Genomic DNA, 275,995 nt, shown 5'->3' with positions numbered 1-275,995 from the left:
TTACAAATACAGACGTGCATTACATTCGCCGGCCAAGTACTACGAAATATGGATTAGCGATTGTTAGCTCGAACTTGCTTACAATAGCAAATTACTAACGAATTATTTAAAGGCAAAAAGAGCTCCAAATCGACGCGGTTAGTGAGCCCCTCGAAACCATTGTAACGTAAACTATTAAGTTTCAATACAGTTTTGAAATAAATTATTTGAGAGTTTCTAGTAATTATGTTATAAATTATGTTGGAGCCGTAGAAACGTCGAAGTTTTGTCTCAGCGGAGTCCGGCTTATCGATAATCTCCTATTTGTAAATTCGACTGCGTGAGTCAGGTTTAATTAAAAATAAAAAACTCTTTTGAATTCCGGCCGAGTTGGGGACTAATACCGGCCGAAATTTGCGTTTTGTGCAAAACGGAATAGCGAGCAGGAATTATCTTCGGGAACAAAATGTGTAAACAGTGAGCGTTGCACATAAGTGCAAAAGGCAGATTTGTTCGAACAATTGAACGGTAAAACAATAACATTAATTGGTGGAAGCGAAATTTTCGCCAGACAATGAAAAGTTGAAAATTTCATAATAAAATAGCTGAGGCTGCGAACTGGAATAGAACCCTTTGTCGACCGCTCTGGCGGAGCAAATGACATTGTATAATTAATTACTACATATCAATTAGTGCGCTGGAGAGCGCGTTTTAAATTGGGCGCCGCTACGCTATTAATTATACTGTTTAATCAATTATATTTATAGCAATTTTTGGACAGATCTCGGCCGTGACAACTGCAGCTGACACCTGATTTGTGACCCGCGCCCACATTATCAAATTTTCAAATTAACCTTACGTTTCCAATTTATTACGTTCCGCCAGGTGGACACGCGAAATAAAACTTCCCGGACATTATTTTTTCCTTAATTAAAATCCCGGGCCCGAATTGCGGCGCTTAATTGGATTTACATCCATCATCTTCGCGTTAAATTATTTAAAACATCGGTTTTGTAACGTTGCGGGTGTTGCTCTAATCGAATTTCGCAGTGGACTTTCCCAACGCCTTTTATATTACGACTAATGGCGCTCCTTTGGCCACCTCATTTGAGCTTCATTTTATTCGTTAAATTGTTAATGAACGTAATTCGGACCACGTCAAGACAATAACTTGCGCTATTCACCCCGGAACGATAGCAGGGCTGACTTGTCACGTGACTTGTAATCAGAGAATAGACTCTAATTATAGCACGTCCTTTCAGGATTATAGCCTGCTGGACCGCGCCACTTCGCCCCAGACTGGACCCCGTGCAACTTTCCGATACACTTCTCCCCTTTCGGCCGAAAAGGCTAATTGATGTTTTCACCCGCCCTAATTAACCGACAACTCACCTTACATCATTTTACACAAAACAACATCGCACCTCAACTCTGGCTCAAAAATCACCTAGCGTTTTCTAATAATAATAATAATAATAATAACAATAATAATAATAATAATAATAATAATAATAAAAATAATAATAATAATAATAATAATAATAATAATAATAATAATAATAATATGTAATTGTCCCTCAAGTCGTCAGTCATGGAGCATGCCATGCACCGTCTTAAATTTGGAATAATTGAGGTATTCCTCAATACTATAAAAAGCTTTGTCTTGTAGGAAGAATGACAGGCGACTGCGAAATATATTAAAAGACTTAGATTCTATAATTTTTTGTTCCAAGTTGTTGTACAATTTGATTCCAGCATATGTAAGATCATGTTGACCAATAGCCAACCTAGAATGTGGCAGCTCAATGTGGTTTCTTGTCCTTGTATTGTACGCGAGAATATCGCTTCGTTTATTAAGAGTGCTTACATGTTGTCGAATAAACAAAAGTAAGTGAAATATATATAAAGATGGGAGGATCATAATACCAAATTTTTGAAAGATAGGACGACAGTGAGCTACTGTCTCCGAACTATCCATACATCTTAGAATACGTTTTTGTACTACAAATAGATTATGCAAAAAGCTGCTGGACCCCCAAAAAATAATTCCATAAGTAAGTACAGACTGGACAAGCCCAAAATATAACAATTTAAGAGTGTCACCAGACACAGTGCGCTTTAAATTTCTTATTAAAAAACAAATCCCACTTAACTTATTACACAACTTATTTATATGACTTTCCCATGTTAATTTAGAGTCCAACGTTATCCCAAGAAAATTAATTCCATTTACATTTTTTATTGACATTCTACATAGTTTAATTAGAACACTGTAATCAGGCGTCACATTTTTAGGCAAAAATTTAACCATATAGGTTTTCTCCAGATTAAGTACCAGCCCATTTTTCAAACACCTATATATAGTTGTAGACACGTAATTTCCACATTCAACCAAGTCTTCATGATTCTTGTTAGTTAATATTGCATTTGTGTCATCTGCATAAATAATTAATTTATTATATCTTGGATTTGTAACTAACAAACGTGGTAAATCATTAATAAAAATTAAAAAAAGAATGGGACCCAAAACCGATCCCTGCGGCACACCCAATTCAACAAACGCTGGTTCGGACATATTCAGAGCAACAATTTGTCTTCTTTTATATAAATAAGTTTTAATCCAATTATTTGAAATTCCACGAATACCACAATGGTGCAGCTTTTCTAACAAAATACCGTGATTCACAGAGTCAAAAGCTTTCGTCAAATCATAAAAAAGCCCAACTGTTTGTTGCTTATTATTTAATGAATCATATAACGCAGAAATTGTTTCATTTATAGCAGTTATTGTAGATTTACCTTTTCTAAAATCATGCTGAGTAGAAGAGATCAAATTTGTACATTCCAAAAACCTTACCAAGCGATCAGAGAATATTCTCTCAAAGATTTTATAAAATTGATTTTGGACTGCAATTGGTCTATAGCATGAGACTTCACTTTTGGAACCTTTATTTTTATATATTGAGACAACTTTTGAAGTTTTTAAAGCTTCAGGAAAAACACCTTTTGAAAACGACTCATTGATTAAGTGGGATAATGGGGAAGATATTAGATCTCTGACAGCAATTAGTAAGGTCCCAGGTATTTCATCAATGCCAGGTGTTTTTTTGCTACATGTTTTATTTATGACAGAAATCACCTCCTCCGGTGATGAAGGTGCCAAATAGAAACTTTTTACAACAGTTGAAGTAGATTTGGAGTAATTTTGTGATAAAACTGACTCACTTCTTTGAGTAAATTGGACATAAACATAATTAAAAACATTTTAATTTAATTAAACATTTAAAACATAATTACTCGGACTGACGTTGATGGAAAAAATAATTATTTGTTCAAAATGCAATCCTTTAGGTTGTCCTATAATTTGTTTTGTTGCACAAGTAGAAATATTAATTGCTGTCCACTAAGTAGTGATAATTTTCCAATAAACAGCTAATTATTTTAATGACACTTGATGATATATAATTAGGTTTACAATAAATTGCGTCTTTAAGCCAATTTGAATTGTAGCTGAAATTTATGATGATGACTCATGTTGGTTGGTTTATGGTGGGAATAAATTAATCTTTGTCAAAAACAGGCAAATAGTGCAACAAATTAATTAAAACTCCTACCTCGCTGAATATAAAATGCACTGCATGATAAAGTAGGTGCACACAAAGTTTCAATCTCTTTAAGATAGTGTCGCTAAGTAAAGTAAAAAACAAAATGATTTTAATCTCGTAAACACAAGCAAAGCAAACATCATTAAGCTCCACCCCAGTTTTTAATTTTGATTATAGTACTTTAAGTAAGTTTTGAAAAAGACTATAAAATAGCGATTTAGTTGTGCGACGTCACTTATTCCGGGACGTCGGCGACTGTTGAAATGAAAATGCAAATTGTGGTATTAAATTGGCGCCTTTGCAATAATTTCCAAGTTTGAAGCGTCCCAACGCACTGTAAATGTCACTCTTATAAAGATTTGTTTCTGTGTTCTGTGCCGTTTTAAAACATCGGGACACAAGTAAAAAAATTCAGCTCGTAAATAAGAGGAGCAAAAGAAGCAGCTGAATTGAAATTTCGTACCGTTCCTCAGGTGATTTTATCGTTGTAATATTTATTTTGGCTGAGATCGAAGCAGTGTTAATTGTTTCCGAAAGAAGTTGGTGGTCATAAATCCTCCCGACCCAATTAATTCCGGGTTGCAGTTCTTCCTCGTGGTGTAATTATCCGAAACGTAAAATTCGAAACCGACATTATAAATTGGAAGGCCCAGAGCATGCCAATTCGCGTCACTAATCGACCGTGCCAGCGGTCTGAGGTGAGTCGCTCCCGGAGGACCTCCTACAATTTGAATGTCGATGACCACATGGTTTAAATCGAATCTAGTTCGATCTCTGGTGGCTGTCGTGTCCGGCGATTCAATTATTCTACTGACATTCTATTTGAACATCAAAATGACAGGTAAATGTGAACGTGATGTTCGTTCCCTGCAATCGCACGAGCAACAACGCACATTTTTATTAACCGAATGTTCGGACGGCTATCTCGCGGGTAATCAGCACTGCAGTAATCAATTACCTAAAAATAGTGCCGTGTTTTCCGAATGAAACCATGACGAGCTCGCAAATCGGCGGCTTTGTCCCAAATTTAACAAGTCAGCCACCAACGAAACCTGTAACAACGAAAGCTCTTCTTTTGCTTTCGGTAAACTAACGTAATTCGTAATCTAGCCGGCTTTCATCAGGAAATATCGTCAATTTCCATGCAATCTGATTACAGGCTTTTCTTTTACTCTTTACGTTTGTGCTTGGTTTATATGGCGCTATAACTCAATTTCCCGTGAAGCGTATTCCCAATTTGTCTAAATCGGGCAATGATTGTTATTTTATTGATTTATCCTACATTTGTCGTAATAATTACAGCTGTAAAATGCACACTGGACGTGATTTGCGTAAGTATTCCGCAAATCAATTCCGAAAATGCAAATTCTTCAGTTACTAATCGGGAACTAATCCGCAGCAATACATATTAATAAAGCACGAACAAAAGCGTCAAATTTTCGCACCCCGCAGTGATTGTTATGAAATAGTTGCTGCAGGTGGTTATTGTCACCGCATTATTTCTGTAATTGCGGGCCGTCCATTAGAAATTTCCGAATTAATTTCAGAAGCGTGTCGCAATCGTTCTGGACGATAAATCAAAGGGTGGTAACTTTTTTGCAACACGACTTGACTCTCTATATAATTATAAGGATTTTAATTAACTGTAGGATTGGAGACATTAATCACGGGGGTGTTACTGATGAGTAATCAGCATATATACTACATAGTTTCCACCCTCGACGGCAATGAATTGCGGTACGCGGCTAACATTAATTTTATGCAATTGCTGAGTTCGCACACTCGCAAATGATCGGCTGCTGGAATTAGTTTAAACGACAGCACGCACACGCCGTTTTAACAATGACAATCTGGTAATTGGCCGGATTATTAAAATTCTCACCCCAACCCCCGTTTTTGTGTTTAATCAGAGTAACATCACATTTTTATCATTTTTTTTAATCACAAACCTATTATTTTATTCAACATTTACCATATTTTCGGAAAGTTGAACAAACTGTTCCAACAACTAGAAATCAAAACAAAGTTTATTTAGTATCATTAAACACATGTAAAAAAACAACGCAATTAAACCAAAAAGCACTTGAAAAAAACATCGTTTGGTTATTAAAAAAAAAATTATGAGAATTTCTTGCTATTCGGACTGCAGCATTAATGGCAGAACATTAAAGTGATTAAAAACTGAGTGTTTGAAAGAAATGCCATTTTTAGTACTATGGCAAGAACCAATAATATTCATTGTTATAAGAAAGCATCAGAAAGCATTCTTTTGAAAGACATTAAAAAATGTTTTAAATATTTTCTGTTTTAGTTTAAATTCAAATAACATTGTTTTGTTAACAAACAGAGCCGAAAAAACTCAAAAACTCTGTAAGACATTAAAAAATTATTTTCTTGTTATAAATAATCTGTAGAAGATTTAATAAGTTACTAAAAATTCATATAAATCAGTGTAAAAGAAGCGGTTGGTTCGATTGATTTAAATAAATAGACAAAAATATGTTTTTTTTGTTGGTAATATTTTAATAAGCCTTCTTTTTAATATATGAATCCTAAGTTATAAAAGCTATTTTAAAACACGTTTCCGATAGCAACGTGATTTAAATTAAAATGTTAGAAACAAACAATTTTTTTTAATTACACTTATGCGAAAACGCTTAAGGTGCTCGGGTGTCTAGGTATGCAACTCGCATGTGCTCGTTGCATAACGACAGCCCTTAAGCTTTAAGCTTGTGTTTTCACAATCGTATTATTAATAACTATTAAAGACTGATGCATCACTCATGTGGATCATATTCTCCTTTCGTAACCTGAAAAGTGCTTCTTGCTGTTATACATTGTTAATTAATTAGAACTTCTGGCGATAAAATGCCACTGAGAAAAGATTTCCACCTTTTCCGAGTATTTTGTACAGAATTCATAAAGCAAACATTATGGCTCTTATCGCTAATAATTGGTGATAATAAATGAGTTTAAAATAAAGACTAGGTAATAGAGTAATTAGATTTGTTTTACAAAAATATGTTTGTTTCCGGCAAAAATCGGCCCTCAGATCGTGGACTTTTATCTATAGAGAGCTGTACAAGGAAATGAAGGGTATTAGGGTGTAGCAGAGTTGTATTTCTCGATTTACGGTGGGCTTAAGTCACCCTTATCGCGATTTAATGCTAATCCAGCGTTGCATTGTTAGCTACAGGAATTATAGAATTGGTCTAAATCAGGTAGCCTCGCCCACGGCATTCACTCTGTTGTAACTTGCCTTGCCAATTTAAACTGATTGAAATTTAGATAAATTACAATGGTGAGATTACCTCGGATTACTTGATTAACTCAGAATTTGTAACCTCGAAACAAGAAATCCAATTATTTACCTTCAATTCGTCACATTTTTTATATTATGATTTTTGTAGTGGTGTTAATTGGAGGAGCTAGTAAATTAATTACTTTTCGTGTGCCGTGAATGATGTTTTGTGTGTTGGCTGAAATTCGTGCAAACTGAAAGTAATGTGTTTGAAGGCGACAAAACCGGCTTTTATGAGTGTGACAGGAGAAAATGTGAAGTGGAAATAAGTCGGAAATTGATTTTTATTTAGTGGTAAAGAGTAATTGTAGAAGAAGTTATTGAATAGCATCCTGCCGAGAGTTCCTGCGACGGCAGGATTCGAGAAATGTACCGCAGTGCCGGCTGCAGGATATAGAGACTTGCGCCGCATTGCACTCTGAAATCGTGCACCTCGTGTTACGATAAGCTCTCGCTGCACACGAGAAAATAAACAATAATATCTGCTCCAAGACTCACCCACAATCACCGTCTGGCTCGGTCCTGCTAAGCAACAGGAATTTACAATGCACTCGGCTTGTGACTTGCGGAAAAAGCAAATATTTGGCGTAATTTGTCAAGAAGAGCTTAAACAGCGGAAACACAGGGCTTTTGCACACGGTATGCCTCTTGTAATTGCCGGCGGCTGCTTGGAAAAAAGTCAAACCTCCAGACTATTATTATAGTTCCAGCATGAGGCTTTTGAAGTGCGCGGCCACTTTGCACCGAATGATTTGCTTATTGCGCTTTTCGCTATTATAACAGCGCACATTTTGTCCGAGAGAAGTAGGAGCCTTTGTAATAACTGATTGCATTAACCTACATGCAAAACGCTGGAAAGGCTTTTGCGGAGCGAGAATAAATCGGTTTATGCTGAAATAGGTGAGAGCTGAAAATGATACAAAAAGATCGCGAAAAATACACATAAATCATTCATTTTCTATGCAGCGCTAATCAGCTGTCTCGGCTCCGAATTAATAATTAATTGCATTAGGCATAAGCAGATGGAAATGAAAAATTAAAATAGATTCGAGAGAGTTTGCTGTTGCACGGTTGCGGATAAAAGCGCGAACTGCTGGTAACGTAATAGCACTTTGTCTGTGATTACATTATTTATGAGCTGCCAATAGCTCTATTCACATATGCGGGGCGGATGCGACCGTTAGCACCTGGTCCGATCGCACTTCCCGCTTTCATGTATTCGCTACGCGAATCGGAAGCTCTCTTTACAACGAATAAAAAGAACACACGACACGGTGCGAATTAGGCTTCTAATGCCAACTCCAAAAAAGAACGACTCCACTAACGCAGCACTACCACACTTTGCTCATTGTTATTGCCAACAACAGACAAAACAACAAACATTTCTTCGAATAATAACAATAATGAAAAAATCCGGGCCACCATTAGACATACAGGGAAATTATTACGAGGACAACTTAAAGGATAGCGGATTATGTGTAATGTGGTCATTTGGAGTGAAAGAAGTTTAACGATGAAAATTTAATTCCTGAACATTAGCACGTTTTCAGCAGTGGCCGTAAATTACAATAGTTAAACGCTGAATAAGGCTGAGAAGGGATAAAGTTAAGATGGCAAAAGTTGTAGTGAACCACGCTGTTATTTATAACGGGGGTGGGCTATATAATGTGCTACTTGGGCTGGGATCTTATCCAGACACGGACTAATTCGAGCGCAATTTGCTATTGGCAGATTCATTTAGACCCTTCTCGCAGATTTTATTCACCTCAGTCCCGGCGAATTACAAAATTTTTATTCGCTTTAGTAGCCACCCTCCGTCAAAACTGTCACAAAACTTGCCGAAGAATCCGGCCCGTGCTCATGAATATCCATAATCTCGGGCCAAACAAATGAACGGCCGGTTGCCTCAAACCTCTCAAAGAAAATTTCCGGGCCAAGAGGTCCTCGAGCTGATAAATATTCATTTCCAGCGGTGACGTAACGTTTTTCCTTTGAGACGCGGCGGCGAATTCTCGAGCGCCGAAATATTTACTGTTTTGGTTAAAGGATACGCAGTTCGCCAACATTTGGCGTGGAAGACGCGCGCTGGTGTAAACCGAGCTGTTGGATGCTATGACATTCTTGGAGAAGGAGTCGCTAACCGCACAGTAAATATCAATAAATTAAGCAACAATACGCTGGCGGTTGTGCAAGACGCATAGCTTGTGGCTACTCCCCGTCAGAAACGAGCTCGTTCTGCACGTCTCGACGCCCTCGTAAAACCGGGTGCGAAACGGCCTAACGAGGACGAGGATGCAATCGCTTGCTCTTTCTCGACGACCTCCTTCAGCTCGCTCGCTCGGGCGTCGACAATAATCAACGCAGAGAAATAGATAAACACGATGCAACGGAAGATAAAAGATGTAATGACGGGCTCGTTACGTTAATGTCGATGAGAAACTCCACCAACTTTCGCGAAATCATCTCGACAATGGAGCGACAAAAAAGATGCAGTGGTCATTAAAAACTTAACTTCTTGTCGTAATTTAATTATTTTGTTTTTCTAATCACAACAACGCCCAATAACTTGCCCTCACTTCTCCTGCTTGTTACATTCCATTAAAAAATGCCTCGACAGTTTACTAAAACCTTTACCAATTTACGATAAACTTGAAAATTTAAGCGCAAATCACTAAGACTAAAGTTTAGTGCGTGCCTAGCAGCAAAAATAAACGTTATTAAGTATAACCACATATTCTTAAGTTTAAAATAGTCCCCTGTGGCACGATCTTTATTAATAAAATTGATATTAAACATTAACATTAGTTATTTACCTACAGATATTGTAAATGTGTGTGTATGTCGTATGTACATTAATTACATTAATACATTAATTAGTACATTAATTACAAATGCCTGGTCATTTTATGAAAGATTAGGCAAATTATTATTATTATTATTATATAGTATATTATATTATATGTTATATATTATATATTATATATTATATATTATATATTATATATTATATATTATATATTATATATTATATATTATATATTATATATTATATATTATATATTATATATTATATATTATTTATTATATATTATATAATAAAAATAAAGATTAGAGGCTTCCCACAAAGATACATTGGTTTAAAGATGCACTTCAGGTGCACTTGGAAATGGGTTTTCTTTAAACGCATGCTAAAAATTTCTATTGTTATTTATGGTGTAAATGATTGATGAAAATAATAATGTAAAACAATTTCTCAAAAATTAGCTTTATTTTGTGTAAAACAAGTTTAAATTTTGTAATTTTTCTTAAAAATGAAACGCAAATTACAAAAATTTAAGATTTTTTTACTATAAAACACTAAACATTATCATTCTTTACTATTATCTACACCACAAATAAGAATATCACTGACACTCTTAGCCTACACTTAAAAAAAACGCAATTCAAATAGTGATCTTTAAAGCAGTGTATCTTTGTGGAAAAGCCTCGAACTTTTTTTAAGTGTTTCTCTACAACGCTTCCCCAATTTTCACAGTGCGATTAAAGATTTTCAATATTATTATAAAGCCTTACAAAGGTAATTTACAATTTATAAACTAAATTGTAAATATTCCAAACGCTCAAAAGAGGTATCGCAGATTTTTGATAAGTTGTAAATTTTCTTCTTTTTGCGACTATTTATGTCGCACAGTGTAACATTTTTTTAAACATTTAATACAGTTTTGTAATTCCTTGTAAGATCTCTTCAAAAATCGAAATATTTTTGTACAAGACCAGAGCTTTATATTTTTTTATAAAACCAAATAATAATGTTTTATATGTTTCAATGTAAGTAATTATTTTCTTTCTGTCTGGTGCTACTAGTCTAGTTACGTTTGCACCAATAAAATATTGAATTTTTTGTACAATGTGTTTTTAAATGATTCTCATAGCTAACTTTGAAATTGATTTACATGTAAAAAAATGTGCCGCTCTACTCAATTAAATCCTCTGTCAATAAATACCAAATCAGTCAGCTAAAAAATGAATTAATCTTTTTAAAATTTGGTTAAAATGCAACTAAATTGTTACACCGTGTAAAAAAACACTTTTATTATCGTAGCTAATTTCCGAATTGGAGACTTAATAGTTAGAGAATGGTAATATTCAAGTCTAAATGCCTATTACTATTTATATGAAGCGGCATTTTCAAATTTTGGATAAGAAATTCACAGACGACTAGATGGGAATCATTAAAAAACACTTTGTATAATTACTAATAGTACCTACCCGTATTTATTAATCATTCTTTATTATTGCTTTAATGATTACTGATAGCATATTTTAAGCTGACAATATGCGAGCAATAATTTTATTAAAAATTATAAAAAAAACTTTCAAAAATGCAGTTTTCTTAAACCTATTCCCCATTAAAACATTTAGTAAAAAAACGCAAAGTTCTCCAAATGCAAGAGGTGTGTTAAAAAACATAAATTTACCAAACTGACAAACAGCTAAATCAAAACAAACAAAATTACAAATATGGAAAATTTTTGCCGTTGACCCGTGTTAAATCGATAGTAATTAAAGCAACAAAATAAATTTTTAACACCGAATTTTATTTGATTTAAAAAAATCATTAATTTGCATAAACGCATATTAATTATAGTAATGTAAAATACAAAATTCATATGATTAATGGTAATGTTAATACTAAAATAAAATCTTTCGATCCCCAGCGCAATATTCATAATTTAAATTGGCATAATTATTGCCCACAAAAGGACAAATTTACGTATGAAATGTCCGATTAGATGAGATTAGTATTTTTTCGGAAGGATGTTTGAGTCCGAAATGATTGCATTTGGCGTCGCTTGGAAGCTCACCTGTTTTCCGGAAAACAATTTCAGCGCCAAGTTGTACATAAAGGCGCTGTCAAAGATGCTATATGAAGCTATTTTAAGAAGACGAGCATACAAAAGGGCCCCCGCGAAATGAAATGTGAAAATCGGCAAGTAGGCAACGTCGAACAATGGGAGCTTTCACCTTTAGATAGCAATCATCCATTTCAGGGATCACACGGTGCGAATTAACCAGACAGGAGCAGATGCCATCGCGAAAGGACGAAGATAAATGGGCAGAGGTCGGAATGACGCGTAAATAAGAAACTGGCCTTAACTAAGCTAAGCTGATCCAGTGGCGTTCATTACGTGCAAAGCGCAAAAAATCGCAAATTCGATGCGCGTGGTTAAATTAAAGGTAAGACTGAGCGATAATTCAAAGCCCTCGCCTGGAGGAAAGAAGGAACAATAAGAAAAGCGATCGCGCGATGTCGAAGACTAACTCGCTTTTAATTTAACAGCAGCGAGCAATGTAATTTAGCGGATCGACCTGGAAGCTATCGACCATTTATCTATCGGGTGGCCTCCTATAATCGGCTTGTGCAGGGCCCATTTGTTAGGGCGCAGGGGCGACAGGTGGGCGAGGGCGCGCGTTCCCTTTAATTATTTATTACGTGTGAGCCGGGCGTAGCGGTCGGATTTTGCAGGAATTGTTATTGGATTCTGCGACGTCAACGCCATCCTCCAGACACTAATTTAACTTTGAAGAAGGTCGCACGGACGATGCAACTTCAATCGGATGTTTCGGTGTCGCAATCAAAACGTCCACCCTTCGGTCCTCTGGTCTTGTCTTTGATTGATTGGGATCGAGTCATTAGTGGCCGTGACGGCCTCGGAACGCTCCGGAAACTGTCACGTCATGTAAGGTCATGTCGGACGGCACAATGGTGCTAATGTGCTCTGGGCGTCGCTCTAGCACAATAGCGAATAATTGCATCGAATTGGCGCCGGACGGCCCTCTCTGACAAATGAACGCCTGAAAATTAGGGCTCTCTAAAGTACATCAAACGAGCCATGGCGCGCCTTTGCTACACCATACCACTGCCCGGATTCACCGGATTTGCATACAGAACACAATATTCAAACAAAATCGCACCAGGATACACGTCCTTCGACGCGAAATCAAACATATTCAGCCCGTTTTCAAGTCAAACCCAATTCTTTCTTTAAATTTTACTCCAAACTACTAGAACTACCGGTCAAAACAAAAATCTAATTTTGGCCAGTCACTGAATGAAAAAGAGCGTTTAAACAAACCCTTTATCTTCAGAGCAGTATTTATTTGCACCAAAAATGTTTTTAGTTTTTTTCATTCTCAAATATTTTCGAAATATTTTAATATTGCCTGGTGGTGTCTAAATCAAAGTATACAACAAATATAAAAAAAATGTCTCTCTAAAGAATTGCTGTTGTCTAAAATAAATGCTTTTTTACAAAGTTTTATCAGATTATTGCTTAATTCCACATCAAATAGTGTAACAATAAAAAATAGCCAGTCTAGTTTCGGAAATAATCAGTTTCAAACGATGAATTTTGTCTGATAAAAAAATGTTTGGTGACTGTACATAGTATGGAACCAAGCATTTTGTGCCTAAACTGTGTATTTTAACAATAATTAATACATTATCAAATATTTTCAAAGTTCGATCATTTTCCAGATTTATTTTAATTCCGTTTAGTTTATTATAGTTTATGGTATTCAAGAAAAAAAATTTAAACGACACCCCACTACAAAGATTTTTTTTTGGTAAAAGTTTATAGTCTAAAAATTTAATTAATTTAATTACATTGTCGTTAAGGCAGTGTTTTTTTTAATAAATTATTGTTAAAGTTGCGAGCACATTACGAAGATTTTTTTGTATTTGGTCGAAGTGGTTGTATCCAAAAATATTTTTATTTGCACACAATTTGACGAATAAAATTACTCGAACAAAAACATCTACGGATACAACCACATCGGCCAAGTTTGAAAAATCTTCGTAATGAGCTCAGAACCCAAGATTAATAACAATTTATTTAAATAAACACTACCGATTTTAATCAATGGAAGTTAATTTTAACGCATAATTTTTTACCAAAAAAATCGCTAAAGAAGAGAAGCTATCATTTAAAAAACATTTTTTAATAACCCGAAAACTAAAAGAAATTACGAAAAAATGTGTTCTCACCTTTTTAAAGTACATTATAAACTACTATGTATGTACTTCTTTCGTAAGATACATAGTTTAGGCACAAATCACTTAGTAACATATTTTCGTCTAACTCTGAATAAACACATCAAGTTTTTTAATTTATAGTTAATTTTCAGAGCTATTCTTACATTTTTTGAGAACTTATCCTAGAAATAGATCTACGTAATTTTAATAAAAACTAATAAAAACTCAAAAAAATAGACCGCTGAATTCCAGACCAAAATACCTTGAAGTAACATACGCGTCATGTCATTTAAAATTTAGAAGAAATGGTTTCCATTGCAAAAACATGATAAAAATTCACCAGTTTCCATAATTAAAAAAAATTTCTTTTTTCCTTAAGATATTCAAACTGATTTGTTTTAAACGAATTATAAAATATAATATAAAATATACAATACATAATATATAATATATATTATATAATATATAATATATAATACATAAAACAATATTTAGAAAAAAGAACAATCACCGTTAAAAAGTTTGTCTTTGAAATATTAGAAGAAACTAAAAAATTGGTCAGCTCTTCATGCGAAGTTGATTAAAAGTTGTACATTCACTACAAAAATTAGGTTGATTAATTACGATTACTATAAATAATATTTTGTACACTTTTAGTAGTAAATGTTAGGCGCTATTATTTTTTATGATCAGAGATGAACTTGAATACTTAAAGCAGATATATGTTTCAATAGTTTACCTCTCTGAGTAAAAGCCGAGGAAAAAGGAAATTGGAAATGATAAAACCGTTTGTGTAAACAGAGCTTTAGTGATATTGTTGATATAATTAATTGTATTGTTTCAGTTTGGGTATTGAATCCGTACAGTCTGATATAATTGTTCGATTACAGTTTTATAGAATTGCAAAGAGCGGTCCTCTGGGTGCGCTAATCGAGCCCACATCTGTGCACCTTATATGGGATCTAATCTCCCTGTTGGAGCCAGATATCCGGTTATTGCAGATGTAAAATAATACCGCAATGATTGCAGGACATTCCGTTCGAACGTGACGCAGGCACGAATGCAGGAAGAAAAGGATGCGGAAGGGAAAGGGCAGGTTGCGTCCTCAACAGCCGTTTACTGGTCCAACGAAATATAATTACCGGTCCTGAATGAAACCAACAGGTCGGACTAACGCAATAACGCTTTTTCTATAAAACGCTAATTTTATTAAACGCCCGGAATATTGACGTTTTAATGAAAATTTCATTTGGCGCGCACGAAAAATCAAGCTTAGTTTCGTCTGATATGGAAATTGCAGACATCAAAGCGTTTCCAACGGTGCGTTTTTCCTCTGAAATTATGTGATTGCTAATCAGCATAACCATCCAGAACCCATCGACTTAATTGAATTAATAGAATTAAAATGCTTTGAGTTGAGTGTCGCGGTACTTGAATTATTTACACAAAGACAATGCAATTGGACAGCAGCTCGGCGAAATTTGCAATTGACATAAAGCGAATTATTTCAAGGGTTTAATTAAATAACGGCCTTTTTTACAGTCACCTGACGAAAAATTACATCAACTATTTACACTGAGCCTGGCACAGGTTTTAACAGAAGCGTCCTGATTTCATATCAAAAGTCATCCGCTCGTCATCTCACCAATTCAATATTGGCACCCATGAATTATACATGGCGTGAGGAATTGGAAAGTACCGATTTTATTCTTATATTACCACCGACTCGGCGCACTCTTGTGCAGTCTTCCTGCCAAAATCGCAAAACTTTACAATATTATTTCCTCGACTGGTAACTCTTCTCGAAATCAATAACTGCTCAAAGAGATCACATTTATACCGCTTCAATAATATTCCGCCTTTTTCTCCCAATATTTTTAAGACCCGTCTTATTACTTTTACCACCTTCGCCCCCCTTAAATTAATTCTATTTTACATAAAACTGCAAATTGCACAAAACTGGGTATGTATCAGATAATGTAGACCCTGGAAAACCATTCATTTTTTTCTCTACTCCTGATTCATGTGAGACGAGCAATTACGGTATCCAGTATGCAGCCGACGTAAAACTAAGATGATTTTATTCCGGTGTAGTAAAAAATGTAAATGTAGATGGAAATGCAAATTTAAATCGTTCCTGAAATTATTTGAAATATAGACAAGAAAAGTTGAGCTATTCTTTCAACGAGCGTTTCGCATAAAATATATTTTACTGTATGATTACGACAGCGTTCATGAAACAGAATGCACATTTTCTTTATAGACATATCTTATCTTTGCCTCACCCTATAATAATAGTCCACAGTTATGTTCAATAACGCGTAAATGTAGAGTGATTTAGTATTACTATGTATCCCTACGTTACAGAGCTTTATTAAACTCAAATGTAAGATTTATATGGTCAATAGTTTCACTCAGTTCTCTACATTCCCTACATACATCTTCCATACCAGCTTGCTTCCAGTGTTTATGATAAGTTTTTGCGGAGCCGGAACGGCTTGCTGCTTATTTTTATCATATCTCGGAAATAAAACAAAGAGAAAATTTCTCATTTTGTGCGGAACGTGTGATTAATTTGCCATGTTAAGCGTCCAAAAAAACACCCGGCGACACCAACAGTAATGGTAAAATGTGACCCCAAGTTGAAATAGTTGGAAAAAAACGTCCGAAGTTCATTTGAGCGCTGTTTGCATCGAGCAACAAAATTCAATTGCATACACGCGCCTCGAGCTCATTTATGAAGACAATTTTCACGAATTCTAATTTAAAATTTGAAACCACTAACAAACACCAAGTGCGGTCTTATAAGAGTTGAATCGTTTTTATATTGAATTTTCGCTACTGACTAATTAAACCACGGAAAGTATAATTACTTTTTAAACTAATTAGAAGCCCATCGAGCAAATGAATTTTTCGTGAAAAAAAACACAATGATTCAGCATAACAATAAAAACACAAATAATTTGTTTTAAAAGAAAAGTCTGGCTATTACTCGGATTGGTCCTGTCAGATCGTGCAAAATTTGATTGTCTTCCCTTCCCTGTTAAAAGTTCGTATATTTGTCGTGTTTACAAAGTTTCTTTGGATTTATTTTCGGTGATTGTCAGCAACTTCTTACCCCATATTTGTGTTAACTTCCAGTCGCTCAAAGATTTCAACTTTATTTTTGCAAAGGGTTTGTGATTAAGTCCCAAATTCCAGGATAATGTGGAATCTATAAGAGGGTTGTTTTCTTGCCTAGTCTCGTGCTTGAGAGGATGACTATGTTGGAGAAAGGGCTAGGGACCAATATAAAAGGATATTCAAATTTAATTTTCCTCTTATCACATGCATGATGGGTATAAGGCTGGAAATATAAGAGTAAAGAGGCTTACGTAATAAATCTTGAGTTCGTTAAGAAGGCTGTTGCAAGTGCAGTGTGCAACAAATTAAATATTTATCGTTGTGCTCGTGTCAAAACGTCCATAAAAGCTTTGTCGACAATAGGTGTTGATTTAGAGCCACCTGCGAACATGAAATTCGCATTTTGGTGGCACCTAGATTGCGTTTAAGCCTATTAGGGTGATGAAGCGTTTCAGGATGAGCGCGAAATGGTCGGGGGTATATTTTTGGCTGGGAATTATTGGAAGGTTCGTTTTTATTCGAAAATGATATCTACAATTCAGATTAAACAAATATAATTTCGAAAAAAGCGTGGCGAGGTTATTGGAGCGAGCTTTGATGGGGAATGGATTTCAGGAGCTCGATCATTTGTCTGAGGAGGCTGGCGCCCTTATTTGCGTTAGGCAAACCGCCGTCGAGGCCCTTTTTATACTTTCGAGATCAGTCGAACGGTGACATCCAATCAGACTTGAGCTCATCAGCGCGCCAAAGAAACTAATGGACCAAAGAGTAGCCGTCAATGGGCCTCACTTTTATATAATTCTCTCCAGGTTTCACGGCGCGTTTTTCAACACTCCGACAGTTATTTCTGCCATTTATTTGAGAAACCCAATCTAAAGCTCTATCTTGCCATCTTTTTATTTTCACCGGCGCAATGCGTTACATTTTAAAAGCGATTATTCTTTTATGTCCGTTGTATAAAGCACCCCGGGCATATAAATTGACCCCGGCGTCGAGTTGCATGGTAATCTACTATCGCCAATTCGCCTCTAACACTTTTTTTGTATTATTCCACTTTTATTGCTACATTTTCGCTCAAATGCACCACTAATTCGTCAAAGTCAGACCCGAACAATTTCAAACTAGAACCCAACACCTCTGTTACTATTTTCCCACAATTTAAAAGGAGCCTTACAACAAGCTGCTCCGTCTGGAACTGAACAACAACTGAAAACTATTTTTTCTTCATTTTTAACAAATACAAACTTTTTTTTTGTTCCTTTTAAATGAAAAAAAATTTTTAATAAATTTGCACACATTTTGCTTCCCACAGAGGTAATTATTACGTAGTTATTGCTCATTGCTTATCTCAAAAAATACACTGTAGATAAATGAGAGAACTTTTCACCAATAATTTTTTCACTATGCTTGAGTATTGAGTAGAAATCCTTCTCTATTCAACAATTACAAATGTCTCTGTGTGCGGTAAGACTTTTATATTAGTCTTTTTAGAGTCTGTGTCTCTAAATTATTATTATAACGCAAAATTCCACCGTATTTTTTGCACGATTGAGCTCTACTTGAATTAACGTACCTTAAGTTAACATTAACCAGACAATTCAACTAAACGTTGAATAAGAAAATGGTGATAGGGTTATATGACTTTTTGTGATAAAACTACACTGCATAGTATTTTATAATATTTACCATCCAATGTATACCATAGTAAAAACAAATTAATGTACTCGTATTTTAAAAACACCAATCTTTCTACAAGCGATAACCAGTCCTAGACAAGTTAAAACCTCTGTGGAAACAACTAAATAGTTATTAAAAACGACTAACCCCGGGCATACACCATCTTTAAGTAACAATAATTAAAAAATTTATAATAAATTTCGTAAAAATGCATTAGCAAATTTGTAGTCACACCTGCATCTTACAACATTTATCATTTATTCTATAACGCATAGTGGACAACACTTATGTACTAATATTTTAAAAAACACTTGAGTGGTGGTCTATCTTATCTATTTTACAGTGTTGACCCGCTTTAAACCTCTGTCAGAACAACTAAACAATTTTTACAAACATTTAACCCGGCGCATCCACCATTTTTGAACAAGGTAATTTACGTGCAGTTTTCGCAAAACCTTTTTTTAGCTGTTTTTTTGGTTACACTTGTACAATTTGTATAAGTAATTCGTAAAAACTATACTGTATCTATAAAAATTCAACATCTCTCAATAATGTTTTTGCCTAAACCAACTCCGTTTGAGCTCGTATAAGAAAAAGACAGACCACTTTAAGCCTTGAATCGTCTCCTGTATTTATTTCATTTTTTCTTATTTATTTATTTGTGATGTAATAAATACCTTGTAAAAAAGTTTAGTTAAACAAATAATTTCTTTAAAAATTTTCAAAATCTATCTAAATGACGAAAATTTCGACAAAAATACAAAAAGTCAAAACTGTCCACACTCATCCAAACATACTTATTCTCGCATATATTATGTTAATACTCAACGACAACCAAATGTATCTCGTTCAAAAATAAAATGCCCTATTTAAATACATTGTCCACTAAATCTAACGTCCAACCTCTCTCAAATCACTTATTTACAATTATTTGTTTCAAATAAACATGTAGTATGAATTTTTGCACCTTATTACCTTTGTAAGGTAAAGGCATCTTACGAATCAGCTGGTATATATTTATTATAAATAATACAAAAAAATGTTCTATGTAAAAACCGTCACTCGCCACTGATACGAATTACTTAGAGTTATAGTCCACTCCTCTGAGAAATAGAAAACAGTTTTGAAATAAAATTATATGGCAAAAGTTTGAGCTTGGTAGCACCAAAGAAAATATACATCCACATTTTTAGTATTTATAGGTAAATGTTTAATCTAATTTGTGCCTGATATCAATTTTTAAGCCTGAGTGCTCCCCTAAAAGTGCCTCTAAAAGTCAAAGATATTATAAGAGCCAAAACAGCGCATGTCAGTCATTTTTGTAATGTGTCCATTCTTTTGATGGGAATTACGTTTTGGGGTTGTGAGTTCAGGGAAAGAATCGTGCCTAATCAGGTCATTAATTTCTGATTGTGCGATTTTCGTGTTTTACGGTGGGTGGCTGGACCTGTCCATTCAGCGTCGGTCTCTAAACCGTGATTGTAATCATCCGATCTATTGAGGTCTGGACGGAACGGTATGGCATTCGATCCGGATCGAATCCTGGTGGAGTTCTCCCTCTGTCGTTTTTTCTTTCTCATTCGTCTGGGGCTAATCTATCGATTGCGCGCAATTAAGAGCGTTGCCAGTGCAGAATTGCCACTAACAAGTTAGTTACGGTGTGCTTTGCGCGCGTTTACTTTTGTCAGCAGCAACTGTGCTGTAAAATTGTCGTCGAATTTGCATGGCAGACGCCTTCGTGTAACTGTGCAGTTACTTATAATTCAATTCCGATATTGCGCCGTCTCCATGTTTAATTTAGCTTATTATGTCGTCATGTTTGTTTTACACTCGAGTCTGTGCCATTCACTGATGAGATTTGCGAGTCCCCGGTAGACAAACACTGCTGCTGCTGCTGCTGCTGGCGCAAGTTTCAGGCGAAGACGGCCGCTCCCGCGGGGCGGCGATCTCGAATTCGCCAAGTTTTCTCGCCCGACTGGGCCCCCATTGTGCCCGCTTTTACCTTGATTGTAGCTCATTGTTATGTTGTTAGTTTATTGCCCCAGTATTTTTTCTTCGCTGCTTCCGATTCCGAATACAATGGTGCTTAACTGACTCGAGCTAATCCGTTTAATTATCCGGAATTTACCTTTCACGAATAAAGTTTTTCAGCGAAACTACATATTGCTGTAATAGGGTGAAGTGGATCGTATTTGCTGCGAGGAAAAAAGTTTCGCGCTGAATTACCGACGGATTGCTTGGGCCCTTTTGTTTCAGAACTCATTACACAGGCTGCAGTTTACAAGTTTAAAAAGCCTCGCAAATAAAAATTATAATTTCGCTCTAAGAGTTTACGCTATGCCGATTTCATTACTTGGAGAATAAAACGAAACGGAGAGAGAGTTAAAAGCGCCCCGGAATCTTTACGTAAACAAAGATCGTGTATGATGAGCAGAATAGCGACTCGCTCATGCACATTAATGCGAATTTTTCTCGCTGAATTCACCCCGCTCCTAAATAAAATATCCCATTTAAACTACCAACACGATAATAAATTATAATAATTAACCAATAAAATAGTGTCGTTGCGGCTTTGGCGCCACATAAAACACAATTACGCGCTAATTTTTGCTGCTAAATAATAATTGTTGTTATTACCAGAAATAATGCGCCATGTACTAAATCGAGAGATAAGCTGTGCCATGACGAGTTTAATAGAGATTGTGATAATTCTCTCGATGCTTTCATGTGATGCTTTGGTACCGCTCCAAATGAACAAATACATTGCAACATTACTATGCAGCTATGCGATAACGATATTTTAATCGATTTACAGCCGCCATATCGCCTGCCACAGCCCGATCTCTTTTGCCTCTTTTCCGCATAACTCTTTCAGAAAGGCTCGAACAGAACGGAATCTTTATTTCCTTTGAAATATCCTACATGGTTTCATTTTAAAGTTTTTTCTGTGTCTTCCAAGCGCTCCTTTATTCTCAGGTGGAACTCAAACACCAAAACGCGCTCACAAACCCACCGTTTTCACAAAAAGTTTGCACTTTACAATTTTAATATAGGCACTTTTGCCAGCAACAAAAATAAATAAAGTTTAAATTATCATGCGAAATATGCAACTCCAGCTAGATAATAATCCAACTGTCTAAACACTCCTTGCGTTATTTAGATGCACCGTTATAAATCTTAAACGTGATTCAGCACTGCTTGCAACTTCATCTTTTAATGTCAACAGCAGGCTACAACAATATCTTCATTTACATTTTTACTCTTTAACCAACATTTATCATAAATGTTATGATACAATTCAAATCTGGAAATAAAATCAGCCGCATTTTAGCATAATTCCCTAACGTTTCATTAATTCCCGAAATAAAACCCGCCACACTCATCCATATTTATCTATTTATTTCAATATAATATTCCACAATTTAAGCAATCAGCCAAAACGAGGCTTCAATTTAAAGCGCTAAAACGAATTTTTGAGCAAAAAGCATAAAACTACTTTGTTAGCGGTATATGGGGCGGCTTATCTCGGCTGTAAAAATTTGTATCTATTGAAGTATTTATTGTTCGTCTTGACGACTGAATTTAAAATTCTTATCGCCATCGGGGCAATTTTCCCCAAATATATTTAACTGCTGCTTCCCCGTAAAAGTCCAACTGGAAGCTTTCAGTAGTTTATAATCTTTGTAACACATCAACTACGTAGGGTAGCTTATCTCGTTAAATTTATCGTCACTGGTTTTAGAACACTTAAACTTATTTATGTGGCCGTGGTGTTAGTTTACGATTTCCTCCCCAGCAATCACTTAAATCACTTTCAATTTGATAAAATCAGAAACAAGCGGTCCAGACGTTTACATTTTTAATTGAATCTAAAATCGCACTGTTCGGGCTAAATCCGGGATAGTACGTAGCACAAGACACCCCGCCAATCTCCCATTGTGGCTAGTAAAAGCCACCAAGTCCATATATCTAATAGGAATCTGGTGTGTATGTGTGTGACGTCTCGAATCCGGCTGAAGACTCCTTATCGATACAATTTACCACGGTCTTAATGCAGCCATTATTGCTGAAAAGTTTCGGTAGTGCAGACGCAAAAATGTTTCGGAAATGGGCATCCATTTAATTTCGAGCAAGTTCCCGCTATGTGATGTATAATTTAGATTTGTGGAAGTAACGAATGCCTCGTTTGAGTCCCGTTGAGAACAATCATAATTAAACAGCTCCAGAAGTAATGTAGCGGAAAGGAAGTGGAACACTGGAAAATGCTACCGATCGAAGTGCGTGTTTTAGTTGAGAGAACTGCGGGAGATACATTTGCATAATGTAAAACTTCTCCACAACAGATTCACGCTTAATGTATCTATCAGAAACACCGATTCGTGATGGCGCAACTTGTTTGTTCGACGCCAGGGACTGTGTCTAGTTCGCCATCGACAACAAGAGAGCCCCAAACATTCTTACACATCCCCCACAAAAAATGAAATTTGCATTTTAATGTTTTTAGTTGGCACTTAGCATTCATTCTATGTTATAAGCTCCATAAATATAAAAATATACGACAGTTTCGTTTGTTATAAAAAATTAACAATTTTCCGCCGCTGCAATAAAAATTCACCCAAACAAACTGCACATAAGTTAATAGTGGAAGCGTTCTGTTTTAAAATTTTGTACCGTAAACAAGCCGCAACTCGTAACTTTCCAGCGCTTGTTTGTGGCGTTTTGGCAACGGAGTTGTGTTTGATGACGATAAAAATTCAGCGCAATGACTGCGAACGTGAAGAGTGCGCGCTCGAGAAACGGGCTTTTGGCAGAATGTCTCCGCGGCTTCAGTGAATTCAATCAAAATTAAATACAGGGTGACCCAGCGGTGTGTAATCGGTCTATAACTTTTTTGCTATTTGAAATATTGCCATGACGTTTTTATTATCCGATAGATCGACTCAAAATCCACAAACTAAAAATATTTTTATTATGCACAAAATGGTGAACCAAAGTTATATATTTTTTGATAGAACACCCTATATATTTTTGCATAATTGGATTCTACGCAAAAAAATAATGTAACTTTATATAAACTATTATGGGTCTATCTCTTTTCGTTTCGGAATTATTCAACTTTTCGTTATAAAAAAAGACCAATTTTTGAAAAATCACTGCAAAGTCGCATATGAATATTTTCCGATAAATTTGCAACAGAACAATTCAGAATACCTTGTAGTTTTAGTAAATCGACAAGTTTTAGTTAAAGCACGCAGATAATATACAGGGTGTGCCAAAACGCAAAAAGTTAAATAACTCATTTTTTTCAAATGGAACATCCTGTATTTTATTAAATGTATCGAAAACATTTTTGATAAGCTTTCTAACGGTATAGGGTTTGCATAGCAAATTTAAAATATTTTTCGAAATTGTTCAAAAAAATTTATTTTATTACAAGAAAATTTGTTAGCCTAGAATCTGATAGTCAATAGTAATTAATTTTTTGACATGTACTAATGTGACTAATTACACAAGTAATCTAATTATTACCTGATACATAAATAAAATTTCACTCATCAAAAATTATTATTAAATTAAAAAAAAATTTTTTTTATTTTTTTGAAAATTTGCTATAAAAACCGCATATCACTAGAAAGCTTATGAAAAATGTAATCGACACATGTAAAGAAATACATGATATTCCATTTAAAAAAAACGAGTTATTCAACTTTTTGCGTTTTGGCACACACTGGACATTATTTCCGTGTTTCAAGTAAAAGTCGACTATTTCCTAAAACTACAGGGTATTCTAAATTTTTCTGTTGCAAATTTGCAGAAAAATATTCACAGGCGACTTTGCAGCGATTTTTCAAAAATTGGTCTTTTTGATAATAAAAAGTTGAATAATTCCGAAACGAAAAGAGATAGACCCATAATAGTTTATATAAAGTTACATTATTTTCTTGCGTAGAATCTAATCATGCAAAGATATATAGGGTGTTCCATTTAAAAAAATATAACTAGTTCACCACTCTGTATACAAATAAAAATATATTCAGTTTGTGGACTTTAAGTTGAATAGTGAAAACGGCGTGATAATATTTCGCATAACAAAAAAGTTATAGACAGATTACGCACCCCTGGGTCACCCTGTATGTAATTAGGTAAAAAGACTATATCCTATACCCATCTCATATAAATTTAAAGACGCTAAGTGAATGACTTTGTTTGCTTCTATCACCCTTTAATTATTCCCATATTTTTATTGTAAATTGAGATATCCTACCCAATTTAAACCTAAGTCACAAGGAACTAGAACATATGTTTCTCACAAAATGATTTTTCTGTTTTTCTTATTTTTTAATTTTTCCTCTCTATAATTTTGAAAATAGAATTAGAAATTTTTTTATTATATTTTTTACTTTTCTTCAATCACATTTTTTTTTATTTATTTTTTATTATTTCTTATTTACCGTCTAGGCCAAAACCTTGATCAGCTTTGCTTGTTTTAACTAATTGTACTGTAACTATTTTACTGCCACAAATAAATTATTTTTATTATTATTATTATTAATTTGCATTCTGCAACAGCAGGAGTTGTCTCATTTTGTCTGCAGTTTCTCTGCATTGATTGAGACGGTTGCGTGCCGGCTGGGCGCGTCCGGTAACATGTAAAGTGCATCGAGATCGGCATAAAAGCCCAAATATTTGAGCAGTAAACAGCACCGCAGCCCAGCGATAGCAATTTATATTTAGATTCGAAGTTTGCGGTCCCATCAGCATGAGATGGGCGCGCGGCTCCGCACGGCTGCCTCATCGGCCATCGTATAACAAGAAGCGCTTGATGGGCATCCGGACTTTCTCGCCGATCGGCGGACTTTCCGGGCCCGGAATACCAAGTGCGCCGATCGGTAACCAAATAGTTGCACCGCGAAGAGCAAACATCAAGGAAAAGACCGCGAAGAAAAGCAATAAAATACAACAGAAGACGGAGAATCAACAATGCGGGACGTGAAACTTATACGACGGTGTTGTTGCCTTTGAACTCCCGCAGATATAACTACAAATGTTTGTAAATTTTGATGACGGCGAGCTGTGGTACACAAACTCGGAGGGGATTTACATAATTTCGATGGGGTGAAGTGACTACACCCCGATGATAAGAGACGGTCAAGGTACAATTACCATTTCCATACATAACGACCAATTTCGACCGAAACTTGCCTCATGCAACTTTAATGCCAGAACCCGTTTTCAAATTTTTATTTCATTTTATTATTTTATTCACTGCCCAATTTCACACACTTTTTACGAAAACTGCGCTCTCACAAAAAAAACGAACGATTTTTATGTCTTATTAGCACACGTGTCAAAAACCAACTAAAATAAATCACAAATAGCGTTTAATGTCACCACACAAATAACCACAATGTGCGTGTGTAAAATTAATCAGATAATTAATTTATACACACCCTTTCGATTTATCTTTCATCCAACATTTGTACATTTAGTTCTGTTATTTGAATTAAAACAGCATCTGCTTTAAAATTAATTTAGTTCTCTCGTAAAACCAAAAAAATCGACAAAAACAAAACTACCACTCTCAATGTCTACAATACGAATCCGACTAAAACAATGGGTCCGTTACATTATGGATTAAATTAGTGAAATTAACTTTAATTGTGTTAAATTAATCTCCGGCATTACACATTGCGGATTAAAGTTCTAGTACCTATTGTATTCAGATTGAATATTACTAAAGTTTGAGTACATTTGTTCAAAAGCTAAGCGCATACCAGACATAAACAACTTAAAGTGACACGGATTTCGCACGTTACGGGTGTAATTTAATTTGACGGAACTAAAATTTGCTGAAAACCCGCTTTTACTATTTTTAACTTTATGTCCCACAAGCTGGACGAATAACCAAAATATGTGTACGTAGTTAATCGTGTTGTTGCAATACTGTTGTGTTTTTGGCAGTGGGGCTCCAATCTGGCATTAATCTCAAGATTAGTTTTCCGACTTTTCCAGTACAAGAACCCCGCAAATAGGCAACACTCATTAATAACTGACCAGCGCAATTTATGTAAATGCAGCAGCAAGTTTGAGAAATGATCTCCGCCGTTCCATTTAGAGTGCCTCCCCCGGCTCATCGCGGCCCATTTGCAAAAATGTCTAGATCTAACCCTGTTATTAATTGTGATGTGCTTTGTGGCGGCGGGGATGCGGAAATTGGCGTCGATTTAGTCTCTCCCCGATGAATATTTTCAATTCGTGTCGTACGCCTCCGTATACATCAAGTCTTAACTGATGCCGTGGGATTTCTAAGGTAACGAAACACTTACGTACAGAAGAGGATACCGTGTAACCAACCGTGACCGAGACGGGGTGAAAGATTAGCATACACATAGCACACAGTCCCTTCGTTGCTAATAAACTCGGAACTAGCAATAAAACCGATTTGCATATGAATGGAGGATTAAAACTCGCACACGACGCTCGAAGGCTTGAGTGATGGCTGCGCCAAGACAGACTGATTGCGCCCCAACTTGCCACTTTGCAAGCAAAGGGGATAATAATCTACATTAGGTTAGGGGTGGCTTGTCCGATCTTGTTTGGGACGATGACCGGCTTTAGGCTAATTAAAACTTCTGTCAAAATAAATATCAATAACTGTAAGTAATTTCACAAAAACGGCAATAAATACGCTGTAGAGAATACATACAGCCCTACTTGGCTTTAAAAAACATGTACCGAAGCAACTAAATTATGTTAACAAACAGCTAACCCGGCGCCTCCACCATTTTTAAACAAAACTATTCTAAAATTTAAAATAAGTTTTCAAAAAATACAGTAAGAAATAAACTAAATAAATAAACGCAACAAAAGCTAAATCAAGAAGCAAAACAATAGCTCTGCCTGCAATTTTACAAAATTTACAATTTACTATAACTTATCGTAAAAACAAAATTCATGTACTGGTGTTTTCAAAAACACTTTAATGATGCTTTATCTAATCTGCTCTGCAACATTAACCGACTTCAAATCTCCATCGAAACAATTAACAATTTTTACAGCATCTCACCCGGCGCCTCCACCATTTTTAAATGACAAAATTTATATGCTTTTTTGCAAAGGTTATGGCTCACCTTTTTTTAGACTAATTAGAAAAGATGCTCAGTGCAGCTTTTTTCGGTTAAACTTATGAAATTAGTATTAATAATTGGTGAAAACAAGTTGTAATTTTTTTCACAGAATTAAAGATGTTGTAATTATGTTATAATGATGCTATAAATAATAACTAACCAATAACTGATTATTTTTATAGGTAATTATTGATTTTCCGAATTAACGTACCTGAAGTTAACGTTAAGTATACATTACCGTTGAAAAAATGGCGATAGGATTATAGGACTTTTTGTAATAAAACTACAATGTCTTGTGTTTCACAATATTTACCATTCAACATAAACCAAGTTAAAAACAAATTAATGTACAACACAATTTTGTAAAAACGAGATAAAAAATAAGAAATCAGAAAGCAAAGTTTACAAAATTTACCATTTATTGTAATGCATGTTAATAACAAATTTTCAATACTGATATTAAAAAAATACTTGAATGATGGTCTGTCTAAACTGTTCTACAGCAATGACCCTCTTTAAATCTCAGTCGAAAAACACAATTTACGTGCCTTTGCAAGGCTCATAGTTAACCTTTTTTCAGCTTATTAATTTATAAAAATAGTATAAATAATTGATGAATTCGAATTATCTTTTTTTTATAGAATTAAAGATGTAATTATTTTTTCTTCATCTGATGTTAAAGTTACCAACCAATTACTGATTATTATTATAAATAATATTTAATCTTTTATCAGTAATACTAAAAAAATTTAAACTCAATTTTGTAAAAACGCTATAGCAAAACAATAGCCCCACCTGCATCTTACAAAATTTACCATTTATTGTATAACGCATTGTGGACACAAAATTTACGAACCGACATTTAAAAAACACTTAAGTGGTGGTCTATTTAATGTGTTTTCCAAAGTTGACCAGCATTAAATCTCTGTCAGAACAATTAAACAAGTTTTACAAACATCTAACCCGGCGCATCCACCATTTTTGTGCAAGCTAATTCACGTGTATTTTCTAAAAAGCCTTTTTTTAGCTCAAAAAAAAAGCTTTTTCGGTTAAACTTGTACAAGTACTATGAGTATTTTGTAAAAACGTGTAATTTTTTCAAAGAATTAAAGATCTAATTATATTTTTCTTTATCTGGTGTTAAGTTATGGTTAATTATTGAATTATTTTTATAAATAATTCTTGATCTTTTGAACTAACGTATCTTAAGTTAATGTCATGGGGTTATAAAACTACAATGCATATAAATTTTGATTTTAGAAATAAAACCCAATATTTTAAAAATTGTTGATGTCCAAGGATTAATCCGCTAGTATTCTGTGTTAGATAAGACTTGAATTCCCAAGTTGGGATAAGCGTTCACATCCAAAAATAATTTTCTCATTTTTTGTTGTTATCCTCCTGTCCAAGGCTCAGAGAAATGAAAAACCCCTTGTTATGTTAGCCGCAACTTCCGTAATATAATCCGTTCTTAAATCCAATTTGCGGAGTCTCGCTAAGAAGATAGCAATCTTCATTAGTTTGGTCGGTGTCTGTGGCGTGTCTGGTCGTTGGTGATGGCCGTTATCCAGTCTAGCTTGTTGGCAAACTATGCACAAGCCGTCTGTTGGCGACGTTGACGAAAATCAAGCGAAGAATCTGCATTCAGACAGCGCCGGGACGCTTGATTAGGCCCAGCGAAGCGCCCCAATGACAAACGCTTAAACGAATTGACCAAACACCAAACGTTGTTAAAGTCGTCGTTTCTCGCATCCTAAGTGTGCCAACACAGTACAAAAAGCACATAACAATAAATTCGACGAAGCTCGACAATCAAATTAAAACACCGCAGCACAACGAAAAAATTACAGCGTTTAGGAGGGAATAGTTCGAGCGCGATTAATTACGCGTTTTCTTGGCTTCGGCCAAGATGATGCTGCTCATTCTTTCGCACAAAACGCCGGAATGAGATTAATTTATGGAGGTAAAGTCGCGTCGCTTGGCCGACGGCCATTTTTCCAGGACATAATTAAGTTGGACGTCAATAATGAATTCGCAAAATAAAATTTCAACGTAACTACAAGTGTGACGGGTCTTGAAAGCATAAATAACGCCTTAAGTCTCTTTTAGGCTAATCTTTCTAACCCCGTAAGCTTAAGCCGCCTAGGGTCACAGCATGGTGCTAATAGCTCGGTAGTATCTTAATCTAGTAGTAAATTTCTCCCTCGGACGTCGTCTGTCAAGCCGGTCGACTTTATTTTACAAGTAGAGCGGAAATTTGCATGTAAATTTTACGATTTGAAAGGTGTCAAATGGCACAGTTTACTTTTTCTTGGCGCGTATCGAGTCTCAGTTTAAAATTGGCTACTTGTGCAGGTCGTAAGTGGAAAGCACGTCGATCATGGCGTAAGATCGTCGGCGAAATTGCCTTTTCTTCCACTATGCTTGGTATAGTGCGAGATGAAGTGGTTGGTTATATCGAGATTAAACCCGGCTGCATATAAACACCGCTCCAACATAAGTGTTAAATTTACTTCCTCTGTTGTAGTAACGTCCCCATATAATTCACGAAACCCTACCAGAATAACGACAAATTTATAATCAACATCGGAATAAAGAGGTTACGGACGGGGTGAAAGATACTTGCGGTATAATACAGTCTGTTTATGGCCCTTTCTAGCTTACACTCGGCTTTAATTAACTTAATTGACGACTAGTTCGGTTTAAAAGGCTGAATTATTTCCGCGAGTCTAGACAGTAAATCAATTACACGCACACTTCAGGTGATGCTTCAAAAATCAAAAATAATTTAGTAGTAAGAAGGCAGAAAACTTTGTTTCTTTAAGCATTTTGTCTTGTTTTTAAAATATATTTTAAAATTAACTTTTTTCAAAGATTTTACCCTGTTTTGAATTTTGTACTAGTAGACCCCTTCAGCACACACCATTTTTTGACAGTTTTTGTAAAAAATGTGCAAAATTGGAGAACGTTGTGTTTACATGCTCGTAGCTTCCTTTCGGATAAAGTTAGAAATTTCATTTTTGTGTAAAACACTCTTTTAGGTATAAATATATATATTTCTTTAAAGATAGAATATATTATGAATATGATGATATGTCAAGCAAGTTTATTAAATCAGATCAACTTAATTTATGTGTTTTATTGATCACATTATTGATTTATTGAATCGTTTAAAAAATTAAAAGATTAGTTTTTTTTACATAAATGGAAAGCAATATTAACATATCTTTAGATGAAAATGATATATCTACTCTTTGTTTTTAAGTAAACGGTGAAGAAATTAAATCTGTTAAACAGAAAATGAGCATATTGAATTGCTACGAAAAATTAAAATCACGATTTTTTTTGCATTTCTGTTTACCATTGAAAATCGAGGTGTTTTCCTTAAAAATGTTAATTTCAAAATAAACCTTAAAATCGGGGTGTTTTCACGATTTTTTGCGCTTTGCTGATTAGCCTTGAAAATCAGGGTGTGTAAAAAAAAAATTCGTATTCAAAGTGCAGATTCGGATTATGGTGCGACTAATGACATAATAGACATGCCAACAGAAACATATGACAAAATAAAAAATGAGTTCTTGAATGATTTGGCTGCTTGCGATATTTTAAAAATTCCTTTGTTAACAATTGGTCAACGTAATAATGAGCAGTGGGATAAAGAAAGAAATAATAGATTAACGGCTAGTAATTTCGGAAGAATTATTAATATGAAATGTACGACCAATACAGCGAATGCTGTAAAAGATATCTTGTATCGTGTGGGATTATCTAAATTTAAAAAATTACCCGAACCACTACAGTGGGGAATTGATAATGAAGAGAAAGCAAAGGAGAAGTTTGAACAGATCACAGGTATAAAGGTAGATTCATGCGGCTTTTTTGTTGATAAAGAAAAAAAATTTTTAGGTGCAACACCAGATGGGTTAGTGGGTTCAAATGCTATTGTTGAAATTAAATGTCCATTTAGCGCAAGAAACACAAATATTAAAACTGCCATAGAACAAAAATTGATTAAATACTTAGAAATAGATTCTCAAGATGATAGTAAAATAGTTTTAAAAGAAAAAGATAATTACATGTATCAAATACAAGGTCAGCTCCACATTACTAATCGCCAAACTTGTTATTTTATAGTGTACACCTCTACAGATTTAAAATATTGTATTATTGAGAAAGACGATAGTAAATATTGGAACGGAAGAATGATAGATTGTCTTGAAAATTTTTATATGAATGCCATGTTACCAGAAATAATTGATTCAAGACATAGTCGCAATTTACCATTACGCAGCATAATAAAAAAGGATTTGTAAATAATATTTCAAGTTTAGTTTTAGAGATTTTTACATAAATACATAATATGATGATAAGCATTTTAATAATAATTATAATTTTTAATTTGAACAATAAAAGTAAAAAAAAACTTCCTCAGTGGGTTGACACCTTGTCGTGGTGAGGGAGCTCAGTAGTTCTATCACAAAACCTGTGCAGAACGAAGCTAAGTACAACCAAAGTTTTAATCATCTTTTTTTATATTTTTTTTAAAACAGGAATAATTTTATTGTTAAAAGTATTCAAAAAAATAGCGAGCGTGATTACTCGTATTTCAAAATCTCATAAGATACGTTGATAGCAGTGTCTACAAAAAAAACGTAATGCAAATCTATAGGTACCTAATTATTTTGTTAAAAAAATTAATTCCGAAATCATGTGCTTTAATTTTATACCACTATTAGAGAAATCGCTAAAATTCCTATTTGTGCCGATACATTTCTCTGTCTTGAACAAATGCAATAAAATTATTATCTTGTGGGTCACCCCAATGGTGGTTACCTCCTGCGGTGCGTCCTAAACCCGTCATAAATCTTCTTCCAGCTAGCTACGCATTCGAAGAAGGATGCATTAAAAGTTGCCTACTTACAATTTAATTTTTGCTTTATATCTAACAATTAAGAACAGTTAACAAAAATCTAAAATATCTCAGGTCTGTATTTTTAAATTTCCTATAAAATGGTTTTTTTAAATTCTCAATACAATGCACCGTTATCAAAAATTCGTATCAACTTCATTAACAGACATTTTATTTAATAAAAAAATATCTAGGCATTTATTTCAATCAAAAATAAATCTTCGACCTACATTTACTTATAAAGAAACACTGCAAATGTCAAGAAACTCTTCAAGTCTAAATTTGCGGCTAAAAACAGTGAAAACAGTTTACACGTAAAACGTATGCGCCAGCTCCCAGAGGGTCTAGAGCCTTAAAAAGTAGCTGTATTCACTAGGGGTCCTATAGCACGCCTTCTACCTTAACAAACGGCAAAATCTTTGAAAATATTAATTTTTAAATATACCTTAAAGATAGGGCAAAACCTTTGAGAAATGTTAATTTTAAAATATACCTTTAAAACGAGGTGTTTTCACGATTTTTTCTGCTTTTCAGTTTACCCTTGAAAATCGGGGTGTTTTCCTTAAAAATGTTAATTTTAAGCTACACCTTAAAATCGGAGGTGATTTTCTTAGAAGTGGGCAGTGTGCTTAGAGGCCCTTATACTACTTAATTTAATAAAATCAATTAAAAAATCCTGCCATAAATCTGGTTAACGGCTAAGAGCTTGAATGCTTAATCGGTTTGTGTCGAATTTTCCAACCGTGCGTGGCAGAATATTTTCAATTTTTTCTTAGCACTCAGTTAAATGGTATTTGGGTCGCGCCCTGTCTAGTTCGAATGTTATAAATTGTCGCTCGTCGTTGTAAAAAATGTCTCCAATAATTTATGATCCAAAATGTAGCGTCTTATAAAATAGACGAATGGCGACACCAAGTTAAACTCCATCCCGATTGGCTGGTCAATTACGTGTCGCATATTGAAGTGACAAATATGAAAAACACTAGTTTTTGATTTACGAGTCGATTTGATTGCATTTTATTGAGCACACCTTGAGCACACGAAACAAAGCGCCGACTCCTCGCAACGTCAGATAATGCAAATTGGGCGTAAAAATATTCATTTCATTTCGTTTCACATTATTGAAACATCAAATAAATCGGGGCCCAATTTGACGATTCGTCATCTAACCGGAAAAGTCCCGAACAAAGACTTCGTCCATAAGTTATGAAGCTTACATTGTCCGGAGTATCACAGTTATCCACGTACAGAGCTGCTCGAAACAATCTCGATAGCTCTATCAAGAACCGATCCAGCCTGAAACAATATCCTTGCAATAAGTCCACAATTTATTTCAGATGGAACCGTTTCTTTGATAGAATCCCATCCAGTCAGATATTTGTGTACTAAAGAGATTCTTATTACCGAATCGCCCCTCTGATCCCTATAGATAAAAACCTCATCTGAGTTAAAATGTTTGTTGTTCCCCGAATCAAATTTTCTTATTCATTTCCGGGCTCGAGCCTGGACAAGCTACACTTGAAAACAACACATGCCAGGCTCTTTTAATAAAAACATCACTGGTTTGTAGGCTTTGTTGTCTGCTAGATATTAAATCAAATAAATAACTGCATTCCTGCGCTAATAAACAAGTAATTTCATTTTTGTGCAAAATTTCATCGTTCACAGCGAACAACATGGTCACTGATTTTCATTTCCATCGATTCGGAGCATTCATCATCGTATCAAGTGTAAAAAATTTCATTTATTACGCCTTGTAAAGAGAATGCGAACGGCATTTTAATGGAAGGTGTGCTCTTTTTAATAAACTTTTAAATATATTGTAAGCCAACAGCACCCCAACTGGTACTTGTTATTGTTTCAACACACATTAGATTTCACATTTACATATCTTTCGGAATGTAGGTGTGTACCATTTTACTGAATAAATAAAAAACTAAAAACCTGAAAAATTGCACAAAACAATTTGTTTATTAGGATTGTGATCAACGGTTTTGCGTTTTGATTAAGAAGAAGTGATTAAAGTGAGTTGTGAAAGCTGAAATTTTCGAGCTTATTTCCGTTCGCGATGGGACATCGCTTGATATTTTATTGTAATAGACATAGCGCGCTCGGTATTTTGGAGCATATAATAGAATGTTAGGTGGTGGCATATCTTCTTATTCCCTTCGGTTCCTTATCTAAATCACGGCAAGATTGACTTCCTTGCAGCTATTCAGAAGGTTAAATGAGTTTCTTTGACGGGTTTTGGCTCTGTGATAGAAAGAGTATCATCTACATTTAAAACGGAGGTTCGCCGGGAAAGCTGCGTCGTCATCAAAATAAGACAAACAAATTATTCGCAGAACAACCGACGTGTTTATCTTTTGAGCTCACCACATTGTAAAATTGCGAAAATGACGAAATGTTATTTTCTGATTTGAATAAATTAATAATTCATAATACTCCTGCAATGATTAATCTCTGTTTCAGCATATTTCCCCAGAAAACTTTTAAGTGTAACTATGTTATTAAAGATAAGGGCCGGAGCGGAGATTATTTTAATGTCCCCCATCGTTTCTAATGGAAAGCGGGAATATAAATTTTTATTTCTTATCATCCAGATTCTAATTCTTTGCTCCGATGTGGTTTCTCACACTTTGACACTAATCTTTTATTTATTATGGCCGGATTTTGATTAAGATTTTAATTATGAGAAGAAATAAAAATTTACGGTTCTCGTTTTCACTGATTCCGGTCGGAATGAGCCGTCAGGAAACGAAACAAATCCAAGAGTTCACTCCCTCACTTCATTACACAAATGCTTTTTTCATCTATCCTCATGGCGTAAAAACTTAAAAGAAATATTTTCATTGCGATTTTGTCGGCTCGAAAAACCAAGTGAAATATCCTCTCATCTTGCAAACTTCCCCGAACCCTTCCAAGAAATTAACCCTCGTAAAATTATATTACATACTTTACTTACCCCGAAAGCAGCAATTAATTCTTGAAAATTAAATTTATATTTTGGAAGAATCCGAAACCCGGCCCTTGCACGCAATCGCTGATAAACGATTAAAACGCCGTTTTCGGTGGCTGTTGTAACTTTATAATCGCCAATAATAAACGCATTTACCGCCAAAATAAACACTATAACCAGTAATTCTCCGAATACAGCCCTCTGGAGAAATTAACCCAAGTTCGACAGTCAAATCCAGACGGAATCTCTTAATTACAATTTCATGTTGCCACGAATGGTCCAGGATAGATAAATATACGTCTGGATGGACAGATCTGAAGATGGGCACGTCCGACCCACATAAACATTCTGCTGCTGATGCGCTCCAACGCCTCTCTTCCTCGCTGAATTATTCCTGACACCAATGATTTACCAACAAATGGAACGCCACATCTCATATACCGCATTTTTTCACCGAACTTCCAATACGGAAATTTCCAACAGACACACTTAGCGCGCATATTTTAACCGTTAAAAACTCCAAATTTATTCGGTCGCCTCAAGTTGAAAGTTTAAATTTTATAAATAATTCAGAGCGTATTGCCTGTACAGCTAATGCAGTTCGTTAAATATTGAAGCCTGTATAAAAATTCATTTATTATGAATTACCCCATTCTGGACTAGTTTTACTACGACGCACTGCATTTATTATAACACCGCAATAATTTCAACGTTCTCCGACAAAAATAACAGAAATTATTTAGGAAAAAAAAACAGAACTATTTAAAGAAAAACTTGAGCTTTGCAGATAAATTAAGAAGTGAATAGTTGAGTGAATGGAGGAAAGAGTGTAAGCGGATCCGGATCGCGATTTGTTCGTATCTGAATAATGTTTGATGAAAGGGTTGACGGAGGCGTTGTTTGTCGAGGGTCTGGATTTCCGCGCATCGATTTTAGTTTAATACGATTGCGATCCGGAGGAAAAATTGGTCCAAGTTAATTGCACCTTATGAAATTTTCCCGTCGGCCGAGTTTTCGCATTAGTCAAGTATTTCAATTGGAGTCCCAAGACGACTCCGGGTCTCCGGAATTAAACGCAATCGTCTAGGCTAGACAACGAATCGAAAAATAAAGCAGATTGGATTTAATCAAGCAATATTTGTTCGCAATCGCTTTAAATGCGCCATTTTCGCATATAATCAGAGCTAAAATTTAATTAAACTTTAGCCGCGCTCCCCGAGAGGTAAGAAGGAGGTATATTGCAGCGTTAATTCCCGTTACTCCCAATTTTAAACCGATTAAGAAAATCCTAACCGAAAAGTAGCTACAGGAATTGGAGAAAGGAGCATTAAATTTCATCGCATTCAACTTTATCAAAGTAATATGCCATGTACTGTACCCACTTACCCACTACATGCGAACTTTCTTAATTTGTTTTCAGACGGGATCAACGTTTTAATTTTAATTAAACTCGAACGACAACGGAAAAATCGGAACAATATTAACTTGCTTTACCACCCATTAAGTTGCGCCTCCCTTACACCACTTTTATTAAAACGCAAAACGTTTCCCATTGTGTCCTTACGCCCATTACCATATCACAGGCCCAACACAATCAACATTTAAATGGGATTATAATCCTTTTTTAGGTCAAGGGATTAACATAATTTGACTTATTGTCTCGGAACAACTCACAGATCCGCAACAACGATAAAGAAAAAAGAAAATTGGATACGACATTGACTACCAACACTGAAGAAACAAATGTATTTTCCCAGATCCAAGATAAAGTCCAAACTCGAAAACAAAAAAGGGTTAAACGTGACTTATATTACTCTCATTTATCATAATAAAAAATTGACCGAAAGCTTAAACCCATTCACAAGCCACACAACCAATTTACAATCTAAATAAGAATAAGAATAATCTAATAGGGGGCTCGGATTTATTAAGCCACTTGATAAACGGCTTTTGAAGGAGCTTAAATCACCTCACAAATATTTAATGAGAAGAATTTTTAGTAGATATCTAAAACGGTTTAGCTGTTGTCAATTACCGACACTAATGGCAAAGTGTGATGGTTGATTCAATTAAATTCAAGTTTTTGTGAAATTTTACAGTTACTGCATTTTCTAACAAACTAAAAAACGTGAAATTGCAAAATGTACGGATTATAAACAAGTTTCATAAATATTTCAACGTGCAGAATTGCACAAAAATCATAACTGCATATTTCAGTTGTTAGAATTTGTGTTTAAATGGTAAAAATTGTATTGTAAACTTATTTGCGACTTTGTCTTTAGGGTTTTCGTTTTATAAAATATGTAAAAAAATAACGTCAAACCATTAGCTTATGCAAATGTTTCTGGTTCAATTATTGACTTCTTTAAGGTAAACAACGTCAAAGTTATTGAACGCATATGATATTTACTTTATTTGGCAGTGCCTGATGATTTTTAAATTTTAAATAACTTGAAAATATATCAAAAAAGAGAGGTTTTATGAGTGAGATCCTTAAGAAGAATTTGTTAGCTGCGAATGAAAATTTTCGAATTCGTTTATGAAAATGACTTCAAATGCATGCGAACACAAAGCGATATCTCTGGGAGCGCCCACCCCCTAATTCTCTTTATGCCGTTCGTTTCGTGGTTTGTAGTACGACAAACATATTTTACGACGACACATTCAAATCTTTAAAAGCGATCTGGTAAAGTTTTCAAAGTGTTATTTTATTGTTGGCGCACATTTCAAAACAAAACTCGTTAAAAAGTGCGATATTTTTTCAGCGTCGTGAAGTAAGTGAGAGTTTCGTAGACAGGGCGAGAAATTGATACATTTGTTTTCGATTCTAGTTACAAAACCTTCAGAGTGTGAATTTTCGCGGCCGTCAAGCCATCTCTCACACTTCATTTGTTCGCAAGTCATTTGATCATCGGAGGGACGTCCCTCTGAAGCCCCCCGAACGTAGTTTTCGAGACCAATGGAGCACAAAATATGACTGGCTCCTTCGAATTTCGCACCGATCTCTTATTCGGGATAATAACGGTGATCTACGACCGATTAACCGGAAACAACGAGACGAAAACTACCCCACTTGTGTTATAGTTTGCTAATTAATTTGAGACAAGGGCGGAAGGAATTCGTCCGGCGCGGCTAAGGTGCACAATAAACGCACAGACATCTAATTAAGTGCGAGGCATTAACTCGCTTTATGAAGTAATTACAAAGCTTATATAAACAGGTTGTAAATAATAATTCGCAGGGCGGTGGAAATTCGCGACCATCTACGCATAATTTATCACAGCGGTTTTAGAAACAACTCAGACAACTTTACAATTACGCCGCTGTCACTTGAAAGTTTGCCGGAAAACTTAATTTACAGACTTTAAATTGTTACAGCGAACCTCCCGAATACACAATAATCAATGCATTCACCGACAGATTTCACGCAAAATCGCACAAAAACTAGCTAAATCACAAGCTCAGACGCAAATCTATAACTCATTCAGACGCTATTGCCTCCTGAGATCTCCGGCCTCGGGCCAAATTTCATCTCCCCGATTGCAATCACACCGAATAAGGACGATTCCGAGTGGTTATCAATTTTTCACAAATTCCGAAATACACCCAACCACAGCTACACGCAATTAAATTTCGATACGCAATATAAGCAAATAACGTCCAGGTTTATTATAACTTATAAAAATAGATAAAAAAAAATTTAGTTCAACATTTTGGTTCAAAGCTTCAAACCCAAAGTAAAAAAGGCATGAACATTTCTGTTTAAAAAAATATTATGCCCCAAAAGCCCGACAAAAACATTTATGTGACTGAATAGACTAAACTCCCGAGGTTTATACGAGTGTTTTCTAAAATATGACTCGGGTGCCTAAATGTTTTTCTAAATGTACAGGCTGACTTTAAAATAGATCTGCCTTAATTTTAGGAGATGGAAAAGAGGTAAAAAACTCAGTTTGATTTGTTCTAATGTTTATATTTAATTTTTGAAATACAAAGGTCCAACTTCGATTGTAGAATCAGATAAATTGCAAAAAAAAAACTTAAATCTTTTGGACACCTTATTCTAAAGTTTAAACAACTCTAGCAACCAATTTATCTAAATAATTAGTTGATTTTTCTATATTTTAGAAACAAATGTTCGTATGTAGTTCTCTTATAGAACATCCCAAAATAATACATTTTTGTTAGAATTTGTGTAACAGAGTGTACAAACTGTCAAGAAATTTATTTGTCTGGCAAGATAGCTCACGTAGGCGATTATTTATGCATAAAAGATCTAGAGGAGGATAAGGTTGTTACAATTAGCAAACAAATAATCCCTCGAGGAAGCATTTAATTATGCTGGTGTAGGTATAAAACGGGAGGCTTAATAAAATTCAGTCCTCAGGATTAATTAAGAAAGTGGAGGTAAAGATCGTAAGTTAGCGATATTATTGATTGTCGTATATTATCGCGGTTTTCCTCTAATTAGCTAATACAGTAGGCCCGCGCGCGTCTGTAGTGGTAATAATTAAATTTAGCGATTAATTAATAATTAAACGTGCGCCGGCAAGTGGTTTGGATGACCTTCAAGACGCTTCAGCAAGCCCGGAATTTAGATAATGAAATTTCAACTAATATGCAACTCGACAACGAGCTCATATTGAAATTTTGGTATTCGTAAATTGGCGAGGTGGAGTGGCGGAAGTGGAAACGTCCGGCTTTGCAACAAACTTGCGGATGATATTTGTTTTGGCGACTTCATGAGGACGGAGGACACTCGGACCGAGTCTGAAGAGCTGCTCTTCATAGAGCGATGGCGGAAGCGCGCTTTGCAATCCGGTGTAATAACATTTGAGGGTGAATTATTTTGTGTTGCAATATTGGAGTGCGTTTACGTTATTAGCCCGCAAATTTAATAACGAGCTCAAAGACGCTCGCCACCGGAAGCTTGATTAACTTTTTCCGTTGTATCAGTTTGTCATCGGTTTTCGTTTACCGTTTTTAATTAATTTAAATCGAGCACTTTGATATTAAATACAAGTTGTTACGCTTAATTACCGACTTGATCCATAACGCAATTATTGCAAGTATACAAAATTGGGATGAATTAATTACGTTAAAACCCGAACCGGGCGGCGAGCTAGTGCTCCGGCTTTTATGAAATGCGGTAAACTTAAAAGTATTTGTGTGTATCTTAGCGGAGAATTTTTTTAATACGGAATCCCGGGGGAATTTGCTATAGGAAGTTAGTGTATTAAAATTTGTAACGGGTGGACATTGCGGAGGAAATAGCTGGGGCCATGATAGCAGGCAACATAACGCGCATAAAGCTGTCATAATTATATTCATAAGGTACATAAAAAGTATTTTATACTTAGGGCTTGCGAGAAAATTGTCGTAGAGGGAAAATTACATTTCCAATTCATGAAACAGTAAAGGTAAAGGCGCGTAAGTTACGGAAACTTTCCGTACATATAGGTGAAAATTGCCGAGTTTTCATCATGTAACCGGAATGAATTATGTGTGTTTTTGAATAATATATACCCACGGTTAGTTAGAGAAATTTATACATACAGCACACTTAACTGCATACGCTTTGAAATAATCTGCTTTGCGTGTGCGCTTCCGTCCTCGGCGTATAAATAAACCCTCATTAAAGCGCAAATTATCGCCCCTAGTTTTATTTCTGATTTTTCATTCAAACGCAATTTCGGTAACTCGTTTGTGGTCAAACTTTGTGTGCCATGGAGCTATACCGGAAATGACGGAGGAAGCATAAAATACATCTTCTTCTTCCTGCCGCTGATTCGACGACGCACCCTCGCCCTACCGCCTTTTCATTTGAATAATAATTTAATTCAAAAGTTGTCGGCACGGCTGGCATTATTTTCCTTCGTTTGAGTTTTCATTTTAAATATTTTAATACAAATGTATTCGCACATAATGCGCCTCCGAAAACGGTTATTTTATCGCGATATGAGATCCGTTTTAAATACCAAATGCCACAAGGGGGCGAAAATATCGAAAACCTGGCGCCTAAACTTGGGTGCAAAGGTTTTTTGCGTCTAATAACTAATACCCGATTTAGTCGCGACATCACAGACCTGTCTAGAGTCTGAAGCGGAAGCTACCCAAGTGTTTGAAACAGAACTGTGATTTCAATTTAACTCAGTTTTAGAGCTCATTCTTATTCGTATTCGTTCAACTCAAACAGTCACAAAGGACTGTTTACTTTGCCGATTTATATCCTGCCACTCGGCGATGGCTAAAGTCAACCCTTTATTTAACTGTCTGCTCCAACGAGCGAAACGTCGAAGATGTCCTTCATGTCCCCGATTTAATATTCGGAGTGAATTATGTGCATATGCCATCAAATCAAAACTTTAACAAACAACGCAAATTAATAATGTAACCGAGAGGGGAACGCCAATTGGAATCCATTATTAATTTTTATGACTTATTTTCACTTTTGAAGACGGCATTCAAATGAAACGAGAGGGTTGAAGAACTCGCCAACAGAATTTAAAATTTAAAACTTGGAACACGAGATGAATTTCTTGTTATCTTTATTTCTTTTCTATCACTGATAGGGTCAATGCAAATTTTTCAAAATACCTCGGATTCGGAAACTCGCTGATTTAATTAAAAGTTCTTTGCGGAAAACCGACGCAAGACCAAGAAGGGGATTAATTGAGCCATAAATAAACGCGAGAGTGATGAGAAAAATAAACGTAGCCATTTCAGAAGCGGCTAAATCTACGGCTTCACTTCCTTAAATTCGGATTCACTCCACTACTAAAAAAACTTGTACAAAATCTATTAAATTAAAGATTTATTTTAGGGATAAGAGTGGCATAATCTCTGTCAATTTTTATTATATCGTTTATTCATTGGGGAGAAGCAGTCAGAACGAAGCAAATTTTTGTGGGGTGTCTTCCTCCGTCCTCGCCTTTGTCGTCTCTGCCGTCTTAAATTTCGCATCCGTAAGAGCCTAGTTAAAAGTCAGAACTTTTTGTTCTTTTATATTTAGTTAGTGAGATTGAAATAAGCAACTGGGTGGAAACTTGTCGAATTTTAATAGCCGGAAATCCGTACACCGATAGTGGTAATGTCAAGGACTGAATCCTTCGTGGGAGTGTAAAGTATTAACCACGTGTATACAAGACGCAAGGAGATAAGATCGGATGGAATCCATGAACTTGCACTCTCTATCGAATGTAATCCGGCTCCGACCCTGAAAGGCACTTGCCATTTCTCAGTGTTAAGCCGTTTGGATGTCCCCATTCTCACACACACAACCATCTAATCAGTTTACAAATTTTTCAGGTGCGAAATAGAAGTCGGTCCGTAATCGCGTGAAGAAAAGGCCGGGGAGCGAACGGAACTAGCACAAAGACGATGGAGAGGAAGGATATAGGCGAGCAACTAAGGACTTCTGAACTGGAGGCGAAAGGTTCGGAGTCTAATTACCTCTCCAGAGATTCATTAATCACAAACTCCCGTAATTACATTCGCTAAGTTTATACATACATATTATAGCGTACCGCGCTCTGCCCTCGGCGCAAACAGACTAATAGTGATCTGATAACGACAAAAAGCAGTCTTAGGTTATCATTTCTTCAATTACCGGGTTAAAAAGCGGCGCCTATCTCAACCCTATTCAAGCGCGGACGACTTATCGCGATCTCGCATTCAGAAAACTCCGCATAAGAGACTTGCGAAAAAATAAAATCTGTAATATATTTTTAAGCCGTTCCGCAATGGAATTGATTAACTTATCACAAAGAGCTGACGCGCACTTTACGACTTGAACCCAGTCTACAGCAAGGCCACTTTCGACCACTTGTAGTTAGATGCTGCTACATTTCAACAAAGTTAGCCCACTTCTTCAAAACCTACAGAATTAAAGTAAGTCCAGTTATTCTCCTTTCAGAATTCGGAAAAATCTTCCCTCTCCTCTCTTCAGGTTTAGGACTGTTTTTTTTTCATTTTTATTATAAAATGCGATGTTATGAGCCGTTTGAGTCGTAGTATATACTTAAGTGGAGTTTTAACTCTAAAAATGAGTGATAAAGATAAAAGTTATGCAGACTTTATCGCTAGAACGTAAATGCTTATTTTGCTAGAATTTACAACTTGTGGTGTCAAAAGAAAATCTTTGACTCAAGAGACTAGGACCGTAAAAAATAGATAGGAATTAGTATGGTAAAAATTATGTCTTAGGTACAATAAAGCATACTTTAGACGACAGATATATAATAACAATATTACTTATTAAGGCTCCGTCTCGTGATGGAAACTTTTTGGACTCTCCACTTATACTGTAATACTGAACAGTATCGTAAAACTGTTAATACTTTAACTTAGGTAATAGCCATACGGAAATTGGTGTATGATATTAAATACTTTATTTTTTCTCTAAACATACATTTTTTTTACTTTTATAATTAAAATTAATTAATTAAAAATACAAAAACATATAACAAGTAATTATTATATCTAGTATTTTGTTTTAAGCAAAAAATTCTTAATAAAATTGTTGCTACCACTAAATGTACAATTATAAGAATTTTGAATTTTTACTTAATCATTAGTTAATTAACTATTTTTTGGGGTCAGGTGCTATTTTTTTACAGATTTTTGCACAAAACAACATTCAAGTATTGCTTGTTTTAACATAACGTAGCAAATGATACTTAATTTTTTGCAGGACTTAATATAAGGTTGGAAAGAAAGTTATTATAAGTAGATTATAATAGAACAAATTATATATCTCTTGATATATCAGGTATGTCCAATTTTTCCCTTCGGAAAAAGATCGTCGAAAAATAATGGCGAATAAATAAAAAATTAAAGAATTTGTTGTACATGAAACTTTTATTTTAATTTTTAATGAAAATCAAAAAAACGGGCAAAACTTCCTTTCCAACCGAACACCGAACATAATTATATAATTTTAATTATTAAACACTGTAGAAAATTTTGAAAAAATTCTCGGACATAGCAATAATAGCAAACGCTGAATTCTGCGTGATTATTGGTATGAGATATCATTGTAAAAATTAATATACTCGTACTTTTAGAATTACCTTTAATACTCGTATTTTATCATAAATGTTTAATTACCTAATTATTATTATTGCCTTGATGATTAGGTCTTTCACACGTAATGAGAGACATCAAATCATACAAAAGCATATAACAAGTCACATTTAAAAAGTCTTTAAAGTTGTTGTGAGAAGTTAACTTGTGAGAAGCACATACAGCAATTTTTTTCGAAAAAAAGCTGTTAAATATTAATTTTTCAAACTGGTTCACGATTAAAAAAAATATTTGCACTCATTAAATCCTATTTATTGATTTTTATGACCACTTTTTACAAAGTAACTGCCAACAACTAAGTCACCGTTGTATATTTCAAATGTCTAACTAATTATTCAAAATTTTCCGTGCTATTTCTCGAAAATATTTCGCCCAATTCCGAACAATTCGCAATGTAAGTCCGGACGACTTCAAATTTCGCGCAACTGAAATGGAGATTCCTGCACTAACCACCACGTTCGACCTGAACTGTCAGTCTGACAGCACACGTCGTCTCTATTCTAGGTTAGAAACCATGGCAAGAAATTTCGTAAAAGAAATAAAAGAGTTAAATAAAACGTACGTCCATATTAAAGACCCGGAAAAGCTGAACGCTAAACTAAACGGTATAATTACTGACGGCTTCCAACAGCTGCAAGTGGTGTCAGACTTTGACCAAACACTCACCAAACAGCACGAGAATGGCAAGCGACACCGGAGCAGTTTTCGTAAGTTTTGTCACTCAATCACGAAACTGCGGTGTTAATTGTGCCGATTGTAGGCATTTTTGAGTGCTGTCCTTCCGTCACCGAGCAATATTTGGAAGAGACAAATGCGTTAACTGAGAAGTACTTCCCAATGGAGTACGACCCCAATATTTCGGAAGAGGAGAAACGCAAATTGATGGAAGAGTGGTGGCGACAGTCGGAAAAAATCCTATGGTAAAAGTCACCCCGCTCATTATTATTTTTTTATGAAAATGTGAACAGTGGTTTAGCAGTCAGTTGTAAGGAAATCGACGAAGCCGTGGCCAAAGTGGGCAGTTCATTACGCGATGGCACTAAGGACCTGTTCCAGGCCCTCAAAAATCAGGACGTGCCTATTTTGGTTTTCTCAGCCGGTCTCGGAAACATCGTGGTTTCCGTCTTGAAGAACCAAAATGTGTACTTACCAAACGTTAAAGTAACTCCAGTCAAGACAATCAAAAGCGAATTTTATTAATTGACTTTCAGGTGATTTCAAATTTTTTGAAATACAACGAAAGCGGAACGATTGAAGGCTTCACAGGCCCGCTGATACATGTTTTAAACAAGAACGAATTCGCGATTAAAAATACTGAATATTACGATTTAGTCAAAAATCGCAACAATGTTATTTTGTTAGGGGACTCCCTTGGTGACGCTAAAATGGCAGATGGCATGGCTCATGCTAACCACGTACTCAAAATAGGCTTCATCTATGAGAAGGTATCAAATGGTTTACTCGTGGTCAAGAGTGCTGTGAAAATTTCACGAACGTATGTCTTGCATAAATTGTTACACTCAATGAAACGTCACAACCACAGCCTCCTTGGAATATTTTTTCGGTGACATCTAGCGGATTTTTATTTTAATACAGTTTAAAAAACAAAAATGATAATGAAATATAGTAAGCTCTGACGTTGATTTTTCCTTAATTGAAGCTAAATGTTGAATATTAAAAAAAGTTTATTTTTGCGCGAAAAAAAGATTTTAAAAATTGGTCAGATGTCTGACAAGTGTAGGTGTTTCTATTCAAGACATACGTCACTCTTGACTACGCCTTCCTTGATACATTTTTACAAATTTTTAGGTTGAGGGCAATTTGCCCGCATATATGGACACTTTCGATATCGTGTTGGAAGACGACCAGACCATGGATGTCATAAGAGCCATAATTAATTTAATCAAATGATTGGTGCTTACATATCACTGTTTACTTAACTGAAATATTTTAATATTCGGGTCAGATCATCTCTGATCTATTTTTAGTCAAATTAGTTCCCAAGAAACTTATTTATGCTTAAGTCATTGTTTTTCTGAAAAACAATGGAGAATAGGAGTGCTCTCAATTTGTATATTTTTTCACAAATTTAATTTGCTCACTAATTGTTTACTTAATTATACAATCCTGATTTGTAAGGTCAAGAAATTTGCTATTATCAATCTCGTGATGATGTGTCACTTTTTATGTTTTATTGAACAAATAAACAGGAAAATGACAGTTGTTTCTTTTATTTCCATTTGTCTCCTACAATGTATGGTAATTAAAGTAGTGGATTTCCTTCATGGGAAATTTGAACAGGAAATACAAGTGATAATTAACTTATTATCAAGTGGTTGAAAAGTCCACAGTCGGATGGCAATATAAAGCAATTACTTTGCAGCTTATTAGCAACAGCCTTCAAGCTCGTCCCAAACACGTGAAACGAGTTAATAGGTCAATTATTGTTTATAATAATTTTTTCGCTAATGAGTAAATAAAACTATTTCCTCCGTGGCCTGATTTAAGTGCGCTTGCAATGCGGCCTATTTTCTGGCGAAAATAAATTTAGCTCGGAAAATTTATGTCGCCGAGTTTTCCGCTAAGACAACCCGCGAATATGTAAGTAAATTATGATGAGTGGGGACGACTTGCGACTCTTAAAACGAAACTCAGTCGATCCGAGCGACGCGACGTTTGAAAAGCGAGCCGAAAAACATAAATAATGTCGATAACGCGGGTGTCGAAGATGCCGTTCGAACTAAACAATAATTCGGAAGTTTATGAAAGTTCCTACAAGAGAAACCGGAACGAATCTATAGTGTCCGTATCGAGTGCCTCTAGTTTCCATTCGGATTCCAGCGAAGATGCGGAGGGCTTATCGCGAAAGTCATCCATAGTGCAAGAATTAACACAAAAGGATAATGTGCTTGAGGTGAGGAGATTACATCTTGCGAGGGTCAGCCCATTGTTGCTATTTTTTCCGCCTCTATCTCCACAATAGATGTTTGATAATATTTTACCGAACTTGAATGCTACTTCAACAATCATATTGCATTATTGCTTCACCATTGTCTTTAATCAAGAGGGTCAAACAATGTGAACCTTAGTTTTATATCAGGCTACCAGACCACATCCTGATTGACACACGATTACATTTAAATACTATCAAACTATAACAACAATTAGGTAACTTTATTATCTAATCGCGAAAATTACTCCTGAAATAAAGCCATTCCATTGAACGTGTTTTCTCTAATCAAATTCTTATTTTAATGCACACCTTGAACTTCGCAATAAAAAAACTACAAACAACGAAATACACGACATGTTAATTTAACTAAAGTTAATTAATGGAAATGCCAACGTAATTAAATTGAGGGAAAGCCGAGGAAAATCACAGTGCATTGTAAAGAATAAAATCAAAAATCAAATCACGTAAAAATTAAAAAATCAAATTATCTTTCAATTATTTGGAAATTGTTTTCCTGATTTCCAACAATAAATTTGTTAAAAAATTTAAAATTCGTTTATGGGAAAAGCATTTTTTAACTTTCTCGGGCGAACTGTGTATAAAGAAGTCATGTAAGTCATTAATGTGATGTTCAGTAATTTAATAACGTACTTTTTTCTAAAATACCTTAGTTATTTTTTAAGTTTGCTTATTGAAAAATTCAACACAGTACACAGAGAAAAAATCTAAAATAATGAAGTATGTTGGTTTTCCTGAGGCTGTAGCTAGCTAATTCACACAATCCAAGAAAAAAGCTCAAAAATTAAAATATAAGAACTCTCTAAGAGTTTAATTTATTTATTTTAATCTATTTATTAGCAGCATTATTGATATTCTGAACTACGTAGAAGAGGATACTCTCTCGAAAACTTGTATTAAGTTAAAGTTTTCAGCTCGGTTTTCAACGAGAACACAATATAAAAACACCGGCTGATAAAAAAGTAGAAAGCATTTCCCTAAGTTATATAATAAACGACGTGCTGAAATAATTGAAATTGGTATTTTTGATCGAATTCTCCGGTCTGGTAGACGTTTATGGTGTTTTTGCAGCCAGACCATCAAAAATCGGTCTGCATGGTTCACTGCTCGTTTTAATAATTTATTCTCATTGTGGTCAATCTAATGAATTCAAGGAATTTGATACCGTCTGCAGCGAAATACTCGATCAGTTCACCTAAGAACAAGTTATTTCTTTTGCAGCTATATTAGGTAATTTTTATTTATTTACCCTTGAAACTAAACCGCATTATTATGGACTTTTGAAAATGTTACAATAAACAAGCAAGCCGGAGTGCAAGACATTTACGATGTGTACAGGATAATAAAAAGAAAGTGGCGAGGTTTCAAAAATGTTGATAAAATAATAATAAACAATAATGAGCTCAGAATCTGTGTTTTCTCTAAGATTAATCTTTATTCCGACCTCAAATGATAAGAAAATACTTGACACACGTGACCTAACTTATTCTCGGTTTAATGTGCAATGATTGGCTTATACTGTAAAATTCTAGTAGCAACGTTGGTAAGTTTCAAATTGAAAAATCCTTTCCTTATTCATTAGCGATTAAAACTGAAAAAAACCAATAACATGGGGAGGTCAAGCTTGATTAGCAATAATTTAAATTTGTGCGATGGCAGATATTATGAGGCCTATTAATTTTTTTATTACTTCTAGTTCACTTGCCCATACTAATTGCTATATTTTGCTAAGCAATTATGTTTGTACGGAAAGTTAAAGGATTATGGTTGTGTTAACACACAAACCAATGTAAAAGAAATTAATTGGTGTAAACGAAACCTCAAATTATTATTGCGTTGTTTATTAAGCCATTTCGCGGTGCTCAAATCAAGACACATTCATTAATGTCAGTGGTAATTTACTCCGCAAACACTTTGTTAATTAAAGCGAATTTTAAAAAATCCAAAGATTCGTTTACTTTACGTTTAATTTTTGACGCTGGAGATTTATGATTCAATTACTGGATAAAAATGTAATGAAATGCAAAACGTTGACATGAACACCGACTTAATTGGGCCGCATGATCGTTAATTAAGACAATCAGACGATTTTCGAGGAATTGTTATTTATTGCAGACGCGCATTGTTGAAAATAAGTGTTCCGTGTGGTGTGTAATTCCGGAATAAATAAAAATAATTGCAACTTACACGAGCATGTTCGAGCGTTTCGATTTAACTTTGGGAAACGCAATAAAGGAATTTTCTTATTTTTACACGCGTTCGTGGATATTTAGAGAATAATGAGGAATCTGGAAACCGTCTTGCTTATTTTTGTAAAAAGCTCTGTTTAAATAATATCCTATAAGAAACGATAATCAAAACAAACCTTCATAACGGTTCTTAGACGAATATAAACAAAAAAGCCGCATTACTCCATCAAAGGCGAGAAAAAATCATGTCAATGTGACAATCCATCAAGGAAAACTCTCATCTCGTCGCATCCAGCGGCAAGATAAATTTTGCACAATCAATCGATGTCCTACTTCCAGAGAAATTACGGCTTTTTCCGCCACCCATCACTTTTATATAACTTATTGCCCCTTTCCACGCCAAACCTCCGCATAAATAAACATCCAAGAGTCTGATTAAAACATTTAAGCGAAATTATTAATGGATTTGTTCCCGCTAAATGAACAGGAACGAGGTTTGCTGCGGCCGCCTTCAACGTCCAATACTTAATTATTTCTCCGTTTCAGAACGCTGATTTCAGGCGATTCCGATCGATGTCCGATGGGGCCGCCTACCGCCTCCCCAACCAGGAGCCTTTCGAGGTCTTCCCGAGTCTGCCGGACTCCGTTTTGGAGAAAATGGGACTCCTCGGCAACGGCCCCAGGTAATTGCTCGCCAACACTGCGATTTTACAAAAATGTACACAGCCTTGGACTGGCTCTGCCATTAACGTTGACCATAATCGTAAAATTACCGTTTCTTCATTCACAATGCGAATTCGTTTATTTCTCTTGCCAAAACTTTGGTACTGTGATAGCGTTGAGGAAATCAAAGTGTGATTTGTGGTGTTATTCCCAAACATTCCGGCGTGGGCGCTATACAAGAACAAAGAAAATGTTCTCTGCTTGAATAAACGATGAATTTCCGCCGATTTGCGCTTAATATAAATCATTCAAAATTGTAGCAAAGGAGCTATTTTCGGGCCTCCCACGCACCCAAATGTATGTCATAATTTGTAGCCATTACAAAACTAATTAAACTTACACACCGGGCAAATTAAACAACTGTCGTAAAACAAAAATAATTATGGGGGCCAAAAAAAGTGGAAATGTGTGAGCGCTGATAAGCAAACGGTTCAACATTGGACCAATTAATTTATTTATCACCGACTGCGAACGAATTATCTCAAACGAAACGGTGGTTTCAGTCCAATTTAAGTCAGATTATGATTGTCAGGGAGCGCCTGAGCGACGAGGAGCTGGAGCAGAAGTTCGTGGCGTTGTCTCTCGCCTTCACCATCGACGCGGCAACAATCAAAGACCGCTGCGAGCGTCAGAGGCGCTACCGCGACCAAACGGAGACCAACCTGAACACGGAAATCGAGAGACTGATTGAGAAAGCCAACAAAATGCAGTCCCTCTGCGTGGACGCGGAGACCACAGAGCTGCTGTCGGCCCTCCTAGGCCAGATCGATATCGTCATGAAGGCGTCTTCACACGCCACCATTTCGTCCGAACGATACGGAGCCGTCCAGCACGAGCACCGCATCTCCGAGTCCGTCAATGTGATGATCAATCATGTGAATCTCCTCAAGCAACAAAGGGACTCGGCCCGGAGACAACTCCAGTACACAAAGTGAGTTTTGGGAGAGTGTGTGTAAAAACCCGCTTTAGGTGTCGGTTTAGTGGAAGCGCTCATTTTTCATGCGATCACTGCGAGATTATTTTCTGGGCTATTTTAGGCGGGTCCTCCAGAATTCGAATTCGGCGGAAGCTCCACAGAAACAGATGGCGGCTAGCCAGAACGGTCGAATGATTACAAAAAGGCGGGCGAGTATTGCGACAATTTCACGTCCGATTGAAATCACGGCTAAAAGTACCGATTCTCGTAAAATTATGAGGAGGACGTCGGATTTATCCTTGCGAGCTTCCTCGTTAGCGCGCAGTTCTAGACCTAATCGGCTAGAGTAAGCCAGTGAGGGCAAACCGCGAATTTCTAATCACACGCTATTTCAGACTCGGTGTAGATCTAGTCAAGATCAAAGAAGGCATGGTGGAGAACGAAGCCACGACCAACGAATCCTGCAATAGCGATAACGAATCGAATCAGGACGATTCTAGTCCCGAGGATAGCGCACCTTCGGTCGAAACTGATATTTCGCCGCTGCCCCTCAGGTTTTACACCAAACTGTGGAGAAAAAAACTTATCCGAAATTTCAGGCATAGGCTAGTGAGGCGGTTTAGGCGGCTGCGGAAGGGCCTGGAGGAGCGATATGACAGGTGGACGGAAGACGGCACAATCCACGAGATTTGTTGTTTCTGTGCCCTTATGTGCTTCTCAATTAGTCTAATAATTATGGCCAATCTTTTAATAGAAGTAGAGTTTAGTAAACGAGGCCTGGCACCGTCGAATTTTTTTTGGTTCTGGACCACCAACGGGAATACTCAAATCACGAAGCGCATCCAAGGGGGCATCTCGACGACTTGACCTTATTTATTTATTTAATTAAACCAAAGAATAAAATTATTTTCCCAAAACTCATTTGCTTCATTCCAAACCCCCCATTAGTTTAATCGTTGAAAGGTAAACGGGGCTTAACGCCGCGACCTTTAGAAATGTCACTCCTGACTTTTCAATGTCAGTAACGTCAAAATTTCATAACCTTACAGTATTCACAACTAAATAATGGAATTAAATTATAAAATACAAACTTACGCGTGGGGTAAAAAGGGCAGGGGGAGTAAAGTGGCGAATTTGCACTCAAATGTGAACAAAAATTTCAAAATTGATGACAATTCACCGTACGCCGAACTTTGGTTAGGGACCCATGTTAATGGCCCTTCGAGTTTAAAAAACGGGGAACCCCTGGCGAATTTAATAGCAAAACGTCCGGATTACTTGGGCGCTAACGTCCGCAAGGTATTCGGTGATCAGTTGCCGTTTTTGTTTAAAGTTTTGTCGGTGAATCAGGCCTTGTCCGTGCAGGCACATCCGTCTAAGGTCAGTTGTGGTTGAAATAAACAGTTTTATTTAGTAAGATTTAGAAACATGCCGAAGAGTTACACAAACAACATCCTGACATATACAAGGACCCCAATCACAAGCCTGAAATGGCCATCGCGTTGACACCTTTTGAAGCACTGTGCGGGTTTAGGCCATTGCCAGAAATTGCATTTTTTCTTAAAAGTATACTAAATTGTGTCCTTAGGATTATTTTACAATTTTTTCCAGACATCCCGGAATTGAAAACTGCAACAGGCGATGTTGCAGACAAACATAAACACGACAGCGATTTGTTAAAAGATGCATTTAAAACTATTTTTCTAACAGAAAAAAATACAATCAGCGAGCAACTAAAAAAATTAATACACCGGCTTAAGACTTTGGGTATTTGCATAATTAATAAAATTGATTTTATGTAATTAGCGTCTGTACAGATGAAAAAGAAAGGGAAAAATTGCAAGCAAGTCTGATTGAGCGGCTTTATGCGCAATACCCTGGCGATGTGGGTTGTTTCATGGTGTACTTCCTCAACTACTTGAAGCTAAAACCTGGCGAAGCTATATTTTTGGGGCCTAATTTACCTCACGCTTACATTCAAGGAGGTATAAGTGAAATAAGTGAGTAAACCTTATGATTATTTTAACTTGCAGATTGCATTGAATGCATGGCGTGTTCGGACAACGTAGTCCGTGCTGGACTTACCCCGAAATTAATTGATTTTAAAACTTTGTGTGATATGGTTATTTACGAGGGTGAGAAACCAGAAAAGAAACTCTTCAAACCAGAAATTGGAGACTCCTGTACTCTAATTTTTAAGCCCCCGGTACCCGATTTCGCAGTGATTCAAATAAAGGTAAAATTAGGAAAATCTTTTAAGAGTTATAGAATTTGTTTCAGGTCCCTGCCAATATGAAAAATCATGTAATCAAAAAAACGACTTCCGCCAGTATTTTGATTGTGATTGAGGGCAAAGCCAGGTCAAATGATACCGATTTAGTGCCTGGAAGCGCCTTGTTCTTGCCCGCGGATCAAGAACTAAAAATTGAGAACATTACCGAAGACTTGCTGATTTATCAAGCACTTGCAAATGTGTAAATTTTGTATTTTTATATTGGTGTAGGTTTTATAAACGGGAATAAAGCAATATTTTTAAAGTAAAAAAAGTTTTATTCTTAGAAAACAAACGAAACAAAAATAAAAAACAAAGCAAAAACTATAAAAATTAAAATACTATTCGGTTGGTTCAGTCTTAAAACTTAAACAATCTTCTATCACGCCTAAAGTGGCGCCTAATTTTCATTATGGGCTGATTCCGGGTGAGATCCATTGGTAATTTCAGAGCCACTCTCTGAAACTGCATCTTGATTCTCAGTCATTTTCTCCAAAACGGCATCAATTCGAGACGGCATTTCGTCACCTGCACCATTTTGTGGAGTATTTTCCAGTTCACTACACTTATATTTAATCGAGTCATGCAGTCCTTTATTTCCCGCTTTTTCGGCCAATTCGGCTGCAAAATCGAGAAATTCCTTATGATTCCTTCGCGCTAAAACCTTGGCGGCATTTTCATATTCCTTAATCGAAATATAACTAAAATGGAATTATCAACAGTCGATAGACGAAAGAATTAATTGTACCAAAAAGCAGCATTTTCGAAATTGCCGGTGGTTACACAATGTTCGGCCCATTTTTGCGTCACTTCCGTGATAAACACGCTATTTTCCGGAAGCCTCTGTTTGGCCAAAACTAAAGCTTCCTTAAACATGAGACTGGTGCACAGTGAATTTATCGCTTCTTCGATTTTATGGCACGCTAAAAAGTACATTGCTGTCTCGAACGGATCAGACGCGGCATCCTCTGACAATTTTTTCGCGTATGACAGACACGCATCTTGCCATAATCTGTGTTAGTTAACAAAGTAAAAAAATTGATTTCCATAAAAAACTCACTTTGGCGAAACCATTGCGGCCAAATTAATAGTCGTGGGGTTGACGCGATTCTCATCAATGGCAGTTTGAATATAATCACCTACGTCCCCTTTCCACAGCGAAATCAACTCACAAGATTTAAATTTACCCTCTTTTTTCTGTTGATTATCTTTGCAAAACAATAATTAAATCATTAATTACTCTAGGACGTTTACAAACTTACAATTTGTGTCTAAAAGTTGCGACACTTGTTCCTTGGACCCAAATAACTCAAGGGGCCCTAACTTGCCATCACCTGTATTTTTATTTTCAACTTGGTCTAACAACTTTTTCATATTGCCCACTTGCATTTCCAGGTTCTCATCATTTGATACGTAAAAACTAGGCACTATGTAGTTTTTAGCTGGAGTTTTGGCTTTCGGCACCTCAATTAAAAATCGACTTTTGTCAACTTTGTCATCGCTTTTGGCCATTTTAGCCACAAGACGTTTCCTCTCAGCTAGAAACTCTAAACACACTTTTACCATTTCGAACACTTTGGAATCCTACCTTCGTCCAATTTTGGCGGATTTTTGGAAACTCTCCAAACCTGAATCATCCTATCACCTGTAATAATCAAATCTGGATCGATCGGACTCCAAACAACTGCCGGATTATGACTCAGGCAGAAGTCAACAAAAGTCGCAACTGCTGATTTCGTTGACACGTCCCACACCTAAATATTAATTTCAAGTCTGATTGTGATAATTTTGGATTAATTACATGGACCAGTCCATCCGAAGCAGTCGACGCGATTCTATTACCATCAAAAAGACACCACGCTAAGGCCAAAGGCGGCTTCACATGTCCCTCAAACGTAGCGACAATGTTTTCGGCAAAATTGTCACTTTCTCGGATTGACCCGCAATCGTAGACCAAGATCCCTTTAACTGTGGTCGCTGCAAACCAGTTACAACGAGGGGAAACGTCGGTTTTGTCCATGAAAGAATCAGGATGCCACACGATTCCGTTAAGGCCTTTTTCGTTCGGATAAAGCGTAGTAATGGCCACTAAATCGATCGTTAGCACCAACAAAGAACCGTCTTTTCCGTTCAACAAAAGCAAACGAAAGTCCGGCTTCCAGGCGAATTTATAGACGTACAAGTTGTTGGGAAGGTCCAAGAAAGACGGCCCTTGAAACTAGTTGTTATCAAAAGACTTCAACTTAAAAAAAATACCTTGGTCGGGGTTTGATACGTCATAAATGATAATCTTGCCCTCAGCCACCGCATAAAGCCCTAAGTTGTGTAAGTCCGCATTCAAAGGCCCCCACTCGACTTTATACACTTGGCTGTGAAAGTAGTGAGAAAAAAGCGTTGTTTTCTTCGAAATGAGGTCAATCGAGCCGACCTACACACAAAATTAATTTGGGGGAACTTAAGTTAAAAGGTATAATTACGCGTCCTTCCTCAGTCCCGAACCCTAGAAACATTTCCCTGGTAGGGTGCCAGGCAATCGTGGTAACTTTGTGCGTATATTTGGGATGGTATTTCTGCATTGTGATAGTTTTAGTATGTGGGAGACTCAAATCCCAGATTTTGATACCACCGTCTTTCAAACCGATCGCAAGTCTGTTCAAATATTTACTTAAAATAAAATTAAACGAATGCGAAAACAAACCGATTGGGATCCAAAGGTGAAGTATCGCAACAAGTGATGAACGCAGTTATGCACGAAAAACACATCCGTGTTTTTTCCGCGTCCAAGTCAAAACAAACCAAGTTTCCGTCTTGGCTCCAAGTCCACGCACTAAGTTCGTGTTTTTCGCGCCAATTGAACGCCGTCGTGTACTTGGGAGGGGCCACGATGTTGAAAATGAGGGATGAGTGTTCAAGGTGGACAACTCGGTATTGCTTGGGTCTAAAAATTTTTATTTTTAAGTGAAGATTAACAATTGGTGGGTTATACGTTTTGGGTTTGGGCAAAGGCCAGGCTAGAAGTTCGTCCTTTGTTGACGAGGTCAGTAATAAATCTGGGGCAATCCAACACAGGGACATCCAAGTGCTTTCGTTCTTCCTGCGATTGTTGCCCTTTTTAGCGGCTTGGAAGAACGTCTGCATTCTACCGTCAGTCCCCGCCCGCCAGATGTAAACACTTTTGTCTTTTCCACACGATGCGAGCAAATACTCAGCTCTTGGTTCTTCCTCAATCGGTTCTACAACCTTTGGAGATTCCTCTGGAGTAGCAATTTTTGGCGACTCCTCTGGAGTATTATCATGTTTTTCAGTTTCTGATTCCAGAACGCTATCACATTCGGATTTTTCCGGCGAGTCAAACTTCTCGCGGGTTTCGTCCGTTTGATCAGTCTTCACTTCTGAGCCCGTGTGCTCAATATCCTTCTCATTTCCTTCATCTTTATCTTCGATAATTTCGGAATCTAGCACAGAATCGTCCAAAAAGTCGCCACTTGGGTCGTACAGTTTCGGCAGAGGCCTACCACAGTCCACTTCAGGCACAAACTCACGTTCACATTCAACTTCGCTTTCTGCCTCGTTATCAGCGGCTGAGTTTTTTACTTCCGCTGATTTTACAAGTTCTGGTTCAAGCCCTAATATCTTACTTTTCAAAAGATGACAATCTTTCAAAAAATCGGAGATTGTGTCCGAGAGGGTTTCTTTACCAGATGAGGCTTCGCCATCATCTGCATGAACTAGATTTACCCAAGGATTGACCTTTTCTTTGGTCTCAACTGTCTTATCTGAACTAGAACCCTCATTGTGCTCACTTTCGCTTGATTTATTTTTAACCGTATTCTGGCCATGTCTCGGAAAGATATTTACGGGTGCTGGACACCAAGACAAGCAAACAACCGCCTGATAATGCCCCCTCAATTTATACAAAACTTGCCCATTGCCTGGACAAATTACATGAGCAAAAAGTATTTTTTATGCGCAAACTTACGACGCAAATCGGCCACGATCACCACACCGTTATTTAGTCCAAAGGCCATGAGCCAGCCGGCATGGGGGCACGACGAAAGACAAGTCAGAGTGACTTTACTTTTGAATAAATCTACCAAAGGCTTGGACTCATTCGTGTTGATATTCCAGACGTGTACAAAACCGGTCGATGACGCACTTACGACGCGATCATCACCCGCAAAAACGGCCCCAATTACGGGGTTTTTGTGTTCCTATCATCATTATCTCATTGTGCTTTCCTTAAAAATACCAGACTTACCACATGATCCCTATTCGACGTTTTCTTCTCGAAGGTATCCAAGTCCCACACCTTCATCACGCTGTCTTCCCCCAGGGACACCACGTACGAATGGGGCTCCTTCCATCTCCTGTTCAAACTAACGGAAGTGAGACTGAAACATCAATTGTAGAAAAACGGCCAAGAAACGTAAAACTCAAGTACAGTTTAGAGTGAGCCGAATGAATCAATTTCACTTCGGCCGGTTCTTCGGGGCCTTTTTCCCTAACGATAACAATATCGCTTTTTGCGCCATACACCAAGGTATTGTCAGGGGCACACGCCAACACTGAACTCCTGTACCAAAGGGGCGCAGGAGGAACAGCTAACTCGTTCATCTCACCAAATTATTCAACAACTGAACAAGTAACTTTTAAAACGCATTTACACGTTATTTTCACATGTGGTTGGGCGAGTTTGTGCACTGAACAAGACGTCTGAACCGGAGAATGTTCACCCGTCCGAAATTAATTGAAGTTAGCACCATAAACATTACAGTCGACCAGACAATCCCTGCACGCATTTCCACCATTTCCCACCATTCTCGTTTTCTACAGCCAAGTTCTGTTACAAATTAAAGCTTAACTCATCCAAAAATTACCGAAAAAAGTTATTGGTCGTTACCTGATTATTTGTTACATTCTGGTAATTTTTGCGAGTCGATTTAATTTATTTAATGTTTCGCCACCCTTTTAACTTACGCTGTTGGACGTTTGACAACTGTCACGTGGCCATGCAGGAAAAATGTCAACAGTAATGTCACACGTCACTGTTCTTTTAACACAAAGTTAGATCTATTTCGCAAAAATACTTCTATAAATCTATCATTTTCTGTAATAATGGAGTTTAAAGTGTTTACTTTGAATTGCTGGTAAGCTGTCATGTGATTTATGTTACAAAATTGCACAAAATTCTTAGGGGCCTTGCGGTGGTCTCCAAGAACCGAAGACACCGAATGCAGGCAATAGCTGAGAAGTTGGCGACTAGCCAGTACGATGTAGTTTGCCTCCAAGAGATATGGCTTGACTCTGACTACCAGTTAATCAGAAACAAAGTCTCAGGGGTGTTACCATACTCTCACTATTTTTACAGGTAAATTCAAAAATTCAGTTGAAACAAGCGTAAAGGTGAGTTGTAGCGGAGTCACGGGCTCTGGCGTTTGTATTTTATCGCGACACCCGATGGAGGACGTTTTTTTCCACCAATGGCCAGTAAATGGTTACATTCATAAAATCCACCATGGTGACTGGTTTGGTGGAAAGGGCGTGGGTTTATGTAAATTAAAGGTGAACAATTACACCGTCAACGTCTACTCTGCACATGTAAGATTTATTTTGCTTGATGAACAACACAAAGAGTAATAATTTTAGTTGCACGCAGAATACGACCGAAATTGTGATGAATACCAAGCTCACAGAGTGCTCCAATCTTTCGATACCGCTCAATTTATCCAAATGACGTCTGGAGACGCCGACCTAGTAGTCCTGGCCGGGGACTTAAATACCGAACCTGGAGATTTAGCCTACAGGATAATGTTGAGTGTTCCGGGACTTGTAGATGCGTTTGGTGAAGCTGGAGAAACGGTGCAGAATTGTGTGGCGACAAATGAAAGCCTCACTAATAGTTACACACCCGTGGCCTTACTCAAGAAAAACATTCCTGGCAAAAGAATCGACTATATCATGTATCATCCAGGCTCAAGTTTACAAATCGATTTAAAAAGCTACACATTGCCGTTACCACACAAAATCCCCGGATGTGCGTACAGTTACTCGGACCATGAAGCAATCGCTGCGACTTTAATCGTCACAAAGAGCGAGATAAGGTCGCTGAAAAGCGACCAACACATGAAGAAAACTGTCCTTGAAGAGAGCATAGAAATCTGTGATGACGCACTCAGGGGCTTGAATAACCATAAATATTTGTACTGGTTTTTTACGTTCGTTTTAATCGTGTTGCTGGTTACGACACTTGCAACTGACCTACCTTTCGGCTACAATCTGAATTTTATTTACCACATTTTGAAAATTTTAATCACCCTTTTTATGTTTTACACTTTGATGATGGCAACTATCTGGAATAAAATCGAACGTCATGCTGTGATTGCGGGCAAGTTGGGAATGGAGACAGCTTTGAGGAAATTAAAAGCCAAAGATTTGTAATTATATCAGGGCCAAAACAAGCTCAGTATTTTAAATCAAAGACCAACACCTGTTGCTCATTTTTTATTTGGTTTGTACGACTGTGATCGTTTCTGTACCACTGGTGAATAAAGTTTTCATTTTTTAACTGTTTGTACTTTTTTTCCCCGCCTATTTTTGAACTGAGCGCAACTTTGCCATCTGTTTGACGCTGATTGGTCGGCGAATTTGTGTTTATTCTCTTCATAAATGCGGTGTATTACGTGGTGTTCAAGAACTACAATAAAAATAATCTGATAATAAATGAAATACAGCCTAAGTAAACACCAATTTGAGTTAAGACTGTGGTGCTGAAGCTAGTGTTGTAAGAGTGCTGTGTAAAACTACTTCCGGATTTTGAGGTTAGGTATGTCATTTTATTTTGTCGGTCTCTAGAATTTTAATTATTTCATCGTGAAGTCGGCTTTTTTGTGCATTTTGTAGTAATAGCGTGTCGATAGTTGGGTAAGAGAGTGCGTTTTTGTCGATATTTGGCGTAATTTCGTAACTAATCGATTGGGAAGTGCGTTCACTAACCTTTCAGGTTAATTTTTTAAATTGGATTAGTCCCTGACTTATATTAGTAAATACTGCTTCCGTTTCGTCATCCTGTAATCACGACACATAATTAGTGCCCGGTTTGGTTTGCAGGACAATATATGATCACAAAATGCTTAGAAGTCTCGTTCCGGCAGTAATCACGTTATTGTTGATATTTTCGGCGGTAAAATGTGACGAAGTGGACGATTCTGACGAGGCTACTGTGGAAGTAGAACCGGAAGAATCACACATTGATATCCCCTACGAAAGTCCGAGCCCCCTTGACCCGAAAAAGGTCTATTTCGCCGAGCATTTCGACGATCCAGACCAGTTTGCGAAACGTTGGATAAAATCCCAAGCGAAGAAAGAAGGGATTTCCGAAGACATCGCAAAATACGACGGTGAATGGCAACTTGAACCAACCCAAAAAGACAGTCTAGTGGGCGACAAAGGTTTAGTGCTTAAATCAAAGGCTAAACACGCTGCTATTGCCTCCTCTCTCCTAAAACCGTTTATTTTTGATACTAAACCATTAATCGTGCAATATGAAGTAATATTCCAAGACGGCCAAGAATGTGGCGGAGCCTACTTGAAGCTGCTCACCCAGGACTCCGCCAGTAAAAACTTGAACAACTTCCACGATAAAACCCCCTACTCGATCATGTTCGGCCCCGACAAGTGCGGTAACGACCACAAGCTCCACTTTATCTTCAAGCACCGCAACCCTCTCAACGGGAGCGTCGAGGAAAAGCATTGCAAAAAACCCAAAGACCGCATTGAGGAAGTCTTCTCCGACAAACTCCCCCACTTGTTCACCCTTGTCCTGCACCCTGACAACACCTTCGAGATCCTAATCGACAACAAAGTGGTCAATTCGGGAAGTTTGCTTGAGGATTTCACCCCGGCAGTGAATCCTCCGAAAGAAATTGACGATCCTAATGACAAGAAACCTGAGGATTGGGATGAAAGGGAGAAAATCCCTGACCCAGATGCCGTGAAACCTGACGATTGGGATGAGGATGCGCCGGCTCAGATTGTTGATGAATCAGCGGTGAAACCGGAAGGTTGGCTGGATAATGAACCGTCGCATGTTTTCGATCCTGATGCAAAGAAACCAGAAGATTGGGATTCGGAAATGGACGGGGAGTGGGAACCACCGCTTATTGATAATCCCGCTTGTAAGGATGCTGTCGGGTGTGGGCCTTGGGAGCCCCCACTTATCAATAATCCCGATTATAAGGGGAAGTGGAGGGCGCCGCTTATCGATAATCCTAATTATAAGGGGAAGTGGAGGCCCAGGAGGATCCCCAATCCCGAGTTCTTCGAAGATAAGCATCCCTTTAAAATGCAGACTGTTGTAAGTAAATGGTTAAAAAATTATCTTGTTTATGTAACTGTAATTATTGGTGCCGATATGTTTACATTATTTTTTCTTCTTGTTCAAATTTATCAGTTGATTTTGTACACTATTAGAACATAGTTTACAAATCTGCAGTCAAAATTTGGCTGTCAGCTCTAGTTTCCTCTCCAGTTTCCAGAATTTGTGAAAAGTATATTTCGATATGCTTTGTACAAAAATAACAAATTCTGAGCTTCTAATTTTGTTAGCAATTTTTTTAGAGTGCCTAGGACAGTGAGAAAATGGTAAAAGAATTGCCTCTTGATAAAATTGAGCCAACTTGAAATTGACACATTTATTTTTGCGATTTTTTTTTATTATCTTTGGTTTTTGGCAGAATTGTAGTTGTTTAATTTCCATATTTTTACCGAAACTGCGTATTTGATTATTGCATTGTTGCCTTCAACAAAACATGTTGCAAAAAAGAATTGTTTGTGTCACTACAAAAGGATTTAGTTGCTATGTGAGATATGCTAACTAAGGAAGTAATATATACTTAGCCACACCCAATCGTTTTTATGCTTATTTTGGCGAATTTGCGTTCGTATTGTGATAAAAATGTTTTGTAAACCTAAATAAAGAATTGTATTTTTGCAATTCATTCAAGATTAATTTATCTTTGGACAAATAACTTTTTTCAGACCGCTGTTGGATTTGAGTTATGGTCAATGTCAAAGGACATTTTCTTCGACAATATTATTATTACCGACGATATTACCGTTGCGAACCATTGGGCAGACGCCACTTTTGAAAAAAAGAAGCAAAAGATCGCCAAGGATTCGGTTAGTATCTGTTTAATTTAAATGAATTTTATTATATTTGTGATTTTTTACTAAATAAGAGGACACTGTGGGGTCGTCTTATGAAAAAGTTAAACTATAAACCTGTACCGTGGTTCTTATATTTCGTTTATTGCGCCATACCGGTTTGTTGTTACATATGGTACCTCTACTTCTGCATTCAAGAGGTATTTTCGTACTGCTAGTTATAGTTTTCTTTGTTTTGACATAGGAAAGCGTAATTCAAAAATTAGCTACCTTGACCAATGATTACCCTTGGCTTTGGGGAGTATACATTATCGTACTAGGCATCCCTGTTGTTTTTGTATTATACCTTTGCTGCAAGCCTGGATCCTCTGCTAGTCAAATTCAGGTATTTTGGCTATTGCATTAAATTTTGCGGTGTTAATAAGTGACAATGACAGGAGAAAGAGGAGCTTCGACAAGCAGCGCAACATAAAAAGACTGACGAAACGACTGAAGATGTTGTAGAAGAAGAAGGTAAAGAAGAAGAAGAAGATGAAGTAGAAGCTGAAAATGCAGAAGACGACGATAGAGAAAAGAATTCAGGGCCTGATTCCGACGAAGAAGAGGAATCAGAGGAAAAAACAGAGGTGAGATTCAGTCGTTAAAATTAAAATTGGGTTTATCATGTTCTCGCAGGAACAGTCATCCAAAGGTGCAGGTGACGGCGCGAGGAAACGAAAAGTTCGTAAGGAGTGATAGTAATTTTTGTATAACTTGCACCAGCACTGTTTTCATCATGCAATCCTGCAGTTGTATTTATTTACGATTGTTTGTTTTTTTGCTGTACATTATTCGTTCCATTTTTCCTTAGGAAATTTGTTCTTTTTGAAAGAATAGTATAATTGTAGTTGTTACGTTTTCGAATAAAGTATTTGACAGCGGTTCATTTTACTGTATTTGTAAATAATCAAACGGAGGGCTTAAGGGAAAGGTATTAAGCCGTTTGTATATTTGAGGATTATTTATTACAGAAAATAAAAAACATGGAACTATTTTTTGGTAATTTGTACCATTTCACCGGCAGCTCTTCAGTTTCCCAGACCAAATTCGCCCGTACTAGTATTATGTCATTGCATGATTTGCATCAGCGATTTTTCTATATTATATTTATAATGTCCTGTGATTATGTAATAGTTCAGAGGAAAATAAATTACTTAAGTTTATTGTGTGTGGAACTAAAGCTACAATAAATAAACTTAAAAATAATCACTTGTTTTGTTAATGCACAGCTGATCTTTAATCCCCGCGTTGTGCGGCATTTCTTGCAACTCTTCAGTCAGCGGAATCTGTTGCGTGTGCGAGATCGTGCGACTTCGCCTCTTAAACTCCCGATTGCGGTCCTTGAAAGAGTTATATTTTCGCATTATCTCCATCTGAACCTCGCTGTTCAAGAGGCAATAAACCAAACTGGCAAAAAGTCCTTGAAACGCTGTAAAAGTCTGGTCAAAAAATAACCACATTATTTCAAACGTCTGGTCCTCCAGCGCATAGAACGATAACACGAACGAAATCGTGTAAGGGATCCCGAACAGAGGCACCAAAATTAAAATAGCACGGATGAGCTTTTGGTACTTGGTCCAGCGCTGCTGAATGTACATCGAAGTCAGTTTCACGAAAAGTATTCGGACGATTATTGTAAATAAAATGAAATTGATCTAAAATTTGGTGCTTCAAACATTTTTTTTTAATTAAATTGGAAACTCACAACCACCGTAAGTCCGATCGGGACATCAATCAACATTGCAATAAATTTACTGGATTTTGTTGTCCAACAGTAAATATTTTCATTCCCGGCCTTTAGAACAATCCACGGAATTATGAAAAGCAGGGGGATCCCCCACCCCAAACTGTAATAAATTACAACCCCGTTTTCCGAAAGCAATTTCAAAAAGAGCAAGTTGTGTAAATAGGCGCCCTCCATCAGAAGAAACATGTAATTTGATATTATGAAATAATTCCAGAGACTTATTATAGCTTTACAAACCCAGGACTAAACAAAACCGTTAGTTTTTTTCTATGTGATTGAAAAAGCTACTCACGAAATTAGTTTTGTTGTAAACTAGCTTTCCATTTATTTGAATAATTTCATGCGGTAAGGCCGTCCCCTCGATGAACAATCCGTCTTTTATCAGAGACATGAGGGCCCTCATTACAAACGAGGCAAATAAGTGAATGTGAAGCTTATTTCGAGCGCAGTGTAATCGCCTAAAAAAATTTCTCACTTTTATTTTTTCCTATGGTGGCACTTACTTGATACGTATGAAGACAAACAAAGATATAATTAGTGAGACCGTTGATAAAATGTAGCCACACTGAGTAATATTTTTGATAATTGGTAGCCACTTGTTATACAGAGTGTGGTTGCGGAGCGAGTCATCTAAAATCGGATAAAATTCGGAAATGTTACCACATTGACTGTAGTTGGTCCATGATTCGGTCGAATTCTCGGGGATAAACCACTGGCCGTCACTGTCGCATTGTCTGGTGGCGTAGTTCTGATAAATTTGCCAAATAAATTGGAGTAAAGTTCAGAATTACTTACGTTTCTGGTCCATTTTATGTACTCGTTCGAGCACGACTGGTTGGCCAAAAGTCCAGCGGGAGTCGGCGGCCAGCACAAGATATCGTCGAAAATCAATTCGCAGAATTTCCCAGTGATAATTTCGGTGGTTTTGCTCGCGTAACACTTTCTTTTCGCTGTGTTCAGAATGTCCTGAAATTCGCTCATCGTCCTTGCGGCTTTTCTTGCGTTCTGTAAGGTGATATTGGGCGGTATGCTAATATTTTTACTTGTTTACGAACCGAGTCCACTTGACATAGATGAATCGACTATTTTTATTTTATTAAATCACTTAAAATTCCTCATTATTGAGTAAAATCATCGAATAATCGTTACATAATTGGTTGTTACTAGCCGCTTCTTCGACTGCTATAAATTTAATTAATGATTCAATCGGAACGTAAGCAGTATTTTTTCAAATTAATCTTAGATAGGAATAGGTAAATATTTGTTGTTGCTTTCAATCTGATTGATTGCTCCACAAACGCGCAAAATTCAAATTTGACGCGCAAAACCCCGTCAAAATTTTAAGGTTATGTTCATGTTTTTTGAATTGCACAAGTTTATTTGGTAAAATGCCCAAAATAAAGCTTGACCACGTTGTTAGTTTCAGCAGCGAGGACTCCGTAAGACTTCTTACATGTAAACGATTGTTTTTTAAATAAATGTTAAAGGTTCACGTCGCAAATAACGTTCTAAACAGCGATCCCGCTAAAAAATGGAAATGCAAAGATGCGGGCGAACGCTCGGCCACAATTGTCCTCCAGCTCGAGAAAGCGTCCCTAATTTCAGCACTTGACATCGGGAATGAAAATTCCGCATATATTGAAGTCCTGGTCTCAAGATCAGGGACCACGGATGATTTCAAAGTTTTACTGGTAATGTCTTCCTTCATGACGCCTTTAGAGGCACGTCAAGGGACTAACCCTAACAAGGTGCGAATGTTCACCCAAGAGCATTTATCCAAACCCGAATGTGAACAAAAGTGGGACAGAGTCAAGATAGTTTGCACTCAACCTTTCAACAGACATGTTCAATATGGGCTGTCTTTTATTACGTTCCATACGCCTGGAGACAAGCCAAACGGGACCCCAGTCCAGACAACCATTGGAAAATTTACGCTAAGGCCTGACTCGCCTGATAATCTAACATCTGGGAGTCTATTTGCCAGAAGACAGGAGTTTCAAAAAGAGCCCCTTTCCGTGGCAGCTGCCATAAGAGAAGCCTCTTCATCACCAGTAACAAAACCAAAGTTAAAAATTAATAACACGTCACAAAGTAATAATAATAATAAAGATCATAAACCCGTACCAAGAAACAGGAACGAAATTCTCTACAATAAAGATGAGGAAGAACCTCACGAAAAAATTGATAAAATCATTGAAAAGAAAGCCAAAGAGGAGACAAAAACCAAGAATTTCTCCCCCAAACCTAAAGATTCGGGAGAGACAAGCAAACGAAAGCACGAATCCAGCAAAAAAGAAAGCCCCAAGAAAAAAATTAAAGTTGAAAAACGCAGAAAGCCCTTCTCAGAACTGTTGAGGGGTGTGACCTTGGTCATTAGCGGCATACAAAATCCTGATCGAGGTAATTTGAGGACGATGGCGTTGGAAATGGGGGCCAAATATAAGCCCGACTGGGACAACTCTTGCACTCATTTAATGTAAGAATTTTTACTTAAATAACTCGACTCAAAAATTTAACTAGTAATTCATAATTGTTTAAAAAAAAATTTAATTCTTACAATCTACAGCTTTGTTTCTTCCACTTTTTCTTGTAATTGTTTGTATTTTCTTAATATTATAATTGATGAAATTTTTGCTTTACCTTTCGTTTTACAATTAAGAATTTAATGCTCTATTTGCCGGCCATTTTTTATTTGTTTTATGCTCACCCTTATTTTTCATTTCTCTTATAAGACGGGCTAGGAACAACTGCGTTATCAGTCGACGTCGCGACGCTGTCGCATCCTATAGTTTAGGTATCCGTTTTATTAATGTTAATGGCCAACAATTTATTTCCCAGCTGCGCCTTCACCAATACTCCCAAATTCAATCAAGTGAAAGGCAAGGGAAAAATCGTTAAAAGAAATTGGATTGAGGAGTGTCACTCCCAAAGGAAGCGCCTCCCTTGGAGACGCTTTTGTTTGGATAAAAAAGATGCAAAAGAACCAGAGAGTGAGGATGAGATTTGGGAGGAAATTGAGCAAAAAATTGAGGAGGATAGTACCGATGATGAGGGGTTTGATGACACAAAGTGAGTACGGTATTTCTATTTCTATTTTTGTTTGTTATTCGAGAAAATTTAGAATGCAAAAAAGAATAGAGGAAATTCAAGCAAAACAAAAAGAAAAGTCTCGAGAAAAAGAAACAAATTCGTTTTCGCAAGACACGGACGAAGAAACAATTCAGTCAAAGCCGGGCGATGAGATTGCCGACAAATTACCTGGGTTCTTAGACTTCAAGACGTTTTTTATCGACGAGTGTCTTGATGAAGACGTTGCAAAGACTTTAGAAAGATACATAATAGCATACAACGGGTAAAAGACGAATTGTTTTTGCTTTGATTACGATTTGTTTGCAGAATTGTTGCGGAAAACCCATCAGAAGACGTTGATTATTTCATAACGTCTGAAAATAACGCTGAAAATTTAAAATCCTACAATTCCAGAGCAGAGTGTTTGAGACCAGACTGGCTGTGGGACTGTCACAATAACAAAAAATTTGTCTCTACTGTTGATTACTTGTTATAACGAGGTAAGCAAGCTATTTATTTTTCTAAATAAATGTGGAAAAATTAATACTCTAAGTAAAACGCAAGACCCGCCTGAATCCATTTATCCTTATCTCGACTATCGCAGAGAACTTGCAACGTAGTTAGTTGTTTTTCTCTCCTCGATGTGTAATATAACGCAACGTTCACGTATTTATCATCATCCATTACGTTTTTCTGAAAAAAATTGTTACTTAATTGGTCAGTTTAATAATTATTTTAACCTTTGCTTTCCAACTTATGTAACAATTGGGGGCAGAATTAATGCTCTCAGAGTGAGGTAAACACGGCTTTAAGACACTGCCTTCAAACAAGCCGCCCTCAACGAGCAGTTCGCTTAAAATGATGTGATTTTTATGAGTTGGTGCCTTCCAGCTTGACTCCAAGTCGAGCTGATCCATTGGTATTTTGCTCAACCTGAACAATTTTCTTGATTTAATGAATTATTATTATCACCTACCTCGAATATTCTTGTTTGTATGACGCCAAGAAGGCGCTTGGGTGCAAATAGAGGGACAAATTGAGCGGATTTTGCAAGATTTGTTCCGATTTTAAGCCCCTAAGTTTCGTAATGTTTGCCGTTTTTGTGATAACGCTTCGTAAATAGCGATTAGGGTCTTTTGGGCCCTCCCATAACGACTCCCAACATTTAGGCACCTGAAACGTGCCAACAGTTATTTATAAAGCGATAACGAAACCTCTTACTTGAAAATTAATCAAGGAATTTCCAATAGTCAAGTCACAATCGTCCGGGACCGCGCTTCCTTTGCAAATCCTATTCAAACCAGTGAAACTTTTATGAATTTTTTGAACTAAGTTAATAGCGTGGTAAAACTCCTCGTTGACGAAGGCCTCAATCGGGCTTTTCCCGGCCTCTTCGTTCGGCAAATTCATGCGGACGAAGTCATACCCCTGATTCAGTTTTTTCCACAAAAGCATAAACGGGGCCAGACTTTTGTGCCAAAACTCGCGTTCGAATTTCAAAGCCACTTCCTTACGCAACAAAATTGTCTTCAATTTCGCGACCACGTCATTCGAGGTTTGTTTCTCCCAAGCCCGGCCTATGTTTTCGGGAAGGCCGAAAAACGCGGGCAAGTCCCTCTCAGGCAGCTGTTTGAGGGCGTTAACATACTCTTGAAACTTGGAAGAACTCGGGAGAGTTATTTTGGTCCCGAGGGGACTCCAGCGATGACTCAAGACCTCATCGACGAGGTACTGCCTCAGGTAGGTTTTTAAAATCCCCAAGTCGTCGATATTCTCGATCCTCCCGCCATAAACAGCGTCGCAACACAGGCCATAGATAAATTTCCACTGCACTTGAGGCGACTGATTTTGCCATAAATCCTCGACCAGTTTCACACAAGTGACCAAATCGGTGTCGCTGAACTCGTACCACCTGGACCACCCTTGCGGGATGTAAGTCCTGCGTTCCTGCAGGATTGCATGCACGCAAGCCAGGACGAAGAAAATGCGGCCGGGGGTTGGCTGCAGTTTGTCGACGTAGCGGCTCCCCCAGGAGTTGAATGTTCGGAGGAGATTGTTTCTTAAGCCTTGGGGCGCCTCATAGACGATTTTGAGGCTACTTTGGGCCAAGACGAAATTAAAAGAGGGGTTTGGCTCGGTGATTAGCCACAAGCGGAAATTTTCGTGCGGTTTCAAATTTTGTAAATGTTGGCTCAGGATGGATAACCAACTAGTCACCAAGTGTAGATTTTTTAAAATGAGCCAATGACCGGCCTGTGCTGTTTTTTCCAAAGATGCGAGGGCTTTAGTTTCTTGGCCCTCCCCCATTGCGACTTCTTCGAACTCGTTCGGGGCTAAATCGCGTATTTCGGACGAAGGATCAGTTCCGGAAACTGTCAGGATTAGGATGGGTTCAAATGAAGTCGATTCTTTGTAAATTTGGGTTAAATCAAAGACCGGGGGATCGATACTTCGTAGTCCAGTTGTGTGTAAAACACACTGAGACATTGCAGAATAAGCACGATCTGGACGTAGCGCTTGCACAAGTAGTACTTTTTCAAATTCGCTGATTTTGCAATGAGGGGGCAATTCCTTCTCACAGGAGTCGGAAATCATAAATTTCTTCCACAAACTGGGCTCTTCTAACTGAAGTTTTTTGTATAATTCGGGTAACGAAGCTTGGAGATTTTGCACATTTTGGACGCATTGTTTCGGAAGCCAGGCAGGAACGTCCTCAGGATCGTTCCTACCGGTGACCGAATTGCCCAAAAAGTGTCTCCATTGATCGGAAGGAATCGAATACAATTTTTGAATTAAATGTAAAGCAAAAGTGAGTCGATCTGTTTTCAAAACGCCCCGGCTTACGTAAGTGTAGACGGTGAAAAAGAGGTGTCTTTTTTGGCTCTCGGTTGTACTTTCCATTCCCTGAATTAAAAATTAGCACGTTTTTTGGTTGACTGGAATTGTACCTGAAATGTTTGAAGTGACGTCAGGAACAGTCGAATAAAACCCGACACAGATAGCGCATAGAGAATATTAAATTTGGAGAATTCGTTGCAGGCGAAGTACAAGTAACTCCCAAACAGTGAAATTTCCTTGTAAATTTCGTACTCAGTCTGGAGTTTTTTCTGGATTTGGAGCGACTCTTCCAAAGCGCTGGAAATTGCACTGGAGCTTGCTTTAGTTTCGTTCAAGGAACTTAACAAATTCTAAACAATTTCGTTTAGGAAAATAATAATTATTAAAAGTAGTACGTACAGAATTCTGTAAAATATCTCCCGAAGAGTTGGCAAGGTCTTCAAGCAGTTGGTTCTGCAACTGATATTGTTTCTCTTGCAATTCTTCTCGTTGCCGTAACAGTTGTTTCCGTTTATTCTCCATTTCCGGATTCTCCTGCCTGATTGTGCAAGAGAGCAACTGTTCGGTTAAACCGGCGTGAGTTACAGTGAAATTCATGGTCGAGACAATAGCATTAACATCCGCACCCACTTTTAATTGTTCATTTCGACTACTTAGAATCATGGTAAAATCATTGTGGTAATCAATCAATTTTCCGTTCAGATTAATCAATTTTCTTTCGCCTTGATAGACAAATTCGTTCCTCAGAAGCGGGAATAAAACCGAGGAGACTTTTTCAATCTCCTCGATTATTAACACTTTGCCAAACCTGACCGATAGCTCCAAGTTGTTATTAAATTTGGGATTATTTTGCGTCACGGTTTCGATTTGTCGGTGTTTGAGGTGGTTCTTAAACCAGTTGATTGCGTTCGAAGTTGGGTCAATCAACAGTGGGGTTACTTTCGCCTGCAAACAAAACTTTACAATTTGGTTAAATGAAACCACACCGACTTTCAAAATTATGATTGCGTTTTGTAAAGACAACTGGTCGTAGGCGAGCCCTTCGCTTTGCCACTGCAAGTGTTCGCGTTCCGTTGACAAAAACTCCTCGAAACTGAACGACTCAACTGCCAGTTCTTTAACCCAACGCTCGAGAATAATCCTAAAATTGTGTTACTAAAGTTGTAACGCATAATTTGGGCAAACCTCCGTCCTTCCTCAGACTCGTCCGATAAATACGTGATGAAAGCGGCGGCGAGTGAGCAATTTTCGGGCAGTTTTTCAATCTCCAGTGACAAATCTTTCAGCTGTTGTTGCCACCTTTCGTACTCGTCGTTCAGTTTGAAAACTAGGCCTTCGGCCACCATCAGCGTCTCGCGAGCTTTGTTTAAATCAATTTCGATTTCTGCCGCTTCTTTTGTATATGCAGACAGTTGGACTTTTAGTTTTGCAACTGTGGCGTCAACGTCGGACAGTCCGGCGCTCAATTCGCCCAGTTGAGCCTCCGCACTTGCCAGATTTCTACAAAAAACAATAAGACCCGAATTTGAATAAATGAGTTAGGTACTCTTGTAATTTATTTTGTTCCCTCTCCAGAGGCTTGATTTTCTCCACCACATGTGCGTACTTTACGTTCGCTCCGACCCAAGCTGCGAGCGGTGCCGCTGCGACTGACGCCCTTTTCGCCGATTTGGGGTCAAACGAATCGCTTTTATTCGCCATTAGTCGCTCGACGGCTTGTCTATTCTCCGGCGTAATCCTAGTCGCATCGAACGATCTTATTTCTTCCTTCACCCCTCTTTTCGCAAGGAACGTCTTCATGCTGTTCCAGGACGTGTCTTGGATCCCCATCAGTCGCAAAACGCCCTCAAGAATGTCTCGGATCACGTCAGGGGGCGCCCGCAACGAGCGGATCTCGGATAACGCTTCTGACTTGATATTTCCAACCGCTGACCGGGCTTCTTGTATCAAAGGCTCGACTTCTGCAAGCTCAAGCTCAATCTCCTTTTTTCGTACCATGAGTTGTTTGTTTTCTTCTTCGGTTTTGTGCTTCAGGACCTCCATTTCTTCCTTGTGAGTGTTGGCGTTTTTCATGGTGTTGCTGATCATGTCGAGAGCCGTGTTGGCTTTGGCCTGCTTTTCGGCCAGTTTATTTTGTTGTTCGGCGGCTTTTTGTTTAAGTGTGGCCACCAAATTCCCGGCTTCGTTTAATTTGTCCACACCGGCTTGCAATTTGGATTGTTTTGAGATTATGGCAGATTTTTTATCGATAAATATCTCAATGTAGAGCTTGATCATTGCGATGAAGCGGGCAGGTGCCCCCATTTTTTCCTTAATCGTTTCGAAGATTTTAAGGAAGTTGGGACTAGGTTGCACCTCATTTTTAGCATCACTCTCATTAGCCCTAAAATCAGAAATTGCAAATCAAAATATTATTCTTTTCTGCCGTACTTATTAATCAACAAGTTTGGAATTAAACGAATTGTCTCGATACACCACTCCGTTTTCCAAATGACCATACTCTTGTGGAGAAAAGCAGGACAGTTCTCAAAAATATCATAGAGATTGTCATTATCAACGTCTATGCACGCAATCACGTGTAGCCGTTTTTTCACACCTGAAATTTAATTAAAGTGTTTTAAATTTTGATAAATACAAATTACGTTCAGTGAAAAACTCCATCAAATTCCCCTCGAAATTCTCCCGACTTGCCTCGTCTTTTAACCCAGAAATCATCGACTCAATTTCAGCAGCATTGTATAAATTAGCCACCTAAAATAAAACCATCTCCAAATTTCAATTTAAAACCTAACACTTTACCTCCCCAGCCGATATTAAAATATTAACCAAACTCAGGATGAGTTTCTCGTTAAAAATATGGTCTTCAAGCAACAAATAAACTTGTTCCCCTTCAAACCCAGCTGTTTGTATTGCAAATTTCAAATCGTTATTAAATTGTGGTTGTGTGCCACTGATCGGAATTATCAAATGAGCTGACTGTAGAGAAGAAACAATTTTCACGGCTGATTTTCGCCCAATTCCAGCTCTTCCCACTAAAACAGTGTGTCCTTCCGGAGCACTCAAAATTTTCGAGACACTGGCAGTCAGCTGAAGCAATTCGTTGTTTACCAAGACATCGAGATCTTGTCCTTCGCGACCTGTAAACGAACAGTTGGTGTTAGCTCGAGAATTTTGGGACTCACGACCGTATTGGATTATGCCTTTTTTGACGGTTGTACTCCACTCTTCTTGGTTTAGTTTCTGGAGGTAGGAATTTTCAGTAGAAGAATTTTGGGGAGATGGGACGTAGAAATAATTCTGGACGTTTTTCAAATTTGACGAACTCCACTGAGCTTTGAAAACTTCGCCAAGAATGTGGTCGAGTTTAAGGCGGTCTTCTTCACGCACTAATTTATCTCCGAATTGTTTAAGAGCTTCGTAATAGACAACTTCTAAAAGGGAGTTTTCTGATTCAGAAAGAGTGTCTTTGTAGCGCAAAATCGAAGAACACCAATTAGTGAGGTCGTGAGGGCTGAAATCGTAATGTTTGTAGCTTGTTATTAGAAAAATTGACCGGATCTGGAAAAAATACTTATTGATAACGATTTTATTTTTTTAATATTAAGATATACTTTATCATAAATTGCGATCATAGTGGCTGCCAACTTGACGATTTTAGCTTTAGGCCAAGCTCCTAGACTTTCTTTAACCACGACTGTTAAATACGCCACTAGAATAATTGCCAAGTCTTCTTGGTCTGGTAGGCTAGAATTTTTGTGTCACTCGTTTAATTGTGTAAAATTGCCAGTTTTTACCTGATGTTGTAATTGTGTACAATGGACGTAAATCTGGTCGATAGGGTGGTCGTAATTGATAAAGAGCCCACAATCGTGATCCCTTCATACCCCACTAGCTCCAAATTAGAATCAAAGAAAGCTTTGTAAGTAATCATCTAAAACAAGCCAGAATGTGTCAAATACCGTTACTTCTGGTGTCACAAATGTTAAGTCAACTGTACAGAAATTTATTCAAAAGCTCCCCAAATCGTGAGTCAAGTGAATTTAAAGTTTGCGCAATTTTACATCCTTTGTAGACTCCGAAAAATTCGGGGCTGACCAAATTGACCTTAAAATATCCGAAATGGAGCAGAAAATCTCACGTCTTGAAGAACAGAATGAAGAGTTGAGAAAACAACTCGAGTATAATCGCAACAAGGAAGCAGCTTTGCAAAAAGTGCTTTGCAATTACGACAACCTCCTTAAAAAAATCATAACGGAACGAAACTGCAAACCCCAAGACGACTCCACATTTCATTTGGCCAACCTTGAGGCCGCTTTCTACGATTTGCTGCGTAAATACGAGAAAGCAAAAGTTGTAGTGCACGATTTTCAACAGAATGAGACCGCGTTAAAAAAGCAAGTGATAGAGTACGAAGACATTCTCGAAAACTTGCGCGCAAAATTTGTGGCTTACAAGTCACTCTCTGGCAAGAAAATCGAGAAGACGGGTCAATTGTCGTTGAAGAAGACGAAAAGTTGTGACAACAGCAAGACGAAAAAGCGCCTAATGACTACGATTTAACTTCACCTGGTTTAGAAATTCAACGACGATGTTTGTCCCCCATTTGTCTGGTTTCAGTAAATGTAGATTTTTGAAATAAAGGACCAAATTGCCCTTCTTCGGTTTGTAAACCTTGCCTTTATTGGTATTGACCACGAGGCAAAGCTGGGCTATTTTGTTGATAACGTAGCCCGGGGTTAAATTCGCGCTGCAGTGAATCGTTGCCATGTCCATGTCTGATCTCTCCTTGACCAGGTTTTCCAAAATCAACCTGAAACACATTTTTAAATCCGCCTTTACTAAAGGAGCGAACGTACGATTTGGCGGAGCCGTGCGGCCCGATTAGTAAAAAGTGCTGCTCATTGCCTGGCAAGAGCCAAGTTCGCAGATAATCCAAATTTTTGCTCACATCCCCGGTCGGTATCAAGGGAACTTGTCTACTCGCAACCTCCAAAGTTACGTTTGGGTTAGTGTAGTACGTGTCAATAATATCGCGTTCTTGGTTGTACCGCGATTTTAAAATAATCGGGGGCGGGACTTCCCCCAACCACTCGTACACCTGTTGTGCGAAAAGCTCCCTAAAATCGTACTGGAGCTGTTGCCCCAGTCCGTTGACCAAAGCAACGGAGAATTCCGTCTTGCCTTTAACACCAAACAACTGACTTAGACCGGTTCTGGCAACTGCAATTTTCGAAGTCGGAATTGTGGTTTCGGCTTCGTTGCAAATCCAATTAACACTTTTGAGAAAATAGTCAATGTGTGAGCCTAACAGGCGCTCAAACTCCTCAGGTTGTGCCTTCACGTAATTGTCAATGTAGCAGTTCAAGTCCAGGTCTTGCTCGCTTAATAGAACTATTCCCATTCGGGAAATGGTGGCTGGGGACGCGTGGCTCAAATCGTGTGTTTCAAAAATGAAGTTAACGTTTGGTCCAAACTGGACGCGCCAGCCCGACGGTAGCGATAAGAGTCGGTTGTCGTCAAGGACCGAATTTAAGGACTCGACCCATTCCGGGTCGATGTTTCCGTCACAGACAATCCATGACCACACGTCTACGAAAAATCGTAATTTAAATCGTTGGGAAAAGGCAATTACCGGAAGATTCCGCCGTTACTTGAAGGCTATACAGAGTTAAAACACCGTCATACCATTGCCTCGTATCCAAATCAATTTGGCCGAGCAACTTAGTTTTGTGCATACTTTTGGGGTTGAAGACGTGCTGTTTCAAAACTTTATCCATTTTGTTTAAAGCCTGTAATTATTTTTTTATTAATTATTTGGGTGACTGAACGCATTACATTGAATAAGAGCTTCCGGACTGTGCTTTTGCCCGAACTTGGGGGCCCAACAATCGCGACTCCCATCCGTTGTTTCAACTGTTCGTAAAACTCGACACACTTGTCGATTTGTCGCTGGTTGACTGCTAATTTCAACTCGCGACAACTCTCCTCCAAGGCTTTAACCAAAACTTCGTTCCCCATATTTTCAATAAGGACGTCTTTGAAAACGTCCGTAATTAAAGCATCAAACTTAACACTGTCGGCGAAAGTCAGTTTGGACAAAGTATCCATTCGCAGAACTTTAACAACAAGGCTGAGCTCCGTAAGTAATTGGTTCCCTTCTGCTTCTTCAGTCCTCTTCCTGTACTGCTTCAACGCCCTTCCACAACTGGTCAGAATCGTCCTGATTGCCCTAAGCCCCCAATCGTAGTGTTGTTGCTTGCTCAGCAACTTGCCCGACGAATCAAAAATCGCGATCAGCTTTTGGCCGATGATATCAGCGTTCTGGTAGCCGTCGCAGTGGAGCAAAGTCCTTGCGATTTGTTCATGGTCAGGATGCGTCATCACAACGGGCCGGAACAGTTGTTTGAGATTATCCGGGAGTTTGTTCCGGCCTCCGTAACTCCCGCCTGCCGGATTAAGCGTGACGAAAATCCCACAGTGTTTATCGACTGTTATCTCCTGCTCCAGCAAAATTAATTTCTCTTGGTGCGTCCTGAGCGCGGTCTGGATGGGCTGTATCTGCATCGAAACCGCCGATAAAGTGGCTTCATCCAGACGATTGAACTCGTCAAAGCACCCCCAAGCCCCACTCCGGACAAGTCCCGACAAAATCCGCCCCATTGAGGACGCGTCAATGCCTTCGTCACAGTTGAAAACTAGGACTTGGCGCCCTAAGAGCCCTCCTAAAGCTTTGACCGACTCGGTCTTGCCGGTTCCCGCGGGACCATAGGGATTTCCGCCCATTCCCAAGTGCATTCCTTGGGTCAAAGTCAGGAAACAGCGGTCTGTTAGAGGCGTCCGGACTAGTTTTGGCATGTTCCCCAAATACTCGTAGGCGTAGTCCATGCGAGCGTTTGCCATTTTGACGGTGATTTCGCCCAAGGAGTTTGAGTAGAAACGGAGTTGTTTTTGCCAAACCCAGTCTGTTGTTTTGGTAGCATTGACGTCTAGAAGTTCCCCAAGGACGTCAATGTGGTGGATTGTGTCCAAAAGTAAAGCTTTCAGTTTCAGTTCAAGAATATTGCTTTCGTCGTTTTGAACCGTGTCCTCACTTACGGTCAGTTCAAGCGAGCTAAAGTGAGTCAGTTGCGCTTTGTAGTAGGCTAGCAAAGGTGGCAAAGTCATGTTAGCTATCGCTTGTTCCGTTTTTAGCGTGAAAGTGATGTTGTCTGCGAGACACAAGACTTGTGAGGGGTATTTTAGAGGGTCGGCGTTTTGGCCCTCGGCGAGACACTCAACTAAGAGTTCCTTCAAAGTCGATTGCATTTCTTTCACTAGGGAGTTCAGCCAGTCCTCGACTGGTCTGGTTATGTTGATAGGGTTTGATAAGGGGACGATTTCGCCCTCTAGGGAACACATTCCTGTAATTTTTGTACCGCCATTATCGAACTGGATGCTGTTTATGCCAGCGAATAATTTTTTGAGGTGGGTTTGAATGACCTGTTCTTTCGACGACTGACCAACCACTTCCAACAAATCGTCGTCGCCGAGGAAAAGGAAACGGGGAAATTTATTGCGTTTCTCCTACAAAATCTTGCGTGTTAACTTATTTTAACAATTCCAAAATTACCAAAAGAAAACTATCCAAACTCTTCTGGCACCGGTTTAATTGATCCTCGAGATTCTTTAAAGTTACGCTCAAATTTTGGTACCTGCATAAAGAAGACACTCGAGGGTCCCTTTCAATGAAAACTAAAACGTGGTGGAAATCCTTATCAATTTTATCAAACCGGGATTTTTCTTGAATTAATGTTCCGCCGCCGAAAATCGGTTCTAAATAAACCCACCTAAGAAAAACATTTTTAATTTGTGAATTTTCCGTTTCGTTTTTAAATTACTTGCGCTGGATTTGTGCCAGGAGTGAGAGATTCTGATCTAACATTGCTAATTTATTCTCCCAAAGACTAGCCCGTTCTGAGTAACTGTCGTAATCGGCTGAATTTTTGACCGATTGTAACAAACTTTGATTGTCTCCGATCTACCAAAAAATTGTTTTATTGTGAAGAAGTTTCGTCCAAATTACCTTGCTCAAAATTTCTTTGAAATCTTTAACCAACATGATGTTTTTATTGCGAGAATCTGTATGAGACGTTAAGATAAATCTGGCTTGAACGTCCCACTGGTCAAGCTCAGCTAAAGCTTGGCGTACGACTATCTCACTTGCTGCTTTTTTGCAAATCACCTAAAATAACACACTGTAACGGTTTTTCCAAATTTGTTAGCCACGAACTTGTAGTTCCTTAACCAAATCAGTCAGCTTATCTGAAACATCGAGAAAGTCTTTAAATTTTAAATTATCCAACGGTTTCAAAGGCATTTGGAGGAGATTAAATACATCCATCCAGTGCTTCTCGGTGAAATCTTCCCCCCTCACGTACTTCAAAGAGCCCACAATACCCTAAAAAAATTTTTAGAACAGTTTATCTGAGAAAATTGGTTAATAAATTACTTCAAATTTTTGTATTTCGTGCAAAATCTTTATTTGTAGAGCATTTCCGTTGTTGGTATTTTTCAATTTAGTTTGCCAGTTGTTTAGGAAGTCTTCGAACCGGTACAGTTTTTTCCGAAACACTATCCAATCCTCACTAGTCATGGTTTCAAGTTCGTTGTAAAACTCCTCAAACAGAGTCCACGAATCCTCCTCTTTCCTCAAATCTGTTTCAATTTCTTCCATCAACTCTAATTGTGGTTTTTCGATATTGAATTTGTCGTAATCACTGAACAATTTATCTTTCTTGTCCATCAGTTCCTGCCATTGTACTTTCTTTTCTTTGATACTCATCAACTGTTTGTGCAATTCGTCCAAAGTCTGGTCGGAAATTTGCCCCGTGTGTGGTTTCGGTTTGATCTGTTCCCACTTAGCCCCAAACCGTTCCATCTCCTTTTCCAAATTTTCGCTCTCAATGTTGAGGGTGGTTTTAATAGTCTCCATTTGCTTGGCAATGATGTGCTGGTGGTTTTCCAAGAGGCTTTGGAGCCTTTCCCATGCACCCTTAAGCCGATTGACTGCATCGACTTGTTCCCTCGTCCAGCTGGACAAAGTTTGCGATTTTTGAACCATTTGATTGTAACACTCTTCCATCTAAAAACAAACATTTATTACAATCGACGCTTCTAACGTCCCTACTTCGGCTGCTTGTTTCAAAATATTGGCATGTGCAGCCCCCGACTCTCCAATTTCTTCAACAGTGACTGGCTGTCGTGTCAAAACGGCAGTAGACGGGTCAACATAATTTTGCAACTTGACAACATCTTGTGCTATCGAGTCTTTGAGAGAGAGGACCAATTGGTCCCAATAACTTCTGTTATGCGACTCCAGATCCGACCGTAATCTTGAAAGCCCGATCAAAAAACACCCAATTCGTTCCTCGGTACTAAAATTAGGCATTTGGGTCATTATTTCACAAAAAAAAATGGAAAAACCTCGGCAGTTTTGCGATTTCCTGCCCAAACGTTTTAGAGGCCCTAAAATGTAAGTCCCAATGTTGCCAAGAGCTTAATTTGTTAACATCGAGAGAGTCCAACTGGAGCCACGATTGCCAGTGCTTTAAAACATTGTCAAGTTGTTCAAACAGCTCCGAGGTGTGTTTATTGACTTTTTCCAACTGGTTTTGATTCCGGTCGATAATTTCGGAAAAAACTGCCAAGTCGGGTGACTCAGAAACACCCCTAAATGACTTAGGAATGTCCAGAAATCGTTTAAGTTGTTGCTGATACTTTTCCATCAAGATTGTTTTATCGGGCGAAAACTGTAATTCTGACTTTCTGTACACGATGTCCGTGTAAATTTCGGGCAAATAGAGGTGAAGAGTGTCCAAGCTTTTGAGGTATTGCTTTTCGAGAACTTGACACAGATTTGAGTCAACATCCGCTTTCCATGTCTGCATGTTCTTGAACCCTTTTTCTTCAACTTGTGACATAATGTTCCGCATGTTTCTTATCGCTTCCTTCCATTTGCTGTAATCTTTGATCAAATCAACGTCTTCCAAATATTTAATCTGGAAAGGAACCAAATCAAACGATTGATTTATTAACTAAGCTTTGCGTACTTTATCCATAATTTGGTAATAATATGATGCTAACAAGTTATTCTCTTTTGATAATTTTTCTACGGCGTTTTTGAGCGTCTCGACGTATTTTTCCACCGATTTTGTGTTTTTCCACGAAACTACTTCTTCCTCTTGCACCAACCGGGACAGTTCTAGAGCACTGGCCAGCATCATAGGCCGTTGGCAAATAATCATCCTACTCCCGATCGTATTATGAAAATTGGCGATCTATAATACAAAATTATTCGATCTTCGGACAATAATTATTCAATACCTGTTCGAGAGTTCGCGCCAACTTCATAAACTTCTTCGCTTGTTCACTCGTTTCCTCAATATGATTCGGAACTTGATAACCCAAAGCTTTAAACTGCCGAACTTCCGCAATCAACGTAACCAAACGATCCGAATAGTTAACTTTCATGAGTTTGGTCTCTTGCGAGAACTGGACAACAGGTTCCGATTCTTTCAAATCCAAAATCCCTTTCTTGATCAAGGAAGTGATCTCTCGGGTCCAGGATTCGAACAGCTCAGTGTGTTGCTGTTTCAAGTCCTTGAGTAATTCGCTCACTATTTGTTTCAAGTTTTCGTAACCGTTCAAATCTTGTAGCAATTTTTCCGAAGTTTGCAACACTTCGTTGGCTTTCGCCTCCAATTGCTTGGTCATAATTACCTCAGCCACGACCTGCGGGGTGTCGTATTTAACATTTAGGTGGTTTTCGGAAGTGTTTTGGGACTGGAGGTGTCTGACGTAGTCGTAGAGTGAGTTTAGTAGGTGTTGGCGTTCGGATAAAAGAGTTTGTTTCAAAATTGGGCGAGCAATCAACTCGGAATATCGCGTGAATTCGTGGAGAAGTTGCCGGGGGTTGTCACTGTCCACTAGGTGTTTTTTTAATTTCGCGGCTACTCGTTCTTCAGCCGGTTGGAGCAAGCGTTCGAATTGTTCGCACGATTTCAGCCACAGATTCGAGGAGAATTGACCAAACTCCAGGATACTAAGATCTGAAATTTTTTTTACAATTTTTGAAAAAAACTAGGGGTAGTGTAATTTACTCTTGAACGGCTTAAACATTTCGTTAGTTTTCAATTCTTCCTGTTCTTGTGAGTTTAATAAACGCGTTAGTTGGCGCAAAAGAGTCTGAACGCTCAGAATCTGAAAAATATTAATCAAAGCCGAAACCACGTCTATCGGTTATTTTACTTTTTGCAAACGCTCAACGAGTTTCATCAAGTCTGGGGGTTGGTACATTTCGTCTTTCCACATGTTTGAGGGGTAATTGGGCCAGTAAATTTGAGTCAGTTGTTTGCAGCTTTCGAGCCAACGTTCCCCTATTGCAATGCATTGTAGCAAAACTTCGGCTACTGTTTTATAATTATCACCCCAAACGTCACACTCGGATAACTGTTTCGAAACGCAACGTTTGATATCAGCGGCTGAAAACTCGAATGTAGCACTTTTGGGCATAATTTTTGGTACCTATTATATCCATGAGATGGGTTATTCGCTCAGGGGGGTATGGGGCAGGCTCGTGGCGCCATAAATCGTCCAGAATCCCATGGGCGTTTTCCAGGATTTCCTCAACCTCACTCAAAGGCAGCGCATCAAGAATACTTAAAATCATTCGAACGAAAGTGCGCTAATAATTGCTAAATCACCTGAATTCCCGCGAGATTCGTTTCAAAATTTCACAAAAAGACGCCGCATTGCTACGGGTTAGTCTATTTTTCGAGGAACGGGAAACATTATCCCAATACTCGACCTCATTCTCGATCGATTCGACCACTGAAATAGTTACTATTTAACGAATAATTTTCGGGAAAAACTACCATGTAGTGAAACTGGGTCTGAGCCCGTCAGATCGGCGTCGTTCGTCGTCGATAAAATCGCCGACCTTAAATCAGCCTGGAAATTAGCGACGTGTCGTTGGATTTCTGGCGGAGTTCCCTGGAATTTTTCCATTTGAGTTTTTAAACGTGCTAATTGTGCTCAACCTGCGTCAAAAGCGGCGTAAACACTTTAGTGAGAGTGTGGTAAAGGGCCAGAGTTGGTGGCCCTTTGACTGAAGTGATTTGGAGGCACGAAAAAATGTTCTCTTCGGTCAAAACAGTCGGTGCGGTTTTGGTGAAGACGACCAGTTTGGTGCCGGTGTTGGCGATTTGTTCGACAAATTTGATTCTTTTGCGATCGTTTTTTTCCTCAACGAAGGCGCAAAGTGTTAGTTTGTCTCCACTGTGCAGAAAATTCTCCACTTCAGCGATCCCGATTATGTCTTTGTCCCACGTTTCTTCGGACAGGGAGGTGCCCAAGTGGCACTCTAATTGGGAGAGTTTTTTTGCAAAATCTTACGGAAAATTCATTACCTGAGGCTCGTATTACGAATTTTTTGTTGAAGTCACTCATTTTGCACACCTGGGTGATTGTTTGATGTGGCGAGTGGTCGCCTAGGGGACGGTGAATGGAAACATCATTTGAATTTCGAACGTCTTTATTGAAATAACAATCAGTGTTTGAATTTATAGCCGAAATCGGTTTCTAGAATCTCGATGACTTTGGCATGAGTGTCTTGGATGGGAAACTGGGAATAAACCTTGATGACTTTGTACAGTTTCTCGTATCTGCGGCAAATTTTCTCAGAGTTTTTCATTTCCCTCACATATCCAATCCTGAGGGCGTTTATGTCGAGGTTTGGGTGTTGGGCGAGAGCCCTCGCCAGGATAGCGTCTAGGTTTATAGATATGTAAATGACGACCGTTGGCTTGCAAATTTTCTTCTCAAATTGGATGCATTCCTTCAAATTTGAAGGAAAATCGTCGATTATGTAGCCCTGACTGTCCTTGAAAGTGTTGCGAATTTCGTTTTTTAGCTTCACAATTTTGTTATCTTTAGGCTCGACTAGGTGAGCTTTTGAGTTTTCGGTCGTGATTGACGAAAGAAATTGCAAACGGAGCATGTGAAAGTTACTAATTTCGGTCAAAATGTGAGCAAGGCTCGTTTTCCCGGAGAAAGACGGTCCGATTATCCAAAAAATAGGCAAACGCGCTTCGATGAACTCCTTCCACAGAGGGTCTTGCGGGAAAAAATTTGAAACGCTGAAGCCTGAGAAAAGCTTTTCAGGCACGTTGGGCAAGTAACACATTTTCAATTTTGATCACAAGACGGATGTGACAGGGAAAATGACAAGTCAAAGTTTTTTAAATAAATTTATTTTAATTTTTCGTGTTACATATTTTTATTGCAAACAAATACGAAAAACATATACTGCTAAATGTTTGATTACAAGAAACTAGTATAAATCTGTCCACCAAAATCATGGATAAATAAATAAGTGTAAGGAATGAATTATTTGGGGTTGACAATCCTGTAGTGCAGCGTCAGGTCTGCCGAAGATTTCCAGATGAAATGTTTAACGGTTCGTAAGTCCATGGCTGGGTCCAGGACTTGGTCATTGCAGGTCAGTTCAATTTGATCAACGTTGTACCCGTTGCCGCTGGGAGTGGTCGAATCGGCGTCACCTCCGGGAGAACTTGCGTTTCCATCCCCCAGTAATTTCTCCAAAATATGTTCGGCAACTTTGCGACACTGGATAAAATCATTGGCTACCAATCTATCGGGCTGAAAAAACAACTTCAAGGAGTGTTAAACCAAAAAAAATAGCTACTTTTTTCAGTCTGTCTTGTTTCAATAAATGAGACGGGACCGAAGAGTGCGGCTGAAGGTAAAACTGCACTTTGATGAATTTCCCGGTACTGTTCTCCTCAATAATGGAAATAACCCAATTAGGCACTGTTTCGTTCAGGAGCGCATTTTCGGTGTCTCCGACTGTGTCGCCCACCAAGACCCGGTAAAGCGTGCGCCCGCCCACTTCACTACAAAAAATATTACGGCAATTTGTCATTTGAGGCTTTATTTACCTCAAAATCAAGGGTATATGTTTGGGTACTGAGAAGTACAGTTTATTTTCGGGGTCTCTCTCCACGCCTCTCCAATGCTCGAACAGTGCTTGCAGTAGCAATTTTCCGTAGTTTACTTTTTGGTCGGGGTCTGGACAGTCCCTGATTCCCGCATCCCTGGCCGAAACCCAGGCCGAGAAGCAATCGACTTCGTCCTGTCCTAAATGAATCGTCAGCATTCCAGTCTTTAAATCAACATTGAACCAATTCGGGACGTAAACTACTTTGAATCGGTTTTTTATTTCGTCTTGGAAATTGATTTGGCCTAGGTCTTCGATTTTTCGCGCACGCAAAACGTCGTAAAGAGCGACATTATCGTTGGCATCTTTGGTCAAAATGTGTCTCTTGTCGTTGAGAACGACGGCCTGACGTATCGCAGCACCGCCTGGTATCAGCGAAATGGGCGATGTCGGCATTTTGGCCTCTTCTTTGAAGTGTTTCTCGGTTGGCAACTTCCAACAGCGAATGCTGGAGTTGGAAGTTGACACCTAGGTAAACCCGAAAGCAAGAAAAATTATAAATAACAGACAATAAAATGCGTGAACGGGAAACGAAACATAAATAGAAAAAAAATGTTGCCTCATGTGCTTCCAAATAACAATAAAAAAAGAGAAATGTTGGAACTACAAAAACTTTGTTCAGCTGTTTGTACCTTGAGTATTAATAACAACAGAAAATGTTGAGGAATTGGGAAATCTTTAAGAAATCTGATGCAAAAAAAAATTACTAACCCAGACAGCCTGCTGGTCTGCCGTGAAGCACATTTTGAGCACTGGCGCCTCCTCCACACAGACCACAACGCTGTTCTGGGGGTTTTTCAGATCAGTCATTATCACCTGGAAGTTATTTGGTAAAATTTTTCAAAATAACGTGCAAAATCATTGCCTTCTTGTCCCTACCACCGGAGATTACATGAGTGAAATTTTCCGTGGCCAGAAGTGCCCAAACGGAGTCGCTATGCACTCTGATTGTTTGGATACACCTCTGGCCCCCTAAACTCCACACTTTGATGGACCCATCGCTGCTGCCAGAAATGCAATGAGTGCCATCTTTTGACACAACTAAAGCCTTAACGTTATCAGTGTGACCTTTTAACTTAAACAACTTGACGCAATTTCGCGGGTCCCAAAGCCTGAGGGCTTTCTCGGTGGATCCGCTTACTATAACAGTGCCTGGAGGGTTCATTGCTAGGCTATAAATTGATTCTTTGCTGCCCATCAAACTAGAAGCTATTAGAATTCGTGTGAGTGTGTGTATTACAACATTCTGGACTTACTAGTGACTGTGTTATTGCTCGCTGTTAGTGCTGTTAAGGTGTTGATGTCCCACAAGTAAATGGATTTATCAAGACCTGCAGACGCGACTTGTTCTCTGTCTTTGGCGTAAGCCAAGGCTTTCACATAGTCTTTATGTGTTCGCAGAGTTGACATGCAGAAGCCCTTGTGGGCGTTCCATACTTTAACAGTAGTGTCAGAACTTGCAGAGATTACTATAAAAATATATTCAGGAAAAAATAAACGAAAGGGGAAGTAATACAGTGCCGGCCTCCGCAACACAGAACTATGTCATTAACCCAATCAGTATGGTGCTCCATTCCGTGTAAATAGCGCTCATGTTCATACACCCTAATAATTGAGTCCCTCCCAGCAGAATACAAACGGTCTAATGCCGGATCTATCTGAAGGGCATTTACCCCAGATCTGTGTCTTTTCTCCTCAGCTTCGCAAATTACCATTGATACCTGGCCAAGATTGTTGCAAAAAACTGTTTTGTAAATACAGAATGTAAACAACTAACCTGGACTTTTTTTCGCGGATTTTGCCCGCCTGGCTTCAGATTTGCCATTTTTTGGAAGTTTAGCAATGTGGCATTTTTTATTTAAAGAAATGGGCTATAAATTGGCGTGATTAGTGTAAAAAAAGCTTTTTTGAAAAGCTTTGTAAAAACTTGAGGTTAGAACGGTCTGACTTTATTTTGACATTTGGGAAGCCAGCGCAGTGGCGGCACGTAATTAGGGGGCAATGATTAAAAAAATGCGAAAAGTTTTGTGTTTCAGTAATAATTCAACTCTAGACCATCCGTCACAATAACCATAACATTTTTGTAATTTTGTACCGGTTTAGAGCAGCGTCATTGTAAATTAATATTCATTACATAAGTGATCACATGACTAAATTGAACCAATCAGAACGCTTCATTAACGCGTCAATCGAAAATTTAATATGAATTTTTGACTTGTTTTCTAGGAATTTTAAAAGATCAAGAATCTTGACTATCATTTGGTGGTTTTTTTCTAAAAGTTATTCGGTTTTTTCTGATATTCTTGCGATAGATTGGACTTTAAAATAGAATGTAAAAAATTGATATTTACTTTTGGAATCACTTTCTGAATTTGTCGTCTTCATACCTATTTACATTTTCCGTTTGTAAATTTTTTTTCTAATAATTTATTTAGAATTATTTATTTGGAAATTATTATTTATTTGATATTTAAAACATTGCCAAATATTTGAACGCATTAACATTTTCTAGAACCAGTCGCAGATTTAGGTACCACAGCAATTATTTTAATTTCCGCGTGCGTGTAACAATTCTTACGTAAGATTTCTAAAGATTTCATTCCACTCTATTAATTAAAATCGGGTACCTAAGCTTAAATTATTGTAAATAGGTCACTTTTACATTTGACCCCTAAATTGTGCACAACGTTGGTAAGAAGTAACTGATCTTAACCATGGTGTTATATTGAAACAAGTGCAAGAATGGTATCACGTTTCAAATAATCACTATATAAATCATGGGGTACCATTCATTCGTCACTGTTTCAGAATGAATCATTTGGTAAGTCCTTAATGAAATTTATTAATTAATAATAATTAATCAATATTAAGTTCGTTGCCGTTTTCGCCATCGTGGCGATAAGTTGCGTTAAGGGAGGGTTTCTGTATGGGGGCGGAGGTGGAGGCGGAGGCGGCGGCGGCGGCGGTCATGGGGGTGGCAGCGTGGCCACTTCAAGTGTTTACACCGCTCGCACCATCCACACCGGATCTCTAGGCCACGGAGGCGGTTTTTCTAGCGGAGGTGGTTTCTCAAGTGGCGGCGGTGGCGGTTCTGGCGGCAGCGGAGGACGAGGAGGACACTCTGGAGGATTCTTCGCCAGTGGCGGCGGCAGCGGCGGAGGCGGAAGTGGCGGATTCAGTTCCGGCAATTTTGGAGGTTTTGGTTACGGACATGGTTTTCACGGCTGAATACGCTTCAAATTTTTGTAATTAGGTTAAGGTAGTTCACTGCGTACATCTTAGATTTAAGTACTGTAAGCTTGACATATCATTAGTAATAAAATCTGTAGTTTATTAGAGACGCGGAGTTTTATTTGTTTTTTTTTGGGGGGGTTTTTGAACAAATCTCACACCGATTAAAAAATAGTTGCATTTATTTATTCCGTATGTACAGAGTGTAAGCATTAATTTACAAAATAGTTGTGCCAATCAGAGGAGAGCCGAGCCATGGGGAGGCGATGAGGCCTCCACTCCATGGAGAGGCAACAAGGGGAGAGCCAATGACTCCAGCACTTAGGGGAATCACAGCAGCATAGGCTGAGGCGAGAGCCAAAACCACAAAAAGAGCAGCAATCTGAAAAAAAATTCAATTTGGTTTTAAGAATATTATAATAATACACTTACCATAGATTTCATGTTGATTGTTTATTCTTCAATTCTGGGTAGGTATACCTGGATGTTCAACAAATGATGGCTTATATAGCAAAACATATATCCTTGAAAAAATTGCTCTGATAATGTAACGTGTTGTTCTATTACAACAGATTTTTGGATATGTGGGATAGCCGACTGTGAATAATTATGATAAACAAGAAGGAAGTTAATGTTAATTTGATTTTTTTCTTATTTTATTTTATTGGATCTAAGCAACCGTTTCTATTAAAACTCTTGCTGGAACACGCAGTCAAGTGTAATTTTTCTTGAGGTCGTATTTAGTATGGTAATGAAATATTTTATTGTAGCGTAAAAATTAATAATATAATCCCGAGTACAATTCTATTCATTTTAAAAATCCATAATATTATACAAGGATCAACTTTTTTCGTATCATTCGAAACCGCAAAAATCAACAGAAAGCTCGTTATCATACATTAAGTAATACCATATCACTATCAAAATAAGCACGAATTATGTCACGTATATTTTTGCAAAATATTTGCATAAAATAAAGGAAAAATGTACTTAAAAAATATAAATTAAATTCCGGACTAAATTCCTCCTATGTTCTGCTGTCTCACTTTGGTCGCAAGTTTAATTGAACAAAAAGGAGGTGAAATAAATAAAGTACTGGTTAAATGTAAGCTTATATAGAATGTTGTTCAGAATGTTAAAATAAATTAAGTAGGTAGAAATTCGTCAAAATTGTTATACAAAAATACATGTAAATTACAAAATAGTAAATACTTTTTCTTGCACGTTGTCTACTTCCTGTAATCAAAAAAAATAAGTTATATGTTTATTTAACAAAACATTTTTTTCGGAAATCCAAGGGTTTTTAAGCGTCTTTAAATTTAAGTATAGTTTCTTATCAGATAAGCACATCCCTATTTGAATTGATATGAAACCAGAAAATTCTGCGGTTTGTGAAAAAATTCCGTATATTAAAACATTAATTAAATGGAAATTTAATTGAGCGCATGTAATTATAAATAAAATACAAATTAAGTTCATGAGATTTATTTTAAATGAGCTTGTACACAGTAAAAAAATACCTACATTTTGTTTAGACAGACATTCTTGGATTCCAATAGGTTTTCCTACTTGCTAAAAATGAATAAAGTAAAAAATCTTTTCTCAAAAAAAAATTGTTCTCACCGATCAGAAGCAGTACGAACACACTTGCCATGAACTCTAACGTAGCCTTGTTGGCAGCCCGCAGTAATAATATTTTGGACTTGAGGTTTTGATTTTGAACTCGTCTGTTTATCAAGCGGAAATCCACAAATCATGGTTATGAAAACCATAAGGATAAAGAGAACGTACGTTTTTTTAACCCACATTTTGCAGTAGTCGCGGTAAATTAGAAATAGGTATAAGGAGCGTCTTTTAAATAAATCTTCTTATCAGATAAGCACATCAAATAGTTTATATAAACACTCTTCAGTAATATTTGCCTTGATAAGAAAGAGGAGCCTGTAGTTTGTTGAAAAAATGTTTTCAAGTCGGCACTTAAGTTTGCAGGATAAGTAAAATAAAAGCGAATTAAAAACCTCAGTTCTTTATTTCTTAAAAGTAATTTTCCAACACGAAATCTATCTTTTTACCAAGCATCGCCTACCATGGCTCCCTCAGCCACAGAGGCAGCACCAAGTCCTTCACTCAAAGCGGCACCTCCTTCAAAAGTTTGGGCACCTACACCATCGCTAAAGGAAGCAACTTCGGAGCCAATCATTTGACCGTAGGCTGTAGCAATGGCCAAAATGAAGAAAACGGCAACAATCTGGAAGAAAAAAAAGTAACTCAAATAAAAATTACGCAGTGGTCACTTACGAATCTCATCTTGATTGGAGTAAAGACTGCGTGAATTTTTCACAAATTCTAGCAAAATATAAAGAAAAGAAAGCTTATATAGGGCAGAGAGACCTTGACTGTGAATTTTTTACACTTATATAACAAATTTTATTGTAATTTTTTCGGGCATCGACCTCGAACGTAACAAACATTTATTCCTTGTAAAACCACAAAGTCAATGGGTAAATAAATCTGTAAGCTAACAAAATATATTATTAACGTTTAGTCTGCACATTTAACGCTTTACCCCTTTTACTAAAAGGGTAGTTAAACCCATGATTTTGTAAGTAAAATCTATTTATCACAAAACTTGTAAAAACTCGGAGTTTTGGATACCTACTAAAATAATTGCTGTTCCACCTGAACAAGATTAATCAGACGTGTTGAAATTTAATTTAAACGTGTTATTTAATTTATAATTGTTTACATTGCGAAGAAAATTCCTTCGTAACTTGCCACATCCGACTGGCACACTTAAGGTTCCCTAATTAACATATCAGAAACAATTACCGAAAACAAACGTCTGCATCAAATCAATTTACTTAAAGGACAAATGTTCAGTATATAAGATAATCGCAAAGTACAATCGACATCATTCAAACTTCAAACAACAGTTTGATAAACAATGAACGCTTTGGTAGGTAGAAAACTCAAATTTCTTTCATCTGATTTTATTTTAACAGGTCCTTTTCGCCGTCATCTTCTTGGGTACAATCAGCATGGCCGTGATGGGGGCCGCCCAGATGATGCCGATGATGATGGGCGGTGCGGGCATGATGAGGGGCGGCATGATGACGGGGGGCGCAGGAATGAGGGGCGGCATGATGATGGGGGGCGCACGGCTGATGAGGGGTGGCATGATGGGAGGAGGCGCAGGAATGAGGGGCGGAATGATGGGGGGCGCGGGAATGATGGGAGCAGGCATGGGGGGCATGGGGGGCGCAATGATGATTCCCCCAATTACGGCTGGGATGATGGGAGGCATGGGCGGTGGTGCAATGATGGGTTAATTACTATTAGGTAATCCTCGTGTTCAAGAATCAAGAGCAAGGCTGTTTGTGGGTAGCAAAACTTGTTTAAAACTTTTGTCACAACAACGCGTATTTAATTATAAGTAGATATATGGAGCAATTTTTTGTATTTTGCAAAATTGGTGTTAATAAATTTTGTAATAATTGCATGGAAAGTGTTTGTTTTTACCCAATTTCCAGTTTGTGAAGGTGTTGATTTTTCACAAAGGTGACTACTACCGATTAGATAACTTGCTAATATTTGCATATGTCAGCAGTTTTTAATAACTGGTTCATCTTAATCAGTTAATCAGTAGGTAACTTTTTTAAGTGGTTTATTATATCAAATTGGACATTACAACATTACGAGAAATTATTAAAAGCTTTGTTGTGTTAGCTTTCCTCTTTCCGATTATATCGAAGATTATATAATATTAATATTTATGTTTTTCCTTTTACTGAAAACTTTGTTTCTTTTAAAACATTCATAGAAAGTTGCAATCATTTGTTGTTTATTGCGACAGTTTATATTTTTTTCGAGTTTTTTATAAGAAATTGAGGCAATGTTAACGAAGATATATCACACAATAAATATGTAAATTGGCACCGATTGGTACATTTCTCCAATGTCGTAGCTCTCCTGCTTGTAAAATTCAGTGCGAATAAATTAATTATTTTTTGTATTGTTACGCACATTTTTTTCAATAATTAATTTTTAAGACTGAAGGGTTTACTCCTTGCCTTGAATATTTATCGGAATATTAGATGAGATATTTTTTTAAATAAAAAATGACTTGTGGTAAAACTGAATTTATTAACAGGACGGTAAAAGTGAAGGTTTTTAATTAATTTAAAAAATGCAAAAATTACAAGATCAGTACCATCAATATAATGGCTGATCTGATATTTGACATTATATTGGGCACTTGTAACATGACACACCAAACCAGTTTAATTTAGGGTGGCCACTAATATCTTGTTGAGGTTGAGGCCATTTCAAAAGTATATAAATCGAAAATAAATCCCAATTCATCACACATTCTTCCAACGTTTTTCAATAAACGCAAGCAAACAAAAATGAACGCCGTAAGTGTCCTCTTTTGAAAAAAAAAAAAAACACCAATAATTATTTCTAGTTCATCGCCGTGTTCGTCGCCTTCGCCGTTGCCACAGCCAACGCCGGATTCCTCGGGGCCCCCTTGGCCGCCGCCCCCGTGGCCGTAGCCCACGCCGCCCCCTTGGCCACTAGCGTCGTCTCCACCCGCACCATCCACCCCGCCCCCATCGCCGTGGCTCATGCTGCCCCCGTCGCTGTGGCTCACGCTCCTGTTGCCGTAGCTCACGCGGCCCCCGTGGCTGTCGCCCACGCCGCCCCCGTCGCCGTGGCCCACGCCGCCCCCGTTGTCGCTGCCCCAGCTTTCGCCAGCCGCGCTTTCATCGGAGCCCCAGCTTACGGTGGCTTGTACGCTGGACGTTCCCTCTACGGATACGGCGGATACGGTGCCCCAGCTTTCGCTGCCCGCTCCTTCTACGGCCATGGTTTGGTCGGAGGCGCTCATCATTTCTACTAAATTGCTGAATTAAATGTGATTGTGTGTAGAAATAAAACGTAATTTATTCAAATATTCATCATTTATTTCAAACTTTCAAATTTTCTGGACCCAAAAATTTAGTGCGGTGGAGAAAAAATAAGCTAATAATAGATGTGTAATTTTTTGTTTGTTTTGTGTTTAGTATCGAATCCGTACTTAAAGTAATTAAACAATTAATAACGTATTATACTGGTAGTGGTTATGCAACCAACAATACACGATAATCTTTATCCTTGGGCTTTTGTACGAAATATGTGGTTTTCTTTTTTTATACTCCACTAAAAGGTGTAGTTCATTCGCGTTCTTTTATTTTTCAGTAACACAGTAAAATGTATTAGCTTGGAGAAATTGTGTGTTGAAATAAAAAACATTGATAAAGGTGGTCCTCTTGTTTATTCGTTACAAATTCTTATAACAAAATATACCATCAGTCTTAACAATATTGATAACATTTTGCTAACAAAACTGATCACACTTCTTCATGTCTGAGCCTGAGGTTGTGTCGGTTTAGAAACAATTTCATTTTTAACATTACTAATAAAAGTTAAAATTTGCTTAATTTTGTCTTCAGTCGTTTGTTGCGTCATCAGCAACTCTTCTTGTTGACTCTTCTGACGTTTCAACGAGATCGTCAATTGCGAGTGCCGATCCTGCAATTGGGTCAATTCAGCTGAAAGTGTCTTATTAACTTTTTCCAACTTTTTCTTTTCCTCTAGTTTTTCTGCAAAAATAAAATTCATCCGATCGAGCCAAAAGTTAATTTTGAAAGACGGAATAGAGGAGAGAGAAACAAAAAATTCGGATTTTTTTATTATCTAACCTGCAACTTCGGAAGGCGTCACGTAAGACACGCTCATTCCCGAAGGCACGTTTAGGGACCCCACAGTGCGCACTTCCTTATTAATACAACGGGGACACTGTCTCGGGGGTTGAGCCAAAGGGCGGTTGTGACACCTGACGTGAAAACCATTGCTACAACTCTCGCAAGTCGTCAATAAACCTGCAACAAACGGCAATCAGAAATGTATTAAGGGGGCTGTCAATCGGCAATACCCGGCTGTCTACAAGTCACGCACGTCTTGGAGTCAGACGACGAGCTCGTGGGGCTCACCCTTTCGATGGTGAGCCCACTCGGCAAATTCGGAATTTGGGGAAACGGCAACTTCGCATTGCCGTTAGTCGGGGGTGGAGACACCCTCTCGTTCTTCTTCCGGACGGCTTGGCGCGTATTTGGGGGCGAAATCGACGAATACAAATACGCGTTACGTTTTCTTTTCTACGAACAAACAATCAATTTGAGGGGGGACATGGGGGCACCCACCGGTTGGAAGTCCCAGCCTTTATTCCCGTAGAGGAAATGGGGGTTAGCAGTGCTCCGCCGTTTCCTCTCAACTCGTTTATTTTGCATTTCCTTGTACACATCGTGCGTGACGAGTCCGAAATTGTTGAGAAATTCCGGTTGAGTGACTTCGTGGGGGTCCACGGGGTTGAAGGTGTGGTGTTCGGGGGAAGAATTAACGGAAGCTGCCTCCACCGAATCGTCGGAGACTGACGACACCGAGATGGACGTGGGGCGAGACACACTATTTTTTTTAAATTTTGGCAACAAGAGGAAAATTCAAACTTACATGTTTTGTTTACGGGCTCTGTTCAGGGCCGTGCTCAGGTTAAAACGTCTCTCCTCGATGCTAGTTTTTGTAATGTTGGTTTTGAGCGACTTTTGATGAGCTTTGTATTCCTCGCGGAGGCGTTCCAGGAGACTTTTCTATAATTTTTTTTAAAATTCAAATTTTGCATTTTTTATGTAATATCATTATTACCATTATTAAAATTTTGTAAAAAAAAACAAATCACTATTTATACTCCAAAATCTGTCTTCATTCAACTAAAAACACTCTTACATCAAACAAATTGACAAAGCGCTTTGATAACTATAATTACTCAGTCGTAGATAGGAAACGTAATCTAAACTTTATCTCTACTTCTCGTTTCACATTTATATTCAATTTCAAAAAAGGCTTACACAACTGTCCATTTTTTAATAAAGTACTGCAAAAACAAAATGAACTAAATAACTTTCCTCTTCATTTTTAAACGTTTACGTAACAATGAAACTTTATCAGTTTTAGATAAGTGTTGGAAAAATTCTATTAAATATGCATGACGTATCCGTAAAAACTGTGGCAATTAATGAAAAGTAGGCTTGGCCAGTGACATTTTTTTTTTAAATCATAGGATTCAAATCACACTCAAAAATTCACAGCTACACCTGATTTGCCTTCGGAAAAAAACTCAAAAAATAAAGTTTTTCTTTGATTCTTTTGCATTTGATGTATTACGCTATCAGCATTATACTTTGTCGATTATTTAGGGACAATCTCCAAGCAAAACATGTAAAACAAGTACTGAAAAGTTCCACTTTACAGACGATTTCACTTATCAAAAACTACTAATAAAAAGCTGGTTATTTTGTAATTTAACCTTTTTTTGTTTTTCTGTTACTATTTTACTCTCACATGAATCAGAGATTACTAGCCAACTGATTATCTCGAAACATCGGGTTTTCACCCAAAAACAATTTTCTGCGTCATAAATAAAACAATTGCACGTTTTAATGTGACCACTTTTTTACCATTGCCGTCAATTAGTATGATTCAGCAGAGGTCAAAACTCTAAACTGAAATAATGAAATATTTTTTACATCCTGAGCTCAAATTACGTTCTTCACCCTCTACGCATTCAAAAATGCGAAACAAGGATAACCCAACATTTGGTGCTTATCTTATCATTCAGGATCCGCATTCTTGTCATAATGTGATGAAAAAAAGTCTCTCCCCAGCCGGGCTTGAACCCGGTCCTTCCCGCCCGATGTTCGACCTTGAAGATTCTTTAACCCCGCTCGCCTCGAAATAATTAAGAATTTTGTTTCCGCAATCTGTACCTCGCCGCCATATTTATTTTAAATTTCAAGGTCACGTAAAAATCAAGACGGCCGTTTTGCCAAAACAACATTGAAATAAATTTGACATAACCTAAATTTAACATCGATAAGTGTGTAGGACTGCGCGATAATGGTCTTTATTGACCTCAAATAAACGTGCATCTGCGTGTGTATTTTATGTAAAATCTTGAACACGAATCAATAAATCTCGCAACGGTGGCGGAATTAAAATTCGGAAAAAAATCGACGATTTTGAGATCAATAATGAATTGAAAGTTGCGCATTAGTCAATTTATTGTTTCGAGGGCTTTAGTTTAAAAACAATTTTATTTATAGACGAGAGAGAGAGGGACGGAGAAACTTGTTATATTTTTCACATCAAGACAGCATGGGAAACATTAACGGCCATTTTATTGTTAATTCAACTGTTTTACCGGGAGGTATTTAGTGAAAATTGAGGCCACAAGTAATAAAGAAAGTTTCGGAGGTTACAAAATTCCCTAAATACGTACCTGTGTGATACCGACGAGGATTATTTCCTGTTCGGCCTTGTTGATTTCTTTTTGCAAATTAACATTCTGAGTGAAAAAATGAATAAATCAGTCGAGGAAAATTATTAATAAATCTGGCGACTTACGTCAGGGTCCTGCTTCAGTCTGATGACAAAACTCTGTAAAAAAAAAACGAAAAATTCATTTTCTCCAACCTTCAAAGCAACAATTTTCAAAATTGCCCTCCACTACATAACAAAAATGTTTTGGGGAAGTTTTCGCCCCAACGAGTTGTCTCGCTCCGTCTCTGTCACACCCACGGTCCTCTTAGGGCAATCTTACGTGACGGCAAAATCAGAACCACTGCAAACTTACCTGATGATTACGGATAGCATTTTTCAGTTGGTTTTGGTTGGTTTCTATCTCGTCCTTGAGCCCTTTACTTATTTCCAAGTCCTTCATCCTGTTTCGAGCACTTAAAAACCGCTGCTTTTAACAAAAAAGAAATTTTCTACTTTCGCAACAAAAGTGCACACACTGGATTTACTCGGCCGGGAACAACGAATGAGAGTGCGCCGGACGCTGACACCGAAACACCACTAAATTCAATAAATTGGGCCCCAAACACGCAAACTACCCCTCAACGTCCCCAAAAATCACCCAAAACGCCACAAAATCACCAAACACTACCAAACAACTCAAATTGTCCCCGAGTTGATGGAAAAAACCCCAGAAATTAAAACCTGCTTGACACGATCGGCTACTTCCGCCTCGGTCGGGAAGTATGATCTTGACTTGACAATTTTCAAAATTTTAAGCCAGTAAAATGATATTTCAACCGAACTTTGCCCAAAACTTAATTACTTCAAATCAGAACGTTTTTTGCGTAATTTTAGTCATAAAAAAACGTAACTCCGGTTAAATAACTTCAGAAGAGTGACATGTGATCGGCGTAACTAGCGCCACCCCTTCCATTTTTTTTCAAATTGAAACAACCCCAAAGTGTGTGAAAACTTTATTTTGTAGAAAAAACTTTAAATTAGGTTTTAGGTCACAAAAACCTAGATGAGGTTTCGATCGGCGGCGAATTTGACCATTTTTGCGATCCTTTGCCTCTTTTCCTGCTCCTTGAATGGGTAAATCAGCCAAACACTCTCAAGTGGAACAGCTTGGTCACCCTGGAAGCGCCCCCATGATTATTTGAGGTAAGTCAAGTAGCTCCAAACTGACCTTTATACCGTCCAGGTCACTCACATCGTCATCATCCAATTGAGCCATAATGAGAGCCTCCATAGACATACCAACACCCATAATACTGTGCTCCAAAAATTCCTTATTTATCTGCTCCAAAGTCACTAAATTGTGACTTGAGCCAAACTTTTCCAAACTCTCACTGAGGCTCTGGTGATAAATTTTGATAAAATCGTCAAATTTGTCCTCAATCAGAGTCATATCAACACAAGAAAACAAAAAAAATGCCAAATCAGTGACCAGAGTCGTGTATCTGGTCAATTGGAAATCAATCATTTTGATGTGCCCCAGTTTGGGGCCCTCGTATTTAATCAGGAAATTGGGCACCCAAACGTCGCCATGCGTGACAACCGAGAGGGGCCCCCTGACCTGGCAAGACTTGACCAACAAGCCGTACAAATCCTTGTTTATCACATTATCCAGTTTTTGTAAATACTCCTTTGGAAGCTCCTTCTCAACCGCGTCCCTTATCACAACGAAAACCCGCTTCTGGAAGTTGGCGTACCAGGGGCGCAGCCTCTCGGAAAAATACGTCTCCTACAAAACAAGTCAAAGGGGGCCCCCTTACAACAAAAAATTACTTTAAGTGCCGTTGCCGCCTTTTCAAACTCTTGGGGCTTCTTGTCTTTGAAGGCAAGACTGACGGCGTGGAAGCGGGCCAAGACTTGCAAAATAGCCACCGTATGGGGGTAGTCGAGACCCGCGCCGCGCTCCGCACTTGTGTACCCCTCAAAACTCAAATCTTGCATCGCGACGTAGTCGTTTTCGCCGTCGCAACACGTCGACAAAACCCTGCATTTTGCTAATAATTAAAGAAAAAATTTCAATTCGTAATAATTACAGCGGAATGTTGTCGAATTTGTCGGCAGTTTTGGCCTCATTTTGAAATTTTTGGAAGGCGCTCAAGATCTAAAAAAAAAATTAGGCGCGGGTTTACCTTCGAACTCGGTTACCTTCTCATAGAAGATTATTTCGTTTTCGAAAAAGTCAGTCGATCGATAGGTTTTTCGCCGCGCGATGTTTTTTGGGAGGTATTTCACAATAACGGGGATTGAGATGGACTCTTGGTGCCCCCTAAATTAGCTGAGGTTATGACAGGAGTGTATAATTGGTTGTCTAACTCACTCTTGGGTTTTGCCAGTGGCATTGATTGTGAATCTACAAATGTTGCTCAAATAGGAATCGCCCTTTTTTGAGGAAGCTCCAAGTTCGATTTTTTTCACACAAATGTCACTTAAACCACTTTTCTTCTTTATTATGTCATTAATGACTTGTTGCGTGAATTTGGGCGAAATTATTTTTTGCAAGTCTTGGACCGACATGATTTTGATTATAGACGAATTCAGTGCTTGATTCTTCTTTTATGTTGTGGAGCGGGGAAGTGGTTGGATCATAGGCAATGGCGTTACACCACGTATCTCCACTTGTGATTCGAGGAGGGATTATGGAGCGGGAAATTACCATTTTTCAAATTTTTATTTGTTTTGATTAGATAATTGCAGGAAATTACTTATCAGGAGAGTGTAATTGTTTACTCTTATGTATTGTTTGATAAAACTAAATTATTTGGACAAGACTTAGATAAAATTGTTATCGACCAAAAATTTGAACATTCGGGCGAATCTGAGCCGCTTGGCTTGGGTTTTAAAGGGAGACACTTTCCATACGTTTTCCACGGATACTGCTTCGTCTCCCTGCAATTTAAATATCTTTTAATTTAAAGAATTTCCCAATTAATTAATTCACCTGAATTCCATCAAGATCTCCAACTTCGGTTTCATCCAGAAGTGACATAATTAAGGACTCTATTACGACACCTAGGCCAAACTTCATACTTTCTTTCAATTCCCTGTGCAACCCTTCTAAATTAATTAAATTCGGGTCGGACCCCAATTGCGCCAAATTTTCGGTCAAAGTCACGTGATATTCTTTGATCAAAAAATTCCACTTTTGTTCGATCAGATTAATGTCGACACAAGTCAATAAATAGAAAATTAAATCGCCAGCGAGAGTTGCGTATCGTGTTAATTGAAAATCGATCATTACGATATCTTCAATTCGATCTTTTTCCGCATATTTTATTAAAAAATTTGGGGCCCAAACGTCGCCGTGTGCTACAACGGCGTAGGGGCCGCGGAGTTGGTAACCCTGACAAATTTTACCGAAGACATCGCCAGAAATGTATTTTTTTAATTTTGGTAAAAGTTGGGGAAATTCATTCTCGACTGCGTCTAAGGCCACAATATAGAGTTTGTGGAGGAAAGGTTCGAACCAGCTTCGGTATTTTTCGGCAAAGTATGTCTCCTAAAAAATTGAACATACTTTATATTTTTTGGGGCGATTGTTGCCAAAATTAATTACTTTTAAACTCGCCGCGGCTTTTTCGAATATTTCTGGCTTTTGGTCCCTGAAAGCGATACTCAGAGAATGAAAATTTGCAAGTAATTTTAAAATAGCCACAGAGTGGTTTTCATCTAAGTCTGAGCCTCGAACAGCAGGCTTGTATCCTTGGGGAGTCACGTCTTCGAGAATTATGAAATCGTTATCGCCGTCAATCCATTGTGCAAGCATTCTGAAACGAAATATGAAAATTTTATCGCGAAAAGAATTTTAGTTACAAAGGAATGTTTTCGAATTTTTTGGACAACTTTTTCGAGTTTTGGAAGTCTTGGAAGGCCGGCAAAACCTGGAAAAATAAATAATTGAGTGATTGATTTTGAGAAAGAATTTTTGATTTACTGTTTCGTAGAATATTCCCTCATTTTCGAAAAATACAGGGGAGCGGTAGGTTTTGCGACGAGCGAGATTTTTCGGTAGGAATTTTGCAATTACGGGGATTGACGTTTCATTTTCCTGATTTCTAAAAATAAGGTGTTTAGAAAATCAATAAATTAGGGAAAACTTTCTTACGATTTATTTTTTCCCGTTGCCTCAATTGTAAATCGGCAAATTTGGCTCAAATACGAATCCCCTTTTCTCGTGCAGGCCCCTTCTATTTTAATTTCTTTTATTTGAATATCCTTCAAACCACTTTTTTTCACGACAATGTCCGTAAGGACTTGCTGATTAATTTTCGGCGAAATAATATTTTGAAGCTGTTCGACCGACATTGTCAAGCGCACTAAAGCCACGTCAGTGAAAGAACAATAATTTCAACCCTAGAACACTTTTATAGAAGCGGGACATTGCGTTGGCAATGTGTTCCTGCCGAGCTCCACCCAACGGCGTCATCACGTACTGAAAATCGCGCCAATTTGAAATATTCTTGGTTGTTTTGTACTTTTTTTGTTTATGAAGTTTTATTGAAAGCTTTTAATCCATTCATTTTACAATACAGACACTTAAAATTAAGCCAAAACGAAAGAATCGTCACTGATCGATGATAAAGAAAGGCACATCTATTATCACTTATCAGCCAGGATAGTGTTTTACTCAAATTTTTGAAATTGGCACTTTATGTTTGCAATTTCTGGAATTTAAAAGGCATTTTCGGAGAAAAAAACACTTACTAATATCTAATACCTTAACAACTATCACAAGTTATATTTAATAAAACTTGGAACAATTATTGTGTTAAAAAAATCGGATTTTGTTGACGTTTGCGAAATTTTTATTTTGTCAACTGCGCGGCGGTACCACATTTTTTCTCAGTAAGCTGAAATTTTAAATTCGCTTTCTTTCTTGCAACCCAGCGCCATCTCAGCGCATCATCGACAAAGTCTATTAAAAGCCACGATAAAATGACTACGCAAAGCGACTTAACTTTAGGCTTAACTCTGACATTTGAATGGTGAAATTAAACAAAGTGTTTCATTAATAAAAAATTTATTAGAAAAAGGCTCTACAAATATTTGTCTAAGTCAGCCACCTAATATCACATCTACGGCAGTACGAGTTTGAGCGTAAAAGCACTGTCAGTCTTTATTTAAAAAAATCTTCGCATGAGCGACACTCTTCACCTTCTTCCCGAATTTCTTCTTCTTCTTCTGCTTCTTCTTGTCATCTTCGTCGCAATTTATTTTTGATTTGGTCTCGGGAAGACTCTTCGATTTTTGGATGTGGCCCCAATCCACAGCCGCCTGTCTCCGCAATCTGAAAAATTTGCGGAAGAATTCGCCGGGAAATTCAGAGTTATTACGGTCGTATACCCGGATGGTTTCTTCGGTTCGGTGGTTTTGACTGGAGCTTTTTTCTCTTGTGGTTTCTTTCGAGATTTTTTCTGAATGGGAGGTGGAGTGAAGTTGCTTCGGCCCCACGATAAAGGCACATTTTCGTCGGAGACACCGAACCAAATTTTGTTTTTCAGAGTCAGGAGTTTTGCCTGGACTTCTGATAATTGTTGGGCTATGGTATTTTTCCTCTCGACCCTTAAAAAAAAAAACAGAGAAATTCTAAATCGGGGATTTTGGAATGGTACCTCGGCTGCGGTGTTTTTGACCTCCTTGTCGCATTTTGCGCAAGTTTCTCACTCGGGACCAACTCAAAAACTGAAACACTTTTATACTGGACTTCGCAATCGGACAAGGCACAAATTTGGTGCTTCTTTTTGGTACCAACTTTCTTCTTTTTTGATTTTCTTCGTACAGTTTTTTTGGCTTTGTGGATTTTGTATTCGTCCTCGGAACAACTACTTTCCGAATTCGTTTCTTTCTCGGATAAGTAGAGTCCTAGAGTTGCTTTGCAAATCTGAAAAGTTGTTGGCTAGTTTTTGGGATTTTGCAAAAATTCGGGAGTTAACTGTTTAAGAATAATTTATTTCAAACTTGAGGTTAATTAATTAATTAAGCAAAACTCCAACAGTTAATTGACCCGAATTAGTAATTAAATTACTGGTAGTGGTTTTCTGGGAGCGTTAGGACTTCGCGTCAAAATTTTGGTTTTAGCTTTGTACACTTTAGGTTTAAATTTTTTGTAAATGATGGGTGATGGTGGTGGTACAGCTGGGCAGAAAAATTCTTCATCGTCGCGGCCGACCTCATTTGAGCTGGTGCTCGATGTGTCACCCTCATCGCTAAAAAAAAATCAAAGGAAAATATTTTAGATTTCTGGACTTACCTTGAGTAGTCACTCAAGTGAATATTTGTAGGCTCATCCGCATTGGACCCTTCTTTAACTAATCTATTTATAATTTTATTTCTCAACTTTTCCTAGAATAAAACACAGAAGTTATCGACAAAAATTTTATTTTTCCGATACAATGTAAGCCAAAATACTAAAAATTATCAAAAACACAAACATTGGAATGCGAATTCTTGGTACCTTTTTCGGATCTTCGTCGTAAAAGTCGAGCAAAGTTTGGCAAAAACTCTTCGCCATTTGTTCGTAGTCCTGGATCGTGAAATGGGTTTCATTGCGAGTCCCGAGAGTCGACCCAGCAAAGGACGACTCCATGGTATAACTATTTGCAATCCCCATCATCCACATCACGACTCTCCCAGTCCCTTCTTTGGCCTTCTGTATCCGAAACTTGCAACTCTCAAAGGAAAACTAGAAAAATCCCTCAATCAAAAATTTTTTCCACTCATGTACTCACTTTATCAGCCGTGTTTTTGTGCAACATCAGTGGAAAAACTTGCTCTTGTAACTTCCTTTCCGCCCCTCTTCTATTCTCACACCCATAGATAAAAATATTATGTTTCCTGGAATGGGCATGCAAATCGCAGTACATGGCCACTCCGCACTCTTCCAAAAGTCGGCGTACCATCAGTTTTGTGTACCATATGGACGGGTATGCGTCTCTCATCACAGTGCGGTATTGCCGATTTAAGTCTTTAGCTGAAAGGGAACATCGGTTATTGCCCACGATGACGCCATCCGGGTTTAACATTGGGACCAATTTGAAAATAAATCTGTCTCGGAGTTCCTTGGCGACGCTGCAGTCGCTGGTGAGGAAGTCCAGGAAACCCTTCATCATCCAGGACGAAGGCGTTTCTCCCGGATGGACGCGGCCAGTAATAACCACTGAGCGTTTTTTCTGAATTTTTTCAAAATTTTTGCTTTGGTTTCGAAAATAAATTCGACTTACTTTGGCTTCTCCGGGAACCGGAGCCGACGTTATTGTGATGTAATGCACATTATTTCCCGCCAAACTTTTACATAATAGTCTTATCGTTGTAAATGTGGATTTGATCGGATGATTCGATAATTCAGTGAGATAGTCTTCCAAATCCGAATAAGTGTAAGGGTAGCAATGAGCTAAATACACGACATCGTCATCGTGAGGAAATTCCATCGTAAACGAAAGAGTATAAGTCATTTGAGCTTCCGGATCTTCCGGCGTCCTATACGAATTTTTTCGCTACTTTTAAAAAAATCACTATTGACTTACACATCATCGTTACTGTAGTACGTGATGTTGTCGCCACATCTCCTCCAGCCTATTGAGTGTAACTGTGAGTCTTTGGTGGAATACATGAGAGGGCGCATCCCTTCGTTGTAAAGACTGTCTTCTTTTGAGAAGTTTACGATAGAAAATCTGGGATTGATTATGTCAAAGAAAAGGGAAGAGGGTTAGTAACGTGTTACCTGTATAAAAAATTTTTCCTCATGTTAGTAACCCGGAAATAAAACCATTGCATGTGCCGATTGGTGTACATATCGGCTCGCAAATACAACTCGTAAAAATTCGGAGTGATTCGAATCGCTCGAGCTAGATTTCCACTTTCAAATCGCGATTCGAATCTGAGTGTGTTTTCCTCGGGACACAAACATGCGGGAAGTAAGTACCTACTTCCGCCGACGCTAGACCTACTGAACTAGACCAGTAATAGTACCTTTATGGTCCTTGTGACTTTCTTACGTAATTAACGGCACTTATCGGTGTATATTGGTAGACAATAATGCCACATTCGTCCCCTGTGGGTTTGGGTTGTGGTTCTTTCCCCGTTGGTACGTAGTAAGGTTCTGGAGTAGGAGGAATGTAAGTTATGTGTTTGACTTTCTCCTCCAACACTTGGCACTCGGTGGGCCATCGCGGCGCTTGAGGAACGAAATTGCTTTCCCTCGTCAACGAAAACAACTCCCTTGGCGGTACATCCCTTTTGCCTTCGTCGAGGTCCTCCTCGAAGTTGCTCTTGATGTAAAAATTGGAAAAAAATCCACTGGTCGATTTAGGAGTCGGTGGAAAAAGTGAGGATTGAAGGTCCCGAACTGTCACTTCTACAAAACAGACGGTCACGCGAATTTCGCCAATCGATTTATTTCATTTTTGTTTTAAATATAGAAGTGCATAACAATGGAGGAGACCGATGCCAAGTGTCATCTTTTTGGCACGGGTGCGTGGAACAGGTGGCCAAAACAAAAACTTGCGAAAGCTCACCTTTGCCGCTTTCATTTTCCGATTCCATTCCGGAAAATTGCTAATCAGCTGCACTCCATCGTTTGGCGTTTGGGACTGGGTTGTTTCAGTTGACAGTTCGACGGGAGCAGGAAAACATTGCCATGGGGATAGGTGACGGCGACGATCGATTCCCTTCGAGGGGTGGTGCTTGCAGGACGAATACGAACTGAATTATTGGCGGACGAGATTCGCACTTTTGTCTTATTTCTATAAATAATTCCGCCGTTTGATGGGAATGGCAGCGGCGAACAGACGGCGTCGGGACGCCAAAAAATTCTTTTATCTTGTTTAATCATAACGAATATTTGTTTACGAACACAAGCAGCTTATTTGCTGCCAATTTTATTTTTATTGTTTTGATTTGTTTCAACTTTTTTTCACTACGCGATGAGTGAGAGCCCGGATCGCATCATCATTGCCCAGTTCTTGGTAGTAAACGCTTCGGTTTTTTCTGAAGTGCAAGAAGCTGGGTTTAGTTTTGGGATTGTTGAAATAAAATGTTTTTTTTTATTTTCCGCACTAGTGAAATAAAATGCCACCTTATACTTATTTTTTGAGTATTGAAAAATTACCATTGCCTACGTAAAATCTTATTTGCGGTATTGAGCGCTTTTTTGTGGCATTACATAATAAAAAAAATATTAAAAGAATTGGAGTTTTAATTAATACAATATAAAGGAGTTTTAGTTTTTTCTTGTTTACAAACGATGTTTGTGCAACAAACATGGGTTTGTGGCCCACGTGCCGCCTACGCCACTGGCAACCCGTCCAAAAATAAAATGATAAATGTCTTTCCGCCCGCAATTTCATTACCATCCCAATTTATTTTGAGAAAAGAGCCACTTTGTCCCATCTGTCAACTGTCGCTTTTCTAACACCATCACGCTGTAATTTACGTCGTTTTCGTGATGCCAGTAACAAAGCAGCAACATTTTAAAAGGAAAAAAACAAGAGTTGTTTTGCTGACACTTTAATTATGTACAAGACACACCCTTGTAAAAGTGGAAAAGACAGAAATTTTGGCGTCGACAAGCAAATCGTCATGCGATGGGGATTGGTGGTACCATCTGTGCAACGGTTACATTGACCTCTGACTCTCTCTTTCTTTAAAATCAAATTATCCGCAATAGATGGTTTATGCGGCAATTTTTTTAAGGGTTTTTTCGAAATTTTGTAACATGCGCATTGCAGGGATGGAGTCGCGAGCGTTCTAATATCTGCAGTGTTTTGTTTTTTTATTAAAGCATTAAAGCTTTAATGAGCAAAACGTTTAATGTGCCATAAATTTTTATTTTTGAAAAATTAGTTTGCCCGCCAACGTGCCACCTGGCGTTTATTCATCATTTCTACAGTTCACGTGTATAATAAAGTGATTCTTATTATATTTAATTGTTCTATTTTTTAACTAGCTGTTATTTTAACAATTAATGAGAATTTTATATTTTAAATTCTAGTGGCAAATATGACAAGCTTTTTAAGCTGAATTCTTATTTTACGAGACTTACTTTTTGTCTAATTTGGATTTTCACCCTTGAAAGTAAAGGAATAATTGGTTGTAATAAATAATAACAAAAACAGAATTTTAAACTTTTTTTATTAATAATTACATCTGAACAGAGTGATGTGTATTAAAGACGAAGTTTTACCTTACTTTTCATTACTTATATACATATTTTAGTGATTACTGATTGTTCCCATGTGGGTAAACCCCCCAAAAACTTTTTTTTTTGAAAAATTTGAAAAAACGTGCGCTCTCTGGTGGCCGACACCCTCATCATTTCTAACCTCAGAATCCTCTAAATCCATAAAGACTGAAAATGTCTACATAAACAGCTATCGAACAAACAGTCTTATCGCGATATCGCCCCCTACTCCATTCATTTCATTCCAAATCCGATTTTAGCTCTTTAAAAAAATGGGCCGAAAAGTGACTGTGGCCAGCTCCACCCTCAACCAATGGGCCTTAGATTTCGACGGAAATCGCGAACGAATCCTCGAATCCATTCTCGAGGCCAAAGACCTGGGGGCCACCTTCCGCACAGGCCCCGAATTGGAAATTTGGTAATCCACCAAAAGTGAGGTTACGTAACACTTGTCACAATTTTTATAGCGGCTACAGCTGCGAGGATCATTTCTACGAAAGCGATACGTTTTTGCACTGCTGGGAAGTCCTCCTTGAACTGCTAACAGCCCCCTTATGCAAAGACATGATAATCGATGTCGGTATGCCCGTCATGCACAAAAACGTGGCTTACAATTGTCGCGTTGTTTTTCTCAACCAAAAAATACTCTTAATTCGTCCGAAACTAAAAATGTGTGATGATGGGAATTACAGGGAGTCGCGGTGGTTCGCCCCGTGGAAAAAAATCCGACAAACGGAGGATTATTTCCTCCCTAGGATGATTTCAAAATTTACAGGGCAAAGCACTGTGCCGATTGGTGACGCGGTGATTGCGACGCGTGACACTTGTCTCGGGTTTGAAATTTGCGAGGAGTTGTGGAACCCGGCCAGTAGTCACATTAATATGGCTCTGGACGGGGTTGAAATAATTTCAAATAGTTCAGGGAGTTACACTGAGCTTCGCAAAGCTTTTGTGTCGGTTGATTTGGTCAAAAGCGCAACTTTTAAAGCCGGCGGTTGTTACATTTTTAGTAATTTGCGCGGTTGCGATGGGCAAAGAGTTTATTTCGGGGGCTGTTCGTGCGTAGCCCTCAACGGAAATATCATAAGTCGGGCCAAACAATTCGCACTGCAAGATGTTGTAAGTGAGTTAGTGTCTCGTTTCTGGTGTGACTAAAGGTTTGGTTTGAAGGAAGTCACTGTTGCGACTCTTGATTTGGAAGATATAAGATCGTACCGGAACCAAATCCGGTCTTTGGCTCACTTGGCCGCTGAGAGTCCGTCGTACCCTCGAGTGGTAGTTGATTTCTCCTTGTCGCAAGAACAGGACGCAACTCTTCCGATTGCTAGCCCCATTGAATGGGTGTACTTGCGACCGGAAGAGGAGATAGCGCAAGGACCAGCTTGTTGGTTGTGGGATTATTTGAGAAGGTCGGGACAAGGGGGCTTTTTCTTGCCTTTGAGTGGCGGCGTGGACTCGTCGAGTGTCGCCCTCATTGTTTTCTCAATGTGCAAAATGCTAGTAGAGGCAGTACAGCGCGGAGGTAGCCACTTATAGCCCCCCGACTGTCTTTACATTGTTTCCTTTTAGACAATCGTGTCTTATCCGATTTGCGTCGCGTCCTGGGGGACCCTGAATACACCCCTCGCACCCCTTCAGAGCTATGCAATCGCATCCTCGTCACTTGTTACATGGGCACTGAGAACTCCTCCAAAGAGACAAAACAACGCGCTGCAACTTTAGCCGCCTCAATCGGCAGTTACCACATGCACATAATGATAGATAAGGCCATAACGGCTATTATCGAGATTTTCAGTGGGGTTACAGGCCTATTCCCGAAATTCGCCTCTCGTGGGGGCTGCCCTCGGCAAAACCTCGCCCTCCAAAACATCCAAGCGCGCCTCCGCATGGTCCTGTCTTACCTGTTTGCGCAACTGATGTTGTGGGCCCGCAATCGGCCTGGGGGGCTCCTGGTGCTAGGCTCCGCGAACGTGGATGAGGCGCTAAGGGGCTACATGACGAAATATGACTGCTCGAGCGCTGATATTAACCCGATTGGTGGCATATCTAAGACTGACTTAAGGCGGTTTTTGAATTATGCCAAATCAAAATTTGAGATTCCTGTCATTGGGGAGATTGTGGATGCGCCCCCGACGGCCGAATTGGAGCCCCTGCAGGACGGGAAGTTGGCCCAAACCGACGAGGAGGACATGGGGATGACGTACGCCGAACTGAGCCAGTTCGGCCGATTGCGCAAAATTGAAAAGTGTGGCCCTTTTTCCATGTATTGCAAATTAGTCAACACGTGGGGTGGGAATTGTACCCCGCGTGAAGTGGCCGAGAAAGTCAAGCATTTTTTCAGATGCTATGCAATTAATAGGCACAAAATGACGGTGTTAACACCGGCTTATCACGCGGAACAGTACAGTCCCGATGATAATAGGTTTGATCATAGGCCGTTTTTGTATCGGGCGAATTGGTCGTGGCAGTTTCGGGCTATTGACAAACAAGTAAGTGGCACTTTCTTAAATGCGGGAGGTAAGTGGTGGTTTTAGTTGGAATATCAAGGTACGTCCAAAAGGTCGATAACGAATGTGGGACAACAGGCGAACAAGAAGGTGGACAATACGGCAAGGATTAGAACCGGAATTGCCGTTTGAAATAATGTTAAGAAAAAAAATTATTATTCCGCTTGTTCCTTAATTGTGATTTTTGTCTTATTTTTAATAAAAGCAAGTTTTTACTTACCTGTTGTTTCAATTGTTTGGGGGGTGATTAAGAAGGTATTTTCTATATAATTTATTTATATAACAACATTAGGAAAAATTACATATTTTGTTCTACAAATACAATATTTGATTGTGAAGTTTATAAATACAGTTACGTATAAATTTAATTGTCCATTGGGTGTTAAAGCTAAATTATTGTATTGTTTTACTTTTTAAATAAAAGAAGGTTTACGTACTCAGTCGGAGGTTAATTAAATAAATGAGCCTACGAAAACTAAAAGTCATCAAAAATACTGTGATGTAAAAGAAGAGATAAATAAAAGTAATAAAATAATTCAACACTTTTTAGGTACACTGGCAAAATTAAATAATTGTACAGGCTAACAATGTTGAACTAAGACAATAAAAAAGGTACTTAAGGTAGATAAAACCTAAATAATTTTATATACAAAAACTATAAACATTCATACAATATAAACACATTCAACAGGAGTATAGACTAAAAAAATATTGCAGAATGATTCGTTGTAAACAAATTTTCAATTGGGGAAAGATCACAACACACCTTAATCTACGAAAGCATTCTGCAGCACCATAGTTTTATCTCAACCAATCCTATGAAGCACCAGAATGTTCGGGGTCGTGCTAAAGTTCAGAAAGCGCATCCCTAAAACCCTTAGTCTTGTTATGTCGCGTCCCTTCGTTGGCGCCTTTTCTAAATTCTAGCAACGTCCCCTATTTTGTGTTTAGACAGTTCAGTTAAAACTAGCCTACACTTAATAATAATAAAACCCAGTTCCATCCACCTGATTGCACAAATAACCCGATTTAAATATTGTCCCGCGAAAAAGGGCCAGCGCCTCCGCTTTTAAATTATTTGTTCATCTAATATTCTTCGTATCCTGCAGATAACTTGATAATTACTACGATAATGTAAAGATTGGAAAAGTATTAAATTTAATTATCACAGAAGGAAATGAAGAGTTCGACTCCCAATCAAAAATTAATTAAACAAAAACTCAAACAGAAACCTAACTTTTTCTCTTTCAGATAGGATTGCAGCCTAGGACGGTTTTTCTTTCACTTTAATAAATTAAATAAATATAAAAAGTTATTGTTTAAATAAAAAAATTAGGTACGTACTTGCAACAGCATGTTTGCGAAATTCGAATTCGTGAATTTGAAGTGTCGCTTGTCGTAGAATTTGAGCAGGGCAGGACTGTAGGGATGTTTATCTTTCAAGTGTAGATAGTGGACCTCGGGTTCGCTGGTTGTGTGACCGCATTCTTCGCACACGTACACTTTGGTCCGTCGTTCTTTGTAAGCGTATTGATGTTGAACGCCGTGCACCTTCAGACAGTGCGATTCCAACGAACATCTTTGGGTGAACGATTTCTCGCAAAGGCTGCATTTGTACGGCCGCACGCCTGAAAACAACAATTTCACTCACAAAATAATTATCGCCAGAAAATCAGGAGTAGCACCGCAACCACAGGAATTTGTTTTCCTGCACAAGAATTATAATTTATAAAATTATAAATAATTAATTTGCGCTGGTGCGGCAAAGTGGCTCAGCGTTGACGCAAATAAGATAAGACATTCCCGTCGTTAATTTTAAAGTTACATTTGCATGAATAGAAAATTATTTTTTCTATTGCTTTAACTCGCAATTTGTGTTACAAAAACTTACAAGAGTCTAGATTGCGATTTTTTACATAATATATAAATTTGTAAGAAATATTTAACTTGCCTGTATGCGTCCTCGTGTGCCTCTTCAGATCGAACGTGTCGTTGAAGCCCTTCCCGCAGAAGGTGCACAAATACCTCTTCACGTCCGAATGGCATTTCATGTGTCTGTTCAACAGACGCTGCAGCGCAAACGTTTTGTTGCAAATCCTACAGCAGAAATTCGTTTGTCCATCCTCGGTCGTGATCGACGCTACTTTGGTTTTGTCTTCAGTCCTCGCCCCTTGCCTCACCGTTTCCTGATTCGCCAAAGGATTCTTGATCCCGTGCCCGCCGTTGACGAACTCTAGCTGCACTTCGGACGGCAACCCCAACTGCAACAGCAACTGAACGTGGAACGAGTGACTTTTATGTCGGGATAGCATTCGCTTTGAATTGGGCACTGCTTAATTTTTGAACAAATAACTAAGACGAATAAAATTCAAATCAAATTAATGGGCGAACTTTGCGCAAAATATTTTTATTCGTCTTGTGATAACTGACCGAGCTTTTGCCTGCATCAAGGAAGCTTACCCTGTGTTGCAAAACATTTACCCTGCCGTGGAGGGCAGGAGCCTCACTGCTGGTGCTGGTGCGCCTGGTGGAGACGTTGGCCGGGGGACTGATGGAGCCCCCGTCGTGGGGGCCATCGAGCGAACAGCTCGCCGCCCCCGGGGACGGCAAGGACATCGTCGTGGGTGAATCTAAATCAAGGCCACTGCCATTAAATGAGAGTGTTGGTGATAACATTTGTTGTTGTTGCTGTTGCTGTTGTTGTTGGTGCATTTGGACTTGGAGATTGTCATTATTGACGGAGTTTTGATAACTGGGGAGTGTCTCATTATACATTTTGGAGAACTGGTAATTGCGGCCCTCGTAGTTCCGATTCGTGAGGATTTGGTCGTTGAAATTGTCGAGGTTTTGGTCGACTTGTTGTATCGAGTTTTCGTTGTTTATGATTTCTTCATTGTCGTTTTCTTCATTTGGGAGTCGCTGGAGAAACAGGTCAGCGGCGTCGGAGAGGCTCTCCAAAAGGGCGTGTTCAGCTGAGCTTGAAAAGGTCAAGGTGGCGGTGAACTGTAAGGGGTCAACTACGGCCCCCGTGACCATATCCACCATCATCGAATCGTCGTAACCCGAGTACGACCCTGGCAATAATTGATTCATCGCGTCTATCTTAGTTTCGTATAAGTCCAAGTCTCCTTCGTCTTTCATTACGATGCCGTAGGAGGCGTTTTGGAGAGTTGAGTATTGTTTTGGGGGGCTTTGCCCCCCGTTTAGACTCAAATTGGCAAGTTCTTGTCCAGTATCACAATCCATGTGTTGGTTATTGACCAAATAGTTCGACGAAAAATTCCCACTTGCGTTATAATTATTCCCATTGTTTCCACTTTTCAACGATTCGTAAAACGGGGGGAGACTCCCCGTTGGGGGGCTGCTGGGGCCGTAATTCTGTCTTCCGTCACGACCCGGATTCATGCCACCACCCCCGGTACCGCCCCCGAGCGACCCCCCGGAACTCCCCCCTGACGAACCACCGGAAAAGTTTATACCGCCACCACCACCCGATTGAGAATTTGTCGACTGGCTCCCGGAGTTTTGCCCCGTGGAGGAGCCCCTCCCGTGCCCCGCCGCCGCCGACATAGTCACCGGAAGCTTCCCAACAATCGCCCGGACTGAAATTAACGGTTTGCTCACTTTGGAACAGTGACTCCGTCTCTGCTCCCGAATCCTCTTCTCTTCATTTTCATCTTCCGTCTCTCCCCGCCGTTTCGGAATGTGATAATCTATCGGCTGTTCCTGTTCCGGCTCTTGTATGACCAAAGGGGCTGTCGGAAGCCGCGCATCTTTGTCTTCGTCGCGTTTTGTCGTTTTTGGGGTTCGTTGAATAACGGAGAATTGTCGTACGGGGGCTAGGTTTTGTGGTTTGGGGGTATTTTCCGGTTTCTTTGACACAGGAAGAGTGACTTTGTCCGGGGGTACGATAGGGGCGTATTCTTTGCGTTCCGCTCGCGTGAGAACGTGACCTCGGCTACCGTAGGGGACGTCGCCTCCCAAAATGGAGGATGTGAACCGGCGAGGAGGCTCCTTCTTGGGCTTGCTCTTGCCATCGTCTTCTGAATCGCCACGATCTGAAACCGAGCGGAATTCGTGGTCATTCACACCTGCTAATTAGCATCTTATTTATAAAACATGATGCAACGAGGTTGGGCCGAGGAGGAGGCAAAATCGGCCACAGAACGAGAAAAATAAAAGTCATCTCAGTCGCAAAATATTTTAACATATTTTAAAGGCAAATTTTAGGAATTTTTCGAACATATTTTAATCAATTGTTGAACTTTTGAAGCCACGAAATTGTCTTTGATCAGTTTTTTGCCAGAATAGTCGTTTGTAACTTAATTGGCTGTCTCATTACCTGATTTAGTTTTTACGACTTCGCAACCACGTATCTTATAGAGTATTTTTACAAAAAAAAAAAAAATACAAATATACAAAAATTAAAAAAATACATAAAATACATAGTTATTTGGTAGTTTCTTAATATTTATAGCTTTCTTTACGGTTTGCCATTTTCTTTTTTGTCCAAATGAGACATTTACTCTATGCATTTCTTCAAATATGTTATTTTAAAACTAATCTAATACTTTTTTATAACTTAAAATCTAGTTGTAATAGACGAATATGGCTGAAGTTTTCACGTTTTCAGTTTAAATAAGCCAAAATAAGTAAATTTATTGTAGTTATTAAAGAAACTTTCAAAACTGTAGCAAAATCTCGCCGTTACTTCGCTCTATTAAAAATGGCGACAAGTATTATATGAAGTCTAGTTTATCGATTATAGTTTTTAAAAATTGTTTAAAATGTGAAGGAATGTGTCCACCATTTGGCCTTGCTTCCAATTATTATGATGATTACACTTCTTTTGACTTTTCGTTTAATATTTGTCTGCGTTGTGCGATTTGCTCGCGCGCTTATTTCAAGATGGCGTCGTTCCGTTCCCACCGTCATTTATATTCCATCGCGCTCCAGGTCGTGTGATATCCATAGCAATGATGTTTATTCGAACGAATACGCATTTCTAATTGGGTTAAAAAGGCGTGACGTCAAATCAAGTAACCCTCGATTGTTTCAAGGCCACCACCTGCAGGGTACAAACCGGTCCTGCGAAGGTGTCTTCAGACCCTCATCCGTTTAAGAATTTTTATCGGTTTTCTGGCGACTTGGTCGCGTAATCGTATAGTTTTACCGTTAAAATTTTGAATTTACTTGCAAACACGATGGAACGATGAGAGGGGGCTATAAAAGTCAAGGTTAAATCGGCGAGCGGTTGTTTGAAATTGCGCTAATTGGATACGTCTGCCAGTGGCGTATCACGTGATTTGGTTCAAGTGTTCACGCATTTGACACTATCTGTGTAAAATTACATGAAATGGTGTTTTACTTCGGGGCTTAAAACTACATCAAGTTATAAACATGATTTCAATGCGTGCTCGTTTCGAGATTTTCATAAAAAAGTAAAAAACTGCAAAAATCCTCGCTGTGTAAATGTAAAATTACATGGATTTTTCTAGCGCGTGTAATGCTAATGATGCTAAAGTTGTCCTTGGAGCGAGCGTTCGACGACCCGACGTTGCGAACCTTGACGGATCGTCGAAATCCGTTACGATCAACAAAATTATATAACAGAATGGAAATTTAATTCAGGAAACGTGCGCGATTTTTATTGTAGCGCGCCGTCCGTGAGTTTGAAATCGGATGAAAAATCTGCATAGTCGCCTTAAGACGGTTTCAATGCCATTACCGTCATCGCGAAATAATAATGGTCGAAGCCGGTCGTCGAGGCAAAAACTCGAGCTTTGCGATGATTTATAAGGGGATTGTTCGACGTATTATTAATTATTTATTGATCGGAGATAACGAAGTTGAATTTTCCCGAGATGGCGAAAGACAATTTGAGAAATGTGCGCGGCTCTCACCGACCGCAAGGTTAATTGAATTCCTTTATTATAATCCGGCGCGGCTTTATCTCACCTGTTAAATTTGTGATTACAATGTGACAGACATGGCCTCGTCGCAAACGAGACGATTTTTAACGTTACCAAGGACATACGAACCGTAATTGTAACTGTGTCAACGAGATTAACGATTTTCGGCTGGGTACGCATTCCTGCGACTGCAGGAATCGTGTGGTCTCATAAATCGTGACAAGTCTTACATTTTTGTTTAAAGTTGTTTGAAAATCGGGTAAAAGACTCGTTTGGCGCGTTCCTGCTGTTGCAGGAATTAGAGAAGTAAGACGAGAATTACAGGAATTGTGACTGGTTGCTGTGAGGCAAAAATAGTCAATTGGTAAACATGGAAAGGCGTTTGAAAAAGTGATAATTAAATGAAACGTTTTTGTAACGACTGAATTGATTCTCCTGCAAAGGCAGCGGTGATGAAGCGGAAAAATATTGAACCGGTTAAAACAAAGACTAATCAGTTTATTTCGGTAGATTTCAGCAGGATTTGTAAATTCAGTTTAAAAAGTCACCAATTTCCATTTTAAAAACAGACATTTTGAAAGATTTATCGGTGTTCTTTCTTCACATGTTTTACTTAGAAGAGGAGAGTGACCGCTGAAAGGCGCACGGAAGAAGGGAACATTCCTGATAGAGTTCTGGAGATTGTGTAAAAGACTTTGTTGGCTGTTGATTACATCTTCTGATTGGAAGTCTCATTTCCCGTTTATTCCGTACACTCATTATAAGAGTTTATTCCGTAATAATAATAATTGAGATACCCACATATTTCCTGCTTCGGCAGGATTGACATAACTTCGCTTTGGACATTTAAATGTAGAAAAAATAAATAAATTTGGTAGTGTGATGAGAAAAGCAGCAGAGATACCTACGTATAAACCAAAATTTGAAAATAACTCTCGTGAACAATAGTTCTTTGTTCCTGCTGAAGCATTTTTAACCATAAACTTCTTGTTTTAAAGTTATAAGTTACAACAGAACGCAGTGTGAAAAACCGGGTTTGTAAAATATTTATTTGCTAACAATACAAATGTATACGTAGTTCCTGCAACGACAGGATTGACATAACATTGTTCCTAGCTTAATAACTTCATAGCGAAGTCCGTTATGTTAGCTTAGATAAGACATTACGATTCTATAAATAATAATAAAACACGAGTTGTGTGTAAGATTGTAAGTTTAAAATAAATTCTTCCTGCTGTCGTACTTTTTTTATTATTCGTTATAAACGTAAAGTCCTCATGTAGGTAAAAGTAACGATTTTAAAACTTATTTTTAAACACACTTTCCTGCTACAACTTGAAATAATTCAAGCGTCAATTCCGTTGCTCCAATATTGAAAAATGTGTCCTGCAACTTACAATTATCGAAGGAATGGAAATAATTTGAATTTCCTGCTGCAGAACAGTATCCTCCCAGGATAGTTCTTTTTGTTCTGACAAAGCGGCAAATTGCAAGACTCTTCGGTAATAATATAACTAGACATTTCCTGCTACAGCAGGATCAACATAACTTTGTAATGAGTTTCAAGAACAGCTCATTTTGTTAAAGATTTGTCTACGTTCTGTTTTTCATTAGAGATTTTTTATAAATTATAATTTTTCCCAACCCAAGGTTTGCAATACAGGTGGGAAAGAATACTAAAAAACTAGCAGTAATCGTAATTAGTTACATTAATTACCATGAGCCCATTAATGGGAAATGGTATTTTGCCTTTTTTAATGACGACTTTTCTTACAAAGTTATTACCACGCTTTTTACTCGAATTGATGAAAACAAATTATCTATAAACGAATTTCAAACTTTGGCCATGACCTGTTTCGTTTAAAAATACATTTCGGAGAGATTTTTGAATTTCAAATGACTGAATAAATTTTTTACATCACCACCAGAGAAGAAGTTATTACCCATGGGATGATTTATGGCATGTTTATGGTTGCATCGTTTTTGCGTCACTGCCTTTTATGGCAGTGTCCGTTTTTCAAGTTTTTCAAATGTTTGTCATCTGTTTACCTCAAGAAGGGACCGAATATCGTTCGAGTTTATTAATTTTATGACCATTGATTTACATTTTCGCTTTCAATTTCAAGCAAAGGTCGGTGGACTTATCTTGGTTTCGGGCAGAAAGCTATAAAGCGGAGAATTTTGTTGCTTTATTGGTGGGTTATTGGCGGTCTTTCAAAGGCTTTTGATCTTGTGAAAATACCGAAGAATGTGAGGTTTTCAACTTATCAGCGATTGGTCAAGTTGTGACAAAATTTGATAATTTGACACTTGGTATTTACGAATAACGGACGGGTTACCAAACAGTTATGATAGAAAATTACACAATTTTGAAATTTTCGGGAATTGGATTTTTCGGCGAGTTTGGTTACAACACTGGCCGAAAAGTGGGTCATTCACACAAAAGGGTCCGGATCGTTTCATGGTCTACTTCTCTCTGAATTTAAAAAGTGAAAACTTCAGTCTGGGCATTCATTGTCGTTTCTGATTTTTCGTTTGTTCAGGCCGGCTTCTTGCACGTGTTTCACTCTTTCTCCGTGATAATGACCCAGAAAGCGCCCCGATAACATCACTTATATCACCGGAGAAAGTCTTCACACACTTTCGTAATCGTAATTGAAATAGAAAAGCCGGCCTTGAACTTGGTTAGAACCGGCATGAGTGTGTCCTTCGGTTCGGTTATTGCGCAAGTATGAGTATAATGAAGCATTGTTTCGTCCGGCGTGGCCTTGAGGCTTTTTTACCCCTCGCCAAGGCTAGGTTTCGCGTCTGACCGTGCGTCGAAGTCTCCGCCACAAAGAGCTTTTAACGCTATTGGAACAGTTATGTTTGTGTTTGATTCGGCCTCGGCCCCCTCCAGGCCGCATTTAGGGTGATTAATAACATTCCTGGACTTAACGGTACGCTGATAAAACGCATTAGATGCGTCACTGGTGATAAGCCACCCTTACCTTCCTTCTTCAAGACTATGAGCGACAAAGGCTGCGGCTCCTGGATCTCGTTGGACTCGTTCTTTGCATTGGCCGCGTTCTGCGACTCGAGCAAGAGCTGCATCCGATTTTTTATAAGGAATATTTTCGGCATGATGGTGCCTTAAGTCATTAGTAATCCTGCACAGAAATCAAACACAACACCGCACTTGTGCACACGCGGACATCAGGCTCCGATCAGGTCCTTGTGAAGACTGATGACCGCAAGAAGTAAAGTCGATGTGAACCGTTGTGTCCCCCCCTGGGCCCCCCTCGGCCCGCGCACGCCGACCCGTAGAGGTTACCCATTCGAACTTGCTTGGCATTGGCAACAGCGGCGGGGCTCCGTCTGCTACCTGTCCGCGACGTCCCACCCTCTCTTGCGCAACCCTCGCCAAGGACAAGGGAGGCGCAGGTGCCCATTCGCCAAACTGGCCCGACCTGGGCCCATTGATAAACGCTCGCGAAAATCTAACTGTTGTTAATTAAGTGGTAACGTTACGCAATCGACATTGTTTATGATAGTATTGCAAAGGCTGTTTGATCGTTTCACACATGGTTAGTGATGGCAGAGCAGGTCTTTGATCTTCCTGGATTGCTTTCAATTGGATTTGTAACGGATCGAGCACATGGCGTTGTCATTACTACTTTAATATCGTTCAAAGGACCAAATTGTGGCTGCCTACCGGTTACGGCAAGTACCTTGGACGGGCAGGAATTTACATCATAGTTGCTAAGGTGTTGGTAATAGTTCCATTTAATGTCATGGTTACTACAAGTGACCGTGCATGTACGACATAAACAAACATCACCGTTGCGACGGTTTTAGCTATTTTCAGGTGCTTTTAACAGGTGCAATAGTTGCGATGGGTTCACGCAAGGATACAACTTGAATTTTGGGGCCTGAGAAGGCTTAACGTGCGGAGATCCAATAAAACTTGAAAAAATTAAACATAAATAAATATTATGCGATTTTGATGTCTATCTTTGTTTGAATTGGATTGAATTTGTTGAAACAACCCAAAAATTTTTGAAAGATTTTTACAAGAACTAAAAAATTGCTTTAACTGACTTCATAACAGAGGAAAGCTTCTAATTTCTTATCTGCTTTGAAAAACTGCATTGGCTTTTAGTAATACGATGAATGATCAATAAACCCAAAATTTGGTTAAAAGTGTAATCTCTTTCAAAGTATAGCTTGCCACATCTTTATTCCAACGCAACTCCAGTTTTTTAAAACACTTTTGGTGTTGTGCTTTTAATCTAAATTGCCCGTCTTTCCTCATCTTCTTTTATATCGTATTAGGATTCTTCTCTTTAATAATTTTATTGATTTTCTGGAAGAGCCGGAAGTAGAGACTCATGTTATTTGCTCTTTCGCTAGTAAAATCATTCAATAAAAAATAGAATCATTCAGTCTCCTTATTTCAACAAACCACTACGAAAATATTTCAATATTGCTAGTTTTGTTCTGCAATAATTATAGAGCATCCAGGGCTTCCTTTATCATCAGTCGATTCTTTTCGAAATCATTAAAGATATTAATCATCATCACAAAAAATGTACTCGTTGAAAAAAAAGAAAAAAAAACAAATTTTTAATTTTTTAATTTAATTTGAATTATTAGTGACAGAACTACATATTTTACACTCTTTGCAAAAATAACCCAAAAATAACTTTATTTTGCATGTTTTTCGGAGTAATTTTTTACAAAAATCCATAAACGTCATGGTTCTACCTACCGTGGATTTGCAAGTTAAATTGACACATTTTTATAAATAAGTTTGAACAATAACTGGATTCAGCTTTTTTCGTTTTGCAACGTTATTCATTTGTTTACACAGAATTTTGGAGAAAATATTTACTTATGTTAATTTATAACAATGATCTTTTTTACAAATACCCACATTATGCTTGGCATGACGCAATGTATCAAGAGCAGATATTTTAACACATTGAGCTAGTATTTGTTGAAAGAAAAAAACCGCGATTTTTCGCATTACCATTTAAAATGAAATCATTACCCGCCACTGCAAGAATTACATTTTTTGAGCAGGAAATAGCTTAGCTCCGTTATAGTATAATTTTCTCGACAATCATGAAACCATTTGTGATCTGTCTTTAGCGTTTGAAACTCCGGACTTAGCAGGAAAATTGCCGCTTTTTGCCTGCAGTAGCGAAAAAATTCGCATCGTGTGAACGTGGCTTAGCATTCCTGCCGGTTTTTTGCATCGATCCCGCTCTGATGTAAACAATAGCTGAATAATTTAAAAAGGAGCACTCCTTGACGCTTCGAATTTCGTCGAAGCGAAAAAAGCGCGCAGCATCGATCGCAAACAAGGCCGCCCAAACCTTGCATCACTCCCCAAATTCGGCGGTGTTCGCCCATCCTCCACCCACCGTTCCAGAACCGCTTACATGCTTTTTCCGCGTACTTAAGTGAACTTCCTCGTAACCCGCTTCCAGCGTGTTTAAAAAGCAGTTAACAGCGATCTGCCATTATAAAGCACTTTGTGCGACACAATGCCTGACCTGCCATGCCAATGACCACCACCGCACAATTCGCATTGGAAAATTGTGAAGGGCTCCCGAAAATCGGCTCCGGATCCGCCCCTGGTGTGGGCGAGGCGAGCGAGCCTCGCGAGGGCCCCCCGGAGAATGTGGTGACAGTCAATGTCAAGGCCAGGACTGGGCCCGGAGCGCCCGAGATCTTATTACGCTTCTTTCACGGGAGCGAAATCGGAGATATCAACGCTGGCTGACGACACGAACGTGTGACTCATTAACAGTGATAATAGCAATGATAACGCTAATTGCAGTAACTAGAATCACGGCTTGCGGTAAAAGTAGTGCGTTGGGATTTTATTTACAAATGCATAACGGCCCTGAACCCTCCGAAATTCCGCGCTCATAACGCATTCACGAATTTTTAATAAATTATTCAAAGGCTAATCTAATGCAAGAATCGCGTCATTACATTAAGATTCTGCGCCCAGGTCAAAGAACTGTCAAACTTTGTCGTTCGTGTTTTTTTTACGACTTTTTGTGCAATTACGAATTCATTTTACATTGATTGTGATAAAATTGCTTTTGTTTCCGACCATAAACTACAGGTTAACATTCGCCAATGACGCTGAGTTGTTGAGTTCATTGCCAAAGCTGCTATTTTGCCATGGTAGTGAATTGTTGTAATTACCATCTGGTCGCTCTTTTTCTTTGTTGTATTGTTACGATGGTATTGCGCAAACGATGTCTCGGCAGACGGGGACAAAAATTATCTGTTTTTTCATTTCTCGGCAACTACATAATTTCTTGGCTGAATTATTCATGGATTTATTCATGGATCCTCGTAAAGTCGTTAGTCTAAATTTTCATTTTGAATCGATAACGACGGACAAGGTTAATTTTGACCAAAATAACTCGAAAACAACGGAAATACACCAAAATTTTGGTTTTTACGACTGTAGATAAATGTTTTGTTTTAAAGTAGCAAGTCTGATAATAATTTTGACAAACACTACAAAAGAATTTTTCCGTAAACAATTATTTTATCTTTTTTTTGCTTGTTCGCTAGCCATGGAAGTGGCTGTAACGTTGCTCAGAACTATGTAACCATGGGAAAGTAACAAAAAATTCTTAGCTATGGTCCAGAACACGAAGCTGTGCGTGCAGCTCGCTACTGTTTTTGCAAATCTATAGTATATTTTCGGTATAAGGGCTTTTTGCAAACTCAAATTCTATTTGTTTACACATTCGTAAATAATTTTTTTAATATTGTTTGTAGAAAAGTTTGTCACCATCTGTAAAACTTCATGGTATGGTATAGATACAACAGATATTTTATCCTTACAAGCAGGTTACCGGTTACTTATGATTGTGATATTTCTAGATATTACTGTAACTACGAAAGTTACAAAAGAATGGTAGCGTAGATCATCCTTATTCCGAGGGATATCTCTTCCCCACCCTCATGTGGAGAATAGACTATTAAGAAAAATAAGTTTTTTTTTATGGTCCTTTGAACCCAACAGCATAGGTCACAGTAAACCTACGTCAGTTCTTATAAGTAGGGGCAAATTCCATGCCGATTGTAGTTAAAAATGGGTATGATAATAGCTCTCAATAGAGTCCTGTTAATTCCTGCGAACGCCATTATATCCAATTTAAACGTCTCAATCCTTTTCGCTGCGGTCTGTCGATTTCTGCACTCGTTGTGCGAACAGTTCCTGTTAGAAAAATCTTCTCGGAATCGCAATCCGGCGACGACAGGTCGTTCCTGCAAGGCGTCTGCAACTCGTCATGACCAACTGAATGGCACAAGAGGTTAAAGTCCTTATTCTAGTAGCTTCGAAGACGACGATGAACTTCCGGTCGCGGATTTACCGTTAGACGTTCCTTTCTTGAGTGACGTGTTCTAAACACCACATCAATTGAAATTTCATTTTCAGCAGGAATTTGGCGGAATACAGTTAGACCAAGTGTTTGTATTGTGGTGCTTATCGAGAATTGTAAGCATGCTGGTAATGGTGGCCGATAGAGCGCCATCAAGTTCATTTCCGCCTTGCTGTAATTAACATTTTTATTGGCGTAATCAAAGCAGAGCGAGTAATCCGCCAGATGACGCCTGCTAGAGCTGATTTATGGAGACCAGGGGCTTAATCGCCGGGTTTACAGTTAATCGGCGACAAACTAAGTGAATTGCGAGTTAATTTTTTCGCAGGAAATAAATTAGATGGACGTTTTGAAGAAATTTTGATTTTGCCTTTGAGAAAAGACTGAGCCAGGTGGCGTCAGCAGGTCGGACTTGGCGTCTAGCACCTGCCAGATTTAGTCAAAAATGCGCCTTTGAATGCCATTATTTCAAGCACAATGCTCATGTCATCTGTATGAGGCCGTGATGATACAAAGCCGCTTCTGTCCTGCTCCGGCATTGAAATCTCCGATTTTCCCGATCGATGAGAACTGGTTCAGGCGTAAATGCCTGATTTACCGGAAACGAACGGCAACCGTGGTAAATCACACGACTCTACGCAAACTTACAGTACCGTAACGTGGATGAAAAACTCGCTCGACTTTGAATTTCTCAATTCAGAAGTCAGTGAGCAGTTGCATTTTAACAACTCGCTGAAAATCAAACGCTGATGAGTTCACGATGGCAATGACTTTTTCTTTTACGCCGCGCAACTATCGTTTTGTTGTCGCTGCATGGCAACATCACCGTTACAAGATGGGAAATTTTGGTTGAGGTAAATGCACGTGACCGGGTTAGCAATTTTCGGAGAATCAAGTGCAGACATTCAGCAGGAAAGTTCATCCTTTCTCTCATCAACGGCTACTTTCTTTGAGCCGTTACGTAAGCGTGTTTGTAAATAATAGCAGGACGATTTTAGCGATCCTGCCATTGTTTTTCAAACCTTTATTTTTTTACAAGCTTAATATTTGCTGCAGGATTTCCAAATGCCACGAATTAATCGCAAAAATCCGACAAAACATGAAAAAGACAAATTTTTGCTAGACAAGGCAGGATGACTATGAGGTCAATTTTAAGAGGTTGTCGCTCCGCACTTGTGATTTAGAGTCCTTATTTTTGGTTTTTTGTCATTTCAGTCGGGTTGTTTCGGGGCCCGGAACTCCAAATCATAGAACCGTTTACAGATTTTTACGTGGGAACCAAAAATCGGGGAATTATTTAAAATGTAATATTGCATCATGGCTGCCATAATCCAGTATGGCGTCTCAGGTGACTAAGAATTCGCGCGTCACCTTCAATTCTGCCAAGTTCATTGTAACAATGCAAATCCGGGACATTCGCATAAGTAGGTGTCTAAGTCCCATTGAACTTAACCTTCCGCAGGGTCATCTGCGTTCCTGCTGTCGGTCCCGGAGTCGCGCCCGGAGTCGTCCTGGCTTTGTCTCCTAGCGTCAGATGCAGAATGGGTTCCGCTGTAATGTTAGCGGAACCCATTAGCGCGCTGATATAACGGTACCATCGGCACGTCAGTGCCCGGACTCGCCATTCCGTCAGGTGCAATGAACCTGCTGCGTGTGTCCGCAGATAGACCCCCGCGCACCCCTCACCCAACCCCCAGGCCAAGGTCCCATCGGCGCAAATTGGTCACTGTCACACGCGGGATGGGGCCGCCGATGGGGGCCCACCACGCATCCAACACCGTTACTTTATGCGTAAAGATCGCTGAAAAAATTCCTGCTGATTATGCAATGCGAAACACCTTTCATTCGCTTTATCATAACTATGTAATTGACATTGACAAGAATTCAAATTCCTGCAACATGGGAGGAAATTAGAACGGTCTGCAGATGGGCTGCAGGATTATTCACGTTCCGGAGAAAAAAGCATGATTCCTGCGAGAAAAATCGAGTCCAACTCCGGAAATATCTCATTCGTCAGTCGCTGACATGATTTATTTCGGCCTCAAATCGGATTATTCATGCAATATTTGCACAACGATTGCTGCCTTGTGTCACATTCTTGATGCAAATGCTGTATTATTAAACAGTTACCGTTATTTTATTAATTTATTTATTATTTAATAACAAGAAATGTTAAACTGTTGGAGGCAACAAAATGTAAACAAATCTGCCTTGCTTGTTAGAAGAGATCGGAATTTGCACGGCTGCATCCATTATATAACATGACGAAGCCTTAATTATTATTCAGGTCTCAATAGTTATTATTTTTTGTACACAGAATATTCCGAGTTGATTAAACAAGTCAAGAAAACCGGAAATATCCTGCAAAATTCTCAAACAATGGTCATTTTTGGCACAGTCCGGGCAACCGGAGCGCTCCGGATTCGTATTTTATGTAGGCTCTGATGACTGGATTCTTAGTCATTTGCGCCACCATTTCGGAAATTGCCCACTGCTTGAGTCTGAATCATTGAAATTGAAACAATGGCGAATCGCAAGATGGCGGACCGACGAGAAAAGTTCTTTTTGCTGATTAGCTGTTTGTTATCCACTTTACATGTGGTTGGGAATATTTTAATATTGTTTGTGTGGCAAAATTTTGTCCAAATAAGAGCTGAGGAACGGGTTTGGTTCACTAGGCAATCGGAGGTCGTTGATACCGCGGCCATGGCCGCCGATTCTTCGCATTGCACTCGCTCTTATTGCGCAACTCTTCCTTTTGCTACTCTTTCTTCACCTTCGCTACGACCAGCAGCGGCGGCAGCAGGAGAATTGGAACGGAAATTCGAATATTTCGACTTTTTGGTTCGAACAAGTTCATTGCAAGCCTTGGTTACAATAGGAAGACATTCTCTTGCCTTGCCACGTAATGAAGAAAGGAATATTCATTTGTCACGTGCGAAGCCTGCAGCGGTGTTTGAACAAAAGTCGCTTTTTGTTTGCAAGCGGAAATTTTGAGGGAGGCCGCATTCAATATCTCTACTAACTTTTAATGATTGTTTTTCGCTCAAGAAAATTTATTTGGAAGGAACTATGAACTTTTTTTAAATCATTTCTTACCAAAAATTCATCCATATTTGTCTATCTATTATTTTTTTATTTGTTGCTAATTATGCCGATTGCTCAGCAGTTTTTCGTAAATAACTGTGAATCTGTCGATATTTGAGAAAAAGACATATTTTACCAATTATTTTACGACCGATGAAAACAATTGTTTCTAATTGTCTGACATGAGTTGCAAGTTGTAACTTAGAATGTTTATGACGATGTGAAGTTTCTTGCACGATTTATTTTTATTATTATTTTTTATAAATTCCTGAATAAATTCACTTAGCCGTAAAAAACAAACGGTCAAGTTTATGGTTAGCAACTAGTAAACACTATTAAGTGCATTAATTAGTTCAAGTAATCTCTTTATGTTTTAACGAAAATCTTCTCTTTTAAATGAATTTCGAAAGATTTCGAGATATTCACTTTCTGTCTCGAATAATTTTAGCGTTTTGAACGATTGTTACGCTCAAAGCAAGACAGTATTTGATCGAAGATAGATAAAGGATTGGTGTTTTGTTCGGTGGCGTTTGCGTTTGGATTTCGGTTGTTTTGGTCGAACGAAACCAAAATTTGAATAAAAGTAACTCTGTCGTAACTGTCGCGGTTACTTTCCGATCCCCGTTATGTTGCGTGGTTTGTGTGTATGTATGTTAGCTGACCGCACCGCTACCACGATGGTGGGCGACCCATGATGGTCCATAAATCGTCTCGCCGAACTTCCATGGAAATTTCCTTATTTGTGTTTACTTGCCCATCGTTAACGGTGAACGAGAGCAAAGTGTCGAAAACTCGTTTGATTTTCGTGAATGTCATCGCAGTTCATCGACCATCTCACCCTTAGAACTTTCGCTGGTTCCCAGCCTCCGTACCACCTGTACCATTTTCCCACACCCTCTCGATGCAGCTGACACAACCCTTCCGCCCTCTTCCACAAAAGATTCGAATACCTCGTCATCCGTTCTCTTCACCGTCTTGCCCCACTTCCTCGCCCGTCACGGTCAAGGACTGGGCAATGGCAATTAGTACGAAATGCGGAAGCACAACCCAATTAAACAATCGATGGAGAAAAATACATTCGAGCAAATATTGCATAAATGAGGATCAACAGTTGCACAGGACGCACTAAAGAGATGGACAAATAATCAAAAGTAAAAAATATTTATCGTGCAAATAAGGGAACCGTTAACGTGACAAGACATGGTACCCACAGTACCACGTAAACAACAGTTTTTCACAAATTCGTTTTATTGATTCTCTTGATGTTTTGATGGTGCTTGGCCTATGTGTCCCATTTCCTCTTAAAAAATTCCTCCGCGTATGCAAAGTACTGTTATACCGATAGTAAAATGATTTCGCGCGTCCTCAAGCGACCCATTTACCATTTTCGTGGGAACCCATCAGCCATACGGCCGATGTATCCATTTTTTCGATGGTATCAAGGGCTTGGGATAGGTCGGAAGCGCAAGGTGAAGGGTTAGTACCACCTTCTGTTCCCGCAGCTGTTTCCTCCCAAAGATTTGTTTTTCTTTTCCACGCTCTGAAAGACGCTTTTAATTGGCCACATCACGCATTACGCAACCGAAATTAACATTAAATTCGACGAACGCAGCCAATTAGCGCGCGTTTTTCAGTTTCAGGGCCACTGATTCGACGGAAGTCAACGACATATCCGCCATTTTCGCGAGTTGGCCAATTACATCTAAAGAACTGGCGAAATAACAATCATCGCCTACTTGACGAATTTGTTGAACTCGTGCAAGGTCACGGACCATTTCGCAAATTACGTAACAATAGAGCAATTAGTGAAACAAAAGGCGGTGAGGGGCGGTACGGTACCAAGGTCATGGAATTTTGGCAAAAACAAGTCAAAGTAAATCGAATTCCGGACTACAGGTGGTCGCCGAACGTTGATATTTGAGAAAAAATGGCCCCGGGGGTCAAACTGAAAAAACGTGTTTTGACTTTTATGACATTTAATTTGATTTATGGGCAAAATAGACAAGGTTCGCTTGGTTCACTGTCATTGACACGCAAAGACAATCAGTTTTTGTCTTATTAACTTTTCCCGTGAATTTTGCCTAGTCTTAAACATAGATTTTGACCATGTAACCTTAAACTAAGGATATATTCTATAAATACACACATACATATTACCTACGTCCTTTTTGTCACTTATTTTTTGGGACTTACTATATATCTAAAATCGTCAATAAACGGCATTCTTTCGTGATTTGATTTTATTTGTTGAAGTTGATTTTTATCCTGTATTTGATTTATTCTTCACAATGGAACCTGTCTGTTCATTACAAAGTGGAAATTTTTTCTATGTTGCCAACTTATATTCACACGAATAGGTCATTATGGTCGAAGACTTCAGTTGTATTTGCAACTTTTTATCAGTTTTATCCGTTTTTTGGTAAATAACTCGCTATTTTCTGTTATGAAAAAAAAAAAATAGGTGTCATATAAAGTTTCAAAAAGCGTGAAAGTTGTAGAAATTTGATGACAGTAAATTATTATCAAAAATTGGGCAAATGATACATAGATTTGTATTCAAAATTAAATTTTTTTACCGATAGAACAAAAAAACACCAAATGGAATAAAAAAAACTCACCAAATGACCACTTTATTATTCTGTCGAGTAAGATAAAAAATAACTAGATTAAATAAGGTAGCATAGTAACCACTTGTAGAATAAAAGTTTTGGAAGATTCATGAAAAACAAACATTCAAATCAATGCCCATACTATTTTTAATTGATATTTGAAAAATTTAAGTTCTCATTTCGACCAAAAAGACGGGATCTTTCAGCAAGAAGTGTGATTGTGATGTAGACCGTACACAGCCCATTTGACCGCAAAGTTCCTGGAAAAATTGCACTAAAAGACTCCTCCATATCCCCTTTACAGCCCTAATATGTTACTTTGTAATTTTTTTTTGAATCTCCTAAAGAAACACTGGAGAACGTTATATTTTCAATATAATAAAAATTTCGTTCTATATGATCCGGATAATCGGTCACCTACTGGTCTTCTTCATTTTACTTGTCTTTTGTTTAAAATGTTAAATTAAGAAGCATTTGTGCGGGGTCGAAATTTCTTTAAAGGCAAAGGAAAAGTTGAGCTTTCGATCGCCATTTCCTGCAATTTGCAGTAATTGGGTGGCAAGTTGGCACATTGCGTTTTATTTAGTATTTCTTTATGCAAAATAATACCCGAAGAGAAGTAATGATGTTTTGTTGAGTGCAATAATAACAACGACTGTTCTTTTGCCGACAATATGGCATCGAAGCTTTCTTTCCAGACGTTGTAATTTGAGATTTCGGTAGCTTCGCCTAGTCCCAATGGCCAGATGCCATTACTGACCCATCGCCGGGGCAGCTGATTCATGTAAAAAACCATCGATTAATAGTCCTCGGATAATTAGGGTCTGCGGTCCATCAATCATCGGGCAAAAAAATAAACACCAGGTGGCGCTTCCTCAACAATCGGCCTATTGGTACTACAAGTGTCGTTTTACACTCGTGGGAATGCGAATTCTTCGAAGCACCATATGGCCAATGCGCCTCTTCGAAGCATTCTTCAATCAATTGCGTAATTGGCCCGCGATTAGCAAAATTATTCACGTCGCATCCTGTCGTTAAAACAGCGATGACCACTGTGCTAAATTCGGTCGGTCCAAACAAGTATGATATAATCGTTTTTGCCGCCTTGACTTTGGTCATGCTGAATGTCTTTCAGGTAACATCCAGTCGTTGACCCGCGGACTCGTGGCCAAGAATACGTGAGCCAGGTAGGCTTGTTCGGGTCGACGCCATGCTAAGAGCGTCACGTGGTGCCAACGCACCAATGGCGCGACCAGGATTCGGCCGCCACGCCCAAATTCACCCACGTGATACATCACACGCAGCCACCCTCGATCGCGGCAGTGCTGACACCTGTGTCACGAAGCAGTGAGAGGGTGGTTTTGGCGATTTTTCCCAAAATTCACATTTCTAAGCGGATTCGATGCGAAACGGGCAATGGACGGTGACGCAGTTTTTACGATTCCAGCGGTTTTATGCTTCATCTAGGATTCAAATTGCTGCAAATGGCGAATTGCAACATAAATAAATAAATGCGATTGTTAACACGAGTTTTATTCAAGAACCCGTTTCGCAACCGTTCATGAAATTTTCGAATTTCTGTGAAATATTCCTGCAAATCCTAACGATTGCGCCAATTAGTTTTTTATTTATGAACAAAAAGCAAGTTTAGTCGAATAATTCAGTTTTAAATTGAGCAAAGCTTGTTTGGCAAGCGGAAAAGGGGAACCCTCTCGTTGACTAGCGCAAACCAGGTTTCGCACCGGTACTGGCCATTGAAGGGTCATGGTCCTGCGTATCCCGACCTTGGCAACGATTTAACTGAAACCGATCTAGTGGTGTACGGGAATAACAATCCAGCATCACTTTCCACGGCCCGCTACGCATGAAGATGAATAACGAGACCGAATAGCTGTACTCAGTTACACAAAACGAAACCGAAATTATTTATATGATGACGCCTTTAGCTGCTTGACCCAGGTCAAGTGCTATTAGAATTTTCGGAAATTTGGGGGCCCATTTAAGGGAAAGTTTATTGCGGGGTTTTATGGCGGTTAGGACTTCCAAGAAGGTTGTGCAATTCGGGGGCGAAATTGAAAGTGAGGGTTGAGTACCTGGCACAGGAAACGCTTTGAAATTTTTTCCCATGCCAGTGATTGAAGGGACCGTGGATAATATTTGCTTGAAAAGATGTTTAAAATGGTTAAATATTGGTCTCTCGGGTGTTTTTTAACGACAAATATTGGCTCAAAGGAGCATCCGAGGAGGGTACCGGAAACCGGAAATCAGAAAAAATTGGCGTTTTTGAAATTTTGCTAGTTTAAGTGGCTTTTGCCGGTTTGTGCGCTGCAGAATGTGGGGAGAGAGGTGTTTTGGGATCACGTCGAGCGAGTTTTACGGCTTTGGATCATAATAATAGACAAGTTGTTTGTCCACGGTTGGCGAACTGGCCATGGCGTAGCAAATGACTCAAAAGAGACTCGAGCAAAACCGGGAAGTAAACTTGTAAAAGGCCAATAACCCAGCAACTTCGGTCAAGATCATTCCATCTCGCTCCTCTTCGCCCGTTACCCGCTGGCTGTTTACGCTCCTCTTTAGAAGTCTTGGCGAAAAGTGACCCAATTCGCGGTCGCACCCTCGCGTAGGAGGCCCCTTGCGATCTAACGGTACCAAAAAATGTCACGTCGACGCTGCATTCGACGCATTTCAATTCGCAACGCGACTGCAAGCCCGATTTTTTCCCAACTTTTGTAGGGCTTGATGCAAATGATGTGTGGATTTACTATATTTATGCTTATTCCGTTTCCGTTTTTTCCCATCATTGTTGAAAAGGTCTGTGAATGGTCGAACACAATGCAGCGGCGAGCGATTAAATCGCGGGGAATGATCCGAATTTTTTAACGAGCCGCGTTCATTGTCAAGCGGCGTGGAAAAAAACATCATCATGTTATGCCGGAAGTGATGCTATGTGCATTTTTCTGATTAAGCGGCCAGAACGTACACACGCAAAAATTAAACACCAAGGCTAAGACGCCGCGTAGACAACCAACAATAATACAGCCTCAATATTCCAAAGCATATTTCTGTGCCGGACTTGTATTTTCTCCCGTCAAAAATAAACCCGAAATTTTATTATTGAAAAAAATGTTTTTATTTACTGTGTCCTAATTCTACCAGTATTGACGGCTTTTAAAGGAGCTAATTTAATTATTTAATGAAGTAATTAACATAGGGACGGCTTATAAAAAGCTCTGTAATAATTATAATTTAATTCGTTGTTAAAAGTTAACAACACTAAAGGACCAACCAAAGTGATTTAATTTGGTCACGTGATCAGTTAATCACGTTTTTAATTGCGGATTAAATTAATGACGCTTTTAATTGGGGATTAAATTAATGACGCTTTTAATTGCGGATTAAATTAATGACGCTTCTGTAAACCGGTCCATACTGTTTTAAAGCAATAATTTTGAATTTGGAATTTAATCTCCGAGTCGATGTTTGAGAACATTGGGAACATTTATCATGTTATTATGGCCGCAAAAAGAAACTTTATTGGTGCTGAGGTGTGCAACCAACGTTACAATAAGCGTGAACGCTTTGTGGACGATTCAGCAGAGACGTACTCGTGCTCAGATCGCAATTTTATAACAGAATTAGTTGAATTTAGAGTTTTGCTACTATTTTCACTGATGTGTTTAGAATCATCCAACTTTTGCTTAAAGTTAAAAAACAGTTCATTAATGTTCTCTTTATTGTTCACAGTTTACAGTCTCAAAGACAATGAATAAATCAAAATAAAATTCCTACTTAACTTTAGTAATTTCAAAACATTTTTTGAGTATTTTTTACACCGCAGCGCTCTCTGGTCGATAGCATGTCAACAATATTGCGCGCTTGGCACAATTTTGAAATGACGTCACTCCCCCATAACAATCCTTTCTCCGAAGATGTTTTCAGCGAAACTAATTAAATCAAAATTCTCGTTTTTGCGGTATTTCCCACTCCGGAGGAACAACCTTCCATATATTTACAAATACTTTAGCGTACAAACAACAAAATCGTTCATAACGTCCCTGTAACTGTTCGTTACTCTATAAATAATTTTTTCCAAACCGGAAATCACATCCTCCTCAATCAGGAGCATTTGCTCCTCGTGTAATTCAACCACACTTTCGATCATTTCCGGTAGCGTGTACTGCAGGAGGATAATCCGGGACAGGACTTCGATCAAACAGCCGTCCGAACTAAGCATCGACATGCAGTCTTCGACGGACAGCCTAATCTCGACTGTTTTATTTTGCACGAGTGTGAACATGTTTTTCGCGTCCGAAACCACACGACGACCTGTGAGGAATCCAAATAATAACACTCTTGTCACTTCTTCGCTGCTTGATCTAAAGATTTGATCGATGTCGTCTTGGATAATCTCTTCACAAGGAATTATGTCGATGCCAAAATCGGTAAAAATGCCCCTAATTGAATCTAAATGACTAGAGATTGACTGAGTATGTGAGTCGATTATTTCCGAAGTCTCAGACTGATAATTTGTGAAGTTTGCTGCCATCATTTCGAACTGCGTGGTCAATTTTTTGAGGCAGGCGCTGATAGGTTGGTCGATTTGGTCTTGCAAGGTTTTCAAGTGCTCCAAAACTTCGACTTCAACCGAACACACTGCCTGGAATTGCCAAAATTTAACACACTTGTGGGCGAAAAACTACATACGTACCTGATCAAAAATAACCAGAAGGAGTAAAAACTTCAACATTTTTGTTTTTCTTTGCTTACATGGTTATCGATATGTTATAATTTGGAGCAACGATTGGAAACCAAACATTTTTTATTGCTGTTTAGATTTTTTCGTTGAACATGTCTCAATCTTTGCCTTATCTTATCATAAAAATACGTGGATTTAGATTAGGTATATCTCTTATCAACGCATTTCAAGTAAACATTTGAAACGGCCTTGGCAATCGAGCGGGAAAAACCAACAATGAATCATATTTAATTATAACAATACGAGGAACGGTAAAAAAATAGTATATTATTTTTAACCACGAGTGCCTAATAAATTGGGTTGCATACTATATTTTTTCAACGACGGAAAAAATTGGAAATTATTTTATTATTTTTGCCATTAAAAATCTAGAACTTAGCGCTATGGAAGCATAAAGGTGGGACAGAAAAGCCAATTTTTGTAGAAATTTATTTCCTTAAACTAGTACATCACTCAGTGACAAATTCTCTTGCAAACTGCCCGACAATCTATTTACATCGAACATTTCCAAGTCACCTGAACTGATATTAATCGGTTCGAGTTCGATTTGGTGGCAATCGATATTCAGTAGTTTGCTTACACCGCTCGCACTTTCAATATTAATGTCTCCACTTGGAAAATTCGGTAAGTTTTCTAGAGACATTGCGTGACTTGGGCCAGGATTGTCCAAAAGTTGTGCAAAAAGTGGTAACATATCCTGGCATTTTTTCCGTTTTTCTTTCAAAAACCCCGGCTCTGAAATAATTTTTCAGACTCCTTAAATAGGGAACCGTGGGTTTACCTGCATCTAGGGGTAAATATTCAAACTGGACTGATTTACTGACGACCTCGTCAGAGGGCCGAACTAGTTGAATGAAGACAGGGACGGGCTCGACAATATTTAAGTTTTTGTACGGCGGGGGTTTGAAACAAATGGCTGTGCTGCTGTAGATTTGCGTTTGGTCGCCGTTTATAAAGTACTGCCATAAAGTCTGACCATTTGCCGTTTCGTAAATTCGTATTCGGATGTCGTCTTTATCGACCTAGAAACAGTCGGGGAATTACATAAAAACTTAATGCGTGGCCGTACCTTGGGACATAACAGGATAATATCGTTTTTTCCGCCGTCCACACTGGCGTTGCAATGAGACAACCGGAAGATATCCGGATCCGGGAAAGTCTTCCGGTTGTAAATCGGCTCACTCACAACCGGAGCTAACCCGGAGGTAAACCGGCCATTTTCGTCGATTAGAAACACTTGGAAACACAACCGGACCACATTCAAGTCGATGCAATTCAAATGGTCTTTGTGCGAAAACCCGGCTACAAAAAAAACACAGTATGCAACTCGAGACTTCAATTGCTGTTACTTTTAAACGGATCAATATTTTTTTCTTCTCGCACATTGAGACTCTCCTTGAGTTCGTTCCTTTTCACGCACTGCACCCCCAACTTCCGGAAGACGATATCAGGGTTGTTCGGGGTGATTTCCGCTTCGAAGGTGTAAACTCCCTTTTTGCAGTGCTCTCCCACGAGTTTATGGGGGTGTGGCTTGTGGGGCTCGTCTTTAGTCACACAGGAGACAACCACAGCGGCCCGGCCCTGGTACCCCACGATTTGGATGGCGCACACTGTTTTAAGGGTTGAAGTGCTGGAAGCTCCGGGGATGTTTCCGGTGCGCTTCTCGCACTGGTACCGGAACCGGAGCGATTTTTGCGGTTGCTCGATGATGCGGATGTAGGGGCGGTTCATTGCTTCGAGAAAAAATTTAAATGAATGAGATTTTGCTGTTTACCTAGGTGATGCGAAACGGTGGAAACTCATACGCATTATCTGGATGTGTTTCAAGGTTTGCAAGAGTTGATGCGACTGCGAACCTACGCGACCTTTCTTAGTTTATAATAAATGAAATGCTTTGTGGTTTCATGAGAATTTATAACCAGTTGTAGCATTTTTTTTATTTATCGGGAATCGGTAACTGGGCGTCGCGTGATTTTGACTGACAGGAGTTATGATAACGCAATCACAGGATGCACTATGCGCTTGCTTCCTGTGTTATACTTATTATTTATTATTAACTTTATGTGCAATAACAGTAATGTTTGTGGGCAACCAACAATACACCTGTGCTTCTTTAATTGCATTTTTATTCAATTATTTCAAAAACCGAATTCAATAATTACAATAAAATAAGTTGTAATTGTGGCCAGAATCCCCAAAAATGTACTTCGGCTAATATCAAAGAAATTTGCAGCGGTAATTTGGGCAATATTAGCATTTACTTGCTGTGCAAGCCTTAACAATTCTCTCCTTTTCTTTGATTCGTCTGAAAATCGGTCTTGGTATTCGTAACACACACCAACTAATTTTTGGCTTTCGGAATGGACGCCGCTACACGTCATAATGAGCAAAATTGTCCCAAATGTGTTGAAAAGAGCAAACAAAATATACGAAATGGTAAAATTTGCATTAAATTCGTAGCCCGCAATGCAAGTGTATAACGAACTTAAACTCGAAGTGATACATTTGGCTAAGATTAAAATTAAAGTCCAGCCAAAGATGTCGTTCACCATTTCCATCATTGTTGTTAAAATCCTGTATAAGGTTCCAACGTATCTGCAACTGGTTTCGATTTTTAAGTACTTTTGTAGCTCTTTAAAGCGATTTTTTAAGGCTAGAGCATAGTTAACAATCAGTGTAATTTGTAGAATGTAATACAAAGAGCACATATCGTTGATTATGTTACTTTCAGTGTGGTCAATAGGGCTCCAAGCGTACGTAACGTAACACGTAACGCTCAGATATGTGAAAATATAAAGAAAAAGTTGCAAGACTGGCGCTTGATAAACCTTCACTCGATCATCCCGAGTCTTGAATATTTTATCAATTTGCTGAAAATTGTTATTCAGGAGTCGCCATTTGTCTTGATTCAAAATACACGAATTCGCTATTCCAACAAAAGGTATGGCAACAGTAAACACTCTGTCTATGGTGTCAGTAGTTATCCCTACGCCAATGGTAAGAAATTTGAAAGATTTGATTCGCGTACTGGCTGAAATTACGGTCCATGTGGTTAGCAAAATAAGATAAGTCCAGGCCTGAATTTTTTGCCAAAGCTGGTGCTCGAGTGAGAATTTTTCGAAATTGTAGTAAGGCACTAAGGCAAACAAGCGACAAACTGCGAATATTGGGCGCAGAAAGCGGATGTCTCGTCGTGAAAAATACATTTCGAATGATGAATTTGCTTTGTTGGGACGCGGAACAACTAATTGATGAATTATGTAATTACTAAATTGAGTTTGATAATGAAGGGAGAATAAATTACGTTTGCTAAGGATCACTAATATTTCTGGGTTTGTACTGTTTTCCAATAATTTATGCAAAAAATTTTAAGTTGTGTTTGGGTACTTTATAATTGAATTAAAATTCCAGCTTACGTCAGTTGAACAAAAAGCAAGGTAAAAAAATATCAAAAAATTAATTAATTAATTATTATTTTTAATATCGTCCACTTTGGGACTAATCCTTTAGCACTATTGTTGAGCAGTGAATTAACGGATGAATTGTAAACAATCGAGTCTTTTAAAATAATAGTTTTTTTTCGATATTCGTGTCGGTGTGGGAGTGAAATGAAAATCGTTCTGGTTTATTAACTTTTATTAGAACCATATAATATATTTTTGTGTTTAGAAATGTGCTTATGTTTTTTAAAAACATACCATTTTATATTACATAAACTAGCGCAAAGTAACTATTTACATATAATACAGGTAAAAAATCACGAAAATAACCGTTTATGTAAGCTAACTGATAACAATGATAAACCCAACTAATATAGTTGAGACCTTGCATTCCAAGATGGAGCTCGCCCGCGAAAAACTCGTTAATTTCCAACGAACAAGTGTTAATATAAATATTAAAAACTAGGTGAAAAAAAGGGATGGTAACAAAGTTAAAAAAGATTGTACTAAAATAAGATACAGGCATACAAGAACCGCAGTTTAGAACTGCAACGTATAAAGCGAATACATCTGAGTATTAAATTTGATTTGATTTTCAGATCTAAAGGCACGAAATCACATCAGAAAATATATTTCACGTTTTTCAGGCACGCCGTTTTTACACAATGTACAAATATACAATTTCACTAAATAAATAAAATCAAACTTCGACGCCCAAGACGCGGTCGACGACGTACTCGTAGCGTCCCGACTGTGCACTGTCACTTGGTTCACTGTCTTTCGAATGGCACTCGTCGGGGGGCAAAAAAGGCACATTGCTGTTCACGCGAGTGAAAAACGCCATCTTCTCCCTGACAAAAACAATAAATAAATAACACCAATCAAACAAAAAACACACTAAACTTACTTGAACGAAATGATGTCCGGTTTTCCATTCCCCGCTTTCGTCTTTCTCAACTTGTAAATTTCCTTTGAGACCTTCCGTAACATCTTCTCCACCTTCTTCTCTTCGGGTGTTTTCGGGTTTCGGAAACTCTCCGCGTGCGCGATCAAATTCTGAAACCTTTCGTCCTCCAATAGATAAGTGGCCAACTCGGAATCGCCTCGTTCTTTCGCCTCTTCCAGCTTCGCCTTCAACTCCCTCAACCTGTTCAACTCCGAATGTAACAAATCGAGCCGCGTGTGTTGGGCTTGGAGGTCCAGTTCCAGGTCGAGGGACGTCCGTGCCGTGGTCGGGAGATGGCTCTGCGGCCGTGAGGCCACAGACTGCCTCCTGAACCTCAAAGACCTCCTCTCGATGGCATTACGCTCGAAAGGCTTGCCGCCACGTCGGTACAGAGGCATCGCGCTGTCGCTATCGCTCCGATTCAGCTTGCAAATGTATTGGTTTTTGCTCACGTGGGCACTTGGGGTGAAGGTTTGCGACCTCTTGATGACCCCCCGGTCGTCCAGTGAGGCACCGGCCGCGGCCATTTTCATCTGTTTGGCGTGTTCGGGGTAAAAGGCACATTCGGTGTTGGTTTGCTTGTCGGAAAACGGCTCGAATTCCTCCTCAAGTACCTCAAGCACGTCTTCCTCCTCCTCTTCTTCATCCTCCTCTTCCTCAATCTCTTCATCGCTCTCGCGGTCCATACAGTTGTAAATGTCCTCAAGGGTGAAGTTTACAGTATTGAGGAAATTGAGAGGGTCTTGGTTTCGCGTCAGAGTTGAGGTTTGCGAGGAAATTATCGTCGAATCGTCCGAACTTTCTTCCTTCACTGAGGGTTTCGTTGATGGGTCAATTGGGTCGGACTCTTGGCGGTTGTGGGCCGATTTTGGGTCCTCCCGCGTGTCGATTAGTTGCAAACTCAGGATGTTGTACCATTTTTGGGACACTTGCTGGACGTTAAAGTCGGCCAGACTCACCTGAGCACAACCCTGCCAACAAAACAAAAATTATATTTTTGTCTACCTTTATTATCAGTTTGAAAAACTCACCACACACTTCTCCTGCTCTTCAGTCTTACTCCAAACATTCAGTTGCAGCGTCTTCGTGTAAATTTTATTCGCAGGTACGCTAATATTGAAAACATCGCCGAAGCTCGGCTTCTTCAAGTCCTTCACACACTTGGTGCAATACACAGAGGGGGTGCTCGTCCCGGATGGCAATAGCGCGATTTTCACAAACCTGCAACCCCCAAACTAGCCTCAAACAATCAAAAAAAAAAAAACTGGAAACTTACACTTGGGCATTTTCCGCGATGTACAACGCCCCCAAATTCCTTGCTCGTTCCACCCCCACGTTGAGTATACTCTCACCGGAGGCATACCTCAACTTGATTTGAACTTGCGCCGTTTCCACGTCTTGCTCCACCAGTTTCTTGCGATTTGAGGCTTCGAAAACCCCCGAATCGCCCGCCACCGACTCGTCGCTCACCGCCGCCGAAACCGACCTGGTGTTGGTCCCCGACGACGACGTCCGCGACAGCGCCGTTCCGTCGTGCTCCAAAATGGGGGGCGGCGTCTCCGAGATGGGGCTCAAGGGTGGGTCGCCTTCGTACGAGTACCGACTCAATTTCGGTTGAGTTTGGGGCTGTTCGTGTCCCAATTCCTCGATCAGTCTTTGCACTTGGCGGTCACGCTCGACTTGTTCGTACGTTGGGGGAGGGACAGCGCATGGGAGGTTTTCGTACATGGGGGACACAGGGGGCGACACTGAAGACAGGGAACTACGGGGGGACAAGGACGGTTGGGAGCGGCACGGCGAAGGGGTCGAGTATTTCACTTTGAGGACGCGCTCAACTCGTCGGTGGAGGTCCATCATGTCGATGGGCTTATCCAGATTGGAGGAACACTGCGGCCCGCCGTAAATATCCGTGAAACTTAAACCCGAACTCAGGGAGCCCTTGCTTGAAGTTGTTGATAACGAACCGAGACTAGAACTAGAACTGACTGATAGCGTGCTCGCCGAGAGCGTCTTCAGGTGGGACTCCAGGTGGGTCATTTGGCGTAAAGCGTCCCTTAGTTGTTGGAGCAGCAGTTGCTTCTCTTCGTGGAGTCGCAACCGGTCGGCTATCGCCCGGTTGGACATCTCGAAAGCTTTGTTCAGATCTTGCTCCAGTCTCTTACATTTCAACTGGATTCCGCTCATCTCCTCCTTCGAGCGCATTCGAGGAGTGATACTCCGCAGCTCCCTCAAAAGCTGTTCTTTTTCCTGGAAGAGGAGCAGTCGGTCTTTGTCCGACTCGACTTGTCCCGGTAGCACTTTTTCCTCCAAGTCGGCCAGTTTCTGTTGGATGTGTTGTACTTGTTTCCTCGCTTCGTCATACTCCAAACGCATTTTGGCCATTTCTGCCAACCTAGTCCCGATCGGGACCAACTCACACGAAAGGTCGGTTTGCGAAGCCGTGCTCAACTTCTCCTGCGGAAGACTCAAAGTCGAGATATCGGGGGAGTCCTCAGAGAGTTGAAGCCGGGTCAAGTCATCCTTCAATTTCGCCAAGGATTGCATCAATTCGGCTTTTTCTTTCTCCCCACTCGACAGCGATTTCTGAATATTGACTAACTCGGCCATTATCGCTTGCGCTTCGACGATGTTGTACCCTTGATGCGAACTCAATTTTTGTTCAACACTGCATTAAATAAACACAATTAAAAATGTAATTTTATTAAGTGCGATGAGACGTACTTTGTTAACGTATCGACTCCCTTCTGGGTGTACTTCATCTCATTTCGGATTTGTTCCAACTCGGATTTGAGCCTCGAGACCCGATTTTTGGCTAAGGCGACGTCCGATTTGAGCAAGTCGGGGTCATACTTAGTGCTAACTCCGCTCGCAGAGGAATAAAGACTTGTCCGAGAAGTGGCCAGATTGGCCAAGGCATTGTTCAAGTGGTTGTACTCGTCTTGGGCCAGCATAAGCCGCTGCGATTTGACATGGTAGATGTCTTTCTTGGCCTGAGGACAAAATTTAAATAAATTAAGGGAAAATAAATGACGGCTCTCGTTTTTTTTAAGAGCCATTGCTTTTTTTCTGGAGGCACCTTTAAGTTAAAACAATTTTGAATTTTATTAAAGATATACACGTATTTTCTTGGTTTATTCCTCTGGCCATCAGTAGCGCGCAATAATTAATAATAATTTATTTGTCCGTTCGGGTTGGAGGACACGTTTTCCTAATTATTCTAATGCAATTTTTTGTGCTGAATTGGTCAATTTTTGTGTTTACAACGTCACATCTTCCTTCGCGATAAAGCTAGAAGCTTCTTTTTTTAGATTCCTCAATGACTCTTATGTGTGTATAAGTTTTAGTTCTGATAAAACAAAACTGAGAAAATTGCAGTATTTTATCCTAAAAGATAGACCTGTACATAAGTACATAATAGAAATGAAATGAAGCTAATAGTTTACATAAGTTTTTGATGAAGAATCATTTCGATATCTTTAACACGTTAAAAACTGCATGCATTGGACAATTTTTTGCAATCAGTAGAGAAGTTTCAAGATTTATTCAGATGAATTGGGTTTTAAGAATTTTTTTTTTCAAAATTTTTAATTGTTTGGAGAAAGTGCAGTATTAAATTTTTTTTTAGTTTTTTCTTATTTTTCCAATTACGCCAAAACTATTCGAAAATGTTGAACTGTTTTGACTTTGTCTCATGTACAATGATCCGGGGAATCGATTGACGTCGAGAAAATTGCCAAATTCCCAATAGTTTTTTAGTTATGAATTTTTTTAAAATTTTACCTGTTTTTGTTTTTATGAGCAATTTGCGAGAAAACTATTAGTCGGAGAACAATGATTTTTTTCGAAAAAGATAGATAATCGAAAGAACTTTAAAAAATAATAAGCTTCATAGAAATATCTCTAATAGTTTTGGAGTTATTGCATGATAAATGTTTCGGGTACCGAAAGTCCACAAAAATCTCCACGAAAAATGGAACTATTACGGCGATACTATAAGACTTAGAGCAAAACGGTTTATTCCATCGTAAAGAGCAGATCAAAATCTATAAAATAGAATGGGTTTTCGAAACTTTTTTCTCAAAATTTTTAATTTTTTGGAGAAAGTATTAACAAATTTTTTATTGTTTTTATTTTCCCAATTACGGCAAAACTATTCGATGACCTATTTCAAGTTTTTCAAGTTCGTTTTAAGAATTTTACGACTTAACGATTGACAATTTCAAGTTAAAACAAAAGCCACTTTATTCCTAATAGTCCACTATAGAGCCATAAGTATTTAATTTTCTCTTTAACACTCATTGTTGAAGGGAAATAATGTTAAAAAAACACAATTTTTTTCAGTTTTCAGGATTTTAGAACACATTCCCCTACAACCCGAGCAGAAAAAGTATCATGTAAATAACTTTAAAAACTTTGTTTAAAATCACCGAGGAAAATGGCTGAAATTCTATGTTTTTTGGCGTTAAAGGTGAACAAATAGAGGGCCAGTAATTTTTAATTAAACTTGACTAATTGGTTGCAAACTCTATTTCGTAACATTCTTTAGAAAAAGTAGTAGTTTTATTTGTTAATAAAACAAGAACTAATAAAGCTATACATATTATATTAGTTTTTATTGTTTTTCTGGTATAGAAAGTTGTTAAAGACAACTGTAATAATAAAGTAATGATTGAAGAAAAATTAGGTAGTGGTGAAGTAATTTCTAAGTTACCTACTCATTGACACAAATAAAATATTTAATGAAAATTTAATTAAATTCGTGAGCATGATTGGCCATTTTCTTTTATGAAATTTTTTTGAAATAGGGTATTAAAAAAAGATCTGTCCCAGGCAATTTTTCCTAAATATCACGCCAATAAATACGAATATTATGACTTAGGAAACCAAGCACTTATTTATAATTTAAATACACGATTTAACAAGTACTGTTCTAAAAAAAACAAATAGGAATTACATAGAAACGGTAATTCCCCGATTTGAAAGCCCAAAAAAACTGCAAGGAAAGTTTTTCCACCGAGCGATCGCAGCGGTGAATATTTTGGCCGAACCATTCGAAAGTTGGTATTTTTTCGTCCGGCGACCGGTTTGAGGGGTCATAAGAGGCAAGTATTTGATGAATCTGAAGATTAGCAGAGAAAAAAGCTGCGCCAGCCGTCCGAGACGTAAACTCTCTTTTCGTGTAGAAAAAGCCATTATCTCACTCACGATTCTGAGTCCGTACAGGGGGGCACTTTGGTGATAGGAGGCGGGCAGCGTCCTGAACGGGTGGTGGTGGTGTATGTGGTGTCCGCTGGCGGGCAGCGTGTGCACTTGGAGCGCTGGCACGTAGCACAAGGGCCACATCTCGACTGACGGCGGCCGGTGGTCGCGGCGCACCGCTCGGCCTTGGGCCTGTCCTTCGCACCCCGGGCCACGCTCAATTTCCGAGGTCGGGCCCCCGCGCCCCGGGTCACGCATTGTTGCGCCCTCCCCCGGCGTTGCGTAACCCCATCGCGGCCGACCGCGATGATAAAACACAAAAACAACCTGTTGGATGGACGCACCAGGAATGCGCCTTCGGACGAGATCGCCGACGATCGGAGGAATGCAGTGGCCTGCTGGGATCGTGCGGCGTAACACAGGTAGCGGGCCCCCGGCCCCCCGCGGAATTAACTTACGAGCCCCATCGCCGGCGCTCAAGCACCACCTGGCCGCCCAGCCACGGCCAAAAAACGCACAAAAAACGCTCACGAGAGCGCATTCCTTCCTGCAGCCCGACACACTCCACAAAAATCCACCAAAAGAATTACAACATTTTCAACAACTGCCAGCAACCCTTGAAGAAACAGGGCTGAAACTGCGCAGAAATCGGTGTAATTTTTGGGAGCCCCCTGATTTGATGTACTGAGCCTGGAATCCGAACAGCCTCGACATTCCTGAGCCGCGGCACGAGCCTCCGCCTCCCGACCCCCCCATGGACCCCGACCGGCTATAAAAGGTGTTCGAAAATATCGTGTGTCAAAATACCGCGCCAAAGCGACACGGCCGCTGTCAAAATAATGCAAAGAGATAAATCACCAAAGGGACAATTTTTCTATAATCAGAAACCGAAAGAAATATTTGGGTTATCGGCGGTGTGTGACGACTTTGACGCAAACGAAACGGTGGTTTGACGTTATGGAAAAAAATCTGAAGAGACGAGACGATAAAAATGCGACCTGGAATGACCTCGCATTGTAACGTGTTTTTTTTATTACAGTGCGGGAGGATCCAAATGACCTGACAAAAATACGACCCCAGAAAAAGTGGCGTTTTAAATTAATTAACTGATTTTTTGTTATTTATTAGCCAACACTGAATAATACAACAACAAACCGCGTAATTCCTTATTTTGTGAAAAAAAACTTCGCAATGATCAAACTGTAATAATGATAAAAGCCTGTGTCATCGTCTAATTGTGGTTCTTTGTGGAATTAAAAATCTGACTGATAAAACTGAATATGGATTTGTAACGTCTTTTAGAATACGGAAAGATTCAAGATTCAGTCATAATAATAAAGAGCCACCCTTTATCATTCTGTTAGTCTTTTAAAATAAGTCTAAAAGTCAATAGCTTCTTGTGCGACGAAAAATAGTTTTTTTTTCCATTTTAAACGTGTGGCACAACTTCATGACTGACGAATTGAACACAAGATTTTTCAAATTTTCAATATTGAAAAAATTTACTGTTTTCCGTACCCAAATAAATATTGATAAGATTCAAGAATTCCTCACCAAATTTCACAAAATGTTTTGTATCTCAAGCGTTTTATCTCTCAATTTCTCAAAAATCAGCCAAAAAAATCACTAATTTGGTTTTGATTTTTGGGATATTTCCTTTCAAAAAGACAAACAATCAAAATAAATTTTTGGGAAAATATTTATGCCGCCCCCTGGCAGCCGGTTTAATTCGTGGTTCTTCGAGGAAAAAACGTCTCGAGTATGCGCGATGAAAAATGCGATAATTCGTGCTTTTGGTTTTTATTCACGGTTCAGATGTCGGTGAAAATGCCATAAAATAGGAAAGCGCCAAGTAGTTAAACCAATCAAGCATTTAAGCGTTCATTAGGGCGATTGTGGCCCGATTTACGACTTAACGACTTTTCGCTGTGAACTTTTTACCAAATGGCCGATTTGAATTTTTTAGGGCCCCTAAAAGGCACCTCATCTCTCGGCTAGTGTTCCACGGTCACATTCCGTGGCATGTGTGAGAGTGCGATGCACGCTCCACTGCACCTCCAGAATGCATCAGATAAATCGAGTACGCATTGTAGTACCATGGGCGTAGCCCCTCGAACTCACCTCGAGGACATCCTGTGCCGTCTGCAGGTACTCCCGCAGCATGGCCTCCTGGATGGCCCTCCATTCCTGCCGGGGGTCCTCGAGTTGCGTCGACTCTAGAAAAATAATCGAATGAAATTCCTTGACTCCAACTCTCGAAAAACACTCACGGGTTTGATGGTTGATGTAGTAGGGGCCGATCTGGCCATCGTACGCTTCCTCCCATCCCAGTGGAAGCTCGTTTCCTATGCAATCAGCAAACGTTTGCGGTTTCGTGAACCTGGAAACGAAAAGAAAGTCAGAGGTGTGGCTCTCAAATCATTTAAATATCGCAAATATTTTTACTATTCGTATCAATACGACGCAATTTGCGAATGAAATATTTATGGTGAGCTGCACAACATCCGGGACATTAGAATAATAAAATGAATAATTCATCGGTGAAAAAATCTCAAGTTGACAATCCAACCCTCGCGATAACGCTATCATTGCCTGATAACCGAAATATGTGACCCCGCAAGGTCGCTCCAGTTTTCCGAATTGTGGCGATTTTTGGCACGCTTTCAGTGGCGTCCGTCGCGCTCACCCCGGAAGGAAGGTCACGTGGGTGGGGGGTCGGTCACGGCCCCGTCGGCTGCGAGCTTCGTCTGAAGGGGGCTCGACCGTCACCGCATTCCAACGTTTCCCCGTCTTTTTCTCTCAATATCTCGCTCTAGCACGCATCATTCCTGAATACTACTCGAACAGAAAACGTGCGCTGACGCGCTCGTTACTCTTTACAATTTATTAGAGGACGCGGGCCCGACACGGCCCTGCAAGGACCCACTTTGGCAAATTTCAATTTACCGCCATCTCCGACGCGGTTGGCACCCCTTCCTTGATTGCATCCTTTAATTAGGTGGATTACGTATTTAAATTTCCAAAGATCCGAAGTAAAGTCCTGGGACGATAAGTTTTTGACTCTAGTGAGGTGTTCACCAATTTAGCCAATTTATTTGGGTCATTTTTGGTCAAAATTGGCCGAAACTGTTTTTTTTTTGGCGGCGCTGTCATCAGGGGTGGTAACCTCATAAAAAACTACTGTTATGTTGGCACTCGTAAGTTGTGAATTCCTTTAAAGTAAATTTTGTGTTATCTAATCACTTAATCAGTGTTTCACCCTTTTGTGGCTGTTAAAGGATCAGGTAAGTCAAGAAACTCAAAATCAGGGGTGGCAATCAATTAAGCATAAAATCCTCCAAGTCGTTCTCCGAAACTTGGAGAATAAATTGAACATAAAAATCATAATAGAAGTGATGTGAGGTGTGTGAGCTTATGGTACGTGTTCCGAATTTTTTATGCGGTAATGTCCAGTCAATTAGGACAGGCGCTTTTTTGGGTCATGCATGTCTTCGGTTACGTAACCTCACTTAATGGAATGGGGTCCGTGCCGAATTTGGCGTTTTTGCGAGGGTTGGTGGAGGTAATGGCGCAATTGTAAATAAACACGGGTCTCGAATGCGTTCGAATTGTTGGAAAATGGTGTTTGCGTTGCGTTAGTCATTCGAGTAAACATTCGGGATTACTACGTCCACTACGCTGATCGCATTGGAATTCGTCAAGGTCCGGCGTTCGGCGTCCTTTAAAGGTGCTAAACACGTCGAAATTTCTCAGCTAAATACGGCGCATCGAGCGTTGTTGGCAAGTTATTCGGTCCTAATTATAGCACACGGCGAGTTGTAATTTATTGGACGTCGGCCGGATTGTTGGAATTCTTCGCGTCGAGACCAAAAAGCGCGGCTCCGGAAAGGAAAATTTCGGAAAGATGTGTGTCACTTTCTCCAAGGGGGAAAAAGAATTCCCTTAAGGCCGGGCGTTCGCCAGATGTCGCTGCGCATTCCGATCTCACGGCCACCCTCGATTTGTGGGTCAGCCGTGGTGCGGTGCAAAGTGTGGCCTTGACCGAGGTCACCACCGGTGACTTGACACCACTCGTGCGATATGCACATTCTTCTTGAATTGCGTTTTGTTTGATTTTTAAATGGACATTAAACGAGCCTTATTTATGTTTACTGTGATTAGGATTATAAAATTAAGCTACGCGCGCATCCGAATCGGAGCTGGATTTCACAATTTTATGGTAATTGGTAGAGAGAGATAATCCCGTATGTGGAATTTTAATTGCGGTTATATTTAGATGTCGCCTTCCTCCGGCTTGGACACTTTCAGCACCGACTCGATTATTTTTTATTATTTTTCACCGAGAATATTAACCGAACCGAGCGATCTAGGCCAACTAAGTGAGGTCAGAGGTCGCTCTAATTGGTATTTTATATCAAGTGGCCATTGTATGGTAATGCAACATTTATTTGTGCACAATAATAAAACGTCGACGTGTGTGTGTGTGTGTGTGTGTGTGTCAATTCGAGGCGTTGGGAGATTTGCATTTTAAATGGACTGACGAGATGGGCTCACAGCCAACTGCCCAATTTATTCATACTTGCGAGAGAAGGGATTTGCTTTTGTTTCTGAACAATGGAAAGTCGGGAAAAGTTGATTTTAAACGAGCTATTCAGTTACTTCATCTCTTGTAAAAGGCCAATTGGACGGAGAGATTTTTTCAAAAAGTTATGTAATCTCCAGTTTGAAGCGTTTGTTTTTTCCACGTCGTATGCTCTTCTTTTGTTTTATCGCCCCTCATTCAAACAGTGTCTACTTTCTTTTTTATTTGAACCAGACTAAAGCTTTAAGTACATAATCCTTTTTTACAATAGGATCACGTCACTGGAAGCCTTTTTAACGAAGAAAATCATCAAAAACTGAAACCCCACATACAAATCACCGACTTTTGTTTCACGATTTAGTGCTATTCATGTTTTTTGTATAAAACATTAAGCATGGCAAATTCTTCTTTTGTTGTAAGCTAATTAAACCCAGTCTTCTTCGCGTTGAAAGAATTTAAAGTCCACTCAAACAACAGTTCCAGGGAAATGTCAAGCCCAGTTCGTATTTTTTATGCAAATGAAGAGTAATTTTATCATTGTTTCATTTTCCATTTGTATCAATTCCGACATCGGTCCAAATAGTCTACGTTTTTCATTTGTTTTACATTAGAAAGTTGTGTTTTGTTTAGTAGGACAAGTTTTTTTCAACAATCGAGCATCGAAAAAAGTGCAACCACATAAACCGAATGACTTTATATGCTTGAACTAAGGTCAACATTTTTATTTCTAAAATAACTGCAATCGCTTATTATGTCAACAGTTCGATTTTTTCTTATCCAAAAAGCAAAGTTTACCTAATTTTTTAATACATTTCCGTTGTTTATCTATTCCACATGCAAAACAATTTCACTTGTTTTTTGTTATTTTTGTCTCTCATTTCATTTGTTTCGCCTGGTAAAAGACCTAATTTATTTTGGCCCAAGACGAAATTCATACGGTAGGTCAGTGACAGCAAAAAGAACTAAAATGCAACTCTACACAAAGTTGCCAGCAATTAATTTTATCACAGCGAATATTTGAAGCGTTAGTCATTTGCTTCGAATTTGTCTTTGTTCCTGGTTGCTCTTTAAACAATCGGAAAAACTTGAAATTCCTTTGTTCCACGTTTGGTTCTCTCTGGTGTTATTAGGTTCTGGTTGTTAGTCATCTGTTTCTCATTTGAGGATTCTTCAATATCAAAATGATTCACATTATCATTTGCGTTTTCATGATTTGATAAGACTGTTTTCACACTAATGTTGTCCTTGTTTCCAGTTCTTTTTTTGAAAACATGTTTTAGGGCTGTTGAGAATTTGTTGTGGCGGTAGGTCAGTAACTGGGGTAGGATTTTGGGGTCTAGTCGTTAGGGTTTTTGTTTTAGGATGGGTATGTTGGTTTAGCGGACGGTTTGTTTGTAATGGTTTCGTGGGGTCGTCCCTTGTGGAATGGTTGTGTAGTGACAAGTGGAGTGAAAGTGGTCAATGCACCGCTGGGAGAGATGAAAGAGGAGTAAGAAACTCGCATAATAGCATTATAGCAGTGTAATTTGTGCCACTTTTGGTGGTCCTTCGAGGGCCGTATTTGGGGCAGAACTAGATAAGCCTGCATTCCATCGATCCCTTATCGGGCTTATCCGATAAGCGTCGTCAACAAGTGCATCGCATGCCTTGGCCGTTAGTAACCCTCGCTAGACCGCTTGGCGTCGCGACGCTATTTCCAGACGCCCCTCGCATATTTTTAGCGAGCGAAGCGAAAAATCGCGCATTTTTCCCGCGTGCGGCAGCACAATCACCATGTTTTCCAGCACAGACACTCGCCTCCACCTCGCGGGACCGCGCTTCCGCTTCCCGGGGGCGCCGCAGGCCTACCTGTCTCGGGGGTCGATCCACGTCGTTTTCTTCGAATTGTGGTCGATGAAGTAGATCTTGCCGTCGTAGTCCCGGCCGTAGTCCCAACCTTCGGGCAGGGGCAGCTCTCCGTTGCGTTTCCGCGGCATTATATGGGAATTAATCCATTCAAAACGACCGCAACTGGCACACACTACACGAACCACTCGGCCATGTTGAATACCACATTATCATGAGCGGTCGCGCTCTGACGTCACCACACTGAACACCAATCGCCGACGAGACGAAGGAATGCGGCGCACTTGTGGACGGGTGAATGGGGCGCAAGACGCCCGAGACGCTCACCACCGACGCCCCAAACCACGCGAAAACGGCCAGCGGGACGCACGAAATGCTCAGGACGCGATACCCAGATGGTACACTGCGGTCGTGGCGCAATGGGCGATGGAATGCGATTGGAATGCGACAGGGGCCGTCCCACAGTCCACATTCCACAAAGTTTAATAGCGCCTGAATAGTTCGCATAGTTTTTACGAGGTGGAGGCAACGGTGCACTCGTGAGATTTAATTGCTTCTGGCCATTCGAGCGACATCTACACGTGCGACATACAACCAAACGGAGATAACTGCCGCTTTCAAGACCGCTTTTTTAATTTAAAAATTAATTTATTTATAATCTATATTATAATTATTATTAAACAACCAAAAAACGACAGTATTTAGACTAAATTTAATCAAAATTCGCTGACCAGGGGTCCAGGGCAGACGTGATTCTGATACGATTGTTAAAATTATTGCAAAAAACATCACTTCCTGAAATACAGAACCAATGAATATTATCAGATTGCGTAAATGAGTAAACAACAAATCGTTGACTTTAATCATAAATATACTTTTCCCTTGACATCATGCACTTATCATCCTCCTTTGTCTTTAATTTTTAAGTGCCACTTAAAATTTATTAACACTATCTAGTAAAAGTGACATGATCATCGTAATCTTTACGACAAGATTAGGGCTAAAATTTCACTGTTGTGATTGTTCTTGTCGTTGGCAATTTACCTGTCTTTTTTTCTATTTTACGTCCTACTTTGAATTGTTAATTTTTTCACATTCATATTAATTTATCCACAGAGAAAGAAGAAGACACTATTTTTGTGGCGTAAAAAGTAAAAAGAATTTCTTTTCCAAGTTTAAAATGATCTTACACTTAAATAATTATTGACTGTTAGAACGTTTTTTTTTGTCTGCAATATTAAGGATCTCAAAACAAAGAAGTGGCTTAAAGTTATAATTATTTATTTCCAAAAAATTAGTGGTAGTTCATTTTAATAAAGAGATTATTTTTTGAAATACTGAAAGATCTAATCATTAAATTTTTATCAACTTTATTTAAAAAAAAATGGTAAAATACGACGTTGGTATTTCTATAGTTTTGAAAGAGCTAATAGTACTATAATTTATTAATTGTTTGCAGATATGTTTTTCTGATGGTTTTTTAATACGTTTTTTTTCCAATTTTTTCGATTTGTCGGCTTTTTCTAATAGTTTGGTAGTTTTCTAATAATAAAAAACTCGTGAAAAAAATTTAACTTTTAACTGTTTAAACCCTTTTATCTTGTAAACGGTATGTATTTTCAATAATTAATAATTATGAATTAGCTAGGTAAGTATTTTTTTTTCTATATCAGTTCATACCGTCTTTTTAATCACATTTTGTTGTTGCACTAATTATCAACATTACATGAAATTCAGAAGTTTTAGCCAAAGGCATTACTTCGAATTTTTTTCTTCATCCTAATTTGTGTTGAGTTATGTAACATAGATTATTTATGTTTTAGATATGTTTGAATCTCAACTGCCGTTTGTATAATATTATCTACAAGTACGACTTTTCAATTTTGAAAAAGCCGTTTTGAAAAAAACGTTTGCATTTACCGCTCTTACTGGTAACACGTTTTCCCCTAAACAACCAAACTAGTGACTTTCTTTTTGTGTCAAACGTCAACGCGAAAGGTTAGTGTCCGGTGGAATTATTTACAAAAATCGGAAATCATCCACGTAATTACCAATATTTTAATCACACAAATGTGACTGAAAGGCTTATCCAAACCCCTTTTATCTATTTTAGCCAGTATTTCCTTTCAAATCACCTCCGAAATTGTGAAATTTTGACTATGCATGTCATAGGTTATGTTTCTGTTTCAGCACGATGAAACAAATCGTGACGAACCAAACGGTGAAAATCCCAGAAGGAATCACCGTCCATGCGAAATCGCGCCTGATCACCGTCAAAGGTCCCCGTGGGGTCTTGAAACGGTCTTTCAAACATCTCGCAGTTGACATTCATATGGTCAACCCGAGACTCCTCAAAGTCGAGAAGTGGTTTGGAACCAAGAAGGAGTTAGCTGCCGTACGCACAGTGTGCTCCCATGTCGAGAACATGTTGAAGGGGGTAACGAAAGGTTACCAGTATAAAATGAGGGCTGTTTATGCCCATTTCCCCATCAATTGTGTGACCACTGAGAATGATTCCGTTATTGAAATTAGAAATTTCTTAGGGGAGAAATACATCCGGAGGTGAGACCTCGATTTAAGCGTGGTTGCGTGTATTGTGTTTTCAATTTTAGAGTGAAAATGGCACCAGGAGTGACTGTTAAAAACTCCGCCAAACAAAAGGACGAATTGATTATTGAAGGCAACTCGCTGGAAGACGTGTCCAGGTCTGCTGCCCTTATCCAACAATCCACGACTGTCAAAAACAAGGATATTCGTATGTTTTTGGATGGGTTATACGTTTCAGAGAAAACAACCGTTGTGCAAGAAGAATAATCTTGCATTTAATAAATTTGTACAATAAGGTTTTGGAGGTTTTTATTAGAAGCCTTATTCACATTACGTGTCGTCCAATTTTTCAATTTTAATCCCAGGCTCACTTTTCACACTAAACATAACATACTTTTTCCTCATTTCCTGTTCCTTGAAACTATTAAAATCCTCTGGATGTTTCGCTCGTATATGTTTGTACAATAATTTATTGATAGTAAATCTTTTATCACAAATGCCGCACCCGAAGGGCTTATCCCCCGTATGGGTCCTTCTATGTTCTTTGACCGTCGTACTGTGGGCAAACCTGCGGCCGCATATGTCACACGAGTAGGGCTTTTCCCCCGTGTGGGTCCTCATATGGCGGGTCAAATTCTCAACGATGATAAAACTCTTGCCGCAAATGTTACAAGAATGTTTTTTCTCGCCGGTATGTGTGAGCTTATGTCGGCGCAAATTCTGGGAGTTGGGGAATGACTTGGGACAGAGATCGCAATTATAGGGCTTGTAGCCCGTGTGGGTGTTTTGGTGGCGCCTGAGTTGGCCCGAGGTAATGAAGGTTTTCTCACAGAGAGTGCATTTGAAAGGGCGGACGCCACTGTGCGTCTTTTGGTGGTTTTGCAAGTAATACAAATTGTGATAACTTTTGCCGCAAATATCGCACTGGAACAAATTTTTCTCGGAGGAATGACAGTCCATGTGGTTGGTTAATTGCCGCATGTTTTTCATCATTTTCGAGCAAATGGGGCACTGGACCGACCTCCGGGTTAGAGTGGTGTCCTCGTGCGATTTTCTATGCTTCCTAAGCCGGGCTTTCGTCTTGAAGGCGCTTTTACAAACGTCGCACTCGAACGGCCGGTCGCCCGAATGCGTCTTGATGTGGTCTTCCAGGTGCGCGAATTGAGTAAACTTTCTTTCGCAAGTATCGCACTCGAACCGCTTTTCCCCCGTGTGGGTGCGCATATGTTTGCTCAAATTGCCGTTGATCGAGAATTTTTTCCCGCATTCGCTGCACTCGTAGGGCTTCTCCCCCGTGTGCTTCCGCGTGTGGACGTTCAGCTGGGTGTTGTCGCGGAACGACTTACCACAGGCGCAACACGAGTGCGACCTATCAGCCGTTTTGGCGTTTTCGTGCTCGTACAACTCGTCCTCACTCTCGAATCGCTTTTTGCAAATTTTGCATTGGAAACTCTCGTCGGGTTCGTCTTCGGTCTTTTCTTCCTTGAAAAAAGTCGCGGTGCAGGGCGAGGCGGGAGCGGCGTCTGATTCCTGCTTGATTATGATCATTTCGGGTTCGGCCGGCTCGGATTTTATCGACATTGCACCACGTTAATGATTTCCCATAATATCAAGCCGTTTTTTGCGGAAATCCAGGTTTTGGAGTGCGGGACAACACGGGCATAACCTCACTCTTTGTTTATCGTGTAGTGAGGAGGTTTTAGTGGCTCGCACACAAATGTTTGGGAATAATCAATTTACACATATCTTGTTATTGCACACGTTACGTTTGAGCCCGAACCTGTTTTTTCGAATTTTTTTCATTTTATTTGTGTTTGACAGGTGACAGATTGGAGTGACCTCAATTACGAATGAAGAAATCCGGTAAATGTGAAACTTAATTTCGTCAATTAATTAGAAAATTAATAGGGATAGCTGCTGTTTCGCTTAGCTAAAGTAATAGCGCAATTTTGTATAGCAATTGTGAATTTAGATTCGAAAACTAGTCATATTGTGGTGCCCCCTACGCTACTGAAGGCGGCAAGTTTGGTTGTAGGGTTTGGGCGGAATGAGAGGCGTGTTTAAAATCATTTTATTCTATTTGTATGATTTAAACAAAATTATATTGAACAAGTATTATAAAAACAAAATTACAATTTGATAAATCTAATACAATGATATTTACATTCATTAAAATATAGACAAATTGTGATTAAAGTCTTAACGCCATGAGTTCAGAGTAAATATATTCAATCCGAGACTAGTCGCGTTTCCGTACACCATCTCACTATGAACGGTATGTTGTTTAAGTTTATATAAACATACACAATTTTTTCTACGATGACATTGATAGAAACGAAAAACATGAGTTATCGTTGTTTAAATACACACCAAATGGATGACACTGAAGGCCGGTGGTTGAATAAATGAAGCCGCTGGTGTGGTAAGCAACTGAGGTCCAGGGCTGTTTTGTACTTATAATTAGAAACATCTACGTACTGTCTAATTTTGGACCACCCTGTATGTTCTATTTTCCTGATAAGTCGATGATGAGGGGGAAACAATAGGTGATAATAAATAATGAATGGAACACATGGAGGGATGAACTGGGCTTAAGGACTTATATCTACTAAAGTTTGTTCAAATATACATCATTTTTATAATAGTTACTTAGGTAACTCCAATTCTACTTAAGTAATACTCTGATTCAAGTATATATAAACACATAATTGTTCTATTCTATAAACTTTCTTCTTTTAAATACACATGAACCATCATCAACTCAATTATTATAAAAATAAAACTATTCTTTCATTAAACGTACAATGGAAAATGAGAAAAAAATAATACTGAAATTAAAACAATTTATTTACTGAGAGTCCACGGAATAAATATGAACGTTGCACAATTCCGACACATATTCATACAAAAAACCCATTAGAACGACCTGAAAACGCTTTATACAAAAGTAATGGGCGCACGTCTTTTAAAAAATTTGATACTTTACAGCATTCGCTAATGTCTAATGATGAGATGATTAAAAAATAATTCTATTTGTTCATTAAAATATAAAACAATATAGCTATATAAATACGCTAAAAATTATAACAATGATGGGATGCTCCGACACACAGTCTAGTCTGGCACATGAGTATCGAAATTAACACTGATATCACAACATTACTTGTGCAACTATGCACGTAGTTCCTTGCACTTTTTACGAGTATTGTATCGACCATCGGATATGACGATTACGTCCGAGACTCTTTCGTATCACAACAATACCTTACAAGATGCAGCACGACGCCGAACAACAACTGCTGTTGCCCCCTTTGCTCTTTTGTCGTTGATCTGCATCACAAAAAATAATTAGCTCGCTGAAAATTTTGCGAAATTGTCTCATCACCTTGCGAATTAGGCTCGGGCAGGTTCTCTCTCGGTACGAGATGCATCACTGTGGTCTTCCCAAATGGCAGTCCTAGTGCTCCTAACGTTACGTTACTATGAAGGAAACGACCCTGATATATAAGTCGGAGGATTTCAGCCTTTGATACGGCTTCCTGACACCAATCTGCAACAAACGCAACGAAATCTTAATTTCCACAGGAAGTGTGGTAGAATCAATGATAGCCGGTCGCCGAGATTTGCATAAAAAGTGGCACGGTTCACCCAGACCCACTTTTACGAACATCATCATTTGCAAGGAATTGTTTGGTTTCAAAGAGAAAAAATCGCCTGACGTAAAAGTTGCTGCTAATTATAGAACGGTCGATTTGGTTTCGAATGACATTGCAACACCTGAACGAACGTTTAATTGAAAAAACGGGTGTCACGGATTTTTGGCAACGAGCGGTTTTTTCCGGAAACGGAATTGTGACAAAGATTTCGCATTCCGTACGTTATCTCAAACACACCGTATTTTTCTGCACTTTGTGACCGGAAAATCACTTGTTTATACAAATGATAAACAAATTTATTGTAAAATGATTAATTTCGAAGCGATATGATTTATTTATAATTTTTATTTTACATTTCCTGTTGTTAAAAAACATCTTGATTTCATGAATAAACTAGAGCCAAGTCGCATAATTTAAGGCAACTCTAGTCTTTTGGCACAACAATGAATAAAATCCGTTACCTTCTGGCCAGTTGTCGAAGACATGTTGTGCAATATCACCAGCTGAATCGCTCGGACTGAAGAGGAACTCTTTTGTCTTCCCGCTGACGAGGATCAGTCGCAGGTTTATCTGCAACAAAAGCCCGGAATCAACACCTGCTACAGCGCCGTAGTCCTTCAATAACACGTGACCGATAAAATAAAAACAATGAAAAAATATAGAAAATGTCAGCAGACACTCCCTTTCACATCCAAATAAAATTTCCCTCCGTCGACTGAAAACGAGCTTATTTACTTTCGTTTTGGCCGTTTTCTGGTCCGGATTTCCCTTTATATTCTCTGGTAATATCGTCCCAAAGTAATTCACTAAATCCAGTTTGTGCAAACGATCGATAGCCTAATGATTCGGACGCGTACAAAGTCGTCCAGTTAGCGAACTTTTCATCGCGTATAAATCACGAATCCGGTGTCGTCTCCGTAGACAATCGACCGGAAAAAACACCGGAGTTTCATAAAATCATCATAACAAACGGGGCGTGGAAATCGTAAAAATCCCGAAGTTGGAGCAATTAAAGTGGCCCGTAATTGTACACGGCGAGGAGTAAAAACAATTTAATTTCTAGGTAAGCGAGCGATATATAGGAAGACCGTATTAAAAGGCTTGACCTAACGGGTTAAAACGCCCACGAAATGTCTGCGTGAAATTGTGGGAAGAACTCGATTCTTGTACGCGTCGGGAATTTTTATTAAAGACGACTTCCGCGATGAAAAATTTCCTGACAGGGAAAAAACGTGAATTCTGTGGTTATGAAGGAGAGACGGTCACGCGAAAAGCGGGAAATGTCCACAGAGCACGAAGGAAATTTTAAATTGCAAGAGTCAACCACCAAAAATCATTGGCTGATCCGATCATCGCTCAGGACGAAAAAGCAGTAATTCCATTAATACAGATTTGAGTTTTGAATTATTTAGCGCTCCGACAGAAAAGTGAATCAAAATTTAACTCAACAGGGTGCTGAGTCATTTGCAAATTGAGATTCAACAATTTTAATCATAACATACGAGATGTTCCGTTCAAACTCTACAACATTAAAAGTACCTGAAGTGCTAATACAGCCACGCATTCCACACTGAATTATTGTCAACTTTCGTATAAATTTTAATCTGAATTATTTTTATGAATAAATCAAGTCTTTGCTTATTTTAATAGATTAGTTTAGAAAAACGTTCGTCGAAAAAAAAAATTAATAATGTTAAATAATTCCATACGTGCGCATCCAAAAATTATTTTTCCAAAGCTTTCGACAAAATATTAATTGTTAAACGTACATCAAATTTAATTTCACAAGAACTGTGTTCACTTTTTGATAATTGTTAGTTTTTCCTATTTTTGCTAAAATTTTTGTGTTATAATAAAATTGTTACTTAGCATAATTTTTTGTGTCCCGTCCGTAATCTCACTATTTCTCATTTGTGTAACCCACCTCCTCTGCATTACCCGTTTTCATAAAAAAGTATTCATAATATTTCCACTTTGAGCAAATACCTATTTCTCGCAACACATTTTTGTTCTCTTAAAAGTAGTCCCGTCTGTAATCAAATATTTATGAAAGTTAACGGTATTTAAATTTTTAATCATAGACCACATTATTGCTCTATGGATGTTTAAATTAATATCATCACTTTAAACTATTATATTTTTTTTAAATTCTATCAACTAAAAGTTGGCGAAATTATGTCCCGTCCGTAATCATGGAATGCCTGAATAATAATATTCACCTGCCTAATGTTAGCAAAAATTTAATTTAAATTGGAAACTATTAAACGTAGGTATAGGGATTATCGTTACAGAATTAAATTCTTCTAGATCTTGTGAAAAAAAAATAGGACATTTCATTTGAAAAAAACGAGTTACGGTTATTTTAAGTTTTGCAAATATAACTTGTGAGATTGTTTCAACACGAAGACAGCGAAGGGAAGACCTATATTTTTTCTTCCAAATATCCAAAAAAAAATCAAGAAAGTAAGGTGCAATCCAAAAATTTTCAAAAAACCTAAATATAAAAAGTAATCTAGGGGAATCTTTAATTTTTTGTAACATGTTGTTTTATTTTCAGTAAATGCTTTGTTGAAAAATTGCCTTTAGCGAATTCTATAGACTTTTTTCATCTTCTGTGAAAGTATCTCGCGATAACTTCGCCCTATAGATTATTTTAATGTGTGAATTTACAAAAAAAAACTCCCATATAATTTAATTTTTTAGGGAAAAAAAAATACATTTCAACTTAAAACGGTGCCGCATTTTTGAAAATATTTTCATTTTTCATTAAATTTTTCGATAAATAATGTGGGGTTTAGACGGAACACCCAGCAGACCCAAGCCTCATCTAGCGTTTAAATAAAAAAATTACGATGGCAAGGATCGCATATTTTTCCAACTAAATCACGTCGGATTAAAATCATCCGGTCAGAAACAATTATTTGTGTCCGCAGATCAAACGGTTGGCTCAGAAACCAATTTGAATCCTTTTCTGAACAGAATGAATACAAATTTTAATAACCTTATGGGATCATTTTGGGGCGAAATTCAAGATCTGGGATCAGATTGAAAATTTTCACTTTTTGCTCGATTCGATCGCGAAAACCCCCGTGTAAGCGGGTCATTTCGTGCTTCGACCACTAAAGTATTATTTTTATCCTGCAACCCCATGCCCAATCCTCCGTCAGGAATCGTCGTCACACAAGGGGGTACATAAACTCCACTTGATAAGTGCAACGCGCTTTGCCCGGTTATCGATCCGCCGCCGGGGACTCCTCCCCTCTGACCCAGAACTAGGTTTCCTTGTGTCATATACGCCTCTTTTGCTTTTTTATTCCTGCGAAAACTCGCAAAATACAAAACTCCGATCGCGTTTAATTAACATATCGTTGGCTCGATCCCGGCCCGTCTTCGCCTCCTCGCGGGCTCTTTAAAACACCCGGAGGGAGATTAATCGTATCGAATTTCATCTCTTCCCCTTTAGGGGTTCAAGAAACACGACATATTTCCTCACGACCACCCTCCGTGTATCGGATTCGACGGCTTTCGGAGTTACGTAGGAGGGCTTGTGCATTTTTTTCGCCTCTCTGTACTAGTTATCGATTGGTTGTGACACGCGTGTGATTGATTTAATTTTCGGAAAAACGGTTGGGGATTTTTCGGGCGGCGAAATTTTGACGGGCTGACCCGCTTTCTAAGGTTTTCTCTCGTAACGACGTGTGACATACGCGAGGAAGAGCGAAAATAACGGGTTATATTTAGATTGACGGTGTGAGGCGAGAGTAATGGGCATTTTTGTTTCTGGGACGGTGCAGTTTTGTTTACCACTCGAAGAACGTCGCAATATTTTCGAAAATTTTCTTTCTAAACCGGGTCGTGACCGAAGCAAACGATTCGTGTTTCCTATCAAAAACGATCAACAATAATTCAATTCCTCCAGTTTGCTTTAGTCCCAAACCAACCGCCAATTTTGGGAAAGTGAGTCAATGCAGTAAGTGATTCACTTTTTGGCCCAGCGACCTCACCAATTCTAATTTTAAATAACAGTATTTTGACTGCATAAACGTTAAAAAAATTGCTGTACAAATTGTTGGCCTCATTTTGATATGCAGCCAGGCCTCACCTGGGAGCTAGACTTAGTGGAATCTGTCGCTACACGTCCCTCTAATTTCGTTTTTGTTTGGATCTACCGTTAATCCTAATCCTCTAAAGTCTAATGTGTCTCCCGACTGTTCGCAAGTGAAAAAAATCTAATTATACACCGCGGGAATTAAGTAACGAATCTGGATTAGGAAAGATCGCCGGATTAATCGTTCGATTGTGAGAGGGTGCCGTGTCGACTATTTCTATTAAGTCTCTTCGTGATTATGGCCTCCACTCGGGATTTAATTCCGTAAAATTTACTCGAGGTAATTTTATCTCGGTGTCGTATCTCAAAAAGAGTTACGAGGTTCCCTGAGTTTTTCTTCGTCGACTCTTGAAATAGAACTGGAAGAGGGTGTCGGAGGTATTCCGACTGTTGAGACTTCTTCGTGCGGATTTTTTGAATTATCGCCGATCATTAATTGTCGCTTGTCTGCGCCTCTTCTTTCATTGGTAATTTATTGTTGCGACATGTTGGCCGCAACGGAGCGTGGATGATGAACCGGCGACCAATGTTTATTTTCTAGGTTTATAGTCGAATGTAACTGTTCAAGAAACGAACAATTTGTAAAGTGGGACGAGATACGAGAACACTGATGGCGTTTTTTAACCCTTGAATCTGATTGATGTTTTTAATTTGTTTTCGAAAACAAGGCCGGACCGACGCCCCATAAACGGGTTATTAGAGGAGCCGTTTGTATAGTCGTCGTCGGCGTACAGAGGACGATCGATCAACGTTGAGACACCACACCACTCTCGAAAATTTGTCATTTTACGAGGCATTAAAACGAGAGATAGGGATGAGTCATTAACAGTCGAATTTATATTCGGATGGTCTGTCAACGACACCTAAACGGCCTCCGTGGCAATTCCCCGTTTTATATACACCCACATCGCTTAATATTGAAAAGTGAATCATGAACAATCGAGCGGATACGCCATATATGGGTTATTAACGGCAGATGCTGGTCGCATTAAAAATACAAAAATAAGATTTTCTCCGGAGATTGTACTCGATCATTTTAATTTCACTTCAGAATAGCTAAAACAACGCTAGCTCATAATATTTTTATTCAGTCCTTGAGCTCAGGTCACGACTGAATTACCCATTGACCAAAAGAAAAAAAGATTTTTTTGTAATAGCACATCAATTTAAAATAAAATTTAAAAACAGAAAAAGCTTAACTTGATACGAAAATCACCGTAGTAGTCTTAACAATAGCAACACCAACAATACAGTAAAACCTCTATAAGCCGAACTATAATAACATAAGGACAGCAAGGGCTATCGAATTCAATTTTTTAGTAATTGCAATAAATAAGCTATTAAATACGTATTTATAAAGTCTGTTAAAAATAGACTTCAACAAATCAACATTATACGAGTACATAAAAAAAATTTAATTATTATTATCACTGTTCGGATTACAGTTCGGAGTGTTCGGACTTCGGCCTATGACTTCATGCGTATTTTAACACGTTTTTCGAGTTAAAATAAGTTCATTTTGAATAGGTTTTTCTGCAAGTCAAATTGAAAAAAAATCGGAGAATCTGTGACATCTATATTTACCGACTATTTAGCTAGTGGAATTTAAAAATATAAAAAATAAACTACGTTTTCTTATATTTCATTATTCGTTTCCTCTACGGTGGAAAAAATAAAACTGGCGTAGGAGAAAACTAAAGAGAGTTAAAAAGAAAAGACAGGAAGAAAAGCTTTGAGAAAAAGTTGACGAAAGTGAGCACCAACTTCTTGCTAATCTGTTCGGTTGTCCACCTCGCATTAGAAGAAAATGATGGATAGTTGACGGCCTGATGTGGAATAAATTATATGCGAAACGTAGCCAGAAAATTTTGCTTCTTGAATTTTATTGTTACTAAATCACATTAGGAAGATGAAACACAAAGAAAACCACCGTAATTTTTCTGTACCCAAATTCTTTATGCCTTTGAGCCAGTACATCAACAAACATATTTTAAGAGTAAATTAATACACTTTATAAAAGATAAGACAAGCTGATGGATCAGTCAGATTTAGTTAAAAAGTTGATTTTGGTGATGTCAATGATAATTTACATTTACGCAATGTCGGGAATGTTTGACACTGATCCGTTGATTCGTATTGTTATTAAAAACACTACAAATTACGTAAAACTGGAGTGAAAAAACAGTGCCACACCGTAATCCAGCCCTGTCTCAGATCCGTTTCCTGAGCACATCCAATCGATATCAGTCAATTTGTATAAATCTTGCAGCTAATGAACCAATAATGAATTTCTTTGTCTGCGATTGAAAATTTCAAATCGAGCGAAATAAATTAACGACGTGTCCTGTCATCATCTAACTTTTCGTCCCTTGTACTAATTCTCCCTCTCAGGTAAAGCTTTAACGTTCCCAGCGTTCTTTTCCATGAATACTAACGAGAGAAACCGAATCCGCAACCGCACAAGTAATTAGTTCCGGCAAGATTACATTTAGATTGTGTCAAAGGCAGATTGCGAGTAAATATATAACGGTGTGTGTGTTTTATACGCAACTAAAACGAAAAATTTCTCGAGCCATCATCGATTTTCGACTCGGCTAAACATCCCCGCCGAAAAGTGACCCTCGAGTTAACGATCTCTCATCCACTTCAGGACGCGTTAACGAGACGTCTTGAGAACTGAGACCTCCGGCAGTCTTTTCCGGTGACACTTCACCGTCGAGCTGATATTTAACTGTGCTTTAATTCCAACAGTAACGTTAGTATTACAGTCCTTGTGAAAAAATTATGCCCGACTTGCGTCACGTTCGGACAAATTTCCTCGCCGTTTCTAAATTATTAAAAGTGGATCGATCGGCATTTCCAGACGTCGGGGACGTCGATGGTTTTGATAATTTTGATGCCGCCGCAGGTGGATGGCAACTCGAGGCCGGCACGATTCTTTTCACCGAAACACACTTCTTGGCCAATGCGGAGGGAACTTTCTGTTTTTGTTGCGGAATATTGGGTTTCATCACGCGAAACGCGCGCTTTTTCGAAGGATTCGTACTTGATGCAATGAGGAAGTGGTATTTTTAGATGCGGCCGTGGGAGATTCGAATTATGGAAAATGCGGTGACAGTAGGCGACACCAAAGTTTTTCTATTATTGTGGCTGATCCAATCACCTTTCTTCCAACAGCATTGAACTAAAAAACGTGAAGCCAGATGTTTGCGCGAATGACGCTCTGTTTACACGCCTCGTGGCCACTTCTTTATTTTTTCTTCCTCCGTATACACTTTCAATTAGGACATTTATTCCTCAATGACTTCCTTCGCGCATCTCTGCCACATCCGGGATGCACTCACAGCTGTTTTACAAGCAAAGTTAAGGTACCGACCTCGTCGAATCCTTGTCGATTTTTTCGCGCACTTAAAATTTGTGTCACGTCTATCTTTAATTTTTCTCGGTTTTGGCGTGGCTCCAAAATCGAAAAACTCAGAGAGTCCGACTCAGCTGACTGCTTAATCTAGCGTAATTTCACATTAAGGGCGAAGAGAGGAAAAAAGTTTGCGTATTATGTCAAAGGGAGTTATCGATCTGAGGCGGAAATGTCGCTTTGTGACCTTAAAAATTTTGAGTCGGTTCGTATTTTTGGGACGGCCTCGTGTAAATTTAATTTTACGACGGCGGAACGAGGCTGGATTGTGATGTTTATTGATAAGTGTTGGAAGTGTGTTGTGACGCGGTTTTATTTCCGTCGTGGACACTTTCACTGACGATTGGCGGAACGTGGAGTAAAAGTGTTTGGAAATTGAAGAATAAATCCCTTTCCGAACATTGCAAAATATTCGAAAAATTCTCAGAATTTTTTCCAAAGTGCAGGCATCTCATCTGACCAGAGTCTAGTATCTCGGCCGCCATGACCCCATCCCGTCGACTTTCTAAGGTACAGTCGGACCATAAATACCCATCGGGTGTGTTAGAGAGTCAGCATACGCGTGCATAAATCTTCAAGCGAGTAATTAACAGCTTTTGGTTTCGGTCTTGCCGCCGAATGATTTGCATAATTGCCCCAAAGCTTCGGTCGGTAGGTATCGAAATTCCGACGTTTTTGTTCCGACCTTATCTTTCAATCGAGAAAATTTCTATTACGCACACAAAAAGGCACCCAGGTAAAGACGTTTCAATGGGACAAAAGGCCGCCAAGGTGACGTCAAGGTGGATTTGGTTTTTCTATGTCCGGTGGTATGCCATCTATTTAGGGGGTGGTCAAAGTCCCCAACTTCGTCATACTCAGACTTGATACCAAAGAAACACAAAACCCTCTTATCGCATTTTTTTCTTTATTAAAAAATGACTAATGAATTGTTTTCCTTTCTTCGTATCATTCCGACCGATAAGAGAATACCCTGTTACTAACTCAATAATTTACTCAATGAATTCGCCGAAAAACTGGGTCATTCGACAGATGGTGTCCAGAAATGACGTTACAAAAAGCCTCGAAAAACTTTTTTCGCAGCTACCGCTCCCGTAATTGAGCCCTTTGATCTGACACGAGAGAGGGTGGCTTGAATAATCGACAGAGGGAGGTATTTCGCACCGAATTTTTTCAACTCTTTTACTAATTAGAGTCAGATTGATGGCGCGACTTTAGACAAACTCGAAATGAATGAAATTAAAACGATAATTGAGTTTTTTAGGGAGTGGAATGAGAGGCAAAAATTTACTCCTCAAGGTGAGTTACAAGTTCCTCGTTTCGAATATTTACGACTCCAGATCGACGAAAAATAGAATCAGTGTCAAAAACAAAACGTAAATTCTGTAGAAAAACGCCGTTTCAGAGAGAAAATCGACGCGAAATCTTAAATATTTAGAGGAAAGGACGCGTTTCTAAAAATTTGATTCAATGTTTACGCAACTAAATTAAAATTAACATAAAGTAATTTAAGATCAACATCGCTTTATCCATGTGATGAGCAAATAACTCGGAACGAAAAACACATTTAACTTACTTTTTAATGCTTCAGAGATTGACAACGAAAAACCAAACCAGATTTTAATAATTTTGATTAGTACAAAACAAAAAAATTAAATTGTCCAGAGAAAGGAAATAATCAACCCAATTACTCGGGTTCAGTGTAAGCCCCAAATCATTATTATTAATTAAAAAAACACCTATTCGTTATCAAACTCACTATTATTACTTGAAATCCCGTAGGCTAGACTACTGTACAGTTATTATTTTGGCAGTGTCATTACAAAGTTAACTAGACCGAATAAAACAATCGTAAAAAATTCAATTATTCTCTACACAATTTAGTCATTTTGCGTAATCATAATGTAAAAATGAGGCAAAAAATATACAATCATTTAAACCGTGACTATATTTATACCAAATGAATCCCAATTCATAATTACGTTTCCACGTTTGTGGTCTGAACTTAACAGTTAATTTGACAGTTATTATTACACGGGTAACTAGACCGAGTAAACGCAATTCGTGAAAAATTGGTTGTTTCTTGGTGCAAAAATAATTTCACAATTCCTGATTCATATAAAATTCAAATGATAGTAAAGACAATCATTTGCGAATACAAATTCTTTCCCAAACAATCGAATGAACATACCAATCAAGTTAACTGTGATCTAACTGTCAATTTTTGGCATTTGTTAGTGCAGTGCTCACTAGACTGAGTCAATCCCAGACGTGACTTCCTATAATTAGCAATAAAAAGCAGCCAAGCTGATTACAATAGTTACAAAATAAAATTTCTAATGTATTAATAGAAAAGAGTGCAGTGACACTTCTTTTGTTTTTGTTTAATTAACGCATTCCGATGGCCGCGATGGGGGAAAAAGGGCAAACAAAGGCTTTTCCAGCACCTGCTCACCTGTTCTTGCGAAATAAATCGAGTTTAGATCAATTTGTAATATTTTGAGCGCTGCAATGACCGTCCGTGTCGACTTTCTAATGATCGAACGCGCCATCGTCCATTTGTGAAAGCTGCAAGAGTTCGTGTCGTGGGCGTCTCCGAAGGGCCCCAAACTCGGGGTATATCGCGATGTAGGTCGCCATCGACAGGAAGGGTGCGGTTGTCTTCTAACCTACCTTATCAGCTGGAATATGCCTTCCGGACATGGTGCGGCCCTCGCTTCGATCTGCTATCCGAAATCCCCGAATCTGTCGCAAATTGAGCAATTTTCGACGGTCACAACACTACTCCATGGCACGACATCAAGCTGGTGCACTAGCTAGCCATGATGGTAAGGGCGGAGCACCAAACGGCCGAAGACACAACACCAGCACCGAAGGAACACACAGAAAACGACCTCCGACGTTCTAACAATGCAGTGCAACTTTTCCAAGCCACTTTTCAACGCGACTGCGCCGCCACCACCAACTTATTCTTGTTGCAACTTGCAACTGATTTGTTTGACGCAACCCGCAGTGGCCCAGCGACATCTACCGGACCATCACAACACAAACGTCCCACTTGGACGAATTTTGCCAATTTATGCAAGCCAAAGGGCCCCACACCTGTCCCACACCAAAAAACCAAAATTTGGAACGCTTTACAAAAAACTGACGTAGTTAATGCCAAGTGTCAAAAGAACTGCCGTCACCCGCAGTCTTACACACTTATAATCCTACTCCCAAAAAAGCCACAATTACATTTTTTGCAAAACAAATTATCAATCAAAGTATAGAAAATTATACATAGCGATGGTTTTTCATAATTATAATGTAATACAATCGCATAACACAATTTAATTAAGTAAGACCTGATGGGTGTTAGACTGCATGTGTTACAACACCCCCACCATTGCTTTCATCTGACAATAAAGCGACATAACCTTTCTTGTCAAAACAATCACATTTTTTGAAGAAATGCTTTTCTTTGAATCTTGAAAATGGATTCAAGCGGTGACAAGCCCCAGGAATCTCCCCAAGACATTGTAGCCGCCCTCCAGGTAAGTCCTTTGGAGTTACATCCCCAGGTGTGTCCACCTACACTCAACTCCTTAAAAGGAGTGGTATTTGATTGTCTTTTATTGCAGGAAAAAGTTAATAGCTTGTACTTATACCGGGACCATTATTTTGAAACTCATAAGATCGACGATGCCATTCATAAAAATGGAGATGTTGAGAAAAAATTATCTGAGATTTTAGGAGTATTTAATGAGTGCGAGAAACGGGCTTCGGGGGGCGATAGGGCCAAGTTTTGTTTTCTCAAAGGTAGGGCGTTAAATGTTGTGCCTAAGTTTAGCAAAGAAGCGGAAAGTTTGCTCTCTAAGGCTGTTAAATTGGATCCTAAGTGTGTTGAGGCTTGGAATGAGTTAGGGGAGTGTTTTTGGAAAAATAATGAGTTGAAGAAGGCGATGAATTGCTTTGAGGGGGCGCTCAAAGAAGTAAATAGGTCGTGATGAGTCTTTGGTAATTATTAAGTAAGTTTGGGACTTTCAGCGCAAGAATAAAGTCTCGTTAAGGAATCTCTCAATGTTGGCAAGGCAGGAAACTTCAAGTAGTAGGGAAAATTTAATAAATAACATAGAAAAAGGCTTAAACTATGCAAAAGAAGCTGTCCAGTTGGACCCCCAAGATGGTCTCTCATGGGCTGTTTTAGGAAATGCCCACTTATCATCATTTTTCGGTATTCAACAAAATCCAAAAACGCTAAAGCAATGCTTAAGTGCCTACTCTCAAGCCGTAATCATCACATTTTATTAAAACAAATTGTAAAAAAAAATTTTTAGGAGAAAGATATTGTGGCCAAAAGTACTCCAGACTTACACTATAACAAAGGAATAGTACGTGTAACAATTTTTTGTTTTGTTTTATCTCAGTAATTCAATTACAGACTTTAAAATATGAGGAAGAGTTTGAATTGGCGCTTGAATCGTTTAATAAGGCGGCTCTGTATGATCCCACGTGGGACCAACCCAAAATCAAGGAAAAACAACTCGTTAGATATTTAAATGAGATTACCGATTTAGTCACAACAAGTGGTAAAATGAAAGCGAAGCGTTTACAACAAATTTTGCAAGTAAATTCGATTTTTTGTCCGATTACAGGGACCTGTAATTTTCTGGCTTTCAAAATCGGCTCATTTGAGGTGTAATTATTATTTTCATAAAATTACGATTTTTCAGTATCGCAAGCCGACTGTTATAATCCTTAACATATGAGCAATCGATTTCGAAATTAATAATTTGCAAGTTACAGGTACCTGTAATACGAATTTTGAATTACATTTATTTTTTTTGCCAGTCGATTGATTCAAAGCAATTGGGGCCGTACGCCGGTGGCAGTTATACCTCGTCGGCGAATCAAACCGTCAAACTTGACGAAATTCCTTTGGGTGGCTTAAAGCCGGGTTTAAATGAGGAAAAAGTGGTTTTGGGGAAAGTGGTGTGTAGTGTGCAAAACGAGGATTCGGTTCCTTTGTAATAAATTTATTTTTCGTATAAATTACATTATAAAATAATTTATTCTAGTACATTCTGTTTGGTGGATAAATTAGGAACTTGCGTCGTAGTAACAGTTTTTAATTTGGCCGACGGTAAAGGTGTGATTATCGGTAATTCAGTGGCAATTCCCGAACCCTACGTGACTGATGTGGATTTTACGTATAAAGATAATGTCTGTACGGTTTTTGAGTCATGGACAACTTTAGGAATTTTTATTTGTAGGAATACAAGTTTCGTTTAATCCGAGTAGAGACACCGCTTGTGATGGTTGTGAATGGCAAAAAAGTGAATCGGGATCTTCAAGCCGGTGTCCAGATGTCAATTTTTAACAAATATGATTGATTGTAATTCACACGCGTTTGTAATTCAGAATGAGAGTGGTGCAGCCAATACTGGAACCTGTATTTTTCAGCCAGAAATTAATTGTAAATAAAAGATTTTTGATCATTTCGTTGTCTTATATATTTATAGTTTTTACAAAACTTTACATATTTGGTTTAGAGTATTAAAATATACTTTAGAGTATAAAAATAAATATTGCTCGTTATCGATAATGTTGTGTAAATCGCCTCATTCCGAACGCAAACAGCCCATTTTTGTATCACTCTCGAATCCGCAATAAACTAATCAATGCAAAAGTCCTTCCTCTCCGCGGGCGTCCTTATCACAACGTATTATCACAAAAAACAGGATGCACTACAAATTGCTCTCCCACAATTTCAAAAAATTGTCCAACACTTCGATGAAGAACGTGCGTTTGGCCGGGTCCTTGAACGCCGGCGCTAGGGTTTTCATGCCCATTTGGAGGATGGCCTCGTTCTGGAGGAGGTCGTTGAGGACGGTGAGCAGTTGGGTGTCGCCGTGGATCTTCAGAAGGGTTGGATATGTGAAAATGTAGTAATGGACGCGCAGCTTGGCAGCGGCCCATTCCTCCACGGTGTGGTTGCCGCTGGCCACCTTTATCTGCCCCATGTGTTCGGCAAACCAGGGGCTGAAGTACTGGCCAAGCTCCAGCTTGTCCAAGTGGGAGATGCCCTGCGTTTTGAGCCGCTCTTTGATTTGTAAGTAGATGGAGCGCCGGAAGACGAACACCTGGACAGGGGGCTATTTTTAGACTCGAGTGGACACACATGCTTTAAACTATTGAAGTAATTTTCCCATGTAACCATATAAATAATAAAATCTTAAAAATGACAATTGTTTTTTCCTTCTGCAAAACAACTTTTTGTTCCCTCTCAGTCAGTGACAATCAATCACGCAATAATAAAATAAATAAAAATATTAATATAAACAGATTTATTCTTCATATAGTTCTGAACATTTCAGAACTTGATTTTAAAACTCAGGTTGCGTTTCTACGACGATCCAAAATCTGTACGATTCACGTTAAACACCTCTGGAGAACGTTCATAAATGATTCAGTTTTAAAAATGCGTCTTTGATTAAATAATGACTTATGGAATTTAAACAAAACAAAAAATCACCTAGACATTATGAAATTTAAAAAATAAATGCTTTTTAAACTCCTTCAGATTCAGAAAAAATATTTACAATTTTAAGATTCGGAATTTAGGATGTGCATAAGTTGATAAATAGAGATCTTACTAGGAGCAAACACCAATCAAACGTTAGGACGTCCAAAGCAAAAACAATTTTTTTTTATAAAAATTAAGTTATTTTATTTAAAAACTCAGTTTTTAATTTATGCAAGGTGATTATAAAGTTCTTATATATCCATCCGTCAGATGACCTAAACCTTTTCATCTGAAACATGCAACGATTCCGTAATTTTTCATGTCATCACACTCCATCATTTATGGAAATATCTTTAAAGTTCACCGAAATAAAACCTTGACGATTCGTAAACACATAACGTCCATTTATTTATTCTCCACCAACAATAAAATAATTGATTTGCGTCAAGAACACCATAATTACAACGAAATTGTTTAATTGTAAAAACCGAAAACGTACTTTATGTGACGCTGTTATCTTCTTCAGTGACCATGATGGCTGGAAAACCTTGTCTTTAATCGATTCTGATAATTTTGCGAATAAAATTAATAAGCGGTCACGAAATCCCAAAAACCGGCCGTGACATTTTTCGAAATTTCTTAGCTTTGTCTGAGAGAAATCCAATCAACATGTGGTCAACAATCAACATAAATTAAAAATTCAAATAAATTTCTTTGCTCTCATTAAGTCATTGCATCATTTGAGACCTTTAACGATGCTAAAACGGTACAAAATTTATGCAAACGTGATTGGTTTCGCTTAAAATATTTTTTTCTCACGAGAAACAATTTAATCACTCTGCGACCATGAACGTTATGTGTAACTAATTGTTGTGCTTAATCATTTGGATATTGAACTCTTACATAAAAAGGTGGTAAAACAATAAGTGTTGTAGATTGTTTAATAGAGCTTTAAAAGTAAAATTATGTAACTAGTTTCCATTCACTCAGCAAGAGTCAAAGAGACTTGAAATAACCGTGTTAGTATTTTCCTAATTAATCACCCAACAATTAAAATACCTGGTAAAGTGCGTTTCCAGTAACGTACGACTCGATAAAATGCGAGCCGTACTTTCGTATAAACTTCAGCACACTGCTCACATCACCAACTTGTATTTTATCAATCTCCCTCGCCACCACGTCCATCAAATTAACATTATTCGGTATTTTGCTCAGCTTGACACTATCCCTAAACCTCGCCAACCTCACTAGCACATAACAATGTTCCTTGTGAACAAACGACGAATTAATCCCTAAATTCTTGGCCAGCGTGTCCGGCGACCAGCTCGCCGTGAACGCCCTCCACGTATTCTCCAGCCTCTCGAAGCTGAAATCCCTGAAATAGGCCTGCACTAGCTGTTTCACGTTATCGCAGAACTCCATATGGAAGTCGCCGACGAAGACCCTTCGCTGCTTCTTCGGCACCTTGACCGGGTGCACCACGTACCGGTCCAGGTCGTCGAAGACGTCGATGGTGGGCTCTCTGAAGAGGAAGTCGGAGTCGTTCCGCGGCACCACTTTCATGCTCAGACTGAGGTAGCCGTAGCGGGTGAAGATGTCCACGGAGCGGCCGACCCGCAGCTGGCTGTCCTCCGGATGGACGTCGTCTCCGTAGGCCGAGAGCGCGGTCAGCAGCACGAGCAGCTGCGCTCGGCCCCACATTCTCGACGCGACTGACACCTGAAACATGGACAAGTGTGCACAAGGTGAGGCCTTGGATGCGCGCGCGAGAGAGCTTATGCGAGAGGATGCACCCGTGGAGGATAGACGGTTGTTCACCCGTGGTGGAATCCCGTCCAACAGGATCGATCACCAGGTGCACCGAATGAGGGCACCCGAAACAAAACCGATTTTCGAGCACGAGGACGCGGGCTCTGTCCTTAAACCTCCTCCGAAGGGCTTCAGCGTAGACATCCTTTGATCAATTTAAAGAATCCAAGTGATTCTAGTTTGATGCCAATTTAGTTAGATAGCTCGCCTGATCCAGGTCTAGTTCAAGATTACATTACAACTTGATTTAAATTTAGATCCAGACATAGAATCAACTAGGGCGTATTGAACCTCCCCCAGGTCTAATATTAGAAAAAATAATACTAAGTAATTGATTCCTAAGGAAATAAACGTTTCAATATTTCGGTAAAGGTCCTAAATTTATCATGGATCACTTTACAGTAAAACCTCTCAACAACGGACTCCGAAGGGGAATTTTTAATTGTCCGTTGTGGGGAGATGTCCGCTTGTAGGAGGTGGAAATTTTAATATAGGTGTTGTTACGTTCCTACAAAAATGTCCGTTGTGAAGAGCTGTCCGTTTTTCGGAGTATATAAAAAATAGTCTTAAATCAGACTTAGCTGAGGACTGAATTAAATTGGGTGAAGCAAGCGAGTCGAATTTAAAAATTCTAGCGACACAGTTACAACTTATAATAAACAATATTTGACCCCAATCGCGTTGCAACAGCGACTGTTCCGTTCGATCAAGCCCATTTTGCCGACCTTGGGCACCGAAGGCCCCAAGAAACCCAGCAAACGTGACAGAACCGCAGAGAAAGTTCGCACCGATCTTTAAAAAAATCCTAAATGTTACATATTTCATCAGAATTAAGCCAAGCAACATCTGGAACAAACTAATTTCGCTTGCACCATCTCTAATTTTTCACACAAGATTTTGAATTTTTCGACACTGATCGCGTTTCCCAATGAGATATTTCCTTAATTGGATGCTTGTTGCAGTTGCAATTAATCAAAAACGAGCGCTTGATTAGGCATTGTCTGTGACTTTCACCAGTTTCTTCAAATCTATCGCTCTTGCGTAACTCTGGCCCCGATTAATAAAATTCGGGGGATGGGTTGTGGTGGTGAGGTGTTCCTTGGGGCGCCATCTGAGGCGTTTGTGGGTGAGGGTCGCAAAGAAACCTGTTTGCAGGTTTTGAACTTTGGAATTATTTACAATACGATCGTTGTCCTCATGATTAAACCGTGACGCGACATTAAAGAAATAAATGTAGTGTGATAATGCGGTGGCAATAAACCCGATTAAATTATTTTCGAAAAAAGTGAAACCGGAAACGATTACCCAACTCGACGTATGATTTAAATTAATCTAATTTGCGGCCGAAACAATTACATCATTAGCTCTCTGCACTGCATTTACGTAACACTTTTACCATTTCCGCGTTTTTGAAACGTTTCAACCTTGAAAAAATTCGACTTACGCGGAGCTAAATTCAACCACCATTACGTTCAAACCACTGCAACTCCTGCACCACACTGATTATTGACCAGATTGCTCCCCTTGAATCGGGCAGGTGTCCTATAGAGGGGCCGATCGCTCTCACTTTCACCGCTCGATTCCATAAGGAATACAATGGAAAACCCGAACTAGATTAGAAATTATCACGCGGGTTGAATACTAATAACTGGTTGCGTTTTGAGTGATTTTTCAACTGGGGGTAACTGGAGGTGTAAATTGGGTGTCAATAGTCGGATTATGACTTGTCGAAGGTAATTAAGACAAGTTTGGAGTGCAATTAGGGACTGAAAGCGGATATTTAGAGAGGAATATTGGTGAGAGTTGCCAGTTTTGTGAAGATAAGTGGATTAAGGAAGACTTGGACAGAGATTTAATTAAAGCACTGGAATAATTAAAAAGCTATAAGCATAAGCTGTTTTGAATTCTTACAACTGAGCCAAGGATTTAGTTTCATCATGACTCGGCTTTTCAAACAAATGATCACTTTTTTGGTCATTTAATTTGAAATTTGAACAAACTGTACAGAAAGTTTAATTGCGAAATAAGCAAAACTCAAACATTAATTTGAACTCAAATTTCGATTTGTAATTATTTGGTTCTTGCAGCAGAGCGAGGAAACTAATAAAATAACTGAAATCTCCTCTCCGATTGACACGATTTTGAGGACGAATGATTCAGATTTAATTAAATACAATCATAAACAAAAATGGTTAATAAAATTTATAAATCATTATCTACATTAGAACCTCCTTGGATGAAAATGTGTCAAAAAACCCAAGTTTTGAGTTATAAAAAAAATCTGTGACTATTTCGGTTGACTAACTATTTTATTTAATGACTGGGATTTATGTTCTTATAATAATTGAGTACAACATTATTTAGACATGATTCACTTGTTCACTGTAATCATTTTCTTTCAAAGTAGTTTTTTTAATAAATTTATCGATTCTTCTAAAACTGAAAATCTGAAAAAATATAGTACTGATTCTCATCATGAAATCATGAAAGATTCAGATTTTGAACTCTTGTGTTGAATTCAGAATCAACACTGTTCTGGTATCTTCTACTTTAGAACTTCCTACGGCGTAAAACCTACGAGCAGGAAAAAGAAATACAAGCTGATGACGGACGGGACACAAAAAACACCTTACATTTTAATTGTTGAATAATCATTATAAAATTATGCTTATATAAGAGGCCCTGATTCCAAAAATAATTTTTGAAGTAAAAGATGGAACTTGTTAGAACAAGCCAACAATTTATTTCTGATTTACTTATTGTTTACACATGACGGACGGGACAGCAAAATTTACGAAGATAAAAAAGTAAAATTACTAATCAATTTACTTACAAATTTCTATTTTCTAAACTGTCAGAAACTAGAAAAACACCCTTCAAAAATTATTCAGCAGTTGTATAAATTTTAGAACTTAATAAATTACTTACTTCAGTTTGAATGATTAATTGATTATCCTCTCCCATTTTAAATCCACAACAAGAAAAAAACTCTTTTGTTGCAAAATACATTAAATATAAAACGAAACGTGTATTTTGAAAAAAACCTTACATCCTAAAATTATTTTAAAAATTTCGTCACGTCGCACTATTCCTGGAATGGCTGATTTACTATTTAATGATTGGGAACCAATATTTTCATAATAAATTGAGCAAATCATGATTTAGACACGGATACGATTCAGTTCAATAATTTTCTTTCAAAGTTGTTGATACTTAAAAAAATAACTGAATATCTAAAAAAATGAAAGATTTCGAAGCCCTGTACTGAGTTGCGACTTGGACAAAGACTGGCGAAAATGCGATACAAATTCAGGTTTTGAAGGTTGCATTTTTCAAGATGCAAGTAAGGAGTGCAGGCAGGTTCATGCATTCTTTGAGTCACTTATCTTGCGATAAAAAGTAAAATAATTGCAAAGTTGTGTGACTCACGTGGGCGTAAAACCGTGCAAATTCGCGGCAATAAACGTCTCAAGACTTAAAATTCTTATCAGTGTCAATGCCAATCCTCACTAACACTATTGACCCAAAATAATCAATTAAGTACTTGAAAGCAGTAAACATTAAAAAATCTTGTATTGACTTGACCTCCCTGATAACAAAACTCGCCTCGCAATCCGCGAAATGTGATTTTAAATGGTATTAAAGCACCCGTAATTACTTACCTTTTCAGACCTCGATGAAGAACTTGAAGCGCACTTCCGGCACTAATTATTGTTTGCAAATCACGTTTGTTTCCATTGTCGGTGAAAAAAACATGTTTTCAGTCCAAGTTCGATAAGTTATCGACAATGAATAGCACCTCTTGTGGTCTTTGTTGACAGACGCAATAAAATAGATAATTTTTTGCCGCTTTAATTGGATAATTCCGATCCCAAGGACGCGTGCGAGGAAGCCCTGTATTATCTACACGAAGTCCCACAAGCGTAATTAGCGGGTGGAACGCGCATTTCCGGGTCTGGGTTTCATTATAAGGATTAGGCGCAGTCGGTAGGAAGGTTAAGGTCGGGCGCTTTTTGGGCCGCAGCCGCTTTAAAATCGCTTTTCGCAATTCTTTCGAAATCGTTTAAAGGTTTAAAGGCAAGTCAAGGGTAACCGGCTTTCGAAGATGGTACTATTTATCGACACGCGACGCGAAATTATAACGTGAAGAAAGCGAATTATGCAAAAGCGAGTCTTGCTGACGGTAAAGTCGTTGCTCTTAACGAGAATCCTTATTTACGGAGAATTAGAAAATGCCTCAATTAATCAGAATTGCTAATTAAATAAATTACTCACCGCAACGTTTCGGCTTCATTGGTGATGGTCATTTGCGATTTTGATTTTGAAACATGCCAAAAGTGATAGTTTTGACAAACCAAAACGTGCCATTTTGTAATACGAGAAAAAAACGTTCTCACAAAAAATGAAAGAAATTGTTGCTACTTTATTTACATCACTTGGTGGTTGAGAAATTAATAACGTTTTACTGTTGTCTGCTATCGAAGCCAATTAAAATAACTGAATGCAAAATGTAAATATTTGTTGTTACTTTGATTGTAGGCTTGGGTAAGGCTGTTTTTCTTGGATTAGGTTCTGGTATCCTTAATAAATTAATTACACAATTGATAAAATAAGTAAAACGGTTAACCGTGCCCGAGATTCTGAATTAAATCAATATTTAAATTTTAAAGTTAACACTTTCGTTGTGGGACGTAACGTTTATTAATTATTTATAAATAATTACATAAAACTTTTATTTTTATTTAAATCACACAACCGAAGAAATTTGCATTTACAACCACTTTCGAAATATTTAAACAATACATGGCCATAAAAATGCTAAATTCTTTCACCAAACCACAAAATGTTATTGTTACATAAATGTCTGAAATAGTTTAGCGGGAGAAATTTATTTTGAATCGAATCAAGACAGCTCGGATTTTTCCAGCTGGTGCCACCTGCTGAACATTAAGTGGACTTTTATTCAACGAGCAAACCTAAATTGTTGCTGCCGTAGTTTAGCTAATGGGTGGTAGAGGCCGCCGTGATGCCACTTGGCTCTTGTAACAGTTGAAAAATGCGGTAAAACGATGAAATCAAAGTTCCGCATTTCCGAATGTCCGAATAATTAAATTCCCTCGCTTGATTAGCTTTGACAGCACAATAGCGCCGAAATCGTGTCTTTTTTCGTTTTCTAACGAGACGACAGTTAGGTCGGATTCTTTGAAGTTTTGAAATCGTGACTCTCTAATCAGTCCGTTGACATAACAATAATTTTCATTCATCAGCCAGGTGATGGAGACATTGAGATTAACTGTTCCAATTCTCGTCCACTCTTTGTTGTTTGGTCCGCTCATAATATAATAATTAAATTCGGCGTCAGTCGTACCATAAAATTACTTTTTCAGTTTGTCCAAAACGTAATTCGTTAAAATCGCTTCGTTAGTTTGCATAATTGAAGTTTAGTGTTGTATGTATTTGTTTTTCAAATTACAATTAATAATTCACGATGGCAAACATTGGACACGAACGCGGCTCGTTTTAATTAAACTTGCCATAAGTCTTCCTTTTTTTGGGACACTTATGATAGGTGATTTCTCGCGCTACATTTAACCGAATAATATCCTACACGAAGTAATTAAAACGACACGAGGTTCCAGGGCCGCATTCGCTTATAAATCCAACGACTTGCCGATAACACACACACGGATGACTTTTCTTCGAACACGACTCGAAACTCGAGACCTCAAAGGCACACAACTCGACTTACAACTCACTTTAAGTGTGTTTAACGTCGTGACAGAGGGATTAAGCGGTTTAGGCAAATCCGACTCTGTACAGAGCTAATAACTTAATCGAAAACTTGCCACCATATCGTATTAGCCGGTTCCGAAAAATTCACACCGGGGAACCGATTTAATTACCAGTTTGTGGCTTTTAACGTCTAAGAGGCTTTCAGAGGATTCCCCCGTTCAATACCTACAACCATTCACCACCCACAACGGGAGCCAATAATTAAGATTTTCAAAACAGAAGACTTGGAGAGAGCGTCAGATTCGAATGCAAGTGAAAAACTAGATTAATGAAGCTCTACAAGTTGTTTCGAATTCTTACGAATTGAGCCAAGCATCCAAGTTTAGTAATTTTTAATGCGCTCTGTGAAAGACTCGACTTTTCAGAAATAAAACAAAAATTCAGTTTAAATTTTAATTTTAGATTTGTCATTAATTTATTAGTACTTAGTGTAGAGCACGGAAACTAAAGGATTCGGCCGAATACAGCAACAATAAAAAAACAAAATTCGAAATTTAAACATGAATGTTTAGTCGAATAATAATAAATCATGAGAAAATTACATTTTGTGTGTTTATTTTAAAATATACTTCCTCCCTAAACCCACCTACCATTCTTCTGATATTTTCTACTTTAGAATTTCTTCGGTCTATGACTTTTTTGCTATTAGAAATATTACCACGGCGTTTTGTTTATCCGTTAGATCGACTTAAAGCCTACAAACTATTAATATTTTTATTATACACAGGATGTTGTATAATGGAACACCCTATTTTTTATATTTTTTGCATAATTGGATTCTATAGAAAAAAAATATGAAACTTAATATAAACTATTATAAGCCTATTTTTTTCGTTTCTAAATTATTCAACTGTTGGTTATAAAAAAGACCAATTTTTGAAAAATCACTGTGAAGTCGCCTATGAATATTTTCCGGCAAATTCGCAACAGAAAATTTCGGAATACTTTGTAGTTTTAGCAAATAAACAATTTTTAGTTAAAGCACGCAGATAATATACACAGTGTGCCAAAGCGCAAAAAGTTGAATAACTCATTCTTTTTTAATGGAACACAATGTATTTTTTTTCAAGTATCGATAAGCTCTCTAACGGTATGGGGTTTGCATAGCAAATTTAAAATATTTTTCGAGATTTAAAAAAAAAAATTATTACAAGAGAATTTGTTATCCTAGAATCTGATAAGTCAAATGGTAATTAATTTTTTTATGTACTAATGTGACTAATTATATTAGTAATCTAATTAGTACTTGATACATAAATGAATTTTGCTCATAAAAAATTAATAATAAAATAAATAAAAAAAGGAAAAAAATTTGAACACTTTAAGAAATATTTCAACCGCATATCAATAGAAAGCTTATGAAAAATGCTATCCATACGTGTAAAGAAATACATGGTGTTTCATTTGAAAAAATTGAATTATTCAACTTTTTGCGTTTTTGCACACTCAGTACATTATCTGCGTTTTTCAAGTAAAAGTCGACTGCTGCTAAAACTAAAGGGTATACTGAGTTTTTCTATTGCAAATTTGTTAGAAAATATTCATATACGACTTCGAAATGATTTAAAAAAAATGGTCTTTTTATAACGAAAAGTTGAATAATTCCGAAACGAAAAATTGTTTACTTTACTTCGCATTTGTTAGATCCCGATTGGAATACGGGGCATTAATATGGAACCCCATTTATAACACTTACGTTGTACAACTGGAAAACGTGCAAAGACGTTTCTTAAAATATCTGGCGTTTCTCTCTGATGGTGTTTATCCAATACAAGGTGTTGACGAGCAAATACTATTAGATAGGTTTCAACTTCAATCCCTACAGCTTCGTCGCATTTGTATTGCCATAAAATTTTTATATAATCTACTCCATAACAAGATTGATTGTAGTGAATTACTAAATCAACTTTCTTTCACTGTTCCACGGCTTAATTCGCGCTCAACTCCCACTTTTTATATAGGTATAAGTCGCGTTAATTTAGCTCTGAAAGCTTCTATTACTGTTATGTCTTCTTACTTTAATAAAATTTGTAGTCGTTGTGATATACATAGTGATAATTTAGCTGTTATTATTAATACTGTCTGCTTGGCATATAAAGATTACGTATAAAATGTTGTTTTTGCAATTGTAACTAGTGTTTATTGTATTTTAGTTTTAATTGTATTTTAATTTTTTTTTTCCTGTAATTGGGTTATGTACCTGTTGGAAAAATAAACTTATTATTATTATTATTATTATTATTATTATTATTATTATTATTATTATTATTATTATTATTATTATTATTATTATTATTATTATGTAAAGTTACATTATTTTTTACGTAGAATTCAAATATGCAAAAATCTATAGAGTGTTCCATTAAAAAAATGTAACCTGTGTATCATAGAAATATTTTTAGTTTGTGGAGTTTAAGTCGATCTATCGGAAAATGAAAACGGCATGACAATATTTCAAATAAGAAAAAAGTTATAGACTGATTACGCATCTCTGGGTCACATGTTTGTTAATAATATTTCAGTGATTGGGATTCAATAAATTGAGCAAAGTGTGATTTAAATTTGATTCACTATTAACGTAACCAATATGTAATTACGAATTTGAAAACCCAAACCTGAAAACCTCATTCATCGTCTTTCGGGTTTAAAAGTTTCAGGAAAGCACAGCCATTTTGCATCGTTTTCTTGCAATTTGTAGCTGCAAAATTGAATCCGGATGCAATTTTGTCAATTCGGTTTTGAGTGTTCGACTTTGATTGATCGCTTTTGCCTTAAGATCCAGTTTTTGAATCAGCGATATAAAAGCGAATTCTAATGAATCATATGGTTCACGATAAATAAAAAGCCGCTTGAAAGTCGTGTAATTTTTATTTGTTCCATTCATTGGCCCATAGACAAAGCAACAGTTTAGTTCCCTCTCTCAATAGGCTCTAATCAGGCATCCCATAATTCATTTTTGGCACAAGGCAAACAAGTGTTCGCACCATCGGCATCGAATATCTTCGAAGGCTCTCCTATTAGATGTCGTGTGGGGCCTTCGTCCGCGTCCCTCTCCATCAACCGAATCGGACAAGTTGTCGATGCATAAAATAATACTTTCGTCGTGGTACAACCCGACAAAAAGTGGGCAACAAGTGCCCTCGTCAGTGTCACTTGCCGCATTAGATTCTTTATCAATCCCTCTACTAATTATGTTGCTTTCGATATTATTCCTCTCATTATCGGAACATGACTGGAGTACCAGGCGGCTGTCGCTTCATTAAAGAAGTGTCCTCGTCCCCGACCATGATGGATGACAAGCTGTTATCGCAACATCGCCCATTGGTGGTCTTCGAATTTTCGCCGTTGGAAAGCCGGGAAACGGCGATTTTTGCCCGGACATTCCGTCACGACTTCATCGCAACTCTCCTCCAAATTCGACGATTAATCAAACAACGTGAATAGGGCATGATTTACGGTGTGAATGTGTTTTACACGTCTCCAAAAGGCGCTATTCTTTCGCAACAAGGTTGCCAACAGTAGCCGGTCATTACAAACCATGAGGCAATAACAACCGCTTAAATACAATAAGAGCCGACTCAATAGCGGCAGATTTGTTAGACACGTTACTTGTTACATCGAATAAAAGACTCTTCCATGGAGGAGCTCTTTCAAGCGCCGACGGAATTCCAAACCATGAGAACCAACTAAAACAGTAGCCTAGTGTTTACTCCCGCAATCTCATGGGTGATTAGGGCCGGCTGCGGGGGGCCGACAGGTACTCATGGCTAATTTGAAGAGGGTGGGCTTACGAGGATCCAAATAACCCTACTATGCATATTTCTGACAAGAGAATACCACATTTTTTAGTTTTGTTAGAATTATTTCGCTTTCGTTCGAAGAACAGTTCGAAAGTGTTCTTTTATCGTCAGGAGGTGATTCGTTTTCCTCGTGGCTGCTAATTGCACTGTTGTTCCTCGCGGCGCGCTTTGACATCGAAATTAATAAAAACGGCCCGAAACGTCGATCCCCGTGAATAGAGTTTAATTTTGAATAGCGCAATCGTCGATCGTGTCCATCGCCCGCTAATCCATAACGAGATATGCACACAGCGAGGCCGTAATAAAAAGCGACTCTTGGTAGCCAGTAGCCCCGTGTAGATCAAAGGCGGTCATCGTTTAAGAAAGCGGAGTGACTGTTGGAATTCCTCGGAGCATTATTATAAAACACCGCCGTCTTTCATCCCGATACATTCGGATGTGAAATTCAATTAGACAAAGTATAAACGGCCCGCTCTGTATACGCCGTCCTTTGTGCTCCAGGAAGCAGTGCGCGGTTAATGCGCTTCGGGGATTTGCCGTTTCGACCGCGCATCGATTCATTAATTCATAACGAGAATAACGGCTCGGGCCGAAAGAGTCAGGGGGCGAATGAAACTCTAGATTTTTGTCGACGAGGAGACAGGTAATTCCATACGGAGCAGCGCTATCTGTGTTAGAAATCAGGACGGGATGCTGAAATGTCAGTAAGTTGAAGCCGATGAGACGACGCCCCCGAAGACTATTTCACAAAGCGGATGGAGATTAACGTGAGAAAGGGATGGAGTGAAGGGTGTGTAAACGGATGGAAGGAGATGACGAGAGATACCTGGCAGCTAATCAGGTTGAGGGAAATTGAAATCTCAGATTTCGATAGGGGCGGCCGGTTGCGGCCAAAATTGACTGGAAATAAAAACACAACAGATGGGGGTCTGTATACACAATACAGAGGGGCCCCACTGAAACCCGAGCGGAAATATGAAAAAATATTAACTATTTCTGTTTTAAGTTATTGATGAAATTCATAGGGAATGAATGTCCGGCATCTCTGGCAAAAAATACACAACGCATGAATTAAATTTAATGCAATTAGTATTAAAAAAAATACTAAAAATCATAGCTTGAACTGTTTAAGCTAAACCGAAAATTTCTTTGAGCACATAATAACAGACATTTTTTCTCAATTTTTGGTTCTAGGTGGATATATTACGTAATTTTCTTGACATTTCCCATACCCACAGGAGAATAGAATGCTTATTTATACCGCATTTTAAAAAACAAACGTATACTATATTATGCCTTTTTTCAAGAATTCCTAAGTTTTCCAAAATTTCTCAATTGTTCAAGTTATACTCAATTCAAATGATTTCAACTCTAGTTAGTATAGTTTCACCTTTTCAAAAATAAAAATAAAAAAATAAAACTAAAATTCTAATTGTACTTATTTCCTGCGCCGCAACATAGTCCTAAGGCAAAAAAAGTTAAAAAGATATAATATGTCGTTTTTAGGAAAAAATTTCGGAGACTTTTTACTCTTACCTGAAATCTTCCCAAATTCCAGATAAAAGTATGCATTCAGTTGAAAATGCAGCTAAAAACCAGATTTTTGCTATTACTTTCAAGAGATGTTAATTCTGAGATGTGGCTTCCGCAAATAAAAAATAAGTAAACTACCACGTGCAAAAACGTGTAGCAGTCAAAACTGGTGGCCATATTTTTGTAAAAACAAAGTTCTCTCACTAAAAATTTACAAAAAGCGAATTTCCTCAGTAAAAAAACAAGAGAGGTTGTAGAAAGATCCCACGTAGAAGAACTCTGAGTACAGGAACCCAGAAAACTACTATGAAAAGTTTCTTAATAGCTTCTTGCTTAAAAACCACTCTTTAAAAAGTGGCTGAAAACGGCTTATTTTTACCGAAAACATAGATTTCCAGACGATTCTTTGCTTAAAAACAAGTCAACTCTTATAGAACAAACGAAAAAAGCTTTGTTCTGGCTCAGGACAACGATTTGTGCACCGATTTATTATTATTATTATTATTATTATCATTATTATTATTATTAACATTCGTCTAGCACCAGTTTGGATAAAAATGATTAATCTTGGACAATTTCTTGCTTAAGAAGCGAATACTTTTTGAAAGGTGGCCGATTTGTAGACAAGAAAACTTTTATAGCACAAATGAAAAAAGCCTTATTCTAACTCAAAAGAACGATTTATGCACCGGTTTAGAAGGAAATAATTCATTTTAGTCAATTTTTGTTTAGAAACTAGAAAAGCTTTTAAGATGTCTAAAGGAAAACAAAATTTTTGGACTGAAGTAATTAACAATTAGCAGATATATCTGAAGACTATTATGATTACATTTTTGTAATGCATTGTATACAAAATTTTTACAAATAAAAAAATAGGTACTGCCCTATTAGCTATTAACTATTAACATTTTAAAGCAAATCTGTTTATGGCTTTGACTGAAAGTCCGGAAATATCGAATTTGGCCACAAAGTAAAATTCAGAATCGTTAAAATACCTCTCATTAAATTCAATAGGAAGATGTCAGAGTCGATCTCAGAGAAAAACAAAAAAAATATATCAGTGAAGAATAATCAATAAATGAATTTAAGAAAACAATTGCAATCAATCCTAAAAGCTTCTGAAATGAAGACAGTTGAAGAAAAAAATAAGAAAAGAAAAAGAAGCTACAGAAAAAAATTAATAAGGAAAAAAGGCCAGAATTTCAAGAAATAAAGAAAAAACATTGATCTTATGTAAAATAATACGAATAGAAATATTTTAAAAAGAAGATCTATCTGGATTTGCAGTTTTGGTGGTGGCAAATTTTACCCCATAAAAAAGAGTCCATCCACTTCCGAAACAGTCCGAAGAAATGCTAAAGCTGGTAGTTACAAGATTTCGAAGAAATTTCCACTTCTATAGAAGCTTTTCCCTGATGGAGCTTTCACAGGATTCTATTTTCTATTCGACTCTCTTGTAAACCTACCGTGTTTTAAAAAAAGCTTTGTTTACCTATTTGTTGCTTTTTTTGTCAAATAGGTATTTTGAGGATGGTAATTAAAACAAGTCTTGTCCTTTTGAGTTTTTATTGTTTGGAATGGAAAATATTGAAAGAAAATACAGAGAATATATTTTGAAGCTTTCTAATCCTTCTGCCCACCTCGACTTTCCCACCGGTTAAGCGGCCTCCTGGTGTTAATCCCGGTTGAGATTTCTCCCGTTTGTAATTTTTTTCTTCGCCCCTGAGCTCATGTGGGTGCCGCATAATAGCCCCGGTAAAGAATCGATAAACATCGAAAAAAGCATCTCCCGATGGCTTATGAACTAAATAATCGTCGGCGTCTTTGAGGTTTAGAAATATCGGTGTAGAAGGATGAAACTTTAGTGAGGCAAAGAAAGGACGAGGATTTTACATTATAAAGATTACACGGAGCCAGGTATTGAGCCGCGCCAATATTGCGGCTTCAGGATTTAAAAAGATTGCTGAAGCTTATCGAGGACTTATACGAGCACTTATATATCTCGGGGATAGTTTGTTTGTTAGCTGCCGCATGGGAATCTCACTCGACGGATAAATAAGACCGGACGCAAATTTACTATTTCCGGACGATTCTCGAGTGTTTACCCTAATTTAACGTCTGCCAAATGCTTCCAGTTATTAAGCGACAGAAGGGAGCTCCACGCTGGAAAATTTCACATTTTATTCAATTATTGGACGAGGTTGTTTTCTTGTTTTATACATAGTTAAAACTTGAGACGCCACTCAACTTCCAGCTATTGAAATTTTTATTTTAATTAGACTAGTTTTCAAGACTCGGATTCCTTGCGTCTTACTTCCAAACCTCTCCAATTACGAAACGATAAATTAATACAATATCCTGTTATCAAACTAACTTTAATCTCGATGCCTGTATCGCCCAGCAATAAATTAATGCAATTATTATAACTGCATTTATGCCCCTTGTAAGCTACAAGTATGGGATAAAAACACCCTCATTCATCAAAGCAATAGAAATTGAATCGTTACAAATAATGTAAATAGCAGGGAGCCGTGTATAGGGGTGTCGCCCTCTCAGTACGTGGCTAATTCTTGATTACGCAACTAATAACACGATAAAGTTTAGCCCACCGACGACAACAAATAAACTTATCGATTACAATTTAAGGAGAAGAGAAGAACAACAAGCGGTTTGTTGAAGTTTTCGGGGAAAAAAACTATGTTTGGTGGTCCCTTGTCTCGTGTCTTTGGCTCGGACAGTTCGGAGATGTCATCGCAGGCAAAAAAGACGATGATGTACTAACAAGAAAGCGCTTATGAATTTAATTATGGAAGGGTTGTCGGCTTGGAATGCGGACGGCGAGATGCGAAAGGAGCTTCGGGGACATGTGTGGCCACATGAGACCTAATTTTTATTTATACTTTTAAACCAACTCAAAAAAATTACCATAATCCAAAAAATACAGACGCAAAGTAAAGTTAAAAATGGCTCAAATTTTACTCCACTAATATAATTATAAATTTTAATGTGTTATACCTATATCTGTTTTTTTTTTGTTTTTCTTCCAAGACATGTTAGAAGCTCAGTGAAAAAAATTATGGCTCTGTTTTTTTGCTAAAATTTTTACTTTTATGGATTTTTAATGCACTTCTGTCCTTTCGAATAGTTTCACTACTTTTATGTGTAAAAGTATAGAATCCAGGGCCAGAGACGGATTCAGAGAATTTTTTTGTGGGGCCAGAATTAATTTTTGTTGTTCAAGAGAGTCTATTTCATGTCAAAATAATACTGTTACACTAACTTTGCCGTTAAAAAAATCATTTTAACCCTTCATTAGTGTGGTGGCGTATGACAAACCTACTCCAAAAAATTCATTTGCTTACTATTTTTTAACGCCGCCACTGATTGTCGCGGATGTTCAGTACTTTCGGCAAAGACATTATTAAGTAAATTACCCTATCAACTGAATTTGATTGAAAATTGTTCTTGATTCAAATGATTACATTTTTTTGTTTTTGTTTTTGATGTTTTTATCTTTATGCTCTTACAATGTTTTGTTTGTATTTTTTTATCAAAAAACCTGAATTTTTTTATTGATTTTTGAATGTTGGTAGGAATGTACTTTTTACATTTTTGAATAATATTTGTAGTATTTGACCTTTGCAACTTATTTTTAATTTTTTTGAGGTAATAGGTAAATTCATCCACTTAGTAAAGTATCGGACTAACTTTCGCATGGTGATAATCATAAAACAAGTTAAGCTAGGTATACATGAAAATGATATCAGATTTTGTTTCAAGTAACTTATTATTTTTTTATTTTTAATTTTTTTAATATTATTGTATATTATTATATATTAGAAACTCTATTTATTTGTTACTCGTTTCTTTCCCATGTTGTCTACATAATTCTACGTGTTGTCAACTTCGCGTGTTTGGTGTTTGGTTCAAGTAACTTATTATTTTTTTTTTTAATTTTTTTAATATTATTATATATTATTATATATTAGAAACTCTATTTATTTGTTACTCGTTTCTTTCCCATGTTGTCTACATAATTCTACGTGTTGTCAACTTCGCGTGTTTGGTAAATGTTTTAAACAACATAAAATACAAAATTTTTATTATTGTAAATAATAAAATCTTTAAATATTTTTAAATCAAAGAAAAAATGGTGTATGTCATACCCCTTCACACTAAACACTAACGAAGAGTTAAAAGCAAAAATTATTCTTTCCTTACGTTTATTTCTGCAAACTTATCTACCACTTTCATCTGCAACCCTTACAGTTAACAAACCTGAAAGTTTATTCTGATCCATGTTTAATACTAAATAATGTTGAATTTGAGCAAAAATAAACTCCTTGTACAAAAAATTTAATGAAAAAAGACGTTTAAAAATTATTTTACGAAAAATCCTGCAAAAAATTAGAGTATGTTTAACAAGTCTACATTGCTTGTAAACTGTTTGAAAATTTGAATTGTAGTCTTTTGATGACTTTAAAACCGAAACTGCCAAATTTTTAATAAAATTCCTAAGAATAAATTTATAAATCCTGCCAAAGTTACAAGAGCTACAAAACAGATTTTAATTCTACTTTAAAAAATGTCACTTATGGAACATAAGAGTGTCTGCATAAGAAAATAAAAAAGTTACACCAAAATGTATTTATTGTTACAAGAATTATTATAAGAACAAATTAGTGTACAGCTTAACCAAAGTTAAGTTTAAAAATTACATTGCTAAACGTTACGTTTAAAAAAAAATAAAAATATGTAATTTAAACTCAAACCTGCATTTTTGATTCTAAGTATGTAGATAAAATGTCTTAGAAATGTCTACTTGAATAAAAAAATTGTAACGTGTTTGGAGTTTAATTACCTATAACATTTGGGTTGAACAGTTACTAGCCTGAAAAATTGAGTGAAAACTCCTGAAAACAAAGTTAATGATAAGCACACCCTCCAGTGATCGTTTCAGGTCCTGCAAATCGATTCAAAGCCACACTCAATCGAGCTTTCAGTCTCGTAAAGCTCCCTCTCCTAAAAAATCAATCGTCACCTCAATTAAAACGCAAATTTTTCTAAAAATACATTACATCTCTGTCTGCACCTCCCCTCCGCACTCCACCTCTCACCTGTCTCGCACTGCCGTACCTCGGGCGAAAAACTTAATGAACACCGACTTGTTCTTTGCCGAATCGCTCGGAGCGTCTTGGAGTCGTCGACGTCGCGACGCTAATGTCCTCCAGCGGGCGAGCGTCTCTCGCTTCGCGCCGCCGCGCCCCCAACCGGAAACAATGGCGTCCGGCCTTCCGCCAATCAGGTGTGGCCCGTCTCACCTCCGCCCCGCCCCCCGCACCGACGCCACCTTTTAACCGAACCGAACCGCGTCTTAACCGCTCGCCAATCGCGCGATCCGCGATCGATAGCGATTGTTTCCGGGCGATATCGAAGAAATCGCCGAAGAAACCGAAGATCGCCCCCTCCCCGGGGCGGGGCCTCGGGCCACGCCCCCGGCACGCAGATCAACTCATCCTTGAACGGGTGAAGCCAGTCTTCGCCCTCGCACGCTGACGTTTAGAGGCTTCAAGCGCGGCGGTTCGAACACGTGACCAGAAACGCGAGTGTAGCGAAGAGTGAGTGAACGGTGACATGTCGAGGTATTTGACGATAAGGTAAGGGCTGTCGAGGGCACTCGCCGAGCTAGCGTGTATGCGTTTGCGGCTAACGAAGGGAAGGATCAAAGGGAGGTTTGCTAATGCCGACGGTTTAGATGCAGAAAGACGCGGTCTTTGACTATTTGTAGCGAGTCAAAGGTTGGAGGCTCGAAAACGCGAGGATTGAAAGGAGCCGCCGCCACAAACGAAGCTCAAGAGTCTAATAACGAGCAAAGTTAACGAGTTTAACGATTTTTAAGTGGACATGTAGTGCTGACGATTGAAATCAAAAGTGAAAAGAAAAACTTTTTTGAACTTCTGGAGGTTTAATTTTGTACACACCCGGTATACCAGTTTTGGGAAAATTGAACACAAAATGACTAAAAAAACTGTAAAACTTTGAAAAAGAAGTTAAATGCTCCACAAACTTTTTAATTCATCGTTGGGGATTATCTTATCCGACGATCGATTGATTGTGAAGTTGGCAGCAAAGATTTGTCTAATTCCATTTGTTGGTGAAAAATGTTGCAGATTTATTACACTTAATCCTTGTTTACAGTAACTGATCTTCACGAGTATGTATTTTTTTTTAACTTTGAGTAAGCTGAATACGAGAAAGTTGAAAAGAATAAATAAATGACAATAAACACGATAATAAAACAAATAAATCAAGTATCGAACAAAAAAATTTTTTTTGGAAATGTGTTCGATAGCAAATATTCAATTAGCCAAATGAACAAAACTCAAAAATTAAAAGGCTAACAGGTATTTAAAAAATTAATAATTGCACGAGTGAGTACGATCCAAATCAGGAAACTGTGTCTATTTTTTCAAATCTATGGAAGATATAATTCCAGTGTTTTGGCTTACTATTGTCTAAAGCTAGTTGTTCACACACTCATGAATAAAATTTTAATAATTTAAAACAACAACAGAACATCGTCATTCGCAAGGCTTTATGGCTTGATCTAGATTAGTTTTAATCTTTGTTCTAATTTAGAATGAAAAAAGTGTAAACATTTCAAGAGATCTTTTAATGGATTTTGGTCAATTTATAACTGAGTGATAGCAAACATTCCATTAACAAAATTAAACATCTAAAAGGCCAACAAATAAAGTTTAAACAAATTCAATTTTCTAAATTAAAAAAAATCAATACCTAAGAGTGGTGTTTCTGTTAGGCTACAAAATTATTCTCCGTAAATGGTTTTAAATTCGGCTTTGAGTTTTTTATTTTTCCTAAACTTTTTTTTTCAAATTTTTTGAAATGATGAAAGATCAATTAATTCTAAAATAACCAATTTCAAGACATTAAATAATAACAATAATACAGAGTGTAAAATCTTGGCATGAAACATATTTTGGTATTTTTGTCATCGCTAAAATCTACCCAAAACACACTAAAAATTATTTTGTTTGTTGTGAGTTGTGTTTAACTCAACTCCTAAAAAATCTGGGCTTATTCGGGACGAAGAAAGTATCAAGAAATCGACGAAAAATGAACGGTTTTCTCGTTATTCCAAAACTTTGGACATTTTATTTTTTGTTTAGTTAACATGTTTTTTTTTCAAAAATTTCCGAAAATTTTTATTCGAGAAAAAAGTCAATAAATCAGAAATGTTTTCGTGGCAACTTAAAAATCTTAATACCAAGACACTCGGGTCTGTCTGTATCAAAATCGGGACGTATCAGGACACCAACATAAAACAGGACACAACTGTAAAACCTAAACCTATCCTGGCTGTTAGGACGGTTGGTCATCTTAGACTTTATTCTAGAATTATTTATCGAGAACTATATTTTTTCAACAAAATAGCCATTAAAACTTAAATACTGGAGTTCTGAGAAAAAGTTAGAGAAGTTTGTTTTACTTGACGAAGAATAATAATAGAGTTGGAAGAAAAAACACTTTCATACCGATTTTAGGGGCGAAATTCGGCTGGTTTTTAAACGAAAAAATTCCAAAATCATATTTGTCTAAAGCCGAGTAAATTAGAGTAGAATACTTAATCAGTTGCAATGTGAGCTAAATATAAACACGATACAAGAATGTTTTCCCCACAAACCTGTTTCAAGGTGTCATATCAAATATTTTCCAAATCATTGGTGTTTAAAACGACTCTTCAAACAGGCATTTCTTAATTTTTTTGTAATAGAAGCACATAGCCACAGTCGTACTCAATTTTTGCTTGGTATTTTTTGAATGTTTTGCGTCCGTTGGCGGGCAAGCCCTTTGATCAGTCGCTTCGTCACGTTTGTGTGTCCGCAATCAGCAACAGTCGTCCTCCACCGCCGAATTTGTCTTAATTTAAGTGCGGTGGTAAGCAGCCCCCCGTCGCGAACAATAGCCACACCATGTCACAAAGTTGTGCTACTCACGTTCATCCATCACTCGAAAGAGATGTTAACCTTCGTCGTAACCTTTATTGAATCGAAGTAACGAAACGAATCGATAGATTTTGTCTTTTGGCAGGTGCTTGTAAGCGAGGTGCATCCTGGGAGCGACCTCCGGACCCGTCCCGACTCCGGGCGGGTTTTCTCCACTCATCTCAAAGACGCTTTCGCTGAGGGATTCGACGTGTGCTGAGGCTTTGTGGAAGATGCCCCATAAAGGTGGGTCGATTTTTGCAATTATGTGAACGCGTGTGTGCTCCCCCTTCGATTGCGGCGCGGCGGCAGCGAGCCCTCGTTGCGGTCTTTAATCAAGCTGCAATTAACTCGAGGTTTTTTCGACTTCGTCCCGCTCTTGTAATGATCGAGTTAATATACAGGACGCGTCATAGACTTGCAAATCCCGGACGGGGGCCGCGACTGCATTCACCACCGATCACCCGCGCGATTTTGCACACAAAAATACCACAAATAGACAAAACTTCGTGTAATTTTTTGGTAGAATAAATATTTAACAATCTCCAAAGATCGTTCTTTACAAAAACCTACCCACATATGGTACCCTATAAACAACTCAAAATTTTAACCAAAAGTTGGTGCAAATGATAAATCTCATCTTCTGAGTGGTCGATTTGCTCTTTCTCGTTGGAAGCTCTTGAAATTAATGCAAAAAAAGTGAAGTGAAATTGACTTTTTCACGTTTCTTCAATTTAAAAACACCTGAAACGTTCAAACGACACGAACTTACTCTAAATCAAATATGTACATTAATCTGAATACAAAAACAAAAAACAGCAGCATTATCCTAACAAATGAAAAACTGTTCCATCAACAAAAGGAATACTTTTACTTTAAATGAAAACAAATATTTATGCTTTTCAGCTCGTAAAATTTTTAAAACAGTCTGTCAAAAATGAAATACAACAATGCGTATACAGTGGAGTCCAGTTATAACGAACTTCCGGATATAACAAACTTCAATTGCCTTCTAAATGTGATACAATTTTTTGTTTATAACGAACTATTCGCCAAATTTTGAGAAATAAGTCGGGATTGATAACAAGCGTGAATTTTTAAATATAATTACAGTGAGAATTTAATATTTTATGATAGTAGAGCTCAAAAAATCAAAATAAATCAAGATGCTTATATTGTAGCAGTGTTTTCTTTGTACACCATTAAGTTTTACAATAGATAACGGTGTTTAAGATAAGCAACCCCCACAATAAATATTTACGATACTGATCGGTTTGTCTGAAAGACTACAGTCTCTTTGTAGTCTTGGTTTGGAGTAATTATATTAACAATTTAATGTTGTACAAAGAAAACGTTGCTACAATACGAACTTTTACTTTTTGAGATAGCTATATCTAGAGGTTGCAACTCCACTTGAGCGTCTAAAAATTCGTCAAAAAACGCAATCTCAACTAAGTTTGCATCTTTTGAGTACTTTTTCCCAACAACATTTACATAGCTAATAGGCGGTGATTTGAGGAAATGAAATTCCGTGGTATTTTTGCCAAAAAATCGATGGAAAAATTTTACATTTTTGTAGTTTTTTTTGCCAAAACTTGAATTTCTGTGTCTGCTAATTTAAACTCACTGTAGTAGATTTTGAAGAACTAAGCTTAGAGATTAGACTTGTTTAAAATTTTTGTTGGTGCCAAATTTATTCGCCGACCAAAACTATATCTCAGAAATTATAAATATTCGGATAAAGCAATATTTGCGCAACTTTATAATTGACATACCTAATATATTACTGCTTGAAAAAGAATTCCTATTTTTTTCACAACAGATACCTATATAAAAAAAACCTTTTTTTAAATTACACTTATAGCGAACCAATGAATTACCAACTCAAAACAGGTGAAAACATGTATTTTTAAATATAATTACAGTGTGAATTTATTATTTTATTATAGTAGAGCTCAAAAAAATCAAAATAAATTAACTAGCTCTATATCGTAGCAACGTTTTCTTTGCACACCATAACGTTTTACAACAATTAATGGTGTTTGAGTTGAGAATAAAAATAGGTACACAAAAATTGAAATAGTTACTTAGAATCGAATACTCGAATTCTTAATAGTAAAAACTAAGACTTTCTTCGGAGCCTTTTGAAATTAAAACTAGAAAAATAGAAATAACTGAACATTCAAAGTAAGAAACAGGATTTTTCCGCCTAAAATGAGAAAACGTGACGAACTTAACGTAAATAAGATTAAAATAAATATGTAGGGTAGGGATGAAAATAAAAAACATTTTTCCAGTAAATAAAAAACTGTTTATTAACGAGAGAAAAGTTTGTATTTCGGTAACAATTAAATCATAATCCACAAATGGTGAAATGTTTAAATTTTAAAAATACCACTTTCCCACACTGTCGATATTTCGTGTAAAACGCTTGAAATTCGAATCAGTTAATTCGTGTCTGGCCTTGTTCGCCCTTCTGTCACCATCTTGGCTAAAGAGTTTCCCTCGTCGGGCGTTTCACGTCTCGGTACGTCCTCAATTCGCCATGTAATGCTAAGGCTAATGCAATTTGAACGCGAGTGTCGCGAACTCCGAGTCAACAAAGCGCCGCCATTTTCGCCGGATTCCTCCGGGACGCCGGAGCCCTAATGGCCTCGGCTAAGTGCGTTCTAATCCATGCATTAGCAGCGGCAAAAATCGAGCGATTATTAGCGATTAAATTCCATTCTAGTTGGGCTTTTTCCAGAAGAGGACCTCATGCATCACGCTTCCATGGGACAAAATACGATCTTCGGCTGCTCGACGGCGGGACATAGCGGCATCAACCAGCTGGGGGGAGTGTACGTCAACGGGAGACCCTTGCCCGACTCCACGCGACAGAAAATAGTCGAGCTGGCGCACTCCGGGGCCCGGCCGTGCGACATCTCCAGGATCCTGCAGGTGTCCAACGGATGCGTGTCCAAGATCCTGGGGAGGTAATTGCTCTTTTCCCGGAAAAGCAACCAGAATTGAGCGTTGGTGCAAGTTCTCGTTGCTCGAGAGTGTCGGGAGCTTTTTTCGAAATTTGCCAAGATGGGAGAAGATGACTTGTAAGTTTGTTCCCCAGATACTACGAGACCGGGTCTATCAAGCCTCGTGCCATCGGCGGCTCCAAGCCCAGGGTGGCCACCCAGCCCGTGGTGAACAAAATCGCCGAGTTCAAGCGCGAGTGTCCGTCGATATTCGCCTGGGAGATCCGCGACCGACTCCTCTCCGAAGGTGTCTGCAACAACGACAACATCCCCAGCGTGAGTGCCCCTCTATTTAATAAATCATTAAACACAGTCTTGCCCCCGGGCAAACACTCGTTGCTTGTGTAACATGGCGTATGTCAACGCTGTGCAAACTCTATTAGTGACAAGATCTCGCTCTATTTACCCAACGCCGGCGGAATCTCAGGTAGAGAGAGCACAAAAGACCCGCCGAATTCATCAAAACGATACTCGAAACAGTAATAGCTTAGTTTCATGTGCGTATTGTGCCGACGACAAATGTTCGTGTCGTCACTTTGACGAGATTTATGTTGTGTACAGAAAGGCACTTTTGTCGCCGAAATTGCTACGAGGAGACGGACAAAGCGCTGAGGAACCGGACTCTTGAACGGACGACATGTGAAAAGATGCACGGCTTATAAACTCCGACAAATAAGGCGCACAATGACGACAAATATGCCAAAAAATTCAAGTGCTTGGGGAGAAGCTGCAGATTGGTGCTTGCAATGGCGCGGCAAAAAAATAATTATAAAGCAGTCCTAAGGACTTGTTTCCTCAATAAAGCGTCAGTGAAATCAGTTGAAATCCAATTCACCTGTCTATAAACCCCAAAAAATCCATTCAAAATTTCACTTGTTTCATTTTTGTTCTTCGCAAATCTCGACTTAGGTTTTCGCTGACTGAGCCGAGCATTATTATGGTTATTCAGAAAAACTGAGTTATATTTTGTTTCAGTCTAAATAAAGTCTAAAATCACTTTTTTTAATTCATTCGAATCATGTCTCGATTTCATGTCTCAAATTTTGAGTATTGGCAACTTACAAGGTGAGCATGCTATGTACCTAATACTTAATCACAAAAATCAACGTTTTCTCTTTTTATAAATTTTAGTGAATGTTCTCACATTTTTTCGGCAATTGGTTATAATCCAAAATATAAATTACATAATTAATTAGTATTAACTCACTGAGACTAGCGACAAATTTTGTCCGTACGTATTTTTTTCATTTAACCATCGTTTATTATTGAATGACTCCACCAGGGATCATAAAGTTTTGATTAGTGAATATTTTAATACCTGTGTATGGTTTATACACTATACCTACCTAGCTATAACTGAATCGGTTGAAAATCTATCTGCGAAATTAAGTTTTTTATAAAATTTTATTCAGAATTTCAATCACTCGGATTTAAAAATTTGCTTATTTCGATATACAATGTTGTATTAAGTAAAGCTTTTTTTCTGTTGGAACGAAGTTTGAATTATCTGTTCAAACGTAAAATCTGCATTTCGATTTAGAATTTGTGTATTTTGATTTGCCAGTCACTTCAAAATGAAGACTTTAAATCCAACGCAGAACATGATTTAAATCATTTACATATCTACTTAAGTGGGGCCCTTACTTGGCTGAAAAGTTAAATTATTACAGAGAAAATTAGGAAACTTTCCTGACTCGCAATTTTTTGGCTTTCCTTGAATTTTTTTAATTACATAGTTATTTATTTATTTTTTTATTTATTTATTTTTATTTATTTAATTTTACATCTACAGTATTTCAATCTCAAAGATACGTGTTTTTTTCAATCACACAGTTTTTAAATTTTACATCAATATTTCAGCTTTTTAGGTTCTTAGTTTCTTAATTTGTAGTTTCTCAGGATTTTTGTCAGTTTTTGAGTTTTTAAATTTTCTACTTCCTAGTTGGAAATTCTCTAGTTTTAAATTATTATTTAATTGTAAACAATTTTTTATAAGGGTCTTGGTTTTCGAATAAAAAAATAATTGTAATTATTAATTTTTCCGAAATAACAGCGTAGTCCTACGTTTCCAAGGTTCCAAATTTAAGTGTAATAAATTTTTTAAAGTGTGTTTTTTCATAAATAATCAAATTATTTTAAAAACCAAGCAGAAATCCCGTTCTGTGACGGGAGTGAGTAATTTGACCAATAAAATTGTAAATACCACCTCCTACTTATTTATCAGGTGCGCAAAAAATTGCAAGACGATTGAAGCGTTTGTCATTGGATATGGGTGGGAGATTGCACTCCCAACTGCAGAACGGGCCAATCATCAGGCGATTAAAACTGAGCAAAAAACTGTTGTTTGATTATTCGGCAAATGTCGGCCGAACCAACTAGAATTTCACTGTTTTCTAAGAAAATTACATGTTTTCTGTTACACTTGGGTTCAAAAATCATGGAAAAATTGTGGATCGGTTTAATTCTCGCAATTAGTTCGTGTTCAGACTCAAACATTTCGCATGTTTTTCAGCACAAATTCAATCGTTAACTTCCTAAAACCCTGTCTCTAATTATTATTTATTATTTAACAAGATCATGCCAAAATCGAATGATATGAATCGATTTAAAAAAACTGAATCAACTGTTCAGCTGAGAAAAACTCGTAAGATGCTCATGTAATTTTTCGGAGCAGTTCTGGAGCGCAATAAAACCTTGTTTAATTTTTGTGATAAAGTGCGACGATGTTAAATTTGGAGTAGTGTCCGGCCCTATTTTGATCCCATTACCCTTAATCCGGCACTTCCCGGTAAAAAATCACCACCCGTCCATCGATAAACCCCGAAACGTCTCCCAATTAATTTAATTTCGCCCCGTACACGTCACTAATCCTCAATTATGGCAATTTCATTTAAAGGATTAATGTTGGTCGTGCGTTTCGTCCATATTCCGGCGACACTCGAGGAATGCGATCGTCCCCCTTAATTATACGCTATCATCTTCGCCGTAATGGCGACCCACCTGAACCATGTCTCTCTTATCATAAAAACAAACGAGTCCATCTGTCCAATGGCAGACCGGAAATGCCGCCATTTTCTATCCCCCTGTCCGAGCGCATCCCTCTTTTTAATCTATATAAGGCGCTGACAGCAATTCCGACTGGTCCCTTTTGATGCTTTCACGCAATGCGTATCATAGTTACTATCGATGAGCAGGCCTACGCACGCGCCAAATTACCACACTTTAACAGATTTATCATCTTGCACACACGCCGAACACGCAACGATATCTCAGCCAGAAGCGAAACCTTTCCAACAAAAGGCCACAATTGCAAAAATATCACTCCCACTAAGCAACAGTCCAAAAACGAACCACAAATTTTGCTCTCATCATCCTGATTTTACTTGTTTCGTTTCAGTTTTTTTTTTTATTCGACTTTCTTCCCTAAAACCACTTGAATTGTTTCCATTACCTTCTGTGAGTCAAAATTTTTGACAACGCGTCATAAAAGGATTTTTTTTCTACTACCAACTAAGATAACCAAGTTATGACTACAAGGGCCAGTATATTGTTATTTTTGGTGATTTTTGAGAAACAGGTCATTACTTCAAATTTTCAGCACCAGAACATTGATCCTTAAGTTACCAGAACCTTGTTCTTCTTCTGCACCAACTGGGCAATTTTTCTAAGAAACATCCTTTACCTATCTGAGGATGGATTTCATTTGCAATGGCAATAACGAGAAAAAAATTGTTTTAATTTTTAAATTTTTGTGTTTTTGCCGTGGTTGAATTGTGGGAAATTGATTTGCGCGATCGCGTCGGATCGCAGTCGTGTCGTAAAGCGGTGGAGCGTCGAAACGGCCCTATTTACAGACATTTTCCTCCTTACAGTGGAGTTTCCTGTTCACGTTCGATTGCCCTCGAATTGTTTGACCTATCATGGCAGTCTCGCCCCAAAGCTATTTATGTCAATGATGAAACTGCCCTTCAATTCCGGTGGCGGTGGTCCCCATGCACGCATTGATAACCTTCAAGTGTAGCAGCTAATTCCGAATTCTCTTACACATTGTGGTGCTTCGTCGGATTAGAAATCGGAGCGTCGAAAAATTTTTCACCATCTCGTCCTCGCTGCCTCCATTTTCTCTAATCTCTATCTATTTTTATAATCCGGCGTTCCGCCACTCACCAGCCCTTGTTACAGCCGTTACCTTGGTTACACCAACCCCGAAATACCGACGGTTCCCTCTTTCTTATTTGCTTTGATTTTGTTTTCGGTAAGCGTTTTTAACGGAGGATGGCGATTCGTATTGATGGATTTCCACCGAGTAATGGAATTTATCCGCGATGAGTATTAACGGCACACGAAAATTCACAGATAATGCATTAATGTTGTGTGATTTTATCCAATTATTAAATTCTGGTGGATGCTAAACACATAAAGTGCAATGAACCGTGCCCTACTACCTAACTGCCAACTATGTAAACACATTTGTCTGCAACAATTACTAATGTTTACGTTTTCCGGCTCCAACAATACAGAAAATGCGATTTTTCAATAACAACACTCTCTTTAAGCGCCTTTATTACTTTTCTGCCCTTGCTTCATTTCAATACAAACAGGTTTTTGTTTCCCACTCCGATTCAACCCAAAAAATTTGAAATAAAAAATATTCGCAGTCGAAGCTAAATGGTGTTTATTGTCCCTATAGATAAATACTAAAGTGGAGGAATATATATCTGGACAAAACCATCAGAAATGTACAGTAACAACGGACACCGATGGGAAACCTTAATTGTCCGCTGTGGAGAGGTGTCCGCTAATGGGAGATGTAAATTTTAATATAGGTTTGTTACGTTCCTACAAAAATGTCCGTTGTGAAGAGGTGTCCGTTAAAATGATTCAAATCATAAATATTTCTAGTAAATGACTCCAGTTTGGGATAATTTCATAAAAAATTAAATGCTTTACAGCTAATTTAAATATTTGGGGTGACAAATAATTAACTTTCCTTTGATTTAAGAAAATTGGTACCTGGTTTAATAATGATGGTGGTTTTTTATTTTATTGTCTATTTGCGATTATCGCCTTTGTGAAATGGGGTGTATTGGTGTGTGAATGATTTTCGATTGTGGTGAGTCGTGAAAGGTCGTTTTTGATTCGGTGGTGTTTTATAATTTAAATCGTCGAGTTAGTCGGTTATTACCATCAAGAAGGTATTGTCCCCGGGGAGTGCCCGTGGAGAATCGCGCGGCTTGTCGAAAGGGAAATCACTGTGGTTTCATAAATTGAACAATTTAATACGTCGCAATTCAATTACATTTTACGATAAATTTCTTTCGAGTTCATTTTGAAATTCGCATTATTACCGAGGAGCCAGTGTCCCTCCTCATCCCGGGCTATTTCACATATGACCGATCACGAATTGTGCAACACGCTTAGCTGATCCCATTGAAAAAAACTCGTCCCTCTCGCGCCCTCGCCAGCCCTCGCATTTTTCCCTTTCTTGCGATGCAAACCGGATGATACGAAATCCAGCGGATATCGCTTTCTGGAGATGTCAAAACCAGGGGTGCACTCGATGACATGTGGCCGCACAATGCCACCATTTACATTTATTTCATTAGGCTAATTGGCCAACCGCCGATTTTCAACTCAAATCGAGCGCCCGGGCATTGTGTTTGCGCAGGAACGGACTAATTGATGATTTTATCAGACGGCACCGGAACCCGACGCCCGGACACTTGACTGATCACGCCAGATGCAAGGCCAATATCAAAGAGACGCCCTGCCCTGATTACACCACGACCTGCATCACGGCACAACAACGACGACTTAGATCCCACTGATTCTCTTCTAATCAACGCGAGTCGATGATTAACGCGCTCAGGAAACGATAAATCAACGATTTACAAAGTGGGAACTTGCTGGAACTAATTGATACAAAAATGCCGACGGATTATGCAACCAGAGCTGCACTGCCATGAAGACCGGCGTTTCCGGTCAGAAAGGTTCGATCATATCGCGTAATCACTGCAGCGTTTAGAAGCCTATTTTAAGCACCCTTTGTGCGTTTTTCACCATTTCGACTCCAAGTCACCCGAACAAACCACCAATTCCTCAAATCCACTTCATTCATCAGAATAGTTAAACTAATGACGTCCAAAAAATTGAGCTTATTATGCACCTGATGGAAATCTGAAAAAGTCTGCGACGTGGCTGTTTTTGTTTATTTTCGGCGAGATCTGCGTCAAATTAGCGTCCATTTCTGACGGCGGCGCGAATTCCAATTTGCAGTCTTTTCCATATTCTCGTTTGCGATCCGTAATTTGCATTTCTTTCGCCTTCTCCTGGCAGTATGTAAATGGGTCTTTGTTTAAGCCGTTGCATTTTTCTCGCACATTAGCCCGATTAAACAATTAATCCCGCCGCTTGTAAATCCCGCTAAGAAAGTCCTTCTGTCGCTGACGTACAGTGACGAGGTGTTGTGCTTCCAGTTGGTTAGCCGCGAAGAATAGCCCATAATAACATCCATCCCGGGATAGGGATAAGCCAGTTAGGGGTGTTTGTAGTGCGTGAGTTGCACAGTATTGCATCTGGCATTCCCATTGTTTGCATGCGCACTTTTCCCACAAAATCAGCACTCGAATTATTCCAGGTCTCGTCCATCAACCGCGTCCTCCGCAACTTGGCCTCGCAGAAGGAGCAGCAGGCCTCGGCCCAGAACGAGAGCGTCTACGACAAGCTGCGGATGTTCAACGGGCAGACGCCGGGATGGGCTTGGTACCCGGGGACGCCCACGGCGCCCCATCTGGGCCTCCCGCCGGCCCCCGCCGCCCTCACCACCCAGATTGCCAGGGACGACCTCCAGAAACGAGGTGATTTTTCCGAGTAAATTTGTTGTATTTGTATAAAACCGTAATTTGAGTTGTGTTTATTTTCGCCGGCCATAAAAGTGATTTCGTCGGAAAACATAGACGGGCCAATTAAAATAAAGCGAATTTAATTAATCAAAAACCGTTCCGTTCATTCATAAATTATCTCGATGTGCAAACAACATGCATTTTCTGTTTACACGGCAACATTTCGAATTAAATTCAATGCGCATTGCAAATTACACGCCACGGACGCTCATTAATATCCTAAATTATTATAACCGGATATTACGTACGAATGCCGGGGCAAAGCCGAGGGGAGGATCCGGATTTGCCCACGCGGGGGCTGCGCAAAAATACTATGCATTTCTCAGGAATTATGCAAAATGTTGCATTAATCACTATTCAAACATCTGCATGCCACATAATAAAAAACCCCAACATAAATGAAAGTGTTAATCTCATTCAAACTTCTTTAAAAAACCAACTAATACATGGCGAACTTTAACCTGAGTAATGATTCAAAATCCTCGTCTCAGTATTGACTCAGGCTTGATAATTTATTAGATTTTGACGATAATAGCAAACTATTTTCTATTTTTTGGTCAGAAATTATACAAAATATTGTATTAGTCAAAGTTTTGCTCAGTCTGGAGCACAAAGGAAGAAATTATCGTCTACAACTCAGCTTCAAACTTAAAAAGGAAGTACCTAAATAACAAAAAAAACATTAAATCAAAAAAATTTTTTAGTTAAACTATTAAACTATTTCAGTTTTAACCTGAGTAGCGATTCAAATCGATAAAGACACATGTACTTATTGTAATTGCGACGAAAAATTCAGATTTTATTGTACTTAACTAGTTTAGATAAATGCCCTTAAGCCCATCTGACTCAAAATTGAAATGTTGTTGAGAAAAGTTAATTCCAAATGTATTTTTAATCTGCGTGGATGATTTAAATTTTCATCTCAGTGTTTACTTGCAAATGGATGATAATGATTCAGGTGGCGTTTTGATTAGAATGCGCGATTTAAAAATCTGGTTTTGAAGTGAGCGATTGTGACAGAATGGTTGTTTCTCCGGCCGTTGAATCTTGATAAGTTTCGCGTTTTGTGCGGCGCTGTAAATTGAAAAATCCTTCATCGCCTGGCCATAAAACCGCATTTCGTTTTGTAGGTGAGCGCGTTCTTTATGTCTCTCCCTTGTAGAATCTTCGGTGCGGCAGGAAAGATAAAATAATTTAGTTTTGCAGAGGGCGGTCGTTTCAAAATGAACATAACTTCCGTGCGAGTGAACTTTTGCTGCCCAATCTAAACCGGTAATTGTGTTAGCGGTAAATTTCATCGTAACACTCGACAAGCCAGGCCCGTCTCCATTAAAATTCGCAAAAAACGCTCTCATACCGGAAGCAACCCTTGCGTGAAACGATCCCCGACAAGAACCTGATTAAGTCCGAAATCGCGCCATCGGTCAAAAGCACACCAAACCGAAAAAATGCTTCGAAAATCTAAAATTATGCAAATTCGGTTCGTTGCGAGATTCGTCAGTTGAAAACATAAACAGGGAGGGAGAGGGGCGAGGATCAGAAGATGAAATAAAACAAGGAGAATGAAATGGCGAGGGTGGATATGAAATGGGGTGGAGTTTACAGAAGCGGAAGTAAATAGGGACGCGCACACAGGGTGGGAAATGCAAGGAGAGACTACGGCTGGTTCCAACACACGCGTTTTCGGCCAATTTCGCGAACGCGGCCATGTTTCTAATCATAACACCGATACCAAGAAAACAAACTGAAAAAAACAAACTATTTTACGACCGCCGTATACGATCTTTTCCTATTTCTAGCCGATGCCATGCACGAAAACACCTCCGATGGAAATTCAGAGCACAACTCTTCGGGCGACGAGGACTCGCAACTGAGGCTCAGGCTCAAGAGGAAGCTCCAGAGGAACAGGACGTCCTTCACCAACGAACAGATCGATAGTCTGGAGAAAGGTACGCTGCCACATTCAAACACAAGAAATTTCGCTCCAACAGGTAGCCCACTTGGTTTGAAGAAAAAAAAAAAACAAAAAAATACAATTTTTTTGATTAATTTGGAATAATTCAGAAGGAAATAATCAAACGTTACAAAGATAAACTTTTAAAAATTTATCACACAACGTCAGCAATTCATCATAAAATTGGCTTGATCAGCTCAGAAAAAGATTATAATCGTTCGGGCTTGTCCCTTTTGTGTTGGTTGAAATTTGGTGAGATGATTTGCGATTCAATTAAATTTTTGTAGTAGTGTTGTTAAACGTGTGAATCCTGCGTGAGTTTCTGTAAACGTGTGATCTGATTGGTGTGGTTGTTTTGTTTCAGAATTCGAGCGTACTCACTACCCCGACGTGTTCGCGAGGGAGCGTCTTGCCGAGAAAATTGGATTACCTGAGGCACGTATCCAGGTAACAATTTTTTTTGCAAAAATCCGTAGGAACTTAGTTTAGGTAAGAGCGTGCGTTAATTAAATGTATACATCTGTGTGCTGTGGCGGCGAAATCAAAGTTCGCATCGTAACATCGTCCTTTCTATACACACCATCCAAACACAGAGCACAGAAAAGCGTTGCAATTTGGATAAGTAACGTCGGTGAGTGAATGAAAAGCTCGCCGTAAAATGGCGCAACTCGCATGGATACTTTATCTAAATTACAGGCAGCTTTTCATCAACTGAAAGCTGTAAAACGTGCCTTTTATGTGAATATAAACACAGCAGCGAGTTTAGAAACATGAAATGATTACGTACTTTTGTGGAGAATCTTTTGATTCGCGACGCAAAATTCCTATTTGCACATTGCCCTTATTTGGTCGCTTTTGAGGGCCGGAGATAAGACTCCGGGCAAATAACCGAGCACATATACCATTTAATAATGTGCTTCGCTTTCAATATGACGTTTAAGTGCTCCAAGGGCCCTCTAATCTTTCCCATCATAATATTTATCATTGCATGTAAATAGTGGGCTCTCCCGACGCACGCCGGTGTTGACGCATGTTTTCAAGCTTCGTTGGACTCCGGTATTGATCACCGCCGAGTGCCAAACCTGAATCGGATGTGGTGTTTACGCGACTATTTTTGCACAACGTTACACCAAATCCGCAACGATCGACAACACATATTTTACCGCCGATGCGATCAAAACACCAATCGAAAGCTCACGTGTCAAAAAGGCTTGTTTATCGCCTGACTTAATCATTCTGAGCGCCGATTCGCACAACTTTTCTAATACATACATCCCCAAACTTGGAGGCACCAACGGGAGCAACAAGCTGGCCGAGCCGGAAGCAAACAAGTTGAAGCATTTGGCAATCGCCCGAATTTATTTCGCTCTTAAACTGGGCGCAATTACAGAATCAAGCCCTTGGTCCTAAGCCCCCGCAATATTGTCCACGTCATCGCCTCGCCACGTCCATTTATCACATCTCCAATCGTCATTTTTCATCTTCGCAGTGCATATAAACGTCGTATTCGCAATCCCCGGCAGAAAGCTCACGCCTAATTCCTTTTGCAGGTCTGGTTCAGCAACCGTCGCGCGAAATGGCGTCGCGAGGAAAAGCTGCGCAACCAGCGCCGAGCCGTGGACCAAGTGGGCGCCGTGAGCCCCCCATCCTCCGCCGGGCGTCTGCCCATCAACTCCGGCTTCAACTCCATGTACTCGTCCATCCCGCAGCCCATCGCCACCATGGCGGACACCTACAGGTGAGCGGTAGCTGGTTTTTGTGCCCCGCTGAGGAGGCTAACTGGAGGATTCCGGCTGTCCTGGACGACAGACTAATCCTCTGGCGGGCCGCTGACATGACGTGACCGCTGCAAGCATGTCACGTCGCTCGGATTCCGACAGACACCTTTGTTTATGCGGGATAGCGGCCTGATGCTGAATAACTGATAGTGATAGCGAGCGGACTGACGAGGTGGCATTGTGAGAGAAAAATTCGAACAGGGACGGATTTAAGCCATTCTCACTCAAGGCCCAATCTCATTAAAAATCCAACAGCGTCCTAGACAAACTATTAACGACCTGAAATGAGGCCACGATCTGAGCAAATAAAATCTAATTAATTGAGATTCCGACCTGACAAAACAATTTCATGATTAATTAATTCAAGCTCAGACGCTCGACCCGGAGGAAATCTCTGCTACTACACATTTCAAACTATGTAACATTTTTAAATAAACCTGATCGTGATTCGTAAGAGTATCAGCAATTGAATGTGTTGGCAGTTTAGCGGAATTTGTGCCGAATCTGAAGAATTCGCAGCGGTCACTCCCACGCCTCGCTTTTTCATTAAGCACCTCTTCGGGTCCAATTCGCAACATGTCTCAAATTCCGCACCACAATTACCCCAGTCGTTAGCTGCAAACGGCTCTAATTCCCAATAAGCGCCGAGGCATTGTTTCGAATAGTTTCAACGTTGTTTGTTTTTTTGTTCGCAGTTCGATGTCGGGGGGCTTGAGCAGCAGTTGTCTCCAGCAGCGCGACGCTACCGGTTATCCTTACATGTTTCACGATCCGTTGCACTCTTTGAGTTCTTCATACAACTCGAGGGCTACGGCTTGCAATCCTGCAGTGGCCCACACCCAACCGACCACTCATCCCTCTTACGCTTCGGCCACCACACCGACTTCAGTACCTGCCTCCACCGGAACCGGTATGTATTTTTAATCCGCCAACGAAAAGATGTTTTCTTTGGAAACGGAGCCGCGCCGCCCGCGAGCGTTCAATTTCAAATCGGGCAATGAATATTTATGCATTTTTACCGGGGACTGAGACGAACGAAACTTTGCACCAAGGGAAACACTAATGAGGGGTGGAAAATGGGCAAAGAAACGGGGGAGACTCCGAAATAATGCGCGGAAAATAGCAGAAACGTCTTCAAATTAATTGCTTAGGAAATTCATCAACTGATTCAAGTCAAATAAATAAAATATAAAATGGAAAGAACAAGGAAAAATCAGTCCCAATAACTTAGAATAAATAATAACAGACCAGAAAATTGTCAAGTTTTATAATTGATTTTTGAATAATAAATGATTGGGAATAATACTGACGTTATCATTCCGACAAAACACCTACTAATGAATAATGAAAGATCTGATAGAAAAAAATTTCTTTGTTTAAATGGCTTCGAAAAACTGAGGATGAAGCTGAACTAGGATTAAACAACCGTTCACAAAAGTAGTTTTGACTACGAAATAATTATTTTGAATAACGTATAATAGAGCTTGTTCCATACATCAGAAACCTGAGTAAATAATTCGGAAATAAACATCACAAAAGATTCTAGTTTGAATCTCTTGAAATAATCTCCTAGCTGACGAAAACTGGGGAAAACGATTATCATATAGTAAGAAATGAAAAAAGAATTTACAAATTATTTTATTTTGAACTGAGCTAAATTAACAAACCAGAACTTGTCTTGAGACTAAAATAACAAAACAGCAATATCTGGCTACATTTAGCAATCATTTAGAAAAGAAGCTTTGGTATCACAAAACTGAATAAAAAATTAGAAAATAAATAAGAAAATAATAATAACAATAATAATAATAATAATAATAATAATAATAATAATAATAATAATAATAATAATAATAATAAATAATTTATTATGTAAAAATTTAAAATTTAAATTAAAGTAATATTGAGCAATTAACGATTATGTTAAGATTTGTTGCTCAAAACTTTATTTAAGAATATTTTTAATTTTATTAATACAGTCGAACTTCCGTAACTCAAAAAGGCAGTTCCTATAGATAGCATTCGAGTTTCGAAAATTTATGTTATCAAAAATATCTAACAAGAAATAAACTTAAGATTTGAATGCAAATGGTAGGAAAGTTAATAGAAAAAATATAAAATAGAAAAAATAATAATAATATAATAATAATAATAATAATAATAATAATAATAATAATAATAATAATAATAATAATAATAATAATAATAATAATAATAATAATAATAGTAATAATAATAAATAAGAGAAAAGATTCGGACTTGAATCCTTTAATGAAATAATCATCTGGCTGACAAAAAACGGTAACCAATGACTCGGAATTAATATAAAGTAATAAATTATTTTGAATCGAGCTGAATAAATAAGCCAGAACTACGCTTACGACAAACAATAAAAAATTATTTGAAAAAAAATCGTTACTAAAATGATTGTAAATATATATATTTTGTCGGTCTAAACAAGGATAGTAGTTAGGTACTGATGATTACAACATACATTTTTGAAATTCAAGACCTCAGTTGGGCTGAACCTGAGCAAACGGCGGCCAGAAGCAGTTTAATCAGAGTGAATGCCTTGATGTATTAAATAATACGAGTATTTTGAACTAGGCCATGAACTGGACTTGGATTTGCCCAAAAACAAATAAACTTTGTTGCAAGCTGAGATCGAAAATTGGGTCTGAGTAAATAATTCATGATCGGATGGTTCAGTGTGTTTGAGGTGAAATAAATAAAACAAGTGATCAGGAATGAGCATTTTATTGTTGTTGATATTGGAAAAAGCAGCATTTTTCATTTAGCGGCCGTTTAATTATAAAAATGTCTAAATCGCTCCGCATTCGTTTATCAACTCTCAGTCGTTTCGCCGTTTTCCCTTTGCCGTAAATTTCATTGTCCGTGATCAGTTTAAAGTGGCGTCGGGGTGGTTTCGAATTCTCGGCTCGGCGAACGCTCAATAATGTGCGAACTAAAGCGAGGGTGGAGACGCGTTGTTCTGGTTGCAAGCTTCGTTTGCCGTCTTCTCTCTCGAGACCACGTCGTACAATTGCACACGTTTTTCCAGGCGTAATATCGGCCGGCGTCTCCGTGCCGGTGCAGATCCCCAGTCAGACGCCAGACCTCTCCACCAACCTCGCCTCCAACTACTGGCCGCGGATTCAGTGATCTCAACTTTTCGGGTTTCCGGCGCCGAGTATTCTCGTGCACCAGGATAACCCGCCACCGCCGCCGCCACCCACTCTGCAGGCGCCCATCACGCCGCCGGGCATCGCCGCCGCCGCCGCCGCCACCGAGGAGTCCTCCTAAGAGCGCCATCTCGCGATCCAACAACGGACTGCAGGGTACTTGTGAATAGTGTACAGAAACAGACCGGACGGACGGTATCCACTTTTTTTGCAATAGCCACGATTTTATAGCAATAATTGTATGTATTATGATAATTTTAAGACATGGTTGTAATTAGATGTTATGGACTGTGTTGACACAAAAACTCTACGACTTTTAGGCAGTTTTTTAGTTCCTAAAATGAACAACATCGGCAATGCTTATAATCACATCTTTTTTATAATAGTGTATAGTGATATCATTCAAACAAGTATTATTCAATGTCGTGTAAATTATTGTTGCTGTGATTAAATTATACAATTCAAGTTTTATGTAGATTAGATTCGCTGTTTAGATGTGTAAAAACCATAGCGCGTTAGTGGAATTAATAAACGAATAAATCCACTAAATATACTGTTTTCTTTCTTCCTCCTCCGACCCCGTACACAATTTCAAAAGCAGGTAATTTTTTTGTGAATGACACGTTTTTTTTTCGAAAAAAAATTAACTTCATTTAGATAACACTTGTAGTCTTTGTCAAAAAAATATAGAGTTGCTATAAAAAAAATAAAATAAAAATTACATGCACAACAAAATGAAAATAAAAAGAAACAAATAAAAAAATCTTAAAAATTTGTTGTTGAGGGTTTAATATAATTATTTATAAAAGAATTAAGCCAATAAAAGGTAGTAAAAACGGTATATCTTTCGTACGACTTTATAAGGATTGTGAATTAAGGATCAGTCAGATATGAGGAAAAATAAATCGAAAAACAGTGGTGGTAAAAAGTCTTTTATTAAAAAATAATTACATCAGTCTGGCATAAAAGAGAGTCTTAATAAAGCACCGCAGACTCAATAAAGTATCACTGGTTTAAATATCAGAATAAATAACCCCACTATTTCCCACCAAGGGAGTCCTCTCGCTCACCCCTTCTTCAATTCTTGTGTACCGATGTGGAGGGAACGGCGGCTTCCCCCTTTGTTCTTTCATCTGGTAATAAAAGCCATAAGTGGTCATCACCACCAACAAAATACTCTGCGAAATATCTACAACACAACGAAAAAATTACGCTTAAAAACCTCCCCAAAAAACTGATTTACCCAAAATTTGAAACGGAGGGTCCACTGTTGCCATATTAAAATTCTTGACGGCTATTCTCCTGAAGGAATTAATAACAATATATTGCAAATTTCCGCCGATGTAATAATTCAACGCGGCAACGCAGGAATACGCCCCCAGAAAACTACACCCGAAAATGTGCCCCTCCAAAGTCCACATCGTCCAAATTGTGAGAAAAGTGACCACAATTGAGGCGAAAGTGAGCCAGAAGTTGGCATTGTTGCGAAAAATCCACAAATCGGCTAAAATGTAATTTTCATGTTTCATACAAAAAAACATAAAAAACTCACAAATGCCCGAATAAAAAATAATAGAGGCCATTAAAAAGGCCGCCATGAAAAACGTCAAGCCGGCCGAGAAAATCGGGATTCCAAATTTCCACCAAACTAGTAACCAAACCGCCCCGTATATCATCCCTATAATAATCGAAGTGGTCGCTTTTTCTAAAAACAACCGTCAGTTTGGCATTTTTGGCGCCAAAAAACTACCTTCAACTGTTAAACTGTTGCTACTCAAGGACAAGATAACGTAAGTTACGAACAGGCCCAGTGTAAAACCGGCCAAAAACAGGGTGAGTCTGAAAAATCTGTGCCCAAAAAAGCACACAAAGACCCCAAAAATTGTCATTATTGCGCAGATTAGTTTCCAATGAGGGGTGACAGGGCCGGTGCAAGTTTCGGGCTGCGTTAGGTCGCAACTGTACGAAACTGCGGGAACGTAGGCCGAGCTTACGTTACCGTTTGTCGCTACGATTGCGAAAACTTGACCTACGCCCCTGTAGGCGGAGTATAATTTGCGGTATTTGAAATAACCATCGACTGTTGAGACTTTATAGCCGTTTTTTTTAATTAAGTCAACGGTCAACATTCGCTCAATTCCGCCAAAGTAGTAAGACGGGTCGTAGTTATTCTCGTGCAGATACAAGTGGTACATATCGACTTGTAACTTGTTTTTATCACAGGTGGCGTCGATTATTGAAGGGGGCTGACTTTGGACTACAACAACTTCGTCAGTGTTTGAGACGAGTTGGTAGGGGGCATACTCGGTCGGAAACGACAAGTTACAGCCCCCGGGAACGGGATCTGAGAATGATTCAGGCATTATTTGGGCTTTAAAAATGGGGTATTTTTTACCTTCGGTTTGATAAATTGTCACAACGATTAAAGCCCGAGTTTCATTTTTATTTCTAACGTAAAACATCGTATCACTTAAATTAAAGGAAACCAAGCCCACATTGGCCCCTTTTATTGTTGTTTTTGACTTGAATTTAGGTGATGAAGATAGGGTTACGTTATCGGGAAATGAATGAATTTGAACAATAAAAAAGCCGACAGTCTCGGGTATATTAACGACCCAAATTTGCGTAACACGGGTCAAGTTGACGTGCACTTTTTGTACCTGTGTCGTGGCATTTTGGGGCTCATAATTTGATAAATCAAATGTTATGACACGTCCTAAAAAATTGGGTTATGTCATCTGTCACTATCAAGGCGCTAGGCAATACCTTCACTGAGTGCGAAATACAAGAAAAACGCAATAAAAACCCGCATTTTACATTCTTTCACTCCAAAAAATGCGATAAATCGATTTTGATAACCAAAACATAAACACTCCGGTAACTTGCGGACGCGATCACTTGGTAACTTCTGGGGGATTTGGGCGATTTCATCCTGGGATGAGCGCAAATTGCCACAGTTGCCGCTAGTGCCGCCACCGTAGTGTCATGGTTGACAGCCGATCAATGAATTTGTACTACGGTAGTGAGTAAATCGGTGTTGTGCGATGGAATTAATTTAAATGTTGGATTTGTCGGTGCGGGGGCACAATGGGGAAGGACCAAGAGTTGCTGGAGGCGGCCCGCAAGGGCAACGTGGCCGTCGTGGAAAAAATCCTAGGGCAAAGGGCTAAAAGGAGTGGCCCTCTTGCAAGGTGGGTTGTTGTGATCAGCTGGCGGGTTTCGGGGGGCGAACCATGAGGGGTACAGCGCGGAAAAGTCGATCGTTGAATCACACTTTTGCTCTTAATCAGTGTAGAAATTCGCGAAAGGTATGAGTCAGCACAGCCCCACGTGGGGAGTACAAGGGGGCAATTGCTGAATTAGCCATTTCCCGGAATTTTTTAACCAAATCCAGAAATTTCGGGTGTGTTTTGTGGCCCACTTTCTCCCAATTTAGGGTAACCTGTTACACCTAGTTTCTTGGTCAAGGTTTAGGTATTTGTACCAACAGGTTTACTAATGGGTTGTAAATTGACAATTGTTAAATCGTTAAGACGCCTGAAGTGGAAAATTGCAAACTTATTGACTGGAAAACCGTTACACAATTTGTTATTTTATTTCTAAACTTGTTCTATTTCTATGCTTTGTTTATTTACGTTTTATTTAATGAGCTTGTTATTACTGTTATTATTATCGCTTTTACAGATTCATAAATCTGAAAGTGAGCACGAAAACGAAAGTACGAAAGATGATCGGTGCAGAGTTTTACGAGGATAAATTGAAAAGTCTCCGGCCTAGCCTAGATAGGATGCAAATTTGGCAGATTTTATTATGGCATTATATTCTTTCATATTTTATTAGTCGTGCCTTGGAATATCAAAAACATCGGTCAAATAATAATTATTTGCCAGTTGTTTGAATTCGATGTAGTTTGGTGTTTGTGCGCAATGGAGCAAACTGAGATTCGTGCAGTGATCAAATATTTTTTTATTAAAGGGCTATCCTCAAAGGATATAAAATCTGAACTGGACAATACATTGGGCGACTCTTCTCCTTCTTACACGACAATTAAAACTTGGGTCGCGGACTTTAAACGTGGTCGTAAAAGCACGGAAGATGCACCACGTTCAGGACGACCAAAAACCGCTACGTGCAAAGAAATTGTAGAAAAAGTCCATAAAATTGTCTTGAATGATCGCCGGTCAAAATTGGTAGAGATAGCAGAAGCTGTGGGCATTTCAACGGAGCGGGTACATTACATCCTAACTGAAGTGTTGGATATGAGAAAGTTATCTGCGCGATGGGTGCCGCGACTGCTCACACCAGAGCAAAAATTGATTAGAAAAATGATTTCTGAGGAGTGTTTGGCCCGCTTACAACACAATCCGGTGGATTTTTTACGAAGATTTATAACTGTAGATGAGACGTGGATTCACCATTATTCACCCGAAACCAAACAGCAGTCTAAACAATGGACTGCAAAGGGGGAACCCGTTCCGAAGAAAGCGAAAACACTTCGGTCGGCCGGAAAAGTCAGTATTGGGATGCTAAGGGTATTCTTTTCATAGATTATTTGGAAAAAGGAAAAACAATCAACGGCCCATATTATGCTTCCCTGCTGGACCAGCTAAAACAAAAAATCCAAGAAAAACGCCCTAGCTAGGCCGGAGACTTTTCAATTTATCCTCGTACGTTAACAAAAAGGTTTTTTCCAAATTTATGCTTTGCTGTATTTCTATCGATAAAATAAAAGCGCCAAATGTTTTAACAATTTAATTTCGTTTTATTATTTACCCTTCCGTACATGAAATAAATATTTATAAAATAATAAAACTAATCTGGGAAGCTCAAAAGCCATTTGAAAAAAATATTAAAAGGCATGCCAAGCAATAGGAAAAAAATACAGAAAATTAACCACAAGGCATTACCTATCCATAAAAGAAATATAGCAAAACAATTATGAAAGTAGAAAAAATGCACAAGGTCTTACTTATAATTATAAAAGAACCAGAAACTGTGGATCTCAAAAAATAAATAAATAAATCATTACTCCGTTTTTCCTGTTTGTGGTAAGTTGTCTCGTGATTTCCAAATTTATAATTTATCATTTGTTGGATTTTTTATCTGATAAAAAACATAAACATTTGGTTAGACAGTCGATAACTAAAAAAATGCTCATGTGAAAGGCTTGAATTTGTATTGATAAAGCAACAAGGAAGTTGTTAAAATAAAAGCAGAGTAAAAAAGTAATGGGAAGCGAAATAAAAATGGCCTTTTTTAGAAATTTAAATTGCATCAAAAGGTAAAACACAAAGGAAACACACGGATTTAAAATTGTGTTGCTAATTGTTTTTGCCTTATCTCCAACAAAAGATTTAATTAATTAGCCTTGCAGGTAATTAATAAACTGCGTACACATTATATAAAAGTCCGCTAATTAATATTTTTATTTACATAATTAAATACTTTTTTGTAACTCTTTTAAAGCTAATTACTATTAAAATGTATTAAAAGCTACAAACGCCACTAGTCAACAATTTTATGAGCGTTTTCCGCTAATTAGAGTCATTACCACACATTTGCACTATGTCGCGTGTAAAAACCGTCGTTTACCTAATAACGATCCCAATGATAAGCGATAAAATTCCTCCCAACCAAACGTAAACAAACAATCGATCGTAATCGTCTTAATCTCCCCCCTGTTGCAATTTTCGTCCTTGACTGGTAAACCACCGAAAAATCGCCTCGAATTCCAAGTCGATCGATATAAATGCCGACGCCACACCCTTTCGAAACCGCTAATTCTGTCGTCGATTGTAGCTTGCGTCGGGGGCCAGGAGCCAACGTGCAAGACAGCAGCGGATATTCCGCCCTCCACCATGCCGCCCTCAACGGACACAGGTAGGGGAGAAAAAACACCCAAGGACAGGTGTTTGAATTGTTTTACAGAGAAATCGTCAAACTCCTACTCGACCACGACGCCTCTACGAATATCGTAGATGTGAAGGGCTCCTCGCCTCTGCATCTCGCCGCCTGGTCCGGAAACGTCGACATCGTGAAGCTCCTCCTGAGCGGGCCCTCGATCTGTAACGTGAACTTGACGGTACGTCAGGAAAGAATAACAATAATAATGACAAAAAACAAATTATGATTGCACAAAGAATTTATCTTCCGTAGTGAAGTGTTTTTTCTTATGTGCTTCGTTAAATTTTCACTACCGCTCTTACTTTGTCGTGCAGGTTTTATTATCATTTCCTCCCTTTACCCTAAATTATTTTCACATGTTTTTGAATAAAAATTGATATGGTTGGCCTGATGAATGGCTGGTATTGAAGGAGAAATTGTTGTGAAGGTCAAACAGCAGGGTAATACCGTAATGTTGTCTATTGATTCGTGTGGAAGTCAAACCGTTGATTGGCACGCGAGGGTCTTTCGGCTTAATCCCTGATCCCTTCATGCCGATGGCCACTTGAACGACCTTTCGTCTGTCAACGTCGCGTCATCCACTATCTTAATTAGCGTCACGAGTGGCCATCGTCGACGAAGGATCAAAGGATTAGTGGAATGACGGCCTTCGTATCGAATTGCAGACTCAAGATGACGAGACGGCACTTCATTGTGCCGCTCAGTACGGCCATACGGCCGTCGTTTCCCTCCTTTTGGAGCACGCTTGCGATCCGGGAATTCGCAACTGTCGCGGGGAGACAGCCCTGGATTTGGCGGCTCAGTACGGGAGATTGGAAACGGTGGAATTGCTGGTCAGGACCGACCCCAGCCTGATCCAGTGCCTGAAGAGGGCCGCTCCGGACACCGTCTACCCGCACACGCCGCTGCACCTCGCCAGCAGGAACGGCCACAAGTGAGTGGACGCAAATTAAACTTTTTCCCAGTTTTGCTTAATCGCCACTTCCAAAATTCCTCCATTCATTTGCCGCCCCCGACCTTTGCGCGCCGCCCCGCCGCCCTTGGTTGTGTGTTATGTACGCAATATGCGTGTGCTGCCATGCGAACGCTCAACCAGATTGCATACACATGCCATCGCTCCACATATTGCAGTTCATCCACCGTTCTCTAATCCGGCGCAAGCATCACCACAGGTGTATGCCATTTAGTCGATTAATTTCAGGGCCGTAGTCGAGGTATTATTGCGGGCGGGATTCAGCGTTAACATGCGGACGAAGTCGGGGACGGCCCTGCACGAAGCCGCACTCTGCGGTAAAGTCGAAGTCGTCAGGACTTTGCTGGAACACGGGGTCAATACGGCGATCAGAGATTCGCATAATTACACGGTTATGGATTTGTTGAGTCAGTTTAATACGGCGCAAGCCTCGCAGGAGATTATGGGGATTTTGAAACGTAAGGAAGTGCGGAAAAATGAAACGGGTGCGAGGTTGTTCTGTTTAGGGCATAAGAAGGGTTTGACGATAGTGGACAGCGACGGGGAGAGCATAAGTCACCCGTTTCCGCCGCTTCCGAGCACTGACTCGGATATCGGGAGTCCGTACGAAAACGTGCGACCGTCCTCGAAGAATGCACGGTCGTCTACGACGGACCCGTCGCCCGGGACTTCCCCGCAAAGGTGGGACTTGCGGCATGCCAGGCCGCCTGAGGGATTCGAAGATCGGCGAGTTTCGGGGGTTTCCGGCATTTCGATGTAAGTCACTGTAGCGAGTAGATGATGAAACAAACAATGCATGTCGAGTCCTTTCTGATTTTCTGTCCCCGCTTCCGTAATGCATGTTTTAGGCGTAACACCAAGCCGTACCAAAGCTTACCCTTAAAAAAACGTGATTCGTCCGATTTGTCTCCCTTGGACGGCATAACTTTTAAGTTTAAGGAACAGTTCTCGCTCCGAAAATCCAGCACGACTTCCACTGACACGTACCACACAGCATGCGAGTGTAGAAATTCTGATTCTTCCAGGGAGAGCGATAACAGTCTGTATCAGATTCCCTGCGTTCCTAAACAGTTTATGGACACGAGTGTCCATTCGGAAGACTTGAATTATCTGTGCACGAGTCGGGAATCTGATCAGATTAGTTTGTCGTCGACGGCGTCCAGTTCGGGGTATCCCCGGCGTCCGGATTCCGGCGGAGTGCCGCTCTACATCCCCATGAATAACGTGCGCGGGGGGCACAGTCCGAGTTCGAATAAAGTTTCGGTAAGTGCGACCCTGGAATTGTCCTTTTCGGTATTAATTCGAGTAGCCTACGCCTCCGAAGAAGCCGCCACGTCGGAACCTTTCGGTGTCTCCAACCCACCTCCAGCCCATGTCGATGTCAGTCGACGGTGTCACCAACAGTGCTTATGAGTACTTATTTTTGGCACATAGCGGTACCAGAAGCCAGGGAAATTTGAACGACGTGGAGCACGACGCGAGACGGGAGAGGCTAAGCCACGGGCGCAGCATGGACCAGTACGTCGAAATGAACGTCTTCAACATAGCACTTGACGAAGATGAGGAGCGTCCCAAGGAGCTACATAGAGGCAAGAGTGAAGATTTGGACTGTCGGAAGAAGTACGAACCGGTCGCGATTACGTCAATGTACGAAAATATGATCATCAAGCAGCAGAATCCCCGGCGGAAGTTGCGAAGAAACCCGGAAGTTTACGAAGAGTACGATTTTACGAAGAAGGAAGAACCGGTAGCGAGTAGTTCAGCACCTGAAACTACTTTTGTCAGCAGTGCGTTTATTATGATCGGGGATGAGGAGAGTAAGAATTGTAATTATCCAATGAGTCCGACTCATTACAAGCAACCTCCCACTCCCGATCATCCGCCGCCTTCGGCCCTTCAAGCCGAAAGCCTGATTTATGAGAAAATAAGGCCGCTGAGTCAGGTAAGCTTGTGATGGAAGTGACCCTTGGCATGGTTGTTACAGTATTATACGTCCCATTTTTTTCGTATATAATTATCGTTATGTTGTTAAATGTATTTATGTATTTGTTATTATGATTTGAATAAAGCTTTAGTATTTTGTTTGCTTGTTTTTTTATTTGTGCATGGTTATTATTGTTTTGAAGCGACGAAGACAAGAGCTACGATATTTCACCACAAAAAAACTCCGAGTTTGCGTGTATGAGAAAATACTACGATCTTAATTAAGGTTTTCCGAAAAGGACAAGGAAAGCTATACTTGAAAAAAAAAACAAAAAAATAAATGCAGTTATTGCAACCCCGTTTACCAACACCTTTTTTTCATAAGAATGCTAAGAAGTTGAGACTACACAACTAACCTAGAGAAAAATTTGTCCGGAAACAGTCACAAATAGCCCACTTTGCTCATTTTTGGGGTAGTTTTTAGTAAATTGTGCGAAATAATTGAGTGGTTAGTTACAAAACTTGCATAAACGCACGAAGAACATAAAAGTAACACCATTTCCGACCTAATTCGGGGGCTTCTAGCTAGGTATTCCTCACGAAATAATTGAGTTTCTGCATAAACAATGTGCCAATAGAACGCTAAAGCGGCAAAACAATTTCATTTTCGTCCCCCCATTTAATAAATTATCAGCTTGGTTTAGCAAAACATCGTCAAAAAATTGTGTTTATCTCTGAAAAACGTGTTTAAACGCTTGGGAATGCAACAATTGTTCCGTGTCTGTAACTTTTTGGGGTATTATTTGGCCTCTTAGTGGTTTCGTCGCCCAGGGGCATTTTTTTATGGGTGCACCAATGAGCCGCATGCGACCTAAGTGGGACACACTTGGCAAAAAAACACGAGCTCTTTGTACAAAATACAATATTTACGAGCCACACGTCGCACTTTTGAATTGTCCAAGGGAGTTTCACAGTTTTCGTCTTTTTTGCGGTCTTTCTGGATTCATTTTCCAAATGTTAAACGTCAAATTTGGAAAGAGTGCGCGCACGCGCAGTGATTTTTAATTTTGGTCATTCATTAATAAATGCAAGCTACAATGACACTTGACAGACTCATTAATGTTTTATGAATTAACGTAAGATACGCACGAATTACCGTAAAAGGTGTAAGCATTTTGATTGGGCCGTTTGAGGTCGGCCATCATACTTTCAAAGAAAACCAATCACTTTAGATTTTCTGATTCATTCAAAAATTATACTTTTGTACATGATTGGTCCATTTAAGGTCGGCCATTATAATTACGTGAGGAACCAATCACTTTGAAATTTTGGATTCATTCAAAAGCAGTCACACAAAACAGAATTTGTGATTGCGATTGCGATTTATCAATTTGATAAAATTTTCAAGATGAGCAGACAAAATCCAGAGTTATTTTGTTTTTGCTTAATTTTTATACTTTCAAAAAAAAATAAAAAGTTCGTACTTTGAAGCTGAATTTGTGGATATGGGTAGAACTCCGATGTCCATATGCCTGAACCTTTTAACCGAAAGCAGAAATAGTAATTTTTGTGTTATTGTCGGCTTTTCGTGTTCATTTTCCTTTCCTGTCAATAACTGGCCACCCTCCAGGAATACAAACGCCAGTCCAAAGACATGGAGACCGAAACCGAGGAAGAATTCCTCCTAATCTGCGACGAATCAAGCGGCAGTCTTTCAAGCAGCGTCTCGCTGTCTGATCGCAGTGTCGACAACATAATCGAAGAGTACCACTCAGACGCACCTTTCGCAGGTACTTTCGGTGCTTCCCCAAAACTCGCCTCAAACCGTCCCCTTGTAGGTCTCATAAAAGGTTCGACGCGAGTCTTGGAAAACATCAGTTCGAACACTCCGGCCGAAAGACCGAAAACACTCAAAAAATTAAAACGCGTTTATGACGGTTCGAGTACCGACGCTGCGAAAAGCGACAACGAAAAATCCTCGAGCTCGGAAAAAGAATACGAGAATAAGGAAAATAAAGACCGCGTTTCGGCCTTGAGCCCGTTTGACGAGCAGGAGGAATGGGCGAAAATTCAGGAAATTATGGCGAGTTTTGGGACCGGTATTGTCCGGGAGAGTGTTTTTGTGGCGGAGTTGGAGAAGGAGTTTCAGAGTCGGTTGATGACTCTGAGTTGCTCGCAGAATAGTCTGAACGCTGATTCGATTGAGAAATGGTTGCAGACTTTAGGAATGCAAGACTATGTCGGTCTTTTCATGTCAAACGGTTTCGACGATGTCAATTTTTTGGTAAGTAAAGGCGTTCAAAAAGTGCGTAAATCACAGAGATTTTTTGTCCAGAACGGAGTGATTGAAGATTGTGATTTGAGCGAAATGGGGATAACGAGTGAACTCGAACGCCAAATAATTTTAGACGCTGTTAAGCAGCTTCCTTTAAAAATTCACAATCAAAGTTTCAATAACAATAACAACAACGAACAAAATTCGGTCAAAAGTTGGTTGAGTCGTATCCACTTGGACCAGTATTTTGACACTTTCAATAAGCACCTCTACCACGACATGGAGCGAATTAAGCGAATCTGGGACGTTGAGCTTTCGGCCGTTTTAGACATTGATAAGATAGGGCACAGGAAACGTATTTTAGCTAGTGTTAGTAGCGGGGAACATATCATTTCAGGGCCAAAACTCGAAGAGATTAATGCCGATTTAAACCTACTTGTGAGTGACTTTTAACCGGGCTTTTGACATCCGGTGGTAAAAAATAATTTGCAGAAAAATCAGGAATTAAAATCACCTTCGGCTCACTCAACTGGCACTATCAGACACAGACATAAAAAATCGCGCCCGGCGCCTCCACCACCAATCAAAATTGACAAAGAAAGTGAGAAGAAAAAACCAGCTGAGATGTTTGTTGGAGGCAACAACTCGATCAAATCGCAATGGAGACACCAACCCATACTTTTGATAACCGGAGTTGTGATGTATTCAGCTAACGTGAGCCACTCCTGACTCAGTGCCACAATTTTGAAAATATTTTTCTAGTATTTGGGTTCGACCAACATTATCGAATTCAAAGGAACAGAATCGACGAAAAAATCGATTCAGAAAGTGGTCAAAAACAAAGAACGACCAAGCGAGGAAATAACTTTGTCGATTTCGTACCGAGGAGTCAAATTCATCAACCCCATAACGAAGGTACGTCACCTTGTACATATCCCAGTTTGAGTGTAAAGTGTTCTAGAACACCATTTGCGAACACGAGATACGAAACATCAACTGCGCATGTCAGGATTCCGATAACCAATCATATTTCGCGTACATTACGAAAGACGGCGACTCTTTCTATTGTCACGTGTTCGAATCGACCTCATCGGTGAGTCCCCGACTTAGCGCGCGTGTTTGCTAATTTTCTTCCACAGGAGCAGGCGATTGAGATAATTCTGACTCTGGGTCAAGCGTTCGAATTGGCGTATCAGATGGCCGTGAGGGATCAAGTCACCAGCAAAGGCAAGACAAAATCGGCGGTGAGCCCCGGGGCTGTGTCTTCGCACAGTCGCGACTTCAAGGACTTGAAGACCAACGGCCACCCTCTGAAAATGAAGCCTTTGACTTTATCGATCGCTGCCGACCCGGACAAGACCGAGGAATAGGGAGTCACTGCCGCGCTTTTTAGTTTGTGATAACTTTGGATGTTGGATGTTGCATTTTGCCAAATTTTCCTGTCGCTGGATACTTCTGAGTTGCTCAAATATACAAGTTTTTCGAGATTGGGAGCAATATTGACATTTGATTTCATACAATCACTTTTGTAATCGTTCAATACACCATATTATATCACACGACTTTTCTATATTTTTTCGTATGTATGAACAATCTTCCAGTTTTGTAACTATATAAATAAAGATATTTAGAGTCTCTCTGAAGTGTGTACATACATAGGGACTAGAAGCTTTAATCTGTATTTAGCAGGGTTTTCAAGTTGTTTTTTCGTCTCTAAAATTATAAAGTCGTTACGAAATTGCATTCCAAATGCTTAGTTATTTGGCTCGATTACGTTTAGGTGTCTAAAAATCGTATCTATTGCATGTGGGAGCCAAAAAATACATATTTTAATGTACATAATATATTACAAAATGATTCAATTGCGCTTTTAATGAAAAAATCAGTTGAAAACTTATTGCAGTTACGTTACTCAGTTTTTATTACTTTTGTAATTTTTAATTGTTTTTCAATAAATGATATTATTGGATTCTGGCGCTTAAATACCATCCCTTTGCAAACCACCAGGAAGTCGTAGCTCCGGATATAGGGACAAGACCGGAAGTCGGCTCCTTGGCCATGAAAATGGCCCGACTTTGATGTCGAAACGATCCAATTTAGAGCGACTTGGGACAAAATTGTTAATTGCAGTCGGTTTGATAAAAATTGGTGTTTGCGGGTGAGGCCCGTATTTTTGCTAAAACCGTGTCAATGCGCCTTTGGCGGCCCAAATCCCTAAATCAAGATATACCGAGCAATTATCCTTGGTCGGGCGTGTGCTCTCATCCGTTGCGCTTTCAAAAATGGAGCGTATTAATTGCGTCCTCTCGTCGATACGTCAAACGCCCTCGTCGTTCGGACAAGAATTAAACGTGCAAATTTTCATATTAATTAAAAATCCAATCCAATTAACACGAGAGATCATTGGAGCCGGCGTTCGACTGCACTTGACACACGTCGGGAACAGCGGCGGCGGTCGTTGGGCCGTTAATAAAACGCAGGGCTGTCCAAACACAGTCGAGCTAAAAAATAATGCGTCTTGGGGGCCGGAGGAGTCAAGCATTGTCGAAACGAAATCGAGTTAATGGTGATTGCAAGTCATGACAGGCTAATTGCGACGATGAGGGACAATGCGTCGTTTAGGGCCGGTCTTTTGTGCGACCAAATTGTGCGATGGGATACATTTGTTTCGCCCCTGGGGTCGATGGTACTCGAAAATCTGCTCGATTTTGTTTATGTGCGATTAAGCTGTTGCCGACTACAAACATGCTATTAACGTAATTGCACCGAATATGTGCAGGACTGCGGCTTGTGGGGCTAACATGTGCGGTCGTTTGCGACAATATGGACATGAATTTACTGCGAGAGGGCGCAGTCACGAACAGCCAAAGAATTCATTAGATATATACCTAATTAGAGAAACGAGAAAGTTGACAATATATAATGAACCCAAAACTTGAACAATCTGTCTCAAAAACCTTGTTTCCTGATATTTGCGATCAAAAAGTTTTACAAAGTTATGGGTTTTGGCGATTTCTCCGAACTTTTGGTTGACTATTGTTGTGTTCCGATGCTAAGTTACAAAAATACAAGGCCGCTAATAAGTGTGGATACAGTTAAAAGTGGTATTTTAACAATTATTATTAACTTTTATTTTTTTTTTTGGTCAAATTTCAAGCGGCAAAGAGCTAGCATTAGGTAAAGACGGCAAACGAAAGCTAACAACATTTTATTAGTTCGATATTTTTTTTAATAACTTACGTCTGTGTTACGTGACGGAACAGAAAGTTTTAACCTTCTTGTCATTAAAAAAAAATTAGACGGGTATCCCCAGAATAAATGGAAATAATGGATAAAATTTAAATACTTTTATGCATATATCAAATTTTAATAAGTTGTGATGATTATTTTTTATAATATTTAACTAAATCCATACTTTTTAGCGACTCTGTATATAGGACTAGTTTTTCCAACGTGGTTTTTGTTAATAATTCTTATATTATATCTGGCTTTTCCGAATTAAACTACTTCTCAGAACATTTTTCAAAGGTATAGATACTGTTCAAACTATTTCAAAACTGATTAAAATTTTAACGTATGTTAGTAAATTGTGAATTTTTTTGAATTCCTTTCTACCTTGCATATTTCCTAAGCTCTTTGGGCTTTACAACAATTATTATCAAATGACTGCGGAATGTGTATAAGATTTTTGATGGAAGGTCGAAATTTGGAATCGATGTTGACTAAAGAGTCTTCTCTGTTTACAGTTTTCTAGGTACACTTTTGTAAATAAATTTTTGACGAATTTCTGTTTTTGTATCATTTCGAAGAAGAGAATCAATGTCGTAATAATAAAAAAAAACTTAAATAGTATTATACATTTTAGTACAAAATGAGAAATTGTATGTTTTATGAAAAATTTGATGACCAGGATTTATTGGAGCGCAAAATAGTTATTCTATTCAATTTGAATTTTTTTTCAAAATTTAGGAATGTTCTTTAGTTAGATCGAAAAAACTGTCTAAACATCTAAAATATTATTTTAATAATAATAATAATAATAATAATAATAATAATAATAATAATATGTAATTGTCGTCAGTCATGGAGCATGCCATGCACCGTCTTATCGGACTCGTCAATATATGAAATTCTACAAATTTGTAGGGAATTTGGAATAATTGAGGTATTCCTCAATACTATAAAAAGCTTTGTCTTGTAGGAAGAATGACAGGCGACTGCGAAATATATTAAAAGACTTAGATTCCTTAATTTTTTGTTCCAAGTTGTTGTACAATTTGATTCCAGCATATGTAGGATCATGTTGACCAATAGCCAACCTAGAATGTGGCAGCTCAATGTGGTTTCTTGTCCTTGTATCGTACGCGCGAATATCGCTTCGTTTATTAAGAGTGCTTACATGTTGTCGAATAAACAAAAGTAAGTGAAATATATATAAAGATGGGAGGGTCATAATACCAAGTTTTCGAAAGATAGGACGACAGTGAGCTACTGCCTCCGAACTATCCATACATCTTAGAATACGTTTTTGTACTATAAATAGATTATTCAAAAAGCTGCTGGACCCCCAAAAAATAATTCCATAAGTAAGTACAGACTGAACAAGTCCAAAATATAACATTTTAAGAGTGTCACCAGACACAGTGGGCTTTAAATTTCTTATTAAAAAACAAATCCCACTTAACTTATTACACAATTTATTTATATGACTTTCCCATGTTAATTTAGAGTCCAACGTTATCCCAAGAAAATATTTCATTTACATTTTTTATTGACATTCCACATAGTTTAATTAGAACACTGTAATCAGGTGTCACATTTTTAGGCAAAAATTTAACCAAATAGGTTTTCTTCAGATTTAATACCAGCCCATTTTTCAAACACCAGTTATTTATAGTTGTAGACCCGTAATTTCCACATTCAACCAAGTCTTCATGATTCTTGTTAGTTAATATTGCATTTGTGTCATCTGCATAAATAATTAATTTATTAGATTTTGGATTTGGCACTAACAAAGGTGGTAAATCATTAATAAAAATTAAAAAAGGAATGGGACCCAAAACCGATCCCTGCGGCACACCCAATTCAACATACGCTGGTTCGGACATATGATCATTCAGAGCAACAACTTGTCTTTTTTTATGTAAATAAGTTTTAATCCAATTATTTGAAATTCTACGAATACCACAATGGTGCAGCTTTTCTAACAAAATACCGTGATTCCCAGAGTCAAAAGCTTTCGTCAGATCATAAAAATGCCCAACTGTTTGTTGCTTATTATTTAATGAATCATATAACGCAGAAACAGTTTCATTTATAGCAGTTATTGTAGATTTACCTTTTCTAAAACCATGCTGACTAGATGAGATCAAATTTGTATATTCCAAAAACCTTACCAAGCGATTTGAGGTACTGTTTAAAACTTTGCGGTTCTCTGGCCGGTAGATATACCTTAAAAATTTTTGCTGAATTGTAAGTCAAAAATCAGTCAGGAGATAGGTGTCTACAAAACCTGTGCTATTTTACATTTATACACGCAAGTATCACTTATTTTTAGCATATCTGCTAATTAAAAAAATACAGAATTAATTTTTCTCAAAGATTTAATTGCATATTTCTTGAATACTATGAATTCTACGTCCAAAATGAAATAACTTCGGAATTTGCGGTCGCTTTTCAATGGAAAAGCCGAAGGAAAGGCGGAAATCTGATGAAGTTGATATGAGCTACACTTTCTCCCCGCTTTACAATTTTACACTTTAATAATTGAATTTCTCACGAAATCATGTATTCGTATCATTTTAAAGATAATAATAAATAAATCTATATATGACTTTGATTTGTAAAATAAATACAACTATCTTCAACCCATTTTTTTGAAAGGAAGCTAGGAAGAAACCTCAAAACGTAAAATCGAAACGTTTTACCAAAGTTTGCAATTTTTCTGCTCGATTTTATAATCAACGATTACGCCTTTTTTAAATTACCGTCCACTTTTGCTTGAATTTGCGGTTATTTTTTAGCAAGGGAGTAAACACCATAATAACTGAATGTTTGACGATTTTGTAAGATTCCATATAGAATATTATTCAGCCGTTTCCAGCTAAAGATTTTACATCTGTAGGGAATCTAAACAAAATAAAAATTGCATTGTAAGTGGATTTTTTTATTATTTATGTATGTTACATCTAGGGCTTGCCACAGCCCCCCGTATAAATATTTATGCTTGTGATTTTGTTTGTACGACTATATTATAGGGTCTCTGGTCCCGCCCATTTGATTGAAATTCGTACCCCGAGGCAGGTGAGACAACACGGGGCTCTCATCTCTACCCTATCTACTAGGGGAAGATGAGTCAAAGTATTTGTTCGCATTGTCATCTACACGCAAAACCAGTGCGGTAAGCCATAGGTGGTTGCCATTGTTAAAAGCGAGAGCAAAATGGCCGAACTTTTTGAATGTTTTACGGCAGATGTTGCAACGTACGGTTAGCTGCCAACGAACTACAACAATTAAATAAATATCGTTTTTGACGAAATTGCGCCAAAATGCAAAAAACTAATTACTGGTGGATCTTGTTGAGTCGACTTTTTGGCTCTGTATGGAGGGCTAGGCGCTTGCGATCGTCATTTTCGCCTCGCATTTGCATGCAAATCGAATTAGTTCCGTATTGACTCAAGATTGAAGCTCGTGTATTACCCGCTCGATCCTCTGACAGATCCTTTTGTAAAATATGACTGGCTGATGATTTGCTAATGGGCTATATTGACGGAATCGAATTAGAGCGGTGTATATTCGAGTCGGGGAGTGCGGATTGATCCGTGTTGAATGCAGAAAATTTCCAACAATGGTCCGGGTAGAATATAAGTTGAATAGAAACGGCAGATAATAGATAGATATCGGTCCGAAGAAGACCGCAATGCAAGGCTTTGCCAGTTTTCGAGTGCACTAGCCGGAAATGATCGGGGAACGGAAACGGAGATAAGCAGAATAAGAAGAAGAGGTAGACAATGGAGGTTATAAGCGAGGCAGATGCGCCGGAATGGATTTCCACAATAAAATGATGCACTTCACATCTTGCAGGGAGCGATTTTAATAAACCAGACGAGACCATGCCACTGTATTAAAATCTCGAATTGATCGAACACAACTCTCGTCTTTTTCTATCATCAAAATATATAAATAATTCGCGAGGAAAAACAACTCGGGAGCCACCCACACAATTTTTTATTCAGTTTTTATCGATTTGCTTAAAATCGCGGTTCAACTGGCAGAGAAACCATTAAGGGATAAAGTGGAGCGTGTGTATTTCGTTAAGGATCGTTTTACACAGGTCCGGAATAAAAATTCGTTTATGTATCGATGGCTGGGGGCGGGGGTTTTAATCGGACCCAAGCCGTTCACTCGATCAAATGGCAGAGACTAATTTGCTCGTAAAGTATCGGTTTGCAGCCAAGAAATAAAAATTGTTTACAAGGGGAAACACAATGGATATCTGCTGTGACTTCAAACTACTTTAAACTTAATCAAAACAACTCGAAAAAATGGTACTTTATTCCCTAGAACCCCTTCACACATTTTTTCGTATAAACAAAAACTTACTTCCTTATTAACTGGAATTATTTGTCGAAAGCTCAAAAGTTCGCGTTCAAATACATCTATTAACTTACAAAAAATTGCGTTAAAATAAAAAATAAATTTAAAATATTTAAATAACTTTCGTCAATTTTTTTAACAAGACTAAATGTATTTACGAGTAGTTTGCACTTTAATCGCTCTTCAATACCTTATATTTTAGACCAATATTTTACAGATTTTTTTAAAGATATTAAGTGAATTTTTTGAATACGGGGACAGTAGTAGCAGTTTTGAATCTTTCCCAAGAGTTTTACATAAGATACGGATAATTTCCATCAAGGGCCTTCAAACTTTCTCTAGCTGTTTTCAGTTTATTTTCAAAATAGCTGAAACATCGGCCAGGAATTCAAGGGATCCTAATTTTCAATTTTATGTTTCCACATTTTCTCTAAATTTTTTAGATTATCTTGCGCAAAGTCTCACCAAAGGTTTTAACTCAGGAACTATGCATTTTATTATTGTATCTTATGAAGCTTTTAGCCTACCCGGAATTTTCCGGTGTTTTCAGCAGCTTAGAGCTTCGGATTATATTTCATCAGCTTTATTTCTACAAGCTCGACGAATATGTTACACAAAAATTTGATCGGATCTTAAGGTTTAAAATTTTCACAGTTTGTAATAATTTTTTATAAAAATAAAAGCTGATTAGTTGACTTTGACTCATACGTAAGAAAGCTGCTCCGGGCGCCCGGATTACCGAAAACCAGACACTGGTTGATAGATTCAATAGAGAGAAACCTCCCTTAATAGACACTTCCGAATAGCGGACACTTCCTTACAACGGACATTTTTGTAGGAACTTAACATAAGCTATATTAAAATTTGCCACCTCCGGTGTGCGTTATTAAGAGGTTTTACTGTACTATTTGTCGTTGAGCGAATATTTTTTGTTTTTGTGCAATTTTCCAATGTGGAAGCTAAGTTTGGGTCGATTTTAAGTAAATGTTTTTGGACAGTTTTGTGTTTTCTTTTCTTTTTATCGCACATTTCATCTCTGATTGTCGTGCTGATGGCCTGGAAAGCATCTCCTCTGTCCCCCTGAGTCCGCCCCGTGGCAGTCGGCCCAGTGGTGCGTCCATGCACGGAACCGCTTAATACCGGTTTCACGGCTTGCTAAGTTGAACCGTGTAATTTTGCATTTGCAGCGAGTTGTGTAAGCGTAAGGTTTTCTAGTTAAGTGGTCCACAAAATTCGGCAAGTCTATATAAGGATGGCGGACGAGAATGGCGAACAGTCGATTTCTGAAATTGCCGACGTCGAGACGTGGGGGCCATCGCCGTGGCTAGCGCGAGTGCTGCTGTAATATTTTAATGCCAATTAAAGGGACACCATGTATCGGGTGGAAAATATTCGCTCGTTTGATGTTTTGTCCCCCAACTGGTCGCTAAGACAACACCCTCGATTTCCGACCGGAGAGCAGTGTAATTAAATACGGAGCCACTTGCCTCCTTATTGTTGTATCATCCGCTTTCGCTTGATCTTCCAATTTATTGCTCATTTCGATTGCGTAATTGTCAGCAGGTGCGGACACTCTTTTTCCACTGGGGGATAATTGATGGGGGGATGATTAATACGGAGGCTCCTGGAAAAATTAAATGAATATAATATTCAACTTTATACAGTGTGGTGCGGTGGCACATTGATGAAATTGTGGTGGTTTATGGAGCTAGTGCGGCTTGCAGGAGTTTAGCAGGATTTAGTGACAGATTACAAGCATGCGCAGCCATTGTTTTTACACATTTTAAACTGTTTGTTTCTAAAAATAAGTGCCCTTTATTCTAAAACTGAAAAACCTGGCTTTTAAAACAACCACCCATATTTCCTTTCCCTAAATTCTTTTCGGTCATAAGAGTCTTTCTGAAGGTTACTACTCCAAAGCTACTACTTCCTAGTAGTACTTATAGAATGTGTTTCAACAAGTGAAAGAAATGTAAAAGTTGATTATAATTACAAGTGTTCTATTTTAAAGGAAACCTTGAAGATTCAACAAAGTTTTTCAAATGTTTTTTACTGGATTTGTTATTATCTTTTATACTTTTTAGAATATTTTAAGTATTAAAACATAAATCCGCTGCTTTTTATTTTTTTAAACCTCTCTTTTGACACTGGTCTACTAGCATAAATTTTATGTAAGTAGATATTAAAACATAAATCCGCTGCTTTTTATTTTTTTAAACCTCTCTTTTGACACTGGTCTACTAGAGCATAAATTTTATGTAAGTAGATATTATATATTGCACTAAATTCAGCGAAGATCTAGGATTATTTTTTTATATAGAAAGTCTAAGTTTGTGATTTTCTCTAAAATTTTTAAATGGAATTTAGGTCGGTTTTGAGAAAACAGAAATATGGGAGGAGAAAAACAAGTTTTTTAGTTCAAGTGTTTTATTTATTGTGATCTTTGGCAACTAAAGAAAAGTAAAGAAAAAATAATATCAAAAACGAGAGATGTATAATAATTATAAATTATTTTCTCGTTTATTCTTGCCATAGCGGTGAATAGTTCTCATAATATATGTTTTCTACCAGATTAGTTGATTAGTTCAAACTCTTGAAAAAAATTACGTTCTTATATTATTCTCTTGTAGTCTTCACTGGTTCTATTCTAATAACAGAGGATCCCTAGGAGACTAGGGGGCTCCGAAGAAATTGGTTTTTACTTGTTTTGTTGTTGTTTTATCTTTTTTAAAATATAATGCGAAGAAATAAAAATGTTTTTTTTTCTCTGCAATTTTATTAAAACGCTACCAAAATGTTGGTGAATACAAAAAAAGTGTTGATTTTAACTTAAGCCTAAAGATGGCCAAACAAATAATGTTTGAAATGATGGTGATAGAAAACCACCAAGTTTATTTCTTCCCATTACATAATTATCTCACACAAAAAAAATACCTACTGCAGACTATAAATATTACAATTACAATTGTAAGTTAGGTACCTATTTGTTTTTTTTTTACGAAATATTTTCTTTTTTTTAAATAATGGACATAGGACATAAGAACCTCTCTTTTAGACTCAAACTTTTCTAATAAAATTGTTAAACTATCAGTATCTATAGGCTATAGGTATGCGAGTATTTTATCTGTAATATTATGTGATCGAGAAAATTATTCACCTGGAAGAGTGTGAAAAAAGAAAAGGGTAATTTTTTACCTATCCTGTTTTTTTTTATTATTAAAACTGTTTATTTTCAATTAAAAATTTTTTGAAAGATATCTATAGGTAACTAGTTTTTCTATTTTTTAAATTTTTTCGAACAATCCCTGTGGCAGAATAGGCAGGTAGTACGACAATTGGCAAGAATTTTAAAAAAAAGTCCTTGGATCTGCCCATTTTTTTATTTTTATTTAATTTTTAATTTGTCATAAAAAATGACCTATTCTTAAGAATCGTTTTACTTCTTGTTAGATTTTTTTGGCGTGGAAAGGATAAAAAAACACAGTTTAAAAACCCGATACAGTGTATTTGTTTAAAGGCAGTATCTTACCTATAAAACGGTGCCTCATGCCATGTGTTTTAAATTAATAAGAGTAATTATTAGAGATCATAGTATGTGTTATAATGTCTCACTCTGTACCTACATTGTTCTTTTTTTATCCAAATTAAAAAAATACCTACATTGTTTTTATCAATTTTTAAAACTGAAACAATGTAAGGAGACCGTAATATTTAATTAAAAATAAATTATAAATAAAATTGGTGAAAATCGCCTCTTGTTTGGCCGTGCGTCCAATTATTTTTAATTAATTTCAGTCAATTAAAAAGGGTAACAGAAATCAAATGCAAAAATGCGCCCCTGTTTCGGAGTCAATATTTATCAGTCGAACGATCACTGTGAATGTGCCGAATTAAAATCCGTTGGCGTATTAGTGCATTAGTGTAAACGTTATATCGCGTCATACACATGTTGTGAAGCGGGGGTGCGATGGAAAGGGGCATTAAGCCACCCTTTATCGGAACAAATTCGATTAGTATAAAACGGAATTAAAACAATCCTGTTTTCAGCCCTTGGAAAATATTCGAGAGGAGTGTTTCACATTATTATGCACCGGTCGATATTGCATCAGTCAAGGACTCGATAAATGATAAGGAATGCAACCAAATTGCATCACTTTGATTTTCCTCTTATAAATACGCGAAAAAATCCAAACCAATTCAGATCAAACCAAGTCTCTGAGAAAAAACACGCATCAAAATGTTCAAGCTTCTGTTGTTGGCACTCATGGTCCTGCTGGCCCTCGCCGCCGCCCACGCCGAGCCCGAGCCGCAGCCCAGCGGCATCCTGGCCGCCCCCGGGATCCTCGCCACCCCCGGCCTGGGTGGCGGTGCCGTCTTGGTGGGCTAAACGGTACGCCACTGCTTTCATCACAATTTTGAAAATTTAGAAATACACTAGATTCAGCGCTGATTTTTGTGTTTTATTTTTTTCCGTGGCACCTGTATGTGTATTTAGGCGTGGTTTTCGTTTAGAAAATCGTTTCTTTATTTGCGGCCAGCACGTGTGTATGCTACAACATTGGACATGAACATCTGTGTCGAGCCCCGCCTTCGATGTGCTAGTCGCCAATGTGCATTCGGGCGTGAGTAACAAACCGCCCCCTTGTACCGCCTCCCGAGCTTGACTTCGCTTTGATCCATAAATAAATCATAACGGGAATAATCTGCACAAAACGGCTTTTATATACAACTATTTCGACGAGGAGCTCGCGGCGCATTAGCTAATTAGTGAAGAGGAAGCGGATGCAACGTGGAGGAGAAGGAGTGATAATTGGAGAGATGGAGGGTAATTGGGGGAGAAAGGGTTCACTGTGGGAGAAATACGGAAAAGAAACGGATTAAGACGCAATCGTACATTGTAGTAATTGTGGCAATTTTTTTAAATTATCGCTACAAGATAAAGAAATAATTTAAATAAGTGCACTCGTATACTGCGATCTGATATTGCTTCTGATACTTATGTTCTCAAATAGTTAATTGAATAATAATTAACAAAACTAAACTAAAGTTTGTTCTTTGAACATATGCATTTGTAAAATAGCCTAATCACGTGATCCAAACTTAATCAGTGCACTTTTTGAGTGGACAGACCATCACAAATCTTTTCAAACTTTATAAGTAGGTATTTTGAAAACCGAGGGATCAAATACTTAAAAAAATTGTACAACTGCTCCCAGTTCTAAAAAAATTCCCGGGAAGTTCGGTGATTCATCGTAATTCCATCATCCCAAATTACTAATTATACCATAATTCTAAGTAATTCAACGTAATTTCCAAAAAATCAACCACCCAGAAAATAAAAATTCACTTAAACTCAACTTAATAGCAAAATTAATTTTTTGCATCTCTTTTATAGCTATTGTTTTAAGTGGAAATTTTTTTTTTTGAAAAAATAAGGGAACAGCTGCTACTTCCAAACAAATTGAACTTTTTGAGCAAGAAATCGTCAAAAAAATAACGTATCTTAAAAAAACAAGTGCGAAGTTCGCCGTTTTAGTCTAAAATAGGGCCATTCTTGAGCGATTTTCTTGTTTTTATAATTCAGTGTTCACTTAAAAAAAACTAAAAAATACGCACTTATTGCGGAGTATTCCAGTAAGTATTCAAAAAGTTCAGATTTAAAAAACTTGTTGGTTTCTATAGAAAATAAGGATTTTGAATCAGATTCAGATGCGAACTAAATTTCGAAGAAAATCAAAATTTTTTTGTAACTCAGTAACAAATGTATGAGTTAATTTTTGACTGCGATTAAAATGTAGGTAGTCAGAAATAGCGAAGTCTGTATAAACTTTCAGAGAGTTTAATTTCTAATAAAAATTATTATTATTATTATTATTTTTATTTTTATTTAACCCCGAGTTTTACTCAAACAATTTTATTCTATGTTCAATTTTAGAAATTTCATGTCAGTGCAAACAATTCTATAGAAAAATTAAAATGTTGAGTAAATTCCAAAGTATCTATCGTCTGTATTTTGAGATTAATCACTTCTAAGCATGAAAATTTTTGCTGCAGATACAACACTGTTAGAACCTTACAGTATAGGTCAAATAATTTTTTTTTTTTAAAACACATTATTTTTGCGTCTGCAGATTTTTTTTTTAATTGAGTAACATCTCTAACTTTTTATGACCAGTTTATTAAATTGATAACAAACAAAATTACTTAAAATCTAGAAAGGGAAAAAGATTAGACTATTTATTACTGAAATTAGATTTTATGTGTCCAACAAAAATTTTGTTGGTTCACCTATTTACCCACTCAAAAATTAGGAGCTAGTTCAGCCACTGGTAATCAGTAAGACACTTAAATGTTCTTATATCAGTAACTTTAAAAAGACAATATAACAGTCACAGAAAAACGAATAAGGAAAAATAGGGTGTTCTCTTTAACTTTACAACTTTTAGTAATTTTTTCTTTAGTTTTGGACATTTTTGATTGCAATGTGCAATGCGCTGAACACCTAGTACAACTAAAAATAATTATTATTTCCAAAACTGAGCAGAATCGATCAATAAAAGTCTAAATTATCAATTTTAACAGCTGCGTTCAAAAATTAAAAAAATACAGTGTGTTTTATTAAAAAAAAGTTTATATTGTTACTCCTTAGTGAAACACATTGCATACCTGAAAATATAAGCTGTTAATATCGATTAATTTTCAAAAGTTTTAACTCGCTGGAATCCTATATTTAGTCGTATTTTGCTATTTTGGGAAAAACTTTTTTTCTTGTGAGGCTTTTCCTAAGTATGAACGAACTTTGATAAGTATGAAATATTTATCGTCATTTTGACAATTGAGATAGTGTTTTGAGTAATTTATACGAAAACACGTTTCATCTCGTAACCATTGTGGTAGTTGCAAAATTTGTCTTCGCCTGTATAAAATATTTGTTGAAAAGTCAAAACGAATCGCTGTAGAACAATTGTTTTACTATTTATTTATCACGAGGCCGAGCTTTTGGTGCATAAAAAGGGCGAATGTAGTTCGTTGGAAAGTTTGCGCTTTAATCCCCGTTGCGGAAGTGTGAAAGAACGCCACGTGTCGGTGATGAGACAGGCCGGAAGTGAGCTTTTGTGATCCGGATCAAAGTCGCAATGATATTTGGAGCGCGTGCCCTCCGTGCAGATCCGGCCCGATGATATCTGTGAAATGCGATATTATTATGTAAATTGGTTCGGGAGTCGAGTGAAAAAAAATTGATCCGGGCGTTCCGGGAATACGGTATTGTCTTGTTAGATACGGCCGGATGCACTCGGACAGTGTATTGAAATTCGCAAATGCGACAATAACGCAGTGGTAGATATATTATGTGCCAAGACAATAGCCACTGATTCTATCCCGGACAATTCCGGGTTGACTGCGAATTCCGGCAACCCGCTCACTGTGAATACACTAATGCGGATTGATTTACACTGTGGAAATACCCTTGATTAATGGCTTTGTATAATTGCAAATTCTTTACGAGAGAAAAACGGCGATAGCTAAATGTTTGCTTTTCCACGCACCCGCAAATTCACTTTTTATTCCCTGTCGAATAAATCCGGCGAATGTAGTGCGGTACTAGTTTTACTTTAAGATTTCGTTAATTTGATTTTGATGCGAGTTGTGGCAATTTCGTTGGTTTCGGTGGGGCTTTGTTGCTTTGTGCAAAAGTTTGCCTTGAATGTAAAAAATTTCCGATCTATTAAATAATGGTCGTGTGTAACGATCGGAGCAAGTCGTAGAATGCAGAAGTTCGTACCCAATAATGTCCGCAAACAGGAAACCGTCTCGTAGAGCACAGTGGCGAGCAAATGAGGCAAAACTAAACGCAACATTACCACCGCAACAACGACCCCCGAGTCCCTTTTTTCGGCATAAATCTTTCCCAATTATAAAAACGGCGATCGTGACAATACACTCCGACCCCCACACTGACAATTAAAGAGATAATGATTAGGGATATCGGATACAATGATAGGTCTTCACGCGCGAGCGGCCGCAGACTGCGTGCCCGAATCAATTAAAGTATAATCCGGAACTGTACGTTAGGGTCAGCGGGAGCATTTTCCTCGATTTTTCTTAATTGCCTCAAATCTAATTCGAGACTCACATAGGAGAGACTTTTTAATAAAATAACTCGGGATGATTCTTAATTTGCTTTTTCGGGACGTGCTTCCGGTTTACTTTTATGCCAGATATCTAATTAAGTCCTTTGGATGTAATCGAATAAAGGGGCAAAAGAGACGTGTTTTTTCTCTCGGATGCGTGCACACAAACAACCCTCAACTATTAACACCCTACATATGACGGTTATGATGAATTGGATGACGCGATAATGATTCAACACTATGAAAGTATCAAAGCGTTTCCGGGGGTGCTCGAGACGTACTACGAATTAACTGTCATGGATACAGCGCTTTTTAAACTAAGGGCAGAGGGTGCTTTCACTACAGATTTAAATTCATATTTAATACACACCCTATGACATAAAAACGATGAATATTTATCGCACTTTTGTTACAGCTCTAAAGTCGAGAGATAACATCTAACAGGGAGAACAACAATCGCCAAAATTATATGTTTGCATATCCGGCCCACCCCAATTTGTTGCTCGCAAATTTTTTTGCTAAATCTATCTTTATTTACATCATGCGAACATTATTACTATTATAAAAAACAAAATCAAGGATAATAGTGTCAAAAATTGGCTGAATTGTGGTAATTTAAATGTCGATTCTAGATATAATACAAAGCTTTATTATTACTTAATATTATTGCATTTTACGAGTTTGGAATAGTATATCAAAGTATTGGATATCTTTAAAACACCTCGATTTTTCGAGCACGAAGGCGTAATCGGAGTGCTCGAAATAAAGAAAGTGTTTTAAAGACCAGTTATCCACAAATACTTTACATTATTTTTTTTATTGGCACACTTTGAAATCATAAAAACTGATTATAATATTACAAAAATTGGAAATAATTTTAATGTGAGATCAGTATAGCTTTTGTTATTGTCATGGAATTGATTGATTGTGCTTTAAATTAGCAAAATAAATTACTAATAAAAAAAGAGTTATTTTCATTTATATTATTGTTGCTTAGGTTTTTAATTTGCAGGATGATGGTATTGGTCAGAGGGAAATTTCTGTAATGTACAAATGATTTGCTTTTTTAAGTTTTATTTTTTATGTTTATTTATTTCCTACTTTTATTTTAATATTTTAAATGCTGTCTTAGTTGCTCAGGCCAGCAATTTGAACGTTTGAAGGATGGTGTTTATTTATTGTTTCATAAGTTTTTTACATTGTTAGCTTTATTACCAATAATAAATGCGTTGTTTTATTCTTCAGATTACAAGGTATTCCTAATTTTTTGAGTTATTTGGAAAAATACTGAAACATTTCCACTGCTTGATCGATATCGTGCTTCTATATAATAATTGGAAGAAAACGTTTATTTTTTGCCTCAAACACATACATAGTTATTTTTACATAAAATTTTTGTAAGGAACTTTGAAAAGCAGGTGCTTCTGTACATTTACAGAAGATGTAGATTTAGTTCTGTCAACCTATTTAAATTTTATTTATTTTATTCAGTTTATAAGCAAATAGGCTCCTCTGGCTATAAATCAAATTTGTAATAAAAGTGTTGTACTTTTATGGAAAAATCTACGTATATTAAATATTTTTCGAAAAATGAGTCAGTTTTTTTAAAAAAAATTGTGTGCAATGAAGTCACTAGCGATGGCTTCGCCAGAATCGTGTAGTATTTGCTTCTCTAAAACTCCAGTAATTATTCTGCGACTTTTTCTTATTGGTTTGGCTCGCTTGAGCCTCATATTTCGTGTTCGGTCGTATGCGTTTAAACCGGAAAATGTTTTTTTGGTGGCGCTTTCCGCGTGCCTGTTTACTTCCTGTGACGGAAACCTACTTATTTTGCATGTACGAATTGAGAAAAAATTTCCAATTCAAAGGAACTTACTGGCATTTGCATGTATGTTATGCATGAAATTTCCTCGGTGTGTAATAAGAATGGCGGCTTTTTAGCGAGCTTGGAGACGCTGCTTCTCAACCAACCTCCAAATCTAAACGAGAAACGGGGAAATAAAGTTTCGGATGTATGGAAATTGAAATGAGTTAAAAAATGGGATTATTTTTATTAAGTGGGTTGGATCGATTCGGTGGAGATTTGTGCCAGCCTTATGGAATATAAATTGGTGTTGTTATCGTGGATTTTTTGCATGTGCGTCTATCAGAACCGATAGGACGGACAGCTTGGACGAGTGTGACAGGCGATTTGCCCAACGGTGTGTGAATGAGGGACGGCTCATGGTTCGATCGGGTCAATTTCTAGCTTAATCTGGACGAGCTGGACAATCTCAGGACGTGGCACGGGATAAACCTCCGCCCCGCGTCCCTGCCCCAGACTCGCACTTTACTTCGACAATATATTGGATGCTTACCCGAGACCGATGGACGGATTTATATCCGAATAAATCTCCCGCCGCAGCCCCATCCCGAAAAAATCTTAATTTCCTCCCGAGCCAATTTGTAAACGTGGCATCTGTCGCATTCTCGTCAAAAATTGAGGTCAGCGCAAGCGAAATCAATTATCCAGCGATCAGATAAACATGTAGGCGGATTTTGGGATTGTGTGTAATTTCCCTGACGCATATATCTGGCTGTTCCCAGTGTTTATATTGAATCGGTATTGCCTTTGTGGGCTTATCTCTCCTATCTGTAATGAGATCGCTGTCAGTTGTGCATCTAGGTATTGTTGCGGGTGGTCCTCGAAAGGCCCTTTTCGAAGAAAAACTCTCCCACCGATGCCAATTACCGGCGTTGAATTGCAGCAGCGATGCTCTCTTTGCTAATCCGTCTCTCCGCGCTAATTCGCCTGATTGCTGATCCCGCTTTATCTTTGTGCATTGCCAACGACGAGGACGTACCTGCGAATACGGATGAGCTTCAATTAACCATAATGCTCCTTGACTCGTGTTACATGCCAGGTGAACACGAATAAGGGAATGCCTTTCCACTGCACGCACGAGGATCCGGATCACGACGACAAGCTAATCCAGATGTGTGCCGGTTCCAGATTTGCGGACGCCAAGCCGCAGCGGCACTAATAAGCTGACATCCAGAGTTTACACAGAATTCCTGATTTACTTACGCGGAGTGCGGTTACATCACGACTATTTCAATACCCTTCAAACTATTACTACCCAAAGTTTTCACGCTCAAGGGAAAACTTGTTAAATACAAAGCTTAAACCCGAGTTTTTAGTTCTATGGCATTGTATTACGTGCCTGCTTTAAATATCCGAGATCACTTATTGACAAAAATAATAAAACTGCTACTTTTTGCACTTATAAATACGAGAGAAAAGAGTTATTATTTTTTATTATTTTATTGGACAAGATATTTATTTTAATTTTCCGACATAGTTTCTTTGAAACTATCTACTAAACGATGTGGCATGTAGCAATTTCTGGATCGCTTCTTTAGGTGACTTTCACCTAGCTCTGCAAAATAACTCTTTCTATCAAGAAAGGGCTTGAACTTAGAACAAAACAGAAACTCGGAAGGTGCCCGAAAAAGTAACAAAATTGAGAAGAAATAGTTAGAACAGATTTATTTAAGTTAAATTACACAAAAACAAACAATAAAAATAGAAAGTAGAAAAAATTGTATATTACACTCCATCGTCGTGCTCCAAAACCATTCGTGCCACAATAGAACGTCTTATAAAATTCGTATAACAATATGCTATATTTTTTCTTTGACATACCATGTTTATTGGAAATAATGTTCAAAGAGCACCAACTAAAAGATTTTTGCCACTACAGCCTCAAGTAGAAAAATGTAGCCTGTAAAGAATTTTTGAAAATATTATTTTAACGGCTAAAACCTCTCGACAATTGGCTAAAATTCGACGCTTTTCAGAGTAGTATTCTCACTAGCAGGAACCCTATGGTGATTCCATCTGATGTCACAGGGTGGGATTAGAAAAATTGTTCCAAAAAGACCCATTTCTCTAATATTAAGCAAGCGTTTTTATTACGATTCGAGAAGCTGATTCGGCAGTATCATCGTACACTTATGAAACAACACCTTAGTCTAAACTTCGAAACGTAATTTTTTGTTACGAAATAGTAGGAATTAATAGTTTAACTCGAATTTTGAGGTACACTTTAAAAACATCGTTGCTATTTTTTCATTTCTGTTTAGATTTTTGGCTTTCTCACTACGAAGTGGTAGAATCTTTGAAATTAGTGATACTGATTGATATTTTAATAGAAGAAATTTTTACACATTCTCTTTAAAAACAACTAGGACCAACGGTTTTATGGCTTCTTCTCTCCATCAGACGTATACTAACTACATGAATTTCGAAAGAAAACTTGATATGTTTGCTTAGAACGAAAGTGTTAATTTTATTGTATTTTCGCTTATTTCAATTAAATATTTAAAATATTTCATTTGAAATCATCTTAACACAAAGTAAAAAAGTGTCACTCAATTGCCATTTTTACCTTGATTTTTATTTTAAGCTTACTTAGTAATAATAATAATAATAATAATAATAATAATAATAATAATAATTCGTACAGCCATTGATCTCTTCCGAGATATCGGCACCGTCATATCGAGCATGTTAACTTTGTTAGTTAACAAAATCATCAAGTTTATAATAACAATGCTCTAATAAATATGATTTTAACTTAGATTTAAATTGTGTCAGCGAATTTAGCAAACGAATGTCCTGCGGAAATTTCTGAAAATCTGAACAGACTTATAATAAACACCATTTTTAAAAAAAGAGGAGTTATGTTCTGGAATTCGGATGTCTTTACAGAACCTTGTAACTTTATTGAAACTTACATCATATTTGTCTTTATTTTTTTCAAAGAGATGCTCATTCTCTTTCACAAATACTGCGAGACTGTAGATATACATTGATGTTAGAGGTAGAATTCCAAGTGATTTAAAAAAGGGCTTACAACTCTCATGTGGTTTTTTGAAAAGCATGCATCGTATGATTCTTTTTTGCAACACAAAGGCTTCTTTTGAACTGGTAGAAGAGCCTCAAAATATTAATCCATACGAGAGAGTAGAGTGTACATATGCAAAATAAAACATTTTTAAAGTATCTATACTTACACTAGTGCGCAAGTTACGAATAATGTATGAATATTTGGCTAGTTTGCGACATACATAATTACTATGTGCGTTAAATTTTAAAGCTTTATCGATGTATAAGCCTAAAAACTTTACTTCATCGGCCAACGGAACAGATTTTGTACCAAGCTTAATATAGATACTGGATGACATTGGGCCATTTCTATATTGTACCACAAGAGTTTTGTTCATATTTAATTCTAAAAACTGAGCCTCACAGTATTTATACATTTTAGAAATTGCGTCCAAAGCTTCCGCAGAAGTAGTGTGTAGGTCTTTACCTATTGCTATACAAGATGTATCATCAGCAAATTGACAGGGTGAATATTTATTTAAAGATTCTTTAAGATTGTTTACATAAAGAATGAATAGCAGCGGCCCCAATATGGATCCTTGAGGAACACCTTTTGAAATGGTTATTGGCTCGGACAACACATTCAAGATAGCGCCATTACTGTTATAAGTGAAACGAACTCTTTGAGACCTGTCGGATAAATAAGATCGGAAAAGTTCTAATGCAATGCCTCTGACACCAATATTGAACAACTTGGTTAATAATATTTCATGATCAAGTGTGTCAAATGCTTTAGTAAGGTCAAAATAAATACCGATGACTGATTCCCCACGATCTAAACAGTTTACAATATAATTTAATGTTTCAAAAATTGCAGAATTTGAAGAACGATCTTTAAGAAACCCATGCTGACAATTGGAAAGAAAGTTGTTGGATACGAGATAGTTGTAAAGACGATTGTACAATAACCTTTCAAACACCTTAGAAAACGCTGGTAAAAGAGATATAGTAATAGCTTGGTGTTAATGTGTATGATGATATCGATGATTGATAACAATTAGCTTTAGCTACTTTATCAAAGTAAGAAACCTGTTGTTCTGACCTGGACTGTTAATATACAAGGATTCCATATAAGTCACATGAAGTGCTTTAGTGTCCAGCTATTATCAAGTCTTTTTCTTTGCTACTGTTAGACTTTTCAAATAAATTGTGAATTTGTTGAGTAACCTTTGGGTCTCAATCTTCCCTCCCTGTCTCCCTAATCGCGCAATAATTCTGCCCCCCGCACGCACAAAATCAAGTTTTCGCAGTCGTATCTCTGGAGTGCACTTGAATATGATTAGCGACGTAACATTATGGCTGTAGCTGATAACTGCCATCACACGTAATCACTTTATAAAACAATTTGTCCGGCCAGTGATGCGTGCATATTGTGTTGAAACTCGATTAATATTTGTAGTTCTGTGGGCCTCTCCATAATATGTTGCCCGATGTAATTACATGCCGGCAAAGGGCTCCCCAAAATGCAATTTCTATTAGGGCTCATGTAAATCGTTCCTTTATTATTCAGATTTTACGATTAGAGGAAATGAGTGGAAATTTCAACTCGCGACATAGTAAATAAAATCCGGCGAATCCTGTCCTGCAATCATCAATTCGCGCTGATTTATGGCCCGGACTAGGAGTGCCATAAATCCGGGCCGAGTTCCAGACTCCGGATTTATTAATTTGAAAAAAGCATGTAACGTTATCCCGGCTTTGTCCTCGCTTCTTCCCTTAATGGGAAACTGCAACAGTGTCTATTCACCGACACTAGATAAAAAAATTCACAAAGAAACAGCGGTTGCATATCAAGTACGCTTGGCGGCGCTCGAAGGGCAGGTAAGGCCACGCGTTCTTGTCGCCAAAGAGCCGTTAATGGGCCCTTCTTGGGGCTATCTCTTGCTCACAGAGTGCCGCAACAAAACCCAGATTAGGGCAAGGAGAACGCCAACGGTAATGTGATTGAACGTCAGATGCAGTCGGTATTTTTCATTTCAGATTATCGGTTTTGTATAACATTCCTCGATGCGATTCAATCGCCTCCAAGACGGAATAATACCGAACGAGATGCGTCTTCGAAAAAACATTCCAATTTGTTCCACTAGAAGGAGTTCAATGATGGCCGACGAGCCTGCAAGCTTGTTGCTGATACTTTCAGAGGGAGATACGATCTTACCCCAGGCCACTTTGCATGCACCAACTCGGCGAAAACGCCAAATCGAGAGACAATAACCCAAGACACCCCACTTAGAAAACTAACTTAAAAAAATTGTAAAAAATTAAATTTTTTGGCTTTTTGTCCGAGTGGCAATATTTCGGAAATGAAGTTGTAAGGGGTGGCCCCACTATCGATTTCTCGTCTCGAAGGGGTGTTAAAAAACGTCATTTCGCGTCTCGTTGGTTACAAACGTTAACCACGTGGCCTGACAAACAGCCACGTGTGTCATTATTGTATCGTTCTCTTTTATGTTCCCGCGGTGTGGACGCAATGCGTCGCGGCGCCGTTCTAAAACGTTTAGGCACGCGTCGCATTCTCCACCAATCGGCCATTTTTATATTTACGCGAATTAGCAATAAATTGGACGAAATCGGTCGTTAAAGCACGTGCTGCGGCTTACACGTTGATTCATGCCGCTGGCCTCAGGATTTACATCCACCAGGATAATGAATGTCCTGGCACAGTTTCACAAAAAACCGACGACAAATCAGTTACTTCAAATGCAAATCATCGCATTGTTCGAGCATTGAAGATTTGTGCTCTATAGGGACTTCTTGTTCGTTTTTATTAAAATATAGGGAAAAATGATTTCTTAAAATTTATTTCGGACACGCATAATCTGTGGAACGCTTTTAGATAATGACTGAAGTTTTATTTTCCCAAAGACAGTACAGAATGAATCAAAAGTAAAAATTCATAACTTTGTTTTTAAAATATTTTCAAAAAGAGTATACATTGTTATCTTTCTGGTAAGTATAAAAATGAATTCAAAAAAATAAAGAATGAAAAATTCAAAAACAAAAACAAAATAAAATAATAAATTTAAAAAGTTATTGACAGTTTTATACAAAGAGTCTTATCCTTTTGTTCTTGCATTATTTTATAATGGATGAAGAAATTATTTGTTTATTTTTTTGTCTTTTGGTTTCGTATTAAGTGTTTTTATACTAATTATTATTAAAAAAAACTTAAAAACAATTGCTTTTTATGAAATAAGGCAAGCACAAAAAGATAAAGATGTTTATTTTTTTTATTTTAAATATTATAAAAAAAAATATTGTCAGAAAGATAAAGATGTGTAGTATTTAAAAAAGTAAACAAAAATATTGGTTGTTAAGTTATAAAGCCTTGTGCGTTTAATTGTTAATTTTTTTTATTTTATATTTTTTTTGTTTGAAATATTATTAAAAAAAATATTGTCAGAAAGATAAGGATGTGTAGTATTTAAAATAGTAAACAAAAATATTGGTTGTTATTAAAAAAAATAGAAAAATGCAAGAACAAAAAGATAAAGCCTTGTGTGTTTAAATGTTAATTTTTTTATTTTATATTTTTTTTTGTTTGAAATATTATTTAAAAAAAATTATTGTCATAAATATAAAGATGTGTAGTATTTAAAACAGTAAAAAAAATATTGGTTGTTATTAATAAATCAAATAATACAAGAACAAAAAGATAAAGTCTTGTGTGTTTAATTGTTAATTTTTTTGTTTTATATTTTCTTTGTTTAAAATATTATTTAAAAAAAAATTATTTACAGAAAGATAAGGATGTGTAGTACTTAAAACAGTAAGCAAAAGTATTGGTTGTTATTAAAAAAAATAAAATAATGCAAGAACAAAAAGATAAAGCCTTGTGTGTTTAATTGTTAATTTTTTTATTTTATATTTTCTTTGATTAAAATATTATTAAAAAAAAATTATTGTCAGAAAGATAAGGATGTGTAGTATTTAAAACAGTAAGCAAAAGTATTGGTTGTTATTAAAAAAAAATAAAATAATGCAAGAACAAAAAGATAAAGCCTTGTGTGTTTAATTGTTAATTTTATTATTTTATATTTTCTTTGTTTAAAATATTATTTAAAAAAAAATTTATTGTCATAAATATAAAGATGTGTAGTATTTAAAACAGTAAAAAAAATATTGGTTGTTATTAAAAAAATCAAATAATACAAGAACAAAAAGATAAAGCCTCGTGTGTTTAATTGTTAATTTTTTTATTTTATATTTTCTTTGTTTAAAATATTATTTAAAAAAAAATATTGTCAGAAAGATAAGGATGTGTAGTATTTAAAACAGTAAACAAAAATATTGGTTGTTATTAAAAATAATAATAATAATGCAAGAACAAAAAGATAAAGCCTTGTGTGTTTAATTGTTAATTTTATTATTTTATATTTTCTTTGTTTGAAATATTATTAAAAAAAAATTTATTGTCAGAAAGATAAAGATGTGTAGTATTTAAAACAGGAAAAGAAAATTTTGGTTGTTATTAAAAAAAATGACTCTACAACTCAAAAACGCATGACATTACAAATGTCACTAAGTACGATATCAAAATGTATAGGTAGGTACCATTTAAAAAAATAAAATCAACCTGTTCGAAGACTTTTTTGAAAAGTGACCATTAACAAAGATATCAATTTTGTGCGTTACTTTTAGTTTCATTAACTTTGATTAGTAATTTTTGTATTTGCTATTAATTTTAATTAATAGCAAAATACACGTTAATGCTGTTATTATTTAGAGTGTGACAGCTTTGTTGCAATGCGGTTATTTTCTGGTGTCTTTTCTCAGGATTTGGTCCTTTTGCAGGATAATAAATTCTCTCGGAACGAATCAGTTAGGATTGTAATTTGCCGGGTCTTAGAGCGCTCGTAATAAATCCGAAATGGGTGAATGAGATATGACTGGTCACAATGTTAATATTTACGGCACGTGGCGTACACGTGAGCCAGCGTTCGGCCCTTTGACGTCTGTATTTAGTCGCGATGCTGACAGATCTGACACTATCGGTGCTGTTTTAATATCGAGCTTAGAGACACTTAAAAAGCTCAAAAGGATTCCGGGGAATTAATCGAGGCGTTCGATTTCGAAACAGGCGAAAGGTCAACTGTTATTATTAGTGTTGTACACTAGGCTTTGACAGATAGAATGCTACAGAGGGAGGATAATAATAAATCGGGATGTGAGTGGACGATTTATATAGAATCTGGAGAGGAGAATCAATAAATTAACTTTAGACTGGAGCTACAGTTCTCGATTAATTAATTTTTGGGGTTTTGTGTCCAGCAGAAAATTCCCCTGTTCTGGTTCACTGGCCAAATTTGGCTCATTCGCAGCATCTGCGCCCCGATCAATTATAAAATCGTGTAATTTGATAGATGAGGCCAATTGCAAAATGGGCCGTAAGTCTTGGACACGAATTTAAAATTTTCCATCACACAATAAAATTATCCCCGACATCATCAGCATGCGAGAAATAACAAAAAGTCCGAATTTCGCATTGAAATCCAATCCGGCATGTAATCCAACACATGCGGGGTGAATTGCGTAACCACCCTCTTTACGCTTAGAAGGTTTTCTATACTAACTGGTTTAAGTCGACCCATAGTTTACTTAATTCGCCCAACAATCGATCTGATATCAATGCCAGATGCGAATTGTATTACAAGGTTTTTAATCAACTGCGCTTTGTTTCTTTTTTACGCATCACGTGCCTTTTTGCACAAATAACGCGAAATGGTTCTGCTGGGCCGATGGCCATCTTGACATTCATTTTGTGCGAGTGCAGCCACCGTGAAAGAACGCAAACACCCAAGATGCTGCTTTGTGCCGAGGCGGCGTTTGGACAGTTCGGCACAAATATTGACCCCAGAGAGGACGAAATAATTGACATCGACACCAAACATTTTTTTGTAATTTGTGGGGAGTTTTGAGTGCAAATTTTTGTTTAGCCGGTTGATGGATGCGTTTTCGGTCGTGCCGGTGTCTCTGGCGCGCTCCGGCCTCAATAATATAAATCAAAAAGTCCGTAAATCAAAGTAACAAATTAAGTGCGAAAGCTATAAGTTTTCTCCGGCGGACACATATAAATGTAGCTATTAGCATAGGCAGCGCTACCAAGATCCATAAATCACGAACAGGAGAAATAACTTGTTATATCCCATTGTATAACGATGTTGTTTTCATCCCCTTTCGACTGCAGCATGTAAAACTGTTTCTTTGAGTGTGGAAGGGCGGGGTTGCAGCATTTTTTATTGGCGCGATGTTTTCTAATTTACCTCGTTTGTTCGGCCACACTCTCCTACCCCAGGGAAAAAGTGCAGCCGCTGGCATTATCGCGGCAATAAGCCTTTCGCCTGGGGACGAATTGTCTCGGTAATGAGCGTCCTCGCATTTTTTCCTCAAGAAGATTAAACCCAGACGAGGAAGCCTCGTCGGAAAAAAGCCAAAAAACGGATAACGCATCGCTGACATCAAAGTCGGCCCTCGAAATGAATTCCTGTTATACACGGAGTGTGAGCGTGTGTGTATTTCCTTTCATGTCGAAAGTTACGTTTTGTCTTCGAGATTTTCTCTCTAATTTTACAGCAGCCGGCGATAAAAATTATTATTTTCCATGCTGCGAGTTTACGGCCGGCCGTTTTTACGAGCGACGATTCTAACTTCATTTAAAAATCGTAAATCTCGGTCGGTGCGGATTATTATCGAAAATATCAAAATTTATACAAGAGACGACGGAAAACGCCCGACATTCGGTCGGCGAAAGCAATAAACGACGTGTTTTACTGCATACAACACGCTGCAACAGCTCTACAGGGTGTTAACTCGCCTCAACGAACACGCATTGTTATTTTCACGGCGAGCAGCAGCGCGAGAAAATCACACTACCTTACGATAAAACAAGCGACGATCGACGATCGCGCACACCGCGATTGTTTACTCATTAAACGCCCCATGGCTCCCAACCCTGACCCACCTCATCATTTACGCCAAAACTGTTCCAGTTTATTCATTTAAATATATAATATCTGATATTCTATTTGCGTACATGTTTCTATTTCAGTAGTTGGTCTTGTCTTCACTTTCACTTAAGTAAAGTAATTTTTTATTTCGCTACTTTCATCTCTCTTCTATTTTTGGTATTCTTCAACAGTGCGCTAGGTTCTGGGTGTTTCTGTTTCTGTTTCTCATTTATCTAAAAACTGCTTATATCTTAAAACTAATAGTCGCCCATAAATGAGCGTTTACTATTAATTATTTCATATTCTTCGCTAGGCATGTAATTTTTTTCAGAATTTTTCTGCAATTCTTATAATAAATATTAATTAATGAAAAATAAGGAGATCTTCAATAACTTAAATTTTTTGATAACATTGTGGAATTATTTTAAATTTCGTACTACGAAAGCCGCAAAATTTTAATGTTTATTATTTGATAACTCAGTCAAAATTTCGACTGAATTTCTTGATATCTAAGTCAAACTTTTTTCACACCATTTATTCTTTGAGTTTAGTAACAATTATTTTCACGTACTTTTTTGAATGACATCAGAAATAAGTATTTAATACATTTTTGCAAAATAGTACTTATGTATTTTATTATTAATATTATTATTATTGTTTCTATTTTTTTATTTTTCTATTTTTTATTTTTTCTATTAACTTTCCTACCATTTGCATTCAAATCTTAAATTTATTTCTTGTTAGATATTTTTGATAACATAAATTTTCGATAACTCGAATGCTATCTATAGAAACTGCCTATTTGTGTTACGGAAGTTCGACTGTATGAATAAAATTAAAAATATTTTTAAATAAAGTTTTGAGCAAAAAATCTTAACATAATCGTTGATCGCTCAATATTACTTTAATTTAAATTTTTAATTTTTACATAATTAATTATTTTTGTTCTTTTTTTATGATTTTTTAGAATTTAATAAACTAATCTCAAACACCTACATTCGTCTCATAGCCAAAAGAACTATACCTAAGTACTTTTCGCTGCATTTATTTGTAGAAAGTCAAGATTCTTGATCATTTCTCGTACTGTCTTGAATTATTAACTTAATTTTTGTCTTTAGATTTTGCCTTGAGTTTAGATAATACCAAGGCAAAACAAGAACGTTTCTTGATTTTCGGAAAACAAATTGGTTTTTAATTCGTTTTCTATACATTCCTTAAAAATCTTCTATTTTTTTTCACTGAAAAAACTCGAACACAACCAATATCGAAATAAAGTATGTATATACATGACTCGTAATAGGTCATTTTACATTTTTAATAGTTTTTTGAGTAATACCAAAACAAAATTTTTATTTTTTTCATTTATTATCACAAACGTTCGAGTGTCGGTACTCAGACTTCTTTTTTTAAATAATTAGTCCTATGATACCTAAGATCCTAAGATCGAGGTAAAGTAAATTTGCAAAATTACAATTACAACTGATTTATTCCTACTTTAATCCCATTGTGCAAGAAATTAAGAAGAAAACTATTAAAAGTATAATTTTCAGTTCAAGAATAATTATGGTTTAACAAAAAAAATAAGCAACGGAGATCTGATATTAAAAATTGGTAAAAAAATAAGTCCCATCGTAAAATACGAGCACCTACTAGATGTTTCATTTCGCATTTAAATTGAGCTTTAGATAAAAGCTGTTGATCTGGCATTTGTGTATTTTTCTTATTTTGGTGGCGTCTTCATTTCGCAAAAACGTCGATAAATCCGTTTCGATATTGCTAATAATTCAGGTCGTCGTGGGCGCTATATTGTGTAGAAGCAGCGCTACTAGTTTACAAGAAAGCTTTTGAGAGATCTCGCGTTCACTCATGAGTGGAGTTGAACGAGAAACGCAGGGTGCTCATATTGTGTAGATTCAACGTCGGAGTCGTCCATCTGCTTTCCCGGTCCGTTCCCTGTTAATTCCGCATCGTGAACTCCAAAAGTCCGCACCAAAAACTAAAAAGCAAGAAGCTGCCGCACCTACACACACACATCCACCTCTCGATATTTCGTCTCTCTATCGCCAGAACAATACCAGATACGGGAATTATTCGCAGCACAACAAAAAATATTAAGGCCTTTCAGCGTCGGCCGACCATGCGACATGCAAAATTAAGACGTCTCTGTGCCAGGGAGGAAAAAATTCAACAAAGGACGTATTGTAGCCACCGCAAGAACAATACGAACAAAAAATAACAAAAAATGCCAGATGAAAGAAGGAAACGGGCCCCCTGACCCAAATATCACTTAATTAAAACCGCAACAAAAACTATACTCTCATTTTTTGGGAAAAATGTAGCCAAGGCTTGGCCCAAAACTGATTATTGATTGCGGCATCTGTTCCCGATTGTCTCGATATTTACGATCAATCAGAATCCGGAAGCCGAGCTATTTAGTCGAGTGGACCCACATTTAAGTCGCAAATAGACCATGTCTGGTCCGGACGAATATTATAATTGATAGCGTAACAACCCATATATCTCATATTTCAATAACACATATTGCGCTAGGTGGAAGGGCGTTTTGCCATCAATCACTTACGGATGGCATGAAGTTCCACTACATTTAGCATCTGTTGGCAGTTTCCTCTCACTGCCAGAACTAGTAGTTGGGCGTTTGGCCAATTCTAACACACCTGCGACCAGCTCCAAAGCCCAAAATACAATTTTTCCCAAATTAAAAATTTAATTTCAATATTTTGTTGATTTTACTCAAGTTTGAATATTTTGACCACCACAGATCTAGCAAGCGGGGTGCTGGCGTCATCTGTGCCAGAGTAGCCAAACTAGGGACGACTTTCAGCCAAGCTTGTAACCACATCTGTTACGAGCCCAACCAGTCACACGAGCTGCTTTTTTCAGGATTCTTTTTAATGCAAAGTCGGGGCTTTTGGCCACTAGAGACCCACGCTTATCAATATTATTTGATTTATTGTATAAAATTAAAACGCATCCAAACCTGGCCAAAGACCATTTAATTGATAGTCGCAAGCAAACAACCCATAAATAAAATTGTTGGACATTCTAATCGTGATTTCTCTTGGCTCCCCTGTTGCGATTTAATTCGTGAAATAATAATAAATCAAACTTAAACCGAAGCGTTGGAAAAAAATTGGACTCGTTACGTCCGTTCTAATAATATTAAGCTCACAATAAAAAATCTATAAATAAACGTAAAGATGAAATATGTGTCGTGGGAGAAAATCGAAAATATTTTCATTTAACGCACCTGTTCTCTCCTTGGAAGCCTCTCTGATGCTATTTATTGTTCGGAATAGTCATAAAAGCGGATTTATTGTTGTTTCTTCGTTAAAATGCTTATGAAACGGAAATTTGAATAATCGAATAAACGAGTTTTCTCAACTCTGCATTCTTTTCGAGTCGAGGTGTATTGCTGGCTGTCTATATTCGCATCATGTCAAGCTCTGCAAATCTATTTCTCACATCAATTATTTACTAAGAACGCCATTATTGGAAGAATTTCATTTATTCGAAAGGAATCTCCTTTGCTTTTAAGAAACGTCATACATTTTAATAATTGCAAGTCGAGAGTATTTATTTCTCCTAATTAAAATTTCTAAAGTTTGTTTTCATAGTTTTAAAGCAACTCATTAACTTCTCCGTCTGTTTCATAAAGTATTTAAACAAAAACAGAGCCTTTGACGAGACCAAAAGCAAATAAAAAATTCCTCACCAATTAAAAAAATCCGTTGTCATTGGGTATTTTTTTAATGGTTGTGATAAATCATCGCACGTGCAAACATTTTAATACAGCACTAATGGCGTGTCTGGAAGACACATTATCATGCGACTTAGAGCCGAAGTTTACTTATTTCACGGTTGGCACCACGGGACTCGAGCTAAACGCCCGTGTGATTGATTAATTGTTGAATTAGCGTAATCGCGAAATTAATTCCAATCGAGTGTTTGTTGGAGCATCGTGAGAAAAATTCCTGCTGCCAATCGAGGAGTCTTTTCCCGGATTGGCCTTTAAACGTCGGTAAACGGTGGCGGCGCCGCCCTGAGCGTCGGATTGGGACGCTGCCGAACAATAGGCATTGTTGTGCAGGGCGCAGGCCCAGCAGGAACAATAGTTCTGCAGACAACTGCAGGCGTGGCCTCCTGCACAACGGTATTGTTCATTTGTCTGCAATGCAGGGCGGGTCCGGGCCTAAGTGTCCCCGAACCAATTCGAGTGCGATTCCTGCTAATTGCCAGTTGCCGTTCTAATCGAATGAATTTTTATCGCGGCACTCAAGTCCGCGAAAGCGGCGCTTCAGGAATTTTAAATGCTTATTAAAAATCGCGATTTTATATAAATCGTTCCAATTTAAGGAAATTCTGACTCTAATAACAATAATTAATTAGCCAGCGGAGCGATTTTAATTTAACAAGAGATTTCACGCAGAGATTTATCAGTATTGGCGTGTTTGACTCAAATCCGCTTAATTTTTTATCGAATTGGTTATTCCGAGTGTTTTTTACTTTAATTAAAAATGTGTCATAAAGATGATGATCTACGAGTGGAATAATGGTGGCCATTAATATAAAAGAATTCTTAGAATTTTTCAAACGAGGATGACACGAAGAAATTATGAAATTCGACACTTCACCACGAGGAATAGCGGTTTTGCTTCTTCTAATATTACTCATGCATAGTTAAATGATTGAGAGTAATTTTTTACACAAGTTTTTTCGGACGCTAGCGTGCGAACAAATCGAAATACAGTTGAGCCAAAAGCTTCAGCAAAAAACACTAAAGCTATTTCAAACATCCAGTCAACACGTTTTTAATAAAAACGTCATCAGTTGCAATTAATTAAAAAAAGTGAAATATTTTTGCTTTCTCCATTTGATGGCACTGTAGTTAACTCAACTAAAAAATTGTTTATGCAAAGCTTTACCTGTTTTTGGTAAAATGCAGAGTAACAACAAAAATATAGTGCGCTCTCGAGTGCATTCCAAAAATCTGCAGTAAGAAAAAGTCTTTAGCGTATTCTATTTCTTTTTTAAGTAGTATTTGTTTTTAATTATTTATTTTTTTGACCCAACCGAGTGTGAACTACAAAATATGACTTCATTGGCCATTTTCTTAATAATTAGTTTCTTTTTGCCATAAATGTTAAAAATGCTTTTGATTTATAAGGCTTCTGTATATTTTCTTAGTAAAAAAAACAAAGCTAGTGAAAAGTCGTAACATAAAATTGTTGTCACAGGATTTTTTTATAAACGTCCCTCCAAAAATTATGAATTTAAATGTACAGTGACATACAAGATGATTCACCTAAAATGGCAATCCTTACAGAACGAAAATGCAACACAAAATACAAGGTCAATGTATAACGTGTTGAACCGTCATCTTAGGTAAATTAGTCAGTATATTTTTTTAGGTAATAATACAAGGACAGGTCAATTACTAGTAAAATATTATCAGTGCTAGATAAAATAGTATAAAGGCTGAAGGTAATAAATGCTACGTAATAATATAAATTTTTTTAGATAAAATATTGTAAATTTTAAAGCAAAATAAAAAAATAAAAAAAATAAATGTGCTAAGTGGTAATGTATTTAAATAAAATTTGTTACAAAAAAATGCTACTTATAAATCGCTACAGGTAAATATCTAATAGCCACTTGCTAAGCCAAAAATTGGAAATGATAACAAGCTGGTTTTCATTTTTAATTTAAGCATTAAAGTAAGTTGATAAGTTACGTAGCGTTTGATTTGTTCTCTATTTTTGTATATAGTAGAAAGTTGTCCTAAACACCTATATATTTGTAAATTAAAACAAAAATTGCGTCCGTTTTCTCGTTTTTTTTTTTCGCTTTGGTTCCAAAAAAACATGCTTGAAGGGCGCTCTTTTGTGTCTCGGAACTCGCATTTTCTCGAGATTCTCATGTCGTGGTTCGCGTGTTGTTCCCTCCATTCCTGCTGTTAATTGATGAGGTCATGATTCGGCTTCGGTCCGGGGTGCTCTCGTCCAATTTATCAAACCCCACGTTGTTTATTGAGTCCGAGCGCCACTTACAAGACAGCCCGACACGGGCATAACTAAGCGGGCGCCTACGACACTAGTTATATTCAAATTAGTCCCGCTCTACATCTGTAACACATCTCTCTACCGTTTCAGTGGCTCGCCATCACCGTGATTTATCGCTTTGCGACTTTTCAATCACTTGCGACTTAATTAATTTACGGTTTACGTACGCAGAAATTTATAATTTATGCGTAATTATTTCGCGCGCGGGCAATAATCTCTATTGATTGGTGTTGCGGAGCGATGACCAGCTCTTAACCTTTTACTTCGGACGTTCTCTCTTAATTCGTATTATGGGAGTCACGATGCTACCATATCCAGTGCGCCCATCGAATGTAATTAGAATATAATTACAAAGTCTTGATGGGATTTAAATATATGGCCGGAGTAAGGAATTATACGGCAAATGAAAGCTTTTAAGAGAGTGTAAATGACGGCTTTCGCGACCAAATGAGACATAAATTAGAACGCAAGAAGGATGGATCGATGTCCTGGACCCAGGGGCGATTTTTTAGCCGCTGGCCCAATTATTCCTGTCATAATTTCCTAACCGTGTAGTGTGGAGGAGAATTATTTATGATATTTGTCAACATTTGCCAGGAAATGAGGCGTGAAATACCCACGAAACACGAATTCCCTCTCAGATTATTTTTGAAACAATTACATTCACAAGTAGTTTTTATAATTCCGTTTGTAGCCCTTGTATTTTTTTCGAACGTTTCCAAAATGTGATTGACGCAAATCGCGCAAACGCACTTGACATTGATCCGAAAATGAATTAGAAATAATAGTAATCTCGGCGCATCTCGAGATTTCCTCGGCATTTTTTCAGCTTTTTATTAATGATATACCATTAAAGTAACCACACGTGTCTAAAAGATTCAAGACGTGTTGGATAAGAGTGTCGAATCTGAAATAATAAATATCCAGCGGAGCGTTGAGACGTCTCACTTTTCCCATTTTTCCTCCAACTTTTTGATAACAATTCGAGAACATTGGGTGGAGACAAGTTTCCTCCACGACAGAATAAAGCAATTTCGTCGAGGTAAAAAAGCCAGAAACATTTATCACGGATTTCAACGAGTGCCGTGATTGATTTAGTGCAACAGCGGAGTGGAACAGCCATCAATACGTAGGCAACATTGAAAACAAGCTTGCGACAGCATTGCATAGATAAATGGGCGAAATTGGGCCAAAAATTAACGAGTGATGGTTTATTGGTGAGATAATGGGAGGTTGATTCTCGATATTATAATTAAAACGCTTTCCATTCATTCTAATCTCTTTCTGATCCGTTGTCCTGCAGCATTCCTGCGGGTCAACGGAGCGGTGTCTCCTCTCCTTGTCGCGCTACCTGCAGCAGGATTCTCCGTCGCGACTTGTCACACACGCTTATCTCTTCACTGCTTAAGATTTAATGAATTCGAATCCTCGGTGTTATTTCAGGCAAATGTATTTCAGTAAATTGATATTTAATTCTTGGCCGGCCGTCGATAGGCGACACGCAACACTGTATACAGGGTGGTGCGATTTTTCCGATAAATCATAACAGTCGTCCCGCTTTCTATTCCTGATGTACCGGTTCGCGATACATTCCTCTAACCAAACCCGAACTGCATATATACGGCTCAAAGGTATTCTGTAAGCACTTAATGTTCCATTCAATAAATGCACGAAAACTGGTATCTCGACGATGATAAATAAAACTTTTCTCTTGAACAATGACGCTCTAACAGGTTATAAAGTGGTCGGGAGGGACGGCAAGGCAATGAGGAGGACGGGTGTTAACGAGGTTTTGCTTCGATTTCATTTTTACAGCACTGTACAAGTGTTTTACATCTTGCAAAAATCACATCAAATGAAAAAAGCGAGGATGGGCAAGTGATAGGGAAGTGAAAGGAACAAACATTAAAAAAATATTTATTAAACCTATAATAATCAACTGTAAGAGGATGGGCAATTAGCACGAGTGGAAACACCACAAGCACCAATTTTTTGCACCAATTATTTACATATTTTAATACTTTTAATTAAAAGTAAAGCTAATTGCTCCAATCTATCAAACTAAATACAAGGTTTTGTTCAGCGGTTACGACTCAGATAACACTTTAAATTATGTAATTATGTACTTAGACGCACCTAGATTAAAAATGCGACAATTTTTCAAATGTGGTACAGATTATTCGTAAATCACAAAGCTTTGTGGCAAAAAAAATAGTAAGGATTCTGTAGGAAGTCTATAGGAAGATAGTATGCCAAAATATTACTGTACAGAGTTGCCCACAATCACCTCTTCAGTTGGCATGAAATATTCTAAAATAAAGCTTTCAGAAGCCTTCGCTTAGGTGTACTGCTTAAATGTTTTACTACGAAATGAAAAATAATTTTAACTTATTTATTTTCAACTATTAGTTTCCTTTTAGTTAAAAAAAGCTCAAGGGTAAGCTAGACAATTGTTCATGTAACCTACTGACTGCACCAATTAAGTTTATATAGAACAATTCTCGGTTTTATCAAAAAATCTCAACACAAGTTTTGTCCTTTGAACAATGTGAGTAAAATTTGATACTTTGAGGACAAAAAAACTTTTCAAATTCGTTATGTAGTGTAGTGATATATTAAAAAAATACACATGTTATTATTTTTATTATTATTATTATTATTATTATTATTATTATTATTACTATTATTGTTATAATGTCTTTTTTTCTTGTTTTTTATATTCCTTACTTACTTGATTACTTACAAAGTCTACTGCATTATTAATTAATTTTTTTTGAAGGCAATCAGTCTAAGTTCTTCAATATTGAGTATATTTTTATAGAACAAATTTACAATATGCTTATTTATCTCATTTTTGTTATTACCTAACTTATATTGATTTGTTTCTCATATTTCAGTGCAACTGTAACAGATAAACGAAGACTAGGGTTTTCTTTCATTCGGTTATTTATTTCTAAACTACCTATGTATTATTCTGAGTTTGAATTGTATAAAAAACTAATCATATTTAATTCTGGTTTAAACCTCCACCAACAATCCTTGTAACGAATTTAAACCAAGAATAAAGAGGATTAATTTTTTATTCAACTCGATCTTATAGGGATGAAAATATGTTTAGACGTTTCTTAATTCTCAAATCATTTTTCATTAAGTACTGATCCGTTTTTGTTTTTGTGAATGCTTAAAAGTAAGACTCGTAAGAAATTTGTCCTTTATGAATACCTAGTAAGAGTTTTGCCGGGGCTTAAAGTGTTTATAAGCGTTTACATTCAACACAGCTTGTGTGTTCAAATGTCGCCAGATATTTTTTTTGTTAATTATATTTTTTCTCCTTTATCCTGATTAATTTTCGAGACGAAATCGCAGCTAAATGTCTGCAGCGATTTGGTCGTTTCGCTGTCCGCATCTGGCTGTGGGAAAAATCCGTCAATAATTGAAGCAGTGTCTCGGTGTGTTTCCCGTTGTTCCGGGGCGTTTCTCTCGAGTGACGAGCCGTCGCTGGAGGCATCGGCGCCAGCCGGCCCCCGTGTGCTCTTCCATATACAGCGGATAAATCGTATCGAGTTTTGATTTACATCCCGCATTCTTGGTGTGTAACAAACGCGTTTCCATTTTTCAGCTGTGTCTCAGGCTCGGCGTCAGCGGCGGCAACGGCAATTCTGTTCTGCCGGCCGGCGTGACCGCGAAGAGCTGCTAGAGGCCGGGCCGCACCCCGAGATGTGCACTCCACTCGTCTCTCCATTGATTGAGCCGATGCGATGGGAACAGGTACTGGAGTGGACTGGACGTGGACGACGGCAGTGAACGGAGTCAATAAACCCGGTGCACCTGTTGGCCTCGGGTCACCAGCACCAACGGCCGACCGCACGGCACGCACAATCGGCCCCCGGGAGCCGGAACAGGCCCGCCGGCACTTCCTACCACTTTGCGCCACCGAAATACACCCCACTAAATCCTAAATCCACATTTTTTCACCCCCACCGGCTTCACACATGCTCTCATATAGCCTTTTTGCCAATTTCCCGTACAACATATTAAAAAAAAAACAGTAAAACGGAAGTAGGAGAGGATTAAGTAACTTTGAAATAACGAATATTCAAATTATTGAAAATAGGATACAATAAATTTCAAAACCAGCAATGTCCTGAAGAGGCTGAGGAAATTAATAAAAATCTACGAAACGTTGACTAGAAAATTGTTTTATTTTGTTGACCTGTCCACGCTCTCTCGAACACAACCAATAAGTTTGTGTTAAAATATCTGCAAAAGACGGTCAGTACCTGGGGCCTGATGGCCTAGTGGTATAAGCGCCACTTGCGACGGGGGAGGTCGGGTGTTCGCACCCGGATCACGGCGACAATTTTTCTATGAAAAAAAAATTAGAAAAGGTAAGTGAAACAACAAGTGAAAAAAATAAGAGATTGAGAAAACACATAGACGTATAAACGTAAAGCGGAGCATAAAACTGGCAAAAATAAGAAAATAATGCGGCAAAAGGTAAAAGTACGTAAAGGCGCCAAATTGTAAACGTAAGAGCACAACCTAATAAAGAGAAGATACCTTTTGTTTTGGTGATTTCTGGAGAAATTATGTCCATTTTTGATTAAAAACGTGCTGAAAGTCACAGAAAAGGTATAAACAATTTTAAAATTGTAGAATCAACTTATACGCCCGGTATCTTTTGATGAAATCTGGTGAAAAATTAGAGAATTAAATTGAAAAAAAGTAAAAGAAAATGTTTTCTCGAGCTAATTCCCGACTTTTAACTGAATGTATTTGCGTTTTAGGTTTGTGTTAAAATATCTGCAAGTTTGTGTTAAAATATCTGCAAAAGATGGTCAGTACGTGGAGCCCTGGTGGCTCAGTGGTATAAGCGCCACTTACGACGGGGGAGGTCGGGTGTTCGAACCCGGATCACGGCGACAATTTTTCTATGAAAAAAAAATTTAGAAAAGGTAAGTGAAACAACACGGAAACAAAAATAAGAGATTGAGAGAACATATAGACGTATAAACGTAAAGCGGAGCATAAAACTGGCAGAAATAAGAAAATAATGCGACAAAAGGTAAAAGTACGTAAAGGCGCCAAATTGTAAACGTAAGAGCACAACCTAATAAAGAGAAGATACCTTTTGTTTTGGTGATTTCTGGAGAAATTATGTCCATTTTTGATTAAAAACGTGCTGAAAGTCACAGAAAAGGTATAAACAATTTTAAAATTGTAGAATCAACTTATACGCCCGGTATCTTTTGATGAAATCTGGTGAAAAATTAGAGAATTAAATTGAAAAAAAGTAAAAGAAAATGTTTTCTCGAGCTAATTCCCGACTTTTAACTGAATGTATTTGCGTTTTAGGTTTGTGTTAAAATATCTGCAAGTTTGTGTTAAAATATCTGCAAAAGATGGTCAGTACGTGGAGCCCTGGTGGCTCAGTGGTATAAGCGCCACTTACGACGGGGGAGGTCGGGTGTTCGAACCCGGATCACGGCGACAATTTTTCTATGAAAAAAAAATTTAGAAAAGGTAAGTGAAACAACACGGAAACAAAAATAAGAGATTGAGAGAACATATAGACGTATAAACGTAAAGCGGAGCATAAAACTGGCAGAAATAAGAAAATAATGCGACAAAAGGTAAAAGTACGTAAAGGCGCCAAATTGTAAACGTAAGAGCACAACCTAATAAAGAGAAGATACCTTTTGTTTTGGTGATTTCTGGAGAAATTATGTCCATTTTTGATTAAAAACGTGCTCAAAGTCACAGAAAAGGTATAAACAATTTTAAAATTGTAGAATCAACTTATACGCCCGGTATCTTTTGATGAAATCTGGTGAAAAATTAGAGAATTAAATTGAAAAAAAGTAAAAGAAAATGTTTTCTCGAGCTAATTCTCGACTTTTAACTGAATGTATTTGCGTTTTAGGTGAATTATTGCAATTATATAGTCTGTAATGTTGATTTATTTAAAAAAATTGTGTTAAAATATCTGCCAGAGACGGTCAGTATTTGGGGCCTGGTGGCTCAGTGGTATAAGCGCCACTTATACGACGGGGGAGGTCGGGTGTTCGCACCCGCATCACGGCGACAATTTTTCTATGAAAAAAAATTAGAAAAGGTAAGTGAAACAACACGTAAACAAAAATAAGAGATTGGGAGAACACATAGACGTATAAACGTAAAGCGGAGCATAAAACTGGCAGAAATAAGAAAATAATGCGGCAAAAGGTAAAAGTACGTAAAGGCGCCAAATTGTAAACGTAAGGGCACATCCTAATCAAGGTAGAAAATACTTTTTGTCTTATTTTGCCGGTCATCTACATTGTAGTAAAAATTAAAACAATACCTTCTCATTTGTTAAAAAATTAAGAGTTTGGTTCTGTCTTTCTATATTTAATTTTGGTCAAATTGTTAAATACAGCGTAATATTGGTACACTTTAGTAATAAAAGTAAGGCACAACAATATTAAAAAAATGCTCAAGAAAATTAAACTATCATAAAACTGATCGCATCAATCATCTTATTTTTCACTTGTACCAACAAGACATTACGACATTTTGTTTATTTCAATGATAAAAATAAATAAGTGACCTAGAATAAATTCCTACATTCATTATTTTCTTTTCTTTTATTTATTCCATTCAGACCTAATTATCTAATAAAATTGCTGCTAAAGTTGTAAGTAGTAAGTGCGTATAATCTTACACACAACTTCATTAACTGACTTTCGTCTCATTGCTTATTGATTACACTTTACCTAAAAATTAGTGCGAGAAAGACGTTCTGAAATAAACCAATGCATCAATAATTTTTTTATATAAAATTAAAGAAACAAGAGCAAGAGTTTTGTTCATGTTTGCATCAAATTTTTTAATACTTTTTTGTCGATTTTTGCACCTACAAAGACTGCGGAACTGAATTATTCTGAATCTGGGATAGTTTGTCAGGTCCCCTATTGATTTTTGCAGTAATTGACTCGTGTGTAAGTCAAAGTTGTCCCATTTTTGCGACAATGGGGGTTAATTAGGGCGCGAGGAGTGGCGTGGATACAATAAAGTGTTAGTCGTTTTGTATAATCCCTAGTTCATTGGCAATCGGGGCACATCCCGAGCGGAAAGAAAGAGTACTGTCGGCATTGTCGCCGTCGCTATGATAATAAGCGTGTAACAATAGTCGCTTCTCTTTTTTGCTAGTCAATTTACAACTCTGTTCATCTCCGTGAGCCGCCCTCAATGGCGAGCATTGTCAGGCTAAGAAGGAGGTATTGTGTCGACATTTATTGTATTAGCCGGGCGTTTTTACATGTCCCGTTCCATTATTCCGCCCCTTGGACATCGGCTGAATCTTAAGCGTGTGAACGTCTCCTAATTGAGGTGTATACTGGATTTTTCCGGCGAGTGATAACACTCGAGAGGCATAAAAGACGCACGGCGGATTAATGAGACATTAAAAACTTTCTAAGATTGTTATCTCGGACAGCAAAGTGCGTTGGACGATTGTTTAATTCGGTGAAGTGTTGTGGCGATGCGTTGCGCAATAATGAACCTGCTATATAGTCTAGCGTTGCCACACCTCGCCAACGATTGTCTTGTCACCGTAAATAAACAAAAACTGTCCCCATTAGATGACGGCTATTAATTAAATCTTACACGCATTATACTTTCACGAAGGACGGCCGGCCAGTCGTGCCACATCTGCACCAATCCATTATAAATTATTATCGATCGAGAGGTTGTGTCATCGATAATGCCCCAGCAAACCCAAATCGATTTAATTAACAGCACGTACGACAAACCACAATTATTTTCCACAATAATTAAATCGTTAGAAAAATTGGGGGAAAAATAAAACCCGACTCCGACCGTAGGTTTATCTCCTCTACCATCATGTCCATTCCTCGGGCCATTTCGGCGATAAATAGGCGATTAAAATTTAATAGTTTTCGTCGTCACAGTTAGCTGAATTACGTCACCGCGGTGTTAAAAATTAGAAACTTCAAAACCCTCTTTTATTAAAAATATCGATAAATTTCACGCGACAGCTTTAATGGAATTCTTCGGATTTTATGCGCTGCCTCGCGAAAAATGTACTAAATTATAGAAAACCCGTCAGTAGTATAAGCGAACAATTAGTGCTAATGAGGTCATTATCTAATGACCGCTGCAACTTTCTCTTAATGACCGCTACACTTTGGCCGCTACAATTTTGCTATATGTCATACAATATATAAGACCAAAGAAAATTTAGGAAAATATTCAGTGTTGTTCTCGTGTTTGTTCTTGAAGAAGACGTCTTGGTGTATTGTGAAATTAAGGTAAGTTTTTTAAGAAATTATTTTAAATATTTATTAACTGTTGTGAATTTGTGTTAGATGCCTGGAAAACGTGTATCTTCTATGCCATTGAAAAAATCATCTCCGAAGCGTTTTAAAGCCCCAGGTGATGGTGGATGTGTAGAAGAAGAGGAAATTAGTGCTTCGCAAGTTCCATCGGTTCCGAAGTCGTCTTTGTCAGCATTTCCAGCTGCTTCACCACCACCACCACCACCATCGCAATCCATAGAATTAGCGAGAGTATCTGAAATAGGTCTTAGCCAAGCTGCATCCCCCAAGTCGCCTCAGCCTATCCACGCTGAAGAAGACATCATAACACCAGCTGAATGGTCGGATCCTGTGTTGGAGCGATCGTTGATGGAAATGGCCGACAACATCGAGAAAAATGAAGCTGAGAGAAGTGAGAAAGATGAAGCTGAGAGAACGGCTCGGATGGTGATCAATGAGAAGTTTCGTTTAATTCATGAAGTGGTGTATCCTATAACTAAGTCTGGTAGCAAACTTTTATCGATTGGAGTAAAACCACTCCATGATTTTGTGCCGTTGTTGAAGATACATAATCCAGAATTAACATCGGCGATAAGTTTTTCTATTGAAACCTTTGAAGAGTTTTTAAAAGAAATGAGCAAGATCTTTGAATCAAGAGAGGAGGACGAAGAAGTAGAAGAAATTAGTGTTCCAGAAGGTCAGATGTTGTGTATGCTAAGTGGCTACGTCGTGGTGGTTTGTAGATATAATACTCTTCAATTTATACCTAGTCAACCCAGCGTGTACAAGGGCATTTATTTATCATTGAACACAATTAAAACTGTCGTAAATATGGGCGAGCATTTATTGAATCTGCTTCATGCAAGAAGAATTCAATATAAATTCTATCCATGTTACGATAGTTTTATAAATAATGTTGCGCTTGATGTTATGGAGAATGGATGTAAAAATTTATCTCAAAAATTGTATGATATTATTAAGAATCGGTATGAACAAAATGCAACCTTGTATGAGATAGTTTTGAAACTGCCTGTGAATGTAAAAACTGCTGTCGAAAATAGAATACAATATTATAGGGAAAATAATGATTATAACTGTCTGTGATAATAAATAATTAAATAAAATGTATACTCTGTTTTCTTTAAATATTCCGCCGCGTAGCAAAAGTTATCATTATTGGTTTGGTGTTGAATAATGAAAGTTATTTGAAATAGAATGGACTTACGATTCAAATCTCCGTTTACAGCAATTATAGCTGGTCCAACTGCTTGCGGAAAAACGCACTTTATTATACGATTTTTGAACCACATAAATTCGGTCTGTGATAAAAAATTTGAACGAGTGCTTTGGTTTTATGACGAGTGGCAACCGTTGTATCAAACTAATGTAATCAATAATAGTAATCTTGAATTTCGTCAAGGCGTTCCTGATATGAATGATTTTGATGGTACAGAAGCGACATTGATAATTTTGGATGATCTGATGAGAGAGACTAATGGCAGTGTGGTCGATATTTTCACTAAGGGAAGTCATCATCGAAACCTTAGTGTCTTCTACATTACGCAAAATTTGTTTCATCAAGGAAAAGGACAGAGAGATATTTCTTTGAATGCGAACTATATCGTTTATTTTAAAAATCCTCGTGATAAAGCTCAAATTAATTTCTTAGCTAGACAGATTTTTCCTGAAAATATAAAATTTATCCAGGAAGCTTATAAGGATGCCACAATGAGACCGCATGGTTATTTGTTGATTGATTTAAAACAAGATACTCCAGATGAATTCCGTATTCGAACAAATATTCTACCTGATGAAGAACCTTCTTATGCATACATACCTAAGAGAGATTATAAATATAAAAGTAAGTAGTTTATGCGTCAGTCGTCGTTGAGATGTCGCGAGCGTTAGAAAGAAACGCCGAGTTATTAAAATTTTTGCATAGAACAACACCTGTTTATCGTAAATCAATTCTTAATTCTGCCGATAAAAACTTGGTGCATTGTATATGCGAGTGCGCTCACAATACGTTATTAGGGAAAGTTCCTTTAAATGGTTCTCAAAAGAGCAAATTAAAGAAACATAAAAAATTACTGAGAAATTTAGTAAATCGTAAATTATCTCTCCAGAGAAAAAAGAAACTAATTGTGCAAAAAGGAGGTGCTTTCTTACCATTGTTGTTGGCTCCAATAATTTCGGGTGTGTTGGGTCATTTATTTAATAAATAATGGAACATACGAAAAAAATGGTACTCATTGATTCATCCGAACTTGAACGTTTGCATAATAACAAAAGCACTCAGCCAAACACCCTAAATGATTTAGATCATGAAATGAAAAGAATCATAGATACGAAAAACATTGATGATAATGAAAAATGGATTTTGTATAATCAAGTGCTTCAAAGATATCTAAAAATGATAAGTCGTTCTCGTGAACCTGTTACCATACCTGTGATTTATTCTAAAGAAAATCAATTAGAACAATCTGAACGAATTACTCGAAACATTTTGAGTTCCCTACCAAGACCCTTACAAGTTAAAGCGAATGCTTTGTTAAACAATTTAACACACAATGGAGTTGCATGGAATGAAACCGGAAACGTTATCTACGATGGAAACACAATTCCTGGTTCCAATATATTTGATCTAATCACTGATGTTATGAAGAGTAGTAATAAGTTAAATGCCGAGCCTGTCGGATGGAAAAATTTTGCGGAAATTTTGTATAAAATAAACGTTCCACGTACTCTTATAATTAATCCAAAACGTTTGAAATATATAAATGAACAAGGTGCTGAAAAGCAAGAAGTAAAAAACGAAGTGAAAGTAAAACCAATATCGTCGTCAAAGTTTGACACAGAAGAAGAAGAAGAAGAAGAGGATAGTCAAATAACGAAGAAATCAATGCGATCGTCATCAAGAAAACAAAAACGCTTGAGAGTTCCTTGGTCGCCGTATGAAAGCAAGTAGACAAAAATGGATGAAATAAAGGAAAGATATTTTATACCTCGTGACCCTCTTGGTTTTTCGAGTCCTAACAACTTAGCTAAGTTTACAAATATACATAAGAAAAAAATTAATAAATGGCTAGAAGGTGTGGAATCTTATACATTACATAAGCAAGTTCGTCGTCGATTTCCTAGAAATAGTTATCATGTAACCAACATAGACGATTTATTTCAAGCTGATTTAATAGATATGAGAAACATCGCAAAACATAATCGAGGTGTAAATTACCTATTAACTGTCATCGATGTATTTTCCAAGTTTGCATGGGTTAAACCTTTATACACAAAGACGGGAAATGAAGTGGCTGCAGCTTTTAAAGAAATATTTGATGAGCGTGTTCCGGTTAATCTTCAGACTGACAAGGGAAAAGAATTTCTAGCGAAAAATGTCCAAAAATTGTTTAAACAATATGATATAAATTATTATGTAACAAATAATCCTGATGTAAAAGCTGCTGTGGTAGAAAGGTTCAATAAAACTTTAAAAACAAAAATGCATAAATATTTTACGTTTGCAAATAATATGCAATACATTGATGTATTACCCGAATTCATGCACTCTTACAATAATTCTTATCATCGTACTATTAAAATGGCTCCTAACGAGGTAAATCCTGACAACGTTGCGCAAGTATACGATAACATTATGAGTACGAGAAAGAAGAATATTAAAACGATCAAACTCGAAAATGTGTACAAAGTTGGAGATTACGTCAGAATCACCAAGTACAAGCACGTATTTGAAAAAGGCTACATGAGTAATTGGAGCGGTGAAATATTCAAAATAACTGATGTTATAATGAGACAACCCGTTGTGTACAAAATTTCCGATTTAATGGATGAACCAATAGAGGGCGTCTTCTATCACCCCGAATTACAGCGCGTAACGTACGACCCCCAGAGTACATTTCACATTGAAAAAGTATTGAAGAAGCGATATAAAAGAGGTAAATGTGAAATTTTTGTGCAGTGGAAAAATTATCCTTCAAAGTTTAACTCGTGGATTCCGTGCAGTTCCCTTACATCGATATGAATAACGAATTTTATTTAACTTTGGTATCAAACAGCTCAACCAATTACTTCCCCGAAAATACAACAACGCACTTTTGCACACAACTTCCAAAAACTGTTCATTTGGATGGTGAATGGTGTGTGGGACTTTCGGAAATACAGTATCCGTGTTCCTTCTTAACCATCAACAGTGGTGAAAATATTATTTACTGCTCTTTTGAATTTAGTTTATCGGCGATTATGCAAAAAGGTGAAAAAGCCATTGACATATTGTTTAAAGATCCCCGTTTTGCGACATGGATCGATGATCAGGTTCGAAGAAGGAAATACAAGTCTTCGAAAGAATTCATGCGCGATCTTAAAATGAAAACGATCACATTTGAACACGATGTAATTATGACGAAATATAAGACTAAGCTTGAAGCTGGTAACTACGAAACGATCGAATCTATTGTGGATGCTCTAAACTCGGTAAGAGTTTTAGTAAAAGATAATGTTGAGTTCAGATTAAATGATGGTTCAAAAAGAGTAACTGTAACAAGCAGTAGCAAATATCTGACAAGTCTATCATTTTCACCGACATTAAGTCTACAATTAGGTTTTCAACCGGATACAAATGTACTGAGTAAAACTTCAACACATCCAGCAAACATTATGTTGGGTTTGCCTTCACAACTTTTCGTATACAGTGATATAATTGAACCACAATTGGTGGGCGATATAATGGCAAAAGTAATTCGAATCGTTGTTATCGATAATAAACACTACATTTACGGTACACATCATACGCAATTATTTTCGCATCCGCATTACGTGCCTCTGTTGAAAAGGGAATTTGAAAACATTGAAATTGATATAAGAAGTGCAACTGGTGAGAAAGTGCCATTTCAGTTTGGAACAGTGTGCGTTAAACTTCATTTTAAAAAAATTTCGTAATGCCTTCATGTCATTATCACGATTACTACATCAATCAAGCTGGTTCAGGTGTAGGTGCTATTTACAAAGGAATTAGTTACCAAAAGGGTTATGGTATTGGTAGTTTTTTACGGGGACTTTTTCGTACGGTAATGCCGTTAATAAAGAGTGGTGTTAAAACAATTGGTAAGGAAACACTACGCACTGGTTCAAATTTTCTTGGCGACATTGTTAATGAGGTGCCTGTAAAGGATGCATTCAAGACACGTGTAAATGAGTCAGTTGAAAATTTGAAACGAAAAGCTCAAGATAAATTAGACAACTTGGTAGGATCTGGATCTATAAAAAGAAGGCTAGTACAAAATAAAAGTCAGAATAGTTCTTCACGTCGTTCTGCAAAGAAGTGTAAAACGAGTTCAGTTATTAAACATCAAGATATCTTTAGCTAGAATGTCGTTTTTACATCCTCATAGTTGTGAGTGCGCGAAAAGTGAATTGGATCTTTTTGCTTTACCGCCAACTCAAACAAGCATCGAAAGCGGTCAATGGGTTCATTACAAAACTGTATCTAGTATATCTGAAAATAGTCCTTTAGAATTTGTAATACCAGGTGGTGAAGACTATATAGATTTATCGCAAACTTTACTTTCACTTTGTATTAAAATATGCAAAGATGACGGTAGTAATTATACCGCTGAAGATACAATTGGTCCAGTTAATAATATTCTCCACTCAATGTTTAGTCAAGTTGATGTATACCTAAATCAAAAACTGATTTCACCACCAAATAATACATACGCTTATAAATGTTATTTGGAGACACTTTTAAATTATGACTCAGGGGCGAAGAATTCCCATTTAACTTGTGGATTATGGTACGCCGATACGGCAGGCAAAATGAATGTAGTAACCAATGAGAACAGTGGATTCGCCAATAGACTCAAACTAACGTCGACGAGTAAAGAAGTCGATCTTATTGGTCACTTAAATTGTGATATATTTAATCAAGAAAAATTTTTAATCAACGGTGTAGAAATGAGATTAAAATTTGTACGTTCTCGTGATAGTTTTGCATTGATGTCATCAAATAATCTTAATGGAAAAATTCAAATTACTGATGCAACTCTAATGATTAGAAGAAATCGGATAAATCCAAGCGTATTACTTGCGCATGCAAAGGCTTTAGAGCTTTCAACTGCAAAATATCCAATTACGCGAACAGAATTAAAGGTTTTGACTATACCGCAAGGAGTACAAGGAAAATCATTGGATAATGTTTATTTGGGCCAACTTCCAAAAAGATGTGCATTGTGCTTTGTGACAAATAAAGCATTTAACGGTGATTATTCCTTAAATCCATTTAATTTCGAAAACTTTGGTTTAAACTATCTATCCTTGTACGTGGATGGTAACCAAATTCCTAGTAAACCCTTACAACCTACATTTATCGGTCCAAATAAGAAATTTGTTTCAATGTACCACACATTATTTTCTGGTACTGGTATACATTTTCTAAACACTGGAAATGGGATTTCACGTGATAATTATGCTGATGGATATTCAATAGCTGTTTTTGATTTGACACCTGACTTATCATCGCATAATGCTCTTTCATGGAATTTGATAAAGAACGGAAGTTTACGAATAGAAGTTGGTTTTAACACTGCTCTTACAGAAACTGTCAATTGTTTAGTGTATGGTGAATTTGATAGTGTAATAGAAATTGATAAAAAACGTAATGTAATTGTAGATTATAGTAGTTGATAAATTTATATAAGTGATAAATAAATTGCTATTACAAATGAAAAATTTGCTACTTTCATTTTACCCGTCATCCGAAATGGTTGTGTTTGTGGATTTTCAAGGGTTCAATTACGGTAATTGTACCGAAACTTTAACCATAAAAGAATTAGCTGTATTTAATACGAACAAAAGCGCACCAGACATCTTTTTGTTTAAACCACCCGATGATCTTTCAACCTTACCGCATCGTTATCAGAAGCAAGCCGATTGGTTGACGAATAACTTTCACGGGCTTTCTTGGAACTGCGGTAATTACGACTACGAAAAGTTGTCTGAAATATTGAATGAAACTACGAAAAATTCAAAGTGTATATACGTGAAAGGAATAGATAAGAAGCGTCTACTTTTGAAACGTTTACCAAAAAGTCAAATTGTAAACATTGAAGATTTAGAGTGTCCATCGCTTCGTTACTTGAGAGAACATTTTGATACGAATTGTTGTGTGAATCATATAATCAGCGATTCGGTGTGCGCTGTTCAAAACGTACAAAACTTGGCTAGTTGGTACAATGAATACTTTACAACTCAAAACGTGTCTGGAGATGATCTCTCGGAAGAAAAGACACCACGTTCTTGTTTCTGCGTATAACACTCTACCTGTCCTAATCACCAGACCCTCTATGGTTATTATCAACAGAGACCCTGATTACCTCCCGGGTAGTCATTGGATGGCTGTTTACATTGATAAATTTGGTTTCGCATACTTCTTTGATAGTTTTGGAAATCAGCCGCCTCCGAATATTTTAAAATTTCTTAGAAAAAATGCTATGATGTGGTCTTACAATATTTCTCAAATTCAAGATTTTTCTTCAACCGTCTGTGGCAAATACTGTACTTTATTTCTTTTAAACTACGCATTAGGCAATTCTGTTGATGATTTTCTAAAGTTATTTAACAAAGATTTTCACAATAATGACAAACTATGCAACAAAATGTTTAACAAATATTTCATGAATAAATAAAGACTTTGCAAGATCCATGTTTTTTCTTTCTTTCCTTATATCTCGTTACTCACCAGCATGACGCGGACGGGGCGCGGCGCGGACGACGGGGCGGCGGCGCGGAAACGGGCGCGGGACGGGGTGGCGGCGGCGCGGGAACGGGCGCGGGACGGGGTGGCGGCGGCGCGGGGACGGGCGCGACACACACACACACACATTCTGGGTTAAATCAAAATAAAATCACAGAAATCATATTTATTAGATTTATTTATTTATTTATTAATTTTTACTAAGACAATGTTCATTATAACTTACGGCTAATCCATCGGTGGCGGTACGAAATCCTTTTCCCACAGGTAAAGCCACCCTGTCCACCCGTATCGATAAACGATCATTAACAAAGAACGCACGATTGCTCTGAAGAACATTTCCTACAGTTTCCATCACCATTGCGACATTATATTGGGATAATTTGCGGAAGGAAATGTAAACAGGTCGCTCGGGGAATTCTTCATTTTCGAGAACTAAGCCGACATAGTCATCACTTGAAAATCCTCTAAAAATGTGCGCCAACAGTTCTTCAATTGCATTCTATTAAACGAAAATATCATTAATTAATTAACTAATTTACAAACATAACGTGACACTTACTTGCATCCATTCAATTGGATTCTCCGGCGCATTATCTTTAAAGGAAAACCTCATACGTCTCGCTAATGTATTAAACTTTTTTATGAATGATTCATTTTCTCCATTTTTATTAATAAAGTTAAATTCTGTAAGAAAATATTGAAGTATTCACATATTCAATAAGTTGTTGCTATTACTTACCATCAGCAAAATTTTCAAAGACTTCATTATCGTCAATTTGACCAGCACCGATTTGATTTACAAGTGTATCTACAAACACGTACATTTATAATATAGAAATGAGTATGTAATTAATTACCTAAAGGACCATCTTCGAAGTTAGGGAGGCGTCTTTTTAAAGCATTCACTGTAAATATTATAATTAATGATTAATCTATTATTATATAAATTATAAAGTATTTACCTGATTCTGTTGCCTTAGATGTTGAGGGTTGCAGGTTGGTAAATTCACTAATTTCCTCTTCTTCTACACATCCACCATCACCTGGGGCTTTAAAACGCTTCGGAGATGATTTTTTCAATGGCATAGAAGATACACGTTTTCCAGGCATCTAACACAAATTCACAACAGTTAATAAATATTTAAAATAATTTCTTAAAAAACTTACCTTAATTTCACAATACACCAAGACGTCTTCTTCAAGAACAAACACGAGAACAACACTGAATATTTTCCTAAATTTTCTTTGGTCTTATATATTGTATGACATATAGCAAAATTGTAGCGGCCAAAGTGTAGCGGTCATTAAGAGAAAGTTGCAGCGGTCATTAGATAATGACCTCATTAGCACTAATTGTTCGCTTATACTACTCCCGTCGCAATTATCCATTAATTTTTGGTACATAATCGGGAATGTTGTTTATATAACGCGATCGCCCGAGATGTTTTCTCTTTTCGAGACTATTAATTTAATTAAACATCCCAAACATAAATATTAATCATCCGACTTTTATAAACGCGGTTGCGGGCGAATTGCCCGCAAGTCGCAAGGTGTTGAAGATTTGTTTTCAAATCAAAACCTACATTTTTTTCTGCCTCACACCAGTTAGTTCCCCAAAAATCGGTTCCTGTCATTGTCTCCCATCGCATATTTATAGTGCGGCACGAAGTGATTGTTGTATAACGGAGGGCGCCTGTACACCTGTTGAACTGGCGAAACCTGTTCGTTGTGACCGAATAATACGATGAGATAGGTACGCGGGCCAGCGACCAAGGTCGTTCTAAGAAGGCCGATTTTCACCATTTTGTGGTTTTATGCTAATGCAACAATGCCTCCACACACTGATTTAGTGGATCCATTAGAGATGTGCCACTTTCACGCTGCGAACATCGAGATACTTCTTTATGGGAATCGACGAACAAATACCGCCCGGGGAGCGATTTTTAGAGCGTGAAAAGGGTTCAGAGTTTGACAATTGTTGGTCACTGGCCCGGCTACCAAAGTGCCAAACTTGGGGGTTTTCTGCTGCGTCATGCGGCGGTCAGTGCGGGCAGCGGGCAGTTAGAGCAACCGGTCGGTCGATTAGCCTCCTCTGTACCACTCTAATGCACCGTTTTATTGTTAATCAATCAAAAGGCAGCACAATAATTGCTCAAATAGCCTTTTAGATTTATGTTCGGCCGTTTAAGATATGCTAATGGCAACGGGAAGCCGGTGAAAAGTGCTCCGAATCGTCCCAATGTCGAAACGCGAGTCAGGTGCGCGTGTTGCAATCGGCGATTATTAATAGCCGAAGAGATTGCTCAAAACGGCAACCTCCATTAGAAAAGAATTGATTGATGATGGACAGTGCGGATACAATTGGTGTTGCAACTCCGCAAACAATGAATTAGAACGTGCGTTTTTGCGTTTTGAAACTGGTTGTGGCGCCCTGAGACATTTCGTGCAATTGAGGTCACTTGTGCATACTTCCAAAGGCCGTTTCTCAACACAATAACCAATCACAATTCGCAAATTGACACCGAATTGTGCAAACGAAGATTATTTAATAACGCTTCTGGTTTCCTTTCGCCCGGCGACAATGGCTCGTGCCTTTCGAATAACGCGAATTAGTCGAATTCTCGTGGGCGGACTGTCCACTTTCGTGGACGTTCACTTCGGAAAAATATTGCTCCTCTTCGGTTATGTCACGACTTTCGCTCGAACAGGTGTTTCGAATTAAATCGGGGAGCTATTGTCGGAGGGAGCCCGAATTTGCATAAAGACTTTCGCAGGGAAAGGGAAAAAAGTGCCGAGTAGCGCTTAGGCGGGTTTGAGCCTCCGACAACGGTTCCGTGGATCATTGACTCCGCTTCTTGGGTTAATTATAACCCACGAATATGTAATTACATGAATACAATCAGTGGATGCGCAAGACGCGCATTCTCGGACATTCCGACGTAATTATTAATATATACTGTGGACGAGCACATGTGAAAAAATTTAGATTTATTTTCAAACGGGAGGTTCGTGAATGAAGCGACATGGGTGCTTCGTTAGCGATGGGAGAGTACAGTTAGCAAACCAAAACATTCCTAAACAAAAACGCCACAAACGTGGGACTTTAGCGCAAATATTTTGAAACTAAACAAGCAATACCTATCCATATAATGTATGCTCAAAAAGGTTAAAAAGTGGTTCATAGAGAGTGATTTTTCTCAAATGTGCTACTTTAGATATATCCGAAAATAAAAAAACAAACTTAAAAATTTCAATAAAAGAAAATTTTTGGTGTAAATTTAGATTGACATTTTCTTGTAGAACACCATTATGAGTCGAAATTCAAAAAACCGATCTACATGAGGTGTTCAAAGTGATCACTTTCTCTCCACAGCGTTTTTCAGGCTCTTGATTTATTGATTATTCGTTCTTTTAAATTAAGTTTTAAAATTTAAGCTTCTCAAATATTTCAGCAACCCTTCTGGGCTTCTGCATCCTTCTGTTACTAGAAATTGAGCTGTCTCAAAATTTTTTAATGTTTTATTTATTTCCTGAGATATTCAAGGTGGCTCATTTTCAACACATTCGCTGCCAAGTCAAATTTTGAAACATTGTTTATCACGCCAATAGTCATTTTACTTTTGTATAACTATTTTTTAAAGGTGGATAAATGTTTAAGTATCATTTAGAGCATTTTGTGTTTTTTTGGGGTCAAAAAATTCGAACGGTCACCGGTGTCCTCCGTGGCGTGGCGCAATTTTTTTAATATACCACGCTCTGCAGTCACTCACTGCGGTCACTTTTCCTTTGCCAAACACGCCAAAACGGACACATAAGCGGACACATCTAATACAGCGGACACACGTTTTCTTGTGTATGTAATATTGTGTCCGTTTGACGCTGTACTCTTTGTCAATAATGGCTTAACAAGTTAACACGCCAAAGCGGACACTCTAAGCGGTCACTTGATTTTACAAGCAAAAGATGTGATTCACAGTATACCACAGCGGACATTAGTGTGTGATATTAGGAAAAATATGTGTCTGCTTGGTGTAAAGAGGCAAAGTGTCTGGCGGTCACCGGTGTCCGCTGTGGCGCCTCAATCAAAGTACTGAGCGGGCACCGGTGCCCGCTGTGACAGCGAAATCGGGGCAGTTTAGAATCTTGGGGTAGTAAAGAAATACAATGTAAAATTTCCTCTTTTTAATTTCTTTTTACTTTTCTAAGCTTCCGTGCTGAAATAAACCTGCAACAACAATGAGAGCAGCATATGCAAAAAGGTTGTAAATTTAGTAATTTATTCCCGTTTCGTCGACCCGTAAACTTGGCACTTTTCCGGTTATGCACTTGTGTTTGTTAACACAGATTATAATGTAGTTGCAGCCATAAAAATGCTGAATAATTCATAAGCCGCCTCTCGATTATTATAATAATTTGGCGCATAAATCTGAAATGAGCGTCTTTTTTACCAATCGGCGTTGTTTTTGTGCACATAAAGCTCGCTTCACACTGAAAAATGCGTTAACACGCAACCAGTTGACACCGGTTGAAAAAGCCAAGATAATCGATTTTGTTTCCTGTGTTACAAGTCACAAAGCGTGAGAACGGCTTTATTATGGATCGATCGCTCCCGCTTCCACGCCGTTTCTCGTCCTACGTTAATTAATCCTCCGGATTACTGTTATTATTTCAAAACTTTTGTCTGGAAACTTAATCAAGATCGGACGATGATTTAACCGGATTATTATCATCGTCGATTTGACTAAATTTAGCGTAAGAAAAATTTTCCGGAGGCGGGTGATGTCATGGGTGCACGATGAAAAGCTCCTTTTGTTCGCCGGCTGATGTCACGATTCTCAAGTGCAAATAGAAGTTAGTCAAACAACGTAATTGTCGTCAGGTATTGTGCGGATCTTTTAACAATGGGAGTTAAGAGAGCGGCTCTAATCGGCGTGGCATTGAAAACACAAATAATCGGTTCTTGAACTGGACACTAAGTGATAATTGGAGGCGTTGGAGTGAGATGTTGGGAGTGACGGGCCCGCAGGGGGTCGTGATGTGGAGCCGGAACAACCCCTGTTTGGGCTTCTGTGCCAACTGGCGAAACAGCGAAAGTGAAAGTCCGGTGCGATCGATCATGAAGACGTTATAAAAATTCATTAGCGGTCGTTAAGTAGCGTCCGATCGGGCGGCAGGAGTTGATTGTGTATCGAAGGCAATCCGATGGGACACTTTATGGCATTCATTAGACGCTCGGATCACGAGTCGGCCATAAGACGGCGTTTATCTGCATCTAGCGGTTCTGTAGAAGGAATTTGCAGTACATGAATGATAACCGCTGTAAACAATTGTCAATTAGAAGACATCTAGTTAGGCCACAATGCAACAGGTCGACATCAGTACGCTTTGTTTGGTTCCATTAGAGGCCGCCTGACGGGACGAACAATTGCTCCATCGAAACGAATGTCCTCGCCTTTCTACTTATCACACCCATATCTGATCGAAGGGGCCAACAACACTTTTCTCCCACTTTGGAAAAAATACCACTGATAAGAAACGCCGTTTCAGGAGTTTAACTGAACAATTGAGAAAATGTTTGCCAAATTTGTTGGCAATGTTACCGGGAAAAGTTATTTTTGTTCCGCAAATATTTGAGCGCGTAGTTGTAGTTTGTGTAAGTGAGTCCGGATCCGTATTGGAGTTACTCGTTAAGACAAAAGGGGTCCGGAGCAGGCCCATTAGAACGTCTATATGGCAGAGCGTTAGCAATTTACCTACTCCAATTAAAGACTGATAAATGATTATTGTTCGGAAAACAATTCCAACTTTCACCGAGTCGAGAGACGTTCCTGTTGTCAATCTCCAAGTTTACGGTTTATGGTCGGGCATTGTTCGTCTCGATATGGCGATGCCGTCCCATGGAAATTCATCGCTTTTCTATTGTCGTCGTCAAACTTCCTCGCCCATAATTAATGCTAATGAAGTGAAAAGAATCCATTCCGAGATGGAGTAAACCATCGACCGGGATAACAAAGAGAAAGAGTCGTAATTAACAGGATTTCTGGCCGAAGCGGTCAGATAACATAAAAGCCACATCGGCGACTCTCTTCTCCTGACTTTAGTGACTACTAAACTAACTTGTTTATTGTTTATTAAAATGAGGTTACGACGTTTACTTTTAGTACCTCCTGCGACTTTATACACTTATTTACGGGGCGCACCAAAATTATGGTATTGTTATATACCCCGCTCCGCAAAAACACGCACCAGACACCTGCAAACATTGCCCAATAGTTAATTACACGAAAATATTTGTGTCATCTCGATTAGATCGACGAAACTTAAGAAGTGAATAATTATTAAATTATTAAACAGTTGCTTCCTTCAAAAAAATTTAATGAATATTAAGTGTTGCCGAAGCAACGTTCACTTCCAACAAGGATGCGTGCTCAAAAACCACTTTTCAACAATTCCATAAGCAGAGCGAGTGAAAAGCTAGATTTTTGTAACCCTGTTTCGAATTCTCCACGGCCTGTAAAACGAGATTTTACATTTATCTTTTCTTGTATCACCGAGACTAGAAATGCAACGGAGATGACTATCGGCTAAAATATTTGTCAACAGGATGGCCGAATCTATGAGGAAAGAATTCGAAAAGCGGAATTCAAAACTTGACAAATGTGTGTGATTTTTCCGTGTAAAAATCCGCTTGGTTGTAGCGTGGTGTTGTGTTCTCGGCTTCTCTCGTCCGAAACAATTATTTAAAGCGTGTGTAGGCATTAGAGTCTTGCTGGGAAATATGTTATGCGTGAACGAACATTAAATTAGAAAGACAAGCAGCATGGTGAGTCGTCGTGCACGTCTTTTACCGGGGGCAGAGCGCCCCCCGCGGGCCCGGGAGAGAATCTCGCCGTCGACGTGGTGCAAGAACCTGCGGGATGATCGATGACAGTGGATCTTTCCACACAATAAGAAGACGAAAGAGGCAAAACTCTATCCCGCTGTTATTTCTTTGCCGTGACAATAAAAATTATAGGCTAGCTGAACTGGAAAACAACAGGTCGAGCGAGCATTCATTAGCTCGGGACACGAAACCGAGTCCGGCCCTGCGTGAGGCTCCCGCTACCGGCCCTAATTGCCGCAATTTCGACAAGACCACCTACGAAATTGGCCGATTTGCATCCGAGGGATAATTGCAGCGGTCGGTGCCGGCCGGACTCGACAATAATTATTCTTCTAAGTTTTTTTAATTGGGAACGTCTTCTATATAAGTAGCGGGATTAAAACAACTTTTCCTCAAGAATGAAGACACTGTACACCTCAAGACACGCGATATTAATATGGCGACAAGTCGATGACACTGCCAGTGTAGGCCGCATAGACAGCGAAATATTGTGATGCACTATCTAGATTGTGTTTCTTATAAATTACTGGTATTCCTGCGTCTGATACAAGAACTAGTCACTGAACCGGCCCAGCTTCAGATACCTTTTCAGGCGCGCTACAGTTAATCGGAAGAAATAACGAGGAGTGGAGCGGCCGCTGAAAAAACAGAAGGACTAAGGAAATTATTACCGAGATTATTAACGCAATCAAAAACCGATTCTGGGTCAACACATTCTCTCGCTTTACAATACAAAATATGCACACTTAAACCCAGATAAACAAACTTTTTTCAACAAACCTATTTCTAAATCACTGGAATATTAATACGCACATTTTCCGGATTTACATAATTAGCACACCGGAAAACAATATCCCCAAAAAAACACACTTCCCAGAATCACTTGCGACTTTTTTGAGTTCCTCCTCCTCCTTGTGACTACCATGAATTAAACGTTCTTCCCATTAGATCATTTGGCCCCCAAATTTTAATAAAAACTGGTGGTCATCAACTGAATACTTACCCATTAGAAAATAAAACAAATCTACTTAACAATCCTATAAGAAATAATTTCCGGTACGATCATCAGATTATAATTAAATAGAAAAATTCAGGTTAAAATGCAAGGTAGGTATACAAAGTTAATTTGCCAACTAACCTGTTTGTTGAAATTTATGACCTAAAAGATTTTAGTCAGACTTTTGCTATACAGCTTGCTTGGAAGGGGTGTCATTCTTTTTTATCGTGACTGTACATCATATTATGAATTTGAGAGGATTCAATTTTTCGATGATTAGTAAAACTGGGGAAGATTAATTAGGGATTTTGTACATAAGTAGGTTCTAATTCTCCTAGGACCGGTTTATAGAAAGCTCTATTAAAATTTAATTCTTCGTTTAAA

At 38.1% G+C, this 275,995-nt stretch overlaps 33 protein-coding genes and 5 long non-coding RNA genes across 62 annotated transcripts; 18 read left to right on the top strand and 20 right to left on the bottom strand.

The window, feature by feature from the left end:
• Positions 1-42,991: 42,991 nt before the first annotated feature.
• On the top strand, positions 42,992-47,021 carry cN-IIIB (cytosolic 5'-nucleotidase IIIB). Of its 3 annotated transcripts, none has more exons than XM_064359021.1 (6): positions 42,992-43,152; positions 45,306-45,508; positions 45,562-45,721; positions 45,770-45,962; positions 46,013-46,246; positions 46,611-47,021. In XM_064359021.1, the coding sequence occupies exons 2-6, from the start codon at positions 45,316-45,318 to the stop codon at positions 46,710-46,712; spliced, it is 882 nt and encodes a 293-aa protein (XP_064215091.1). In that variant the 5' UTR covers positions 42,992-43,152; positions 45,306-45,315; the 3' UTR covers positions 46,713-47,021. The 3 variants fall into 3 exon arrangements, with proteins under 3 accessions (XP_064215091.1, XP_008192155.1, XP_975111.2); XM_008193933.3 differs by lacking the exon at positions 42,992-43,152 and adding an exon at positions 43,473-43,607; XM_970018.4 differs by lacking the exon at positions 42,992-43,152 and having other exon boundaries at positions 45,093-45,508.
• Positions 47,022-47,213: 192 nt separating this feature from the next.
• On the top strand, positions 47,214-52,517 carry LOC100142441 (uncharacterized). 4 transcript variants are annotated; one of them, XM_001815963.4, is made up of 6 exons: positions 47,221-47,715; positions 50,508-50,644; positions 51,217-51,615; positions 51,722-51,946; positions 51,996-52,154; positions 52,200-52,517. In XM_001815963.4, exons 1-6 carry the CDS (start codon positions 47,506-47,508, stop codon positions 52,465-52,467), a joined length of 1,398 nt encoding a protein of 465 aa, XP_001816015.1. In that variant the 5' UTR covers positions 47,221-47,505; the 3' UTR covers positions 52,468-52,517. The 4 variants fall into 4 exon arrangements, with proteins under 4 accessions (XP_008192154.1, XP_001816015.1, XP_015834470.1 ...); XM_015978984.2 differs by lacking the exon at positions 47,221-47,715 and adding an exon at positions 48,398-49,315; XM_015978985.2 differs by lacking the exon at positions 47,221-47,715 and adding an exon at positions 49,387-50,455.
• An 87-nt stretch (positions 52,518-52,604) lies between these two features.
• Positions 52,605-54,146, top strand: Mpi (Mannose phosphate isomerase). Its single transcript, XM_969995.5, has 6 exons — positions 52,605-52,980; positions 53,025-53,166; positions 53,212-53,367; positions 53,418-53,585; positions 53,634-53,836; positions 53,881-54,146. Exons 1-6 carry the CDS (start codon positions 52,666-52,668, stop codon positions 54,076-54,078), a joined length of 1,182 nt encoding a protein of 393 aa, XP_975088.1. The 5' UTR covers positions 52,605-52,665; the 3' UTR covers positions 54,079-54,146.
• LOC100141744 (gem-associated protein 5) lies at positions 54,130-58,624 on the bottom strand. The gene is made up of 13 exons (XM_001815722.4): positions 58,314-58,624; positions 58,131-58,263; positions 57,852-58,083; positions 56,859-57,804; positions 56,571-56,810; positions 56,350-56,521; positions 56,129-56,300; positions 55,674-56,083; positions 55,461-55,626; positions 55,135-55,419; positions 54,933-55,080; positions 54,621-54,884; positions 54,130-54,573 (listed from the first exon to the last, which is right to left on the bottom strand). Exons 1-13 carry the CDS (start codon positions 58,484-58,486, stop codon positions 54,273-54,275), a joined length of 3,642 nt encoding a protein of 1,213 aa, XP_001815774.1. The 5' UTR covers positions 58,487-58,624; the 3' UTR covers positions 54,130-54,272.
• Positions 58,625-58,884: 260 nt separating this feature from the next.
• nSMase (neutral sphingomyelinase) lies at positions 58,885-60,437 on the top strand. The gene is made up of 4 exons (XM_969971.5): positions 58,885-59,019; positions 59,067-59,240; positions 59,287-59,470; positions 59,519-60,437. The coding sequence occupies exons 1-4, from the start codon at positions 58,988-58,990 to the stop codon at positions 60,308-60,310; spliced, it is 1,182 nt and encodes a 393-aa protein (XP_975064.2). The 5' UTR covers positions 58,885-58,987; the 3' UTR covers positions 60,311-60,437.
• Positions 60,438-60,494: 57 nt separating this feature from the next.
• Positions 60,495-64,279, top strand: LOC663930 (calnexin). Of its 3 annotated transcripts, none has more exons than XM_008193929.3 (6): positions 60,495-60,690; positions 60,980-62,225; positions 62,909-63,049; positions 63,279-63,419; positions 63,472-63,660; positions 63,710-64,279. In XM_008193929.3, the coding sequence occupies exons 2-6, from the start codon at positions 60,999-61,001 to the stop codon at positions 63,767-63,769; spliced, it is 1,758 nt and encodes a 585-aa protein (XP_008192151.1). In that variant the 5' UTR covers positions 60,495-60,690; positions 60,980-60,998; the 3' UTR covers positions 63,770-64,279. The 3 variants fall into 3 exon arrangements, with proteins under 3 accessions (XP_008192151.1, XP_008192150.1, XP_975051.1); XM_008193928.3 differs by having other exon boundaries at positions 60,495-60,695; XM_969958.5 differs by lacking the exon at positions 60,495-60,690 and adding an exon at positions 60,699-60,793.
• LOC103312672 (parathyroid hormone/parathyroid hormone-related peptide receptor) lies at positions 64,215-66,029 on the bottom strand. Its single transcript, XM_008193931.3, has 6 exons — positions 65,876-66,029; positions 65,616-65,825; positions 65,324-65,568; positions 65,113-65,278; positions 64,779-65,063; positions 64,215-64,728 (listed from the first exon to the last, which is right to left on the bottom strand). The coding sequence occupies exons 2-6, from the start codon at positions 65,799-65,801 to the stop codon at positions 64,270-64,272; spliced, it is 1,341 nt and encodes a 446-aa protein (XP_008192153.1). The 5' UTR covers positions 65,802-65,825; positions 65,876-66,029; the 3' UTR covers positions 64,215-64,269.
• Positions 66,030-66,063: 34 nt separating this feature from the next.
• XRCC1 lies at positions 66,064-68,433 on the top strand. The gene is made up of 5 exons (XM_008193924.3): positions 66,064-66,259; positions 66,308-67,296; positions 67,659-67,889; positions 67,942-68,172; positions 68,217-68,433. Exons 1-5 carry the CDS (start codon positions 66,209-66,211, stop codon positions 68,383-68,385), a joined length of 1,671 nt encoding a protein of 556 aa, XP_008192146.1. The 5' UTR covers positions 66,064-66,208; the 3' UTR covers positions 68,386-68,433.
• On the bottom strand, positions 68,364-83,242 carry btv (beethoven). The gene is made up of 35 exons (XM_015978977.1): positions 83,174-83,242; positions 82,805-83,127; positions 82,640-82,757; positions 82,469-82,595; positions 82,290-82,423; positions 82,014-82,246; positions 81,866-81,965; positions 81,090-81,814; positions 80,816-81,043; positions 80,190-80,764; positions 79,894-80,140; positions 79,216-79,848; positions 78,997-79,164; positions 78,790-78,948; positions 78,605-78,744; positions 78,337-78,553; positions 76,563-78,290; positions 76,360-76,516; positions 75,584-76,316; positions 75,294-75,537; positions 74,522-74,658; positions 74,339-74,471; positions 73,913-74,285; positions 73,527-73,864; positions 73,370-73,478; positions 73,158-73,323; positions 72,274-73,110; positions 71,913-72,227; positions 71,718-71,868; positions 71,127-71,672; positions 70,838-71,077; positions 69,111-70,793; positions 68,866-69,062; positions 68,630-68,822; positions 68,364-68,582 (listed from the first exon to the last, which is right to left on the bottom strand). The coding sequence occupies exons 1-35, from the start codon at positions 83,211-83,213 to the stop codon at positions 68,430-68,432; spliced, it is 12,600 nt and encodes a 4,199-aa protein (XP_015834463.1). The 5' UTR covers positions 83,214-83,242; the 3' UTR covers positions 68,364-68,429.
• On the top strand, positions 74,633-75,384 carry LOC103312671 (transforming acidic coiled-coil-containing protein 1). The gene is made up of 2 exons (XM_015978981.2): positions 74,633-74,752; positions 74,800-75,384. Exons 1-2 carry the CDS (start codon positions 74,674-74,676, stop codon positions 75,285-75,287), a joined length of 567 nt encoding a protein of 188 aa, XP_015834467.1. The 5' UTR covers positions 74,633-74,673; the 3' UTR covers positions 75,288-75,384.
• Positions 83,243-83,280: 38 nt separating the features above from the next.
• On the bottom strand, positions 83,281-86,813 carry LOC663876 (uncharacterized protein). Its single transcript, XM_969906.5, has 8 exons — positions 86,561-86,813; positions 86,300-86,504; positions 86,040-86,252; positions 85,649-85,992; positions 85,495-85,599; positions 84,725-85,251; positions 84,472-84,679; positions 83,281-84,425 (listed from the first exon to the last, which is right to left on the bottom strand). Exons 1-8 carry the CDS (start codon positions 86,606-86,608, stop codon positions 84,153-84,155), a joined length of 1,923 nt encoding a protein of 640 aa, XP_974999.1. The 5' UTR covers positions 86,609-86,813; the 3' UTR covers positions 83,281-84,152.
• LOC107397716 (adenylate kinase isoenzyme 1) lies at positions 83,314-83,949 on the bottom strand. Its single transcript, XM_015978841.1, has one exon. The coding sequence runs from the start codon at positions 83,947-83,949 to the stop codon at positions 83,314-83,316; it is 636 nt and encodes a 211-aa protein (XP_015834327.1).
• Positions 86,814-87,577: 764 nt separating the features above from the next.
• Positions 87,578-88,121, top strand: LOC107397745 (uncharacterized). Its single transcript, XM_015978982.2, has 2 exons — positions 87,578-87,604; positions 87,655-88,121. The coding sequence occupies exons 1-2, from the start codon at positions 87,593-87,595 to the stop codon at positions 88,009-88,011; spliced, it is 369 nt and encodes a 122-aa protein (XP_015834468.1). The 5' UTR covers positions 87,578-87,592; the 3' UTR covers positions 88,012-88,121.
• A 59-nt stretch (positions 88,122-88,180) lies between these two features.
• LOC135267152 (uncharacterized) lies at positions 88,181-89,779 on the bottom strand. The gene is made up of 3 exons (XR_010335485.1): positions 89,638-89,779; positions 88,447-89,586; positions 88,181-88,396 (listed from the first exon to the last, which is right to left on the bottom strand). It is a non-coding gene; the product is annotated as an uncharacterized LOC135267152 (long non-coding RNA).
• A 245-nt stretch (positions 89,780-90,024) lies between these two features.
• On the bottom strand, positions 90,025-91,620 carry LOC135267151 (uncharacterized). 3 transcript variants are annotated; one of them, XR_010335483.1, is made up of 3 exons: positions 91,534-91,620; positions 90,313-90,532; positions 90,025-90,262 (listed from the first exon to the last, which is right to left on the bottom strand). XR_010335483.1 is itself a non-coding variant. In XM_064359022.1 (2 exons), exon 1 carries the CDS (start codon positions 91,316-91,318, stop codon positions 91,010-91,012), a length of 309 nt encoding a protein of 102 aa, XP_064215092.1. In that variant the 5' UTR covers positions 91,319-91,524; the 3' UTR covers positions 90,025-90,262; positions 90,313-91,009. The 3 variants fall into 3 exon arrangements, 1 of the variants encoding a protein (XP_064215092.1); XR_010335484.1 differs by having other exon boundaries at positions 90,313-90,360; positions 91,534-91,552; XM_064359022.1 differs by lacking the exon at positions 91,534-91,620 and having other exon boundaries at positions 90,313-91,524.
• Positions 91,621-92,273: 653 nt separating this feature from the next.
• LOC663818 (larval cuticle protein F1) lies at positions 92,274-92,966 on the top strand. The gene is made up of 2 exons (XM_971370.5): positions 92,274-92,429; positions 92,480-92,966. Exons 1-2 carry the CDS (start codon positions 92,421-92,423, stop codon positions 92,912-92,914), a joined length of 444 nt encoding a protein of 147 aa, XP_976463.1. The 5' UTR covers positions 92,274-92,420; the 3' UTR covers positions 92,915-92,966.
• Positions 92,967-93,309: 343 nt separating this feature from the next.
• Nna1 (Nna1 carboxypeptidase) lies at positions 93,310-105,146 on the bottom strand. The gene is made up of 19 exons (XM_064358868.1): positions 104,937-105,146; positions 104,418-104,776; positions 104,144-104,373; positions 103,947-104,093; positions 103,152-103,899; positions 102,878-103,105; positions 102,674-102,765; positions 102,449-102,629; positions 102,036-102,304; positions 101,767-101,985; positions 101,536-101,710; positions 96,743-96,856; positions 96,514-96,546; positions 96,389-96,454; positions 94,564-94,700; positions 94,257-94,518; positions 93,989-94,211; positions 93,756-93,935; positions 93,310-93,656 (listed from the first exon to the last, which is right to left on the bottom strand). The coding sequence occupies exons 1-19, from the start codon at positions 104,962-104,964 to the stop codon at positions 93,415-93,417; spliced, it is 3,933 nt and encodes a 1,310-aa protein (XP_064214938.1). The 5' UTR covers positions 104,965-105,146; the 3' UTR covers positions 93,310-93,414.
• Positions 97,368-99,017, bottom strand: LOC663797 (uncharacterized). The gene is made up of 6 exons (XM_969832.4): positions 98,744-99,017; positions 98,572-98,692; positions 98,460-98,527; positions 98,200-98,410; positions 97,598-98,155; positions 97,368-97,545 (listed from the first exon to the last, which is right to left on the bottom strand). Exons 1-6 carry the CDS (start codon positions 98,938-98,940, stop codon positions 97,429-97,431), a joined length of 1,272 nt encoding a protein of 423 aa, XP_974925.1. The 5' UTR covers positions 98,941-99,017; the 3' UTR covers positions 97,368-97,428.
• On the top strand, positions 97,434-109,326 carry Nadsyn (NAD synthetase). 2 transcript variants are annotated; one of them, XM_008193923.3, is made up of 6 exons: positions 97,434-97,572; positions 106,861-107,018; positions 107,068-107,719; positions 107,771-108,122; positions 108,170-109,089; positions 109,135-109,326. In XM_008193923.3, exons 2-6 carry the CDS (start codon positions 106,873-106,875, stop codon positions 109,237-109,239), a joined length of 2,175 nt encoding a protein of 724 aa, XP_008192145.1. In that variant the 5' UTR covers positions 97,434-97,572; positions 106,861-106,872; the 3' UTR covers positions 109,240-109,326. The 2 variants fall into 2 exon arrangements, with proteins under 2 accessions (XP_008192145.1, XP_064215090.1); XM_064359020.1 differs by lacking the exon at positions 97,434-97,572 and having other exon boundaries at positions 106,663-107,018.
• LOC107397744 (uncharacterized) lies at positions 99,143-100,815 on the bottom strand. The gene is made up of 6 exons (XM_015978980.2): positions 100,529-100,815; positions 100,358-100,478; positions 100,237-100,304; positions 99,980-100,190; positions 99,365-99,922; positions 99,143-99,312 (listed from the first exon to the last, which is right to left on the bottom strand). Exons 1-6 carry the CDS (start codon positions 100,726-100,728, stop codon positions 99,196-99,198), a joined length of 1,275 nt encoding a protein of 424 aa, XP_015834466.1. The 5' UTR covers positions 100,729-100,815; the 3' UTR covers positions 99,143-99,195.
• A 37-nt stretch (positions 109,327-109,363) lies between the features above and the next one.
• ovo lies at positions 109,364-118,266 on the bottom strand. 4 transcript variants are annotated; one of them, XM_008193917.3, is made up of 5 exons: positions 118,010-118,266; positions 111,568-113,165; positions 111,059-111,380; positions 110,452-110,735; positions 109,364-110,210 (listed from the first exon to the last, which is right to left on the bottom strand). In XM_008193917.3, exons 1-5 carry the CDS (start codon positions 118,140-118,142, stop codon positions 110,190-110,192), a joined length of 2,358 nt encoding a protein of 785 aa, XP_008192139.1. In that variant the 5' UTR covers positions 118,143-118,266; the 3' UTR covers positions 109,364-110,189. The 4 variants fall into 4 exon arrangements, with proteins under 4 accessions (XP_008192139.1, XP_008192141.1, XP_008192140.1 ...); XM_008193919.3 differs by having other exon boundaries at positions 109,364-110,391; positions 118,010-118,265; XM_008193918.3 differs by having other exon boundaries at positions 111,059-111,368; positions 118,010-118,265.
• A 10,287-nt stretch (positions 118,267-128,553) lies between these two features.
• LOC135267153 (uncharacterized) lies at positions 128,554-130,562 on the top strand. Its single transcript, XR_010335486.1, has 2 exons — positions 128,554-129,195; positions 129,251-130,562. It is a non-coding gene; the product is annotated as an uncharacterized LOC135267153 (long non-coding RNA).
• Positions 130,563-131,830: 1,268 nt separating this feature from the next.
• On the bottom strand, positions 131,831-133,002 carry LOC103312668 (hypothetical protein). Its single transcript, XM_008193915.3, has 2 exons — positions 132,824-133,002; positions 131,831-132,772 (listed from the first exon to the last, which is right to left on the bottom strand). Exons 1-2 carry the CDS (start codon positions 132,860-132,862, stop codon positions 132,125-132,127), a joined length of 687 nt encoding a protein of 228 aa, XP_008192137.1. The 5' UTR covers positions 132,863-133,002; the 3' UTR covers positions 131,831-132,124.
• A 284-nt stretch (positions 133,003-133,286) lies between these two features.
• On the bottom strand, positions 133,287-134,904 carry LOC663677 (dorsal 2). 2 transcript variants are annotated; one of them, XM_008193914.3, is made up of 5 exons: positions 134,646-134,904; positions 134,221-134,604; positions 133,941-134,173; positions 133,653-133,893; positions 133,287-133,606 (listed from the first exon to the last, which is right to left on the bottom strand). In XM_008193914.3, the coding sequence occupies exons 2-5, from the start codon at positions 134,600-134,602 to the stop codon at positions 133,308-133,310; spliced, it is 1,155 nt and encodes a 384-aa protein (XP_008192136.1). In that variant the 5' UTR covers positions 134,603-134,604; positions 134,646-134,904; the 3' UTR covers positions 133,287-133,307. The 2 variants fall into 2 exon arrangements, with proteins under 2 accessions (XP_008192136.1, XP_015835036.1); XM_015979550.2 differs by having other exon boundaries at positions 133,444-133,606; positions 133,657-133,893; positions 134,221-134,904.
• Positions 134,905-136,926: 2,022 nt separating this feature from the next.
• Positions 136,927-149,385, bottom strand: kibra. Of its 2 annotated transcripts, XM_969698.5 has the most exons (8): positions 148,887-149,385; positions 144,727-144,836; positions 144,578-144,672; positions 139,979-140,247; positions 138,534-139,922; positions 138,289-138,478; positions 137,219-138,228; positions 136,927-137,162 (listed from the first exon to the last, which is right to left on the bottom strand). In XM_969698.5, the coding sequence occupies exons 1-8, from the start codon at positions 149,012-149,014 to the stop codon at positions 137,012-137,014; spliced, it is 3,342 nt and encodes a 1,113-aa protein (XP_974791.2). In that variant the 5' UTR covers positions 149,015-149,385; the 3' UTR covers positions 136,927-137,011. The 2 variants fall into 2 exon arrangements, with proteins under 2 accessions (XP_974791.2, XP_008192133.1); XM_008193911.3 differs by lacking the exons at positions 144,578-144,672; positions 144,727-144,836; positions 148,887-149,385 and adding an exon at positions 142,463-143,023.
• Positions 149,386-150,728: 1,343 nt separating this feature from the next.
• RpL9 (Ribosomal protein L9) lies at positions 150,729-151,726 on the top strand. 2 transcript variants are annotated; one of them, XM_969687.4, is made up of 3 exons: positions 150,729-150,881; positions 151,074-151,445; positions 151,496-151,726. In XM_969687.4, the coding sequence occupies exons 2-3, from the start codon at positions 151,078-151,080 to the stop codon at positions 151,695-151,697; spliced, it is 570 nt and encodes a 189-aa protein (XP_974780.1). In that variant the 5' UTR covers positions 150,729-150,881; positions 151,074-151,077; the 3' UTR covers positions 151,698-151,726. The 2 variants fall into 2 exon arrangements, with proteins under 2 accessions (XP_974780.1, XP_008192135.1); XM_008193913.3 differs by having other exon boundaries at positions 150,865-150,926.
• LOC663633 (zinc finger protein OZF) lies at positions 151,723-153,301 on the bottom strand. The gene has a single exon (XM_969671.4). It carries the CDS (start codon positions 153,009-153,011, stop codon positions 151,761-151,763), a length of 1,251 nt encoding a protein of 416 aa, XP_974764.1. The 5' UTR covers positions 153,012-153,301; the 3' UTR covers positions 151,723-151,760.
• Positions 153,302-154,259: 958 nt separating this feature from the next.
• UBL3 (Ubiquitin like 3) lies at positions 154,260-165,775 on the bottom strand. The gene is made up of 4 exons (XM_969655.5): positions 165,283-165,775; positions 155,548-155,656; positions 154,816-154,980; positions 154,260-154,760 (listed from the first exon to the last, which is right to left on the bottom strand). The coding sequence occupies exons 1-4, from the start codon at positions 165,310-165,312 to the stop codon at positions 154,696-154,698; spliced, it is 369 nt and encodes a 122-aa protein (XP_974748.1). The 5' UTR covers positions 165,313-165,775; the 3' UTR covers positions 154,260-154,695.
• A 204-nt stretch (positions 165,776-165,979) lies between these two features.
• LOC663599 (tetratricopeptide repeat protein 5) lies at positions 165,980-168,089 on the top strand. Its single transcript, XM_969639.5, has 8 exons — positions 165,980-166,145; positions 166,233-166,583; positions 166,639-166,881; positions 166,929-166,982; positions 167,033-167,218; positions 167,443-167,618; positions 167,670-167,814; positions 167,865-168,089. Exons 1-8 carry the CDS (start codon positions 166,086-166,088, stop codon positions 167,982-167,984), a joined length of 1,335 nt encoding a protein of 444 aa, XP_974732.3. The 5' UTR covers positions 165,980-166,085; the 3' UTR covers positions 167,985-168,089.
• On the bottom strand, positions 167,612-175,256 carry tsl (torso-like). 3 transcript variants are annotated; one of them, XM_008193775.3, is made up of 3 exons: positions 174,589-174,761; positions 170,177-170,836; positions 167,612-168,734 (listed from the first exon to the last, which is right to left on the bottom strand). In XM_008193775.3, the coding sequence occupies exons 2-3, from the start codon at positions 170,816-170,818 to the stop codon at positions 168,339-168,341; spliced, it is 1,038 nt and encodes a 345-aa protein (XP_008191997.1). In that variant the 5' UTR covers positions 170,819-170,836; positions 174,589-174,761; the 3' UTR covers positions 167,612-168,338. The 3 variants fall into 3 exon arrangements, with proteins under 3 accessions (XP_008191997.1, XP_008191996.1, NP_001107843.1); XM_008193774.3 differs by lacking the exon at positions 174,589-174,761 and adding an exon at positions 172,371-172,944; NM_001114371.1 differs by lacking the exon at positions 174,589-174,761 and adding an exon at positions 175,202-175,256 and having other exon boundaries at positions 168,339-168,734.
• An 11,428-nt stretch (positions 175,257-186,684) lies between these two features.
• On the bottom strand, positions 186,685-187,515 carry LOC107397837 (uncharacterized). The gene is made up of 2 exons (XR_001574856.2): positions 187,131-187,515; positions 186,685-187,074 (listed from the first exon to the last, which is right to left on the bottom strand). It is a non-coding gene; the product is annotated as an uncharacterized LOC107397837 (long non-coding RNA).
• Positions 187,516-187,568: 53 nt separating this feature from the next.
• On the top strand, positions 187,569-207,436 carry toy (twin of eyeless). Of its 6 annotated transcripts, none has more exons than XM_008193906.3 (10): positions 187,569-187,709; positions 190,165-190,304; positions 192,790-193,033; positions 193,153-193,345; positions 199,707-199,926; positions 201,771-201,920; positions 202,290-202,360; positions 203,476-203,663; positions 204,399-204,613; positions 206,765-207,436. In XM_008193906.3, exons 2-10 carry the CDS (start codon positions 190,292-190,294, stop codon positions 206,863-206,865), a joined length of 1,395 nt encoding a protein of 464 aa, XP_008192128.1. In that variant the 5' UTR covers positions 187,569-187,709; positions 190,165-190,291; the 3' UTR covers positions 206,866-207,436. The 6 variants fall into 6 exon arrangements, with proteins under 6 accessions (XP_008192128.1, XP_008192130.1, XP_008192129.1 ...); XM_008193908.3 differs by having other exon boundaries at positions 192,808-193,033; positions 202,290-202,372; positions 206,765-207,435; XM_008193907.3 differs by having other exon boundaries at positions 192,805-193,033; positions 202,290-202,372; positions 206,765-207,435.
• Positions 207,437-207,801: 365 nt separating this feature from the next.
• Positions 207,802-209,812, bottom strand: LOC663490 (transmembrane 7 superfamily member 3). The gene is made up of 6 exons (XM_008193902.3): positions 209,652-209,812; positions 209,281-209,601; positions 208,636-209,229; positions 208,438-208,590; positions 208,129-208,389; positions 207,802-208,074 (listed from the first exon to the last, which is right to left on the bottom strand). The coding sequence occupies exons 1-6, from the start codon at positions 209,695-209,697 to the stop codon at positions 207,899-207,901; spliced, it is 1,551 nt and encodes a 516-aa protein (XP_008192124.1). The 5' UTR covers positions 209,698-209,812; the 3' UTR covers positions 207,802-207,898.
• A 40-nt stretch (positions 209,813-209,852) lies between these two features.
• Positions 209,853-219,887, top strand: LOC663468 (uncharacterized protein). The gene is made up of 15 exons (XM_008193901.3): positions 209,853-210,076; positions 212,685-212,765; positions 212,814-212,967; positions 213,455-213,723; positions 213,991-214,220; positions 214,269-214,518; positions 214,611-215,025; positions 215,072-215,704; positions 217,316-217,475; positions 217,524-217,969; positions 218,021-218,398; positions 218,453-218,674; positions 218,723-218,875; positions 218,922-219,053; positions 219,100-219,887. The coding sequence occupies exons 1-15, from the start codon at positions 209,973-209,975 to the stop codon at positions 219,328-219,330; spliced, it is 3,858 nt and encodes a 1,285-aa protein (XP_008192123.1). The 5' UTR covers positions 209,853-209,972; the 3' UTR covers positions 219,331-219,887.
• A 6,861-nt stretch (positions 219,888-226,748) lies between these two features.
• LOC135267166 (uncharacterized) lies at positions 226,749-230,006 on the top strand. The gene is made up of 2 exons (XR_010335506.1): positions 226,749-227,119; positions 229,604-230,006. It is a non-coding gene; the product is annotated as an uncharacterized LOC135267166 (long non-coding RNA).
• An 8,150-nt stretch (positions 230,007-238,156) lies between these two features.
• Positions 238,157-239,384, top strand: LOC107397853 (uncharacterized). Its single transcript, XR_001574879.2, has 2 exons — positions 238,157-239,084; positions 239,137-239,384. It is a non-coding gene; the product is annotated as an uncharacterized LOC107397853 (long non-coding RNA).
• A 20,362-nt stretch (positions 239,385-259,746) lies between these two features.
• LOC135267100 (uncharacterized) lies at positions 259,747-261,091 on the top strand. Its single transcript, XM_064358823.1, has 2 exons — positions 259,747-259,957; positions 260,015-261,091. The coding sequence occupies exon 2, from the start codon at positions 260,015-260,017 to the stop codon at positions 261,065-261,067; it is 1,053 nt and encodes a 350-aa protein (XP_064214893.1). The 5' UTR covers positions 259,747-259,957; the 3' UTR covers positions 261,068-261,091.
• Positions 261,092-261,573: 482 nt separating this feature from the next.
• On the bottom strand, positions 261,574-269,102 carry LOC135267101 (uncharacterized). 2 transcript variants are annotated; one of them, XR_010335376.1, is made up of 8 exons: positions 268,899-269,102; positions 268,694-268,841; positions 268,589-268,636; positions 268,471-268,539; positions 268,291-268,415; positions 267,955-268,230; positions 262,133-267,858; positions 261,574-261,800 (listed from the first exon to the last, which is right to left on the bottom strand). XR_010335376.1 is itself a non-coding variant. In XM_064358824.1 (7 exons), exons 2-7 carry the CDS (start codon positions 268,839-268,841, stop codon positions 267,706-267,708), a joined length of 819 nt encoding a protein of 272 aa, XP_064214894.1. In that variant the 5' UTR covers positions 268,899-269,102; the 3' UTR covers positions 261,574-267,705. The 2 variants fall into 2 exon arrangements, 1 of the variants encoding a protein (XP_064214894.1); XM_064358824.1 differs by having other exon boundaries at positions 261,574-267,858.
• Positions 269,103-275,995: the final 6,893 nt, after the last annotated feature.

The sequence above is a fragment of the Tribolium castaneum genome, chromosome 9 (assembly GCF_031307605.1).
Source record: "Tribolium castaneum strain GA2 chromosome 9, icTriCast1.1, whole genome shotgun sequence".
Lineage (NCBI taxonomy): Eukaryota > Metazoa > Arthropoda > Insecta > Coleoptera > Tenebrionidae > Tribolium > Tribolium castaneum.
The sequence above is the reverse complement of the archived record's forward strand: the minus strand, read 5'-3'. Positions and strand labels throughout refer to the sequence as shown.

What these genes read in the sequence shown, in the direction of transcription:
- LOC663797 (XM_969832.4), bottom strand. Translation starts at nt 98,940, where the DNA reads ATGTCGGTCCAAGACTTGCAAAAAATAATTTCGCCCAAATTCACGCAA. An exon ending in GCCACTGGCAAAACCCAAGA is followed by an intron (nt 98,693 to 98,743) that starts GTGAGTTAGACA and finishes CAGCTAATTTAG; the next exon opens with GGGGCACCAAGAGTCCATCT. An exon ending in AAATAATCTTCTATGAGAAG is followed by an intron (nt 98,528 to 98,571) that starts GTAACCGAGTTC and finishes TTTTTTTTTTAG; the next exon opens with ATCTTGAGCGCCTTCCAAAA.
- LOC663633 (XM_969671.4), bottom strand. Translation starts at nt 153,011, where the DNA reads ATGTCGATAAAATCCGAGCCGGCCGAACCCGAAATGATCATAATCAAG.
- LOC107397716 (XM_015978841.1), bottom strand. Translation starts at nt 83,949, where the DNA reads ATGTGTTACTTGCCCAACGTGCCTGAAAAGCTTTTCTCAGGCTTCAGC.
- LOC135267100 (XM_064358823.1), top strand. Translation starts at nt 260,015, where the DNA reads ATGCCTGGAAAACGTGTATCTTCTATGCCATTGAAAAAATCATCTCCG.
- cN-IIIB (XM_970018.4), top strand. Translation starts at nt 45,232, where the DNA reads ATGGAGATTCCTGCACTAACCACCACGTTCGACCTGAACTGTCAGTCT. An exon ending in GCGACACCGGAGCAGTTTTC is followed by an intron (nt 45,509 to 45,561) that starts GTAAGTTTTGTC and finishes TGCCGATTGTAG; the next exon opens with GCATTTTTGAGTGCTGTCCT. An exon ending in TAGGCTTCATCTATGAGAAG is followed by an intron (nt 46,247 to 46,610) that starts GTATCAAATGGT and finishes ACAAATTTTTAG; the next exon opens with GTTGAGGGCAATTTGCCCGC.
- Mpi (XM_969995.5), top strand. Translation starts at nt 52,666, where the DNA reads ATGGAATTAAATTATAAAATACAAACTTACGCGTGGGGTAAAAAGGGC. An exon ending in ACACCGGCTTAAGACTTTGG is followed by an intron (nt 53,368 to 53,417) that starts GTATTTGCATAA and finishes GCGTCTGTACAG; the next exon opens with ATGAAAAAGAAAGGGAAAAA. An exon ending in TCGCAGTGATTCAAATAAAG is followed by an intron (nt 53,837 to 53,880) that starts GTAAAATTAGGA and finishes AATTTGTTTCAG; the next exon opens with GTCCCTGCCAATATGAAAAA.
- LOC103312672 (XM_008193931.3), bottom strand. Translation starts at nt 65,801, where the DNA reads ATGAGCGAATTTCAGGACATTCTGAACACAGCGAAAAGAAAGTGTTAC. An exon ending in ACATAAAATGGACCAGAAAC is followed by an intron (nt 65,569 to 65,615) that starts GTAAGTAATTCT and finishes CAAATTTATCAG; the next exon opens with AACTACGCCACCAGACAATG. An exon ending in CGATCGGACTTACGGTGGTT is followed by an intron (nt 64,729 to 64,778) that starts GTGAGTTTCCAA and finishes ACCAAATTTTAG; the next exon opens with ATCAATTTCATTTTATTTAC.
- tsl (NM_001114371.1), bottom strand. Translation starts at nt 170,818, where the DNA reads ATGTGGGGCCGAGCGCAGCTGCTCGTGCTGCTGACCGCGCTCTCGGCC. An exon ending in CTGGAAACGCACTTTACCAG is followed by an intron (nt 168,735 to 170,176) that starts GTATTTTAATTG and finishes CCCCCTGTCCAG; the next exon opens with GTGTTCGTCTTCCGGCGCTC.
- LOC663876 (XM_969906.5), bottom strand. Translation starts at nt 86,608, where the DNA reads ATGGCAAATCTGAAGCCAGGCGGGCAAAATCCGCGAAAAAAAGTCCAG. An exon ending in GTGTTGCGGAGGCCGGCACT is followed by an intron (nt 86,253 to 86,299) that starts GTATTACTTCCC and finishes ATATTTTTATAG; the next exon opens with TAATCTCTGCAAGTTCTGAC. An exon ending in CAGACCAGCAGGCTGTCTGG is followed by an intron (nt 85,252 to 85,494) that starts GTTAGTAATTTT and finishes GGGTTTACCTAG; the next exon opens with GTGTCAACTTCCAACTCCAG.
- RpL9 (XM_969687.4), top strand. Translation starts at nt 151,078, where the DNA reads ATGAAACAAATCGTGACGAACCAAACGGTGAAAATCCCAGAAGGAATC. An exon ending in GGGGAGAAATACATCCGGAG is followed by an intron (nt 151,446 to 151,495) that starts GTGAGACCTCGA and finishes TTTCAATTTTAG; the next exon opens with AGTGAAAATGGCACCAGGAG.
- LOC663468 (XM_008193901.3), top strand. Translation starts at nt 209,973, where the DNA reads ATGGGGAAGGACCAAGAGTTGCTGGAGGCGGCCCGCAAGGGCAACGTG. An exon ending in GATTATGGGGATTTTGAAAC is followed by an intron (nt 214,221 to 214,268) that starts GTAAGGAAGTGC and finishes TGTTCTGTTTAG; the next exon opens with GGCATAAGAAGGGTTTGACG. An exon ending in TTGTGATGTATTCAGCTAAC is followed by an intron (nt 218,675 to 218,722) that starts GTGAGCCACTCC and finishes ATATTTTTCTAG; the next exon opens with TATTTGGGTTCGACCAACAT.
- LOC663930 (XM_008193929.3), top strand. Translation starts at nt 60,999, where the DNA reads ATGCTTAGAAGTCTCGTTCCGGCAGTAATCACGTTATTGTTGATATTT. An exon ending in CCTTTAAAATGCAGACTGTT is followed by an intron (nt 62,226 to 62,908) that starts GTAAGTAAATGG and finishes AACTTTTTTCAG; the next exon opens with ACCGCTGTTGGATTTGAGTT. An exon ending in CCTCTGCTAGTCAAATTCAG is followed by an intron (nt 63,420 to 63,471) that starts GTATTTTGGCTA and finishes TGACAATGACAG; the next exon opens with GAGAAAGAGGAGCTTCGACA.
- LOC663599 (XM_969639.5), top strand. Translation starts at nt 166,086, where the DNA reads ATGGATTCAAGCGGTGACAAGCCCCAGGAATCTCCCCAAGACATTGTA. An exon ending in ACATTGTAGCCGCCCTCCAG is followed by an intron (nt 166,146 to 166,232) that starts GTAAGTCCTTTG and finishes CTTTTATTGCAG; the next exon opens with GAAAAAGTTAATAGCTTGTA. An exon ending in AACGAGGATTCGGTTCCTTT is followed by an intron (nt 167,619 to 167,669) that starts GTAATAAATTTA and finishes AATTTATTCTAG; the next exon opens with TACATTCTGTTTGGTGGATA.
- ovo (XM_008193917.3), bottom strand. Translation starts at nt 118,142, where the DNA reads ATGCCGAAAATATTCCTTATAAAAAATCGGATGCAGCTCTTGCTCGAG. An exon ending in TAAATGTTTTGCAACACAGG is followed by an intron (nt 111,381 to 111,567) that starts GTAAGCTTCCTT and finishes TTCCACGTTCAG; the next exon opens with TTGCTGTTGCAGTTGGGGTT. An exon ending in GCACACGAGGACGCATACAG is followed by an intron (nt 110,736 to 111,058) that starts GCAAGTTAAATA and finishes TGTTGTTTTCAG; the next exon opens with GCGTGCGGCCGTACAAATGC.
- kibra (XM_969698.5), bottom strand. Translation starts at nt 149,014, where the DNA reads ATGCCGCGGAAACGCAACGGAGAGCTGCCCCTGCCCGAAGGTTGGGAC. An exon ending in CTACATCAACCATCAAACCC is followed by an intron (nt 144,673 to 144,726) that starts GTGAGTGTTTTT and finishes TTATTTTTCTAG; the next exon opens with AGTCGACGCAACTCGAGGAC. An exon ending in ATCGCGGAAAATGCCCAAGT is followed by an intron (nt 138,479 to 138,533) that starts GTAAGTTTCCAG and finishes TGGGGGTTGCAG; the next exon opens with GTTTGTGAAAATCGCGCTAT.
- LOC135267101 (XM_064358824.1), bottom strand. Translation starts at nt 268,841, where the DNA reads ATGCCTGGAAAACGTGTATCTTCTATGCCATTGAAAAAATCATCTCCG. An exon ending in CTTCGAAGATGGTCCTTTAG is followed by an intron (nt 268,540 to 268,588) that starts GTAATTAATTAC and finishes ACGTGTTTGTAG; the next exon opens with ATACACTTGTAAATCAAATC. An exon ending in CCGCCACCGATGGATTAGCC is followed by an intron (nt 267,859 to 267,954) that starts GTAAGTTATAAT and finishes GATTTAACCCAG; the next exon opens with AATGTGTGTGTGTGTGTGTC.
- UBL3 (XM_969655.5), bottom strand. Translation starts at nt 165,312, where the DNA reads ATGTCCGGAAGGCATATTCCAGCTGATAAG. An exon ending in CTTCGACAACTGGCCAGAAG is followed by an intron (nt 154,981 to 155,547) that starts GTAACGGATTTT and finishes CGTTTGTTGCAG; the next exon opens with ATTGGTGTCAGGAAGCCGTA. An exon ending in GCCCGAGCCTAATTCGCAAG is followed by an intron (nt 154,761 to 154,815) that starts GTGATGAGACAA and finishes TTTGTGATGCAG; the next exon opens with ATCAACGACAAAAGAGCAAA.
- Nna1 (XM_064358868.1), bottom strand. Translation starts at nt 104,964, where the DNA reads ATGGAATCGGAAAATGAAAGCGGCAAAG. An exon ending in TACTACAGTAACGATGATGT is followed by an intron (nt 103,900 to 103,946) that starts GTAAGTCAATAG and finishes AAATTCGTATAG; the next exon opens with GACGCCGGAAGATCCGGAAG. An exon ending in TCAAAAACACCGCAGCCGAG is followed by an intron (nt 101,986 to 102,035) that starts GTACCATTCCAA and finishes TTTTTTTTTAAG; the next exon opens with GGTCGAGAGGAAAAATACCA.
- nSMase (XM_969971.5), top strand. Translation starts at nt 58,988, where the DNA reads ATGGAGTTTAAAGTGTTTACTTTGAATTGCTG. An exon ending in GTGTTTACTTTGAATTGCTG is followed by an intron (nt 59,020 to 59,066) that starts GTAAGCTGTCAT and finishes CAAAATTCTTAG; the next exon opens with GGGCCTTGCGGTGGTCTCCA. An exon ending in TCAACGTCTACTCTGCACAT is followed by an intron (nt 59,471 to 59,518) that starts GTAAGATTTATT and finishes TAATAATTTTAG; the next exon opens with TTGCACGCAGAATACGACCG.
- LOC100141744 (XM_001815722.4), bottom strand. Translation starts at nt 58,486, where the DNA reads ATGAACGAGTTAGCTGTTCCTCCTGCGCCCCTTTGGTACAGGAGTTCA. An exon ending in CGTCGAATAGGGATCATGTG is followed by an intron (nt 58,084 to 58,130) that starts GTAAGTCTGGTA and finishes TAATGATGATAG; the next exon opens with GAACACAAAAACCCCGTAAT. An exon ending in TCACCTTTGGATCCCAATCG is followed by an intron (nt 56,522 to 56,570) that starts GTTTGTTTTCGC and finishes ATATTTGAACAG; the next exon opens with ACTTGCGATCGGTTTGAAAG.
- Nadsyn (XM_008193923.3), top strand. Translation starts at nt 106,873, where the DNA reads ATGGGCCGAAAAGTGACTGTGGCCAGCTCCACCCTCAACCAATGGGCC. An exon ending in GGCCCCGAATTGGAAATTTG is followed by an intron (nt 107,019 to 107,067) that starts GTAATCCACCAA and finishes CAATTTTTATAG; the next exon opens with CGGCTACAGCTGCGAGGATC. An exon ending in TTCGGGCTATTGACAAACAA is followed by an intron (nt 109,090 to 109,134) that starts GTAAGTGGCACT and finishes TGGTGGTTTTAG; the next exon opens with TTGGAATATCAAGGTACGTC.
- LOC107397744 (XM_015978980.2), bottom strand. Translation starts at nt 100,728, where the DNA reads ATGTCGGTCGAACAGCTTCAAAATATTATTTCGCCGAAAATTAATCAG. An exon ending in GCAACGGGAAAAAATAAATC is followed by an intron (nt 100,479 to 100,528) that starts GTAAGAAAGTTT and finishes CCTTATTTTTAG; the next exon opens with AAATCAGGAAAATGAAACGT. An exon ending in AGGGAATATTCTACGAAACA is followed by an intron (nt 100,305 to 100,357) that starts GTAAATCAAAAA and finishes TTATTTTTCCAG; the next exon opens with GTTTTGCCGGCCTTCCAAGA.
- XRCC1 (XM_008193924.3), top strand. Translation starts at nt 66,209, where the DNA reads ATGCCCAAAATAAAGCTTGACCACGTTGTTAGTTTCAGCAGCGAGGAC. An exon ending in GAGGGGTTTGATGACACAAA is followed by an intron (nt 67,890 to 67,941) that starts GTGAGTACGGTA and finishes GAGAAAATTTAG; the next exon opens with AATGCAAAAAAGAATAGAGG. An exon ending in TACATAATAGCATACAACGG is followed by an intron (nt 68,173 to 68,216) that starts GTAAAAGACGAA and finishes ATTTGTTTGCAG; the next exon opens with AATTGTTGCGGAAAACCCAT.
- LOC135267151 (XM_064359022.1), bottom strand. Translation starts at nt 91,318, where the DNA reads ATGCCTCCCATCATCCCAGCCGTAATTGGGGGAATCATCATTGCGCCC.
- toy (XM_008193904.3), top strand. An exon ending in GATCGATAGTCTGGAGAAAG is followed by an intron (nt 201,921 to 202,289) that starts GTACGCTGCCAC and finishes GTTTTGTTTCAG; the next exon opens with AATTCGAGCGTACTCACTAC. An exon ending in TACCTGAGGCACGTATCCAG is followed by an intron (nt 202,373 to 203,475) that starts GTAACAATTTTT and finishes TTCCTTTTGCAG; the next exon opens with GTCTGGTTCAGCAACCGTCG.
- LOC100142441 (XM_001815963.4), top strand. Translation starts at nt 47,506, where the DNA reads ATGTCGATAACGCGGGTGTCGAAGATGCCGTTCGAACTAAACAATAAT. An exon ending in AAAAGGATAATGTGCTTGAG is followed by an intron (nt 47,716 to 50,507) that starts GTGAGGAGATTA and finishes TCTCCGTTTCAG; the next exon opens with AACGCTGATTTCAGGCGATT. An exon ending in CTCCTCGGCAACGGCCCCAG is followed by an intron (nt 50,645 to 51,216) that starts GTAATTGCTCGC and finishes TATGATTGTCAG; the next exon opens with GGAGCGCCTGAGCGACGAGG.
- LOC663490 (XM_008193902.3), bottom strand. Translation starts at nt 209,697, where the DNA reads ATGCGGGTTTTTATTGCGTTTTTCTTGTATTTCGCACTCAGTGAAG. An exon ending in CAACAGTTTAACAGTTGAAG is followed by an intron (nt 208,591 to 208,635) that starts GTAGTTTTTTGG and finishes GGTTGTTTTTAG; the next exon opens with AAAAAGCGACCACTTCGATT. An exon ending in CCCTCCGTTTCAAATTTTGG is followed by an intron (nt 208,075 to 208,128) that starts GTAAATCAGTTT and finishes GTTGTGTTGTAG; the next exon opens with ATATTTCGCAGAGTATTTTG.
- btv (XM_015978977.1), bottom strand. Translation starts at nt 83,213, where the DNA reads ATGAGTGACTTCAACAAAAAATTCGTAATACGAGCCTCAG. An exon ending in ATTTGGTTAAGGAACTACAA is followed by an intron (nt 78,949 to 78,996) that starts GTTCGTGGCTAA and finishes GTGTTATTTTAG; the next exon opens with GTGATTTGCAAAAAAGCAGC. An exon ending in ATTCCTTGATTAATTTTCAA is followed by an intron (nt 69,063 to 69,110) that starts GTAAGAGGTTTC and finishes GGCACGTTTCAG; the next exon opens with GTGCCTAAATGTTGGGAGTC.
- LOC103312668 (XM_008193915.3), bottom strand. Translation starts at nt 132,862, where the DNA reads ATGTTGAAGTTTTTACTCCTTCTGGTTATTTTTGATCAG. An exon ending in TTCTGGTTATTTTTGATCAG is followed by an intron (nt 132,773 to 132,823) that starts GTACGTATGTAG and finishes TGGCAATTCCAG; the next exon opens with GCAGTGTGTTCGGTTGAAGT.
- LOC663677 (XM_008193914.3), bottom strand. Translation starts at nt 134,602, where the DNA reads ATGAACCGCCCCTACATCCGCATCATCGAGCAACCGCAAAAATCGCTC. An exon ending in AAATATTGATCCGTTTAAAA is followed by an intron (nt 134,174 to 134,220) that starts GTAACAGCAATT and finishes TTTTTTTTGTAG; the next exon opens with CCGGGTTTTCGCACAAAGAC. An exon ending in ATATTTACCCCTAGATGCAG is followed by an intron (nt 133,607 to 133,652) that starts GTAAACCCACGG and finishes AAATTATTTCAG; the next exon opens with AGCCGGGGTTTTTGAAAGAA.
- LOC103312671 (XM_015978981.2), top strand. Translation starts at nt 74,674, where the DNA reads ATGTGTCAAATACCGTTACTTCTGGTGTCACAAATGTTAAGTCAACTG. An exon ending in ATTCAAAAGCTCCCCAAATC is followed by an intron (nt 74,753 to 74,799) that starts GTGAGTCAAGTG and finishes CATCCTTTGTAG; the next exon opens with ACTCCGAAAAATTCGGGGCT.